At 43.8% G+C, this 288,358-nt stretch overlaps 9 protein-coding genes and 2 long non-coding RNA genes across 27 annotated transcripts; 4 read left to right on the forward strand and 7 right to left on the reverse strand.

The window, feature by feature from the left end:
- Nucleotides 1-10,707: 10,707 nt before the first annotated feature.
- On the reverse strand, nt 10,708-71,794 carry atrn (attractin). 6 transcript variants are annotated; one of them, XM_058078695.1, is made up of 29 exons: nt 71,250-71,793; nt 68,267-68,350; nt 67,309-67,422; nt 67,099-67,227; nt 62,387-62,583; nt 61,802-61,970; nt 61,611-61,701; nt 58,898-59,147; nt 58,382-58,565; nt 58,153-58,307; nt 57,523-57,607; nt 54,876-55,108; nt 54,339-54,460; nt 54,113-54,251; nt 53,778-53,959; nt 53,202-53,421; nt 51,905-52,090; nt 50,741-50,986; nt 50,524-50,661; nt 49,007-49,100; nt 47,840-47,892; nt 46,521-46,615; nt 45,902-45,980; nt 45,666-45,823; nt 40,783-40,844; nt 33,164-33,242; nt 25,673-25,780; nt 16,313-16,427; nt 10,708-14,273 (listed from the first exon to the last, which is right to left on the reverse strand). In XM_058078695.1, the coding sequence occupies exons 1-29, from the start codon at nt 71,465-71,467 to the stop codon at nt 14,149-14,151; spliced, it is 4,110 nt and encodes a 1,369-aa protein (XP_057934678.1). In that variant the 5' UTR covers nt 71,468-71,793; the 3' UTR covers nt 10,708-14,148. The 6 variants fall into 6 exon arrangements, 5 of the variants coding, with proteins under 5 accessions (XP_057934678.1, XP_057934682.1, XP_057934680.1 ...); XR_009130427.1 differs by lacking the exons at nt 10,708-14,273; nt 16,313-16,427; nt 25,673-25,780 and adding exons at nt 25,788-30,172; nt 30,233-30,298; XM_058078699.1 differs by lacking the exons at nt 10,708-14,273; nt 16,313-16,427; nt 25,673-25,780 and adding an exon at nt 25,788-30,298.
- On the forward strand, nt 64,140-65,217 carry LOC131132772 (uncharacterized). The gene is made up of 4 exons (XR_009130428.1): nt 64,140-64,208; nt 64,390-64,699; nt 64,772-64,849; nt 64,967-65,217. It is a non-coding gene; the product is annotated as an uncharacterized LOC131132772 (long non-coding RNA).
- A 575-nt stretch (nt 71,795-72,369) lies between the features above and the next one.
- eif2ak3 (eukaryotic translation initiation factor 2-alpha kinase 3) lies at nt 72,370-102,745 on the reverse strand. The gene is made up of 18 exons (XM_058078700.1): nt 101,994-102,745; nt 90,107-90,236; nt 84,227-84,421; nt 84,014-84,144; nt 83,289-83,550; nt 83,048-83,213; nt 82,839-82,964; nt 79,681-79,803; nt 79,378-79,607; nt 78,847-78,959; nt 78,329-78,451; nt 78,044-78,193; nt 77,389-77,953; nt 77,131-77,304; nt 76,147-76,320; nt 75,968-76,069; nt 75,805-75,867; nt 72,370-75,454 (listed from the first exon to the last, which is right to left on the reverse strand). The coding sequence occupies exons 1-18, from the start codon at nt 102,341-102,343 to the stop codon at nt 75,272-75,274; spliced, it is 3,360 nt and encodes a 1,119-aa protein (XP_057934683.1). The 5' UTR covers nt 102,344-102,745; the 3' UTR covers nt 72,370-75,271.
- Nucleotides 102,746-103,332: 587 nt separating this feature from the next.
- Nucleotides 103,333-106,955, reverse strand: rpia (ribose 5-phosphate isomerase A (ribose 5-phosphate epimerase)). The gene is made up of 9 exons (XM_058077673.1): nt 106,686-106,955; nt 106,107-106,167; nt 105,422-105,477; nt 105,284-105,343; nt 104,959-105,023; nt 104,813-104,881; nt 104,581-104,722; nt 104,327-104,426; nt 103,333-104,265 (listed from the first exon to the last, which is right to left on the reverse strand). Exons 1-9 carry the CDS (start codon nt 106,890-106,892, stop codon nt 104,168-104,170), a joined length of 858 nt encoding a protein of 285 aa, XP_057933656.1. The 5' UTR covers nt 106,893-106,955; the 3' UTR covers nt 103,333-104,167.
- Nucleotides 106,956-107,708: 753 nt separating this feature from the next.
- Nucleotides 107,709-188,419, reverse strand: slc4a11 (solute carrier family 4 member 11). Of its 7 annotated transcripts, none has more exons than XM_058077325.1 (21): nt 188,235-188,419; nt 162,523-162,573; nt 159,232-159,348; nt 153,777-153,820; nt 151,687-151,915; nt 144,550-144,585; nt 139,252-139,333; nt 137,302-137,425; nt 133,342-133,551; nt 130,748-130,832; nt 129,082-129,207; nt 128,054-128,167; nt 126,060-126,192; nt 125,816-125,889; nt 123,275-123,515; nt 123,053-123,159; nt 118,645-118,810; nt 116,791-116,964; nt 114,774-114,969; nt 113,329-113,498; nt 107,709-110,776 (listed from the first exon to the last, which is right to left on the reverse strand). In XM_058077325.1, exons 1-21 carry the CDS (start codon nt 188,266-188,268, stop codon nt 110,710-110,712), a joined length of 2,580 nt encoding a protein of 859 aa, XP_057933308.1. In that variant the 5' UTR covers nt 188,269-188,419; the 3' UTR covers nt 107,709-110,709. The 7 variants fall into 7 exon arrangements, with proteins under 7 accessions (XP_057933308.1, XP_057933311.1, XP_057933309.1 ...); XM_058077328.1 differs by having other exon boundaries at nt 144,550-144,582; nt 159,232-159,343; nt 188,235-188,390; XM_058077326.1 differs by having other exon boundaries at nt 159,232-159,343; nt 188,235-188,390.
- Nucleotides 188,420-195,825: 7,406 nt separating this feature from the next.
- ky (kyphoscoliosis peptidase) lies at nt 195,826-200,223 on the forward strand. 2 transcript variants are annotated; one of them, XM_058077752.1, is made up of 7 exons: nt 195,826-195,899; nt 196,366-196,922; nt 197,312-197,426; nt 197,513-197,630; nt 198,057-198,248; nt 198,337-198,527; nt 198,635-200,223. In XM_058077752.1, the coding sequence occupies exons 1-7, from the start codon at nt 195,854-195,856 to the stop codon at nt 199,957-199,959; spliced, it is 2,544 nt and encodes an 847-aa protein (XP_057933735.1). In that variant the 5' UTR covers nt 195,826-195,853; the 3' UTR covers nt 199,960-200,223. The 2 variants fall into 2 exon arrangements, with proteins under 2 accessions (XP_057933735.1, XP_057933736.1); XM_058077753.1 differs by having other exon boundaries at nt 197,513-197,624.
- A 5,214-nt stretch (nt 200,224-205,437) lies between these two features.
- Nucleotides 205,438-221,447, reverse strand: dnaaf9 (dynein axonemal assembly factor 9). Of its 3 annotated transcripts, XM_058077854.1 has the most exons (37): nt 221,075-221,446; nt 220,484-220,563; nt 220,272-220,397; nt 220,077-220,201; nt 219,684-219,780; nt 219,506-219,612; nt 219,345-219,422; nt 219,098-219,199; nt 218,959-219,014; nt 218,752-218,887; nt 218,411-218,492; nt 218,074-218,110; nt 217,913-217,997; nt 217,753-217,829; nt 217,617-217,661; nt 217,500-217,545; nt 217,053-217,164; nt 216,906-216,976; nt 216,760-216,807; nt 216,509-216,599; nt 216,317-216,420; nt 216,099-216,242; nt 215,950-216,035; nt 215,702-215,803; nt 215,509-215,629; nt 215,339-215,427; nt 215,059-215,196; nt 214,817-214,942; nt 213,264-213,301; nt 212,867-213,002; nt 212,576-212,662; nt 210,550-210,656; nt 210,206-210,280; nt 209,094-209,284; nt 208,863-208,928; nt 208,095-208,188; nt 205,438-207,408 (listed from the first exon to the last, which is right to left on the reverse strand). In XM_058077854.1, the coding sequence occupies exons 1-37, from the start codon at nt 221,128-221,130 to the stop codon at nt 207,302-207,304; spliced, it is 3,468 nt and encodes a 1,155-aa protein (XP_057933837.1). In that variant the 5' UTR covers nt 221,131-221,446; the 3' UTR covers nt 205,438-207,301. The 3 variants fall into 3 exon arrangements, with proteins under 3 accessions (XP_057933837.1, XP_057933838.1, XP_057933840.1); XM_058077855.1 differs by lacking the exon at nt 208,863-208,928 and having other exon boundaries at nt 221,075-221,447; XM_058077857.1 differs by lacking the exons at nt 212,576-212,662; nt 212,867-213,002; nt 213,264-213,301.
- Nucleotides 220,962-226,273, forward strand: LOC131132328 (uncharacterized). 2 transcript variants are annotated; one of them, XM_058077859.1, is made up of 4 exons: nt 221,000-221,070; nt 221,875-221,939; nt 222,034-222,849; nt 223,781-226,273. In XM_058077859.1, the coding sequence occupies exons 2-4, from the start codon at nt 221,930-221,932 to the stop codon at nt 224,491-224,493; spliced, it is 1,539 nt and encodes a 512-aa protein (XP_057933842.1). In that variant the 5' UTR covers nt 221,000-221,070; nt 221,875-221,929; the 3' UTR covers nt 224,494-226,273. The 2 variants fall into 2 exon arrangements, with proteins under 2 accessions (XP_057933841.1, XP_057933842.1); XM_058077858.1 differs by having other exon boundaries at nt 220,962-221,939; nt 222,031-222,849.
- Nucleotides 225,141-228,463, reverse strand: cfd (complement factor D (adipsin)). Its single transcript, XM_058077860.1, has 5 exons — nt 228,310-228,463; nt 228,064-228,220; nt 227,752-227,893; nt 227,390-227,680; nt 225,141-225,837 (listed from the first exon to the last, which is right to left on the reverse strand). The coding sequence occupies exons 1-5, from the start codon at nt 228,368-228,370 to the stop codon at nt 225,676-225,678; spliced, it is 813 nt and encodes a 270-aa protein (XP_057933843.1). The 5' UTR covers nt 228,371-228,463; the 3' UTR covers nt 225,141-225,675.
- Nucleotides 228,464-245,769: 17,306 nt separating this feature from the next.
- On the reverse strand, nt 245,770-248,710 carry foxi2 (forkhead box I2). Its single transcript, XM_058077833.1, has 2 exons — nt 248,019-248,710; nt 245,770-247,337 (listed from the first exon to the last, which is right to left on the reverse strand). The coding sequence occupies exons 1-2, from the start codon at nt 248,659-248,661 to the stop codon at nt 246,781-246,783; spliced, it is 1,200 nt and encodes a 399-aa protein (XP_057933816.1). The 5' UTR covers nt 248,662-248,710; the 3' UTR covers nt 245,770-246,780.
- A 14,291-nt stretch (nt 248,711-263,001) lies between these two features.
- LOC131132254 (uncharacterized) lies at nt 263,002-283,220 on the forward strand. Of its 2 annotated transcripts, XR_009130335.1 has the most exons (5): nt 263,002-263,174; nt 263,541-263,630; nt 263,706-263,792; nt 264,954-265,065; nt 283,087-283,220. It is a non-coding gene; the product is annotated as an uncharacterized LOC131132254 (long non-coding RNA). The 2 variants fall into 2 exon arrangements; XR_009130334.1 differs by lacking the exon at nt 283,087-283,220 and having other exon boundaries at nt 264,954-266,935.
- Nucleotides 283,221-288,358: the final 5,138 nt, after the last annotated feature.

Genomic DNA, 288,358 nt, shown 5'->3' on the forward strand with positions numbered 1-288,358 from the left:
GCTCGCGATCGACTTAATGAGCACCCCTGTACTACAGATTTACCACAAACCTACCATAGACTTACCATAGACCTACCACAGACTTACCATATACCTACCATAGACTTAATATAGACTTACCATTGATTTACCAGAGACCTACCAGACTTACCATTATTAGGGCTCGAGCACTGACCAGTGCGAAAGCCCTATTGTAATCGTTCCGTTTCTTTTTATTATTATTATTATTATTATTATTATTCTTCTCCGCCTTTGAGCGCCATTTTGAGGGCCTTCACATGCCCGAAAACTCACCAAATTTTGCGAGCGCATCAGGTCTGGCGAAAAATTTGATATTTTATGGGTTTCAAATATAATGTTCCAAAATTGGCTCTCTAGCGCCACCTTGAAATTTAAAAAAAATTGGCCCCCGCCACCAGTTTCACCGATCGTCACCAAACATGGTGGAGACGTCTATCGTGACAGGACGGACCAAAAAGTCTCAAGAACCCATATTGCAAAACGAACAGGAAGTCGGCCATTTTGGATGGCGCCGGCCTTTTTCGGGCCAGAAGTTGGGGTCGTATCTCGACGAACTCCTCCTAGGGGGTTTGACCGAATGAGTCCGTTGTTGCATCAACGGACACTAGACGGATGGCCGACGTTAAATTGCGAAGGATTTTGGGATATTCCATACGATGTGGGCGTGGCACGCCCCCAAATTTTGCCCTTTTTCATCTGTCCGGGCCTTGCACGCTGAGCGTAACTGTAGACGTGAATAACTTGGCTCCACGTGGTCAGATCTTCATCATACTTGATACATGTGATCATGGCCCCGCCCCGAAGGTCCCCGTAGGTCACTTCCTGATTTCGTCGCAGCGCCACCTATTGGCGACAGGCTAAAGGCGTGTCATCTACATGAGGCCTTTTCTGGCAGGAGATTCATCAGATGAACACCGAGGTCACAAGGTCACTGCCTGACAGCCTGGTGAAGCCTGTTGATGGACCATGATGCAGGAAAAGCGCACGTGGTGGGCGTGGCCTGGCGGCGAATGCTCAGGCCTCGCCGTTTACAAAGAAAGGGTCATCATTCGCCCGCAGAAGGTCGCATGTGCTTGAAAACTCATAAGGGGGGGCAGATTCCGGGCCTGAGGGCCCTGGTGGAGCCCCCATTTGAAACCAAGCCAAATTGACTCACTAGCGCCACCTAGAAGTTTTAAAATAATTATCCCTCGCCTCCCGTTGCACGTATGGGCATGATTTTCGGAGGAGACATCACTCGTGACAGGACGCACAAAAAAGTCTCAAGAACCCATGTTCAAAAACCAACAGGAAGTCGGCCATTTTAGGTGGCGGCGGCCATTTGGGGGAGGATGTAGGGGTCGTATCTCGACGAACTCCTCCTAGGGGGTTTGACCGAATGAGTCCGTTGTAGCATCAACAGACACTAGACGGGTGGCCCACGTTAAATTGCGAAGGATTTTGGGCTGCTACTTAGGATGTGGGCGTGGCACGCCACCAAACTTTTACTTTATCCTTAACTTTTACCTTATCTGGCCCTGCCTGGTGTCTGGCCTTGCCTTGAAGCAATGTACATCAAAGTCAATACACAGTTTGACTGACAGACTGATGATGTCAGTCGATGGACTGTGATGTGTGTAAAGCACATGTGGTGGGCGTGGCCACGGCGAATGGTCAGCCTTCGCCATTGACCATCGAAGGCTCATATTTTGCCCGCAGAAGGTCACAGGCTGCTGAAATCTTACACGTAAGGTCAGAATCCAGGCCTGAGCGCCCTGGTGGTGCTCCCATGTGACACCAATCTAAATTGACACACTAGCGCCACCTAGAAGTTTCAATTCATTATCCCTCGCCACCCGTTGCACATATCACTATGATTTTCGGTGGAGACGTCTATCATGACAGGACGCACCTAACGCTCTAGAAACCATGTTCAAAACACAGCGCCACCAACTGGTGGAAATGTATATCTGCTGTAACTTCCTGAGTCATGGACAGATTGTCTTGAAAATTTTTTTGGTGTGTTGGGTCAATCTCTGGTCTGTTATACTGTGTGTACATAGACTGTATAGCGCCACCAACTGGTGGAAATGTACATCAGCTGTAACTTCCTTCCACATGGTCGGATCGGCCCCAAATTTTTTCTGGTGGTTTGGGGTACCCTCTGGTCTATGACTGTGTGTGTACATAGACTGTATAGCGCCACCAACTGGCGAAAATGTATATCTGCCGTAACTTCATTATGCATGGTCGGATCAACTCCACATTTTTTTGGCTGGGTTGGGTCAATCTCTGGTCTGTTATACTGTGTGTACATAGACTCTATAGCGCCACCAACTGGTGGAAATGTATATCAGCCGTATCTTCCTTCCACATGGTCGGATCGGTCCCAAATTTTTTCTGGTGGTTTGGGGTACCCTCTGGTCTATTACTGTGTGTGTACATACACTCTATAGCGCCACCAACTGGCGGAAATGTATATAGCCATAGCTTCCTTTCACATGGTCAGATCGTCTCTAAATTTTTTTTGGTCGGTCGGGTCACCCACCACTCTTTGAATCTGCGTGTCCATAGACTCTATAGCGCCACCAACTGGTGGAAATGTATATCTGCCGTAACTTCCTTCCACATGGTCGGATCGGCACCAAATTTTTTCTGCCGGTTTGGGGTAACCTCTGGTCTATGACTGTGTGTGTACATAGACTGTATAGCGCCACCAACTGGTGGAAATGTATATCTGCCGTAACTTTCTCCCACATGGTCGGATCTGCCCGAATTTTTTTCTGGTGGTTCAAGGTATCCTCTGGTCTATGACAGTGTGTGTACATACGCTATAGCGCCACCAACTGGTGGAAATGTATATCAGCTGTAACTTCCTTCCACATGGTCGGATCGGTCCCAAATTTTTTTTGCTGGGTTGGGTCACCCTCCACTCTGTGACTGGGTGTGTACATACACTCTATAGCGCCACCAACTGGTGAAAATGTATATCTGCCGTAACTTCCTTCCACATGGTCGGATCGGTCCCAATTTTTTTCTGGTGGTTTGGGGTACCCTCTGGTCTATGACTGTGTGTGTACATAGACTCTATAGCGCCACCAACTGTTGGAAATGTATATAGCCATAACTTCCTTACACATGGTCGGATCGTCTCTAAATTTTTTTGGTCGGTCAGGTCACCCTCCACTCTTTGAATTTGCGTGTCCATAGACTCTATAGCGCCACCAACTGGTGGAAATGTTTATCTGCCGTAACTTCCTCCCACATGGTCGGATCTGCCCAAATTTTTTTCCGGTGGTTCGGGGTACCCTCTGGTCTATGACAGTGTGTGTACATACGCTATAGCGCCACCAACTGGTGGAAATGTATATCAGCCGTAACTTCCTTCCGCACGGTCCAATCGGCACCTAATTTTTTCTGGTGGTTCGGGGTACCCTCCGGTCCGTTACCATGTGGGCGCATAGACTGTATAGCGCCACCCACAGGCGGAAACGTATATCCGCTGCAAGTACCTACCGCACGGTCCGATCGTCACAAATTTTTTTATGGCTGTTTGGGGCGCCGGACGGGACGTGACCGCGCAACCGCCTCGCCGCCGGCGTCGCCCCCTCCTGGCGGACAATTTTAAGTGCCGTAACTCCCTAACGGCTTATCCGATCGCCGCAGTTTTTCGTACGGCGCGTCCGCACGCCCGTCCGGTCACGCGCACGCCCCCGACCCGCGCGTACCCCCGACCGCGTCGGGGTGCTCGAGCCCGCTCATCACTGCTTGCAGTTTTAATTATTATTATTATTATTATTATTCTGCCAACCGTCGGCCTTTTTGAAGGCCTCAACATGCCCGAAAACTCACCAAATTTGGCGAGCGCATCAGGTCTGGCGAAAAATTTTATATTTTATGGGTTTCAAATATAATGTTCCAAAATTGGCTCTCTAGCGCCACCATGAATTTTAAAAAAAATTAGCCCCCGCCACCACTTTCACCGATCGTCACGAAACTTGGTGGAGACGTCTATCGTGACAGGACGGACCAAAAAGTCTCAAGAACCCATATTGGAAAACGAACAGGAAGTCGGCCATTTTGGATGGCGCCGGCCTTTTTCGGGCCAGAAGTTGGGGTCGTATCTCGACGAACTCCTCCTAGGGGGTTTGACCGAATGAGTCCGTTGTTGCATCAACGGACACTAGACGGATGGCCGACGTTAAATTGCGAAGGATTTTGGGATATTCCATACGATGTGGGCGTGGCACGCCCCCAAATTTTGCCCTTTTTCATCTGTCCGGGCCTTGCACGCTGAGCGTAACTGTAGACGTGAATAACTTGGCTCCACGTGGTCAGATCTTCATCATACTTGGTACATGTGATCATGTTCCCGCCCCGAAGGTCCCCGTAGGTCACTTCCTGATTTCGTCGCAGCGCCACCTATTGGCGACAGGCTAAAGGCGTGTCATCTACATGAGGCCTTTTCTGGCAGGAGATTCATCAGATGAACACCGAGGTCACAAGGTCACTGCCTGACAGCCTGGTGAAGCCTGTTGATGGAGCATGATGCAGGAAAAGCGCACGTGGTGGGCGTGGCCTGGCGGCGAATGCTCAGGCCTCGCCGTTTACAAAGAAAGGGTCATCATTCGCCCGCAGAAGGTCGCATGTGCTTGAAAACTCATAAGGGGGGGCAGATTCCAGGCCTGAGGGCCCTGGTGGGGCCCCCATTTGAAACCAAGCCAAATTGACTCACTAGCGCCACCTACAAGTTTTAAAATAATTATCCCTCGCCTCCCGTTGCACGTATGGGCATGATTTTCGGAGGAGACATCACTCGTGACAGGACGCACAAAAAAGTCTCAAGAACCCATGTTCAAAAACCAACAGGAAGTCGGCCATTTTAGGTGGCGGCGGCCATTTGGGGGAGGATGTAGGGGTCGTATCTCGACGAACTCCTCCTAGGGGGTTTGACCGAATGAGTTCGTTGTAGCATCAACGGACACTAGACGGATGGCCCACGTTAAATTGCGAAGGATTTTGGGCTGCTACTTAGGATGTGGGCGTGGCACGCCACCAAACTTTTACTTTAACCTTAACTTTTACCTTATCTGGCCCTGCCTGGTGTCTGGCCTTGCCTTGAAGCAATGTACATCAAAGTCAATACACAGTTTGACTGACAGACTGATGATGTCAGTTGATGGACTGTGATGTGTGTAAAGCACATGTGGTGGGCGTGGCCACGGCGAATGGTCAGCCTTCGCCATTGACCATCGAAGGCTCATATTTTGCCCGCATAAGGTCACAGGCTGCTGAAATCTTACACATAAGGTCAGAATCCAGGCCTGAGCGCCCTGGTGGTGCTCCCATGTCACACCAATCTAAATTGACACACTAGCGCCACCTAGAAGTTTCAATTCATTATCCCTCGCCACCCGTTGCACGTATCACTATGATTTTTGGTGGAGACGTCTATCATGACAGGACGCACCTAACCCTCCAGAACCCATGTTCAAAACACAGCGCCACCAACTGGTGGAAATGTATATCTGCCGTAACTTCCTGATTCATGGTCAGATTGTCTTGAAATTTTTTTTGGTGTGTTGGGTCAATCTCTGGTCTGTTATACTGTGTGTACATAGACTGTATAGCGCCACCAACTGGTGGAAATGTACATCAGCTGTAACTTCCTTCCACATGGTCGGATCGGCCCCAAATTTTTTCTGGTGGTTTGGGGTACCCTCTGGTCTATGACTGTGTGTGTACATAGACTGTATAGCGCCACCAACTGGTGAAAATGTATATCTGCCGTAATTCCTTATGCATGGTCGGATCGTCTCCACATTTTTTTGGCTGGGTTGGGTCAATCTCTGGTCTGTTATACTGTGTGTACATAGACTCTATAGCGCCACCAACTGGTGGAAAAGTATATCAGCCGTATCTTCCTTCCACATGGTCGGATCGGTCCCAAATTTTTTTTGCTGGGTTGGGTCACCCTCCACTCTGTGACTGTGTGTGTACATAGACTCTATAGCGCCACCAACTGGTGAAAATGTATATCTGTCGTAACTTCCTTCCACATGGTCGGATCGGTCCCAAATTTTTTCTGGTGGTTTGGGGTACCCTCTGGTCTATGACTGTGTGTATACATAGACTCTATAGCGCCACCAACTGGCGGAAATGTATATAGCCATAGCTTCCTTCCACATGGTCGGATTGTCTCTAAATTTTTTTTGGTCGGTCGGGTCACCCACCACTCTTTGAATCAGCGTGTCCATAGACTCTATAGCGCCACCAACTGGTGGAAATGTATATCAGCTGTAACTTCCTTCCACATGGTCGGATCGTCTCCAAATTTTTTTGGGTGGGTTCGGTCACCCTCCAGTCTGTGACTGTGTGTGTATATAGACTCAATAGCGCCACAACTGGTGGAAATGTATATCTGCCGTAACTTCCTCCCACTTGGTCCGATCTGCCCAAATTTTTTTCTGGTGGTTTGGGGTACCCTCTGGTCTATGACAGTGTGTGTGCATACACTATAGCGCCACCAACTGGTGGAAATGTATATCAGCTGTAACTTCTTTCCACATGGTCGCATCGGCCCCAAATTTTTTCTGGTGGTTTGGGGTACCCTCTGGTCTATGACTGTGTGTGTACATAGACTGTATAGCGCCACCAACTGGTGGAAATGTATATCTGCCGTAACTTCCTCCCACATGGTCGGATCTGCCCGAATTTTTTTCCGGCGGTTCGGGGTACCCTCTGGTCTATGACAGTGTGTGTACATACGCTATAGCGCCACCAACTGGTGGAAATGTATATCAGCCGTAACTTCCTTCCGCACGGTCGGATCGGCACCTAATTTTTTCTGGTGGTTCGGGGTACCCTCCGGTCCGTTACCGTGTGGGCGCATAGACTGTATAGCGCCACCCACAGGCGGAAACGTATATCCGCGGCAAGTACCTACCGCACGGTCCGATCGTCGCGAATTTTTTTATGGCGGTTCGGGGCGCCGGACGGGACGTGACCGCGCACCCGCCTCGCCGCCGGCGTCGCCACCTCCTGGCGGAAAATTGCAAGTGCCGTAACTCCCTTACCGCTTATCCCATCGCCGCGGTTTTTGGTACGGCGCGTCCGCGCGCCCGTCCGGACACGCGCGCCCCCGACCCGCGCGTACCCCCGACCCGCACGTACCCCCGACCGCGTCGGGGTGCTCGAGCCCGCTCATCACTGCTTGCAGTTTTAATTATTATTATTATTATTATTATTATTCTGCCGATTCGACGGCCATTTTGAGGGCCTGAACATGCCCGAAAACTCACCAAATTTTGCAAGCGCGTCAGGTCTGCCGAAAATTGCGATCTGGTGGCGGTCCCGAAAACAATGTTCCAAAATTGACTCTCTAGCGCCACCTTTTATTTTTGAAAAAATTGGCCCCCGACACCAGTTTCACCTATCGTCACGAAACTTTGTGGAGACGTCTATCGTGACAGGACGGACCAAAAAGTCTCAAGAACCCATATTGTAAAACGAACAGGAAGTCGGCCATTTTGGATGGCGCCGGCCTTTTTCGGGCCAGAAGTTGGGGTCGTATCTCGACGAACTCCTCCTAGGGGGTTTGACCGAATGAGTCCGTTGTTGCATCAACGGACACTAGACGGCTGGCCGACGTTAAATTGCGAAGGATTTTGGGATATTCCATACGATGTGGGCGTGGCACGCCCCCAAATTTTGCCCTTTTTCATCTGCCCGGGCCTTGCACGCTGAGCGTAACTGTAGACGTGAATAACTTGCCTGCACATGGTCAGATCTTCATCATACTTGGTACATGTGATCATGGCCCCGCCCCGAAGGTCCCCGTAGGTCACTTCCTGATTTCGTCGCAGCGCCACCTATTGGCGACAGGCTAAAGGCGTGTCATCTACATGAGGCCTTTTCTGGCAGGAGATTCATCAGATGAACACCGAGGTCACAAGGTCACTGCCTGACAGCCTGGTGAAGCCTGTTGATGGACCATGATGCAGGAAAAGCGCACGTGGTGGGCGTGGCCTGGCGGCGAATGCTCAGGCCTCGCCGTTTACAAAGAAAGGGTCATCATTCGCCCGCAGAAGGTCGCATGTGCTTGAAAACTCATAAGGGGGGGCAGATTCCAGGCCTGAGGGCCCTGGTGGGGCCCCCATTTGAAACCAAGCCAAATTGACTCACTAGCGCCACCTACAAGTTTTAAAATAATTATCCCTCGCCTCCCGTTGCACGTATGGGCATGATTTTCGGAGGAGACATCACTCGTGACAGGACGCACAAAAAAGTCTCAAGAACCCATGTTCAAAAACCAACAGGAAGTCGGCCATTTTAGGTGGCGGCGGCCATTTGGGGGAGGATGTAGGGGTCGTATCTCGACGAACTCCTCCTAGGGGGTTTGACCGAATGAGTCCGTTGTAGCATCAACGGACACTAGACGGATGGCCCACGTTAAATTGCGAAGAATTTTGGGCTGCTACTTAGGATGTGGGCGTGGCACGCCACCAAACTTTTACTTTAACCTTAACTTTTACCTTATCTGGCCCTGCCTGGTGTCTGGCCTTGCCTTGAAGCAATGTACATCAAAGTCAATACACAGTTTGACTGACAGACTGATGATGTCAGTTGATGGACTGTGATGTGTGTAAAGCACATGTGGTGGGCGTGGCCACGGCGAATGGTCAGCCTTCGCATTGACCATCGAAGGCTCATATTTCGCCCGCAGAAGGTCACAGGCTGCTGAAATCTTACACGTAAGGTCAGAATCCAGGCCTGAGCGCCCTGGTGGTGCTCCCATGTGACACCAATCTAAATTGACACACTAGCGCCACCTAGAAGTTTCAAATCATTATCCCTCGCCACCCGTTGCACGTATCACTATGATTTTCGGTGGAGAAGTCTATCATGACAGGACGCACCTAACGCTCCAGAACCCATGTTCAAAACACAGCGCCACCAACTGGTGGAAATGTATATCTGCTGTAACTTCCTCACGCATGGTCGGATCGTCTCCTAATTTTTTGGGGGGGTTCGGTCACCCTCCAGTCTGTGACTGTGTGTGTATATGGACTCTATAGCGCCACCAACTGGTGGAAATGTATATCTGCCATAACTTCCTGATTCATGGTCAGATTGTCTTGAAATTTTTTTTGGTGTGTTGGGTCAATCTCTGGTCTGTTATACTGTGTGTACATAGACTGTATAGCACCACCTATTGGTGGCAATGTATATCAGCTGTAACTTCCTTCCACATGGTCGGACCTGCCCCAAATTTTTTCTGGTGGTTTGGGATACCCTCCAGTCTATGACTGGGTGTGTACATAGACTCTATAGCGCCACCAACTGGTGAAAATGTATATCTGTCGTCACTTCCTCCCACTTGGTCCGATCTGCCCAAATTTTTTTCTGGTGGTTTGGGGTACCCTCTGGTCTATGACTGTGTGTCTACATACACTATAGCGCCACCAACTGGTGGAAATGTATATCAGCTGTAACTTCCTACCACATGGTCGCATCGGCCCCAAATTTTTTCTGGTGGTTTGGGGTACCCTCTGGTCTATGACTGTGTGTGTACATAGACTGTATAGCACCACCAACTGGTGGAAATTTATATCTGCCGTAACTTTCTCCCACATGGTCGGATCTGCCCGAATTTTTTTCTGGTGGTTCGGGGTACCCTCTGGTCTATGACAGTGTGTATACATAAACTCTATAGCGCCACCAACTGGTGGAAATGTATATAGCCTTAACTTCCTTCCACATGGTCGGATCGTCTCTAACTTTTTTTTGGTCGGTCGGGTCACCCTCCACTCTTTGAATCTGCGTGTCCATAGACTCTATAGCGCCACCAACTGGTGGAAATGTATATCTGCCGTAACTTCCTCCCACATGGTCGGATCTGCCCAAATTTTTTTCTGGTGGTTCGGGGTACCCTCTGGTCTATGACAGTGTGTGTAACTCCCTTACCGCTTATCCGATCGCCGCGGTTTTTCGTACGGCGCGTCCGCACGCCCGTCCGGTCACGCGCGCGCCCCCGACCCGCGCATACCCCCGACCAGCGCGTACCCCCGACCGCGTCGGGGTGCTCGAGCCCGCTCATCACTGCTTGCAGTTTTAATTTACCATAGACCTACCACAGACTTACCACAGATTTACCACAAACCTACCATAGATTTACCATAGACCTACCACAGACTTGAGTTGATTTGATGAGTTGAGCTCAAGTGTTTGCAGACATTTCAAAGTCATTAGTTGTTTTGTCATCAACAAGCAGCTTGTGCTGTCATATAAAGCATTTTCGAGTTCTAACAATATTTTAATGTTGGCTTTAGGATAAATTGGTCCCTGCGAACGCCAACGTCTTCACACTCGGCTCAGCGGCCACATTTCTTGAACTTTTTTTCCCTCTCTGATGGACTCTCTTAGGAGCCTGATGGATTTCAACAAAGCATATGCATGTACGATATGTACATTCACGGAAAAAAATCACTTCTTCAGTTTCTAAGCTAACATTTGGCCAAAAAGGGAGACAACAAAAGTTGCTCATACGAGATACATTTTTGGCAGCATGCTACAGCTTAAGCTCGTGCCGACAGCAACCAGCTTTTGGACGGACATAAGCGACTACGTTTTTCCAAGTTATTTTTGTAAAAACAAAGATTGGAAGCCACCAATATCACTTTCTGTGAAAAAAGCAGAGACAAAGAGTACGTTTCCATTTTTAATTTTCACATTGAATCAGTCCAAAATGTCATGTCATGTAGTTTTATGTACATCAGTAAATTACAAGGTTCTATTGAACTTTTACATTAGCTTCTTTACATACAAAAAATGCTAATGAAATGAAATGAGAGTCAACTTGTTTTTTTTAAAGCTGCATAAATTACTAACTTTTTAAAACCATTCAAGAAACCTCATTCAGCATTATTTACACAAAGTCTCCTAAATTATACATATCAACAAACTACATCCTCACGCACATTTAATGCCGCTAGATGGAGGAAACCGTGGTCAGATTTGGGTGAAAGGGGGGGGGGGGGGTACTTGCTTGCCAATGACCTATTGTGATGAGCGTAAATGTAGTGTCATATGCACGTCATACACGTTATGTTATTAGCTGTACACTTCATCACCAGGTCACCGTCAAGGAGAAAAGGGGGGTTTGCAGGTTCAGCAGGTTGGAGGCCAAGATGGCCGACACTGGCTACACGCATCATCACATTGAGGGGTCAAAGGTTAAACCTCCGACATTCTCAGGGAAAGCTAAAAACATTCAAATTGTGCTTGACCACCCGAATGTGTTCAACGTTCAAGTTCAGCCACGCGGGACTTCTTTTCAAAATAAGCTTGCATGTTTCCTCTGACCGTCACAATAAAAGTCCACATGAAAGGGAAATTAAATGTTTGAGTTTGCATCAGCAGGAATTGGATAGTCAATAAAAAGCATCATTACAAACATAACCACAGATGTAAACAACAAAGAAATGCCTTGAAGGTAAACAGGAAGTGTCCACACAGCACCTTTGAGACCCCTGCAAAATAAAAGTAATCACCTGACCTCTCGCTAAGCCGTGCGGTTGTGTTGTGTCTAAACGAAAGGTCGACCAATCCTTACTCAAGAGAGGAAACAAACGTATGAAAAACAAAAAATATGAAAGCCAAACAATCCAAAATGAAGTTTTGACCGCTGAGAAGACCTTTTAGCTTCTTTCCAAGCTACTCATTGAAGGTTCTAGCACAAGGATGCCCAAAATCACGGCTTGCAGCTTTCTTATTTTTAATTGGCCCAAAATGAATGAATGATGTATTAATATTACATATTAAAACCGTAGGAAAAAAATATACAAAAAAGTTACAAGGTTTGTGAAAAAATGTTGAATGTTAAACTATGATCCTACTAACGATGTCTAGGGTGGCTGACCTCCTTTTACGTTTCACAGTCAGGGTGCAATCCAATAAATTATTATTACTAACAAGAAGATAACACAGTCGTCCCTCCTTTATCGCGGTGAATTGGTTCCAGACCTGACCGCAATAAGTGAATCCCTGCAAAGTAGGATTCAATATTAGTAATTAGAGCATCGAAAAACATTATTAGAGCCATGTAGACATGAAATAACACCCCTATAGTCACCTTTCCAGGCCAATTATTCTTTTACATCACACGCAAGCTAGTTCATTTATTCTAAAAATTGTGTGTGAAAAAGTGTGTGAAATGGAGTCGGAAAGAAAGACAAAGTAAGAAGCCAAAAATGTACCACTTCCACACAAAGTGGGAGGAGAACTTGTCTCATGTCTCATCACTGACCCCTAGTGGCCAGAATACCACCCATAACTCGGACCTGGTATTTTTGTTTAATTATGAAAATAAAGAATATAAAATGATTACCTTTGCCTGTATGGTGGGAAAAAGTTTGGACAACCTTGTTCTAGTAGCGTCTGTATCCCGACGATGTTGTTTTTAGCAGCCAGCAGCGTGACGATGGAGGACTTTCATCCCAAAATAATCCCACTTTTCCTCACCGAGGAGGTTTTGTGGATCAGAAAGAAACAAAAACACCTCAAAGCGCTCCCAAAGCGACACGAGACGGATAGTTAGAGACGTCTGAAAAACGAACTAAAAAAAACATTGTATATATCAAGAAAGATGATACTAAGTTGTTTAATTTTATAATTACAATATTCTAAGCTTTCCACGATGCTTCCCGTTTCTCCAGACGGCCACAAGTTAATAATGTCTCCATGCAAAGTCCGGTCTTGTTTTCAAACACGAGCAAAGACGACCAACGCTAGCTAGCATGAAAGATGGCAGAGCTAAGCTAGCTTCCCTCGCCTCTGGAGGCTAAAGAAGAAGCTTTGAAAGACAAGCTAGCTTCTAATTCAAGCTAGCTGTGAGTGAAGATGGTTGTAGCGGCAAAAATAATAATATTCTAAATAAAAACAACCGGCGTTGAAGAGTTAGCTGGTGTTGACCAATAAACTAGCTAGTTTCTTAGGGCGTGTTCAAAGCTGTAGTCCTGCTACTTAAAAGTTGTTCAGTGTTTTAACTCTTATGTAGGGATGTCCCATATTGGCCTTCTTGACAAAAACTAATATTGTCCAACTCTCCACTTCCGATATGAGACGATTTGGATATATTCTGATACAGATATCAAATTTTCAGTACCGATATTATCAGACATCCCTACTCTTCTGAGACAGGAAAAGGAGCTAGCATCATACGGCAGCTAGCTGTGAACAAAGACGCTAGTAGCTGTAAAACGCTGCTGGTGAAGATGCCAATAGAGATTAAATGCTAAGATACTGAAACAACTAAAAATAATTAATGTTCAAAGAGTTAACCCCTGGACTAAAGTATGGATGAATGGATAAAGTATTTTTTTTTTTTTAAATCTAGTGTTCTGTTTCAGCGACACTTTGTTCTTCCAGGTCCATTAAGAACAGCTTGGTGTTTTCCCTGGAATAAGAAAGCTTCCGAGGCCAGCTAGCATGGAGCATGGTGGTTGGTGGTTGGAGCTGGAGGAAAGAAAATGTTGGAAAAGACGCAAATAAATAGAAAACCTTGGTTATCCGGCGTAGAGGAGAGAGGCGGTGCCTTGTTATTCCAGTTATACTTCCAGCAGTTTTCCCAGGCCGTTTCCGGAAAAAAGGAAGTAAAAGAAGCTGGACCGTTAACTCGAGTCCTCACGAGGACTAGCAGCTAGCAGTCGCATGGAGGGGGAATCATGCATGTCCTCCAGATGTCCACAGGGAGGACACAGGATGGCAGTGGGGGGGCAACTTAGGAAGCAAACACGCCATCTGAATGTGGACCGGGGGGCGGGGGGTTACTCGGAGGTACAGTATGTAAAAGTTCTGGCCTACAAAGCAAACAAGACGAAACAAAAATAAAAAGATGAGATGAGATCTCTTCTAGCAGCAAACCATCCCCAACATGACGGTTAAAATGTTTCTTCTGGGGGGGGCGGGGGCTCAAGCCTGGTAGTGTTCCTCATTCACTTTGAGTGGGCGGAGCAAACGTTCCCTTCACGAGCTCATCCATCAAGGTGATGCTCCCCACTTTTCCAGTCAAAGTGTCCCAGCATGCACCTCTTCCTTGAATGATGATAATGGGAGGGGGTGGTGAGCGTGGTCTGGGAGGGGGCGGAGTCAGATGCAAGTGGACGGTTGGGCGCTGGGCTGCTGCTTGCGGTTCCTCAACGCCCCCGACTTCTCCTTGTAGCCCACACACATCTGCTGGGACACGTCCACCAGCGCGCTCGCCACTGCCAGACCTGGGAATAATAATAATAAGAAGAAGAAGAAGAACCTTTTATTGTTACCATCATATGGTTCTGGATACAGTAGTTCCAACATGCAAGTTTACATTTGCAGATGTTGTCATTAAGTATGTGATTAGATGACATGTGAGAAATATTAACCTACGTCAGTCTATTACTTGACATAGCTTAAGGTGCTACAAATTTACTGGAAACCGTTTCCATGTGCGTAGCGCCTTTGAGGGAACACGTCCACGTCAGCATGCTGGGGTTTAACTTGGTCCCCCAACTACAGTTGAAGGGTTTTTGGTAGACGGCAGAATTCATGGTTCCATTTATCACAGCAAGTCTTCTAGGTTCTGAAGCAGCAAAACTGCCCCAGACCATCACACTACCACCACCATATATTACTCTTCATATGTTGTTTTTTGGGGCTGCACGGTGGGCGTGTGGTTAGCGCGCAGACCTCACAGCTAGGAGACCAGGGTTCAATTCCACCCTCGGCCATCTCTGTGTGGAGTTTGCATGTTCTCCCCGTGCATGCGTGGGTTTTCTCCGGGTACTCCGGTTTCCTCCCACATTCAAAAAACATGCTAGGTTAATTAGCCACTCCAAATTGTCCATAGGTATGAATGTGAGTGTGAATGGTTGTTTGTCTATATGTGCCCTGGGATTGGCTGGCCACCAGTCCAGGGTGTACCCCGCCTCTCGCCCGAAGACAGCTGGGATAGGCTCCAGCACCCCCCGCGACCCTCGTGAGGATAAGCGGTAGAAAATGAATGAATACAGTTGAAGGAAAACAGACTGTCGGCTAAAGTTAGCATAAAAGACAAATATATACGTTGCTAGTAAGTAAGCTAGCACCGGATGCTATGATGTTTGTCGGCGCTAGTAAAGTTTGAATTGCTGTTTTTAAACTAGTCATGTGACAACAATGGAGCAAAAATGCCTGTTTCTTGTGCTGAACAAAAGATATTTTATTTTTTTATATTCACATTTTAGATATAAAATCCAACATTTAGGACTTTGACAGAGGCGTGTAGCACAAATACCCTCGATAAGAATGCATATGATCGCATTGCTTGACCCTAGTATCATACTGAAGGCTGTTCCTAATATTCCGTCTGGTTTATTTCCCTCCATGGTGGTTGGCATTCGATGCCCAATGAAGAAACTGGAGTGTGGAACAGGTTTGACGTGGTGCAGTGCATTGTGGAGGATGCACATGCATGCACGCGCACGCACACACACAGACACACACACCGCAGGCGGCAATTAACACATTCCACACTTGATTAACATTTATTAATCATCTTGGGGCCGTGAAATAGCGATAAACTAAAGCCGTCTCCAGTAGCCATGTTTATCCGTGTCAAATCCACACATTCCCACCGGCGGGCTGGGATATTCCTAGGGCAGACGTACAACATACGTCGGCTCTCCAGGAAGCATCCATAGTGTACACCGAGATAGTGTCGCCCCCTGTTGGCATTTATGACCAAGTAGGCTGCTCTAACGCCACCAGTGAACATTTAGCGCCAATATGGCCGCCCCAGGGGACAGAAGGAAAAGATAATGAGAAGAAGGGAACGAGACAAAAGAGGGGAAAATGGTGAAGATGAGGGGGAAAAGGAGGAGAAAAAGGAAGGGGAGAAGTGATCCAGTGAGAAGTAGGGAACAAGAACAGAGAGGAAAAGAGTAGGAAGAACAAAAAGACAGGAAGTGAAGGGGAAAGGAACATGAGATGTAGAACAAAGGAACGAGGAAGAAGATGACAGGTGGCAGTCGGGTAACAACGTCATGTGACAGAATGACGTTATGACCAGCAGGGGGTACAATGAATTCAGGTCAAACTCCTTGGTTGGTTTGCTACTACTACTACTACTACTACTATGACAGAAAACAGGAAGTAAACTACAGGAAGTGAAAGAGGAGAGCTTAATGAATTACAAAACAGTTGTTTGATTGTGGGGGCTCAGTTTGCAGAAGATGCAAAAGTACACACACACACACACACACACACACACACACACACACACACACACTCTGCTTACCAGACTGTCCTGGGGGAGGGATGCCACCGCTGCCCCGCGGCAGACGCACAAAGATGGAGAGCACAGCGGCTTTGTTGCCAAAACACGGCTCCAAGGCGATGGGCTTGGGGACAGACTGTGGAGGGAAGGACACATAATAATAATAATAAAGAATTAGACCACCACCACAAGCACTCACAGTGCCACCTACTGCACACACACTGGAATTGCACCCATTTTAGGCCTACTATGGTAATGGTAATGGTTTAATTTCATTTGAACATGCATCAGATTACAATTGAGTGCATCCCATAATAAGTTCACAGTTCCACATGTCCAAAAGGAGTAGGAAGAAGCAAAGCTTATTAAAACCTACCCCTCCATCTGGTACTTTTACAATCACTAACTGTAACATTTGTTCACTTCCTGCTTTCCTAATATAGTTTAAGTTTTGTTTTTTTTTTGTCACGTACCAAAGTAGGAGGTGATATGAGCATCCAATGCCATAATGGGTACCATAGTTAGTGTCAATATAGTGATATATATAGCACATCATGACTGGTTCAAGACTCTTCATCCTTGTATTTAGCAAACATCAACTGCTTGTATTGTTTCTTGAATTGGCTCATCGTTGTGCATTGTTTGATTTCCTTACTCAATCCCTTCCATAGTTTGATTCCACATACCGAAATGCTAAAATACTAAAGTCGCAAGTTATTAATACATACTGCTTGCTTCAACCCCCCAACTCCCCTGCTAGCTTGATGTTGATGTTCTCAGATTGTGGATCGACACTTGCAATAAAAGTTAAAATCTTATTATATTCCGCTCCAGAACCTTCTCTCTTCAATTGCCATTGTCCACCCGAAACACAATCCTGGTTAAAGCCATAAATATGCCTCACATATATTTATTAAACACATTTCAAGTCCAAAATGTATAGGTACTACTGATGGAAGACTGCTGGAGCTAGTACTTCTGTAAGTGTAACAAACTATGGTGTTGAAGGACCACCGTATGGACCACCACCGTACAAGGTGCAATATGCCAACACTTGAAGAAAAAGTATGAAAATTGAATTGTATTATCACATATTTGTACATTTGTATTGTATTTGTATAGGATGCGTTGAAATGGGTATAGGATGGGTTGAAAAATACCCATTTGCTGGGTGGTGAATGTATGGGGATCCACTCCACACGTGCATACAAGGCTCTTCCACGGCGGACTTTAAATATCTCTTGTGTGCCAATGTCGCTACACACACGTGCACGCGTATGGCACGTAATGATATTTGGGCTTTGACCCAGTTTAGGCATTGAATCTCTACCGAGGTTTACCTTTACTAGCAGCTGTGACAGCCCCTCAAAGACCTGCATTATGTCTGGGCGTACGTGTCTCTGTGTGCGCTACAAATTCATGTAAGACCAACCTCCATCTATGGAGCCCTTCTATATCTACAGGAGAGGGAAGGGGAAAATATGAACAATTATTGTAGTTCTATGAATGGAAAAAAACATGGAATGGTTATACATTTATTTCTACGTGGAAATAAAGGAAATGAGTAGTCCGGTCCTGTCATGTGTCCATGAAACACACAAATTCACCCTGTTCCTGTAACAAAGTACAGTGGAACCTCAGTTAGCATGTTTTATTCACATTATTATTATTATTATTATTGACGTCAACCAAGGTTCCACTGTACTCCTAATCCCAATTTGTATGGATAAGATACACCCCCTTCCATTCAAACGTCTCCACCACCGTGGGCAAGACCAAAGGACCTCAGGGTCAAGATTGGAGACCTGCACCAGGCTGATACGGGCTCCACCAGCATCAGCATGAAGCTTGGTGAGACAGACAGCACTAATGGTGCAATAATTCATAAACAGAAGGAATGTAAGATGACAGTCAGTCACTCTGGCTCGGGACCTCCGAGCAAGATTTCACCCCATGGGGTAAAAACACGTACACGTGATAAAGACAAGACCCCCCCCCCCCCCCCCCCCCCCCACCCCACATGATTGAACATGCATGTGCTAAATTCTGCTTCGGAGATGTTCTCCGACCAAAATCCCTCCTGAGATGTCTGCCACCCTGGTGGTCAAATATCAAATATTTCAACTCTTTTCTCCACAAGTGTTGTTTCGGAATCAAAACTAAATTCATCTTTACCTCCTTACAAAATCAGACACTGCAAAATTGCATCATTATTATGAATGAATGATTATTGTCATATTGTTATCCGGTCATTTCCTTGGATAGGACGCTGCTGTACATCATCGTGCAGCTTCATTACATCTGTCTGAGAGCTACACGTTGTCCGTGTGTATGTGTGTGTGTGTGTGTCCCCCTCCCCTGGGAGCTGACAGGGGGCTAAAAGAGTTCAGATGCAGACAAATGGGACTACGGTGGAACCACTTGCCGGCTGGAATCACCATAGTCTCACTTGCACACACACACACACACAGAGATACTCCATGCTGACAAGGTTACATTTTAACCATAAATCACCACCCTAGCGCTCTGAGCCCAGACCAGCAGAACCAGCGACCCAGACGGACTTTGCAAGTTTTATGTCGTAAAAGACCAACTTTGTTGAAAAGAAGGGAAAATGTTAGACTCCAAAAACGTCAACAATGGTTTTGCACTGTGAAATCTACCGCCTTCTTGGATGAGTTTGGCGTCACTTTTATTGTAAATGTTGATCCCAAACCAGAGTAGAACGACAACATCAAGCTAGCAGGAAGCTTTGGAGGGGGAGGAACAAGCAGTGTGTCGAAAATGTTTGCTTTGTCAGCATTCTCTGGTGGTCCTGGACCACAGCACCTTAGCAAAAAGCAGACATCTCATTTATTTGATTTCACCCATAACGTCACGGGACATTTCCTGTTGGAGTCACGACCCAGCAGAAGAGAAATTGTTTAAAGAAATATATGGCAGCAATCCAGAAGAAAAAAGAAAGAATCCAAAAGATTTTGTAGTTGGATCACCGCCTTTTACCCCGTAGGCCAAAACATTTGTACAGTAAATTAGGAGCCAATCAAAGCCTTCCTTCCAGGTGCCAAAATGCAAAGAACATTGGGATAGCGTTCCAGAAGCCCACATGGAGGTGTAATATCACACTCCACTAATTCACACAAAACATGGATCCATTTCTTTCCTCCCTTTACTCCACGGCGTTGGCCTCGGGCTCCGTGGTGCTGCTCTCAGCCGCCGTTTACATCTGGAAGGACAACAACGGCCCACACACACACACACACACACACACACACACACACACACACACACACACACACACACACCTCCAGCTTCTAATTTCCAGAGCATCTCAGCCTCTCGCCTGTTGACATTTCTCATTTCCAGAGAGCACAGGAAGTAGATGTGGCGAATAAACATCAATAAACACGGCCCCCCTCCACCCACCCGCCCGCCCGCCCGCAAACAAACACACACACACACAAACCACAACAACAAAAAAATCAATTATGTTTTCTTTGAAGTGGCTCCATGAATGCTGTGCTCCACTCTGAGATGTTCCACACCAAAACGTCGCTTCTTCTTCTTCATGGGTTTTACAGTGTGGAGCCCCCGTCAATTCCCCACCACTCCAACACACAACATCACAGCTTATCTAGACGGAGCAGGCACGGCGACACAGACGCCGCTTCAATTTGCTCCAGTGTTTAGTCTCTCCCACACGCACACGCACGCACGCACGCACACACACACACACACACACGAGAAGGCACTGTCCCCATCGTTTACAACTCTACCGACCATCGGGATTGGTGAGCTTCTTCCTCTGGAATAACTTCTACTTCAACCTGTTGAAGTGAGCTTAAACCGGCTAGCCTGTTTCTATAGAGACGATCCAAATCCTTGTTTTTATTTGTTAGCAACCAAAGAATAAAAGGGGGCATCTCAGGACAAGAATGGATACAACTCTTCAATTCCCGATTAGCAGCAATCAAGTCGACGCATGCGATACATCCACATGATCAGAAAACGTCCGCTAAAAGCTCAACAACACCAACATTCAAAAGCACAAACATTTCAATGATTGTTCCCTTTTTGGGTAATATGACTGGATGACGACTTCTCTAACATTCCACCCTACAAAAGAAGTCATCAAAGTATGTATGATTTGTGCTCATATCGGATTGACATCTGTATCGGCTGATACACAAAATATCGGTACCAGATCGGATGTTGCACTGAGACAGCCAAACCAACAAAATCCATGAAGACCTTGTACGCAGGAAAAAATATATATTTTGGATATTTATTTTTTGAGGCCAGGCATCTTAAGCTCAGGGTTTAAGAGCTTATGCAGTGTTGGCATAACAACAAATATTTGGTGGTTTGATGGCTAAACGGTTTGCCAAACAGATCAAAAATGAACAATGTGCGCGCCCCAAGTGTTCAGAACACAATAAGGGATTAGTCACGTTACATTCATAGAAATATTGGCTGTCGTCATTCTTTTTGCCCAGTTTTTTGTATTTCAGGAAGATTTTGGGGAAACTTTTCCTGCAAACCTCGTAGCCGCTCTGCAAAGAATGAATGTCCATCTTCTATACCGCTTATCCTCACTCTAAATAACATTTGGCTACAAAATGCTGCACACAGTATTCCCTCATTTATTACGGTTGCTTGGGGCAAGCCAAATTATGTGAATTTACGGAAAGTAATATTAGAAAACAAGTAATATTTTTGCAGTTTGGGAATAAAAAACCTGTTTAGCACCTTCCCAATGCAGTTAACATTATCAGAGCCATCTACACATGAGATAACACCCCTATAGTCATCTTTAAACTTGCAATAGCCAATATAGTAGACATAATAAGAGACAATAAGCCATTTAAAATGTGAGAGGCTCGGTGCGTATCAAACAGGAAGTGACGACTGAGGTTCAGAGGTGAGTTTTAGCTGCAACACGAGTTCATGTCGGGATTATCGTGCTTGTTGGGAGATGAGATCATTCAAACCTGCAATAAAAGCCACTTCCGAGAATCAAATCTGGTGCTTGTGTGTCTCACCGAACACTACAGTAACATTACTGAATACTACATATGACTTGTACGTCAATATTTTTGGACTAGTAATAGGCCGTAGCCGACAAGGAAAGAGCAATGGAAAAAAAAATTAATAAATATATATATATTATATATAAATAATGGGAACAAAGCAATAATAGAATTAAGTTGTAACGTTATGGGAATAGAGTTGTAACGTTATGGGAATAAAGTCATAATATTATGGTAATGGTAAGACCAAACAGTTGATATTAATAATATGCTTTTGACAAATATGACAAATCTACAGCGAAAAAAAAAGGAATGAGCAATGATGAAATAAATAAAAGTTGGGTTGTGACTTAATGACCATTAGAAAATGTGGGTTCCAGTTTGAAAACCATAAGAGAACCCGCAAACAAGCGGCAGCCATGATGGCCATAGCGAGTGACAACACCCCCCTCTTCAATGGAACAACTTTGGACTCTGGATTAAGGCCACAAACAACTTTTATTGAATAGGAGCAGACGTTCCCAGCATTCCGCACCTTTGTAACGCCGCAGTGGCGTCCTGATAAAAACACATAAAAAAAAAAAAAGCAGCGTGGAAACAAGGAGGACAACCCACTCCGCCTATCCCAATATGAGCCTCGGCAAGCAGATAGGGCGGGACGGTGTGCGGACCGCGTCTGAGGCAGAGAAAGGCAGACGAAGTGGAATCTAAATTGGATCTCGACTTGCGAGGAAAAGACACGGTGAAAAAAAAAAGGAGAGCAGAGGCAGGAGAAGAAAAGGGAGAGCACAGATGGAGGAGGCGGAGGAGGACGGCAGATAGCGGCGGCGAGCTCCTGTTTTGACTCGCTTGTTAAAGACACGTGGCTTGCCACACACACACACACACACACACACACACACACACTCGCACAGTACAGATAAGGCCAACATAGAAGCGCAGACATCAGATGATAAAATCAGTAAAGGGTCAGTAAATTAGAGCGCAACACGAATGTGAAGTAAACATGTCTGACACTGCACTGACACGCAAACAAACAGATGTACCAATCAAATACCATTTCCTGCCCCCCTCACTTGGAAGCTGAAAACCCCCCGATGTTTAAAGAGGTGTCAAACACATCTGCATTCAGGCTTCAGCTAAAACTTTAGATACGTTCCCCCTCCTGCATATAAATACCGATAGGCACTTCACCCCCACCCCGCCACCATAAAGACTATTATCTATGCTGCCCTCACTAAACAGCGGAATTGAAGGGATTGCTCGCGTGCAAACAAGATAACACAACCGGCCAGGAAAGTTTAGTCTGACCTGTTTGGAGAAAAGTAAAGCCTACTTCTTCATTCTACAACATTCATACTAAAATATCCTTAAATCAGCCCAGTGGTCCAAAAATTCATGACCACAATGTTAACGTAACGTGGAAATGACCATGATGTGCTAAGGAGATTAACGAGCATTTTGGTGGGGCTGTCTTACAATATTCAACTATCACTCCTGCAGTGGAATTGTACATCATATGCTCATCTCTACTTGACTACTGGGTAAAAATTGCAGTAGTCAGTAGTGTTGGGCATGTTACTTAAAAAAAATAATTAGTTATAGTTACTTCTCCAGTTACTGAGTTACTCCACTATAAAAGTAACTAGTTACCAGTAAAAGTCACTATTGCCCCCCCTACAGCAAAGACGGGTACCATGACAGAGGTTTGTATTTATTGCAGTGGACAGGTGTCTCTGTGCGTTTGAGTTGCTCACACAAGACTTGGACAAAGTTTTTTTTTTTTTTTTTTTTTTTTTTCGGGGACGTAATGTACATTTTACCTTTGACATCAACAAGGCTAAAGTACCACCCTCAGCCATCTCTGTGTGGAGTTTGCATGTTGCATGGCGTTCTGTGTTGGGGTTTGTTACAACACTGATGATGATTTCCATGTTGTTCTCGCGCAGTTTTTCATGTCAATCAACCCCATGTGTCTCCGGGCAGCACTGGTGAGTGCAATTATTTGATAGAACAAGTGCAGTCAGGAGCAAACATGGCGGCTTCTTCTCAACCTCTTTTTTGGGTTTTCTGCGGGTACTCCGGTTCCCTCCCACATTCCAAAAACATGCTAGGTTAATTGGCCACTCCAAATTGTCCATAGGTATGAATGTGAGTGTGAATGGTTGTTTGTCTATATGTGCCCTGTGATTGGCTGGCCACCAGTCCAGGGTGGACCCCGCCTCTCGCCCGAAGACAGCTGGGATAGGCTCCAGCACCCCCTGCGACCCTCGTGAGGAAAAGCGGTAAAAAATGAATGAATGTGCTCTAAACACCCGTCCACTCAAGTTCTGTGATTGGCCGAAGACGCAATCTTACTAAAACCTGAGCCAATCCTCATTGCTTATGTGGTTATCTCCCCCCTCCCTTGTTGCTCTGCAACACTTTCACGTGAGACACGTGAGATTTATGAAGTAACGTGCAGTAACGGGGTGTCGAAAATGGTAACGGCATTATGCTGACAGTAAAAGTAATTATTTAGATTAGCCGCTACTGAAAAAAGTAACTGTGTTATTTTAAACGGCGTAATTCCCATCACTGGTAGTCAGTAGTAATCGCAAGGAAAATGGACGGCACTATTTGGAGTTGCCCTTCTGTCGTCTGCCCAAACATTCAAAAGATTCATTTGTAAATTCGTTGGCTTGGAGACTGATTGTGTGGAATTGGAAAAGCACCAGCACCACCCTCCCACACCCGCTGGATTAAAGACACTTGATTTTTTTTTTTTTTAGGGAAATAGAGAAGATTAGGTTGTCACCGAATGGCTGTTCCAAAAAATTCAGAGAAGCGTCGGGGTCCCTTTCTTAAATTTCTTCATGAGACTTGATCTCAAATCAAATGTTCAAAAGAAAAAGGGATCAAGATTGTATCATTCCAACGCCGTGGGTGATCCCATGGTTGCTGCTGAGCCGACATGCTTACATACAGTATAATGTGTGTAACGTAATAGCCTGCAAAATCAGCCTTATTGGTCTGAGAATTGGAAATGCGTGTGTGTTTCACTTCAGACAGAAGACAAAGGAGCTGAGGTGAAGGCTACGTTGACCGTCAACATCGACTGACTTATTGGCTCATAATTAGGCCTGCACCAAATGTTCTGGCCAATCACCAATTACCGGTCCTTAAGATACAAGATATCGTGTCACAAGATATCGTGTCAGATTAAACATGACAAGATGTCTCGTTCAGGAAGAAAAATATCTTGTGGATGATAAACACTCAATAAATGAAAATAAAGTACATCATTTTGCCATGTACTACAATGTGATATACTACCATGTCTGTGCATGTTTTTCTTGTCTGCCTCCAAACAGGCAGGAAAAGGGTTCACTCCTGTCAATTTATATTGTATAAATATATTTGTTATTGTGCTAACAGTGTTTTGACAAGTAATTGCTTTTTCAAGCCATGTTGTTCCTTTTTATATTTTGTATGTTCCTTTTTATATTTTATTTTATGTGCACTTTTCTGATGCCTAATTTGCCCGCTTGCTGAAGTTGACCGTGTTTCGGTTTGGCTCATCTTGTTTTCTGCCACTAAATATATTAAAGACGGTACCATTTTTATATGGTATATATACACTTTTCACAATTTAGTTTGAGCTACTTTCCTCCACTACTGGTTGTTCCTCAGCTGCCATTATTTGACTTTTATTTTTAAAGGGTTTGAGTGTAACATCCCAGTACGGATTACCGCATCAATGTGAACACTCCTTCAGTCTACGAAGGAAAGACATCCAGATTATGGATTTCACAGTTTCGGAATTGAAGAGCAAAGTTCTTTCTTCACCTCCAACAGGAAACAGGAAGTACTAACTTGGACCCTTGAACAATGTTTAACACAAGGGTCTGGCAACAATGATGGGATGAATCTCTCTCACACACATACACACACACACACACAATGGAACTCCTCGATTTAAACATCACTCCGCTTGACACACTAATCTCCCTAAACCCATCATTTCCTGACTCTGTCTGCTCCAAATGAAGATATCCATGCTGGATTTAAAAGAGGGCTGCAAACATATTTGCATGTCTGAGCTAAATTCCCTGGACAGCCAACAACTTTTCTTTAGTTTTGATTCCAACAAACAACATCTGCTGGTTGGAAAAAGTTCTGCAGAAGAACACTTTGTAGAATGAAAGAGAACCAGAATACGATCCAAACAACAGCAGCGTCATTTCTTGTTTTTTTTTTTCTTCTCAATTCTGACTTGTGTTGTCTTCATAGCCGCCCTTGTTAGGAAGAAACACTGGCTAGCTGAAACAATCACGTACGTTTGTGAAGAGAGGATGAGAAGGAGGCTCACCTTGACGTTTCCTCCTATCAGGTCAGGCGGCTCCTCGTCTGTCTCCAAGGCAACGTTGATGGTGGCAAAAGGCCGGCTGGCCATTTGCTGCATCTCCCTCAGCAATTGCTACGGAAACAAGAGTTAGACTCCAGTTAGTCACAACGTAAACAATGCGACATCGAGGGCCGCCATCCCGCCATGTCCAAAGGCAGAATACTGTACTAGCATGAAAAATCCACCACAACCCTCCTGACCCTAAACATAACCGCGATCCTGAACCCTGGTTCCCGACTCTTAGCCCTTAAACCTGAACCTAACTCCAACCTCCTGACATGAACTTCAACCCATAACCTGAGTCATAGCCCTTATTTCCTGACCCTAACCCCAACCCCCAATCCCAGCCACCAGGTCCCTGACCCCAACTAACTATGTTTCCGCATAACATCCTATTGGTGACAACCTCAAAGCTAAGCTAAGCTCATCCCCCTTCAGCACGAGCATGCTCTGTGAAGACCTGACCACAGAAGACAAGGTGTCACGGCCGGAATAAAGTCATTACAGTACAAAGAACCAAGCTAAAGGTAAGGATATCAAACAAAAATGGAGGAGAAAAAAACGGCAAGAGAAGAGTTTGACAGGGGACGTGACAGATGATGGATGATGGATGATGGGGGGAGCGGCGAGGGGTCACCCACAGAGCAGCAGCGGTGTTGGGATAGCGGATTACAAGCGGCGAGACACTGGAAGCCATCCCAATCTCTAATTACACCCAACATCTCAGTGGAATTACGATTAGCAGGATTTAGATGCATCGTGGGAGCCGTGAGAGACAAAAAGCCACCAGTTCACGCTCGCTAACACACAAAAAGACGCTGACTCGGCAAAAAAGAAAACCTGTTAGCACATTGGAGAATAACCAAGAACTTGATACAAAAGATATGAGGAAATGAAAGCGTCCTCCAGTCCACGGTGCAGATAAGACAGTGTAAGTGGCTAAGCAAAAGGAAGTTTGTCCCTTCTAGGTGAATATTTATTTACAATTCTAGTTTAATCATCTGGAAAGGCCAGCAGCAAAAAAGTAGGACAAGTGGTGCTGCATCCCATATTGCACTCCACAGAATAGAACAAGTGAGGAAGTGATGCTGATAGTCATTTAGTGGTTTGGCTGAAACAGATTTTTTTTTAATCCACGACTGTCACACAGCAAAGGAAGACCAGCAGGGATTATGTATTATATTCAAAGCGGAATACCTTCCAGTTGTCACAACTGCACTCCAATTTTCTTCAACCCTTCAGGGATGATAAAAGAGGGGTCAAAGTTCAGCGGATTACCATCGGTGCTGTTCTTTATCTGGAACTTCCTTCCTTCCTCAGGATTGGTGAGACCAGAGAAAACAGTATTTCCATGTGTGCCTACAAAAAGTGGAGACTATGGGAATGATCCTGTTAATCAGCAGGGGGCATTGTGGCGCTTGCTTTTTCTGAAGTACAACGCCTACGCCTTTATTTCCGTCTCTCATCAACATGAAGCCAATAACCCAGGACAAGTGAGCAACAAGATATTTGTGTCCAGAGTTCCACGCAAGTTGAATGAGGCATACCAGCATTGAGCATACCATGCATTGTCTCCCTGATCGGTACATCAAAGAATTATTGAAGATGATCTTGGCGTATCGTCAACACCAACAAAACGAGCGACGTTTTCTGGTCTGTTTGCAAAAATAAGTGTGATTTATTTAACATTAAGCCCGACTTTGGTCGTGTGAATGAGTGCTGCTGGCACTGGGGGAGCTGCGGTTCATTTAGGGCAGAGGTGCTCATTAAGTCGATCGTGATCTACCGGTCGATCGCGGAGGTGGTACTGGTCGATCGCGGCGTGACATTAAAAAAATATCATCCCAGCATCAATGCCGTCACTTGATTGATATACAGGGCAGCCATTCAGATGACAACTGAATGTTGCCCTTCGGGTGACCAATCAAATCAAACAACGTCTCTAAGTGCAGCAGAACTTACGATGTCAGCCTATCATCCATCCCAGTTACTTGATTGACATACAGGACAACCAATCAGATGACAACTGAATTTTGACCTTTAGGTCACCGCTCATGCGTAAACAACGATGCAAAGTGCTAAGCTAGTCGGCGAATTGCGAGATTTTAAAGCCCTCGCTAAAGTTTATGGTCACTAAAATGAGTGAAGGAGCTGGACCAAGTAAAAAGGCAAAAACATATCACTTCCATACGGAATGGGAGGTGGACTTTTTTTTCACAATGTCTTTTTCGAAGTGCGTTTGCCTCATATGCCATTCTACCATCGCTGTACCAAAGAAGGGAAATGTGGAGTAATGTGGAGGTAATTACAAAAAATGTTAATAGTTAATTATGTGTGTTTTGCAATATTGGCTCATTTGGTTATGTAAGGTACATCAACATACATTGTACGTACAAATAATCCTCAATACATTTGAAAATAAATAGATGTTTTGCATTTTTGTAGTGGGTAGATCATTTTGACTCGGTCATTTTAAAAGTAGCTCGCATGCTGAAAAAGTGTGAGCACCCCTGATTTAGGGTAAAGATGAATTCCAACTGTGACATCATGAAGCAAGAGCATCATCGCCTCCATTGTGAAATTACGCTACAAGGAACCAGAAAGCTGTGGTTCATTGAGGAGAAACATTTAATTCCAACATGTACAGTGACCTCATGAAGCACAGCATGATCATCACTTTCAGTATGCAGCATATCATGCCTTGTCTTCCTGATGGGCACAGCAGACCCTTGTGTTGCCAGCTATTTAATAATAAATAATGGCTGTGTGTTGACTCATTCAGTGGATAGCAAATCTATAGCGCTCTCCAAGCTGTACACTGACTACTCAAGTATATCCAAGTTAACTTTCTACAAGATACAGTCAAAAGCTTGCAGACTTTGAGGATGATGTAAGGAAAATGTCTGGCTTCGTTCTTCGGCACCAGATGGCAGCTCATCAAGCATGTCTCATCCGTTATTGAAAAATCAATCGGTTCTAGCGTAGACGTGTGGGGTCTGTGGGGTCTGGTGGCCGTTATCCTCCTCAGTCCACGTGTGTTTTTCTGACTACAAGGAATGGCGCTTGGAAAGAAAAATGCTTTGTGGTGAACCTCTAACAAAACCTTGGAAAGCCAAATAATGAGTGGAGAGCCTCTTGTTAAAGGTCATCTCACTCAGCCAGCCTGCAGCGCTCACATCTCCAGCGAGGAATCTGCAGTCCAATGAAGACATCAGGCATGTTCTAGTTACTGTTCTCCTAAACACCATCTTTGGCGATACGCAACGCCTCCTCTGTTGGCCAATTTGCTAACCTTTCATTTCTTTCTCTGTTAAAGCTGCACCTCCTCACACCTTTGGTGTGTGTGTGTGTGTGTGTGTGTGTGTGTGTGTGTGTCTCTTTGTGAGTGAGAGGAAGAAAAGCTGTAACTTGCTTGGGTGAGAAGTCGTTTGGCGCCACCTTCTGGTTTGTATGAACCCAAAAATAAGACGACCCCGCTGTTTATCTGAATAAAATGGCGTATTACATTCAGGCCGATGCAGTATCTCAGATTGACTCCCTCCACAATAAAAATGTGCTCAGTTTCGTCGCATCTTATATCATCGTCACCCAACCAGGAAGTAGTCCGCCAACAAATCCAAGTGAAAAGCGTTGGAGGAAGTTTGCACACGTTTGTAAAGTGCTGAAGTTTTGATTGAGCTTTTGGATCGGATGAAGTGTACCTAATGAAGCTAACATGACTTCATGAATACACCAACCCTACAGGAGGCCTTCAGATTACACAATTACACAAATGGACGATAATTACCCTGCTGGCCATGGCCGTGTATAATGACGGCTACAATAAGACGTCAGCGTGCAAACGTTAGAACAAAAGCGGTGACCGGCAGCGGCGACAAGGAAGCTTGCCGCAGGATCCTCGTCACGCTACATGATTATTATTAGCGTTCAACCTGCAGGATATGAAATTGTTCCATAATTACAATATTGTGACACGCTGGGCTGATGCAGTATGAGGCACCACCGCTGTGTTTCTGCGTGGCGGAGTCGTAATTACGCGGAAGGAACAGACATGTCGTACATACTTATATTCGTTCCCCTGTTTGCCAAGCGTGGTTGACCCGCACAAAGACTATTTTAGTCTGACACTTGAACCAAATGGTGGGACGGCTTAAGGTAAAGATGATTCCACAGCACCAATGTAGGACCAGCCACTAAAAACGAGGCATACTTTACTTTTTGCGTACTATGGAGGTGACAAAGCAAATCACTTGTAGTTCTGATATGAGTTATGCTAAAACCGAGTTGCGAGGGGCACACGGCCTCGGGTTGCACTTATATTAAATTTGGTGGCATTTTCCAAAATCGTAATGAATGTAATATGCATGTATTAAAATGTATTTCACTATTGTCACTGATTTTGCTGATTGGTTGGCTGGGGAGAAGTCACATGGTTAACCTTCAAGTCTTCTTGTGTCTTCAAGGCTAAAAAAAAAAAAGTGTTTTTATGAAGTGACAAACGTTTTTGAAAATGTGTAAACGTACAGGTGGAACTGTGTTGTGTCTCAGCGTGAAGGACAAAGACAAAGTGAGGGGGATCATTCAGGCTGTCTGGAGCAGGAAGGAAGCAGAAGCAGAAATGTGGAACTGGGAATCTTGCTGGATTATGGCTCGTGCTAAGCAGAAGAGTCACCGTCATTGTTGACGAGATCTTTTATATATATTAATAACATTAATATACTTTTTCTCACCAAACCTTCCAGATATTTAACAACTCCATATGTTAAATCTACAACATGTGTGCTCATTACGTAAGGTAGTGTTGGTCACTTTGTAGATATGATATGATAATATGTTGATATGTCATATGATATCAGCCATTGAACATTAAGCTCCCCTACTTTGGGTGTATGAAGTTTAAACATACATGGACATGTTTATTAGAAACATGTCCATGACAAACACTGACATAAAAGCATTTATGGGCCAAATGTTAAAACACACTGAAAACAAGTACATCTACTTTTTAAACCTGATTGGGTAAGAAAACAAGACACAGCTCACATCCATATAAACATTTTTGGAGAGAAAAAAAAAAAACCCAAAAGTGTTTCCACCTTGCCGTTCACAGCACTACACAAATAATAAAAGCCCAGTGCTAATTTAGTCTAAAGGTTAGCCTGAAGAGGGGTGGTGGGTGATGCATAGACGCTAAGAGGAAAGCAGGGCTGAAGGTGAGAGGAAGGTCGCAGCTGAGAGGCTCTTCAGCTCATGAAAAGCACAAAATAAGAGTTCATGACATCAGCTTTCACTGAATGGGGTCCGTTCGCCTCCCAATAGATGCCTCAAAACAAACAAACACAGGTAAAGGACATCATAGAATTTGCCATGACGCATGGCTGCTTTCTGTTTAGCGGAGTGAACAAGACGAGATCATTTTATTTTGGAGCAAAGTAAAGCTCCTTGTCTTTGCCTATTTGTGTCAGGGCTGTCAATCTTGTATCACGGAGGGTGGCATATTGACTGTGGGAGGGTGCTTTGATATTTTTTGAAAGGCTAAAAAATATATTTTTTTAAAAAAGGTATACAGACGGTTCAAAACAAATCCTTGTGTTTTTTATTAGTTGGGAATGTCTGGAAAAATGAGTTTTAAATGGGAATCTGCTTTGCATCTGAGGGTAACCCTTTACAAAATAAGGTCGTCGTTGTGTGTCCCATATTGTAAAGTGAGACCCACCGAGGGTCCAGACAACCCCCAAAGACGTAACGTTTTAGCAGCAAAGACTCCACATTTTGCTCCTTTTTCCCTCCCTGCGATGATGCAAATACTTTTTGTGCAAGTGGAACATAAAACCATATCAAAACGACACTTTTTGCTATGAGAATAGAGTTAAGTTGGACCTACAAACCCATCAACAGCTCCTAAAGGTGTCCCAGTACTCTTCCGTGTGCTATTAAGCGGTCAAGTCAGACATCACGAAACGAGCGAGTATCTAGCCACAGACGGCCGTCAATCAAAGTCGGGTCCGACCTGTGTCAAACCGTTTGCAGCACATAACATAAAACGTGAAGGCGCTTCCTCGGAGGACGGATGGAAAATAAATGGGAGTCGTAAATAGAGCAAATAGTTTCTTTGGAGGCTGTCATCTTAGGAGGCCTAAAGCCATCCTGCAGCAGCTTTATCAGCATGCCAGTGATGGACCAGGACTGCATTCACACCAGGGATGCCAGACAGCACACCCCCTTTCCCAGTACAAAGACTAAACCTTGTGTTTTGAGGCGGCAAAGAAATCAATCCATCCCAAAAATGAATCTCGTCCGTGTGCAGCTTGCACAGCGGCGTGGATTTACTATCCGTTGAAAGTATGTTAACACAGCAATTAGCGTGTAAATAGTTGGTAACAAGTGAGTACGCCTCCCAGTGAGCATGTCCAAATGTGTCCTTGTACCTTTGTTAGCTAAAACTGCCTTCATCTTCTATAGGACATGGAATTGAGACGAGCTACACCACATGGTGGATGATAAGACATCTGAGGCTCTTTCACATTCTGTCCTTCCGCTGGAAGATGCCCCAAAAGGTGCTCTGTTCAGGTGCGGGAGAAACATACCTGGTCACTCCATCGCCTTCACTTGTCATCTTTATCATGTAAAAACCACCACGAGCCCCAGTTTCTGCTTCTCAATGTTACAGTACAACGCTGGAATTTATTTTTCCAGTCATTGAACCGCAGCTCTCAATACAGGCAGCACTCATGCAGGCTATCACGGCGACAATTATCTTGCCAAAAGACCAGAAAAAATTGCACGCTTTGTCTCTGACAATTTAAATTGCCAAGATCTAGGAACAAAATGTGTTTGATGTGCACATACTTGAGGAAGACGACACATGATATGATATGCTACATGCTCACATGACACATTAAACCCATCAAGGATGATGCCATGCTTCGCTGTGTCACAGTACATGCTGGAATTCATCTTTTGCCTCAGTGAAAAGCAGCTACCACTACACTACCACCACCAGGTTTGACTGTAAAAAAAGACAAGTATCAAGTACTTGTTGTCAGCTATTTATACGATAATGGCTGTTTCCAGTACTTCCAGTAGCTGGTAAACTTTGACTGCTATACAAGCTGGACACCAACTACTAGCTTGTCCCTTGACAGGTTATACTGCAATAAAAATGTGAGTGCTGCACGTACGTTTGTGAGAAATCAGTAATAGTTATAGTTGGGGTATAAGGTGCTTGAGTCAAAATGCTTATTTTGCTCCAGAATGATTGGTCTGGGATGCGTCAACAAAGTGGTGCTATGCTGCTGATGGGAGCGAATTCCTCACAAAAACAACAACAGCAACCTGTCGACTTGCTTTATTTTGGCGGCTTGTAAATGTCACCCGGTGCAAAGGAAGTAAAATGATGGCTACTCTGGAGTACGCCAGAAAAAAGGTTGTGTGTGTGTGGTGAGTGAGACCAACCTCTCGTCGCCGTGACGCCCAGCAGCTCTGTTTGATCTTCCAGACGACGGCGGCCACCAGCAGAAGGGACAGGAAGCAGCTGTGGGTGGACAGGAAGTCCAGTCAAAAAGTACGAAAAGAAAAACTTTGGTGTAAACATCTAAAAATTGTGCTGCACCACATGAAAACAAATAATGTCAGTAAGCCAACGGTGTCACATGACAGAGGTGATGGTGTTTAAAAGGAAGAAACAGCATTCTGCACTTGAACATGAAATTCCCACAAGGCCTGAAAGGTGATGACACGTCATATCACTATGTCTGCGAGTCGGGAACACAAACACAAAAGGGTGTTGGGTGTGCGCCTTCAAACACATCATCTACAGCCACCGCTTACAATCCGAACTTCATTCGACGACAGTCACGCCTCTCGTTGATTCCCTGTCAGCATTCACGCGCCGTTCCGCATCGCACCTTCTAAATTTCAGCACTTCCATGACGCGGCTTTAAAAAAAAAAAAAAGGCTCAACGTGAATGTTGCAGCCGAGGTGTCATACTTCACTTCACTTGCTAGAATAAAGAATGCACAATGTAATGGAAAACGACAATGCTGTGACAACGCTCAACACAAGAAAACATAATGATACAGCTTGAAGTCGAACAAAACAGACCCTTAGGCTACCTTCAGCTGAAGGTGTTTTTGGTAAAGTTCATTTTTTATGTAGCTATTGACATTGCCAAAAAAGGCGTTAATGTGAATGGAAAGCGTCCAGGAAGTGGACAATTCTTGGCAATTCCAAGGATTTGGTGCAATATTTTCTTAACCATATCATTCCACGTGGGAGATTAAGATGAAAAAGGGCAAGAACTTTCGGGAGAACTGGACATCTGTTCCCAGGATGGGACATCCAGCTTTGATGTGACCGGACCATTACCACCAGTGTGTGACTGTACTGTAGAAGGGTTCACTGTGAGGGACTAAATAAATAGAATCCATTATTATTAAATGGGAGTGACACGCGCACACGCACACACAAATTGAGTAATCGAGTAAATTGAGTAAGCAGCAGTAAGTCCCCAGTCTAAAGGGGGCCTATTATGCTCATTTTTCAGCCCTTTGTATGGAGTTATGTGCTCCTATAGAGCAGCTCCACACAATAACCAGCACAGAAAAGCTTTTCAGATCTATTACGGCTAAATTTCATTGGATTTTGTGCTTCCTGCGAAAACTGTCCTGTTTTAATTTATTCCACCCACGTCCTGCCTCCAGGCATGCCCATAACGCTGTGGTTGGTCAGACTCCCAAATGCTCGGGAGGACTTCCAATGTTGTGCCGATAGCTGCCAAACCCAACTTTATAGGAGTTGATAAACGGCAGAGGAGTTGATAATAAACAGGGATTTATCTTTTTAAAATGGCGGCTTTTAACATTGATCCATCCATCTGCTGGATCCCGAATCTGTGCTTTGAATTCTAGTTATGGTAAATGGCAATGTTTGTGACCGTGTACTCCTATGTAAAGGGACTCCAAAAAGTGTTTGAAAGTAACCCCGTAAAGTAATTGATAAAAAGTTCATCTAACATTCAGTTATTTCATCCAAAAATGTGGTTAGTAGCCTCATTTAAAGCATACACCCCTTTACGACCCTACCTCTGAAAAGAATCGGAATGGAAACAAGGAATCGGAATCGCTCAAATTCAAACAATGCCCAACGCTAATGGTCTTGTCTCACAAGCAGAGTGTGTCGTGACACCCCCGGTGAGCATGTAAAACACACAAAAAAAAGTGTGCGCCAGTGTTGAGTAGCTGAAAAGTGGGCCTGTTTGACAGGATAGAGGAACGTGGCTGCAGAGAGCGAGAGCTTGAGGGCCTTGTCATGGTCCAAGCTGACAGCGAGACAACAGCCACGGGGCAAACGGCAGCCGAGTGGGCCGAGCTGAATTCCTAAACCTGCCGCCTGCTGCCCTTTTCTCCAGGTTGGCAAACAAGAGCATCGGCACAGTGGCCGCTAACTTTGTTTAATGAACCGCACGGCGACCTGCATGGCAATCGCTGTCCACACTGTGGGTGGCGAAGGGGGGGGGGGGGGGGGGGGGGGGGGGGGGGGGGGTGTCAATGTTAGCAAAGCGTTTGAGCCGAGCGGCTTTTTGCTGCCGTTTGCCGAGGACGAGCTCTCCTCTACTTACCCTCACACACGACTAATTAAGGCAGCTGCCATGACACCTGACAGGAGGGGGAGGGGCCGTGGGTGTGATTGTGTCGTCTCGCCAATTGCCATCTGTGTTAAAAGCCTCCTTGACAAGGAATTGCTTCAGAGGTGAATGGAACGTGGCCAAGGAAACACAAGAGCGGCTCTGAAGAAGAAATGTGGTCTTATGGCTGCACAACAACACTTTTTCAATTAAGTTTGTGGCGTTTCATCCTGGACAAACTCAACTGGGTTTGAATTTGATGGCTTCACAACAAGCACTTCCATTAATTCTGTTATTATAAGTGTACAAAAAGCAAAAGATAACCAGTATGTGCATGTGAAATAAGACTTATGTAGAAGAATACATAGTAACCTGTCGACTATGTACGTATTCCCAAGCGTGAGGCAGATCCTTCTGATGGCTGCCTATCAAAGAAACGAAAGCTGAAGTGAAATGAGACTTGGTAAAATGCTGAGAAAGTGGACAAAGCAACATTGGCTGCCATCTTGAAGGCTAAAGATGGTATCCTTGAACATATAAAATACGTTATATAATGTCATCTATATCTTCTCAAATAACGGCTGCCCTGAGGTAGGCAACTCCTCAAAGGACAGGTTTCACCCCGTTTCCGGAGACCTCCAAGCCTTTTGTCACTAATTCTGTTCAAAACTTGAATGTAAAAGAAAACATGAGGGTCATTTGGGTCGTGGCCGTAAGAACGACATCCCGGATACAAGCGGCCAAAATAAGCTTGCTGAAATAGGCTGAGAAGCTCGGCCATCCGGGAAGAGCTGAGACTAGCTCCTTCACACCATGAGGAGCCAGTTGAGGGCATCTAGTCCAGATGCTTCCTGGAAGCCTCCCTGGTGAGGTGTTCCGGGCATGCCAAGCCGGGACGATGCCCTGGAACTGATAAGAACACCCTGGAGGGATTATGTCTCACTGCGAATGCGTCTGTGTTCTCCCCAGTGGAGTGGGATGAGGTGACTGGAGAACGGGAAGTCCGGACTTCCCTAGACCAGGACCCAGATAAGCCATAGAAAATGGATGGATTAATCAGGCCTAGTCTGTACTGACCAACTGTGTGCTACCTGAGCAGCAGAATCCTTGTCACCACAGCATCATCATCATCATCACAGAGCACCTTGAGGGTCACACCGCATTGGCCCAAGGGACTCCCCACTTCCACCCATTATGAAGCACCGTGTCTTCCTGCAGCTCATTACAGGGGAGGGTGGGGGCGGGGGGGGGGGGCAAAGTGACTGATCTGACTCCTTTATTATTAATCAAGAAAGAGCCGAAAGCCTTTCAGCTTCACCGCAGCACCAATGATGAAGATGAGGAAGAGGAGCAGGCTGCTCCTCGAGCTGATACATCTTCCTCTGGCATCTCGCTGATGACCTGACAAGGAGGTCAACATGCAAAGCCAGCACGCTCAAGAATGCAGAAGGCGGCGAAGAAGAGGAAGATGGAGAGGAATGAAAGAGGGGAAGATGAAGGCAGGTGGAGATGTGTGAGGAATAAGAAGCAGGAAGGTGGTCGAGCAGACGGATGGGCTTCAACAGACATCATGATTGACATGAATGACATGTATGTTTGCAGAAAAAAGGAGCAGCATTCCATGAAAAGAACACCCTGCCAACTGTTAAATAAGGAGGTGGATCCATCAGGTTTGGGGGATTGGGAAGAATGGAATCCATTAAATACCAGCAAATTCTGGAGGCAACTATCACATGGAAAAGATGGTGGCTTCTACAACAGGATAATGATCCTAAACGTACCTTTAAATCCACCACGGACTGCCTCAAGCAACGAAGGCTTTGGAATGGCCTTCACAGTCTCCAGACTTAAACTTCATTGAAAGTCTGCAGGTAGATCTTTTAAGCATGCAAGAACTTGACGCTTTTTGCAAAGAAGAAGGTGGGAATCCCAAATAATAGAATCCAGAGACTTGTAGTTGGTTATAAAACGTATTTACCTGCTGGAGGGGGTCTTACTGTTGCCGTTTCCTGATATTTTACCCATTTACCTGTGACTACAAAATATGAAAATTATTTTTTTCCCACATATAAACCATGTAGTTTTTAAAAGGGGTGCCCTGACTGTACCTGGTACATTTATTTATATTAATATTGTGAAGTCAGCCACACAAAATGTCTGAACTTGAAGGCATCACACAAAACAACATACATACGCTGGCGGCGTTGGAATAGCTCAGAGGATAACAAACTCAGCCGGCTTGTCAATAAACACAGTTAGAACCTCCAACGTCAGGTCGTTCAATTTGGAATTCAATTTCAAAACATTTTTGGAAATATAAACCCCTAAAGTCTGTCATAACTTCAAATCAACATCAGCACGAGCAGAGCTGCGTGCGCTGAAGCGCTAACGTTGTAGTTAGATTTAATCATGCTAGGCTATTTGCTATTTGCTGAATAAAACCAAAATGAACAAAATAAAGGTCCCGCATCTGTAGCTGATTGACAAATAAATACATAAATACAAGGGCTGATTAGATTTTCTTTTCCACTCAGCAACCAACAGCCCTTGTGATAAACTGTTAGCATCACAACTAAACTAAACTCTCCCGTGTCCAGCATGTATGTTCACGCACAACTTGTCAGTTCAACTGTTGGGCCTCGTCAAACTGTTTGGAGAGACACTCACAGGTGTGCTAAACAACCGGCGCTCGGCTTCCCACCGGGGACCGCTGGCATGCTAAAAATACACGGCAAGCATCCGCGTCGCAAAGAGGCTCCCAGCAGAATGTGTTTAAAAAAAACAAAAACAACACAGCAGCCGCAGTGCACCGCAACTGTGTTGAGAAGTTTTACTCTCAGGGGAGGTGGAATTTTCTGGAACATCAGGCCTTACCGCAACACGGGGTGACAGAGACGTCAATCCAGCCATGAAAATGACTTGACAATCTGACAATGGATCTTAAACATCAAAACGGAGCATAATGATCCACCTTTATAAAAAAATAGATGGTGTACCTAATGAAGTGGCCAAAGGGTCACTAGTGTGGGGCGCAGGCAAGCGTGCTGTGGACACAGCTCTGCAGTAAATCTTTCTCAGTCATTTTTTAAAATCAATAACACATTAGAGCGGTTCCTGTACGGATGGCACACAGCCAAGAGATCCATCATGGCCGCACACGCCCAGGTCTGTTCTTGACACATGACCCGCAGAGCCAACCCACGCCCAGGTTTTGGGAGGCGGCTTACGCACTTGGCTTCAGCGACAGTGGTTGTCAGTCAGGCTCATCACCATGGCGACCAACTGATGGCTTGCTGCTCGATACCGTGGCACCACCCCCCCACCACCACCAGCTGTTGACTTTGTGACAACAATGACTCTGGCACTAATTCAATTCAGCGATGCACCTAATTGGCCAATTACACCGTTAATTGACAGTTTATTTACACCCACTCGCTTGACATTTACAGAAAATGTGTCTTCCAGATCCGATATGAATATTATTTCAGCAAGCCTTTTATTCTATCTTGTCAGGGGCAATATTGTAGAAAGCCAACTTGCATACTTTAGCGTCAGGCTAAGGCTTGTGGAGCAGTATGATCAACAATTCACCAGAAATTAGTCAACACAGCCATCATGTGTTTAGATGATGTAGACAAGTGTCTACAGCAGATGTAGGGAACCTATGGCTCGGGAGCCAGGTAGGGCTCTTTTGATGACACTATCTGGCTCTCAAGCGTTTCTTACCACAATAAAAATGTATTTTTGCTAACATTTTAAAGTAAACATCACAGAAATGACTGTTAAAAATAATATTAAAAATCAAAACTTTCTTATGCATTTTAATTCGTCCATCTATTTTCTACTGCAATACGGCCGACCATATCCATCTTTCCTGATGATATTTTCCAGGTCAAACCCCAAAACTTGATTATTACTGGGTAATGCGGTAGTCTACCTCGGTCATTGAGATGTCAAAAAAACATGTAAATGTAAACTTTCCTCCTTTAGTCAAATAGCTAAAGCTGCAGAACCAAGCCTTCTGGTGAAGATGGCCAAAAGAATGAAATACGTGTACTGAATACGGTTCAAAACCATGCAGCAGCAGAAGTTGCATTAATGGCAGCAAGTATTTGATTTATTATTGGACACTGCGCTGCTCACGAAAGTATGCTGGCCACACCCCATTGGCGTGGGGTAGTGTGCCTGGTCTACGTAATTAGAGCCCATTATATCTAAAACTGTTGGTCTTACATAAAAATGCACACATTTTATTGCATTCAATGTTTAAAAAAATGTATATGGCTCTCACAGATACACATTTTAAAATATCTGGCCTTCATGGCTCTCTTAGCCAAAAAGGTTCCCGACCCCTGGTCTACAGTCTGACATGGCGGTACTAGCGTGCACGAGTGCTGCTGGCACTGGAGTGAACTGTGTTTCACTGAGGGGGAAAAAATGACAATGTGAAGCACAGCATGATCCCCTTGGTTGGGAAGCTTTCGTGTTGATGACAGTATATCATGTCGAGGGGCAATACTACAGAACGCAAACGTGGAGGTACATCAGAGTAGTCAGTGTAGACATACCATCCAATGAAAACAAGTCACATCTTATCAACAGCTGGCAAATCAAGTGAGTGCGCCTCACAGTGAACATGTCCAAATTGTGTCATTGGGGTGAACATTTCATATCACTGCCTTAATCCTCTTAGCCATGGAATTGAGCAGATCAGGAATTGGGCAGGTTATTCCTGGAATCCTCTCCCATTCCCCCACATGACATCACTGGTGGATGGTAAGACACCTTGTGCTCCTCCAGCTTCCTTCCACTTGAGGATGCCCCACACGTACTCAATTGGGTTCAGGTGTGGAGGAGATATACTTGGCCACTCCATCACCTTCATCTTCCTCTGCAATAACACTTGTCATCTCAAGGGGGGGTGTTTGTGCTCGTTATGTTGGAAAACTGCCAAGAGGCCCAATTTCTGTTTCACAATGTCACAGCACATGTTGGAATGAATCTTTCACCTCGATGAACCACAGCTCACCTGGTGCTTCAGTACTCGTGCATGCTACCAGCGCTGTGCTTGACGCAGGCAAGAAAATCTTCCTGAAGAACCGGAAGATTTGCCAGTTTTGTCGCTGTTGGCAATTTAAGTCGCCAAGATCTTGGGAAAAAATGTGTTTGAAGAAAAAAAGAGAGGGGATCATGCTCTGCTTTGCAATGAACCACAGCTCCTCCGGCAGCACTTGTGTGCTCTACCAACATGCTTGACTATATACACAATTATTTTATACTCATAAAAATAATCTGTGGTGTATCATAGCAAGTATAGTTACTTGCTACTGTATGTAGTGTTATACTTAGGTAAATGCTTATTGATAACTTTGTAGTAAAGTGTAAATACAGCCAAACACACACACACCAAAGGCCAAGAGCACTCATGTTGTCTACTGGCATTCTCACCTGAAGAAGGTGACAAAGAACTGGACCAGGTCCATGAAGTTACTGTGCTGGGAGAAGGCGATCTGTGGAGGAAAGACAGGCAGTCACATGATGACGGCAAGCATACGTACACGTTCTATAAATATTAGTGCTTGAACACTCGTGGTGGGCAGAAGACGAAGATAAAAAAAATAATCATCACAAAAGCAATTGTATTACTGCCTTAATCGTGGTTGCCAGGGGCAACATTTTAAGTGCCGCACTAATCCACCCTCCCGCTAAACTCCTACACATCCACCATATTACACTGAAAAGCACGGCTGCCATGACACCACAACGCCTCACTCTGGCAGCATTGCGTAATTGCAGCACACTCCACCTCCCCCTGCGTTCCTGTCCGAGGTGTACCTTGAGGCCCAACTCATCAGCACTGCTGCTTGTTATTCCTCAGCATGGCCAGGATTAGCATACAGCTGGAAGCGAGGGATGGGGGCCTGCGAGCGTGTCAGATTAGTCTATGAATACTTCATATGTGATCAAGATATGTGTATACGTATATGTATATGCATGTGGATGGGTCGGAGTGTGGAAAAACGACCAGGCACAAGAGACACACTGAAGGGAGGGGACGGGACTTTGTGAATTCATGACCATTGATGCTTTCCTGCACACTGAAGAATGTCAACTCAATACAAACTGGCAAGGTCCCATTTTCAACAATTCCAAAGACGCAGTCATGAATTGGAATATTGACATAGCTTAAAAGTGCTGTTAGCAAGGCGCATGGGCAAACGTTTTGTGTTTCTGTAACTTTAATGCGCATGTGATCGGTTTGTTTGTGACAGAATTTGTGTCTCCAAGAAGTGGATAATGTACACACTTTATCCACACTGTAACTCTGCACTTGCCCAACTTAATCGACTTCATACATCACATCCAACAGGAAAACTGCACTCGGAATTTTGCCCACCGTCCATAATCCTTATATGGGACAAAAACACACAGTTTCCCTTTTCTGTGCGTTGTATATAGTGAAAAACACGGGGCGCTGCAATTCTACCTCTGTCGACCAGAGAAGCCCAAAGGGAGGCTGACATCATTGCAGCAACCTGACAGGAATAATCAATCAAATGCTTTGCTGGGACTTAATGCATTATGGGAAAATGGTAAACAAGATGTTTATTTTAAATTGGTACATACAGTATATACATTTATAAAGGTACCTTCAGTGTGTTAAGTTATTGTGTGGTGAGTTTAGCAATACTGTAAAGATGATACCATGAAAAAAGTAGTGGCTTATTCAAAAGGAAATTAAGGGAAATAACGAGTGGTAATTGCTGCAAATTGATGTAGCAATGTGTTTGCAGGCCGTGACGTGCTAATGGTTGAGGTGCTCACTAAATGTTTGGGGACTGCACACTCACTGCTTGCGACTGCTGTGAGGCGTGCCAGATCTCTCGGCAGCAACCGCAGCGCAATATATGTTTTGACTTTCACGTCTCCAACTACAAGTTCCTACATTTGTAATTAGTCACTTTGGGGAAAATAAGTCACCAAGAAGGTTTGGAAAGTCACCAGATTTAGCGAGGAAACGGCCAAGTTGGAAGCACTGGGCTGCGTGTGAGACTGGAAGGAGAGGAAAGCCAATTACGGATGGAGAATGCATGACGGAATTCTTGATAAAAAAAAAAATCAGAGCATTAATAATAAACAAGAAATGATTGGAAAAAAATGAGAGAGGGGCTGACTCTGCAAAGACAATCAAGGAAGGGTAACATTTTTTGTTACCCTTTTTTGTTAAAATGACAACTTTGACAAGTTTATAAACTGTGTAATGTTTCTGACTATTCCAGACACCAGACTATTTTTTTTACTGCACGAAGAGGCAAAATGGCTTTGGATGGCCAACCCATGCCCTCGATTGCCGCAGGGGGTCAGTGAGTAAAAATTTAAAAAACTGCTTGACTAAATTTGCTGCGAACACAGATTTACGCAATGCGATCGAATGCCTCACCAATGACCACAGCAGGCAGCACAGTGCAGTGCAAAAGAAGTTGATCATTGTTCTGTGTGCATTAGATGAACAAATATGTACGTTTGACAATGACATTATTCACTCCAACTGTTTAATCTTGAAGATCATTTATATTGTGTGCTAAATGAGAGCTGCTCTTCTTATGTGGCACTGTGACTAATTAGTGCGTTTTTATTTATGCCTTATTGGGCGTTGCGACACTTTGTTGGGCGGTCCTTCAACACACCAAGTGTCACACAGATGGAGACTCATGTATTACTTTTTCAGACATATATGTATTTTCTATTCTTAATTTCATCTCGTCCTTGCATAATCTCATGCCCTGTGTGTTCATATGTATGTCGTCCATTTGCCGCAGTAATAAGCCTTGTATTGAATTAATTTCCTTATTGATATCTGCACATTTTGTGCCTTTGTTTCCCTAATTATTTCCACCTTTACATCCAACATGAGGTTGCAGGCCAAAGCACAGCAAAAGAGCATCTCAAAATGAAGCAATTTTACTGTAATTCAGCCACATTTAAACAGCAAGCTCATGCTAGGTTAGCCTAACATCATGACCAAATGTACAGTTGGAAAACTTTCTTTTTAAATGTGTAGAGAAGCCTGCTTTTTTGAAACATGGTGACCGTATACTCAGAGTGGTCTCAATCCTGTTGGGGTCGGGTCAGAGGAGCTGCCGTGTCCATTTGAAATGAAGTTTTTGTTTTCACGAGCGACTGAGCGCCTCTTCTTCTTCTTCCATAAAGAGTAGCAGGGGGAGGAGACGGCTGCTTGAGAGAGCGGTGCCTCTAATCTGGATGATATCTCGACATGTTGGCTACGGCGCCGAGCGTCAGATCACAGCTCTTTTAATGTAATTAGTCTGGGATTTGCCTTTCATTACAAACATCATTAAACTCGCATCCATTCTTCATCAAGAGAAGGAGTGGAGGGGGGGGGGGGGCAGAGATGCTCGCTGACTCAGCAGTGCGATTGATTCCGCTTTGATGAGGCGAGGTCACACGGAGACGTGATGGGTCAGAGATGGATAAAAAAAGTTTTTACTGCAATTACCCGTCAATTTGTCATGCAAGAGTGTGCCTTTCATACAGAACCCATCGGAATATGGCCGTTAACCATGTTGGCTTTGACACAATGAGATAATTAGATGACATCTGTGTGAATATTCTCATCCATCCAGGCCACTGGAAAGCAACTCAATGGGACCGCGCCAAACACTCAGACTAAAGACCCTGTGGATCCTTCAGTAACCCACATCATGCAAGATGAGATAGGACAGTTCTAGTCTGACTGGTTGGTGCTGGATGCCAAGTATCCAACCCCTCAGACTATCTGGTCTTCCAGCATGAAGACACCTCAGGATCTCATGCTGGGGTGTCCAAAGTTTGGCCATTTGTGGCCATTTTATTGGCCCGTGCCAAATTCTAAAATGAAACAAGAAAACCAGCCAATGTATCCAACAGCCAGGAAATGCCGGAATAAAATCCCGGCCCTTTGACCCAAAATAGGAGCATGTGTTCCAGCTCAACATTCCTCTGATGTCGCCATCACCGAACAGCCGCTAGCAGAAATGCTAACAAAACAAGGCGCTGTGAGAGGACAAGCGGAAAAAGATTACCTGACCGATGCAGGTACAGGTCCCGCATGTTTGGAACTCTGGGTCTGATCCGAGATATGTGTGCTCCTCCGCAGGACTTCAGACTGGTCATTCCCGAGCTTTAAGGCGGAGGCAGGATTTGTTCCCGTTTCAGGAGGAACGGGAAGGGGGCACATGTTGACATGCCAATTTCCTTTCAGAAGCGTCACACGCGCATGAACACGCATATTCATCCCAGAGCTGCTTCAAGCGCTCCAGGACCGCTTCCGAGAGGCTCCTACTTGTCCAACCACAGACAGGAATCCTATTCATGTGCTACAAGGCCGGCTCAGGTGGACTGTCCCAATAAAAACAAACATCCCATCACGGTCGACCCTAACTGGGCAAAGTAAAAGGACCCCTGCAACTCATACGTTGTTATTTTATACTTTAGATTCCCATGCTATTTAAACACACTCACAGACATCCACAATAGACAAACATTCACCCTTTAAAATGTTCCATTGCTTCAAAATAGTTTCTAATGATGCTTGTCCAACTGTACTGTATCATGGAAGTGTTTAATAGTTGGACCACCTTACTTAGGCCGCATGACAAGGAAGAACTTAACTTCCAGGATAAATAAGACCGGGTCCTTGAGTTACATTATGTGTGATGTTTCCAGGCTACATACACACTCCCATAAATGATGAATACTGTATGAAATGAAAAATAGAACGAGACAGGTGCATGAAATGGAAGAGTAAGTCAGCGCATTGCTGTATAATAATGTAGCCTGTCTCTCCCTCCCTTGCAACGCCCCTTCCAGTGTGCAAGACAATCACCCGGATGAAAGTAGGGAGTTGCTCCCACTTTGTGTTATCACTTTCATTTAAATGTTTTGTTACTGTATTTTATTTACCTTTCATGCGTTCTATGTACAATGCGAGTACTTTAAGTAGAAGCTCAGACTTACACTTAAAACTGCATTTGCTTGGCAGACGTAGGACCAAAACACAAACATAGACCAAGGTCTACATCGAGTAGCATTGTTCACGTCACATCACATACATCTGAGCAGGGGTGCTGACTCATCATTTTTATGCCAAGTAACGTGTATTATTACATATGACACTATGTTGCTTATAGATTGCTTTTAGCATCATGGATGTAGAAGATGTATCAGAGTGCCGCCCGACTAAGGTTATCATAGAGACATCCATCGCCATCTAGTGGCTGGACTGACCTCTTTACTTTGTGACCGTGAGGTCATAGTCGAGACTGACTCACTTGAATCTTGATGGGCCAGGTGAAGTTGCTGACGTAGACAAAGAAGGTGATGTTGGGGCTGTTCCGGAAGTCAAAGTTCTCGTTGGAGAAGCTGTCTTTGAACTCCTTGATGTTGCTGCGCGACACGATGGGGATCTCCTCGCCGGTCTGCGTCCCCGCTGGAGACGACGGCAACGGGTCAGCAAGAATCAACGACACTGCATTGCAGCTGTGATGAGCATCAGTTAGCCACTTACCCGTGAAGCTGGTGGCCCAGGTGATGTTCAGGTTGAAGTTCTTGGACGCGTTTATGAACATGTCTAAATCTCGGTTTGGCTGAGGGGGAGCAGGCAGAAAATCAGAAGAAGTTTAAAACAAGTGCACTCGTGCTTGTGTAAGTCACAGATGGCGATCTTACGGAAAGGCCATTTCAGCCCAGCCAGAAGAAAGTCGTTTCAGGAAAAGGCAGAGAAAGAGGAATAAACGCGTGAACTGACAGTACAGAGGACTTATTTCTGAAAGTAAAGGCTGAAAATGGAGCCATGAAGCTTTTAAAAAATGGTTTAAATACAGATAAAATGTTAAAATAACTTTTAAATATATTTAAAATATATTACATTTAATTTAACACATTTTAAATAGATAAATACATTCAAATGTTTTCATTGAATATAAATAAACAATGTTAAATATCAATAAAAACTTGTATAAAATGGTTTTATATAAAAAAACACACAAATCAAACATACAATAAAATATTAAAAAAGCTAAAATAATAAAACCAAAACAAACAATGATGAAACAAAATATCTGAAAAGTAACTATGTGCTGTAAATGTCCAAAAGGTGCAACATGGCTGTCGGGCGACACCCTCACCTCCTCAGGCGTGGCCACAAAGTTGATGGCGGTGTAGTAGCGGTCGTCCTCCTGCGACAGACTGAAGGTGAACTGGTAGTCGATGAGCAGAGTGTCTGTGTGAAGAGATATATATGAATATATATAAGAAAAAGAACAATGAATATAAAGGATTCACTAGCGGGTTTATTCAATGTGGTGAGCGCTTGTAACAGGCTGTAAAAGTATGTACTGAAAGAGCAGTACACCTCAGTCAGTATATACGTATACAAGTATGTGTACGTATATGAGGCATCAGGTCTCTGCAGCAGTAGCACCCCTTTGTTTTGCACCAATATCCATACGATTCTTAGTGAACACTTCTTCACACTGCATGTGGGGAAGTGGTTTTTGGCTTCTCAGTTTGAAACACACAACTTTAGAACAAATAAACTTGAGGCTAACTAGTTAGCTTGCTAGCGTGCTATATGCTACGAGTAGCGGCCATGTCTGCAGGGATCCCGTAGCCTGTCCTTTAGTGTTTACAACAAAGATTAGGGGTGTTATTTAAGGTCTACAGGTCTCTAATAATGCTAAAAAACTGTATGGTTTCACTATGAAAATGTTGCGTTTATTCATTTAGAATCCTACTTTACAGAAATTCACTTATCGCTGCTGGGCCTGAAACCAATTAACTGTAGTAAACGAGCGATGACAGCGGATATATTTTGTATATTTGTATTTTTTACTCCAAAAATAGGCCTTTTTTTCGCAGAAAAGCCATCTCAGTCAGCCTAAAACGGTACCAATTCCACAACATGTGATAATGCAAGTAAAATGTACAGCATTCAGGATTTGTTTGGCAGTCATCTAACACTTCTACTCTGTAACTTTCATCTGCTTATTGATCATATCACATGATAATTTATCTATCATTTAGTACATTTTCTACTAAAATGTCTTCAATACTTATGTCAGGCACGTGGGGGGGGGTGGTTTGGCGCTGATTCTAATCTAATAATCATAACAGTCACTTTTATCGCATATGATGCAAAATCGGAGAACAACATCAATGTTCACCTGGGGGGAGGGGGAGTGAGTGGTGTGTCAAATATTTTATGGGCGACTGGATCACATCACCATTGGCAGGCAGTCCTGGAATGAAGGGGGGTGGCGGGGGGGCCTTCAAAAAGTTTCATTGATTGATTTTCACTTGCACTTCAACGCTCCTATGCCTCTGCTTCTTGTCTGCGCCTCACGTATTCTAACATCAAACTCGCCGAGAGACGCTTTGATTAGAGTGCCAGGTAAGTACACGTTAGCATCGACCTGAGCGCTCCTTCGGTTTAAACTACACTTACAGTAGCAGGTGCCTTTGAGGGGGTTGCCTTGGTAACGATTCTCCACTTCACACCTGAAACACAAGATGTGGGTATGAGAAAGAGGAGCACAAAAGAATGTAAACTTCCATCCATCCATTTTCCATGCTGCTTATTCTCACTGGGGTCAGGGGTGTGTGCTGGAGCCTATCCCAGCTGTCTTTGGGGGAGAGGCGGGGTACACCCTCACAGGGCATATATAGACAAACCCATTCCCACCCACATTCATACCTATGGACAATTTGGAGTGGCCAATTAACCTAGCATGTTTTTGGAATGTGGGAGGAAACCGGAGTACCCGGAGAAAACCCACGCATGCATGGGGAGAACATGCAAACTCCACACAGAGATGGCCGAGGGTGGAATCGAATCCAGGTCTTCCAGATATCCTGACAGTGTGGTCTACATGCTGACCACTCATCCAACATGTGACGACTAAATGATTAAGCTTAAGCTTATCATTCCCAATCCTTATGTGAAATATGAAGACATGTTTCTTTCCCTTGTCAAGGCATTAGAACACGAGAAAATGAGTCCATATGACCGAGCTGACTACAGACGTGATTGGGATGCATGGTTAAGCTTAGCTTGGTTAATATACAAGTCCATTATGTAAAAGGACCACTGTTGCCGTTTTTTAAGTGTGAGGGCTTTAGGGTCAAATACTTCCCATGACGTCCGTGGTTAGCTAGCTGATATAAACTGTTTTTCTTGTGTTATAATGTACAGAAAAGGGAAAGAAATACGAGTTGATGTTTCACATAAGGACCGGGAATGATGGGTTTTCCTTCAACGGCACCAAACCATGGACATAAAGCACAGTGAAGCCAAACATCTGGACTTCATTCTGTGCCAGCAGATGATTATTGATGTCTTCTGTTCAGACACACAAAGACCCGGTGGTGCTAGGGAAAGTAATGTCAATACATCTGCAGGCGCTAATGAAGATCCACTACTGGAACCTTCCGCAAAACCCGCAGCATGGCGGCAGAGAAAATTGTCTTCACGACATGTTGCTCCAAAGTCATGCTGGGCCTTGAAATAAGCGTCCACTTTCCATTTTCTTGTGCTTATTAAACAAGGCGACATGGAAAAGAACGTGATGGAAAGTCAGCGGACAAAATGATGGGCGATATTTACGACACTTACAGGTGGCAGCGGTCTCCTTTGATGCCTTTGGTGGTGCAGAAACATTTGCCATTGTTGGGGTTGCACATGCTGGCGTGGCCGTTACACTTGCAGGCTGGATGGAGGAAAGAAAACACTTTTCACCAAGAGGAACCTGAGAACCTCTTTACCTGAGACATAGTGACCCGGGTAGAATACTATACATTACCGCTCAAAAGTTTGGGATCACTTGGAATTTTTTTTGGCCAGTCTGAGATATGTTTTTTTTTTTTTGCCTTGGCAGTCCTGCCATGAAGTCCAGCATCCTGAAGTGGCCGCTTCACTGTTGATACTGACACTGGTGTTTGACGGCTACTATTTAGTGCAGCTGCCAGGTGACCACCTGTGAGGCGTCTTTGTCTTAAACTACACACTCTCACATATTTGTCTTCTTGCACAGTTGTGCATAGTTTTTATGTCCTTGTTAGACCCAGTTTGTGCTGCTCTCCGACTCCAGTAGTTAACAGCATGGTAAGAGATTTTAGTTTGAGTTTAGATTTTTTTTAGATGGGTTTTCCAATAATCTATTAGCCTTATAAAATGATGAACTTGGATTAGCAGCCATACCAGGAGATTGATGCAGAGGACTGACAGTTGTTGATAGTAGGCCTCTATGCAAAAATGTACATCCTTCTTTGAAAATCATCTCATTCATTTTCATTGTTTGTGAAATGGAAAAAAATGTTTGTTAAATGCATGAAAATTAGTTTTTCTTTGGAAAATGAAGAATTTTGCAAGTGATCCCAAATTTTTGAGCGGTCGTGTACATTTCATCACGTCCTTCTGAATGCCTTGAGTTTGTATTTTAGTTCATGTCCATTTTTATACTTCAAAATGCTCAATTTAGGTAAAATGCTTAAATATGCATATTTTTTGACGAATAACAGGTTGAATTCATTTATCAGTGTATTTTTTGAAAACGTGAGGCAGGGTAAGGGATTACTCTGTGGTTCCTGTGGGCGTCAAATGAGAAGAAATCGGTAAAGAGGGTAAAATGCGAGTGCAAACCACCAATTCTAAATAACTTGCAAGAATTCATCCTGTTTTTCTGTTGAACACGAGCTGTCCTTAGCTGGGATGGCGTCAGCAGAGATATTTCCTTTATGACGTCATGAAAAGACTTCACTTCAAATGCGAGCGTCTCTCAAAAGTGGAGCGAAAGGTAAAGCCAATTGTAGATGCCTGGAGATGCACTTGATTGGTGGTGATGTGCCTGCAGGTTTTTAGCAGCACTCAGGAGCGTGAACGACACTCAACTCTTCAGCGGCCATTGATCGGCTGTCACAGAGTAAATATAATATATATTCCACAGGGTGACCTGGAAGTCAGCACAATGTCCCTCTCAGGTGCAATAAATCTGATATTTGAGTTAAGCTGGGGTGTTGATGCGGGATGGCTGTGTGTGAGGACATCTTTAATATCCCCGGGGGGGGGGCACTATAATGTGCCGCCACATGACAGCAGATATGAAGTTATTAAAGGGAGGCAGGAAAACTCACGCTGGCAGCTTCCGCCGTTTGTGGGGTCGCCATAGAAACCGGAAATGCAGCTCTCGCAGTGGCGGCCCGTGGTGAGGTCCTCGCACTTCTCACACACGCTCTCGTTGACGCAGCGGCTGTGGCCGTTGCACTGACAAGCTGGAAGAGGAACCAAGGGGGTGGGAATCAAGACAGGAAGAGCTCAAGAAGAGCATGTGACCTACGTGACTCCTCCCACCTGGACAGTGGATGAAAGACCAGTTATAGCGGGCCTCGACCGGACACATGCTGGCGTTGAGAGCCGGCGGGGGGTCGGCGGGCAGGCCGGGCAATGTGGACGGCGCCGGGACAGAGGTCTGGAAGGGACCACGGTATGAGCCCTCGATGCACTGACCTTTGCCCGTGTTGCTGGAGTCCGTGCACCAGCCACAACCTGGTTGGTCCAAACACTGGCCGCACGTCCTGTAGCCCGAACAGTTCTCAGCTGGAACAACGCACACGAAACAAACGCTCATCAGTCAGGGAAGTCACATGATGGGTCTGTTAACGATCCAGTTAAAACAGTTTAACTGGCTCGTTGTCCATGGGGGCAACACAACGAGAAGGGAAGCTTAATCCTCCAAAATGACTTAAGTGGAGAATGACTGCCAACATAAGCTAGTTATAATGAAGTTGTGCTTTTTATAGTCATTTAGACGTATTCATGATGACGTTATGTCAATATTTGCACAAGACAAACACAACATCGCTCCCGTAAAGGAAGAATACGGTAAAATATTGTATCCCGTGCGATACATCCTTGCGACGGCTACTTCCATATTACGTGACCGTCTTTCATAGTGGCAATGCCATAGTCCAATAATCTTATTATATAATCTTAATATTTGTTTGCATTTCTGATTTTCACCTAACTTTACCATGATATTGGTACACAACTCTTCAAATTTATTTTGCTATCCCCACAGCTGTTGTACCAGCTGATTTGCTAATAACAGGAAATGTACCCTTGCTGACGACCACAATATATCCCACCAGGATTATGGTGCATTCCAATACACAGGTGGATCAGGCACAAATAGTAGTAGCTCTTCACCCTTGGGGAAGTTTCTTTCAATAAATTGAAGCAGCACTAAAAGTCATTGTGGCCGCGATTAAATCCAAGTCTCTGTGGAATACAACCAAGGGTGACAAAGCTGTCGAGAGCTATTTTCAAAGTCATAAGCACACAAACTTGTCACTTGAAGTAAGAAAGAACAGCAAGTCCAGCCTGAAAATAGAAGAAAAGGAAAGGCCGGGGGGGCCTGAGGGACTCCCCGTCTGACAAAGAGGACAATGAACGACCCACTGAAGATGTGCCGACAACAAGAGGCTAATTTTAGCAGCAAGTTTGGCGAGCACTTACGTGGACAGGTGCTCATGGTGTACCACTCCATGCATTGGCCAAAGGGGAAGGAGGCCACGTAGGCGTTGGAGTCCACGCACTGTTTCATGTTGCTGCACCACATGCACTCCGAGCTGCTGCTGGTGCACTCGCTGCAGGTGGCGCGCATGGCGCACGGCGTCCGGCACTGCTTGGCGCTGTGGTTGGCTGAGGAGCGACCACAGAGATGTTAGCCTGAGCAGGCTTTAAAACAACAAAGGGCATCATTTTTCTTATCCTCGTGGAAGTGACCTGTCCAATCTCGTCTAGTCAGGACGTAGACGGGCCGGAACTCGAAAGTCACATAGAACTGAAGAACATAAACATGGACATGCACCACATTGTGGCGCTATCACGCAAGTCTATGAAAGGCAACGTAATGAGGCTAACAAAAGTGTGTATGTATTATTGAAATCATTGGCCATTGGTGGACACCCAGGGGTAAGGACGGAGGTTGGATTTGACAATCTAGTCCAGGGGTGCTCACACTTTTTCAGCATGCGAGCTACTTTTAAAATGACCGAGTCAAAATGATCTACCCACTACAAAAATGCAAAACATCTATTTATTTTCAAATGTATTGAGGATTATTTGTACGTACAATGTATGTTGATGTACCTTACATAACCAAATGAGCCAATATTGCAAAACACACATAATTAACAATTAACATTTTTTGTAATTACCTCCACATTACTCCACATTTCCCTTCTTTGGTACTGCGATGGTAGAATGGCATATGAGGCAAACGCACTTCGAAAAAGGCGTTTGCCTCCCATTCCGTATGGAAGTGATATGTTTTTGCCTTTTTACTTGGTCCAGCTCCTTCACTCATTTTAGTGACCATAAACTTTAGCGAGGGCTTAAAATCTGACGCAATTCGGTGACCTAAAGGTCAAAATTCAGTTGTCATCTGACTGGTTGTCCTGTATGTCAATCAAGTAACGGGGATGGCTGATAGGCTGACATCGTAAGTTCTGCTGCACTTAGAGACGTTGTTTGATTTGATTGGTCACCCGAAGGGCAACATTCAGTTGTCATCTGAATGGCTGCCCTGTATATCAATCAAGTGACGGCATTGATGCTGGGATGATATTTTTTTAATGTCACGCCGCGATCGACCAGCGATCGACCAGTACCACCTCCGCGATCGACCGGTAGATCGCGATCGACTTAATGAGCACCCCTGATCTAGTCTATGACATCACTACTCCTAACAAAACATTCATGCTCTTCTGATAATGCCACTTTTTGAACACATCCTGTGTTTGGGTCTCACCTGGACGCTCACACAGGCTGCCATTGACTGGGCTGATGCACGTCTGTGCCTTCAGGCCGCTGGAGGCGGGCTCAGCCAGGTAGCCGCAGAAGCCGGCATCACTGGGCTCGCCGGGAAGCCACTGGAGGGACGTGTTGGTGAATGGGGACATGTCTTCCCAGCACCAGTAAGACACGTTGATCTTCCTGAGGCCCACCCAGGGAGTCACGGAAGCCTTGTACTGCAAAACAAGGACTCGACATGAGGCAGGCTAAAATACATACAATTATTTCCATCCAGTCTTTTTCTACTTTTTACAGACGATGTCAGAGGAAACTTTTATTTGTCCCGACATCAATTTCACAGACTGAGACTTCCTCTCCAGACCCCATCGGCGATCCAGCCTATCCCCAATCAATTTCCATGCTTCTGCAGTGCTGGTAAACAAAGAAAAAAAGCTCCATCTCCTTCAAACGTGGCTCCAATTAAAGCTTCTCCATCCCATCCATTTAATTGCAATTCTTTGATTGATTGACCCTGTCTGGGAAGAGTTGCTAGGGCTAAATGGAAGACGAAAGCCCGGAGGCCTGTGCTCACCACCACACTCATGATCTGCAGCTCCTTGAGGACAAAGTCCACCTTCTTCTGCGTTGTGAGCGAGGCCAGCACAGCGTTGTGGCTGCGGCAGGCCAGCTTGGCGTTGTCGTACGAGTCCTTGGCTGTGATGAACTTCAGGCAGGAGTTGCCCACCAGGTGCCAGCTCTCGCCGCAAACGTTGTCTGGAATGACGGAGAGAGGACGTTCCACACCAAGCACATTTCTATCGCTTACATGCAGTCCAGCAAAGGTGTTCACGCTCCAGGATACCTACTTCTTGAAGTTCTTAAGAACTTATTACTAACTTCTTAAGTTTAGCTAGCTGCCGTGGTTACCTGGCAGCGAGATACACTCCTGGTTGCGCGGCTCCCACTGGCAGTTCTGGTCCACGGCGCAGCTCTTGCAGCTGGTCTTCTTGTTGCACACGGACGAGGGGCTGTCCTTGGGACAGGCATCGTAGTCCACGATGGGACCCTGCCAATGGGCACACGGCACCGAGACGTCATTTCTACTGTGGTTATTTTACACAAAGGGAGGCGGTGGTGTTGGGCGAGGTCTCACCGAGGTGGAGGTGCAGTTACTGCCCAGCGAGACGCACTGGATGGAGCACCACTGGCAGCCGTTGGTGTTGGCGGTGCAGCTGTAGCAGTCGCTGTACTGGTCACAGCGCTCGTTATCCGCATCTGGAAGGGATTTATGCAAGTATGTCACATTTGGGCTCCACTTCTTTATCTACGCCCGTGTTCCTGCTCAGGAAGCAGCCAGCTGTCAATAGCTGATAGAATAAATGATGAATTAATTAGCGATTTAAGCAGAAATCAAGGATGGAATAAGCACAACATGTATGGAATCAAGTGTCCGTTTTGGATTTAAAGCAAAGCCCAGCAAAGGAGATGAAGCTCGTTAGGGAGGACACGTCAAACCCACGCTGAGAAACTGGGCCACAGTGTCTCCCTGGCATTGAAAAAGCCTGGAAGAAATTCCAGGACACCGCTTTCCCTCGGCGGAGGTGCAAAGCAGGATGAGGGAGGAATGAGAGCAGATGGGGATTCCAGTCAAAGGATGAATCTGACATGCAGTCGTCGTGGCAACACCTACAAGATCTGCTGTTGCAGCTCGACGCCAGCTGCTGCTGGTCCACGGCGGAGATGGAGGCGGCGTTGCCCTCCCACGGCAAACAGGAAGCTAGCGTGCTGTTCCATACACAATGGATGCCGGGCGTGGCCTGGCTGCAGGAGGCGGGGCTGGAGAAGGCGGCGCAGCGGGGAGACGTGTACGCAAGGACGTCGCTGAGGAGGAGACTGTTGAACCCTCCGAACACGTACATCACACTGGGAGAGAAGATAGAGAGTAGGAACTTTTAGGAACAACATTCTTCCTCTTTAGGAAGAACACAACTATGAATGATGGCGAAAGGTAAAAACTGGGATACATAAAGTCAACTTTTCACTTCAGTGAAGTTGAGAAAAAATACTTCAGCGGGAAGATTTATATACATACATTAAAATCATTGTTGCGTTTAGTACCATGAAAACTTTTTTAAAAAGTAAATGAGGCTGTCTGCCATTATTACAAAATGTGTTTTTCTACACTTGTTATTGTTGTCATTTTATAATAAAGACAAATATTTTTATTGCTTCAGTTTATGATGTGTTCCTTAGCTTTGGCTGTATCGCCATTTCCATAATTATTTTTATTTTATAATTGTGATGTTTACTGGCAAACATCTTTCTCCTAAGATTACAACTTTGTACTACTTTCCTCAAAATATGTTTTTTCTTTATTGGCTTTATTATGGTAAAGTTACAACCGTATTCAATATTATGATTCTTCTTTTCCTGTCAGTGTGGATGTGCATATTTCTTGCTAAAACGGCTTGCATGTGGCATCGTGAAGCAACAATTTACAGAATAACCTCAAATTAGAAAGCCATTTTAGCCAATCAGAAGCCTGAAGAAAGATGTGTCTGGAAAAGAAGTCACAATCGCATCAAAATTGCGGACAAAAATGTCAAAGGAACGGGACACAGCCCTTTGACTAATCGCCGCTTCCTCATCAGCCGTCTGTTGCTTGAACCGGAATCCAGGAAGACGATGTACCAGCACGCTCTGCTAACGAGGTTTGTCTCCATTCTCAACCCATTAAGCGCCATCTGGCTTCTGACGAGGAACGTTCCGGATCAGCATTCCGGGTGTGACGTGAGACGTGCAGTCACTTTGCCTGCAGCTGTGTGGCCGTGAGGCGGTGACTAAAACGACCTTCAAAAAGAGCCGCGCAGACTTGATGGCTCGTTAGCGGCACGCTATGCCGAGAGGATGCTCTGTATGAAGTCCATGTAAAAAGTCTTATATCAAATAACAGCACAGTAACCACCTGGCCTATACCTCTAAGTACAGGTGTGATGTTGTACCTTTAAGGCACTGGTGTCCAAGATGTGGCCCACGGGCCATTTTTGGCACGTATCTTGTTTTTTTATTGTCCCTCAGCAAATTGTAAAAAAATAAAATAAAATTAAGTGAACTGATTCAATACCAAAGACAGAGCTTTAAGTTTTTATATACACAAACGTACAACCCCCAAAGAGGTGATGATGCAACTCTCCACTTATGGCTTTCACTTCAGAGCAATTTCAAGACGCAAAAACGGCCACGAGGTGGCAGAAGCGCATTAAAGCTCAGCAGAGATCATAAAGCTGGAGAAAAGTGAGAACATTGTTTATGTTGGTATGGTTGTTTACATATTTCAGCTGTCACAAAACACATATACTTGATATGCATCTTTTCACAATAAGCTGGCCAAACGCACCCATGTTCTATTGCTGATTAATAAAGAACGGAAAACGGTAGACAAAAACTTTTGACTCTTGTCTGTCTTTCGGTAGGTTCCATGTTCATACAGCCATAGAAGACAACACTCTGTGTGCCTTGAAATATCAGCCAGATTATGATATTTTATACTTGTATAACAAATCTAGGACGGGCATGTTATATTCAGATATGGCTCTTTCAATTTTTTGTATGGAAAAAGTTTGGACAGCCCTGCTTCAATGTACCGAGAGTCACATTTTAAAATATGCATGTGGAGGTTAAACATGCTAGCATTACATGTCTGCATCTTTAAATGCCATGTGTGCATAATTTAAAAAAACACGCATGGAAGGAGGACACGTCACCTCCGTTTACTCACAAATCACTGCAAAGTGCTTGAGCGTCTCACCCGCAAACATGCACTGATGAACAGAATGAAAGCAAACGGGCTTTCCTGACGCTCCATGTGCCCGCCGGCCCCCAGCCCCCATGGCCGTCTTGAGGTTTTACAGCTATGTTTTCTTTTGGTTAATAAAGATGAAATGTCATCCATAACGTGTTGCTTCAAGTCACACTGGTGCTAATACAATATACTGACCAATCAGGCTATCAGGGGGTGGACCTTAAACATGATTGACAGTATTCCATGACTGTAGGTACAAATGTACTTACAGTGGAACCTTGGTTAGTGTTGTTAATCTGCTCCAGAAAGTCCAACTATAACTAAAATGAACATTTAAAGTTACCCCGATCTTCACTGAAGACGTGATTGTTGAAAAAGATGGGATGCGGTATATTACATTTACATCCTTAAGCCTTGATGTTTCTGTCTTATTTCCTTCTTAATATCATTGCCCTGTTTGGCTTTTAAACATCATGAAGGCCATTCCTCCAGGCATTCACAACGTGCGTGCAGCTGATTGACTGATTGATATTACCTGTCACTGACAACCGCCGAGTGTCCGAAGCGGTTGACGTCATGGTAAAGTTCGGGCCGCGGCAGCAGCGTCCATTCATCACATGCTGGAAATGAAAGCAGAGGCAAGAGGTAGTCAGAGGAGAAGGTTGTTTTGCTGTCAAAATAAGAACTGGAAATTATATTATTTCTTTCACAGGTGAATCATCCGTGGGTATAAAAAGAAAGGAGCCTAATTGATTGTTTCAAAACAGTAATTTTACCTCTCACAACCTTTAAAACGATAAAAGAGGCTGACAGCATCAACACGGTGATTGCATCCGAGGTTAGACAGTGCCATCTGGTGACAAAAACTGGTACTGCAAGAGACCTTGAACAATGTGGCGCTCTAATTGCCTCCAGCTGATTAAGAAGGGGGCAATCAGGCCTCATTAGGCCCATCTTGAGTGTAATCATCAGACAATGAGAGAGCTGAGGACCACAACCCTGCAAGGTGGGCTTGACGAGGTGTTTAAAAACAAACTGATGGATAACTTGGTTTGAAACGAAAAGTCAATTATGTTGCTAAATGCAGACTGTGTAAGAGTCCATGGGTGTATTTTGGTGTCGGACATATTGAATGTGGTGTGGAGGCGTCGGTGTGTTTACTGACCCAGGCTGTAGGCCAGAAAGTCAGAGGAGAAGCACTTGGCACCATGACTCATGGACGTGTCATTGTGAGTGTTCCCGCCAAACACCAGCATGGCGCCGCTCACCATAACGGCTGTGTGAAGGTAGCGGAAGAAGCCACTGTCCCTCAGGATGGTCCTGTGGTCACAAAACATCGACCGACATTAATGGTCTGAAGGAACCGGTCTTCCCCTCATTGCGATGTCTCTCACCACTTCCTGGTGTCCACATCCAGCTTGTAGAGGTCTCCCGCCAGGCCGTACTTGTTGGCGCTGAAGGCCTTGTAGCCCCCGTGGATGTAGATGGCTCTGGTGGATGCCTCCAACACGCTGCTGTGGCCGTAACCCCCCTGGATCAGAGCGCCTTCCGTGGACACCACACTCCACGTGTTCTTGTCTGCAGAGGAAGAAACAGGAAGAAGTCAATTTATCTGTTCCGGGGTCAAACTGTGAAGCCATCTTAACAAGCCTAAGCGTCATAATAGTGTAAAAAAAAAAAAAAAAAACTAAAACACACAATTCAACAAAAGGTAACAGGAAGTTATGGGAAATTCCACTTCCTGCTCTATGGTTATCATCACATTTCCCCACTTTGCCATCCCTGGTACGCTGGTACGCTCAAGTCACAAAATCTGCTGACATCACTCATGATGGTGACTGGATTTAGAATTTGGTTTGATTTCTCCAAAACCAAAAGCGATGATAAAATGTTTGCGTTTGAGAACTTACTAATGTTGTACTCTTGCACCAGGCTCATGTACCCGTACAGAGAACAGTGGCCAAACAGCACCAGCATGACGGGGGCGTCCCCCTCCTGCAGGGGGGGCACCACGTGGGCCGAGTGTCCCACCACGGCGTACTGCTCCTTGCTGTGGGGGCTCAGCAGAACCCACGTTTGGTTCTGGATGTGGAAGACCCACAGCTGACTGGACACGTTTCCCGTGGAGTCGATTTTCCCTCCGTACATGTAGACTTTACCCTGCGGACGAGTGGGACGGGACATCATGAAAAGAAATCTCCAAATACGAAAGGTATATATTCTTTCATCAAATTTCTACTGATATTTCTTTCATTAACCTTCCATGGATTATCAGAACTTTTTAATATGTCTAAGGGAGAGTTTTATGATGTCAGCTGATGTTCAACATAACAAAATGGCAGCCATGAAGATCAGGAGGGGCTTTTTATTTGCACGCAGGTTTGTATACACACACACAGCCATTAAGATCCTAAAGACTATACAGTACATTCCAGCCTTCACAATAAAAACACTGCATGTTGCATCCTGTCAGACGACATGTAACAAAATAAGGCTCTCAGAAAAATTGTTAGGATTTTCCAATGTAAGCGCTGGTTGAGACAAAATGTTTCTATCGTGCCCACTCGGGCCACTCTGACACAGTCTTCTTCAGATAAGCTTTTTTGGTGCTACCGGGAAGCTAACATACATACTCTTCTTTGGCGCAAACATACTCTTTTTCAGAACTAACAACATGCTAACATATGCTTCTGGAGGGCTAACAGGATGCTAATATATGTTTTTTGAGCACCAACAGAAAGCTACCATACACTTCTCGGAAGCTTAAGGGATGCTAACATGCTCTTTTTGGGAGCCAACAGGATGCAAACATACTGATATACTCTTATTGGGAGCCAACAGGATGCTAACATGCTAATATACTCTTATTGGGAGCCAAAAGAAAGCTAACATAGTCTTACTGGAAACTAACACAAAGCTAACATACTCTTCTTTAACACCAACTTCTCTTTTCGGAGCTCAGGAAATGCCAACATACGCTTCTGGAGGGCTAACAGGGTGCTGATATATGTTTTTTTGAGCTGCAACAGAAAGCTACCATACACTTCTCGGAAGCTAGTGGGATGCTAACATGCTCTTCTTGGGAGCCAACAGGATGCTAACATACCAATATACTGTTATTGGGAGCCAATATGAAGCTAACATACTCTTCTTTGGCGCAAACACTCTTTTCAGAGCTAACGAAATGCTAACATAACGCTTCTGGAGGGCTAACAGGATGCTGATATATGTTTTTTGAGCACCAACAGAAGGTTACCATACACTTCTCGGAAGTTAACATGCTCTTCTTGGGAGCCAACAGGACGCTAACATACTCTTCTATGGCGCAAACACTCTTTACGGAGCTAACAAAATGTTAACATACGCTTCTGGAGGGCTAACAGGATGCTGATATGTTTTTTTAACACCAACAGAAAGCTACCATACACTTCTCGGAAGCTAAGGGGATGCTAACATACTGCTATTGGGAGCTCACGGGATGCTAACACACTCTTATTGGGAATCAACAAAACTGTAAACAGATCATGGTGTTATATTTGTAAATACATTTTTAATTTGATGTAAAACACCCCCTTTTGTGTTGTTTATGTTGCGGTATAGTTCTTTAGACATTTTTAGCTGTCATAAAAGTATAAAAAATCATGTGTCAAAGTGAAAGTAATTCTAGAAATGTATATTTTCACAAAAAGCTGCTTTTCTACCTTTTTTAGTTGGGAGCTGGTATTTTCCGGAAACTTACCTATGTTCTACTACTGAATGGAATATGGTAGAAAAACTTTGTTTTTCTTCCTGTAAACGATTAGAGTGTAACCTTTAACCGTATTTACATATATAGCTCGACAGTATTGTGTGTGCCTTGAAAAATCAGTCAATAAATGTCTGGGATTGAATGAGTTACGGAAGGAGCAAACCAAAAACACAGAAGAGTCAAGATAGATTTCAACAAACCTTCAGTGAAGAGGACTGCTATATTGGCATATATATATATATTTATTTATTTATTTTCCTGCAACCTTCCAAGTGCCCTCAATATTCTTCAGAATACCAAACAGGTAAACGCTATTTTTCAGCTGTGCATCAGGGCAAGCCCCGCCCTTCTATTGTGACGGCAGATGAAGGCACAGTGTGGCGTTATTTCTCGCCTTCTTTATCAAAATGCTATTTCTGACTTTCAATAAGAAAGGCAGAGACTTGTGGTGTGACTGTGGCAAAGGACTAAAGGGTCAACCGCTGCCGTAGATGGGCGACGGAGCTTGGGGACAATGACTTCCGGTTCGCATGCTAACAGGGGACATTGGTGATAAAAATGTCCCAAACACAGTTGGCTCATGCAGTGTGTGTTAATAACACAACAAGAGGCGCGCCATATTTTACGCTAACTGGGAAAAGTACGCAAACCAATAAGACGTTTTTGCTAAAATGTACTATGTAACCAAAAAATAAACAAAGAGGACCTACACTAACCGAGGCTCCACTGTACTGACCTACATTGGATTGCTGATAGCATCTTTGGGGCCCCACACACTTTCATCTCTATGTACTGTAGGTGATCAATGCCGGAAAAGGTTTGAGAGGAAGGATCTGCGCCTTAAATACTAAGTTGAGTAATAATTGTGTACGTACTTCATGAAGAGCCAAAGAGTGTCCATATCGAGGTGTGACAGTGTTGACAGAGGGGTCAAGGGTCAGCCAGGATTTGCTGCTTAGGTTATACCTTGAACATGACAGACAGACACGCCCAGTCAGAGGATAACATTCCCACCAGGACGGAGAAGTTGGATAACATTCCCACCAGGACGGAGAAGTTGACTTACGCTTTGACCATGTGGTAGTCGGAGGCGTTGAAGACGTAGCCTCCGATGACCCACATGATGTCCTGGTCCACCACTGCCTTGTGGGATGCCCTGGCCAGGCCGGGATCGCTGAATGCCTCTCGGCTCCAGAAGGCCGAGTCGGCTGGGATGGAGACGGAGCAGTCCGGACCTGAAGGTAAAAACCAGAGCCAGAGTGTACAATGATGAAATGCCCTCCGCTGCGTCAAATTATTGCCCCTCCCCTTTGTGCTTTAGCTAAATGAACAACTCCACCAGAATTAAACAGGAAGAAATTCAATAAGAAGCTAACATACTCTTTGTGTGAGCTAAACAATCCCACCATAAAGGGGAAGCTAAAGGGAAGCTAAAACGATGGCAACAACTTTGCCCTGAGCAGAGACTGATGTGGGCCATCTTTTACTTTATTTTTATGATAATAATAATAATAATTGTAATACAAATGAGCCCTTGGCCTCCAATAGCCCCTTGGTTGGACTTTGGCGAGTGCTACAATAAGCATTCCACTTAATACGTATATGGACTTGCTGTTGTGTGAAAGTTTCAATCAGAAATGAAAACCGCCACCTTGCCATCCAATCCCACATATGCACGTCTTGTCCCGGCATCGTCCTCTCTCGGGGTATCCGCAATCGTCCGGGCAGGAGGGAACGTCACAGGCGTCCCCTTTCCACTTTTCCTGGCAGTCACAGTATGGCGTTCCCGTGTCGTTGGACAGGCGGCACTCTCCACGGTCGGAACAGTTGTGAGGACACGTGTTCACCCTGTAGAAGAAGAACAAGTGCCTGAAAAGCAAACTCCTCATAAATAAAATATGACTATTTAATAATTGAGTTACACATCTGCTCAAGGAATTTGTGGCCTGCTTTTGGTCACCGGAGCAAAAAAAAAAATTCTGAACTGTCGAGGAGAGGTTGATTTAGTCCAAACAAGACTGACCTCCTGACCTTTCGCTGTCCACAATCTCATTTCTGTGTTTTGAGGCAAAAATGTGTACAAACGATTCAGACTTTTAGTAGGAAATGGTCAAAGGTCAGTTTCTTCATGCTCAAGGCAGTGACATGAAAACAAATGTCACACGCGAGTCATTCAAGTCAATGATTGACAGCACAGCCCAATACAAGGTTCATACACCTCTCCTAACGACTGATGCTAAGGCTTTATTTTCCAACTCCGTTAAATGACACATTTACTCAAATTCCAGCAGCTACACTGACCCTCAAAACTCAAACAGGAACACCAGGAAGTCAACATACTCTTCTTTGGCACAAACATACTTCTTTTTTTTAAGCTAACCAAATGCTAACATACGCTTCTGGAAGACTAACATATGTTTTTGAGCACCAACACAAAGCTACCATGCACTTCTCAGAAGGCAACGGGATGCTAACATACTCTTCTTGGGAGCTAACGGGATGCTAACATACTCTTCTTGGGAGCTAACGGGATGCTAACATACTCTTCTTGGGAGCTAACGGGATGCAACATACTCTTCTTGGGAGCTAACGGGATGCTAACATACTCTTCTTGGGAGCTAACGGGATGCTAACATACTCTTCTTGGGAGCTAACGGGATGCTAACATACTCTTCTTGGGAGCTAACGGGATGCTAACATACTCTTCTTGGGAGCTAACGGGATGCTAACATACTCTTCTTGGGAGCTAACGGGATGCTTAACACCCTCTTCCCTGAGTGTAATGGTGACTTAAGCAGGGCCCCGTTTCACGAAGCAGGTTCAACCAACTCTGAGTCTAACCCTGAACTCTGAGTTGATCTACTCTGAGACAGGAAACTCTGAGTTACGGGTTTCAGAACAGGTGATTTCATTTGGTTCAATCAACACAGAGTTTGTTCACTCTGAGTTAAGCGCGTGCACCACGACTTTAAAAAGCCCTGATCAATGGAGCCCGTTCCCTCGATTCACCATGGCAACGAGTGATAAGAAAAGATCGTCATATTTCAGTCCTCTGGAACGGGATATATTAATGCGGTCATACGGCGAATTTGAAAGCGTTTTTAAAAAGAAAAGCAACATTGAAAGCGTTTTAAAAAAGAAAAGCAACATTGAAAGCGTTTTAAAAAAGAAAAGCAACATTGAAAGCGTTTTTAAAAAGAAAAGCAACATTGAAAGCGTTTTTAAAAAGAAAAGCAACATGGCTGCAGCAGCGAAAGAAAGCGAGTCGGCGTGGGAGAAGATTACTGCTCGAGTCAATGCGTAAGTTTAAATTTATTATATACATTCATGCAATCACAATAATATTAGGCTACAGATGCAAACAAGTAGAATGGTGTTACAGCTACAATTTATGTCACTTAGACGTAATCCCACCGGCGAAAAAAGAACGTGGAAGCAGCTGAAGATGAAATATAAAAACATTGTTCAAACAGGTAAGCCCTCAGCATAACAGTCAGGGTGCCTCTTTTTAATCATGTTTACCACTAAATATCATTCAGCGGCTATTTCAGTGTGCATTATCTCCAACATAATATTGTTTTCACACACATAAATGTCCTCGCCTGTATACAGTTAAATCGGACATACGAAAAGCAACATCTAACTTCTACTCAGCCAACAGAAAGCGGGCATCTGCCCGCAAAACTGGCGGAGGACCACCCCCACCACGTCTGACCGAGGCAGAGGAGCTGGCCATGAGTCAGACTGTCGGGAGGCCAGTCGCAGAGGGGATCCCTGGAGGAACCTCATCCTCGGACATGATTACACAGGAGCCACCAGCCTTGATAAGATGCAATAGGCCTAGGCCTCAAACTTCTTTTGGGGCCTATAGTTCAATGTTAATTTCCCTTTCATGTGTTTTTCTTTTGTCTCAACAGATTCTGAAGGCGTACTTGGTCTAGTGGATCCATGTGCCACTTTAACTGTAAGTAGCCAATAGTCCAGAGATGATGCCATATTTAAAGTATAGCATAGTGAAACACAACACTCTAAACAGGATGATGAAGATGATGGGACCACAATGTCTGCTGCCTTCTCTGTGGTGTCTGAGAGGGAGCCTGAGAGGCCTACAGAGGTAAAATCTTGATGTTACTGATTTCCTCTCCATTCACATGTCTTTACATGCTTTTGTGGATTACAGTGACTTTTAGCCTACACTGAAGTATTAACGGATTCTTATCCATTTTAACAGAGCATGGCTGGGCAGCAGGAAGAGGGTCCCTCAACCTCCACAGCACAGATTGACACAGTGAGATATTCAGTAAATTCCAGAGGTTAATTCAGTGGAATTCATGTGCAACTGTATAATGTCATCCTTATGTGTTCCCAGCTACCACTAAAAGAAATCTACAAAGTGCATTTATTAAAAACAGTACAAAAAACAGAAAAAGAAATGGTGCTGCTGGACCGCCAGATAACTAAAACGGATCTGGAAATTGAATTATTAAAACAAGTTAGAGGTGGGTGCATGGTCATAGGTGAATTGTGTTGATGATTGTAACAATTAAAAAGTAAGAAACCATTTTTTTTTCTTATTTGTAGGAAATAAAGAAGACCAAATAATTTTTTTTTTGTCTTTCTGTTTATTTTACTGCTGTTGGTGATTATGAAAAACGACCAAACTGGCTTCAAACACGCGCGACAATGAATGAATCACACCGTGTGTAGCGTAAGAGGGCGGAGACGGAAAGAAACTCGAGGTTCATTGAAGAAAACCCGGTCCCGACCAGGTTATGTTCACAGAGTCTGTTGCCATAGTAACTGACACCGAGGTTAAGTTACCTCTCTCTGTGAAACAGGCTGGAGTTACTCCTCTGTCTCTGGTTTGACTTACCTCCCTTTGTGAAACGGAAAACTCAGAGTTTCCCTCATTTCAGGGTTAACATACTCAGAGTTTTCACTAAACGGGGCCCAGCTGTAATCCAACCAGTAGTATCAACAATACATGCTAAAACATGTACATCTGTCAAGAGACACCATGTTGACATACAAGGTATTCCCATTGGTGGACAAGTCAGAAAAGTCAATGGTTGTTTTTTGGGACCCTGAAAGTAAAAGAATGTCATCATGCTTTCATGTTCTTCTTTTGCAGTCTGATGTTTTTGATGTTTGCCAGGGCCCACGGCATGTTGACTCCAACTTATCAAACCAACTTTAATCCCGTCACCATGGCAACAGCACAAAAAAGACCAAGCAGCACTGTAGGAAGAAGCGCTATTGTGTACTTTTTTTACATGCATTTACTGTAACTCTGCACTCCAACAAAATATATGCTGTATATCACATACAGCAGCGTAGCATTAAGAACTGGGACGGGATTTCAGTGAATTAGGATTCAATAAAAATAGCCACTTCTTGGAAGCCAATATTCATCTTGAGAGCTAACGGAGAGCTAACATACTGGAAACGAACAGTAAGCTAAGAGGAAGCCAATATACTCTTCTTGGACGCTAACAGGAAAGTAACCATCTTGGGAACTAACAGTAAGCTAACATTCTTCTTGAGACCTCACGAGGAGCTAACATATTCCTCTTAAAAATTGTAGGCTTATATGAATATATTCTCTTCATGGAAGCGAATGCTCTTTTTGGGCGGGAAAGTAACTTACTCTTCCTGGGAGGAAGGAAGGAAGGAAGGAAGGAAGGAACAGGAAGCCAACTTACTCTGCCAGCGAGCTAATGAGGAAAGAACATGTTCCTATTGGGATACTGTTCTTGAACGCTAACAGGACGCCAACATATACTTCCTGAACGCAAAGTGGAAGCTAACGGAAGCGAGGAGATTCCTCTTGGGAACAATCAGGAAGCTAACGTTACTTTTGAAAGCTGACAGGGAACTAATAAATTCCTGTTGGAGACTAACAGGAAGTCAACATACTGTTCTTGGACATTAACAGGAAGCTAACAAGGAAATGACATACTTTTGGGGAACAACAGGAAGCGAAGATACCCGGGACACCAAAACGCAGGCTAAATAAATGCCCTGCAGCTAGATTGACTTCTTAAAAAAACAACAGAAACATGTTAGGGCGTGCACGTCTAGAAAGACATTCAGGTAATAGGTGTCCCAGCTTGATGCCTGAAAATGCAGTTCAATGGACTCCGCACACGAGTAGAAATGTTGACTTTGGAATTTGAGTGGTGTCACGCCTGCTTTAGCAGCAAGCAAATAAAGGTAGCTCACTTTGAATAGGGTAACGGCTAACATGCAAACATACGCCTGACAACAAAGTCATCAGTGTGTGGCAGCAGACGACCACCATGTATCTCACTGCACATACTGTATGTTTATGACGCTGCACGTGTGTGTATACAGTACGTGTACCTGTATGAGATGTTGAATCCAGTCAGGTTGTAGGCGGCGTCGCTAAAGAAGTGCAGCAAAGCGTAACCAGACTGCGACACCACCTCGGGCACCGTTTCGTTCCCGTAGCGCTCAGGAATGATCAGGCCGCTGCGACAAAAGACCAAGACTTTCTGTTAGCGTGCACTTCGTAAATGACGCTACTGCCGTGTATACCGGCTGGAGAGGTACCTGAAGGCAGCCAGCAGGGGGGCGTAGATGGAGTCGCCGTCGTAGACATAAAGGTGGTCCCAGCTGCACTCTGTGGCAAAGTGGTTGAAGCGTAGTCGAAGGATGGAATTAGCCCTGGAAGACATACCAAGTTGGCAAGATGACATTATTTGGTTATGACATTATCCACAAACTGCAAAGTTCTTCCATCTTATCTGCTGAGCTAAAAATAGATGGGTTAGCGCTGGGTATCAACGTAGCTGGCAGTTTATGCTAGCTCCCCATCAGAGAATATTAGCAACCTGGCGGTTATCCTCTTGTTAGCTCATCGACGGGTGTATGTTAGCATCCCATTAAAATAAATCCATTGCCTGGGGTCATGAGGGGTATGCTGGAGCTTATCCCAGCTGACTTTGGCCGCCTTTGAATGAATGGAAAGAAAGTTAGAAAGAAAGTTCCTAATAACTCCCCTACTGTAGGTAGTATGCTAGTTTCCCTTTGGGTTCTTCCTGTACTGTATTAGCTTAGCTTCCTCAAATACAAAACAAGAAAGAAACAAGAATGCTTGTTTTCTTGTGAGCTTCCAAGAAAAGTGTACAAGGTTGCTGTTAGCTCCCCAATAGAAAATTAGAAAAGGATTTTCCGTTGTGTTAATTCCTCAAAGTTTCCTGTGAGCTTCTGGTGCGCTACCTCAAAGAGTATGTCGGTTTCCTGCCAACTTCCCAAAAATAATTTAAAGAGGTTAGGGGGGACCTATGATGCTTTTTCCATTGTTCTGATCTGTTCTGTTCTACATTTGGACGTGAAGTTTGGGATGGCTCTGAACGCTCGCTTTCAAAGTTTGTTCTAAGACTGGGACACTGTGACATCAGTGAGTGGAACTTCCTTATATGGGCATATAAAAGGTATATATAAGGGTGTATAAACCGCAACTTGTTGTGATTGTCTGTGTAGCATTATAGAGTGTGCTTGAACTTACTGTCCCTCGATGAGCCACGTGCACTTGGTCTTGTACTTGTAGTTCCCAGGTCCATCCGACAAGAAGCCAGAGGGTGCCGTTAGCCTGGACAAGAAGAGCGGAAAGTAAAAACATGATCAGCGTAAAAGAGCCAAGACGGCCATGATGGTTGCAAGTTGGACTGGAACACTTTCAGCATGTTTGCTTCCTGTTAGTGACTTATGGAGAAGGTTATCTTCTCGTTAGCTCACTGCCAGTCTGTTAGCTCTCTGGAAAAGTATATTAGCATCATGTTGGACCATTGGTTAGCTTAGAACATTAGAAGAGTGTGTTTGCTTCCTGTTGGCTCCATGGCAGATAAAATCCCTAGCTCCCTGGAAAACAATGTTAGCTTCGTGTTAGCATCCTCAATACGAAGTGTGATAGCGTCCTGACTCATTGGAAAAGCATGTTAGCTAGCTATAAGTTAGTTGCTCTTTTCAGAGAATATTACCTCCTTGGAAATTAATGTTAGCCGACTGGCAGGAGTAGGTTAGCGGGTTAGCTTGTCGTGGAGGGACGTAGACAGGAATACGGACAAGTGAGTGAAAGGGATTAAACAACATGTTGGCTAACTTTAATAACAAAATAGACAATCTAGCAGGCTACAGTACAGTAGTCACTGGACGAGTGCACATGCTAACTGCATGCACGCTAACTGCAGACATGCTATATCAAATTCGTAATGCTATTCCTTATGATCATCACCATCAGGTCAAAGAGCAATGCAGGTGAATGATTGCAAAACTAGTAGCTGTAAACAGGCTAATCACGGCTGAACTACACTTGGATGCAATCCATGTTTTTATTAACAAGGTAAAAAAAAAACTTTGCTTCAGGATGCCACTAAGGACACACCCACGGCGTACTACGAGTCCCAAGAACCTGCTGTAGCCAGCTTGTTATGGATCAGCCTACCACAAACGCAAAGTAACTCATCTACTGCACTGATTCTGTTAAGAGTACCAAGCACTGTGATGGTGTACCTAAGGAGGCGGGGCTTGACACAGTGCTGTGTGTGATTGGTGGACAGACACTGGTCAGAGAAACAAGTTAAAAGATGTCCTCCGTTGCTTGAATAGACTGGTGCCTGTTCCTTGCAATATGCTACACACATTTTGGAACATCTAAGTTCACCTGGACGGTCACTTAGCGACTCACAAAGCCTACAGAGAGACACAGCAACGTTTCATGTTAGCAAACAAACAACTCCCTCGAGATGAACCAACAAACTCTCACTGGCGCTGCTCCTTTTCCCAAACATTGTTACCTACGACATGACGAATAACATCAATCTAATCATATATTAATCATATGATCAATATCAGCGCTAACAAACAACAGATTTACATTTGACAAAGATCCTCTATACACCGAAGCCCTCTACTGTTAAAGGACTTATTGCAAAAACAGTTATCCAAGCTCCTTTTTAAAGAATCTACTGCTACTGACAAAGATGCTCAACAAGAGCTTGCTGCTGATTTTATGGAATTACTGCAAAAACACTCGTCAATGATCCGCTTATATGACAGGAGCATGCTGCTATTTCTTTAAGAATCTACTGCTAGTCAATGCTTCTTTAGAGTTAAAAAGAGTTCATGTAAAAACACTCGTCAAAAGACTCTGCTGGTCAAAGATCCTATTTATAACAAGAGCGTCTGCTGTTTTGAAAGATTTCCTGCAAAAACACTAGTTAAAGATCATCTATGTGACAGGAACACCCTGCTGTTTTTAGGAATTGCAGCTTGTGAAAGATCCTCTACACAACAAGAGCGGTCTGCTATTTTTAAGGATTTACAGTACTGCAAAAAGGCCAGTCAAAGATCTTCTATGAGACAAGAGCACTTTGCTGTTTTTTTAGGACCTGCAGCTAGCGAAAGATCCTCTACACAACAACAGCTGTCTGCTATTTTTAAGGATTTACAGTACTGCAAAAAGGCCAGTCAAAGATCTTCTATGAGACAAGAGCACTTTGCTGTTTTTTTAGGACCTGCAGCTAGCGAAAGATCCTCTACACAACAACAGCTGTCTGCTATTTTTAAGGATTTACAGTACTGCAAAAAGGCCAGTCAAAGAACCTCTATATGACAAGAACTCTCTGCTGTTTTTCAGGACCTGCAGCTCATCAAAGATCCTCTACATATGAAGAGCGTTCTGCTGTTTACCGAAGAATTCACGACAAATATATGCTAGTCAAAGATGCTCAACATGACAAAAACATTATGCTGTTTTTAAGGACCTATTGTTTGTCAAAGATCCTGTATATAAGCAAGCGATTCTTACTGTTAAAGTCAAATATATCTATGACGAGCATCTTGCTTGATAAGGACCTACTGCAAAAACACTAGTCACAGATCCTCTATATAACAGGGGTGGTGTGCTGTTTTTAAGACCTTCTGCAAAAACACTAGTCAAAGATCATTAAATGACAAGAGCTATAAACAACAGGTCAGTGACAGCTGCTCTAGAACACAGACTGCTATGGTTCACTTTTTACAAATGAAAGACTTAAGAATGTTAAACTGTTACTGAAACCGCCTTTGGAGGTTCCGCTGTGTCATAACTTTGTGGAGAAACACTTCACAAATGGATTAAACTACAAACGAAACCGCTACGTGTTGTTTTCAAGCACAATAATAGGGGTCAAGTGTCACATTAGCATGCTAATGTATGTTTATGCTAACGTAGCTAATTAGTTATTCATTCATGCAGAGGGGGAAATAACAGTAAGAAAGATGTCCTGCCTCCAGAAGGACAGACAGGACCAGAACACCTCGTCTCCGTGCTGGGGGGGAAATTAGAGTCCAATGCAGCAAACGTTGTTATGATCCAGGTGCGAAGGTGTGAGATGGTGAGGAGACGCGGACGCCATGTTACTCAGGTAAGAGAGCGTCGTGTCTTATGGGGGGTCTGCAGGTGTTCCAACATGGAGGATGTAGCGGTGTCAGGTGAGTGTGGCTCCTACCTGAAGCGTCCTCCGCAGTGCTGGCACTGATCCCCGACCCAGCCGGGGGAGCACACGCAGCTACCCGTAGCCGCGTTGCACTGGCCGTTCACGCATGTCTTATCGCACTCCTTTGCCGCGGAGTCTCCGGGCAGCCCGGCGAGCACCAGCAGCAGCAGTGCCAGGCTCCGGCCTCCGGGGCCGGACACCGACCAGGCCCGCCGCGTCGCCCGGGACATTGTGTCGCTAAAGATGGCTGCTATAGCCCAGACGCTCCGCTGCTCCTCCTGCTGCTCGGCGGTGGGCGAGCCTGACTGCCCTGTCTTGGCCGCTCGAACGGGCCTTCGGAGGGACCGCTTCGCTTGTCCTGGAGGTTCCGGCTGTGGTGACGAGTTGACGAGGCTGGGCCGAGCTCCGCGAACCGCTTACATCTTTCCAGAGGTTCTGGTTCTCAGCACCGCACACAGCCGCATATAGACGGCCAGAAGTTACGTCACGACGGCGGAAGTGCGTAAGCCGGGGGAGGCGGCGACACTCTGGAGCTTTGCGTACCAATCACCAGAACCAGAAGAACACCTGAGTGTCTATGTGCTTTCAATTCAGAGAAAAAAAAATCGTCTTCGTATGGACTGCGGCTGCGCACACGCAGGGGCGGTCCTAGAGTCACTTGGGCTGAAGCTGAAGGACGCCCCGATTTATACCAGAAACATATTTGTGTATTTATTTCCTTTAATTGATTTAGTACATTTAAATATTTTGTATTTCTTGGCTATGTTAACTAATTCCATTTTGACAAACTTAAACTAGAAAACCATTCCACTTTATATCATCTTTTTTTTTTAACAATCGAACACTTTATTGCATATCCAATTATAGCTACATTTTATATTTATAGGCAGGATATATCTTGTCATTCAACTTGTTCTATTGTTAATCCCTAACACTATGATTCCACAGGCTACATTCCAATCAGTACAAAATATAAAGTATTTCCAACTCCAAAAATAGTAAAAGTATAGCAAGGTTAATAAAAAGAAGAGCTATGGTTTAGCATGTCTTTCATCTGGTTATTATTTTTTTCCTCTGGTTTAACATGTATTTCCTCTGGTTTAGCATGTGTGCACATGAAGGACGACAGACATGCGTGTTTCAAACTGTTTTATTAAAGTCAGACTTGTAAGAAGTCAAATTCCATTCATATTAAACGCCAACCCAAAATGGATTGATCAATGGCATGGTAACAAATAAAAACAAATGAACATATTTACAATTCAGTATGGACAGGATCTCTTGAGAGAAAGCTCGAGAGGGCGAGAGAGACCGTCGTCATTTGAACACAGCATGATGAAACCTCCCGTTCGCTTCTCGGAGTGAAAGCCAGGTGGAGGAATAATGGACGACCACTAGCTTGTGGTGTGGTCGTCCACAACCTTGTGCCTGGCTGGAGGTCGTTTTGCTTTACAGAAGTTTCTCACAGAAGGCCTCACGCTTGGGAAGGCCGAGTGGATGAACCTCACTTAACCCCGCCTGCACTTCCTGTTGGCTAAGAAAAGTAAAAAAACAAAAAACGCTCTTATCCAAAACACGGATCTTTAGAAAAGTACAATCATTGAAGCACATGTCTCAGTCATGTGACTCTCAGCACTTGGATCACATGACCAACGTCAGGTCCACGCCGCACCGCCTGCAGAGCAGAGGGGGGGCTTCGCTTTGTCTACAAAATGCAGACCACCTCGGGGGAGGATGACGGCTGGATGGGGGCGGAGCTTATTTGTACCACACTGAAGAGAAAACTACCATGATTGTAAAGTCATATGTCGGATTTGGACACTTTGAGAAAAAGTGAGTATTTTGGGATGAACACTCATAATATTGCAACAATAAATTCCTATGATAAGAAAAAAGTTATTTTTAAAACAAATGATGTCCTTTGACTTTGGAAAGTTATTTTTGGATGAATTAAGTCATAATTCATTCATTTTCTACCGCTTATCCTCACAAGGGTCGCAGGCATGCATAATTAGATTAATTACAATTAATGCATAACTACAACAAATTCATCATATTACAGGGAAAAGGTAATGACATGTTGAATACAAAAGCAGTGAATGATAATAACAGTATCATGAGAAAAAACATTTGACAAAAAAAGCTTGTTTGGGATGATAATATATATATATATATATATATAAAAATAATAATAAATATTATAAATATAATAAAGTCAAAATTATGCAGGAAAGTTATTTTATAAAAAGAAATATTTTTGGATGATAAAGTCATAGTATCGCAAGGAAGTTGGGTTATTATTAGAAAAAGGTTCTAGTATTAAGAAAATTATTTATATTTTGGATAAATGAAGCATATGAATCATATTCTAACAATAAAAGCCATAATACATTAAAAATATAGAATTATAGGGAAAATAATATTTTGGCGGGGAAGGTCATTTTTGGATGAATAAAGTCAGCGTAATATGACAAAGTTGTACTACTATGGGGAAAAAAGTCAAATTATGAGAAAATGTTTTTTTTTTTGATGAATATAATACTCGGCCATCTCTGTGTGGAGTTTGCATGTTCTCCCCGTGCATGTGTGGGTTTTCTCCGGGTACTCCGGTTTCCTCCCACATTCCAAAAACATGCTAGGTTAATTGGCCACTCCAAATTGTCCATAGGTATGAATGTGAGTGTGAATGGTTGTTTGTCTATATGTGCCCTGTGATTGGCTGGCCACCAGTCCAGGGTGGACCCCAAGACAGCTGGGATAGGCTCCAGCACCCCCCGTAAATGAATGAATATTAAGCTTAGGCGTCCATTAATTGTCCATAGGTATGAATGTGAGTGTGAATGGTTGTTTGTCTATATGTGCCGTGTGATTGGCTGGCCACCAGTCCAGTATGTACGGCCGTGACCCTGGTGAGGATAAGCGGTATAGAAAATGGATGAATGAATAAAAGTCATAGCAGTCATATGATGAGATTCCAGTGAAAAATGTGATATTGTGAAAATAAATGGATTTTACTCTGTTCTGTTTCAGTGTGGCCCGAAAGCTCCTTGGTAGTCTAGGCCACGCCCACATATTAATAATAAATAAAATGTCACACCACCAACCACCATCAACACTTGGAGCATTTAAAGAAAATCAATCAGAGGTTGATGCATGCCAAGCGTTGGGGGGGGGGGGGTGATAGCTCTCAGCATAAGGGAAGAGCTAAAAAAATAAAAAAATAATTCTACACAATTGTGTTTTTCCTCGAGGGCATGACCGTATTTTGTGCTGCTCAATGTCCCTTCCAGTCGCCACCCCCGCTGCGTGCAAACGCTGATAAGTTCAAACTGCCATGCTAGTGCCAATGAGCACTCGAGAGGTGACGCTGCGACAAGCCGCGACATCCAGTGATCATCTCCGCTTGGCTGCGGCCTTAGACTATTTATTTACAGCTTACTTCAAGGCCAAGGCTGGCTGCCATCACTTCTATGTACACAAAAGATGACAGATGAGGCGCGGGGACCGGGGGGTGAAATGACGAAGTGATTGAGCACCTCGGTGTGAAAAAGTCCCGGCTTGGAGAACCAGGAAGAACGTCTCCCTTCATGAGGCAACAGGCCAGCAATCATTGAGTCTAAAGGCAAATCAGATTGGACTCCATCCGCAACTCCTGGCCACGCAATCCAGCAGGATTCATAAAAGTCCATTTTTGGTGTTCCACATCAGGCATATTATTGGCTGTGCTTCACCAGCATCGTCATCGTCAGTGAAGGCCTCTCCTCGTGGTCATCATACCTGAGGTGTAGCACGGGCGCGTGAAGGATGGCTCAATGTTGGATTGTGCGCCAACATGGGCTCAGAAAACCGATATTCCATTCAGGGTCAGTGGACGGTAAATCAGCGGCGGAATTGTCCGCACGTCGCTAAATTAAGTAGGTAAGCTCGGCATTGATTGGGAAATCATCTCGACGGGCTTTGCCAAGTGTGCGGGAATCTTGCGAGGGGATGTCCTGCACACTTGTCACGCCGAGGAGGTGCGGCGGTCGCGCAGGTCAGGTGGCCGACGTCTGGCGGGCGGGGCGGCCGGCGGACGAGGCGCTGTAGGTGCGGGACCGCTGCCTGACGGCCAGCCGGCAGGGGAGTTCCAGCTCCTGGAAGAGAGGAGTGCCGGTGATGTCGGCCGCCTCGGGGCGCTCGCCGGGGCTCCGCGATAGCATGGAGCGCACCATGCTCAGCTGGGACACACGAGACAAGACGGTGAGGCGCGAGGGCTGATGCTAACGAGCGTCAACTTAACACGCACAGTGCAGACATCTAAAAATAGCACAGAGGAATGCTGGGATAGCAGGCCAAAGGTTCATGCAGCATTGCGGCATCACAGATTATCCAACGGGATTATTGCTAATCTCGTTTCCAAGTAAACAGCTACATGTTTTGAATAGCCCCTCCCCCTTCTCTATATTCTATATTTCATATGCACGTTTGTTGTTTTAAAATGCAACTCTATGTCATGAGTGTCTTGTTTTTATCAGCGAGCCAGCAGTTCCTCCTCACAGCCACCGGGAGGCAGCAGAGAGCCACTCACCTCTTGGACGTTGTTTTTGGAGAAGCACTCCGGGAAGTGAAGAGCTCTTACCTCCGTCAGCGTCTGGAGAGGAGACGTGCACACGTGACAGCGGCAATGAGCATCATCAGGTAAAAGCAGTGATGTCAAGTCATCCAATCAGATCGAAGAGACGCTGGCTCACCCTGACTCTCTCCATCTGGGTCCGAAAAGGGTGGAGCAGCTCGAACAGGATCAGACCCAGAGAGTAAATGTCCACCTTGTGCGAGTACGAGTGTCCAGAGAGCTGGCCGAAATAAAAGCATCCAAAGATTTAGAAGCAGTCTAAGAAGTACCGAGCGCGTCCGCTCCGTGGTCCCTCACCTGCTCGGGGCTCATATAGAGCTTGGTGCCCACCTGGCCCGTGTGGCGGGTGAGGAGGGGGGCGGGCGTCAGGGCACTGTGCTCGTGCTCGTCCTCCTCCTGCTCCATGGCCGTCACCAGACCCAGGTCTCCCACCTTCACCACGTCGTCCATGGTGAAGAAAATGTTGGAGGGCTGCAAACATGAACCGACATGAATACCGTCATTGATTCATTTTAACCAGCAGAGGGCGCCGTTATTTGTTTATTATGTTTACCTGCTTTTTTTAAGACCTGTCCTGTTTATTTTAATGTGAAGATGTCAGTTTCAACTACCTTTTATTTTCACTTTTCCGTCCTTATATTTGATTTTTTTTTAAGTTGGGACAATGTCATCAAGTATTCAACCCTTTATCTGATATAAACTCATTCAGTCAGCTTGTAACAACAAGGAACATCTCAGCAAGTAACTCCAGGGACAGTCTGAGGAGGCTTTTTTGTTCCTCTATGGAAAAGCACTTTTAGTCAGAGTGCCTCCCCCAGAGCGTCAGAGAGCTGAGTTCATACAATCCGTTCCAAAAACATTTAAAAATAACATTCCTAACACATCATACATGTCATCACTACTACTGACATGAATGGTGTTTATGTTCCTCCAAATAACCCAACCTCTGTTTAAAAAAATGGTAAAATGACTCAAAATAGAATTAATGATCCTGCAATAATAATGTCATTTTAATAACACAGACTACTGTGTGCCATAATGAGCTCTGAACCCTGGACATCACTTCCTGGAACACAGTTATTGCAACACACACCAGCATTGAGTTTTATTTATGTCTTAAATTGTCTATTATCTCTGATTATATCTACTATATTGGGTAAGATGCGTGTAAAGGTGACTGTAGGGGTGTTATTTCATGTCTAGAGGGCTCTACTAATGTTAAGACAACCAGCATGTCACATGTCCATTGACGTGCGGTGCGTGCAGACCGTGTTCATTCACCTTGAGGTCCCTGTGCATGAGGCCCTTGCTGTGCAGGAAGTCCACGGCCTCGGCGATCTGGAGGAAGATGTCCAAACACTGGTTGTGTTCCCTCTGCTCGGGGAGGCACCGCTGAGCCATCCAGTCCTTCAGGTTCTCCTTGCGGCACAGCTGCATCTGGATGTACAGATACACCTGGGGGGGGGGGGGGGGGGGGGGGTTTAGCATCTTTCACAAAAACAAGACCTAGCTTCATCAGAATGGAAATGTCTGACTGACCTTGGGAGAAGGTTGCGCTCGCTGGCTCGGAGGAAGCTCGGGCAGCGCCAATGCGAGCGAGGTGGGCCGAGATGGCGATGAGGAGGAGGGGTGAGAGTTTCCCTGCTGTCTCGTGTGTGAGGAAGATGAAGCCTGTTTCTCCACGGTGGCCGGATCTGGATGGGTGGCACTGGAGGCCGAGTCCGTCTCTGCGTCTGCATCCCCGTCACATCCCGAATCCTCAAAGACGATGTCGAAGGAGGAGGAGGTGCAGTCGCTTGGCCCGCGCGGGGAGCACAGCTCGAAGGACTCTGGCGTATCCGAGGCCTCCGGGTCGGCCTGGCTGTCCCGCTCTGACATCAGGCTGTCGTGGCCCAGCAGGGGGTGGAAGGAAAGGTCTCCGTTCACGCTGAAGCCCGCCGCCCCTCTGGAGCTGCTGGAGAGAAGCGGATGATGCCCGTTGACAGACTGCTCCAGAGCGCCTCCTTCCGACCCGCTGGTGGGTGACACGGAGCTGGACACCGGCACTTTGACCGACAGCGCCTCCATGTTGTCAAGGAAGCTCATCATCGGCCAGTCGGTGGCGCTAAAAGAATATCCAGACAAAAACAGTGAAGAAAAAGAGAACATTTCTCCATTGCACGTTCCCTGAAAAGGCGTAACAAGTCCATCTCACCTGGTGTCTTTCAGCCACCTCTGGTCCATCTCCTCCTGCCAGCCCTCGGGGGGGCTCTCCTGCCAGGCATTGAAGTAGCGAATGATCCCGGGATGCTCCAGCTTGGCCAGCGCCTTCACCTCCCTCATCACCTTCTCGCGCGCTAGCTCCCTGAGAGGCCCCAGACCAGGTTAGGAAGTCATCTCGTGGATCTAAGCTAAAGGTCTTTCATTCAAGATGTTCTTGCTGTACCCATCTTAGCGTCAATGACCGCATCACAAAAAAGAGAGATTTGAGAGGCGCCACCTGTTGGGCAGACGGATCCTTTTAATGGCGTAGTTGCAGTCGTCCACTTTGTTGCGAGCTTCAAACACGACGCCAAAGCCCCCGCGGCCAAGACACTGCACCGGCTCAAAGTCAGTCAGGTACCTGCAGAGTCCAGGGACATATGTACGTCACACATGTGCACACACACACACACACGTGCACACACACACGTGCACACACACACACACACACACACACACACACACACTCTCTCTAAGGCTCAAACATCTGGAGGTCAACAGGGAGATGATAAATTATGGGCACTAATCATATTTGGGATGAGAGCGCTGACAGTGACCTCGTGGCCAGTGGGCAGGGTGGGCGTGTTTTCAGCAGAGTTGGCCAATCACGGCCGTGTGGAAGAGAGGTGGTCACCATGGTAACAGGGCCAATTCTGTAGCTACATCTCGAGTGGAACTCACGTGTGACTTTCAAACAGCAGCTCACAGTCGTAGCAGCAATGAAGGTTTTAGGGGTCGTTTGTGCTAACGATATACCTGGACACGTATTCACTGGAACGCATCTCCACAGCGACCGGCTCCTTGGCGTCCACGACCTCAAGGTCAAACTTGCTGTCAGTCTGGCACTGTGTCTCCGACTCTTTACGTTGCTTGGGAGAAAAAGGGGGACAGAACTTACAGAGAGCAAAGTCCACATGAACCGGTTCCGTGAAAATGTTTTGATGTTTGTGTGGACTGTAGAAACGGCTAAACTATTTTTGCTTGTCTCATTTATGGATTTATCATCAGTCCACATTCTTATTGCTGTGCTTTTTATAGCTTTTTATATTATATCACTTTCTCAAGCACCTCTGAGGCAACGGCCTCGGAGGTAATAACAGTACATTGGCATGGAATCGACAGTCGGGTGGTGACATGATCCAGTACTGACCCCAGTGGGTGGACCCCCTTTTTAGACTACACAAACCAGTTGACAGTAACAGTAAATGAATCAATTATATGACAGCCTCATATACATTTTTTCAAGTAGCCTGACACCAATAATGGCGGGGGATAAGCTGCACTTACCCGTATGTAGGCCACGGGCGCAGGAGGGTGGAAGAACTTGCGTACGATGTAGGTGGTGGCGGAGATGCAGAAGACGATGGTGCCAAGGATCTCCTTCCACCAGGGCAGCAGCAGCACGGGGTCTTTTTTCCTGCCGTTGTCGGTGCGTGACCCGCTTCTTTTAATGACGCTCACAGCGCTGTCCCGCTTCCCCCGGTACCTCTTGCCGTAGGGGAAGTAGTAACCATTGTCTACCGATGGACGCAGACAATATGGGTTGCTTACTGGAGTCTTACATGCTAGGGCGAGTGTCCAGGATCTCACCGTAAGGATACTGCAGTATAGACAGGGCTCCATTGCTGTATTCATCATAGGAGAATTTGTCATTGTTCAGACACTTGTCGAACTCATCAGAGCCCACCAAGGCTGGAGTCCGAGACGGGGAATCTACATCAAGGACGAGATGGAGAAGAAGTGGAGAGAGAGAAATCGATAAATGCTTTAAGTGGTCAGAAAGACTAATGTTGACTATTTACTGATGAACAGGTGGGTTGCCAGTTGCGGCGCGTGGATATGAGCCGTGTTAAGCCGTGTGACGATGACATCGGTTGTACGGAGTTGAGGACAAGTAAAAGTAGTTACATTTTGTCTGTGGCAGGACACCACAAACAAATCAAGTCATTTAATACCAAAGACGTAGTTACACGTTTTTTTTTTCTTATGTGAGAAGCAAAAAGCAGTGATGATGCAACTCTACACTAATGCATTTCACTTCAGAGCAATTTTAAGCCATGAACGGCTACAAGGTGGCGGAAGTGCATTTGGTAAGAGCTCAGCAGAGATCTTGTGGATGGAAAAAACATACAGGACATGACGGGAAGGAGGAAGTGAGAGTGTGGAGTGTAGCGTGCAGAAGGTTATGAATTGTTTCATTCAATTCATTCATTTTCTACCGCTTATCCGCACAAGGGTCGCGGGCATGCATAATTACATTAATTACAATTAATGCATAACTACAACAAATTCATAATATTACAGGGAAAAGGTAATGACATGTTGAATACAAAAGCAGTGCATGATAATAACAGTATCATGAGGAAAAAAACATTTGACAAAAAAAAGCTTGTTTGGGACTGATATATACATATATACATATATATACATACATATACATACATATATACATATATATATATATATACATACATATATACATACAGTGAAGAAAATAAGTATTTGAACACCCTGCTATTTTGCTATTTCTCCCACTTAGAAATCATGGAGGGGTCTGAAATTTTCATCGTAGGTGCATGTCCACTGTGAGAGAGATAAACTAAAAAGAAAAATCCAGAAATCACAATGCATGATTTTTTTAACAATTTATTTGTGTGATACAGCTGCTAATAAGTATTTGAACACCTGAGAAAATGAATGTTAATATTTGGTACAGTAGCCTTTGTTTGCTATTACAGAGGTCAAACGTTTCCTGTAGTTTTTCACCAGGTTTGCACACACTGCAGGAGGGATCTTGGCCCACTCCTCCACACAGATCTTCTCTAGATCAGTCAGGTTTCTGGGCTGTCGCTGAGAAACACGGAGTTTGAGCTCCCTCCAAAGATTTTCGATTGGGTTCAGGTCTGGAGACTGGCTGGGCCATGCTAGAACCTTGATATGCTTCTTACGGAGCCACTCCTTGGTTTTCCTGGCTGTGTGCTTCGGGTCGTTGTCGTGTTGGAAGACCCAGCCACGACCCATCTTCAATGCTCTGACAGAGGGAAGGAGGTTGTTCCCCAAAATCTCACAATACACGGCCCCAGTCATCCTCTCTTTAATGAAGTGCACTCGTCCTGTCCCATGTGCAGAAAAACACCCCCAAAGCATGATGCTACCACCCCCATGCTTCACAGTAGGGATGGTGTTCTTCGGATTGTACTCTTCATTCTTCTTCCTCCAAACACGCTTATTGGAATTATGACCAAAAAGTTCTATTTTGGTCTCATCTGACCATAAACCTTTCTCCCATGACTCCTCTGTATCATCCAAATGGTCATATGCAAACTTAAGACGGGCCTTGACATGTGCTGGTTTAAGCAGGGGAACCTTTCGTGCCATGCATGATTTCACATCATGACGTCTTAGTGTATTACCTACAGTAACCTTGGAAACGGTGGTCCCAGCTCTTTTCAGGTCATTGACCAAGTCCTGTCGTGTAGTTCTGGGCTGATTCCTCACCTTTCTTAGAATCATTGAGACCCCACGAGGTGATATCTTGCATGGGGCTCCACTCCGATTGAGATTGACCGTCATGTTTAGCTTCTTCCATTTTCTAATGATAGCTCCAACAGTGGACCTTTTTTCACCAAGCTGCTTGGTAATTGCTCCGTAGCCCTTTCCAGCCTTGTGGAGGTGTACAATTTTGTCTCTGGTGTCTTTGGACAGCTCTTTGGTCTTCGCCATGTTACAAGTTAAAGTCTTACTGATTGTATGGGGTGGACAGGTGTCTTCATGCAGCTAACGACCTCAAACAGGTGCATCTGATTCAGGATGATACATGGAGTGCAGGTGGACTTCTAATGGGCAGACTAACAGGTCTTTAAAAATAAAGTCATAGTATCACAAGGAAGTTGGGTTATTATTAGAAAAAAAGTTCTAGTATTAAGAAAAATATTTATATTTTGGATAAATGAAGCCATCATATTCTAACAATAAAAGTCATAATACATTAAAAACATAGAATTATAGAGAAAATAATATTTTGGGGGGGGAAGGTCATTTTGGATGAATAAAGTCAGCGTAATATGACAAAGTTGTACTACTATGGGGAAAAAAGTCAAATTATGAGAAAATGTTTTTTTTTTGATGAATATAATACTCGGCCATCTCTGTGTGGAGTTTGCATGTTCTCCCCGTGTATGCGTGGGTTTTCTCCGGGTACTCCGGTTTCCTCCCACATTCCAAAAACATGCTAGGTTAATTGGCCACTCCAAATTGTCCATAGGTATGAATGTGAGTGTGAATGGTTGTTTGTCTATATGTGCCCTGTGATTGGCTGGCCACCAGTCCAGGGTGGATCCCGCCTCTCGTCCGAAGACAGCTGGGATAGGCTCCAGCACCCCCGCGACCCTCGTGAGGATAAGCGGTAGAAAATGAATGAATGAAAGTTAAGCTTGACCTTTCCTGAAAATGACCTGAAAATGTTCTACTGCTGATTACTAAAGAACTGAAAAAGGTAGAAACAAACTTATTTTCCTGATGAAAAATGGGAATGTAATAAAAAAATCCAATAAAAAAAGCAAGCTGCTGCCAAAAAAGAAGACTCTACTGTTGTACAACAGTGGCACACTGCTTTCATCTAATCTACTCGTCTTTGTCCGTTTACGCTTCCTCTCCGTGTGGGAATGGCGTACAAAAACATCAAATTACAAAATCATCAAGCCCCGACATATCCCATCCTCGTACAACACCACTGCTGGCCAACTTACGGATGAGAGGCTTCCACTTGACGATGGGAAGCGGAATAATATCTTTCTCGGACCCGATGGCTTTAGAAGGGAACTTTTCAGAAATCCTCACTGAGGACTGGAGGTAGAGTTGGCCCTGGAACATCCCTGAGGAAGCAAAACCAGGCAGCTCGTATGAGACAACAGGACGGAGTTCAAGGACGTGGGATACACGGTGAACAAACATCTACCCAGGTAAACGCTGGACGCTGAAGCATCTTTGGATTTTCCCGGATTGTCGTCGTCCTCCTCCTCATCAGTTTCGGACTGGTTGCTGTAGGCGGTGTCATCAAACAGGCTGATTGGCGTGACTTTGCCTCCTCCCACCAGCCAGGCCGAGGCAATGGGTGTGCAGAACTGTGAAAAAAGTGCATGAGTTTACTCTCCATGAACACTTATACAAAATCTTTTTAAGCCAGACAGTCTGATCACCTGATGCTCCCACACCAGCTGTCCATCAGGCTCGGTGCTGAAGGCCATGACCTTCCAGTCAGGAACAGACACTTTGATGACCAGGTCCAGGTTATGATTTTTATGATGGTCCGCCTGCTCCTGTCTTTTGGACTCCTCAGTGATGATTCGCTGATGCTCCCCCCAGGACTTGCCATTGGCAACTTCTCCCTCTAGGAAGCTGATGGTGGACTTGGCCTCTGGAACCAGCTTCAGCTCAAAGTTTCCAACACTGAAGTTCCATCTGGTGAGAAGAGTGACAACACTGTGATCCGCTGTCAGGGACTACATGGTCACGGCCGGTGGTGTCTGCGGCCCACAGCTCTTTCTTTGTCATTTATTCATCTTTAATACCATTAAATGCTGCCTGCAACATCACCTGATGAAGGATAATTAAGGTTAGGGTTAGGATATTTGGCTTATTCAATATTATTGAGTATTTGGATTAAAAAAATGATTTGGACTTTTGAATAAATAAAAATATATATAAATATAAAAATAAAAATAAAAATAAAAATAAAAATAAAAATAAAAATAAAAATAAAAATAAAAATAAAAATAAAAATAAAAATAAAAATAAAAATAAAAATAAAAATAAAAATAAAAATAAAAATAAAAATGTGGTCCTTGGTGGTAAAAAGACATGCCTGGGCTGGAGAAATGAGCAGTATGTTTTCAAGTCCAGAAAAGTGAAAACTCAAACTCACTTCTCTATTCCTGAGCGCGGCCTGATGGCTCGGACAGTTTTTTGCGTCCTCTGCAGCAGGAGTACGTCTTCGCCGTCCAGCTCGTCTTCACACCAGTGACTGCAGCCCACCGCAGAGCAGATGTACCGCAGCTGAGGAACACAAGCCGCGTGGTTAGTCGACTAAACCAGATAAGAAAAGTCTTCCAAACTTTAAAGTCATTCAAGAACTGACCTTGCCACTGTACGTCCCCAGACCATAAGTAGTGAGGGATTTGCCCCCGACCAGGACGGTGTCGTCTCCGATGCGGTAGGACGACTCCAGCAGGGACTCCACGCTGAAAGGCACTGCCTCCATACTCTCCCTGTCACGATTCCACTGGAACAAGGCACCGTCCAGTGAGGGGATGACCATCTTATTGCCAAACACCTGTGGAAACAATCATGTTGCTTTGTTGGAAATAAAATTCCTTGATTGTGTTCTGTAAACATTGCATGATTATGCACCGCACGCTGTGAAGTTGCAGCGTGGACTCGTCACATGCATTGCGGATGAATACAGCGCGTGCATCACTCAAAGCGATACAAAGTGGATAGTCGATGGATAACCAGCAAAGCATGATGGGTAACTTCTTACAGTAGTGGATGTGCACATGGGCTTCCCAGCATGCCTTGCGTGTTGTATATTAATAACGGTGGTAACTATATGCATGTGTATTAGTGTGGAAGCCATACCCACATCGTCTGTATCACCAGTTACGGTCAATGAGATGTAGAAAGCTAGATGAAAAGCATATAAGGGTGGAATTTGTCACAAATGAAAACAATCCTGTTTTGTTCAAAATCCACTCATTTGCGGGGTCGCACTCAGGAACTAATTACACAAAAAGCTTTCAAAGTATTGCATATTACCAAGTGTAGTGAGGGAAGTAGAGACACAGCATGAAATGATCAACACCCCAATCTCAGAAGACTAATAAGCGTTTGTGTCGCCAGGACAAACGACTTTATCTTGCAGCATCAATCGAGCAGGGACCAGTAAAGTTTGCCAAGTTGTCTCAGCTAAAAACCAACAAAACTCGTGCCAACCTGGAGATCACTCCATGACACACATGCGCCCACAAGCAGCCGCTTTGCACTCAATCCACAGGGCTCCGTTACACGAGCAAGAGCTTCGTTGCTTGACCTGCATCTTTAGCAATGGAGGATATCCTGTGTGTGTGTGTGTGTGTGTGTGTGTGTGCGTATTAAGAGGGAAGATAGGGTGACATCACTGCTAAAAATTGACCCCAATCTGAACATAAACAGCTTATCTGAGATTGGAAGTCACCATTTAGTCACAAAAAGTATTTAAAAAACCTTTTATTTCACCTGACATAACAGCAGATTAATTCCCAGTCTTTCCAGTTCACCAGTGACCTTCTGATCCAAGAGTTACTGCTTTGACAGATGCCACTTTGCAACGAGTGAGAGTAGATTTATGGTGACTTGAACGTTCCAGAAGGCTGATTAGGTGGAGAGCGCAGCCCGGGCAGAGGTGATGTCATCTCCACAGACGGAGGCGACTTAAGACCAGGAGATTTAGTAAGCTAATGAAGAGGGTGTTAACGATGGGAGCAGCTCGTCCAGCTCCCGTGTTGCCATGGGAGGCTGGATGGGGCGGCGGGTGAGTCATCCTGCGATGGACGCCTTAATCCTTATCTGACCCAGCAGTGTGTTTGCACGCTGTTTGACCTGGATCTCCTACATCAGATTTATACAGTACACAAAAGCCACAGCAAACTTGAAGTTTTGAAGTTCAATGGAATTGGCTTAAGAATTACTCATTGAAATCAGTTGTTTATATAAAAGCACACAGCAAAAACAGGCAGGGACGTCAGCAGGACGGGCGGCTCAGAGCTAAATACCATCACATTGAAATTATATAATAATAATAATAAGTATAAGCATTTCAACGTGTCGGGCCAGCCAGCAGTTGAAAAAAAATGCTGCCAAGTTACTGATATGCTAACTTCACCAGCTCGGGGAACCTCACTCCATTCTCTTTAAAATTAACATTCCGGCACATTGTAAAATTCCGCCTCTGATCAAGCATGTGGGAATACAGTATATTATCTTTGACCCCCTCCCCCCCCATATTCCTTTTATGTCTTTGTGCCAAGACTATTGGATCTAAAAGCTCTTTGTTTCATTGACTGCTCTGTAAAAGGAACCTCACATTTTACTGCTTTAACTTGCGGAAAAAAAATACTACACTGCCACACACCTAGTCAATGAATTTAAAAAATCTATATTTTATTGAAGTACATTACATATCCTTGCCTTGGGGAATGAATAGTGTCTCCGTGTGTGTTACTGTGGATGGTCCAATGCTCATGTCAAAACACAGTCAGCTCACGTGTCAGTGTGGACAACGCGGCTCTCCGAGTTGGCGGACGATGTGCAAATAAATAAATAAATAAATAAATAAATAAATAAATAAATAAAGAGAGTAAAATTGGAGCAACCGGAGAAGAAAATTTACTTTCTGCTAAAAATATCGCTCGTCTGGCCTTCTCCATTTCCTCCGCCCCGTGCAAGGAAGACTTATTGCTGGCTTGCCAGGCTAGGATGCAATCAATCACAAGCGACAATGCGGCGATCCATCACATTTCCTCATTCATTCGTTTGGTGCTGCACGGCTATGCAAGTGGGTGATGACATCATCTCTGGTCAGAAGCATTACCTCACTCAAACATCCCCCACCCCTTCATCCCTTTACCCTCGCCGGCATGACTCACATGGCTTTGACACCCTCGTCCAACCACACACACGCACACGCACACACACACACACAAACAAGTGAATCCTCTTCTTTTTCTGCAGACAAAGCTGTTTGCGGCTCTTCTGTACAACAAAAAAAGAAGACACACATGCAGCAGGTGACTGGCTGTCTCCTCCCACGGCATGATGGGGGCTAGCCAATGGCACGGCGGCAGACCCCTCCCCACCAAGACTCTAATCACCGAGCAGACTGTCTGAAAACCACAAGCCGATCCCGGGCGCACAACCTGCACGCGGCACAGCGACATGCCATGTTACTGAGGGCAGAGGTGGCCAAGCTCATTCTAAATAAATAAATTAATACCCCCCCCCACACACACACACACACACACACTCTTGGGATCATAATACGTGACGTCACAGCCAGACACCAGGGTCACTGAGGACAGGCGTGCTTTCGCCGTCAGCCAAATGAAAGTTAACAGGTGAAAAATGAAAGATGTCACACACAAGTCCTCATGAAGATGTTAGATGCCGGTTTGGTAACATAGCGTCACACCGTCGCCTTAACAGTCTCCTCTCTCAGGGTACAAACATTCAACAAAAAATAGAAATAAAATGCAGTAGAATTTGGATTTTGTAAATGAAAATAATCTCTTCTAGGGTCAAACTGTGGCCATCATAAATCATTCATTCATTCATTCATTTTCTACCGCTTATCCTCACGAGGGTCGCGGGGGTGCTGGAGCCTATCCCAGCTGTCTTCGAGGCGGGACTGGTGGCCAGCCAATCACAGGGCACATATAGACAAACAACCATTCACACTCACATTCATACCTATGGACAATTTGGAGTGGCCAATTAACCTAGCATGTTTTTGGAATGTGGGAGGAAACCGGAGTACCCGGAGAAAACCCACGCATGCACGGGGAGAACATGCAAACTCCACACAGAGATGGCCGAGGGTGGGATTAAACTCGGGTCTCCTAGCTCTGAGGTCTGCGGGCTAACCACACGAGCGCCGTGCAGCCCCCATCATAAATCATTACAGGCAATTTTAAGTAACATTTATAATTTTTAGCAGCTGATATTAAAATGCTGAATCTTAACACAGCTTAAATCAAACCTATGAAATTGAACGTTTAGATTTAAATCAGTAGTGTGTGTGTAATAGGTAGAAATTAGGTAGAAAATAATTAGGTAGAAAAAAAACATACATAAGTCGCACTGGAGTATCAGTCACATTTTTTGCGGGTAATTCATTTTACAAACTACTTGACCAAAACAGACATTACGTCCTCTTGGAAGGCAAGTTGTAACAATAAAAGAATAGAGAACAGGCTGAATAGGTGTAAGATATGCTAACACAATGCTTATTCAGCTACACAAAAAATAAACATGAACACAAAAGGTGTCCAGTGTTTATGGAACATAAACACTTTTTTCATTTATAAGTCGCTCTGGAGTATAAGTCGCAGGAACAGCCAACCTATGAAAAAAAATTTGACTTATTTTCCGGAAAATACGGTACTTATTTGAGCTCTAACACAAAAGCTAAAATGTGGCTGCATCCATGGACTTCAATTGGATGGTTTCCTGTATGAAAAAGTTTGTCCGCCCCTGGTTTTAATTCAGATGTTGGTGTTGCTGAGATGACAAAAATCATCCCTCTGGTGTGATTTGTGTTCTCATGCCAGGATTAAACAAAGCTGCCGTGAAATCTCCTTTCACGTTGTCACATTATCATTAAAGGCCCGTGGCAGGCAGTCCAACCAGGAAGATGTTTTATGTTCCTATGTAGCGTTCTATGAGAAGACGGGTGCGAGAATAGACACGTTAGAATGAATAATGCAGGAACACCGTGAAAGAAGAACAATGTATTTGTCACCCTGTAAAAAAAATACTTGAAATGTCTGAAAGTTCTGCAGGAGCGCAGCCAAGCTGTCAGCCAGCGACTCCATGAAAACAACACGATGATGTCTTTATAGTCAAGGTCACATTTACATGGTGGTGCCACTGGGGTTCAACCACACTGAGACACGTGGAAATATGATTGTGCTGAGAGGATCCTTTAGGGGGATTTATACTTTAGAAATCTAGGAGCGCAGAGAGGAAATAAAGACTCTCTTGACTTCCAAGATTGAGTTTTAAATCTCAAACCAGGAGCTTCTGATAGTTGGAGGACTTTCATTCTGAATTTCCCACAAGAACTCAGGAGACCGGCTTACAGCTTGACAAAAGTTGCAAAGTAAACAACTAGTGATGGGCATTTAACCATTTTAAATCGCAATTAACTCATTTGCAAGGGAACCATGTGTGAGCCATTTTAATACTGCATAAAACATGCTATGTTCTCTTTTATTGTGGAGTTGCATCATCACCTCTTTGTGCCTCTTGTGCAAAAAAAAAACTAAACATAAAAGACGTCAAAATACGCCTGATAGCAAATGAGTTAAATCACATCATCATGCTCAAAATTCAGTAAGTACTTAAAAAATAGTAGATTTCTTAGCGTGATATAATATGATTTGTGACACATGGCTCACAATAAAGATAATATCTATGGTGATTTTATTTTCGGTGTCAAACCGTGAGACTATTTTCGATTGGTGGACAGAGGATGGTCCCTTGGAAGCTATCTTCCATCCTTGTCTTTTATACATGGTGCATTTGTGGGAGCCGTACATTACGTCGCCAGGCTATGTCCCACTATAGCACAGCGGGGTGCCCCGTGCACCCCACCGCTTCCTGTCCACATGCCTACAGAGGGAGAGACTAACATTAAACGGATCCCGGTCCTCTGTGACGGGCCGGCTCCCCTGAGTAGGAAACCTGACATGGAGCGAGTCCACATCAAACAGAAAAAAAGGCATGTGTGTGTGTGTGTGCAAAAGTGCTCACTGTAGTCCCGCTCGGCGCGCCACTTGGCTTTTTAGCGTGTCAATGTGGGCGGTTAAGCTGCCGCGTACGTGTTCATCCCAGGGTCTTGCTGCGTTTGTATGTTTAAACCTCAGCAGCCAACAAAAGAGAATAATCCTCCAGGCGAAACAGCTACTCTTAGCGTGGGGCGCGAGTACACGGTGTTTGATGCCCATTGTGAGAGTGTTTACATGTTGGGAATGTAGGCGCATGCTCCGTGTTCAAAGTGCACTGAGTTCAGCCACTGGTATTATGGGGGTGGGGGGTGGGGGGTGGGGGGGGGGCATCCTTGACCTCCAAATGGAGGTCTTTTTATCTTATAGAACTGAAAGTTAAACCTGCTAAATCTGTTAAATACATGTGTATTACAAGTATTAATACCGGTGTAAACTGCACGGTGTTAGTATACGAGGCGTGCACGGCGTTTGCATACCTCAGGTTTGCTGAGGCTGGAGGACACCAGGCACCCTGAGCCGACGTCCAGATCCCACTGCTTCCGACCTTGGTTGTGAGGATCCAGAGCAGAGATGCGCCCATCCAGAGTACTGATGATCACAAGAGACCTGCGGGATGAAGGCTGACCATTAGAAAACACCACCAACTGGATCCAGTACATGGAGTACAATTTAAGTTTTGGGGGGTTCCAGTGGTGCACCACTGTACCGTACTTTTAGCTAGACAGATTACTGCAATGTATAAAGTGGAACAGTGTTTGGGGTGGCCCGGCACAAATACACTTGGACAAATACACTTGGACCGCCCTCACCCACCTTCAGCATCCCACCTTTGCCATGACAACAGCAGCCCATTGTGCGATGAGTTACAGCTTCACTGTACGTGAAGACAACAAGGTAATGGTGTGACAACTATGACCATTTCAGCTAATATTTCTAATAAATAATAAGTATTTAAGTAAATTCCGTGTGGGAATTAAGCAGGCCTCCGTACCAAAGCCAAGGATCTACTTCTTCCTTCTACTTGGAGGACACTTGGCAACTTTATGGCAACACCGCCTTGTTGGTAGGCAGGCCTTTGAAGCCCCCCAGGGACGAGGAGACGAGGACAGATGGTCGTGGTGTGAATGCACACATTGCAACTTTCCACAGGCCATTACAAACATAAAAAAACCCGGGTTCATTTACATTTAAACTCTCAAATAAATGTTTAACGCTCAGACGGTGCCGAGCGGTAACTGCAGGCAAGAGCGGAATGAGCGGAGGTGTCTGCTCCACCCTTTGTGCTGCACTGCTGCTTGTCAATCAAGGGTGGAGCTGTGTGCACGGAGTATTGATTGGAGCCAGGCTGTCACTGATGCTTTCAGCTCTATTTAACCTGAACACATACCGCTGAGGGTCAACTGCAGGTTTTAATTACTCAGCCGCACTGCCGTAAAAGTGAGATGGCACCATCAATTAAGCCAATTAAATATAGTGCATCCTCTACACCTGAATGCTTGTTATTGTTTGATCATTTTTATTTCCATTATTCATGAAGGGAATAATTGCTTTGAAACGTGATTACATCTGAAGAGAGTGGACGGTGTTTGACGTTAAAAGGTTGTACGCTACTAGCATCTCTCACTCTCACTGAAGAGAAATAATCTGTTATTGACTTGATGTATTGAACACCTCTTAGCCATCAAGGAGGAGTAAGCCTGGAAACAGAGGCAAGGATTAATCCTAATCAATATGAGGAAGTTGTGTCTTGTGTTCCAGTGTTCCCAATCAGAGAGCAACACTTGCTGCTTATCTGAGACAGGACCAAGGAGCGTGCACCAAAAGGCAAACACGGTAATGAGCCATGTGTCTTTCTGCGCCATCAAAAGCCCAGATGATCTCCCTAAATCTGCTCCTGGCATTATCAGGAGTGCTAAGAAGAAACACTGTTTTTCCTCGCTCAGCTACCAATAAAAAAAGAAGAAATTTGGTCTTTCTATTGGCTGTCGGAGCCCACCAAAAATATTGGGGCCGATTGGTTGTTGCTAAGCAGTTGCCTCTGTGAGAGGACGAAGGCTAAGCACCAGAGGCCCCGCCCACTTCAAGTCATGCTGAGAATGAAGAAGTCAGTGGGAGCGCCGAGTACAAGTTGAGATGGAGATGAAAAGCGCTGTTGATAAAGGATGAGGAGGAGGGTGGGAGACGCATGTAGTGTGACGGTAATGGAGTAAATGAGCGGCAGCAGCACGGAACGAACGGAGCAAACCAAACAAAAGACGCCGACTGAAGAAAAAGGCCCCCAAAGCAGCGTTTACAACTGCAGGCAGTTGATTTTCTAGTCGCCACGGGGACGGAGCAGCCGAAGAAGACAGGGGTGTGGGGCTCCGAGTGGGGGAGGCGGGCGGGGAGGGCAACAGACGGCGGCTCGTTAGCGTCTTTCTTAGTATAACGCTGTCAGCGTGTCATAATAGCGGCGAGCACATCTTCAATCACAAAACGCACGCCAGAGCAGGGATCCAATTAGCCTTGCTCTCACAGCTCCTTGTAGAGACCCCCCCCCCCCCCCCCCCACACACACACACACAGCGAGGTGTGAAAGCGGGCTGTAAACACACTCCATTGAAAGAAACAAGCAGGATGTTTACATATGGCAGGTCTCTAAAGGAGCACAGCATCAACCAATCCCACCCGCCTCCAGCTTTTCAGCAGCCATTGGAGTCCGTGTTGTCCTCCGCGCTCAGCCAATGGGCACACGGTCCTGCGCGGCACGGGCCAATGGCAGCATCGGGCTGCTTGTAACCATGCGACAGCGAGCGGCGGCGGCGGCCTAGATGCAACAAAAATACCAGCGCATGGGGAGCACGTGGTAGGGAGAAAGTTATGGATGCAGCGCTCAGCCGGCCGCACCCAGCATCCGAACATCAACGCCAGCATCAGCACCAAGTGGGCACTCCACATTAGGTGTGGCGGTGCACACACTGACCTGGTCCATCCTGAAGTGTTGAGAAAACAAAGAGCGCACAATGTTAACACAAAAGGGAAGTAAGAGCTTTGGAGGCTAAAGGTGTAAATCCCATGGTGCACTGCAGGTTTTTGGGTGGTTTATGAGGCAACTCAATGTCTATCCGGCAAAAAACGTGCTTTCTTCCACCTAATACACAAAAAAGGGTCATGATAATTCAGAAAAGTTACACTAAACTACAGTATTGTGTTATAAAGTCTGTATAATGCTGTAAAAATGTTTTGTATATGTTATATATATATATACAGTGAAGAAAATAAGTATTTGAACACCCTGCTATTTTGCTATTTCTCCCACTTAGAAATCATGGAGGGGTCTGAAATTTTCATCGTAGGTGCATGTCCACTGTGAGAGAGATAAACTAAAAAGAAAAATCCAGAAATCACAATGCATGATTTTTTAACAATTTATTTGTGTGATACAGCTGCAAATAAGTATTTGAACACCTGTGTATCATCTAGAATTCTGACCCTGAAAGACCTGTTAGTCTGCCCATTAGAAGTCCACCTGCACTCCATGTATCATCCTGAATCAGATGCACCTGTTTGAGGTCGTTAGCTGCATAAAGACACCTGTCCACCCCATACAATCAGTAAGACTTTAACTTGTAACATGGCGAAGACCAAAGAGCTGTCCAAAGACACCAGAGACAAAATTGTACACCTCCACAAGGCTGGAAAGGGCTACGGAGCAATTACCAAGCAGCTTGGTGAAAAAAGGTCCACTGTTGGAGCTATCATTAGAAAATGGAAGAAGCTAAACATGACGGTCAATCTCAATCGGAGTGGAGCCCCATGCAAGATATCACCTCGTGGGGTCTCAATGATTCTAAGAAAGGTGAGGAATCAGCCCAGAACTACACGACAGGACTTGGTCAATGACCTGAAAAGAGCTGGGACCACCGTTTCCAAGGTTACTGTAGGTAATACACTAAGACGTCATGATGTGAAATCATGCATGGCACGAAAGGTTCCCCTGCTTAAACCAGCACATGTCAAGGCCCGTCTTAAGTTTGCATATGACCATTTGGATGATACAGAGGAGTCATGGGAGAAAGTTTTATGGTCAGATGAGACCAAAATAGAACTTTTTGGTCATAATTCCAATAAGCGTGTTTGGAGGAAGAAGAATGAAGAGTACAATCCGAAGAACACCATCCCTACTGTGAAGCATGGGGGTGGTAGCATCATGCTTTGGGGGTGTTTTTCTGCACATGGGACAGGACGAGTGCACTGCATTAAAGAGAGGATGACTGGGGCCGTGTATTGTGAGATTTTGGGGAACAACCTCCTTCCCTCTGTCAGAGCATTGAAGATGGGTCGTGGCTGGGTCTTCCAACACGAAAACGACCCGAAGCACACAGCCAGGAAAACCAAGGAGTGGCTCCGTAAGAAGCATATCAAGGTTCTAGCATGGCCCAGCCAGTCTCCAGACCTGAACCCAATCGAAAATCTTTGGAGGGAGCTCAAACTCCGTGTTTCTCAGCGACAGCCCAGAAACCTGACTGATCTAGAGAAGATCTGTGTGGAGGAGTGGGCCAAGATCCCTCCTGCAGTGTGTGCAAACCTGGTGAAAAACTACAGGAAACGTTTGACCTCTGTAATAGCAAACAAAGGCTACTGTACCAAATATTAACATTCATTTTCTCAGGTGTTCAAATACTTATTTGCAGCTGTATCACACAAATAAATTGTTAAAAAATCATGCATTGTGATTTCTGGATTTTTCTTTTTAGTTTATCTCTCTCACAGTGGACATGCACCTACGATGAAAATTTCAGACCCCTCCATGATTTCTAAGTGGGAGAAATAGCAAAATAGCAGGGTGTTCAAATACTTATTTTCTTCACTGTATATATATATATACACACTACATTATTATATCAACGTGAATGCTGCAATGCCAAGTGTATTAACCTTTCACAAATGTTGTAAAACATATTGAAAATATTGTTCATTAATATTCCAGTGAAGTAAAATGCGTCCATACTTCAGGGACAAAAGCCTTTCCTCCATTACAAACACACACACTTTTAGAACAAGTTCAGTGGCATCAAACAGGTGTTGACGATCTCTACATCTCACTGAGGAGGACTTCAGGACTCCAAGAGTCCACCTCTCATCCATCAGGGTCACTGCGGAGGAAAGGGTGTGGTTTTTAGGTAGAAAACCGTGTCTCTCCCTCCTTGCATAAGTCCGCATCCAATGCCTTCTCACACGTGGTTAAATCCAAACTGCGTGGCGCCACGCTCCTGGCAGCTGATTGGCCGAGCCGCCAACCGATGCCAGGATGCGATTGGTTGTTGCTAAGCAGTGAGGGCTGCGAAAACAAGACAGCGTGGTCCTCCTCGCTACCGGCTAACTTATTGTTTTTCTTCCTCTCTGCTCCTCACTCCCTCCCCGTCTGGAAGCGTACCTCCTATTTTTTTTGCCTTTGCCCCACCCAGACTGCTGCAGTGCTGCGGGATGTGTCCTGCCGACGAGTCGAAATAGCCTCTGACCTCATAAATCTACTTTTCTGCACCGAGAGCAACTTTTAAAACAATATCAAGCAAGCTTCAGTCAGGAAGTAAACAACTACCGCAAAAACAAATCATTCCATTTGTGGCAAAACACACAACAGAAGATGTTAATGACATAACAACACTGTAGAATCAATCATGGATCAAAACAGGCTTACATAATGACTGATTAGATAAGATTACATTATGTAAGGAGTCAACTAGGATGACTTTACACTAGACTTCACCCATTCTGGGGACAGCCGTTATTCATGAAACCCGCAGCATCTCCCCGGTTACAGCCAGACGATTACTGGAACCAAGTTAGGCAGACAAACTAAAAAAGGAGAAAAAAGCCCAACATCAACTCCTCCTCTTATCCAGACTAACTATAGCCAGACGCATGTGGCCCTCACTCTCAAATGCTGAGGAGCAGTCCCGTCTCTTTAATGCAATTGGCCAACGAGGCGCCCTGATCAGCCCATTGGCTGTTGCTAAGCAGTAGGCTGCCGGGAGCCGGAGCGGCGAGCGCGGCACCTCACAAGAGCTGTTGCCGCCACAGGGCCCTGAGGGGTGGGGGGTAGTGGCGGTGTTATGGAAGGTTCAAACGATGCTGCTGTCCTCTCACCTCCAAGAGCTCCCATAGGTGCTGCTGGGGCCCCGGTGGAGAGTGCCTGCTGGCGGCGGTATCAAACCTAGCAGCAGCACATGCATGATTCACACACACACACACACACACACACACACCTGCACATGTAAACACGCGGTCTCCAGGGTGGCGTTTGTAACGTGCACAGAGCAGCCTTTACAGGTGAGGTGACAGCAGCTGGCGTCAGAGTGATGCTACATCAAAGCAATATTTGATCAGCATCTGCAATATTTATAGACGACAGGAAACGCATGACAGCGCGTGGAGGGTACAAAACAACACAAATATATACAAATGACATCACGTCACACTCCACAATAACAATAACAGTTTGTTTTGAACTCCAAAATCTTAATTTTGAAAACAGTAACACACCAAAGACAAGGAACAACGTTGTAAACAAGGGAAGTCAGAGAGCGCAGACGCCCGCCTCCTCTGGGAGATAAACAGCCCGCAAAATGGCCACAACATAATAATGGTAGACCTGTTGACGTTAGGTGACTTTGTTGAGCAACTCCAGCATCACTATACGCATTCTAACTTGTTAGCATATTTCCACTTTTCTGACCCATAAATGTAGTATTCTGGTATTAAACAATGCCAAAGTTTCAGATAATGAGGTTTGCGGATTTGGAAGTCAGCCCTAAAAGACGTTTGGGATGGCTCAAAACACTCAGATGGCGTTGTAAAACTGGAGGTTTGTGATGTCACACATAGACGTCCTTATATGGGCGTGAACTGAAGGCCAGATACGGTCTCTGCCCTCCCCCAAGCTCTGCTTCTGTTTACGTTGTTAGCAATGGCTCCCAGGAAGTATTTCTTCAGGTGTAAGGCAAAGCTACATTTGTTTACAATTCCTAACGATGCAAACATCAGGCACAAGTGGTTAGAGTTCCAGATTCCCTACCAGCAAAAGAAAAAAGATTTTAATCTGTCAACAGCATTTCACAGTGGACTGTTTAGTAAACATGACATGCAGTTGCCCCAAGTGTAACAACTCCATTACACGATACAGATGCTGTCAAAAACCTAAAGCTAAAATGCTAAAGCTAGCATCAGACGTCCTGGCGTTCTCTTTTCTGGAGAAACTTGGGACTGCCCAGTCTCTACTTCCGGATCGGATTCAGGATCCAACACATACGGTGGACATACGACGTTTATCATCAACTCCTCTACCGTTTATCAACTCCTATAAAGTTGGTTCGGCAGCTAGCAGCACAACACCGGAAGTCCTCCTAAGCGCTTGGGAGTGTGACCAACCACGGTGGAGTGGGCATGGCTGGAGGCGGGCTGTGGGTGGAATAAATTCAAACAGACCGTTGTTGCGGGAAGCACTAAGTCCAAAGTCCTAAGAAATACAGCTAGAATAGGTGCAGATTCTGGAAGATCTAGAAAGCTTTCTGTGCTGGTTACCATTGTTAGCTGATCCCTAAGTCCTATGAGTCCACAACTCAATACAAAGGCATCATCATTTCTTATGAACCTTGTGAAGGGCGCAGATATCAGTTGGAAACCAAAAGAAAAATATATGTGTGCACACCCACGCGCCCACAGTCATCCAGAAATGGTACATCTTCATGCAGTATTGGTGGAAAATGAAGTTTCACAAAAAGATGATCTCCTGTCATGGTGTTCATTAAAACAGACAAATCTGTCATCTTCTTTGTGTTTGTTATTCTACACTTTTTTTAATCTAAAGAAATCCTCATTTGAAATGTGGTTTGATCTCCATCATGGACAACTGATGCTTTTTGACTTTTATATAAATGCTACATATATCACTGCTAGCACAGCTTGTTCTTGTTAATATTGTTAAGATTCTTAAGATCTTTCACCTTTCTTTCAACTCCGATATTTAAATGACTGATTCTGCGGACTTTGATTGACGCAACTTTGTAGTTGCTTCACAAACTTCACAAAAAAGGCAACAAAGAACACAGCAAGTTTGCTGCCTAAAAATGCCCACAAAAATAAAAAACACAAAGCAAATCTTATTGCTGGGCTGTTTTGAACACAGAGTTTGTGGTCAATATTGCAGTAGAACTACAACACAGGCGGTATAAAGTGAATGGAGTCAGGTGTTCCAGACTTTGGTGGAGGTGATAACCCTTTCCTCTCCAGGAATCATCATTTCAGTTGAGAGGGAATTAACAGGCATGATTAATTGATTACTGATAATGTAGATCAGGTCTGGATAAATGACTGACTCTTTGGACTTTGAGGCTTCAATGCATTTTGCAGCCACGGAGGAGGCATGGCAAAGTTTGCAAAAGGGCAAGAGAGAACACAGGAAGTTTGCTGCTTAGACGGGATGCCACGGAAATCCAAAACACAAAGCAAACTTTGCTGCAGGACAGCGTTTGAACAGAGGCTAAAGCAAGTACACTGTAGAACGTGAATGGAGTCATGCTTTCCACACTGCTGGAGTTTGTGTGTGCTTTGGTGGAGGTTTTTTCCCTACTAAACTGCATTCACATGTTGATTCACGCGATGATATTTCCTCACAAAGAATCATTTTCTTGCGAGCATTTGACTGCAACCACTTAATTTAAACCATTGTGGACTGCCAACATTTTTAATATATTGCTACTTTCCCCATTCATCAACGAAGGATCCGTCTACAAGCCCGCTGTACTAATAAAACATACATCAGAAAGTGCTAAAAGCAAGCAGTCAGCGTCGGGGCGTGACCGCTGATTAGGATGAACGCTGCAAACTCTCGGTGTTGCAGCCGAGGAGCCCGGCAGGGGAATTAGCTGCTTCTATCAGCGCTAACTGCTTGCCTAATTACTTCTGATTTCCTCTTGATGCCGGTCTAGAAGCGACTGGTAGGCGTGCACCAGCGTGGAATGAAGAGGACGCTTGGCATGTATCTAGTATGTGCTGTAAATATTGAACCCCCACATGATGGTATAGCATCTATAAATACTAAGATAACGCTAATAAAGGCTAGCTTGGCTGTGTTAAGTAGCTGCAGTGTGGCTCCTGGGGCTTGTAAGCACAACTGACATTTTCTCCTTAAAGCGAGAACCTCATCAATAAAACGTTGGGCAGGAAACTGTTTTACCATCAAGAATCTCAGGAGCAGCAAGTTCAATATGTTTTTTTCCAATTTCATGAATGGTTTTGATCTGTCTGCAGCCAGGAAAAGACAGACAAGTGTGTTTAAAATACTACACACGGAATAATTTAACAGTAAAGGGCCCGAGACACTGAATGAAGAATACTTGAAGTATCAGCACTAGCGGCGGTCAAGAGGGAGGAGAAACGGGCGAGGGAGGCATGAGAAACACACTGCAGCAAACATTAAAGTGGGCATCAAACTGATGCAGGACAAAATCAATATCCGAGAGGCGCATCTCACTTTTGTTGAGGATGGAAGCCAGATGAACAGTTTTAGATACAAAAGTGACACGCGAGTGCATGAAAATATGTGGACAAATGTCAGATGATTGCCCTTTGAATGTTCAGCTGCCGTCATCGTCCGTGTCTGAATGATGACAACAGGTCACAGACTACATGGTGTCCGTCCGTATGCGGCTGGCACAAAAAGCATTATTAGTACCGTAGATTAATGTCACCTTTGCTCATCTGTAGAGCAACCACTGAGTAAGGGCTCTAGGACTGTGTACTATAGATGCATAAAGATTCCATTATTATACACTTACTATCTGTTATGAACAATTACTTGTGGCTGGCAATAAATCGGCCTACCTATTTGCCTCCTTTACAAAGATGGTCATTCTCACTTTTCATTACGGCAAACTGCATGTTTATTATAGTAGTTTGTGGTGGCGTCCACATGCATGCTGCAGAGAGGTGTTTCTAAAAAAATTTGACCGCCGTTTTAGCTGCATGAGAAGGTCGAGAAGGTCAAAATATGAAAAACAGCATCTTTATGATACAATATTGTTGTGAACCACCGGCAAGTACATCTTCGATAATCAACACGTTGGAGCACTACCATCTTTGTTAAGACTGATCTCCTTACATCAGGGTTATCCAACTGGTGGCCCATGAGCCAAATACACGCCAAATGACATTTTTTGTAGTGGATTACTAAAAACACAAGTATATTCACTTGCAAAAACAACATTCGTTCATTCATTTTCTACCGCTTATCCTCACGAGGGTCGCAGGGGGTGCTGGAGCCTATCCCAGCTATCTTCGGACGAGAGGCGGTGTACACCCTGGACTGGTGGCCAGCCAATCACAGGGCACAAATAGACAAACAACCATTCACACTCACATACATACCTATGGACAATTTGGAGTGGCCAATTAACCTAGCATGTTTTTGGAATGTGGGAGGAAACCGAAGTACCCGGAGAAAACCCACGCATGCACGAGGAGAACATGCAAACTCCACACAGAGATGGCCGAGGGTGGGACTGAACTCGGGTCTCCTAGCTGTCAGGTCTACGTGCTAATCACTCGTACCCCTGTGCAGCCCCGAAAAACAACATATGAAGAGCAAAATATGGTGACGGTAGTGTGATGGTCTGGGGCGGTTTTGCTGCTTCAGGACCTAGAAGACTTGCTGTGATGAATGGAACCATGAATTCTGCAGTCTACCAAAAATCCTGAAGGAGAATGTTTGTCCGTCTGTTCACAACATCAGGCTGAAACCAACTTGGGTTCTGCAACAAGACAATGATCTACAACACACCAGCAAGTCCACCTCTGAATGGCTGAAGAAAAACACAATGAAGACTTTGGAGTGGCCTAGTCAAGGTCCTGACCTGAATCCTATTGAGATGCTGTGGTATGACCTCAAAATTGTGCTTCATGCTGAAGCCCCCCCCCAGTGTGGCTGAATGACAACAGTCCTGCAATGATGAAAAATTCCTGCACAAATTGCATTGTAAATTGCATACTTGGACTGCAGTTGTTGCTGCCAAGGGCGGACCAGTCAGGTATTTTGTTTGGGGGGCAATCACTTTTCCCACACAGGGCCATGTTGGTTAGGATTTTTTCCCACCCTTAATAAAAATTTTCATTTAAAAACTGCATTTTGTGTTCAGTCGTGTTGTCATCGACTAATATTTAAATGAGTTTGGTGATCTAAAACATTGAAGTGTGACAAAGGGAAAATTTCACGTCCCTTTCGGTCAGAGTCGGACCGTCTGGAATAAATTGACTCTAACCAAGGTGTAAGTGTAAGGTGTGCAAAAACATAGGTGTGCAAACACAAACAACACCTAGAGGTCAATAACTTCCTGCACAACTTGTACAGCATTTTTAACAATATGTCCAAAAAAAAACAGTCCTATCAAATAGCGGATATATGAATATTTTTGTTTATAGCAGGTTTTCAGAAATGGCACATTAATGTCACAGAGTGGCTCAGTGACCAATGAAAATATATTGCTTGTTTTTTGGTGAAGGTAAAAAATGTTAATTATGACAGAGCATAGCATTTATATGGAATTATATTCAAAATAATAATAATAGTGACGAGGGAAGGGAATAGAAGGCATTGTGCAGGTTTACCTAATAAAGTGACCAGAGGGCTATTTTTGGGAAACACATGCAGCCATATGTCATTAAAAACAACAAATACAAAGTACTTTAATGGCCCAATAGACAAAATATAGCAAATGTGGTGCTTTAATAGTAACACATAACAGTCCACTTTGTAGGCAAAGTGAGCCTCAGAACAAACGGCTGGTAGATCGCGATATGACGTCCCATGCTGCAACATCACTTTGCACTATATTGACCACATGTGTTATTAAAATAGCACAACATCGAAATCTAAATGAAGCCCCATGCTGAGAATAGGACATGTCAGGTGATGACTTCAAACACAAATGAATCTCCAGATAGTGACTGTGCTTTGCTTGTTTTAGATTAAGTCAAATTACAGCTTTCTAGTTGAATTTCCAACTGGCCCAGCATCTCGTCATCAATCGCTTTTGGGTGTATTTTTATTGCAGATTTAGAAGATTAAAAGTTCAATCAAGAAAATCAAAATGTCTGGTGGTCCATTAGCAGACTTGTCCAGCTAGCTCCAATGTTTATTTTACCTCGTCTCGTCGACGTAGGAATACAAGCAACTCAATTAAGTTTAAAAGTGATTAACCTAAGGTGTATTTACACTTTTTATCACTTTTTGTTAAGTTAAAAAAAACAGCTCTGAATGAAATGTGTCGTCCAGCGCTAGCCATGAGTAGTGTTTGCTAGCTTAGACGGTCCAACTAGCCTGCTTACCTCCTCACGGGGACGTCTCCATGACTTCCTCCCAAAGTCTCTTCTGTCTCCCCGGCCTCGTCATCCTCCACCGTCACGTCTGCAGCCGCGATGGCCGGAGTGCCGACAACCTTCTCCAGGTGGAGCTTCATGACGTTGTCTCCATCGTCCACCGGGGTCGAACCCGAGCCCGATCTCCGGCCGGCGAGCTGGGGCTCCCTCCTGGAGATGGCTGCGGAGCCCTGGGTGTGCGAAGAGCCGAGTCCGACGAGCACTTTGAGCAGCAGCAGGAGCAGCAGGGCAATGCTCACCTTTCCAAAGTGAAGCCCCCTTTCCATTTGTAAGACTGGCACATTAGTGAAACATGACATTTACATGCCACTGGCCGTGTAAATCCTAACATACGAAATAAGTCCAAAAGTGTAAAACACGCTAAGGTATGAGTAAAAGAATGGGGGGCAGGGTGTGCCCTAAAGTTACCTTCTGTTCACTTCTCTGTGTAATTACACAGACTCCTTCAAACACGATGTTATTGCCTTTATAGTTGACGCAAGACTCGCCGTGGTTACGCTTTAAGCCCCGCCTTGTTTCTATCCCACAATTGGACAAGGAAAACATGAGTTCAACAGACAAGTCACCTGGAACTTTCTATTGGCCTAAGAGTTGTCAGTTACGAAGGGTCGCATACTAAGCACAATGCAATTGGACCACATTCCTGCCACTCCGAGAGAAGCCCGCCGATATTGCCAGCTTCAATAAACACTGCATTTCATTCGGCCAAGTCCCCTGTCTGTCGAAATGACGCATGCGCGCAGAAGTAGCCAATCTGGGGGGCAGGCGATTGGTAGGACGTGTATCCGTCAGTCCAATCAGACGAGTTGGATATTTATGTATTCGGTCTCGATTTACTAACACCATTGGTTTGTGCTGCTGTCAATCATTTGTAGTTGTCAAGTCAGCTGACGCAAAATCACCAACGTGGCTGCAGAAGTGACTTTTGGCTGCATTTCCTCTTCCTGGTACAAGGCTAAACAGGAAATACAATGACCCGCAAACAAGTAGTGTTATTACCCTGAAATAAATATACAATACAATTTAAATGACAGGAAGCACAATAAACGGATGGATGTGTAAGCATCGATTTTTTCGGATGACGATATAGCATGCAAGAAATAACCAAATTGTTGGACTGGATTAAAACCAGTGAACGGATTAGCTTGAACCGGTTACTTGCAATGACGTTTGTCTTCACAGCGCCTCCATGTGGCAGCACAGGCACATGACAACCAAATAGTTTCTTTAAAACCACCCAGGAGTACAAAAATACCAAAACATTCATCTGGATCATAAATAACTGAACTTTTTCCTCATCGTTTTCTATTTTATTTCGAAATGAAATGGAACACACAGAATTACAACAGAGGCACATTTTGGTCATCTATTTGCATTGCAAAAAAACAGTAAACTTAAGATAATCACAGTCACACTGTCAAAGAGGAATTAATTCAGTTGCTGGTTCAAAACATGATAGTTTGTGTAACATACCAACATGTACTGGAAGCAAACAGGTGCATACAGTATATATTGAGCACCTTGCGGACTCTGCGTGAAATTACAGCACAACAGTCATGAGACGTGAGATGAAGCCCAAAATGTCCATCGAAAAGACAAGATGAAGCAGCATCGTTGCAAAGAGCATGGTGACACACGGCTGAGTGTGTAAACAAGTGTAAAACGTAAACGTAGGTAGACTTGACAGGCACTAGTTGAGCGAGGCATGTGTTGAAAACACATTCAGCGAGTTGAAAGACAGGAAGTGCTGATGAAACCCGAACTGAGCCACAACCGCATTCCAATCTTCACTCTCGGCTACGTGATTGTTTTATAGAAAATAGGATCCATTTTTCATCCATAATTTCTCCTGAGCACAACATATAATAACATGGTCACCGGTATCGTTTGTTTTCTTCATGGCTTCATTCTTAATACAACTGCAGATATATTGTGGAGGCACGTCTTGCATGTATTGTATGCATTCCGGCAATAATAAATCTCAATATTCCATGGGACCACACAGGGTCAAGTGGGAAAAACTAATGAGACACTTGCACCGTAAGCAGACTCAAGAGGCGGTTATGAGATGTGTCCACTTCCACGGAGAAGTCCTTCAGAAGAAGATGCCGAGTCTTAACTCCTCAGTTGACTGGAGCGTCCCGCATCTGCACGCTTCCATTCTCCATGCCAAAGTAGGCCCGCTCTGCCATGCCCACAAAGAGTCCTGTTTCCACCACCCCTGAGAGAGGACACACCTCAGCACACGGAGCACGGCAAACGTAAAGCGCGGAGAGCCTCACCTGGAATCATCTTGATGGCACGGTTTATGTCCTTCCACTTCTGAGCGCCCTCAAACTTCCAGTCCACAATGAAGTTACTGTTGTCTGTCACCACGGGACCCTGACGCCCACAAAGACACTCGGAGATCAGATCACTCGTGACAATCAGTGTCCGAAATACACAAAAAGTTCTCAGGGTGTCCAAATTTTTTCTGACGAGATCCACATACAGAAAAACCGTTCAAACACGACATTTAACAAATCATAGAACTTACAGCTTTACTGACAGCCATTCTTAAGTTGGCCTCCCCTCCAAAGTGTTGGACGATCCTCCTGGAGACGGGGACGTAGGCCATGGGGACCACCTCGATGGGAACACCCTTCTTCCACTGCTGGCCCAGAGACTTGGAGTCCTTCCTGGGAGGAGATGGAGATTTTAAATGTCTTTCAAGGCGAGTCATCGATACTTTTAAGCTGCCGTCGCGCTTTGTTTACTCATACACAAACCTGTAATCTGCGACGACGATGAAATGTTTGGCGCAGCCTGCTACAATCTTCTCCTGAGTCAAGCACCCACTGAGCGACAAAGGACGACGACACAGAAGTTGATTAAAGGGGCAGAGGCTCTGCAGTCCTCAAGGAGGAACACTCACCCTCCACCTTTAATTAACGTCAGATCTGCATCTACTTCATCTGCTCCGTCGATGGCGACATCCAGCTGGTGAGAATTAAGCAGAAACCAGTTAGAACAAAGAGCACTAATGTTCCTTTTTCCTCCTGGAAGATCACTTTTCTTGATTGCACTTTCCGTATCCACACAAAAGGTTTATAGGACTACTATAGAACTGCTTTAGCAGTACTTGGTTTGCGCTGGCTAACGTGACACTTGGTGGCAGCATCACACGGCTCCAGTTGTTTAGTCCCGAATAACTGTGGTATTCATTATCCATTAATTTGCACAGATAAGCAGTCATATACCTCAGGGTGTCTGTCCAGATCAGACAGCACCAGACCGTGCTGCAGAATCAGCTGACGGGCCTGATGGAAAACAAGGAAACAAGGCTTAAAAAGGAATTATTTGGGGAAAACAGATGAATTCCAAATTTTAAAACTGACCTGGAATGAGGTGGGGACACACACAATGTTCAGTTTCTCTTGGCGCACTCTCTCCGCTGTAAGAAACACATGAATACAACGTAGAGTCCAGCTCATCCCGTCTTGTTTTGCACACAATCAAACACTAAGTCAAATACCAGTCATGATGTGCTATATATATATATATATATATATATATATACACACATATACATATACATACATATACATACATACATATACATATATATATATACATATACATACATACATATACATATATACATATACATACATATACATATATACATATACATATACATATACATATATACATATACATATACATATATATATACATATACATATATATATATCACTATATTGACAGTTGCTATGGTACCCATTATGTCACTGGATGGTCATATCACCTCGTACTTCGGTATGTGACAAAAATAAAATAAAACTTAAACTCTATTAGGAAAGCAGGAAGTGAACAAATGTAACAGTTACTGATTGTAAAAGTACCAGATGGAGGGGTAGGATTTAATAAGCTTTGCTTCTTCCTACTCCTTTTGGACATGTGGAACTGGGAACTGATTATGGGATGGACTCAATTGTAATCTGATGCATGTTCAAATGAAATTAAACCATTACCATTACCATTTAGAGGGAGACAAAACATCTCCATTAAGGAGTCCCTCACCTAGTCTGTCCACCGCATAGACGATGGTGGACCCGCTGCCCACTCCGACCACCTGGTTGTTCTGTGGGACAGTAAACAAATACGGTTTAAAAGTTGATGTGCTTTCTTTCAGGTACTTCCTCCCATAAAAATGCATTTTTGGCTAATTGGAGACAGGAAATTGTCCACAGGTGGGAATGGCTACCCTGCCCTTTTTTCCCAGCTCACAGTTGGTTGAGCTTAATGAGGGCAAGCAAAATGATTGCATGGTGTTTAAAAAACTCGGTTTTTGTAGTTTTAAGTAGCCATGTTGCCACTTTCGAGTCCGGTCAAAGGTCAAACTAACAATTATCTACTATCTCACGGGTTTGTCACCTTAGTGTGTTGTTAGTGTTAGATGACAGCAGCCTGTATTGATAACAATTACCTCCCAGAAAAACAAGCTAGCATTACCAAAGTAGCACAGCGTGTGGTTTGGCTAACTATGCTAGCATAGCGTGGATTCGTAGCTAGAGAGGTGAATGCTGTATATTAGAATCACTACGACTGTAATATAAACAGTGGACATGAATGAAGAGACAATCATTATATACATCTTACCTGGACGTGGTTGTCCACCGCGGCGTATGCGGCTAGCTTCTTCGCCTCCTCCGCCATACCAGCAGAACGAGCAGCAGCACACAGGGGCGACGTGAATGTGCGGTTCCGGCTTCTGAGAGGCGCCGAGAACAGTGTGGACGATGTCAGGGATCCAGGCGGGAGTTTAGAGAAGGTGACCCACCCCCGAAGCCTCGCGACCCGGCCCATTCACACTCACAAAAACCCGCCTTCTCTACCCGGAAGCAAGAAGTGTGGCGTGTCATGTGACTTCCAACTCTGCGCAGGCGCAAGAAAGCAACTAGAAAGTGGAGACGCCTGTTGACAACCAACAATAAGACAATGGAGATGTCTGTTCATTCTCAAACGGAATGCTTGTAAATTAATTTAACGCCAAATACTGAACTTATGTGAAGCAGTAACACTCTACAAACATTGCTGTTTATTTATAAAGCTAGGGAGGTCAATATGCTCGCCTAAAGGTGGCGCAAGAAGACAATTTTATGTATTACGCGTCCAGTTTAGCGACATAATATGAATTTTTGATTTGCTAATAATGACATGAACATTGCAATAAAGGAATAAAATGCCAATTTATAGCTTACATTAGCATCAAGGTTTGATAGAAAGATCATGTCTGGTGTTATTGTATCTCCTTACTGCCGAGAGTGCCATCAATTATTGATGAGGGAGCCATATTTATACATTATAAATACATTAAAATACAAAAAAAAAACCCGATGGAGACATTTCTATTGAGAGCAAAACAACCCAAACATTTTTTACATCTACTACTTTTTATTTGGCAAACAGCTTGAGACAGTCTCTCTTCTTCAGTGTACATTATATATATATATTATATGTGTGTGTATATATATATATATATATATATATATATATATATATATATATATATATATATATATATATATATATATATATATATATATATATATATATATATATATATATATATATATATATATATATATATATATATATATATATATATATATATACATATATTTATTTATTTATATACTATAATAAACCAACACATTCTGTTTTTTCTCCTTTTTACATCTCACAGCTTACAAATATAGCTGATCTTTTAGACAAAATTACAGATTGTGTTTGACACCTAAATTAGTACGCTATATAAAAACCCACACGTCTTACATTCATGGTTAGAAAAGTAGGCTTTCTGAGAGAAAAAGAAAACATAACAGCACGTTACGGAATGTTCCAACTAAGTCATATTTGGGGGGGATGGGCACAAACAAGAGCGTCGGCGTGTCCTCTTGCCGTTATTCCAGAATGATCCGTACAGAGAAACTACCACCACCAACAACACGGTCACATTAGTGTAAGTCAGAAACAAACAAGAAGATAAAAAGTCAACGTTTTGCATCTGAAACTGTACATGTGACTCCGACTCTGCCAGCGAGGCCTTGAGACTTAAGGCCTCGGTCCAAGGATTATGCAAATGTCTCGCGAGACGCCCGGCTTAAGCTTGGACATCTTTCTCGCATCTCGAGCTGCACGAGGGAGCTGAAAAAAGTTATGCGTGTTAAAAAATACTCCCAGCCTTCTCGCTGAGCTTTTGGACACGGTATTGCTGGGTATCGACGGCCACGCCTTCTTACGTATGAAAAACAAAACAGAAGCTTGCAAATCTTAGTTTTGGGATTCCAAATCAATATGGGACATTTGGTACGGACACACAAATATGATGTGTGTGTTGCACTGTGACATGTAACACCGACATGAACCCCACGTGGGGCAACGTAAAGCTTCATAGATAAGATAAGCATTTACTAAAGACAAATATTTCAATCTCAATGCAACCTAAAGCAATAATATATTCTAATATACGCATCTGATGATTGAACGACATCTTTTGGTTTGTGCTGCCATTCTAAATCATTACACAATATATAGCTTTTTTTAATGTACTTTTTCACCTCCTCACCCGTTTTTATAGAGCAGACAGAAAGCAGGGCTAAGGTCGGGAATGGAATGAAAAGACGCGCGTCCTTCATGGAAAGTGGAAGTACAGCAGGATGCTAAAGGATCTAACACCGCATCAGCCTTCATGGTCTTGCAGATTTGGGGGCCAAAAAAACGATTTGTGAGAAAACCCGCCCATTCGTGCATTTTTTTTCCCCCCGAAAACACATCTCATTCACCCTGAGTTATTCATAATTTCTACACTTCTGACTCCCCCCCACCCCCTCACCCCGCTAGTATCCAGTGGAGCCACGAGCCTTGAAAATATGTCTGGTACGTGTGTGAGGCGTATTTAGTACTTAAACCCGTCCCTATGCATTTAACTTAGCGACTCCCTTCAGCGACAGGGTTATTGGTGCTCAATCCAATCCGGGCACGGCTATGCTGGAGCCTACCCCAGCTGTCTCATTCATTCACTCAAAGCTTTTGTCACATTCCCAAAAATGCCAGATTTTCCCAAAATTCCACAATATTCACACCAAAAATTTCCATGGATATTCCCATGGACATCGGGGTCATGTGGGATCAGTGGCTCACTAGATCCCGCAGATGGAACTCTGGTGAAGAAAAGCTTTCTGTGTATAATATCGCTGTAACTACAGGAGGTCCTGAAAACAAATCCACCGCGATAAAGGAGGGATTACTGTATACCACTGTGATAAAGGAGGGACTACTGTAGTATACCATTGCGATAAAGGAGGGATCACTGTATACCATGGGATAAAGAAGGACTACTGTATGCAAGTGTTTTTTGTCGTGATTGGTAACTATATTTGATATTACTTTTCAGCACTTAGCTTTAGCTTAGCTTAAAGTGTTTTCTAAATAAAGTTGGTATGGTGTGGTGCGTCCATGGGAATTTTTGGTGTGAATATTGTGGAATTTTGGGAAAATGTTGGGCATTTTTTGGAATGTGACAAAGCTTTGAGTGGATGAATGAACATAAAATATTATAAAATACAAAAAAAACGTGCACACCGTTAATTCCAAATGTGTCATATTTGTAAATAAACGATTCTGATGTGAAACCGTTTTTTGTATTATGTTGCGTTGTAGTTGTTTAGATATTTGATTTTGATATTTGACATTTAGATGTCACAAAAGGAAAACATCGGTGTCAAAGTGAAAGTTAGGCTTGAAATGCATCTTTTCACAAAAAGCTGTTTTTCTCCTTTGAGTCGGAAACAGATATTTTCCTGAAACTTACCTATGTTCTCCTGCTGATTACTAAAGAATGGAATCGTTCTTTTGGTTGGTTCCATGTTTCCATAGCCATACAAGTCACAGTCAACATCTCCTAAAACGGCCAGTGCTCTGAAAGATGGCTGGGATCGAACAAGTTCATAATCGATGTATTATTAGAATATGCGGAGGACCTAAAATGGCGCAGCCCTGTTGCAGACAGTGTTGGAACGCTTTGAATGCTTTCTTCCCAATAAAATGGTCTTTTGACAGAAAGCAGGAGAAATGTCTGGAATGGAAAGAAAAGACGCGCGTCCTTCAAGGAATGTTAAAGAGCACAGTGAGAAGAACATAGAAAAAAAAAAGTCCAGTCGTACTCCATGGAGACGTAGTTAACAACGAACCAACACGGTGTAAGTACGTCACGTGACTAAAGCGTCCCACGGTGAATGGTGCGGTGTCACGTGACACGACGTCATGTGACACACCGCCATTCCACCGCGTTGGCAGAGCTCGTACTTACACGGCGTTAGCGAGTAGTTCAAGGACTTAGCCACGAGCTAGCACACAGACATGGACACACTGCATTGGAGGGGAGGGGCTGTCCGTTGGACGTCCCGTGGAGATTCTGTCCATCCACTCCTCTTTAGTCTTTCCTCTGGTGCAGTGTTCTGCTTCCCCAGCGGAATGTTCTAATACAAAAATGGTTGCTTTGTTATTTTTTTTCCAAGTTCCTTGATGACTGCACAGTATTTGCATTGAAAAATATCTTTTTTCTTTGCCCTTCTTGGATTCCGAATGTCTGTACTGCATGCGGCGCTCCTTTCTTCTGTAGCTACATGTGCTGGGCATCCATGATGTCCAAGTATTTGGCCTCAATGATGCGAGGAAGCACGCTGTTCCTGAACACACACACATGATTCCAAGTTACAACAAGACATAAAAACATGTGACATAATCACGATACGCCACGTGGACTAGGTTTTGGGACAGCAACAGGAAGTCAAACATCAAGAAAAAGTAAATTCGGCAAAAACAGCGTCCACTTTTGACAATTCTTTGGAGTGTTGTTGTCCCTTTGTGAGGTCACGGGCCAAAGCCATCTCCATCCTAGCTCATGGCTCAAGGTCTAGTGGGCTTGGTCCAGACTTCGGACTCCAGATGGGAAAGTTGCATGCTCAAGTGTTGTTCCATAGCAAACTCATCAAAGCATGCCCTGATGGAGAAAAGGTTGGAAGCATACGACTGTCCAAGATGCCTTGCTAAGATGAAGAAGACTTTCGCGGAGGTGGGCTGCACGCCTTCTGAACGAGTCGCATACACACAGGAAATAATGAGCTACAAGCCAGCCAAGCTAACCGCTAACCAAATCAACAACATTAAAAATGAATCCAAACTGAGAATTGCTATCTTTTCAAGAGCATATTTTTCTATGGTATCTGATCATATTGTGCATGTGTACCTAATGAAGTACCGTGTGTGTACATGAAACGTCAAGGTGCGTTTGAAGTGCAAATAAATCCTCATTTCTCATTCTTCCTCATTCCTCATTTAGAAAACAAGACTGCACTTGACAATGTGGAGGAGAGGGCTCTGCATATGCAATGATATACATCCACGTCGTACATGTGTGGATATACATACATACATACGTACATACATACTACATACATACGTACATACATGCGTACATACATGTATGTATGTACATATGTACGTACGTATGTACGTACGTATGTATGTATGTATGTACATACATACATATACATACATACACGTATGTATGTATGTATGTATGTACATACATACACGTATGTATGTATGTATGTATGTATGTATGTCCAGTCGTGTATGTATGTATGTATGTATGTATGTATGTATGTAGTATGTATGTATATATGTATATACATACATACGTACGTACGTACATACATACGTACGTACATACATACATACATACGTACATTCATATGTACGTACATTCATACGTACATATATACATACGTACGTACATATGTACGTACATACATACATACATACGTACGTACATGCGTACATACATACATACGTACATATATACATACGTACGTACATATGTACGTACATACATACATACGTACGTACATGCGTACATACATACATACGTACGTACATATGTACGTACATACATACATACATATAGTTGTGTGAAAAACTTTTTCCCCTTCCCCTTCTACACGTCGTACATGTGTGTATAAACATACATACATACATACATACATACATACATACATACATACATACATACATACATACATACATACATACATACATACATACATACATACATACATACATACATACATACGTACATATGTACGTACATACATACGTACAGATGTAAGTACATACATACATATAGTTGTGTGAAAAACTTTTTTCCCCTTCCCCTTCTACACGTCGTACATGTGTGTATAAACATACATACGTACGTACATACATGCATACGTACGTACATACGTACGTACATACATACGTACATACATACGTACATTACGTACATACATGCATACATACATACGTACGTACATATGTACGTACATATGTACGTACATACATACATATAATTGTGTGAAAAGGTATTTTCCCCTTCCAGATTTCTAATTTGTTTGCATGTTTGTCACATTTCAACGTTTCAGATCATCAAACAAATGTAGTAAATATTAGTCCATGACAATGCAAAAAGCTAATAACTGGTTGGACCGCCCTTGGCAGCAACAACTGCAATCAAGCGTTTGTGATAACTTGCAGTGAGTCTCTTCCAGCGCTGTGTAGGAATGTTGGCCCACTCATCTTCGCACAATTGTTGTCATTCTGCCACATTGGAGGCTTTTCCAGCATGAAGCCTTGTGAAGGTCATGTGTAAGTCAGGACCTTGACTAGGCCGCTCCAAAGTCTTCATTTGTTTTTTTTTCAGCCATTCAGAGGTGGACTTGCTGGTGTGTTTTGATTCATTGTCCTGCTGGAGAACCCCAGTTGGATTCAGCCTGAGATGGTCAGACATGCTAAATTCAGGCAGTAGAATTCATGCTTCCATTTATCACAGCAAGTCTTCCAGGTCCTGAAGCAGCAAAACAGCCTTGGACCGTCACACTACCACCACCATATTTTACTGTTGGTACGACGTACATTTTCTTATTTTATAATCTATTCCAGACTGATAGATCTTGCTTCTTGGAAAAACTGCATGTAAATAAGAAATCAGGAAGGGGGAGAAGACTGTCCCACAAATGTACGTGTATGCATACATACAGTACATATATATGCACTTGTATATGTTCATACATAATGCAGAGCAAACATCTGCTGCTCTCAAACATCAGAGAAGCTTCAGCATCAGTAGTGTTTTTAAAACAAAACATGCTCAACTGAACCGCTGTGTGGTCGTATCTTCTAAAAGTGTCTGAGGTCTGACCTGATGGGGATGAGCAGGATCATGACCAGAGGGAAGATCATCTTCATGTAGGGGATGGGGTACATGCCAAAAGTGCACAGCACCAGCAACTGCATCATCTGCAGGAAGGTGAAGTAGTGGATCTTCCTCTGGGGCACTTTGCGGATGTAGTGGGTGGGCGGGTAAGACGTCTGCAGAAGTAAAGGTGGGGGAGAAGAAGGAGAAGAAGATCAAGGTCGCTTCCAGAACAATCTTCCCCCAGGTCCTTTCCCTGACAGCTGTCGTCTAAGGAAGCACTCAAGGAACTCGTGGGGAAATGTCTCCACTTGCAGATCGCGTGGTTGAAAATCAACGTGCAAATACAATTTGAAATGTAAAAGACAAGCGTCTTTACAGTCTGCTCGCATCGGGGTCATGTGGGATCAGTGGCTCACTGGATCCAGCAGATGGAACTCTGGTGAAGAAAAGCTTTCTGTGTGTAACAATGTCGCTGTGACTACAGGAGGTCCTGAAAACCAATCCACCGCGATAAAGGAGGGAGACTGTATACCACAGCGATAAAAGAGGTACTACTGTATACCATTATGATGAAGGAGGGATCACTGTATACCACCGCGATAAATGAGGGAATACTGCATACCATTGTGATAAAGGAGGGATTATTATATACCACCGTGATAAAGGAGGGATTACTGTATACCACCGCGATAAAGGAGGGATAACTGTATACCATTGCGATAAAGGAGGGATCACTGTATATCCTCGTGATAAAGGAGGGACTATTGTATACTGCTGCGATAAAAGAGGGATCATTGTATAATGCTGCAATAAAGGAGGGGTTACTGTATACCACTGTGATAAAGGAGGGATTACTGTTTCCCATCGCGATAAAAGAGGGACTACTGTATACCACCACGATAAAGGAGGGATCAATGTATACCACAGCAATGAAGGAGGGATCACTGTATACCATCGCAAAATAGGAGGGATTACTGTATACCACAGCGATAAAGGAGGGACTACTGTTTCCAATCCTGTGAGTGACAACAAGAGTGAGTGGTCTTCTCGCAATTAGATAATCTTTGATGTTTTTTCTCTCTGTGAAGCGCGAGCTAGCAAGGGCAGAGATGAAGTTGGAAAAGCTTGTAAACAAGCTGTGGTTGTTCTAAAACGCATCAGCTGTCAACCTGTATTACATATTTTGTAAAATGTGTTTTTGTTCATAGTTTGGTTGTCTGAAATGGACCAATAGGATTTATGTTGTTTCTTCGGAGAAAAATGTAATTTTTTGCACGTGTCGCTTTTCGTCTCGCCTTTGGACCAAATGAAAGAGGAAAACCAAAGTTCTCCTGTACATCGATTTTACTGTGCAGATCAGACTTGCTAATTTAGTTGGACCGGGTTCTGGTCCTGGTCCAGCACCGGGCATGCGGTCAAACGTTTGATGGGCAGACATCAAGACACACCTGCTCCTTGAGAAGGAGGGCCATGCGGTCACACATCTGGTTGCCATCGATGGAGGTGAGCGCGATGTAGAGGAAGAGGCCGTACAGGACGGGTTTGGGGATCCACTGCAGCGGGACGGGCAGCAGCAGCACCGACACTCCGATGAAGATGTTGGCGGCCAGCGAGGTCAGACGCGTCTCCTTCACCTGCACGATACTGACCACACCCACATGCGACACACGAATCAACACACGCTCCATCGTAGGATCTTGATGTCCAAGCCAAATCTGACTTCACTTGTTCTCGTGTCAATGGCGACTGATTGCAAATAAGCGATCTGCTGCCAACGTCATGCACTTGACTTTTTAGCTGCTAGCACGCTTGCAGCGACTAACTGAATATGCTAACTCAGCCACGACATTTGAACAATCCCAACGGCCCAGCCCAAAAGCGTATTTGATAGCGGTGTGAATCTCAGCACTGAGGGCGACTCGATACACATCTCGATGCACGGCCAGCGATACCGTACTTTAACGATACATGGAAATTTCTGGCGATACGATGCGATACGATTCAGCCTCTTCATGATGCGATACGATTATTACGATAATCATTTAGTTAAAATCAATGCCATCCAATATGGTCCAATTCAACATGATGCAAATAAGCAAAGGAAAACTACAAAAGAGATTTAGCGTTATTCCTTCTAGGCGCTTCACCAAACCCGGTGAATGCCAAGTGATATATCGATTAATATCGATTATTTTCCATACCTTTAGTATTTATACGTATTTTACATTTTATGGCAAAAAGAGGTGATGACGCAGCTCTCCGCTTATGCATTTCACTTCAGAGTACGTTTAAGTCCTAAAAACGGCCACAAGGTGGCAGAAGCGTACTTGATAAGAGCTGGGCAGATTTTAAGTGAAGGGGAAAACGTCACTAGTTGGGAACTGGTATTTTCCTGAAAGCTTCTAGTGCTGATGACTAAATAATAATAATAATAATAATAATAATAATAATAATAATAATAATAATAATAATAATAATAATAATAATAATAATAATAATAATAATAATAATAATAATAATAATAATAATAATAATAATAATAATAATAATAATAATAATAATAATAATAATAATAATAATAATAATAACAATAATAATAATAATAATAATAATAATAATAATAATAATTCATTCATTAATTTTCTACCGCTTTTTCCTCACAAGGGTCGCGGGGGTGCTGGAGCCTATCCCAGCTGCTTTTGGGCGAGAGGCGGGGTACACCCTGGACTGGTGGCCAGCAAATCACAGGGCACATATAGACAAACAACCATTCACACTCACATTCATACCTATGGACAATTTGGAGTGGCTAATTAACCTAGCATGTTTTTGGAATGTGGGAGGAAACCGGAGTACCCGGAGAAAACCCACGCATGCACGGGGAGAACATGCAAACTCCACACAGAGATGGCTGAGGGTGGAATTGAACCCTGGTCAATACTATTATTATTATTATTATTATTAAAATTATAATAATAATACATTTTATTTGTATAGCGCTTTTCAGAGTACTCAAAGACGCTTTACAGTGAAGAAAAAAAAATAAAGACTAGAGTTGAGTAAAAAACAAAGTAAACGATGCATTCAAATACTAAAAACAAGGCTACAAGCGAACACAAAAAGGTAAAAAGAAAAACACAGGAGTGGGACAAGTGAACAGCTAGTTTACTTATTGGTAAATCACTGCAACATATACGTTAAAGTTACTTTTATTCTTATACTGAAATGGACGTTAGCCTAGGAGTTGTTAGCATACGTTCAGCTGTCCCACTGATGTCATGAACACACTTGACAAGTGTATAATTAGACGTGGAATTACCATACTTTTATATTCATATTTCATATTCATATCATTTAGGGAGATGATGAACTTCACCTCTTCTGACTCTTAAGCAATCAGGCAATCAGAAAGGATGAAGGTACGCCCGCCCTTTCGGCCCCCCCTGATTAGCACGTGCGACTCACGTCTCGTAGAGGTGTCCTCCCTCCACACGCTGCTCCACGAAGGCCAGCTGGCGCACGTGCAGCGTGGAGTGCGGGAAGGCGGCGTGCATCCAGGGCAGCCCCAGCACCGACATCAGGATGTTGATGAGGCCCGACAGCATCAGGTCCCAGTGGTACGCCGTGCCCTTCAGGAGCCTGCAACGTCAAGCTCACGCTTTCAAACATACGTACACAGATTGGATTTACCTTAAAAACAGCACAGCAGAGTCAATGGAACATTCATCACATCATCCATACCTACAATATTATCATATAAAAACATATTAGCGGCACGTCTGTGTGTTATGAGGCGCACTCGGCACAAAATGAAAGCAACAGCAGTAAATCCAAAGGTCATGTTCTGTTGTTAAATAACGTTTAAAAACATAACATGTCAAGAAAATGACAAAGTGATGTCAAGACGTCACACGCCCTGTCAAAATAAAACGGCGAGTTCTTTTTGGCCTACAAAAGCCGTGATTACTCAAGTCTCGAGGGGGAAAAAAGTAGATAATCTTCTCAAGGTTAGCCATTGAAACGCAACGTGAATGTAGATGTTCCACGGAATCCTTCCTCCTCCTCTTCCTCCTCCTCCAGAAAAGACGGCCCGCCCACACATCCTCTACGCCAAAGACGCACTTTTGGTCAACCTCAACCTTTACGGCGCTACGCCGGCTTTTTATTTTATTTACATGTTAGTGAGGGATCACTGGTGTGCATGTGGGTTCACCCCGCCTCCCCCTTTCCCCCCGTCCAGTCTAAGGGATGTAAGAACACCCAAAAAACATTTTTGCATTTTTTCCGCCCAGAAAAAACATCTCGGTAATCATTTGTAAATTTGTGCCAATAGATGTAAAATGCTTCCTGTATTGGCGGCACGGCGGTCGAGTGGTTAGTGGTTTTCTTCAGCGTAAAGCGTCTTTAAAGCGCTATACAAATAAAATGTATTATTATTAAAATTTTAATAATAATAATAATAATAGCATTGACCAGGGTTCAATTCCACCCTCGGCCATCTCTGTGTGGAGTTTGCATGTTCTCCCCGTGCATGCGTGGGTTTTCTCCGGGTACTCCGGTTTCCTCCCACATTCCAAAAACATGCTAGGTTAATTGGTGACTCCAAATTGTCCATAGGTATGAATGTGAGTGTGAATGGTTGTTTGTCTATATGTGCCCTGTGATTGGCTGGCCACCAGTCCAGGGTGTACCCCGCCTCTTGCCCGAAGACAGCTGGGATAGGCTCCAGCACCCCTGCGACCCTCGTGAGGAAAAGCGGTAGAAAATGAATGAATGTTTCCTGTATTGTGTGTTTTCCATGGGATTATATTGACTATCCTATTTATTTTCCTCTCGATGGCCGCATGTTTTTTTGACATGACAAGTAGACACGAGCGCCACATGTCATCAAATTCCCCGGCGGCCTTGGCGGGCTATCGTGCTCTTGCAGAGGCATCAGCGTCCAGCCGTTCGCTGTTTGGCCCTCCGGCCAGGTCCGCCGCGTCAGGAACATCCAATTAACTCTGACAAAATGCAGAAGATAAGAGCCGAGAACGGCTCGGCCGTCACGACGAGGGACGCTACACGCGCTGGTTCAAATGTGAACTCCTGTTTTGGCCGCCAGGCTTCTCGACTCAGATGTCAACATTTGTGGTTCACTTGTCCGCGGTCCCTACCCGGGCGGGTCGGCCGATCCCGATCAAGGCTCAGTGGATCCCCAAAGGTCCTTTTCACGGGTGAGCGGAGGAGGAGCTCCGGGCGGCTGAGATGATCGGCATCCCATCTCAACCACACGATGCTGTTTATTCAGGAACGGAACACAACGGCTGCCGTGTGTACCTGTTCTCTGGAGCGTTGGTCAGCGACACCACGATGTTCTGGTCGATGAAGATGAGGAGGGCCAGGAGGAAGCCCAGGCCCATGGCGCTGAGCACGTTCATGGCCGACAGGCGCTCGAAGGGAGCCACGTTGAAGATGGGCCGATCGTGAACTTTGAAGACTGGAACTGAACACATCAACATTTCTTTATTTAACCCCCTTCTTGAGTTAGGGTCGCCACCGACTCGTTTTACATTTTAATGCATAAAAATAATCATAACATTTGTTTATTGCATCAAGGCTTTTTGACTTTGTCAGGAAACTCTTTTTCAACAAAATAAAACCAAGAAAATAATTTTTACTACATTTTAAAATGGTCTGGTTGAAATTATGACCACTGTATTGTTAGGGTCGGTTTGGACCCGGTTATAATAATAATATGATTATAAAGCAATATTTTGAGCCACAACTGAAGTCATAAGTGTCCAATTAGCCAACACAATGACAACCAGCTCCTCTTCTCATCATGGAAGCTTCAGGGGATTCTCATTTTGACCGCTTTTCCAGTATACCAGCAGAAAAACAAGGTCCAGACATGTGAGGGGAATTCACTCATTTGATTGGCTGATTTCACATTCACAATTTGGATCATGGAAAGAATGGCAAGAAGTACAGTGAACCAAGAATTTTCAGTACAGAATCGGACCCATTTTTATATTGTTTATGTTGCGGTATAGTTGATTAGATTTTGGATCGGTACCAAAAGTGAAAGTTACAATTCAAATGTATCACTTTGCACAAAGCTGTTTATTTCCCTTTTTTAGTTGGGAACTAATATTTTCCTGGAACTTACCTATGTTCTACTGCTGATTACTGAAGAACGTAAAAAGATATCGGATGGGAGTCTAATCTTTCCTCTGATAGGTTTATATAGCCACGGAACACAATATTCTCGAGATCGGTCCAAATAGTCTTAAATGGCCAGTAGTTTTTTGAAAAATGACCTTTTTACATTTTAGTATGCCTCCCGAGCGTTAGGCTACTTCGGGTGGGAATACACCACGGAACAGAAAAGCCACCAACCACCATGGAAGCTCTGAGAGAGGTATTAAAGTTCCACACTCACCACCATTATGGTAATGGTAATGGTAATGGTAATGGTAATGGTAATGGTAATGGTAATGGTAATGGTGATGGTAATGGTAATGGTAATGGTAATGGTTTCATTTCATTTGAACATGCATCAGATTACAATTGAGACATGTGAGGTGAATTCACTCATTTGATTGGCTGATTTCACATTTACAATTTGGATCATGGAAAGAATGGCAAGAAGTACAGTGAACCAAGATCTGGACCTGTTTTGCTTTTTCATTTCACTTTTTCTACCTTTTCTTGACATGAATATATATGGGTCAAAATTCACCCCAACACCATACATGTTTCTTTAGTGATTCATACTAAAATGAGAAAATAAATACAACTAATTGATTCAAGAGATATGTTCTATAGCCCTCAGTAATAGCCAGGTAACAAACAACCTTCAGTTTATTAATATGATTCTTTTGAGGTTCATTTTTGGAAATAGAAATGGAGGGGTATAGTGACAAAAAAGGCCTACATGCCCACACCAAAAGTATTAAAAGCAACATTTTCATGGATGAGGAAGCCTAAGAAGGTAACCAAGACATGAGAAGCAAATTTGATGGTAACTTATTGTTTTTAGTGTATTTTATAGCTGATTTAATACATGGGTCAAAACCGACCCGTTAACATAAGAGATGATACCAGAAAGCTAACACAAGAGGAAGGTTAAGTCAGCTAGTTTAGCATGTCGGGCTGCATCGGTGCTAGCATCGGTGCTAGCATCGGTGCTAGCATCGGTGCTAGCATCGGTGCTAGCATCGGTGCTAGCATCGGTGCTAGCATCGGTGCTAGCATCGGTGCTAGCATCGGTGCTAGCATCGGTGCTAGCATCGGTACGCAATGTAGCAAACAATCCTGGCTGGAAAAGCGCTGGACACCCACAAGTGTGTGAATGATCTTCCCAAAGTTCCGCCCGTGGACTTTTAAAGTGGAAAAGATCATAAATCTGCAAGGAATCTCACTTTGTGGCAGATTCCATCTTTAATCACATAACTTTCTTCTCCATCATCGTCTCATTTCCTGTTAAATCTCCTCCAATGCTTACATTTAGCGCCACATGACAACAGAATAATGGCTCCATTATCTCTTGACTGATTGTCTCTGGAGGAAAATTGGCCTGGCACTTCAATTTGAATCAACTGGGGGCTTTTGGTGCCGTTTTGCGTTTCGCCGTCTTCTGCGTTGGCCCTCGCCGAGCGAGCAGCTGCCGCCTTGGCAACGCCGAATGAATGGAGAGGACAAATGAAGGCAAACAAAAGAGGACACAACATGCTGTGAAAGGAGCGAATAAACGCCGTCGAGAGAGCGAAAGGGGAAAACCTTGAGGCGTGCACGTGTGATAAATATGTTTTTCATCAGCTGGTGAGATGTGAGGTTTATAGGGCAAAGAGGCCTTGAGATGTCCCCCTGAGGACACGCAGCCAGACGTTCATGGCTCACCTCGGCACCAAAAAACAGATAAACATTCATAACAAACATTCCTAATAAACGTCAGCGCAGACGCCACAGAAGTATGTTGGCTATTCCCTGGGCCGCGTGTGCCCCACATAGCTTTGTTGTTGGTTAAATGTTGCTTCGCTCTCTCCGAGGTGAGCAATTAGCATGAAAGCTTGTGCTAAAGTTATACGTTTGATCCATTGACGATGGATGAAAAGGTTGAACTTCACAAATATTTAGTGAATGCCTCGTCTCGCACTCGCCGGATAAATACAGTGCCATTACCAGGGAGGATGTACTTACTGTACTTTATTTACTGTGTACGCCAAAATGGAGTCAAAAAGAGGTGATGATGCAACTCTGTATTGATGCATTGATATTTCAGAGCACTTTTAAGCCATAAAAACGGCCACAAGATGGCAGTGCAGTTGACGAGAGCAGGGCGGGGTCATTTCGATGGAAGTGCGCCATGAAGATGCTTACAAATTTTAACGCACGGAGACGCACACGTGTGCACACACATAGTTCAGTACTGAATCTGAAAATTAGTAAATAAATTAAAAAAAAACTTTTTATGTTGTTTATTAGATTTTGGATCGGTACCAAAAGTGAAAGTTACAATTCAAATGTATCACTTTGCACAAAGCTGTTTATTTCCCTTTTTTAGTTGGGAACTAATATTTTCCTGAAACTTACCTATGTTCTACTGCTGATTACTGAAGAACGTAAAAAGATATTGGATGGGAGTCTAATCTTTCCTCTGGTAGGTTTTTATAGCCATGGAACACAATATTCTCGAGATCGGTCCAAATAGTCTTAAATGGCCAGTAGTTTTTTGAAAAATGACCTTTTTACACTTGAGTATGCCTCCCGAGCGTTAGGCTACTTGGGGTGGGAATACACCACGGAACAGAAAAGCCACCAACCACCATGGAAGCTCTGAGAGAGGTATTAAAGTTCCACACTCACCACCATTATGGTAATGGTAATGGTAATGGTAATGGCAATGGTAATGGTAATGGTAATGGTAATGGTAATAGTAATGGTAGTGGTAATGGTAATGGTAATGGTAATGGTTTAATTTCATTTGAACATGCATCAGATTCCAATTGAGTGCATCCCATAATCAGTTCCCAGTTCCACATGTCCAAAAGGAGTAGGAAGAAGCAAAGCTTATTAAATCCTACCCCTCCATCTGGTACTTTTACAATCACTAACTGTTACATTTGTTCACTTCCTGCTTTCCTAATATATTTTAAGTTTATTATTATTATTTTTTTATTTTTTTATTTAGCAAACATCAACTGCTTGTATTGTTTCTTGAATTGGCTCGTCGTTGTGCATTGTTTGATTTCCTTACTCAATCCATTCCATAGTTTGATTCCACATACTGAAATGCTATGGCTAGCATAACGTAGTCCTAGCATAGAAGTGTTTCAAATGTACTTCTTCCCTGAGATCATATTTCTCCTCTCTTGTAGAGAAGTATTGGATGACATTTTTAGCTAATTGCTTATTTTTAGCCTTATGCATTATTTTAGCTGTTTGAAGATGAACTATATCAGCAAGTTGAAGTATTTGATTTTAGAAATAAGGAGTTAGTATGTTCTCTGTAGGCGGCATTATGAATTATCCTTACTGACCTTTTTTGCAGTACATTTAGCCAGTGAAGATTGCTTTTATAGTTATTAGCCCATATTTCCACACTATTATCTCCTTATCACCTGTTTGCAGGAAATCGTATGTTGTTTCAAAATAAACCTGTTGTTGTGTCATGTGACCTGGAACTACGTCATCAACAACCGGGGCGGTGAAGAAGACAAAAAAAAGAAGAAATGATACTGACGCTCAATGTCGCTGAACAGGTACGACCCGATGAAGGAGAAGAGCAGCACTGAGATGGGCAGGGCGCAGTCGGACAACACCTCCCTCACTTTGGCGTGCAGGAACGGACTGTGGGACGCACACACGAGACAAGAGGACGGTCAGTCAAAGATTAGTAGTATTGCTACCAGCCCAACTACTGTATACTACGGTAGTAATGGTAGTCCTAGTAGCCGTTGTGTACCTCCTCTTAAACTGGTAGAGTGTGTACCCCATCCACAAGGTGCCCATCATGAGCAGCAGACAGAGGACGGGTCTTTCTCGCGTGCAGTGGATCAGCGTCTCGGGCAGGACGTGCAGCAGCGAGGACGCCGTGGTCCCCGTGGCCACCACGCTTTTGTTGCTCTCCAGCAGATCCGCCACGGGCCGCAACTCCCCCGTGCTGGCGTTGGCTAGCGTCGGCGGGTGGTAGTACCTCTGGAAGACTGGGGACGTGTGGACAGAGCTCAGTTAGGACAGAGTCCAACTACGCTGCAAAACATGTTAGTATCAATCAGTGGGGCTACACTATTTCCTGTATGATAATATGACATATTATTTATTGGCAACCTGTAATATGAAATTATTTAGCAATACAAACGAGTTGTTGGAACAGAAACCGTATGAATATCGTACCCCCCCCTCCCCTTCCAGTGTATTATGATGAATCCATGCCACCATCCTCCCAAAGGCATCATTTTATTTGAGTAATTTCATCATTTGAAATATCCATCAGTCACCAAAACCAAAATATGAAATAAGTGTAGCATGGTTGTAAATGATGCAGCATTAAACTGCAGGAAATCAAGTAAAGCATGCGATCGGTTAAGAGGTTAATGTTATGCTAATGATGCCGGGAAATTGAACGACTGTGAAAAAAAAAAATTCTGGGCGGGCGGGGTGGTGGCACCGACGCCAAATGAATGAATTAATGACATTCCTAACATGGTCTCCTTTTAGGAAATGAAACGGTGTGGGCGGTGGTGACGCTGAGCGGGACCAGGACGGCTTCATTTGCGATACCAGATCTCTCATCTTGTCTGCTGACTCAGCATTCCTTCCCGCCTGGGTCCTAATAACATTATTAGGGCGACTATTACCGCTAGAATCATTCATTCATTTTCTACCGCTTATCCTGGGGTCCACCCTGGACTGGTGGCCAGCCAATCACAGGGCACATACGTATAAACCAGGGGTGCTCACACTTTTTCAGCATGCGAGCTACTTTTAAAATGACCGAGTCAAAATGATCTACCCACTACAAAAATGCAAAACATCTATTTATTTTCAAATGTATTGAGGATTATTTGTACGTACAATGTATGTTGATGTACCTTACATAACCAAATGAGCCAATATTGCAAAACACACATAATTAACTATTAACATTTTTTGTAATTACCTCCACATTACTCCACATTTCCCTTCTTTGGTACTGCGATGGTAGAATGGCATATGAGGCAAACGCACTTCGAAAAAGACATTGTGAAAAAAAGTCCACCTCCCATTCCGTATGGAAGTGATATGTTTTTGCCTTTTTACTTGGTCCAGCTCCTTCACTCATTTTAGTGACCATAAACTTTAGCGAGGGCTTAAAATCTGACGCAATTCGCCGACTAGCTTAGCACTTTGCATCGCTGTTTACGCATGAGCGGTGACCTAAAGGTCAAAATTCAGTTGTCATCTGACTGGTTGTCCTGTATGTCAATCAAGTAACGGGGATGGATGATAGGCTGACATCGTAAGTTTGATTTGATTGGTCACCCGAAGGGCAACATTCAGTTGTCATCTGAATGGCTGCCCTGTATATCAATCAAGTGACGGCATTGATGCGAGGATGATATTCTTTTAATGTCACGCCGCGATCGACCAGTACCACCTCCGCGATCGACCGGTAGATCGCGATCGACTTAATGAGCACCCCTGGTATAGACAAACAACCATTCACACTCACATTCATACCTATGGACAATTTGGAGTGGCTAATTAACCTAGCATGTTTTTGGAATGTGGGAGGAAACCGGAGTACCCGGAGAAAACCCACGCATGCACGGGGAGAACATGCAAACTCCACACAGAGATGGCCGAGGGTGGGAGTCTCCTAGCTGTGAGGTCTGCACGCTAACCAATCGACTGCCGTGCAGCCCGGCTAGAATCTTTCAATCCAAACAAAAACTGTAAAAACAATAATATGATTCTATTCAACACGGCAATAAAGTTAATTCCACATCATCTATCAATAGTTCGGATGAAAGATTGAATCAAACCTGCCGTTCACTATTTCCACAGTCCACGTGTACGTCCAGCTTAGGACCTCGGCTGGAGAAGCTGGCCCTCGGTTGGTGGACGTCACCTCTCTGGTGGGGAAGCTGGTAAGCCAGGTAGACTCACCTCTAAAGAGGGGCTGCTTTAATCCACTCAGGGGTGGGTATTGTTGTTGCCCCCAGTCAACAAGACGGTAGTTTGGAACTGTTGTTTGCCCCAAACAGCAGTTTAGAAGACCCACCCTTTTTGGGTCCCTGGAGGGAGGCTCCCTCAGGGATTCCCTTGTTCTGCACAGTGAGGACCACGCCCCCGTGTATTGTTGCACCCACTGTCATGAACTAAGAACTACTGGTCCCAGTAGGATGATGCAGGCGCGTTAGCATCATAGCTTTATAGCTAGACTGACCAAAACAAATTGCTGCCGCCACTGAAGGCTTTGCTAAGTGAGCAATAAGATACATTTTCTCTTATCGTGACTCACTTTTGACGGTTCCCTTGACGGCGTCCACCACAAAGGCGATGGAGATGAAGAGAGCAATCACCTCCTCTGTTGACCTGAAGAAAACCAAATCAAGGAAAAAGAATGTGCTGTCATGGAGTAGGTACCCAACCACCCACATCATTAGGTACACTTGGGAAACACAAGCATGGCAAGTCCTGCTTTCTGAAGATGATGTTTACTTTGAAGCCATTTAAGAATATGTTCATTAGAATTGCGTAAGAACCTTTTAAAGAGCTTCATGACCAGGCTGACGTTGAAGACTCCTCCCAGGATGAGGAAGAAGCAGTTCCATAAGCCGATGCAGGCGTAGAAGGCCGGGAAGTCCAGGTTGTAGTCGTCGCAGATTCCTCGGATCACTGCAAGGTCACATGACTTAATGGGGAAAAAAATCCATGGTGTTTTTCCAAAGGGACGCTGGGATGGATTCCGGATTGTTAGGAAGCTAATCACTGACTCTTCAACAAAGAAGCTTCATCAACAATGTATTGATTGATTGATCGGTGTCAATCAATTCCACTACGTAAACAACAATGGAGGACGTCTTTCTCCTTGTTTTTTTTGTCTTCTTCTCATTGAATTGATCATTTAGGCTTCACTAATCTGTTTCTCCATCCCTTTATGGTCCATGTGTGAAGACAGGAATACCCCCAAAGAGAATAACCGCTTGGGACTTTAGCACTACTTTCAGGCCCCCAATGGAAGGGGACCAAAGGGCCTTGGTCCAAACTGCAACCAAGTGTGCCGCTTGATGGAAACCCAGCAGGTGCCGGTGGAATTTCCGAGGACAAACAACTAAAGGGCGTCACTTTTAATAACCGCAACCTCCGATTTGCCAGCGGGGGCTTTTGTCCTGCTGAAAATTCCCTCAGCTGTACTCTTCCAAGATCATCACACCGTTAACCCCCCCCCCAAAAAAAATGATAGCTGTGCTCCTAAAAACCACTTTCCTTTTTATTTAATGTGAGCCCAGTCACGCTAGCTGGCCCGCCAGGATGCTTTAAATTCCGCTGCTAAGAACCAGCGGCTGTAAGAGTTTATGTGGCGACGTGTGCGAGCTTCCCGACCCGCAGGGCGCTGATACAAGCTCTTATGTAACGTCAGTGGAGGGGATCAAGTCATGCCACATGGAAGATGCTGTTTGTTTCAGGGTGGATTCACCCACTGACTAGTTCAAGGTGTTGAGGAAATGTCATTATTTACCAGGGAAGGCAAGTCGTGCGGGAAAAAATATCGACTACATTTTTATCCGATGTTTTTATGAGATGTCAGCTGAAGGTTGAGCTTGTGGTTCCGAAATAAATCTGAGACAAACTATCGAAGAAGAAAGAAATACATCGTCTTCCAGTTTCCAAGGTTCATTTAGACCAGGGGTGGTGTGTTTGAATCCGGCCCCTTGCAAGTCAGATGTTTTATATTCATTCATTCATTTTCTACCGCTTATCCTCACGAGGGTCACGGGGGTGCTGGAGCCTATCCCAGCTGTCTTCAGGCTAGAGGTGGGGTACACCAGCCAATCACAGGGCACATATAGACAAACAACCATTCACACTCACATTCATACCTATGGACAATTTGGAGTGGCCAATTAACCTAGCATGTTTTTGGAATGTGGGAGGAAACCGGAGTACCCGGAGAAAACCCACGCATGCACGGGGAGAACATGCAAACTCCACACAGAGATGGCCGAGGGTGGGATTGAACTCTGGTCTCCTAGCTGTGAGGTCTGTGCGCTAACCACTCGACCGCCGTACAGTCGGATGTCTTATTTAGTAAAAAAAAAACAACAAAAATGTAAAATGAATGATGTTTAAAGTGCTCCTGAACTACACTTAAACAGATAAAATTAGACAAATAATAATAATAATAATAATAATAATAAAATAGTGTGTGTTAAATATATGTTCTGACAATTTTGTGGCCCACAAGTGAAAATATTTGCCCACCCCTGATCTGTATGACGAAGTCTACCGTTCCGTTTGGAGAATGTCGACTGAGGTGAGTCATGTGGGTGGATGTTATGTTGTCGTGTTGCCAAAGCTCACGTTGGTCACATGACTGATTGGTCATGGGTCTGTGCGTCACGGTGGTTGGGTTGGGCCGTGTCTACGGAAACGACAAACCGCTGTTCTCATATTTTCCCACTTTTTTTTATAAAGGCCGTTTCAGGGTATGTGTCCCAATACTTTTGGCCACTAACTGTCTGTGACATTGACGTACCGCTGATGAAGATGGCGAGGGGGGCCGTGGTCAGGGGGATGACCAGAGGAGAACCAGCAAACAAGGAGTAGATGACGCCGCCGATGCTCTGGCCGATGATGGTCTTCCGCACGTCTGCCCGGACACACACACACACACACACACACACACAGGTATTAAACATGGAGGGTCAAATCATAATGTTGGTTTTACAAGACGCTAGGAGCCAAAAGTCCCTGTTAGACCTTGTTACAACATCCAGCCGTAAAAATAAACGTGTGCATGTATTTTCTTCATTCCCAAATGTAGTGGTATGCGTCCTAGCAGCGTTTGTGTGTTCATGTGTGTGTTTGTGTGTGTTTATGTGTGGCGCGTGCGCTGCGGCTGCAGGCGGCACGTTTTCCAGCCCATCTCCCAAACATGTTGTGATGGTAGCAGTCGCTAACATTAGCGCTCGCTAAACTCGCGGCTCAAAACAAAAACACATTTCCAAACAACAACAAAATAGTCTTAAAACTCCAATGACAGACCTCCGCCAAGGCAGTTGGAATCAGTGCCCAAGCGCACCTTGATCTGGATCTGCACCAAACAAGATTTCTGCAACCTTTGCAAAAAGTTGCATGATAATCAGTTAAGATGTTTTAAAGCAAAATATTTGGATATTTTTTGCATATAAACGGCACATGTACTAGTACTAGGTACTAGTACTAGTACTAGGTACTAGTACTAGTACTAGGTACTAGTACTAGTACTAGGTACTAGTACTAGTACTAGGTACTAGTACTAGTACTAGGTACTAGTACTAGTACTAGGTACTAGTACTAGTACTAGGTACTAGTATGAATTTCAGTCTTTTCCCATTTGGACTCAATGATTTCTTCTTTCTACTTAAATGAGCCTTGTACATAGTTTTTGCAATATTATTCCCATAATATTTAATATTCTCTCATAAGAATTTTAAACATTATATTTAGTGTTGTTCCTCATAATTAATAAAACAGAGTTTAATGTAATATCTCAATGTTATGGTGCTAAAATGACATTGGTACCAATCTCGCCACGCGTGCTCTCGTCGTTGAGGGACCCAAAAGCGATGGCGGGCAGCAGGATTGCGATGTAGAGAAAGATGGCGGTGGTCATGTACTTCAGCAGGGTCTTGTTATTGCCGACAATACCTGCGGGGGAGGGGGGACAAACACAAGCACAGCTCACTTCCAATGCTAATTTCCTACTTAAAAGGGGAACTTTGGGGAATTTTGCATTCATTCCCAGTCCTTATGTGAAACACAAACACATATTTTCTATCAATTTTCTGTGGATTCTAGCACGAGAAAACAAGTTAATATGAGCTAGCTAAAAACAGACGTCATGGTGAATACTTATTTTGACGCTAAAACCCCCCCCCAAAAATAAAAGAAAAAGACCAACAGTGTTCCATTTCCATAAGTGACTTGTATATTAACCAATCTACATATATACCATATTATTTGCCGTCATGTCATGTGCTGGAAGACACAGCCATCCCGAGGACAGCGGACATCGTAAGTGTTGTCGCCGTTTTCTGGTGTTATAGTGCACAGAAAAAGGACAGGAATATGTGGATTGTGAATGATTGACCAAATACCCAAAACGTGAGCTTCCCCTTTAAGATTTGAACTGGGTCTGCAGGGCTCGACAATAACGATGTACCGATGGCCCGGGGCAAGTTAAAACAAAATTCGGGCAAGTAAATCTAATCAGTAATATTCCCGTCGGGCAAGTGCACTTTGGCATGCCATACTGCCAAGAGTTTTTTTTTTTAAAGCGGTTCTTGTTGGGTGTTGGTAAAACACGGACTGCGTAATTCCGGTGGTAATTTGCAAAGCAATCCTTGCAAATCTTGAAATGGACCAATCAGAATCGTTTATTTAGACCGCGGTCCGCAATCCACAGTCCGCGTTTTACCCACACCCGTTGTTCGCGATCAACCAATCAGCGATGGTTTGACTACGAAAACATCCGTCATGGCGGCGCTGCCAACGTCGTCTAATTCTGAAGGAAAACAGCAAAAAGTGATGAACCAGTGCCTCCTAAACAAGTATTTTATTAGCGGCAGCAAATCAAATGATGGCACAGGTGAGTGAATCACATTGCTGTGACAATTTGAAGTGGTCACAATGAAACACCACCCATTAGATCCAATACCAAGTGCTGATTTTGCACAATTAGTATGGTAGTACTCTCATTTCATCTTTATTTGAGATTCTCATGTGATGCCATAACAAATTACATGATATCATTAAGATTAAGATATGCCTTAAGATATGCCTTTATTCGTCCCTCAGTGGGGAAATTTGTAAGGCAATTTATGGCAGTCTTTTCATTTTACATGGGGCAAGTTCGGGCAAGTAGTTCTCACCTTAAGGATTCCCTATGGGCAAGTCATTTTGGTTTTTAATGTAGAGCCCTGGTCTGCATCATTTCAAGTGAAAAAGTCCATAAAAAGTATCATTTTAGCTTCACGGCGCTTCTTGATGCGCGAGGTGGCACAGGCGGCGCGTATGAGCGCTAGAGATTAGCTAATAATAGGATCATGTGATGTGTCAATAAAGCCAGCAGGCTGCTAAGATGCTGAGAAGCAAAAGGCGTTGTGATGCCAACAAGAGGTCTGCGGCGCAGGCGCTTGCTAGCATCATCAGGATGATTCACGTGGAAAGCCGCGCGGGTCAAGCCTACCATCTGTGAAGTCAGAGGCGTAGAGAGGCAGTCTGCGGCACAGGTCCTCGTAAATCCCCCGGCCCGCTCTCAAGAAGTCTTTACACTGCGGACAGACGGGGGGTGGAGGGGGGAGGGTACAGGGGGACCTTGTTAGCGAGGTCGCAGCGACCCACGGGTGCAGGACGACCCAAACTGGGCCGGCTTGGTCTACATGACAACAATGTGTGCATGTCACAGGTGTGTAGACATTTAATGGACTCCACAGTAGATACACATCTTATCTTCTCGTGGGCAATTAAACACATCATTAAACAATTCATTAAACACATCATTAAGAAACTGTCCATTAATATCAAGTAAATATTAAACAGATATTGTCAGAAATATTTACTCATTCATTCATTCATCCATTTTCTATGCCGCTTATCATCATTAGGGTTGCAGGGTATGCTGGAGCCTATCCCACATAGACACAAACAACCTCTCACGCTCATATTGACAGCAGAGGGCACACCCAAATCAGCAGGGACGGATCATGAACTCAATCGCTACCAAAGACATATTTATATGAATTTATACGAATTTATACAAATTTATACGAATTTATACGTATTAAAACGTATTTATACGTATTTTACCACCAAGGTGGTTGATGCAAGTCTACAATAAAAGAGAGCAGGCACATTTGGTGCAGTTTTAAAACAAAACAACAGCCACAAGGTGGCAGAAGTGTCCTTTATAAGAACCCGGATTGCATCTTTCCCATAGAAATCCATGCTCCGCAGGAACCAGGAGGGGGGGTGGGGGGTGTAAATATATATTCGTGTCAAAGTGAAAGTTATGCTTAAAATGTATTCATTCATTCATTCATACGCTTATCCTCACAAGGGTCGCAGGGTGCTGGAGCCTATCCCAGCTGTCTTCAGGCGAGAGGCGGGGTACACCCTGGACTGGTGGCCAGCCAATCACAGGGCACATATAGACAAACAACCATTCACACTCACATTCATACCTATGGACAATTTGGAGTGGCTAATTAACCTAGCATGTTTTTGGAATGTGGGAGGAAACCGGAGTACCCGGAGAAAACCCACGCATGCACGGGGAGAACATGCAAACTCCACACAGGGATGGCCGAGGGTGGAATTGAACTTGAAATGTATCTCTTGACAACCGATACAACTGCAGTATTTTCTACTGCTGATTACTAAAGAAAGGAAAAAGATATACATATCAAAAGGATATATAAGGATATATATATATTGGTTTGTACATGTCTACATACTGTAGATTAGGGGTCTCAAACACGCGGCCCGTGGGCCAGATGTGGCCCGCAGGACACTACTAGTTTGAGGCCCCCGCCTTGATATGAAAGTTTAATGTTAGTGCGGCCCGCGCAAGTTTGATATGGATGCTGTATGGTATCATGTACCCAGAAAAAATTATTACGTTTGATTCATGTTCATGTTAAAGGTTAAATAACTGTTAATAGTTATCCTCCCTATCCGTGTGGAAGTGGTAAGGTTTTGGCTATTTAAGTTTGAAGGAAATAACTTGAAGGCTACCGTTTAGGTCGCTAGCTTTCTCGTTTGCGAGTTAGCATGTGTCTCAAGACCCTGCAGTTGCGCAATATGTTGTAAATAAAAAGAGTATAAATGTGACTATAGTCGTGTTTTGTCATGTGCCGCTATTTGAGAACAGTGGAATGTTTTATCAGAGCTTTTATTGTAGAAAATCGGAACCAAAGCACTGAAAAAGTTTGTATATTTTTCTGTTTTTAATAAATGCGTTTTTTTTTTGGGGGGGGGGACCTGATGCGGCCCAGCCTTGCCCAGACCCTAGCTCCAGTGGCCCCCAGGTAAATTGAGTTTGAGACCCCTTCTGTAGATGCTATGTGTCCTTGAAAAATCAGTCAAAAGGCGGAAGAGAAGTCAAAGCTCCAGGTTCATTATGAGGTTTACAAAACAAACAAAGTGTTTATAATAATAACCTCAAAAAAATTAATTCACAAATGAACATAATCATAGCTTAATGATTATTTTGTGAATTTTTTCCATTCAATCTGAGTTGGGATCATTTCCGACTAGGACATCCGTGCCTTGCTCCATGTTGCACTCCCTCCTTTTCCAGGCTTGAGGATGGACAGCAGACAAAATGCTGCGCTGGGAGGAAACACACCAGTCAAAATGTCTGCCAGCTCTCAACTGTCAACATGAGGAGGAGATGTCAGAGGGAGGCCCTCTGGAGGCCTCTTCTCGGGTGTGTGTGTGTGTGCGAGACAGCGCTGTGAGGGATGGAAGGTGGCTGAGCGGTCCAGCTGATGCTGATTGATTGCACAGCCAGGAAAAGACGGCACGGACAAAGTGACACACAGGTGGAGGAGAAACTTGGAACAAATTACAAAATTCTTCACCAAAAACACCAAAAAACACTCTCTGACAGTCGCCACGTGCTTGGTCTACAAAGGTAGATTGCCTTTCCACTTTCTCATGCACTCAACATCATGATTAGAGTTAAATAAATAACTTATATATGATAAATCTCCAGCGTTGATGGTCATACTCCTACCCAACATCAGCCCCACGTCTTCCAAGATGTCTGAAATGGCTCACCTTGAGGGGCTTGTGACTGCGGGGGTCCGTCTCCTCCTTCCCCAGGGCGGTGGGCTGCTGGTTGGCGGCGGTCAGCTGGTGACGCTGGAACACCAACGCCTCCTTGAACTCCTCCTGCGTCTTGGTCTCCAGCAGCTTCTGCCGGAAGGAGATGTCCGAGAAGAGCGTGGCGAAGGTCCGGCCGAGCTCCATCGCCGTCTTGGTGCTTTTCTGCAAGACCATGAAAAAGGAAGAAAGAATTTTACAGTGAAGAAGGATAAAACCACTTCCTAAAAATTCCATGAATCACACGGTCATCTCAAAGTTGGAAGAAGAGTTTTAGTCCAGAGTCTGGGCACCGGCAGTAGACCACTCCCTGATCTCCTGAGAGCCCGAGATGGTTTACGTGGCTTTAATGTGTCATGGATGTAAGACCATGAGAAGCCCGTACTCCCAAAGACCTGAATACTGGACTAAAATGGTCCCATTTCCTGGTTCTAGTCAGGTCTGCAGCATCTCAGAATGGACCGTGTTGAACTTTAGAGGAGCAGACAAGATGGCGGTGGGGACTTGATGTGCAAACATCAGCAAAGAGAATACTAAAGGTTCCTCCACACAGGAGAATTAGACTTCAAAAACAAGCAAAGTACTGTGAAGCTGCTCTTCCTGTGTTGGACGTTCCCGAGCCCACCTCCGGTCCATCCAAGGAACTGACATGAAAGGAACGTTCTATCAATATTTGACTGGCTTTGGAGGAGAATGAAAGTTCTAAGCAGGAGCAGCAGATACACCTCATGGAGATCTGAGTTCCACTCCACAGGCTTCAAGCTAACTGATAACGGTTGTGTGGTCAGTCCTAGTCTATGCTAGTAGACCATGCTGGTCTATGGTAGTCAGTCCTGGTCTATGCTAGAAGACCATGCTGGTCTATGGTGGTCAGTCCTGGTCTATGCTAGTAGACCATGCTGGTCTATGGTGGTCAGTCCTAGTCTATGCTAGTAGACCCTGCTGGTCCATAGTGGTCAGTCCTGGTCTATGTTTGTGGACCATGCTGGTCTATGGTGGTCAGTCCTGGTGTATGTTTGTGGACCATGCTGGTCTATGGTGGTCAGTCCTGGTCTATGTTCATGGACCATGCTGGTCTATGGTGGTCAGACCTGGTCTATGCTCATGGACCATTCTGGTCTATAGTGGTCAGTCCTGGTCTATGTTCGTGGGCCACGCTGGTCTATAGTGGTCAGTCCTGGTCTATGTTCGTGGGCCACGCTGGTCTATAGTGGTCAGTCCTGGTCTATGTTCGTGGGCCACGCTGGTCTATGGTGGTCAGTCCTGGTCTATACTAGTAGACCACGCTGGTCTATGGTGGTCAGTCCTGGTCTAAGCCAGGGGTCTTGGTCCACCAGCAGCCATGCTTGTCAGTGTCTGAAAGGCGTGTCCCAAATGTCGCTACGCTAAAGTTAGCATTGTGTTTTTGCCTCGAGCTGTGCGAGACGTGTTCCGTCCAACTTATGACCAACCATGCGGCGTATTTGTCCGAAAAATAATAGCACAGGCAGCCCAGTGGGGGGGCATGTGTTGACACATTTTCACTCTTTGGTGTGCGACCGTTGAGGAGTGGAAGAGTTACACATGACTCTACATGGCCGACTCCCACACAAAAAGGCACATTTTCTATTCAAATTCCGTCTTGCTGCAAATGTTGAATAACACGACGGTTCATATTTAGCATTCTTCCAAACTTCCAAGGCTTTGCAAGAAGCTTAGGGCTTTGCAAAATCTGCATAACATTTCCTGGAAATCCCTTTAATTGTTAAAAGCTTCTGCAGGCACATGGTGTATTCTCCGCGGGGTTCGGGGGGGTAGTGGATGGTGGAGGGTCGCGTCTGAAATGCAACACAAGACTTGGAATAATTGCTGCTGCGACTCCGCCAGGATGCGGCTGTAATTTGTTGTAGCGGGCTGGTCTGGGGGTATGTAGGAATACAAAGCGGGGGGGTTTACTATTTGGGGGGAGCACGGGTACACGACACCCCACCTTGGGAATCCGACGAGAAAAGACAAAAGCGTGAGAAGAGGAAGCGTGAGAGCAATGATGAAGTCCTCCCGTGATGAGAAGAGGAGATGTTTTCCTGGCTAATGAGGACGTCATGTTCACTCTGAGGAACGTCTCCCAGCACTTAGTGTTGGTGACTGCTGCTCACACCACACGCCGTTACCGGGGAACTCAAATAAAGATGTCAGCCTCACTCCAAAAATTCATTTCTTGTAACAGTGAGGAAGACGTCTTCTGCTGCAGCGAGGAAGGCTGCAAGGCTGCAAGGCTGCAAGGCTGCAAGGATGCAAGGAAAGAAGAGTGTTTTTCATGCCAAGTGAGGAGAACAAAAATCAACCACCTAAGGCAGATAGTCATTATTACATCTGTGCGGAGAAGGTAGAGAGCTTTGATGGCAAAATAGAGTGTGTGTGTGTGTGTGTGCACTTTGATGCGTGGCTGCGGACCTCGATGACTTGGGACATTTTGGAAGCATTGAACTCAAATTGAAGCCATGAAAAAAAAGAACCATAACTCTATATTTCATCCTAATATGAAATAAAGGGAAAAAGTACACATTTTTGTCATAAATAATACATCCAAAATATGTCATAATTGTGATTTTAGACACTCCAATATTGCCCATAACGACCAGCCCCTTGTCCTGTACCGTACCATTCCACTGATTCAAGTCCCCAGATAAAGCACTGTACTCATTGGTGACTCGATGCCCAGGCATTTTTTTTTTATGAGTGCGGCTGATAAATAACCCACCATGGGGCCAAAAACAATTGTAAAAGCCAGCAATTTGATAAAGAAGGTGAGAAAAACGACTGAATTGGCGTCAGCCTCCCTTCGTCTTCGCCAACAAGTCTCCAAAATAGGTCAGAGGGATGTTCATGTATGCATTCCATTCATAATGTATTCTTTACTAAAAAAACTTAAACTGTATTATGGAAAGCAGGAAGTGAACAAATCTAACAGTTACTGATTGTAAAAGTACCAGATGGAGGGGTAGGATTTAATAAGCTTTGCTTCTGCCTACTCCTTTTGGACATGTGGAACTGGGAACTGATTATGGGATGCACTCAATTGTAATCTGATGCATGTTAAATTAAACCATTACCATTACCAAGTATTTTATACTGTAAAACTACTATTATTCTCTATAAAATGTATTTTTGGTTCATATTTTGGAGTCCACTGGATTTACAATTATACGTATATCATATTGTGGGGCTGCACGGCGGTCGAGTGGTTAGCGCGCAGGCCCCACAGCTAGGAGACCCGGATAGGGATAGGCTCCAGCACCCCCGTGACCCTCGTGAGGATAAGCAGTAGAAAATGAATGAATGAATGAAAGACATCCGACTTGCAAGGGGCCGGATTCAAACGCTTGGTGGCCAGCCTGTGGCCCCCGGGCCATAGTTTGCCCACCCCTGGTCTAGATTTGGTTCATATTTTGGAGTCCATTGGATTTACAATTATATATTGTATTGTAGGGCTGCACGGCGGGGGAGTGGTTTGTGCGCAAGCCTCACAGTTAGGAAACCTGAGTTCAATCCCACCCTCGTCCCACCCTGGGGACTCTGGTTCCTGGGTACTCCGGTTTCCTCCCCCATTCCAAAAACATGCTAGGTTAATTGGCCACTAGTATGAATGTGAGTGTGAATGGTTGTTTGTCTATATGTGCCCTGTGATTGGCTGGCCACCAGTCCAGGGTGGACCCCGCCTCTCGCCCAAAGACAGCTGGGATAGGCTCCAGCACCTCCTCGTGAGGATAAGCGGTATATATAAAATAAATAAATTTATAGTAAATATATATTATATATAAGCGGTATATTGTATACATTTTTTGTCCCTTTTTTCACATCACATCCTTTGTCAGAAACAGAAGTGGGTGGGTTTAGCACGTATGCTAACGCTATAGCTGTAAGCTATGTGCTTACCATTTTGAGCGGCGCCAGGACAAGGATGACGTAGCGGACCTCGCAGCAGTTCTCCCCCCAGTTCTGCGGCCTCTCCAGGCGGGAGATGCACACGTGACGCCTCTGCAGGTTCTTCACGTTGCAGCTGGAACAAACACGGAAGAGGAATGTCAAGGATGTCATTTGCATAGCTCGACCTCCTCCTCCGTAAATCAATAGCGGACGCCATAGGAATGCATGACTAGCGTGACCCGTTCTCTCTTCTCCTTCTCCCAGCTAACCATCTACCTTGCCGCGCCAGGAGGAAATAACTTTTACAATATTTGTCAGCTGACATACGAGCGGATGACAGCGCTTTTCATGCTTTAAAGCACCCGAGGGTCTCATCTGGAGGGGCTCACTAAAGGCTCAACTTTTTATCACTCTTCAATTCAGACATTGGCCTTATTTTAGGACATGCTGCATTCAACTAGAACAATTCTTTACTTACGTCTATTGCTAATGGTCATGGTCATAATCATGGTAATGGTAATGGTAATGGTAATGGTTTTATTTCATTTGAACATGCATCAGATTACAATTGAGTGCATCCCATAATCAGTTCCCAGTTCCACATGTCCAAAAGGAGTGGGAAGAAGCAAAGCTTATTAAATCCTACAATCAGTAACTGTTACATTTGTTCACTTCCTGCCTTTCTAATATCATTTCATTATTATTTTTTTAATTATTCTGTATTTGTATTTATTTTTTGTCACATACCGAAGTAGGAGGTGATATATATGACCATACAATGACATAATGGGTACCATAGAAACTGTCAACTGTTCACTTCCTGCCTTCCTAATAAGTTTTTTTTTTTCATTTTGTTTGAAATTTTTAAAATTATTTAATAATTTTTTTAAATTATTAATATTTTTTTTTGTCACGTACCGAAGTACGAGGTGATATATATGACCATACAATGACATTATGGGTACCATAGTAACTGTCAATAGTAACAATAGTAACGTTTTAACGCTAAAGAATGACGTGCTACAATTCAAATTCACCTTTGTTGTTTGTCCGTTAAAGGTGAAAAATACTGTTTGTCACTTTTGGTTTGCACCTCAACATTGTTTAAAAATGTTGTTAAAAATGTTAAAAATTTAAAAAGACTTTTAATAATAAAAGTTCCTCATTACAACTGTGTCATTTTCCTGTCTAATGTTAAAAATAAGTGTTTTATCATTTTTAGTTATGGTAATGGTAATGGTTTTATTTCATTTGAACATGCATCAGATTCCAATTGAGTGCATCCCATAATCAGTTCCCAGTTCCACATGTCCAAAAGGAGTAGGAAGAAGCAAAGCTTATTAAATCCTACCCCTCCATCTGGTACTTTTACAATCAGTAACTCTTACATTTGTTCACCTCCTGCTTTCCTAATATAGTTTAAGTGTTTATTTTAAATAGTAACTTTTTAACGCTAAAGAATGATATGCAACAATTCAAATTCACCTTTGTTGTTTGTCTGTTAAAGGTGAAAAATACTGTTTATGTCACTTTTGGTTTGCACCTCAACATTGTTTACATCTTTTTACACTCGTAGTACAGCTAAGAATGTTAAAAAATGACTTTTAATCATAAAAGTTCCTGGTTACAACTGTGATATTTTCCTGTCTAATGTTAGTGTTTTATCATTTTTAGTTATCGTTGTTAAGTAGTTTACAACTATATAGTATACACTGGACACTTAATAAAGCGTTCATGACGGCCACAGTTTGACCCTGGAAAAGATTATTTGTATTGATGTGGGGAAAATGCAGAAAAATGCATAGAATTATTATTCTATTAAAACCAGATGTCATTGGGATGCAGTACAGAAAGTACAAGTGCAATAATAAATGTACTGGAGGTGTAGTTCCGGCGGACCTAATGAAGTGGCCGGTGAGTGCATGCCCAGATACGGTGAAAGAAACAAAAGCCACTCACAGGATGCAGAGCCAGGACTGCTGGTAATGGACCCCCGTGTCGGTGGCCGTCACCCCCTGGATGGTCTCTGATAGCAGGTGGACTGTGGGGGCAAAGGTTGAGCGTGACAGGCGATGAGTCGGGTGCAAACACGCACACACATCTGATTTATGTGTGGCAGACTTGTTCCACCGAGGGCCGCTGACTGAAAAACGGAAGGATGCGAGGCCATTTTGGTATTTTACACTAAGATGGATATGAATATCCACCATTTTTGTTAGGATTATTATTATTTTTGTGTATGTTAGAATACTCCAAGGCCCAATAAAACAAGCTGTGTGCCACAAACCGCCCCCAGGCCGCAGTATGGACACCCCTGCCATGTCATATTGTTGTTTATTAACAATATCAACTACATTTTAGCCTTGGAAGCTATACCACAAGGCTGACAAAGCATATATTTAGCATTGATATCTTTATTGCATCAACGTGTCCCCCCCCCACCATCCTTCAGTTTTTCCATATGCGACCCCCGCTGGAAAAAGCAGCCCCCGTGTACATGTTCGTCTAAACCGCATCCAGCACCCAAACGACCAGACCAAAGATGCCGCCGCTAATGAGCTTTGGTTTCAGATGACGATGTCGGTCACCAGGCGACAGACAAGTAATGGTCATGTGATGATCATGTGACCTGCCTAACACGCCTCATTACCACTGGACCTCCCTGGGATCTCCCCCGGGAGGACTAGGAATACGTTGTAACATAAAGGGGAATGTTTATTTCCATATTCTAATGTTTGTTTTATCTCCGCCATCTACCATCTCATCAGTGAAGAAGCTCCCATTCAGGCCAGAAAATGATGTGAGTTGCCATGACAACCGCTCCAGCGCCATGAAGGAGCGCGGCAAGCAGCAAGGCGGAATGAGGCTGATAAAAAGGAAGAAAAGAAAAGGGAAAAAATTAGCTGAGGTGGAAGAGGATGAAAAAGCGAAAAAGGGAGACGAGACGACAAACGCCGAGTGTCACAACCAAAAACACGTGAGCGACGAGATGAAAGGAGGACGAGACGCTTTCAGTTCAATTAGTAGACGGGAGCGCCTGACGCCCTTCCGTGTCCGTAACCTTCCTTTTTGTCTCACTGGGGGGTCCTGGAAAATCCACATTGTGGGGTACACCCTCCAAAGACCTGCGTTCCAGATTGGAGCCAGACCACTAATCAATATTCATAATGCTGCATAACATGAACACATGATCATAACCAGATATCAATATTCATAATGCTGCATAACATGAACACATGATCATAACCCTTATTGTGCTCGGAAATACAACCAGCAACTTCTTCTATGGACCGCATTTGGATACTTTTTAGTCCTTTTTCTTGTTATTAATACCAACATTATAGAATGATCATATTGTTAATTATTATGTTATTGTATTAATATGGTTTTAGTTTAGTAATATGGTAGTACATTCATGCATTTTGTTCAAGTTATCATTATTATTATATTACAGTACCAAAGTAAATATGAATAAAAGAGCAATAATCATAACAAGTGCAGTACAATCATTTGAAGTAATGCAAGATAATAAATTATTATGGCTGTAAAATGATTCTTTTATGATTTATTGACCATTTTCTTTTGTTATTAGTATGATATCAACACCGATTAGTATAGAGATAAATGTTAAAATGATCAACAGGTGTAATAATTACAATAAGTACATGAAAATAATCATTTACAATAATGCAATGATGAATAATGAAATTATTTTTAGGGGTGTGGATAAAATTTTTTTTTATATTTTTGATATCGGTATCATATTTTTCCCCCAATCAGAAAAAGATATAAAAAAAACAAATACTGTATCCAACACACATCTGAGTTTTGGGCTCCCCACTAAAAGGGCAACAAAAAGTGTAGCAAAAGCCGCTGATTGGAGCGCACAGGTGGGGGTCGGCACCCTCGGCCAAGGTGACCTCCAACTGTGTGACGGCGAGCAACAACTTCCAGCACGGAACGCTGCGCGACATTTCGACTCCGTTTCGTCAGTGATCGGCACGCAAAGGCGGCAGATGAAAGAAAAGGTAAAGAAGAAACAAAGGTAAGCGTGTGACAGACATGACAGCCTTGGTCCGGGGGGGTGGGGGGGGGGGGGGGGGTTGATGACATGTCCCAAATAAGAGAGAGGAGATATGGCGTTGATTGTTATGATGATGATTAAGATATCGGCTTGAGGTGTGCAGCAGGTTCTCTTCCTGCATGAAGCTCAGAGGTGACCTCAATAAAACCTCTCAATCTTATGCAGCCTAAAAGATTAACTGCGGCCTCAACGCTGGCGGACCTGTCAGTGAACACGCACACGCACACATACACACACACACACACACACACACACACACACACGTAGAGGAATGATTGGTTTCCTTGGTGGCTGGTGGAGGGCACAGTGAAGGAGGTGATTAAATAAGACGAGGTGGCAGATGAAACACTTATCCTATATGGAGGCGGACATGGTCGGCCAATCAGCGCACGGGACACTGATGAGATCACATGGCGATGTGAAAATGTAGGGGCCGCCGGGACTGGGTCGGCCACGGGACTAGCGTCGTCCAGACGAGTGCTAATCCGTCGGCCAAATGACGCGAATGATACATGCGGCGACGAGGTCGAGTGGCGCTAAGGTGTCACGCTCGTAATCACAAAATCACATATGTCCGCTTGATGACACTTTTGTCTGCGTTCTCCTCCGTGGACATCTCCACGGAAAACTCTGAATAAAAAAATACACTGGAAATGTGTTTCGGTATATTTGGGGCTTTAACTTGGATTGTGACGCAAGTGAACAATAGCAATTGAAGAGAGAAGCTGAGAGTTCTTTTTTTTTTATTGCAAATGTTGATCTGAATTTGGAGGAGAATGTCGATGTCAAGCTGGCGGGAGAGGTCGAAACTGGTCGGAATTCGATCGTGGTTCCGGGGCAAAGCCCCTGTGAAAAGCAGGGATTTACTGTACTGTCTATGTACTGTACTGTCCATGCTGCCTAGCTAAATAAATGACGTAGCATCAGAGCATACGCGACTGGTTGAAAGTTTTTGGTTTTTTTGTGTGTCCCGTCCAGCCACTAAATGCCCTTACTGGTCGAAAGTTTTACAACAGACCAATTTTTCCAGTTATTTATTTTGATAATTATGGGCTCAACATCGGTTGATATCGGTATCTGATTTTTTTCCCGCTAATAAAAAATGACGTTGTGCACAACACATGTGTGTTCATTCCACCATAGGCGATACGTCATGTCACATATATCGGTATCGGCTGATATCGGTATTGGAAATTGAGAGTTGGACTGTATCGGCATATCGGTTTTCAGCAAAAAAGCCAACATCGGACATCCTAACTTGGAAGGGTACAAAGGTAAGTAAGTGGTGAAGTGCCACGCGTTAAAAAAAGGTATCTAACAAATAATGTATTATTATTTCAGGTTGATGGAAAAAAGTCTGATTTTGGGACCACAAAAGGGGGTCAGCGATTTAAAGCTCAGGTTGCCCAAGCCTTGGCAGTTGGTTCAACCAATTCCTAGGGTGTTCCAAGTTCTGGAGTACTTAGTAGCTCGGCTGTTTGCATAAAGACAATGCTCGGAACGCACTGTGGTACTATACCATCGCCAACATCCGTTGACCAGCACTGTACTGGACAATAACAGACAGACAGAAATTGGGAGTGTTGTAAAACACTCGACCGGTAGTGTAGGCCTGATGGTTGTACGGTTCAGGTTCGATACAGTTCGATAGAGGGTAAAAGTGAAAATTCAAGTTTGTGAGGATAACTGAAATTGTAGTGCATTGCTTCGTTCGCAAAGTTTTCCGTCAGAAAACTTAGACTATTAGACTATTATTATTATTAGACTATTCATGAACCAGGAAGAAGCCGGCTACCAAACACACTTTTCGAACACTTTTAACAACTCAACACTAGCCACGTTTACATGAGGGGTTTTTTCTCTTTCCGAATGACCTTTCCAAAAACAATGGTATCCATGGAAAGGAATATTCCAATCTCTTGTCTACATGGGCCGCTATAATCCAACAGAATAGTCAATGGGGCATGCGCAGTAAAACGTAAACATCAACATCACGTGATACAGACTTCCGAGTTTTTCTTCCACTTGTTGGAATAACTCTGTATTGCCAGTTTTTCCTTCGTCCAGTCTTGAAATTTAGTTTGGATCAAAAACCAACTTTCCGCAGCAGTCCAGTGGCGATTGCTGGCCTCCATTTTTAAAACTGAAGAACGTCTGGATCTGCGTGTTACGTCATATCTGAGCATGCGCTGAAAGAACGCACCCGGGATCAATTTAAACAGGAAAAGATCAAATCCAATCTTGCTAATATTTTATAATTAAACTGGGGATATGTTTTATATAGATATATATTTTCTTTTGAATAAAACTGGACTTGTGAATGGCGTATAGAAGGGTTTAGATTCTGTTCCACAGATGGCGCTAATGCACATGAAAGCTGCTTGCCAACCGCCAATAAACAACAGAAGAAGAAGAACGCACCCTGACAACTTTCGGTTTGAGCGGGTACAAGATACCTCAATCGGATTGGGGAAAGGAATATTCCACCCCCGTGAATCCCATTATATAGTCATTGGGATAGGCGTATACAAAGGTTACATTCTTTCAGTTTGAGGAAATAAAGCGAATCCAATTGGAATATTTGGGTCCATGTATACGTGGCTACTGTCACAGATCAGCGTTTTGTATTTTATTTTACGAGTATCCCCAATGGCAACCAGAAAAAACACGTACTTCAATATGGTACGACAGCTTCATCATGACACACTAAATGTTTGGCGCCAATTATCATTTAGTATCAATTACTAATCAGATACTAATTCTTACAAGCAGGCAGGAACAAACTAAAGAAGCCGTGACTGCTAAAAAACAACAAGTCTAACTTTTGAAAACGTGATAAATGTTCTTGTCTGGTGCTGCATTTGTCCAATGGTGCTGCAATAACATTATTTGTGCTGCTTTTTCAGAAGTCTAAGATTGGACAATTTGTACGTATTGTGTAAGACGGAGGATGAGACATGTATTAATATGATATATCATATTCCCAAACAGCGCTGATCAAGAGGCCTTGATTCGGGGGCGTACATCGATATGACACGAGAGGAGAATGGTAATCATGTGACTTCTCCTCTCTGGATCGACCCAGTCCCGAGTGTGGCGAGGAATGCTGATGGTGATTGGGACACAAGCATGGCGCTGATTGCTGACATTTAGGTCCAATTAGTCCGGCTTACCGTCATCAAAGAAAACAAAACTCTGAGACGTGTCTGCTAGCGGAGGGAAGAAGGAAAAGAAGGAAAAGAAGGAAAAGAGAAAGAACGGTCAGAGTCAGGTACCACACACATTTCCTTTCACTTCCTGCACGTTCTACAATTTTCCACAAGTCTGCTCAATGTGTGCTGGACGTCTTTATCATGATTAGCATCCAGCAGGCTATTATCCCAAATTGGATTTTTATCACAGATAGCTGTAATTCCGTGTCGGACCGGTGCCAGGAGACTCAACGAGAGATGAGATCAGATGTGGAAAAAAAGAGAAAAAGACACACAACGTGACAAAACTTGAATTAGCATGTCCAGTCCTGTTCGATGCCCTGTTCACATCCGAGGACAAGTTTTATTGTTGACATTTGAGTTTGGTCACGCCGTCCAATCAGGAAGCTGTGTTTTCCATAGATTCATTTATTTATGGCGGCTCTACCTGTTCACTCTATCTTGCTTTTTCCAAAATGAATTCAGGAAATAACGATGGTTAGGTTAGCAGTTAGCAGGTTAGCATTGGAGAGAGTGGCCTCCAGCAGCTCCTTTCTGAATGTTCACTGCGCGTGTTGGCTGCTTGTTAATAACGTGCATGAAGTGCATCAGCGGTCTAACAGTATTCTACACTACTCTTGAGATCTCACTAACATTCCACAGATGAGAAAATAGCCTCTAGAACAAAGGTGGGCAAACTAAGGCCCGGGGGCCACATGCGGCCCGCTAAGCGTTTGAATCCGGCCCGCCAGTTGTATTTAAACCTTTAACATACAAGCTGGCAACATGACTTTCAAGGAGTCAGAGTCGTGTTGTAGGCCGATGTTGACATACTCATACTTACATATTGTAAAAAAATATTTCGTTATTTGATGGGATCCAATGTTTGTGCTCCTGAAAATAAGGAACAGAATGTGACACTTTTACGGATAAATAATTCCAGATGGACTGTTGGAATTATAAAGGTAAAACAGTTCGCATGTATCAAATATAGAGCCTGCCCCCGGACAATTTTGTGAACTGAATGAGGAAGTCAAAAAGTTTTCCCAACGCTGCTCCAGAACGTAAGCTGTCAATGCTAAGGTGCTTATTTTCTATTATCGTCTCCACTATTTTGGGTAATACAAGTTTAAAGGTGACTATAGGGCTGTTATTTCATGTCTACAGGCCTCGAATGAAGTTAATAAACATATTTTGAAGGCTCACCACAAATCTAATCAATTGGCTTTTGGCAACCTTTGATATAAAAGCACGAGTGCTGCTATGGACCCCTCCCCCGTCTCAGTCGAAATATTTGTTTAGCTTTTCTGCTGATGCATTATGGCTAATGATTCAAATTTGATTGATGGCACAATGCAACATAACCCACAGCCTTTTTGAAAGTCCCATGTACATCTGGCATTGTTTTCACGGACAGTACTTTAAGTCAAAGTATCATTTCACCGTGTCAATCAGTCCCATTTTCCGAAGTTGGCATCTGATAAATGCTGTCGTCGTATACGCGAGTCACCAAAACAACCATGTTTTTATCTGCTTTCAGTTCCAAACAATGCCTGAAAAACAAACGATGCTCCTCTCCTCCACGGAGAGCTGACAGGAACCGGAACAGATGAGGAACATTTCGTCATCAACAACACGAGTCGCTCTGATGACAATAAGCCATTGTGTGGTCAATCACAGTTGCCATCATCATCCTCTTTGCATGCAGTTATGAATGTACCGAGCCAGGACAAGCATCATTTAGTCTTTTGTGTAAATCTCCATTGTGTTGACTCGAGTTGTTTACAATGTGCACCAATCCCAAATTACTAAAACACAAAACAGAAAAAGAAGCTGGCATCCAAAAAAAAAAAAAACGAGTGTCTCGTCAGTACATGCTGGAGGACTAATTATCTCAGGGAGCTTTCATCTTCTCTGTTCTCTGGCACACTTGGATCTTTGCTTTATCTCGCCGCTGTGATGCATCACGCTCGGTTGGCCCTCAGAAGATTCAATCCTAGCACAGGATATGACACGTCCATGCGGTGGACGCTCACACCCGGCACACAACAGATCCCCGCATATTTATGAGGCTCCGAATTTTGGGGAAAAAAGTATATTTTTATTGTGGGAAAACCCGCTCACTTGGGCTTTTTCTCTCCAATAAAAGGCATTCATCCCACAAAAAACACATATCAATCACTCGCACAAGTAAGTAATAATTTAGAAATACACAATAGTAAAACATAAAATGTACAGCAGCTTCTCAGACTACTGCTGAGCGAGCAGGACAACCCAACGCCCTGTGGATACGTGTACCACCGCTAGCGCCGGCAGACGAACATGGAGGTGCACCCACGCTTGTAACGCTAGCCTAGCTATACATGGAACTTTTTAAAAAATCCAAACACTCGCTAGACTTTGTAAAAAAAAATATCCTGAAACATCCTAGCTTGTGGGCGCGACTGACAGATGCAGCTATTTCATTGGTTGGTGGGGCAGTTACTATTCAGCCCCATGAATTTCGCTTAGCAACATGACCAGGAAAGAAAATATGGTCAATTCTGTTGGCTTTGTCTACGAGCTAGTACTTCCATGCTATACAAACATCGGAAGGAGGAGCCCGAGATGAAGATCAGACGAAGTTCACCATTTCCTGCAGCGACCACTCGACCTTGCTGGCCTCCGTAAATGACCATATTTGTAATGTAATGTACGTTCTAAACAGGAGTTGATAAATCCGGCGTTGTAGTGATTTTTTCCAGCGGCTAACTAGCAAAACTGAAAAAACTGGCAATCAAGTCTGGGTTTTCAATTCTTGGCAGTTTGGGTTGCTCTGAATGTGAATCTCATGTGTTTGCTCGCATAACTGACAAAGTCTTACATCATCCTCGGCATTAATTATCTCCTCGTTCTCGTCGGCCATTGCTGCGCCGCTGCTAAGATGTTTCCTCGGAGGGAAAGACGCTCAACATTTGGCTGAAGTCTCCCCGCATTCCCTGCCTAGCCTGGCTGGCTTGTGAGGAGTTAGCAGCGGCAAGGAGAAAGAGGTTATTCCCGTGCTCCTCGTCTCCTCGAGCGATCGCTCGGCCATAAAAAACTACCAGAACGTCAGGCTAGGTGGTGGAGCACCAGCCCTTGCAGAGGCTTGTTTCATTTAGAGGCAAATCTCATCTCATTGTTACCTTGTAAATCTTGACTGACCTTCAATGGCTAACAGTTGGGATGTGCTCACGTTTTTGCATGAAAAGCAAGTGGTCTAATGGAGGGTACGCTGGTGAAAATAACTCCTTATTTCTTTCCTTGCTTAACATTCATGTGTATAAATAACAGTAAAACATGAAATAAGCCACACTGGACTGCAAGCGGCATAAGTCCACATCATGGCCCGCACGAGACTGTGAGGACAGGGTAGCTCTTTATTCATGAGCTATGAAAATACTCACAATCAGCTTGCCAAGCCATTGGAAATCGCCGGAGGTCATTACTCAGCAAAGCAGTCTGACTCACGTGTGATCTTACAAAGAGTACTAAATTCATCACACGGCAACTAAACTCTAAAAATGTAGCTAAGAAATATACAAGTACAAATATGAGTTTAATAAAAAAAAATATCCCAGCAAATAATTTCTGAGCATTTCAAAACTGATTCATTCAGCTGCCTCTGTCCACCAGAGAGAGCCAAAGAAGCAAGAGGCCAGAAAATAATCCGAGCCCCCACCTACAGAATGGTGCAGTTCTGGCTAGTTGACACTAACATCATAAAGTGCTTCTAAAGAATTGTGTGTAGTTTAGCACCCTTTCATTGGAAGATGAATTGAAATAATAAAAAGGCACATCAGTCATCTTCCTGTTAAGAAATCTACCTAAACAAGTGGTGTGTGTTTTTGTCTCCTTTTGGCTAAAATGTCATTCATTTGTAAACAGTTTTTGTAAACGGAACCAGATGAGCACATAAAATATAGCCTTGAGGATGTTTGCTCTTTCTCTTACTACAAAATCCCACGTAGAAAGTATCTGTTAGCAAATGGATGGCATGCAGCAGCCATAGTTGAGCACATGAGGAGGCAGGAGGGGGATGTTTTCGGCAGGCGAGCGGTCAAGAGGTGGCAGTCGACGGTGCTTTGAGGAGCTAAGTGAGCGATCAATGACACCAGTCAATTATCACGTCGCCCAGGTGTCTACGCCATGAGACAGCAAGCACGCCTTGACATGACAGGTGGCCGTCACATCATCGACAACGGCGCAGATTGCTAACTGAACAGTCAAATCTGCTTCTTGTCAACAAGATGGAACACAAAGACGGACTTGAAAATGGTGACATTATAGAGGTGTCTGTGTCTCCAATACACAATGTCATTCAAAATCAATAGTGTTGTGATGCAACGCTACGCTCAACACATGATAGTTGCAGGTCGTGGCAGATAGTCGTAGATAGTTGTAAGTAGTTCCAGGCACGTGTAGATAGTGGAGAATACTTTCAGATTGTGGAGATACGGTAGTTGTAGATCGTTGTTGATCGCTGTAGATACGTTGGTCGCAACGATAGTTGGGGTATTGTTGCAGGTAGTTTCAGATTGTTGTCGATATGGTTGGCGTACGTTTTAGATTGTTGCAGATTAGATAAAGTAGCCGCAGATAGCTGCAGAAAGTTTCAGATTGTTGGAGATACAATCATCATAGACAGCTGCAGATAGCATACGATTGTGGTAGATCGTCCAGACAGTTTTAGATTGTTGTAGACACAGTAATCATACGACAGTCGTAGATCCTCCAGATAGGTTTAGATTGTTGTAGACGCAGTAATCATACGACAGTCGTAGATCGTCCAGATAGTTTTAAATTGTTGTAGACACAGTAATCATACGACCGTCGTAGATCATCCAGGTAGTTTCAGATTGTTCTCGACACAGTAATCATAAGACAGTCGTATATCGTCCACATAGTTTTAGATTGTTGTAGGCACAGTAATAATACGACAGTCGTAGATCTTCCAGATAGTTTTAGACTGTTCTCCACACAGTAATCATACGACAGTCGTAGATCCTCCAGATAGTTTTAGATTGTTGTAGACGCAGTAATCATACGACAGTCGTAGATCGTCCAGATAGTTTTAAATTGTTGTAGACACAGTAATCATACAACCGTCGTAGATCGTCCAGATAGTTTTAGATTGTTCTCGACACAGTAATCATACAACAGTCGTAGATCGTCCAGATAGTTTTAGATTGTTCTAGACCAGGGGTCGGCAACCTTTACTATCAAAAGAGCCATTTTACCCCCTCGCTCACTGAAGAAAAATAGAATGGAGCCGCGAAACATAATTTAACAGCAGAATATAGGGGCTGCATAGCGGTCGAGTGGTTAGCGCGCAGACCTCACAGCTAGGAGACCCGAGTTCAATCCCACCCTCGGCTATCTCTGTGTGGAGTTTGCATGTTCTCCCCGTGCAAGAAATGTGTAGCAACATGCTCACATCCAGAGCAAATTGCGAGTCTCCCAAGATTTTGATTGACTGCCAGATTTGGAGGGAATTTTGGGGTATCAAAGTAGTTCAGAGGAGAAAAAGCGGAGTTGATCAAGTACTCTTGCTAGTATACGGTCTCAAAGAAAGTCCCATTTTTTTCAAAAGTAATTACAAAGATGCATATTTTCCTCATTTGGGTGTTAAAACAAATATTTGAGCATTGCAAAGGGAGCCACAACAAAGAGGCTGAAGAGCCACATGCGGCTCTGGAGCCGTAGGTTGCTGACCCCTGTTCTAGACACAGTAATCATACGACAGTCGTAGATCGTCCAGATAGTTTTAGATTGTTCTAGACACAGTAATCATACGACAGTCGTAGATCGTCCAGATGGTTTTAGATTGTTGTAGACACAGTAATAATACGACAGTCGTAGATCTTCCAGACAGTTTTAGACTGTTCTCAACACAGTAATCATACGATAGTTGTAGATCGTCCAGATAGTTTTAGATTGTTGTAGACACAGTAATAATACGACAGTCGTAGATCATCCAGATAGTTTTAGATTGTTGAAGACACAGTAATCATATGACAGTCGTAGATCGTCCAGATAGTTTTAAATTGTTGTAGACACAGTAATCATACGACAGTTGTAGATCATCCAGGTAGTTTCAGATTGTTCTCGACACAGTAATCATACGACAGTCGTATATCGTCCAGATAAGTTTTAGATTGTTGTAGACACAGTAATCATACGACAGTCGTAGATCGTCCAGATAGTTTTAAATTGTTGTAGACACAGTAATCATACGACAGTCGTAGATCGTCCAGATAGTTTTAAATTGTTGTAGACACAGTAATCATACGACAGTCGTAGATCATCCAGGTAGTTTCAGATTGTTCTCGACACAGTAATCATACGACAGTCGTAGATCGTCCAGATAGTTTTAGATTGTTGTAGACACAGTAATCATACTGTAGATAGCTGCAGATAGTTTCTGATTGCTCAGTTTAATTTGTTGTAGATACACGTAGTTGCAGATAGTTTCCGATTGTTGTAAATACAGTAGTTGTAGATAGTTATCGGTCGTTTCAGAGTGTTGTAAATACAGTAGTTGCAGATGATTGCAGATTCAGGTTGTTGCACATACGGCAGTTGTAGATCATTGCAGATTGTTTGGATACAGAAGTTGTTGATAGTTAACGGTAGTTTGATTAGATACAGTTGTTTCTGATAGTTTCATATTGTTGTAGATGCAGTAGTTGGAGATTGTTGCAGAAGATTGTAAAATGCGTAGATGTTCTCAAATTGTTGTATGAAGTTGCAGATACTGTAGTTCCAGATAGGTGTCGATAGTTGCAGTTGTAGATAGTTGCAGATATGTGTAGATAGCGCCATATACAGCCGTTGCAGATGGTGGTTGTACTGTAGATAGTTTTGAAAGGTTGCATATACTTGGAGACAGGGATAGATAGTTTAAGATGGTCAGACACAGCTGTATGGTTAGAGATTTGTACATCGTTGTAGATATTGAAGACAGTTACAGATACTTGCAAACGTATAGATTGAGATCGTTATGTGCTTTAGTTGCAGAGTGTTATAGTTAAAGAAGTTAAGTTTCAGATGGTTAAAGTTGTAGATGTGAGCTGAAGATTCTTCTGTGTCCTCACTCACCGTTGACTTCCTGAGCGCCCGCGTCGGTGAAAAGCAAACTCATCACCTCCTCGAAGTTGCAGCTGGGCTCAGGGGCGTTGCTGTCCTGACCCATGTGGTGCAGCATCCTCTTTAAGACGTCGTCCAGGGACGCCGCCGTCTCATCCAACAGGATGCTTGCCCTGGCCAGGAAGCCATCCAGGTCGCGGTGAGCACGGATCTCCTCCTCGAAGTTCATCAACTTCACATACTATAGAAAGGCAAGGTTGCTATTAGTCCTCATGCCTGGACATGGCGGCTTCCACGATGCACGGAAGACTTTCAACGAGATTTTGGACTTTATGGACCTTGCTTTGGTCGGACAACAGAAAAGGGTCTTCCCCAAAGTGGATTGGAAGCAGCCCAAGATCTTCCTAAGATGATGAATTCCCATTCTCGCTCTCATTGATCATTGACCAAGCGCTACAACATCTGTCTTCATGACGTCACCGCCATTCATTTCTGGACCTGTCTAATCAGTCCTGCCTCTCTTTTCTCCGCACCACTCTGCTCAAGGTGACCTTGACTTTTCCTCAGCGCTTCAGTCCCCCCCCCCCCCCCCCCCCATTCTTTAAGATGATGTTTTCATGACGGCTGTAGACCTCCTAAAAAAGCCCAAATTCAAAAACACATTCTCAGAATGCTTCAAGGGACACATGAATGGACAAAAAGATGAGCATGGCTCGATTAAGAGCCCAGACGGTAACCCCCCCACCCCCACCCCCGCATCGATCGCTGCATTGACAAAAATTCCAAAGACGAGTGGAAGCCCTGCTGCTCGTTCTAAAACATCAAACAATCTTGTCTGAGGAAGCATTTGGATTGTCTTGTTTGCGACTGGAGACCCTGGTGGGCAGCTATTTTTGGATTCTTTCTTTCATTTGGTTTAATTAGTAACGTCTTCACATCATAACACACCTCGGCATATCGGTGTGTATCGCATATGTGCACAGAAACATGGAAACATTTTCTTATTTACTGTCTACCCCTCGAACACACGCTCACTGTTATGTTTGTTTAGCTTTAATTGAATACTTCACGGGGCTGCACGCCAGGGCTTTCTCACCTATAACACAAAGTTAAGATGTTTTATTCGGATAGTTTAACATATTTTGACCTAAACTGGATGGCTTTTAGCATCTTTAATGTAGCAAATACTCCCAATTTTGGGGGGAACATATTTGGACACCCTTGTTTTCCATGTCCACGTATGATGTAAATAGAAATCATCTGTTCCAGGGGCAGGCTGCACGGTGATTGAGTGGTTAGCGCACAGACCTCGCAGCTAGGAGACCCGAGATCAATCCCATCCTCGGCCATCTCTGTGTGGAGTTGCATGTTTTCTGCGGGTACTCCGGTTTCCTCCCACATTCCAAAAACATGCTAGGTTAATTAGCCACTCCAAACTGTCCATAGGTATGAATGTGAGTGTGAATGGTTGTTTGTCTATATGTGCCCTGTGATTGGCTGGCCACCAGTCCAGGGTGTACCCCACCTCTCGCCCGAAGACAGCTGGGATAGGCTCCAGCACCCCTGCGACCCTCGTGAGGATAAGCGGTAGAAAATGAATGAATGAATGAACGCTTCACTTAGCTTAGATTTCTTTTCGGTCCTACTGTTTCGGTCCTGTTAGCATGATTTCAGTAGTTTTACTTTGCAGTGGTTTCCTGTTGCATGTGTTTGATGGTGCTTTCTGTGTTTCAAGCAATCGGACCTTCACCCCCCCCCCTCTTCCACTGCCTCAAGCCGTCCAAAAGGCTATGTAGATGCTGAATTGTAGTAATTGGATCAGCAAAAGTCCTCCAACATGGAGCACGGGACCAGAACCTATTGACAGTGACAGCAGCGTGTCTCGGTCCTGCGTTGACAAACCTGTGTCAAGTTGTGTTTCTCATAACCATTTTTAAGGGCCTGGCTGCGTGCACATGGTTGCACACGAAGCTCATGAGTGCTTTACCTCGCCACTAACGAGCAGTTTGTGTCACGGCTAAACAGGCGTCGGCGTTCCAAAAGCCGCCAAGAGGTCGTTAAAAGATTGACATGACTTCTTATTAATGAAGTTGGAGGCTTACCTTCCTGGATGTGTTGAGCAGCACGCAGCCTGAGTCATCGCTTTCTGTGAAAAAGGAAAATAAATATGCAATTATTACATCAAATTTACACTCGATACTTCCTAATAATAGAAGCAAATACGGAAAACGGAAAACCGGAGCCAGGAACCAGGTGCTCAACCAGTTACGAGATAACAACATAAATAAAGGACATGGAATACTGAACAAAACAGCGTTCAGTATTTGAAGAATCATAACTTATCAACTTGTGAACAAATGGATGGGCTGGAAGGGAAAGTGGATGTCCGAAAGAAGCACAGCGACGATATGGATTGCATTATACCGCAAATGATGTGCAACAGGTGATCAACTTTCTGCAATCAAAGGGGTTCCGCGTTCCGATGTCAAATTTCGGGTCACTTAGTAAAACGGAGGACCAGAGGAAGCCAAAGCACAAATTAAAGACATCAAGGAAGTGGACAAATAGTGAAGATGACATCATCACCTCCACCCACCCGATAACCTGTTTCTACGGACCTCCGGGGCGGACCTCCGGGGCGGACCTCCGGGGCGGACCTCCGGGGCGGACCTCCGGGGCAGCACACCGGGGCGCTTGTGTGTGTGTCCGACCACAGTGCACCTTGCTGGGCACTGCCAGTGGCTCCACATGCTCTCTAACCCGGTTCCCCTGACCTCCAGGGTGGCACATTGGGTAATTAGAAACTTGGAAAGTAGTCCATGAAGGTCCAATCCCAGTGTGCCTTGCAGGGCCAGGTTCCTTGTTCCAAGTTCATTCAACAAGACGTCTGGTCTTTTAAAGAGAAGGATGACGATGGCAATAACAGCATGACTTTTGTGGTGTTTTTTTTGTGTGTGTGTAACATCTTTCTGTGTACTAAATACGTATTTCATGTCACAACAATGATATGAGAAAATAGCACATGGCTAATATAGCTGGATGTTTATTTATATGTGTGTCTACAAAAGGCTGGATGTTGAGGGACTGTCTTGGCTGACACGTCTCTTCAACATTGCGTGGAAGTCGGGAACAGTACCTTTGGATTGGCAGACCGGGGCGGTGGTCCCCCTTTTCAAGAAGGGTGACCGGAGGGTGTGTTCCAACTACAGGGGGATCACACTCCTCAGCCTCCCTGGGAAAGTCTATTCCAGGGTGCTGGGGAGAAGGGTACGACCATTGGTCGAACCTCTGATACAAGAGGTCCAATGCGGTTTTCGTCTTGGTCGTGGAACACTGGACCAGCTCTACACCCTCACCAGGGTGTTTGAGGGTGCATGGGAGTTTGCCCAACCAGTCTACATGTGCTTTGTGGATCTGGAAAAGGCATTCGACCGTGTCCCTCGTGGCGTCCTTTGGGGGGTGCTCCGGGAGTACGGGATTGGTGGCGCGCTACTACGTGCTATTCGGTCCTTGTACAAACGGGGCAGGAGTCTGGTTCGCATTGCCAGTAGTAAGTCAAGCCTGTTTCCGGTAAACGTTGGCCTCCGCCAAGGCTGCCCTTTGTCACCGATTCTGTTCACAATTTTCATGGGCAGAATTTCTAGGCGCAGCCAAGGTGTTGAGGGAGTCCAGTTCGGGGGCCTTAGAATCTCATCTCTGCTATTTGCAGATGATGTGGTTCTTATGGCTTCATCGGGCTGCGACCTTCAGCGTTGAGTGTGAAGCGTCTGGGATGAGACTCAGCACCTCCAAATCAGAGGCCATGGTTCTCTGTCGGAAAAGGGTGGAGTGCTCCGTCCGGGTTGGGAATGAGGTCCTGGATGGATGTCTACAAAAGGATAATGTAGCGTTTTATTAAAATGAGACATAATGACACTTTTAACATGACCGCAGCTCCATCAAGTATCTCTGAGGCTTTCAGGTCCATATGGATGATAATATTATGGATAATAATAATAACGTAGATGTGGAACATCGTGGATGGCCCACATTGCCAAGTCGGGAAAAATCACGCAGTCAGGAGAAAATCTTTCCTTCTAAAAAGAGAAGACAAGGAGAGGAGCGCCTCGCAGAGCACAGATAAGACTTTTAATCCACCCGTCTCAGAGAGCCGAGCGGCGATAAAAAGTGGGAAGAACCTTTCATGGTCGGCATCTCGGTTACGTAATCTTCCCTTACCGCCGTTTACCGTGGGGAGGACGTTATTAGCTTAGCACGGGCTTTCCTCCTCCGCCTGTCAGGGAATCAATCACAGCTACGCCCCCCCCCCCCCTTCTCAGCCAACAGGAGACATCATCCTATCAATGTGGTCTGCAGGGAGGAAGGTGCTCGTACTGTGGCCATGAGAAATCACAAGGCCACAAGTATAAATACTGTATAAGACTACTAAAATAAGACAACATAGACCCCTACTGGAACTAAAAATAGGTCTTGTTGACAAAGACTGTCAGGATCCTGAATATAAGACAACAAGTCTTACATTCGGGGTTGGCCTATATTCATATTGAGCCCAATATAAGACAACACAGACCTCAAGTGGAACTAAAAATAGGTATCGTTTCCAAAAACCGGTCTTGAAAATGACTAACAGGATCCTGAATATAAGACAACAAGTCTTACAGTCAGGGTTGGCTTATATTCATCTGGAGGCCAATATAAGACAACACAGACCCCTACTGAAACAAAAAACATGTATTGTTTCCCAAAAAAAAGGTCTTGAAAAAGACTGGCAGGATCCTGAATACTGGAATCAAAAATAGGTCTTGTTTCCAAAACTTGGTCTTGAAAATGACTAACATGATCCTGAATATAAGACAACAAGTCTTAGTAGGTTGGCCTGCATTCATATTGAGCCCAATATAAGACAACACAGACCTCTAGTGGAACTAAAAATAGGTATTGTTTCCAAAAACTGGTCTTGAAAATGACTGGCAGGATCCTGAATATAAGACAAGAAGTCTTACAGTCAGGGTTGGCTTATATTCATCTGGAGGCCAATATAAGACAACACAGACCCCTACTGGAATGAAAAACATGTCTTGTTTCCCAAAAAAAGGTCTTGAAAAAGCCTGGCAGGATCCTGAATACTGGAACCAAAAATAGGTCTTGTTTCCAAAACTTGGTCTTGAAAATGACTAACATGATCCTGAATATAAGACAACAAGTCTTAGTAGGTTGGCCTGCATTCATATTGAGCCCAATATAAGACAACACAGACCTCTAGTGGAACTAAAAATAGGTATTGTTTCCAAAAACTGGTCTTGAAAATGACTGGCAGGATCCTGAATATAAGACAAGAAGTCTTACAGTCAGGGTTGGCTTATATTCATCTGGAGGCCAATATAAGACAACACAGACCCCTACTGGAATGAAAAACATGTCTTGTTTCCCAAAAAAAGGTCTTGAAAAAGCCTGGCAGGATCCTGAATACTGGAACCAAAAATAGGTCTTGTTTCCAAAACTTGGTCTTGAAAATGACTAACATGATCCTGAATATAAGACAACAAGTCTTAGTAGGTTGGCCTGTATTCACATTGAGCCCAATATAAGACAACACAGACCCCTACTGGAATGAAAAACATGTTGTGTTTCCAAAAAAAACTGGCAAGATCCTGAATATAAGACAACAAGTCTTCCATTCGGGGTTGGCCTGTATTCACATTGAGCCCAATATAAGACAACACAGACCCCTAGTGGAACTAAAAATAGGTATCGTTTCCAAAAACTGGTCTTGAAAATGAATATAAGATATATATATAAGTCTTACATTCAGTGTTGTCCTGCATTAAGTCAGCCCAGACACCAACTGGAACAAAAAACGGTCTCGAAAATGATGAGGAAATAAATATGAACCTAATACAGTTCTGCATTTATTTATTTATTATTTACTTGTTATGTTGTTAAACCATTTTTCGCCAAACCATCAAAGCTGAAGCTGAAATGGCGTTCTTGCTTTGACACAAAACAACAATCCCTCAAAGACAAGGAAGACCAGGAATATTCCTGAACGTGGATGACCGGGACACTAAATCCAGTCCAAAATGAATAGAAAGTGCACTTTGTTGTAAAGTGAAATTTACTGTGTGACGACCTTTGAGAAACATAAATCTGGACTCCATAAAGTGGTAATGATCACTAAATAATATTTCCCTCCTGGGGTTTAACGACACATCCTAAAAAGCCTCGGCGGCATGCGGCATGCGGCATGACAAGCTACGTGCAAGGGCATCAATCTTGAACACGCTGGGAGGCGTTAACCAAGGTATCGTTAGTGTGCTGCAGTTAAATATCCAGCAGGCGCGACGTCGTAAAGGTCGAGATGGAATATCATCCTGGAGAAGCGGGCCGACCACTGACATGCAAACATGCAACGCGTGACGGGGATGCGTTCATTATAACCGGCAGATGTTGGCGAGATGATGCAAATGCAAATGCTTATTTCGCTTCTTATCCAGCAGCAAAGTCAGTAAATAATAACTTGTCACATGAAGTCATTGTCATGATGGTTAGCCTTGCATCGACCATTGCTATCGTTATTCTGCATCCACTGTATGAACGCATCTAACCGCTCGACATCATGCTCCTTTACAGCCTGTTTTGCCAACAATATTTATTCGTGTTGTATTCTCACTTCCATTATAGCAACTGTAAATGTGTTAAGATTATTAAGGTAACTCATTTGCTACCAAAGATGTATTTATTGTGTACGTTTTTTTCAACCTGACCGCTCGCGCCCAAAGACGCATTTACGTATATGTCGTTGCTCAGTTACTTCTGTAAGCTAACAGCATCAAGCGTGTTAGCACCTCTACATGAGTTAGCATCTCAACGTGTGTTAGCTTCTCCAAAAGTTGTGACATTTGGTGTCATCCAGAGATTTTCGCTCCCCTGTCAAATTCAAAGCTAACAGGTTGTCTTTCTCCGACCCCCAACCCCTTACCAAAGTACACCTGAGGCTGTTGCCATGGAAACGGTAGCCCGTTGCTCTTCCAGAAGGGGCACTGGGAGGCTGCCTTCCCGTCGACCGGGTCAAAATCTTGAGCACCTGCAGCCGAGGAGCCGTCATTCCAGTCAGCGCCTGACATCTGGTCACCATAGTTACGCAGCCAGGGAACGCCACAAGGAATTATTAGAAAAGTTCTCTGACGGCTGACAGACTGGAAGAGGCTCATCTTCTGGAGTGGGCGGGGCTGTGTCGATCATTTAGCTGCTTTTTCTAGTTCTATTTTCAGTTTGTTTGTCAACTTGACGGCTCCAAAGATTCTTTATTTAGAGCGTGACCCACATAACACATTAAACGTAACTGTGTAACATCCGCCGCTGGAAATAGTCCTGACTGATGTTCAAACAATACGACTGTCAGTCAAAGGACGTTGAAAAACCACCACAAATTGCGCTGACCTCCACCAAGGCCCAATGGCTACACATTTCATTCTGTAAAAACTTGAGATGTCCCGAACCAATATTGATATGAGATGATATTGACCTGCATCTGAAAAGTCCAGGTTTAGAACTGACCTGGTCCCGGGCTGATCTGGTTGTCGTAGAGGTGGATGTCATCCTCGCATGCAATGGGAGAGTCCTGCCCCTCCTCGGGCCCGTCGTGGTCCTCGTCCTGCTCCACCTCCCTCTGCTCTGAGGACACAAGGACACGGCGTCACCTGCTGGACCTCAAAGTGTGTCTTGGCTTCACTGCTGCGGATAGATGTTAGCATGAGTTGTCACATCCTCATTGACATGGCGGTCGCTCTCCAAGAACACATCTTCATCAAAGTCTTTATCAGTGGACCTTCTAGCGAGGACGCTATGAGGCTGCTTTGACTTGTCACTCTACGCTGGCGTCACCTCCGACCTCTGAACATTTGAATTCAACCTCACATTCGGGGTTGGCCTATATTCATATTGAGCCCAATATACATAAGACAACACAGATCTCTAGTGGAACTAAAAATAGGTATCGTTTCCAAAAACTGGTCTTGAAAATGACTGGCAGGATCCTGAATATAAGACAACAAGTCTTATTCATCTGGAGCACAATATAAGACAACGCAGACCCCTACTGGAATGAAAAACGTGTCTCGTTTCCCCCCCAAAAAAGTTCAGGATCCTGAATACTGGAACTAAAAATAGGTCTTGTTTCCAAAACTTGGTCTTGAAAATGACTAACATGATCCTGAATATAAGACAAGTCATACATTCGGGGTTGGCCTGTATTCACATTGAGCCCAACATAAGACAACACAAACCCCTACTGGAATGAAAAACATGTCACGTTTCCAAAAAAAATGATCTTGAAAAAGACTGGCAGGATCCTGAATATAAGACAACAAGTCATACATTCAGGGTTGGCCTGTATTCACATTGAGCCCAACATAAGACAACACAAACCCCTACTGGAATGAAAAACATGTCACGTTTCCAAAAAAAATTATCTTGAAAAAGACTGGCAGGATCCTGAATATAAGACAACAAGTCATACATTCAGGGTTGGCCTGTATTCACATTGAGCCCAACATAAGACAACACAAACCCCTACTGGAATGAAAAACATGTCACGTTTCCAAAAAAAATGATCTTGAAAAAGACTGGCAGGATCCTGAATATAAGACAACAAGTCTTCCATTCGGGTTTGGCCTGCATTCATATTGAGCCCAATATAAGACAACACAGACCCCTAGTGGAACTAAAAATAGGTATCGATCTTGAAAATGACTGAAAATGACTGTGGATAGATGTTAGCATGAGTTGTCACATCCTCATTGACAAGGCGGTCGCTCTCCGAGAACACATCTTCATCAACGTCTTCATCAGTGGGCCTTCTTGCGAGGACGCTATGAGGCCGCTTTGACTTGTTACTCTACGCTGGCGACCTCTGAACATTTGAATTCAACCTCACCCACTGTTTGACTTTCAAACCACGTCAACGGTGAGCGGCTGTGTGTGAAGCGGTGAAATGCTGCTGACAAAGTCAAAGCTGCTGAGGAATCTGGTCTGACGCGTTTTTAACGAGCCAGCGTGCGCCTTGCTTCTTGCTAATGAGGGGGATGCTAAAGAGGAACAAGAGCGGAGAAAATCACTCTCAACGTTACTTCCTCTACGCCATCATTTGATGCAACGTGTAAGATACATTACCTCCACCAAGGCTTTGTCACCTGTGAAATCACTGAACATTTAGTGTGCTAAGGAATTCAGGGAACACAGAATAAGATGCTACATAAACCCACCAAATTACAGTCGGCCCTCACTACATCACTCCCTCGCTCTATCACGTTATTCTGGCTGCTGGGCATCAGTAACGACACAACACATAGTGGAGACATGACATTACATCACATTACCAACACACTGCATGTAGCCAGCCATAGCATGTCCAATATAATAGGGTGAAAATAACTTCTCCTATTTTGTGTGGAAGTGGTACGTAAACCTGACTGTACATCACATTACCAACACACTGCATGTAGCCAGCCATAACATGTCCAATGTAATAGGGTGAAAATACCTTCTCCTATATTGTGTGGAAGTGGTACGTAGACATGACATTACATCACATTACCAACACACTGCATGTAGCCAGCCATAGCATGTCCAATGTGATAGGGTGAAAATAACTTCTCCTATTTCGTGTGGAAGTGGTACATAGACCTGACTGTACATCGCATTACCAACACACTGCATGTAGCCAGCCATACCATGTCCAATGTGTAATAGGGTGAAAATAACTTCTCCTCCTATTTTGTGTGGAAGTGGTATGTAGACATGACATTACATCACATTACCAACACACTGCATGTAACCAGCCATAGCATGTCCGATGTAATTGGTTGAAAATAACTTCTCCTATTTTGTGTGGAAGTGGTACGTAGATATGACATTACATCACATTACCAACACACTGCATGTAGCCAGCCATAGCATGTCCAATGTGTAATAGGTTGAAAATAAGTTATCCTCCTATTTTGTGTGGAAGTGGTACGTAAACCTGAGTGTACATCGTATTACCAACACACTGCATGTAGCCAGCCATGGCATGTCCAATGTGTAATAGGGTGAAAATAAGTCATCCTCCTATTCTGTGTGGAAGTGGTACTTAAACCTGACTGTACATCACATTACCAACACACTGCATGTAGCCAGCCATGGCATGTCCAATGTGTAATAGGTTGAAAATAAGTCATCCTCCTATTTTGTGTGGAAGTGGTACTTAAACCTGACTGTACATCACATTACCAACACACTGCATGTAGCCAGCCATGGCATGTCCAATGTGTAATAGGTTGAAAATAAGTTATCCTCCTATTCTGTGTGGAAGTGGTACATAGACCTGACTGTACATCACATTACCAACACACTGCATGTAGCCAGCCATGGCATGTCCAATGTGTAATAGGTTGAAAATAAGTTATCCTCCTATTCTGTGTGGAAGTGGTACATAGACCTGACTGTACATCACATTACCAACACACTGTGCACAAACCACTCGACCGCCATGCAGTCTGCATTTCATTCACATTATGTCAGTTCTGTAAGATTTCGTGTTTAACAGTCATTTACCAATTCCGGAACTCACAGGGCTTCTGTGTATTTGTAGTGATTTGGCCCTCAGTGAAGCCTGGTCGGGTCGGGTTTTTAGTCAGAAAATAAGCACCCCTGCTGTCATGACTGCAGTATGGCTGACAAATTGGAAGGTGAGGAAGCAGCCGGTGGCTCCGGCAGTCCAACCACAGCCCACACAGCAGCATGTTTCAGTGTGCATGTTGGATGGCATTCAAAGCTGGCATATTGCAGACCTCGTGGTAACTAACTCACCCATTTCTTGAAAGAAGTATCCATTCTTGGACATGCCAGAGGGAGGCGCCTCTGCAGGAGACAAGACAACAAGGAGTCATTAAGGTGACCTGCAAGGGGGCGCTATGCACTGAAATGGCAACAAATGCATCATAACAGAGGCTGCACAAGCAACTTTTTAATGATGTTCCGACAGTCAGTCTGTGCGTACCAAATGGGAGAAAAATCGATCATCTCTCTCACTTGGTTCGCTACGCCTCCTGCACGCGCTCAAACCACCCTCCTTACTCATGGACGTGATACCGCCTCTGACCCCCCCGCCTCCCCTGAGCGAGTTGCAGGCTTCGTTACACATCTTAAAAAGTTTAAAGGTTGCATCTACTATGGGAAGGTGTATAGCAGGGGTGTCCAAATTGTGGCCCAGGGGTTATTAGCGACCCGTGGCACATATTGGTATCGGTGTCAGCTGTTATCGGTATCAAAAAGTGAGAATTGGACAATATCGGTTTTTAGCAAAAAAGCCAACATGGGACATCCCGAATTATAATAACACAAAAACGCGAAAACAAGCATTTTATGAAATAATAACTTTGCACCAACTCAATAGCTAGCAGTAGCATCCATCTGCTAGCTAGAAGTCCAGTTACACTGCACTGTAAACAATTACTGACATGTTTTCATGTCTTTAGGTCTCTTCCATTCATTTGAAGAATTTATTTACTTTGTTTATCTGGAACATATAACGGTTTTTAGTTTCTTTGATTAATCTTATTGTATTTTACAGTAACAGTATTCAGGTTGACACTACCCGTTTAAATAAACATTCGTGTGATTTATATGTAAATAATATGTAAATGATATGTAATTTAACAGGCAAATTGTAACAGTGTAATTTTACAGCAGTATGTTGTTAATTGAGAATAATGTAGGAACTGTAAAATAAAATTTCGTTTATATTCTCTACAGCACAGTACTGTAATACTTTTACAGTAATATACTGTTGTTGTCGATCACAGTAGCACAGTTTGACAGTATAACAGTTTGAAGCTGGCGATTCTCGCTGCCAGTACTGTAATTTAACAGCAACATTTGTTACAGTGTGATGTTATTGACGTGCTATTTTCCTGACTCTAATTGATGCATATTTATGTCCGGGTTTAAAAAAAAAAAAAAGCTCCATCTCACTTAGCACAAGTTTAAAACTTGAGTGTTGTATTTTAATGTCCCCCGTCCCCGATATGAGACAATAAAGTCCATCAACATCCTGGTCTACTTTGCAAATCCGTGTCTTCACTGCACACAATAGTCATTCATCACGGCTTAATGCCAGAATATTACGCAGCCTAATGAATGATTGCACCATTTACATTTTAATTCCTTTCCACTTGGGATTTGCCGGGTTGTGGAGTCTCGGCTGAGGCGCAAAGAAAAATCGACTTCGATCTGCCGTTGTAAAGAAAGTGATTGCAGACAAATGACATTTCAGTCCAAGACACAAGTGACCGTTTCACTTTACACTGGAACCTCAGTTAGCATGCGCTCCTATTACAGTGTTTTTCGGTTTAAGTACAAATAATTTCCCTTGGTTACCATACATTTTCCAGTTAGCGTACAGTGTAGAGCGCATCTTGTCGTGTCGTTAACTCGTCGTGTCGTTCCCAGCCATCTTTCAAAAGACGACCCCCATATTGACTGATCTTTCATTATCCCCTACAATACGGAATCTTCCGCACGCTACACTCACTTCCTGTCATGCACTTCTGCCACCTTGTGGCCGTTTTTCTGGCTTAAAATTGCTCTGAAGTGAAATCCATTAGTGGGGAGTTGCATCATCACCTCCTCTTGCATCTTGCATACAAAAAATACGATGATACAGGTTCATAAAAACGTATTGGGTGAGGTAATACACTGCAGGAATCCAAATGTACTCGTAACGTACTTTTATCAGAAAGCGTCCTTGCAAGGCACACTAACAAAATAGAAACCGGAACAGGACATCATGATTCCCTAGCTCCCTGGCATGATTCCGTAGCTCTACGCCAACTAACTTCGTTTTTGTAAATACAGTAACTACATAGAATAATATGGAAATGCACATCCATTTGAAAATAAGGTTTCATTATGTTTTGCTGTGTTTCCTAGTGTTCCTCGAACGCACCATGGTTGTGTGCTCCGAGACAAAGTAAGAATTCCATAGAAATGTGTCCGATTACAAATAGCTCTTTCCCATTCATCGTTGTTCCCAAATGCTGATGCTGTGTGTGAATGAATCTTTGATGACACGTCCGTGTTGAGCGCCAGTGTTCCTATTTTGTCGGGTGTCAAGTCAATTGATGCTAGCACACTGGCTGTCACCCACAGCAAACAATGACGTGATAATCATCTCTATGGAAAACAAACTACACGCCCGTCTGTGTTCATTTTGGGCTTTTAATTTGATGCTGTTATATATTTGTAGAGATGTTTCTTCGCCATCGGTAGGTTTAATGTGGAATGTAACGTGTTAATGACGTGTTGCATTCGCTGACGTTTTCATGGGGCGGTAATGGGGACGGGGTTGGAGAGGTCGGATACAAAAAGAGGTTATTCGATACAAAAAGGGGGGGCTTCATTAAGCATTAAGCTGCTCATGTGTCCATTTTTTTTTCAAGCTGGAACCACACCAGAACATTTCCTTCTTAAAATGGGAGCCAAATGTCTCTGATGACTAACTATAGTCTGAGACTTATGAAACCATTTCCCTGTTTGCAGCAATTAGCCCCCCCCCCCCCCCCCCATCCTTGTCACATGTGAAGACTTTGATTGCAAACATTCTTACAAGAAATCATCAACTTGCATGCTATTTGCATGCTAGCTGCTTTCATTCAATGTGGGAGAACTGCTGTGGTGGGATGTTTTAATAAGGTTAACGCTAAACCATAAGATGTTTCATAGGCTGCGTTCCAAACTGCATACTTACTACCTATGCACTACCTATACTACCTACTACTCATACTAAGTCTTTGAGTATGCAGTGTGTCTACACTGGCACTATGCCATTTTTGAGTATGTCAGTTCTCGGATGAATACAACAAATGTTGAGTACCTCAACATTTCTGGCGTCATTAGGCCTATTTTAGGGGAGGCTTCAGACCCCCAAAAATTTTCTTAAGCCCCCTAAATAATTTGATTTTTTTATTGATTTTTATTTTACAAAAAAATCTCTGACAAATTTCATATAATAGGGCAAAACCAAGCTAATAAGCAAGCCAATAAGCAGGCTAATACTAGCCTACTACTACTACGACAACTAGTAGTAGTAGTAATAATCAAAAGAAGAATAATGATGATAGTAATAATAATAGGTTAATTAATAATATAATAATAATTATATTATTAGACAACCATATAAACTCAGATTCAGTGGATATCATTAGGCCTATTTTAGCCCCCGCCCTTTTTTTTCTTACAAAAAAATCTTAAAAATGTTATTTTATAAAATTTTATTTAAAAAAAATTTAAATAAATTTTTATTTTTACAAAAAAATATCTGACAAATTTCATATAATAGGGCAAAAGCAAGCTAATAAGCAAGCCAATAATCAGGCCAATACTAGCCTACTACGACTACTACTACTAGTAGTAGTAGTAGTAATAATCAGAAGAAGAATAATGATAGTAATAATAATAGGCTAATGAATAATATAATAATGATTATGATATAATGGATGACTGTCCACTGGACAGAATGGTTGCAGAGCTTGAGCAGCGGTTTTGCAGTGTAGATTGTGTGTACTTGTGTACATTTAATGGTGGCCTAAAACTATTGAGTATCTCTACTAAATCTGTCCAAAAGTGGGAAAGTTATATCCCGCTTCTTCTTCCTTATTTGGTTTTTGGATTTTTTTCAATGTCTACTACTACTTCATATCCTGTGCATCTCCAGGGGGCTACATACCAGGACACCCCCCCACCCCCACCCCCACCCCCGTCCTGGCCTCCACCCTCAGGGAAGACAAATCCCGTTACGACCAAGGTAAGGAGTTTATTAGGGTGTCCCTACCAGGGAGGACCAGCCTTTGGTGACTAATTGTGCCTGCGGGCGTTCTTGTGGAATCCCGTGTGGGGAGGGAATTCCTCCCGACCTTCCAGAACATCATTTTGATACAGGCGTGTGAGGGCGTGTTAACGCCATACACCACGCATGCATTGGGGGTTCGGGAGGGGGGGCATGATGCACGTTTGCGCACATAAAAACATGTGTCCCAAGAGGTACGGTGACACACAGTCAAATGTTGTCCTCTAGGGACGGCACACCAGGAAGTGTGAGAAGAACGCTCCGATTGGCACCGAAGCAAGAATGAAGACTGGAGGAAAAAAGGCTGCAGTGGCTAACAGCGACGCCACAAAGTCAAGCTGTAATGCTGCAAATGGGCCTTGTGTACTGTACTACTGCACTGCTGTACTACTGCACTGCTGTACTGCTGTACGACTGCACTACTGTAGTACTATGTCAACTGGAGGAAACAACACAGAAATGGACAAAAGTACTGGGACACCTCCAGACGCCAGAAGTCAGTTGGAAGCCTAAAATTGTCCAAACTGTCTTGCTGAAATGAAGACTGAAGAGATTCAAGGACAACTTAGTACTCTAGTACACAAAAGTCTAGTACAAAGTCAACATGAGTCATGTTTACATGAGGAGTTTTTCCTCTTTCCAAATGGAATCTTTCTGAATGACTTTTCCAAAAACAAAAACTTGTCTACAATCAACAGAATAGTCCATGGGCAGTAAAACGTAAACATCAACATCACGTGATACCGACTTCCATGAGTGTTTCTTTCACTTTCACTTTAAATTGCCCCCTCGGGGATAAATAAACTTGAACTTCAACTTGTTAGAATAACTCCAACGTATTGCCAGTTTTTTGTTTGTTCATTCATTCATTTTCTACCGCTTATCCTCACGAGGGTCGCGGGGGTGCTGGAGCCTATCCCAGCTGTCTTGGGGCGAGAGGCGGGGTACACCCTGGACTGGTGGCCAGCCAATCACAGGGCACATATAGACAAACAACGCCAATATTTTACTTCACCAAAGCAGCCGGCGAGCACACGAGGTGAAGACCGGATTATTTGATGAATGTTTTTATCCAAACAACCTTGAAGCGCTATGACTCACAGGGAGGGGAGGGGAGGGGAGGGAGAGGAACAGAGAGGGAACTTTTGTTGCGGTGAAGCATCCTTGTGATTAAACGGCGTATTGAAGCACATGGTTCTGACTTGAAGAGTGCGGTGTGGCCACGCCCTCCTGTTGTTTACCCAGCAACATCCAAACATTGGAACGGGGGAATCCAAAAATGCTGCTGTTGTTGTCTCTCTCGCTCTACTGTCTCACCCCCCCACCCCCTCAGTTTCTCTTCTTCTTTTTTGTGGTTCTTCTTGCTCCGGTCCGGCCGCTCCAAATTCACAGGCATTTACATCAACAATACTAATTTTTAAAAATAAAAATAAAAATAAAAATAAAAATAAAAATAAAAATAAAAATAAAAATAAAAATAAAAATAAAAATAAAAATAAAAATAAAAATAAAAATAAAAATAAAAATAAAAATAAAAATAAAAATAAAAATAAAAATAAAAATAAAAATAAAAATAAAAATAAAAATAAAAATAAAAATAAAAATAAAAATAAAAATAAAAATAAAAATAAAAATAAAAATAAAAATAAAAATAAAAATAAAAATAAAAATAAATAAATAAAATAATTTTTAAATAATAATTTAAAAATAAAAAATAAAATAATAACATTAAAAATCCATCCATTTTCCTCCGCTTATCCGGGTCCCGGTTGCGGGGGCAGCAGTCTCAGTAGGTATTTTAGATATACTCAGATAGTATTTTTCTTTCCTTATTTTTAGCTGTGCATGACATTTTTATTTAGAATTTGAAATTTTTATAATTTTTTATGAATTTTAATGATTTTTTAAAAATAAAAATGAAAAATTTTTAATTTAATAAAAAATTTAAAAAAATTAAATTTAATAAAATTTAAAAAATATATATTTAATAAAAATTATTTTTTTTAAATTTAATAAAAATAAAAAATTAATGCACAGCTAAAAAAAGAAAAAAAGTGCAGAATGACATGTCTTTAAAAACCTGACCGGGATGCCGAGAAAAAGGTTTGTGTGTGTTTCTGGAATTTGCAGCATTTACTTTTGCATTTGCACTGATGTCATAAAACTGCAGACCCGACTTGCTATTTTGACTGAATTTTGGAAAAATATATAAACCAAACAAAGATCTGTGACGGAAAACCTAAAATTCCTAAAAGCATATCGTAAAGAAAGTCTTTCTGAACCACAAACCACCAAGGAAGGCGGTCTCACACCAGCCATGGCTGGCATCAAGCCGACGGCTTGCAAAACTGCACGCTAATCCTTACACCTGACAGGGATTGATGCTACACTGAGCTGGATAATGCCTTGGAGGGGGCTGTCGGGGGTGGCGGGCGCTCAGTTTTTGTGTGACGCAGGTTTGAATCCCTGCGCCCCTTTTTTCTCCTTTCCTTCTTCTTTGTCACCTCCTTTTTTACGGAGTCTGCCACGTCTATTTGTGTCCATTGTCCTCCTTTGTTATGTTGCCATTGTATTGGCAGCTACTTTTATAATCAGCATCATTCATTTAGCTGTCTGATGCCCTGCCTGCATGCATCCATTTCTTTTCATGTTCACACCTGATTTGAAAAGTTGGAAATGTAAAAGAATATAGTTGTATATTTACAAGCTTAAAGTCAGATATTGATGTGAAAAAAATTGGTAATATTCCAACAATAAAATCAACAAAACAAAAAAATGGAAACTTTATGATACAAGCATAGCCTGACACAGCAATTATTTGACCTTTGACTTTATTCCTGTAATTTTATTCTTGTGAATTCACCACTTTATTCTCATAATATTACAAGTATTTTCTCGGAAACTTCTCAAAATCATATGATTTTTTGTTCATAAATTTGCAACTTTATTCTTGCAATATTCCAATGTTTTTCTCATAAATGTATGACTTTATTCCTCTAACGTTCTATCTTTATTCTCATAATATTATAATATCTCAAAGTTTTTTCTCGTAAATTTCCGATTTTACTCTCAAAATATTAATGTGACCCTAATATTCTGCCATACGGTTTGACCCTGGAACATTCATTCATTCATTTTCATTCACACCCACATTCATACCTATGGACAATTTGGAGTGGCCAATTAACCTAGCATGTTTTTGGAATGTGGGAGGAAACCTGGTCTCCTTGCTGTGAGGTCTGCGCACTAACCACCCCACCACCGTGCAGCCTGCCCCTGGAACAGATGATTTCTATTTACATCATGCATGGACATGGACAACAAGGGTGTCCAAATATGTTTCCCCCCAAAAAAGATGCTAAAAACCATCCAGTTTAGGTCAAAATATGCTAAACTAACCAAACAAAACATCTTAACTTCGTGTTATAGGTGAGAAAGCATCATATCAAAGCATCATATTTAATAATATACAGTTGTCCCTCGCTACGACACGCTTCGAATTTCGCGGCGTCACTATTTCACTTCTCACATCTTAAGGAGGGATTACCGTATCACATTAATAATTCATTCATTGGATTTGTATTGGCTGCTTGAGGGCCAATAGAAAAAAACAACATGATGGACCTGATATCGGATCTGATTATTTAGCTTTGTGTTGACATGATGCCAAAAAGACCGTATTGGCATGCCGCTACATAAAAATAGAGACATTGATAAGAAAACATTTCCGAGAGTACAATTTGCAGTACAGAACATGCAGTAGTGAAGACAGAGGCAGGATTTGACAGCAGAAACTGCTGTTCCCTGACAAGACGAGGAAGAGGAAGGACCAAAAGTGAGGTTTTTTCCCTCACTTTTTCCTTTTTGCTTGCATATTCTCTTCTAGCCTTGGCTTCGTTCCTTCTTTTCTAGTCTGAACCCTCCAAGCTCACGTTCTGCTTTTTATTTATGGTATTTATGCTAGCAGACCAACATCTGCTCCATCCTTCTTACTATCCTTTGTGTGCCTGATACTAAGCTAATATTCGAGCTGGGTTTTTTTCTGACCATGTTGGTGAATTAAATACTACGTCCATCAGGATGGACGCAGCCAGGAACAGGAGACGAGGCTTGTGGATGAAGATCAGAACGTTGAAAAAAAGCAGCTCGTCATGAATAACATCAGTTTCAGCAAGAACATGACGCAATACCCCATCTCTTTGCACGCATCATACGGCAATTTGGTGTTAGAACGTCTCCTGTGTGTTTCTGATTCCTTCATCTGCGCCTTTGATCTACATGACCGCACTCAACATGGCCGCCGAAATCTTGGAATAATTATCAGAGCGGCCCGGCCGACCGACATCGTTTTGTGTCGTGAACCCACAGGAAAACTAAAGAGTCCAGAAACTACACACGAGACATAAAAATGACCAGAGTGGGACATCACCACCCGAGGCAGGAAAACAGTCAAGCATTGAGGACATAGACTATCAGAACAAAAGTATTGGGTCAGCGAAAGTGAATTTCGAGTGAAGTACAAGTCTCTTTCGTGAATGGAATATTTATATAGTTAAAGCATAAAGCCTGTTTATGACCGTCTAAATGCCCTTTTTAACATTATTAGAGCCCCCCGACATGAAATAACACACACGCATATTATCCTATGTGGGAGACATAATCATAGAAAATGAGCCAGACATAAATAAGACTCGTGGACAGGAAGTGATGTCAGGGGTTGAAAGTCGAGTTTTAGCTTGGCGTGGGTTACTGTTCATTCCAGCCTGCAATAAAAGTCTGTTGTTGGGGTGATCAAGTCTGGTACTTGTGTGTCTTAACAAACATCACGGTAACACTACTGACGCCACCTAGTGACCATTGCAGAATACTACGTCAACGTCTTTGGAATTCATTACCTTTGCTTCATTCATTCATTCATTTTCTCCCGCTTATCCTCACGAGGGTCGCAGGGGTGCTGGAGCCTATCCCAGCTGTGTTCAGGCGAGAGGCGGGGTCCACCCTGGACTGGTGGCCAGCCAATCCCAGGGCACATATAGACAAACAACCATTCACACTCACATTCATACCTATGGACAATTTGGAGTGGCCAATTAACCTAGCATGTTTTTGGAATGTGGGAGGAAACCGGAGTACCCGGAGAAAACCCACGCATGCACGGGGAGAACATGCAAACTCCACACAGAGATGGCCGAGGGTGGGATTGAACCTTGGTGTCCGAGCGGTGAGGTCTGCGCGCTAACCACTCGAGCGCCGTGCAGCCCTCCCTACCTTTGTATTTTAGCAAAAAAAAAAACGCAAAACATAAAAACATAACAAAATGTCTTTGGTATTGAATGAGTTAATTTAGGTAACGGAAATAAAAAACATTTGCTTTTAACGAATAATAATCTACAAAACAGCAGGATTTATGCATAGGAATATTTTAGAGTGCCCCCTGCTGGCCAACACACACACTGCAAGTGTCAAATAATACAGGCAGACGACTCCGGCAAGCACAATGCCAAATTGAGAGACTGAGCCAACACAGAATACAGACGCCGTGCACGTACGCTAGCGTAATTAATTTTTCTGTGTGTGTGTGTGTGTGTGTGTGTGTGTGCGTTGCCATAAATCTTGATTCTTTTGTGTGTAAACTGTCAAATTATGGAGCTTGAATGAATGATAAGTGTGTGTGTCGTTTGTCTGGAGGTTTTATGATATTCCAGTGCTTGTGTGTGTGTGTGTGTGTGTGTACTGTATAATAATTTGGATGTGTGTGTGTGCGTGTTTTGCCCAGATGGCTGCTCGCAGGCTGCAGTGTGTGAGATGCGTTGCCAGCGGTGAATACTGATCAGAGATCAGTGTCACACACACATACAAACACATGCACATGCACGTGCACACTCACGTCATCCATCTTCATTTATACATACACGCACACACACAAATGCGGAGCAACTACTAATTCACACAGCAGCGTGTCCTCCATACTACCAGTAGGGGGAGCACTTTGTCTTTAGCGTTACTGGAATGTATGAACGTATATTTGTGGTTGATACCTCTACATGTCACCCGTCCACTGTCCGTGTTTTGTTGTTGAGGCTGAACCGTATGTGTGTGTGTGTTAATGCCTGTGACCTTGACCATTGCTTCATGACCTTCAGAGAGGAAGCCGACAACCATCAAAGTCTAATGTGGCTTTTTTCACAACAACGTTTCCACTTGGTGGCAAAGTTAACAGAGTACAGGGTCCCTCATTTAGGTTCCCAAAATAGCCCGCAATGATTGAAACTTGCAAAGTAGCTTGTGTTGGTTGAAATAAATGATATGATATGATATTACATTATATTATGTTTTTTTTATATTATGTATTTTATTTTTCTATTATATATTTTTATTGTATATTATATTATTTGTTATTATATTATACTATATTATATATTATATTAGATATATTTTAATTTTATTTAATATTTTAAAATTATATATTATATTATATTATATTATATTATATTATATTATATTATATTATATTATATTATATTATATTATATTATATTATATTATATTATATTATATTATATTATATTATATTATATTATATTATATTATATTATATTATATTATATTATATTATATTATATTATATTATATTATATTATATTTGTGTTTTAAGGCTGTAAAACCCCATTACCATACCCTTTTACGAGGCACAAAGAGGATGATGCAACTCCACAATATAAGAGATCATGTTAGGTGCAGTTTTATGCTGGAAAAACGGCCACAAGGTGGCAGAAGTGCATTTTATAAGAGCTCGGCCTGCATCCCTCCCATGGAAATCCATGCTCAGCAACAACCAGGAAGCGAAAAGGCATCTTGGCGTGTAGCACATAACAGGTTCCGCATTCCAGGGAAATGTAAACGCATGCCCTGTAACCGTATTCTTACGGTGAGAGTCCATGAAAAGTGAACCACGGCGGAGCGAGGGAGCACTGTACTTTAATTAGTGGCTTACTTCTTTTTACACTTGTAAGACTGATATGACTTGGCGTCACGTTGTTTTCATTAGGACCACGTTGGGGCCATTCTTATGTCAGCACTTGGACGATACTCGCATCCCCATCTCGACTGGTGCTGGCATCGAACCACTTGTCTTTGTACGGGTACGTATTTCACCGCCAAAGCCCCGTGTTTCCAGGGGTTTCAAGCTCTGGCTAACGCCTGGATCTCTGCTCCTTTTCAGGCCACGGGAACACTTCTAGTCCCTCACTTCCAACATATAGCACACGGGATTTATTACAATGTGTCGTTCCACCCCTCACTACTTCTTTTAAGGATGTTTCATGGTGACTCGTCTATGTTCGTATCCTTGAACACCTTTCTGGTTTGTGTTTGACAAGACTGTGCATGTGTACCTAATAAAGATGCCTGGGGAGGTCGCGTCACAATTAATTCCCGGTTAGAGCCCAAGGTCACGACCTTGTCACTCAGGTGACCACCTGCGGCAATGGCACCAACCGTAACGTCTCGATGTAAGCAGAGGGTGTAATTATTGGATGTGCAATATAATATATATATATGCAAACAGCATCAATGGAAAGTCATTCAAAGAAAAGAGACGTGTGTGTGTGTGGTAAACCTGAGAGTCAACATCTTTACACACACGCTAATGAGCCAATGCAAATGACTCTTGTGGCCCGGCTCACAGACACACACACACACGCGTACGCACACGCACGCGCACACACGTGCACACACGTGCACACACGTGCACACACGTGCACACGTCACCAGTGCTTGAGAGCAACACCTCTCACACTAATATTCTGTCATATTATCCCTCACAGTACACCCTCGTGCACACACTCCAGATAATAATGCCGTCTCACGTTCACACACACACACACACACACACACACACACACACAGGGATTGTGTGCCTTCCAGACAAAACCAAAGTGAGGAGGAGGAGGAGGTAGCCGCATCGCACCTTCAAATGGACTCTCAGGACGCTCTCCGAGGACCTCTCTCACCAGCATGCACACGCACGCACACAGACACACACACAAATACACACAAATACACACACATACACACACACGTGCGCACGAGAAAGTGCATTATTGCCTTTTCTCCGCATTCCATCTGCTCCCGCTCGCCAGCCAGGTGATGTGTGCTCTCTGCGACGTGACTTACGACATACAACACAGCAAAAAGAAGAGGAGCGGGGGGGGGGGGGGGGGGGGGGTTGTGTAATTTATTGTGTGTGTATTGTGTGTTGGGGGGGGGCATCCTGGAGCAGAAAATAAAAAAGTCAAAGATGACTCGGTGGCAAACGGAGGGAAAACAACAAGTCGCAAACATCTGGCGTGGAAGTGGGTTGCATTTTATAGGGAGGGAGGAAAGGGAAGGGGGGGGTGCTCAGGTTTCAGCAGGAAGGGAACCCCAAGGTTCTCCCCCAGCAAGGGGTAGGGGGGTTTTACGGCGTCCACTTACCCAACGGCACAAAATGAAGAACTTTGTTGGTCTCCATGGCTGAGCGCGTGGCGGCGGCGGTGGTGGTGGCGTGGAACGCTCACACGCACACACTCACACACACACGCACGCGCACACACACTTCCTCTCTCCGACCGCCTCCCTCCCTCCGCCCCCCCCACAGAGAGTCAACCCATCATGGTGGTGTTATCCCGGACTGACGAGTGACAGATCACCTCTACTCTCTCGCTGGGCTTCCTCGTTCCGACTGCCGCTCAGACACATGCAGTGACTCAGCCTGGCTGCGCCCGCACGCTCGATGCCGCGCCGTTGGGTCCTAGTGCCGGCCCACGGCGACACTCCTCCCACCCGGAGCCTGTCGCTCGCATCCTCATCACATGGCCGGCCTGTAGGCGCACGTTAGAACACGCCCCTGCCCTCCGCCCCTCCCGGAAAGAGGACAGGATGCAACACGTTGCGGGGCGCCATCGCGCCACTACACATAGTTTGTGCGTGAAGGTCAAAGTGTCATCATCAGCGTGACTGACGACAGCATCGCTGGACTTCAACACATAGCATGTCCGCACACGCACCCTTCATTTCTTCAGTATTTTGCAGTACTAATATTTGATTAGTATTTATTATTAGTGTATAATTGTATTTATTCTCCAAACACCCGTTTGTTTGACTTTGACGGTAAGTGACAGTAATTATTAGAATACAATCCTCCACGTCTCTCTTTAATTGCCATTGCTGCACTCGCGACAAGGTTAGTTAACAAGCTAAATGCATAGAAGCATAATCCAGGTTGAAGATTCAAACTATTTTTATTTTTCACCAAGAATTTGAACATTTGTCAGGGAATTTGATGAATCGGGAATATGTGTGTGTGTGGCAGTGGCGTCATTAGGCCTATTTTAGGGGGACTTCAGCCCCCCTAAAATGTTCTTGAGCGCCCCCAAAATAATTTGATATTTTTTATTGATTTGATATATATATATTGATATTTAACTCTTTGAGTATGCAGTGTGTCTACACTGGCAGTATTTTTGAGTATGCGAGTATACTGCATTCATTAGGCCTAAAATGTTCTTAAGCCCCCCTAAATAATTTGAAATTTTTACTGATTTTTTTTTTTTTTACAAAAAAAATTTCTGACAAATTTCATATAATAGGGCAAAAGCAGGCTAATAAGCAAGCCAATAAGCAGGCTAATACTAGCCTACTAAGAATAATGATGATAGTAATAATAATAGGCTAATGAATAATATAATAATGATTATAATATGATGGATGACTGTCCACTGGACAGAATGGTTGCAGACCTTGAGCAGCGGTTTTGCAGTGTAGATTGTGTGTACTTGTGTACATTTAATGGTGGCCTAAAACTATTGAGTATCTCTACTAAATCTGTCCAAAAGTGGGAAAGTTATATCCCGCTTCTTGTTCCTTATTTGGTTTTAGGATTTTTTTCAATGTCTACTACATTCATTCATATCCTGTGCACCTAAGCCCCCCCCCCATCCTCACAACCTAGTGACGCCCCTGGTGTGTGGGGCAAACATTGAAGCAGATGACTTAATAAGAATGTTGAGTCTTGGAAAAGAAGCAATGATATTTGAGGGGACAGGCTGGCATCCTCGCCATGTTTAGCTGCTTTAAGACGCGCCCCCCCCGATCAGGAGGTAGTGAATCGCCTTGACCTTGACGTGTGTTATTGCTCAACAGGTGATTACTATCCAGTCTGATCGATAACAGGAAGTGTCCACGGCGGAGGCTCACCTTGAAGGAGCTAACAGAGCGTGAATGGCTTTTTTAGGACGCGGGAGGCGGAGAGGAGCAAAATGCATCATGGCTACCTGAAGCGACAGGCTAGAGCGTGGATACGATTCGTGTTGACGAGTCGGCGTTGGGACGCCGGGCGCCTCCGAGGGCCCCGTGCCGTGACAGGTCGTCCCATTTGTTGAGCGGAACTGAGCAGCGCAGCCCAGGCCTCCGGTTGCATTACAAATTCTGCCTTTTGACAGAAAAAGAGCTGTTTCTAATATTCTGACCCTCTCGGAGGCCAAAATATTAGAACCAGCTGTCAGTATGAGCGAGTACAGTAAGTACACCAATAAATTCCCATCAACAGGGACTATCACTCGCCAAATGAATGCAGACGCAACCTAATGGTGGTTATTACATAAAGCATTTGCGTTTTCCATCATAGCGATGTCTCGTACGTGTATTTACTAATTCGGTTACATCCTCCCGTGTTAGCAGCACGCGGTCGCTGGCGGATCAAAAAGTTAATTCCCTGCCTTGATGCGGATGCTCCGTGAAAGGTCGCTCATTTGCATATGTCTGCATATAGAACATCACGCCATGCGGTCCGCCCGCCGGCCCTGCTTTACATACGGACCGCTAGGCGCCGCCAGGGCCCGTGTGTCACTCAGTAGAGCCGGCCGCCGACCTGCAGCTCGCCTGGCCGACATGTCAATGCGCATGAATTTGAACTGGATTTAAGGTTCTATTTTCTTTGTGTTTACGTTACGACGGAGGATACTTTTTTAGAGTAAAGATTTTACCGTAGACAACTACAATGAATCCCATCTGGCATTTCTTTTTCTTTCTTTTGCTTTGCATCTGCCGATTGTGGTGACTCAATCATGCCACAATAGTACAGAAAGTCATGTTGCTAGCTACTTTCCATCTTAAAGGTATAAATAAAGGAATTTGGAAGTGTCCGGTGAGCAGTTTGGCGACCACTGTACTAGAGTGAAGTGGTTTATCCACCTTGTGGGGGAGCTTGAGTATCGTAAGAATCATTCATTCATTTTCTACCACTTATCCTCACGAGGGTCGCGGGGGTGCTGGAGCTTATCCCAGCTGTCGTCAGGCAAGAAGCGGGATACAGCCTGGACTGGTGGCCAGCCAATCACAGGGCACATATAGACAAACAACCATTCACACTCACATTCATACCTATGGACAATTTGGAGTGGCTAATTAACCTAGCATGTTTTTGGAATGTGGGAGGAAACCGGAGTACCCGGAGAAAACCCACGCATGCACGGGGAGAACATGCAAACTCCACACAGAGATGGCCAAGGGTGGGATTGAACTTGGGTCTCCTCGGTCCACTCGACCGGTTTGCAGCCCTATTGTAAGAATCATCAAATGAAAAATCCCTGAAGGTATCGTTTCTGTTTCACATGAAGTAAAAGCGTGACACGTGTCCCGCTCACAGGAAATGTCCAAAGGTGGAAAAGGTTGGCTCAAAATCGAACAAGCTCAATTTTGCAGCTTGTGGTTTTGACAGGCTGAAGTGGAGGTCCGTTTCAGGTCATGAAGAGGTGGCGGACAGGCGAGACGTGACATATCATGTCAGACTGAAGCATCGTTAGCAACTGAGAAAGAAGGCCCCGCCTTCAAAATGGTGACCGGTAGAGACATTGCTAACATAATTTCTTCCTAGGATATGAATGTGCACTATGAGCGTCCTGAGTCGCCCTCCTGGCCTGTATATTTTACCAGAGCCGTCCAAAGTCATTTGTTGGAAGATAAAAGAAGCCTTTTAGGCACGACTCCATGAATAATCATATGACAACATAAGTAATGTTGCTTATCATTCTGTCAGTGATTATTCCACAAACTGAGCACAGAGTCGGGAGTATGTAAATATGTTTGCACAAATGTCTGCAGACAGTGCCAGCCAGAAGCCTTTCATGAAGTCATTTCTTTCCACCAATCCTTGGGAACGTAGTACTTCCTGGGTACTTCCTGGGTAGGGGTGTGTATTGGCAAGAATCTGGCGATACGATACGTATCACGATACTAGGCTCACAATATGATATATCACGATACTGTTAACAAGGCAGTATTTTTTTTATTTTTCTTGTAGTTAAAGATTATTTCCTGGAAAAAACTGAATTACAGCAGCAACATGCACTTACTAAACCCATTTGTATTCCATTACTACAGTATGTTATGCTGTATCACAAACTTTCCTCTGTAAAAACCTAAAGTGTAGCATTAGGATAAATAAAGCTTTAACATCCAGCTTTAAATTTACAAAAAAACCCAATAAAAAACAAATAAATGAAATGATGTCTCAAGATCCTGCTCAAATGTTCACATTCTATTAGTTGTGGAAAAATGCAGTATCCAGTCCCTGACTTATCCACCATCAGAAGAGTATTTTTGTGGAACAAAGTAACTAACATCAGTAAAAAGTCCTTTTAGGATGCTTGAAATAACTATAATTATTTAACAAAATAGTCATATCAATTTGAAAAACAAAATACCTGCAATATCACAGTACTACTTTTGTAGTATACAAAAGGACCTTGGCATTGCTTGCTAGCGGCAGGTCCTCATGGTGTCTCGCTAAGTGGACTCGCAGATTTGTCGTGTTTCCCAAATACTTTATTCGGGCACGACACATTTTCCAAACGGCATGGCTTTTGTCCATTTCTGCACACCCTACTTTGTGTAGAAATCCAAAATGTGTCCACACTTGGGACACTGGCATTCCGCCATGTTGAACTGTGTTTATGTGTGAGGACGTTTCACTCGTCAATCTCCTTCAACGTCCTTGCCTAATTGACTACGGAAGTGCTGCCACCTAACCATCGGAGGTTTCAATTCAAATCAGAAATCAACCTTTGCCGTGTCTGCACTTGAATAAATACCATATACAGTCTATGATAAATGCCTGAAAATATCGATACAGTATCGTGGAACGAAGTATCGCGATACCGAAACGATATTTTCTTACACTACTAATCCTGGGTACATCTTGCCTGGCTGAGGACAAACGTAGTGTCTGGAACAAGACTTCTGGGTCTATTCATTGTAGGACTGGAGTAGAAGCACCGTGACATCATCTCGTCTTTTTTTTGGAGCGCCACAAATAGATTTTCCCTGCTCATAAACACCTTAGAACGCCCCCGGTCTAATGAAGCAGGAGGGATCAACTGGCAACTTAGTGACTGGGAGTGATCAGATCCCTTTGAATCCCCAAGTCTAAAAGTACACTCAGGCGGCACAATCTTTTTTGTTTAGCGACAGAAGAAAACATTTGTTTGTAGTTCTAAAACATCTTTGTTTGGCTTTTGACTTTTTCACACTTTTTTACAAATGCGTCACAGTCAATGATGCCAATTTGACGATTACGTCGTTATGTCATTTCCCCAACCTCGCAACCCACCACACCGCAAATAGATGGCGTACCTGTGGAAAACACTGCACCTGCCAAGACCATCTGCTGTGGTCAACTGTGCCCGACATTGGACCCTCACTGTCTACTTACTTTCACACACTGAATGTAAAAAAAGACATTGTTGAAACCAGATGCTAGAAGCCAAGACTTGTGTTACATCACATACTGCATTCATGACAGAATACTAAAAAAGGGCTAATTATTGGAAAGGTTAGATGTTGAAAGGCCGGAACAGGGGCCGTTTTCTTTTTATTGGCCAGCGACACGTTGTAGAAATAAAGTTAAAACAGCCAAAAAGGGAAAATAAAGGCATATATATCACAATCTAAACAGAAAAAATCTGATCTGAAATGTTGATACTAATAACTAATTTCAAAAAGTTTGGACCTCCTTGGATGAGATGGCTGGGTTGTATAAGTTGAACTTGTTGGGTTCAGGGTTTTTTGTTGGTGGGAATGGCATGTTGTTCTGTTACTCGAGCCAGTTGGAGTGACACGGTGGTTTACACGGACTGTCGGGTTGGGCAGGTTGGTGGACATCAGTGCGTGAAAGGGGTTGGATTTCTGCTTGGTCGGATTTGGTTGGACTGGCTGGTTCATTAGTTAGTAAAAGCAGTTAGACCAACTGTGTAGTGTTACACTGATTGGGCTGGGTTGGGTTGGATGCGTGAGATCAGGGGTCCCTGATATGGACCGGTACTGGGCTGTAGGAAACTTCCAGACAAAACCACAAAAATAGTTGAATAATGTATTACCATGTGTGTCTGTTTCCCTGCTCTCTCGCCTTCCAACAAGCGGGAAGAGGTTTCACTCTATGCACTGGTTTCAACACCTTGACACGTTTGTTCCATAGAACAATGGCATGAACGGAGTGAGCCTTTTTGTCAGTCATAGTCTCAAGTAGACTGGGCAGCTAGTCTCGTCTCGTCTTGACTCATTCTTGTCTCGTGACCCCCCAGTTAGATGTTTGGCAAAGTTAGACCAACAGGGATGGATCGATTGGTTGGATCTGTTCAGACGAATTGGGATAGGACAATTCCGGTTGGAGTGATCAGATCTGTTGGACTGGTTTAGTTGGTGGGTGGTCAGCTGGACTGGCTGGACAGGGTGGGCTGGGCTGGTCGGTCAAGGTATAGTAAGTTGTACTAATCGGTTAGTTGGCAGATAGAAGTGTAAAGACATGATTCTTCATGTTATTAAAAGCAGTTGTCCAGTAGAACTGAAGATCTTTCACATTTCTTTCACACGTTTACATGAGAAATTTTTCTCTTTCCGAATGACCTTTCCGAAAACAATGGTATCCATGGAAAGGAATATTCCAATCTCTTGTCTACATGCGCCGCTATAATCCAACAGAATAGTCAATGGGGCATGCGCAGTAAAACGTAAACATCAACATCACGTGATACTGACTTACTGATACTGAGTTTTTCTTTCACTTGTTGGAATAACTCTGTATTGCCAGTTTTTCCTTCGTACGGTCTTGAAATTTAGTTTGGATCAAAAACCAACTTTCCGCAGCAGTCCAGTGCCGATTGCTCGCCTCCATTTTTAAAACTGAAGAACGTCTGGATGTGCGTGTTACGTCATATCCGAGCATGTGCTGAAAGACCGCACCCGGGATCAATTTAAACAGGAAAAGATCAAATTCAATCTTGCTAATGTTTTATAATTAAACTGGGGATATGTTTTATATAGATATATATTTTCTTTTTTAATAAAACTGGACTTGTGAATGGCGTATAGAAGGGTTTAGATTCTGTTCCACAGATGGTGCTAATGCACACGAAAGCTGCTTGCCAACCGCCAATAAACAACAGAAGAAGAAGAACTCACCCTGACAACTTTCCGTTTGAGCGGGTACAAGATACCTCAATCGGATTGGGGAAAGGAATATTCCACCTCCATGAATCCCGTTATATATTCATTCGGAATGGCACTTTTCTCACGGAATGAGATGTATACAAAGGTTACATTCTTTCCGTTTGAGCAAATAAAGCGAATGCAATTGGAATATTTGGATCCATGTATCCGTGGCTAATGTACCTTCAAAGTTATCAGTGGCTGACGGATGTTCTGGGGAAAAAAAAAAGATTTGACATCTTCAATTAATCAGCGGCTTGTGACCGCACGGATAAACGACAAGACAAAGACGACTCAGAGGATGTCCTCTCTTGATAGACATGGCGATCACGAGCACCGATCTTGTAGACAAACGTTTTAACACACTTTTATCAGGCGTAAAACAAATCAACGCTAGCTTGTGACTGACCTCACGTCCAGCATGAGTCCTGCACAAAAACTCAGGTACACTTCAGATAACGCCGCAGCTCAGGCAGCGGGGTTATCCTGCAGAGAGCCGGCCGCCTCCACGCCATACCCCGCCCGTCATCGGCGGGTTCCTAACTCAGAAGTGCCTCCAGGAGGCTCGTGGCCGGTTGCGAGTGTGTTAGCAGTGATGAATCACCACTTGCCCTGCGCCTTAACCACTAGAAAGCAATAAGGTGCACAGCGCGATGTTAATGCTTTGGACAGACGCCTCTGGAGACGCTTGTGCCCTCGCTATCACTCCCAACACAGCGATACAGCTACATATGCAGCAAGGAAATATTACAAACAGCTCTCAGTATGATGCAGTACATTAAAAGACAACTCAGAGACCATCAAAACATGTTTGTCGGGTCTAAATGTGAAAATAAAACTAGTCAGGCGCCCGGAAGCATTAAGTGCATCTAGTGTTGTTTGGCTTTGTGTGGCCGTGTCGCACAATGGACGTCCTTGTTGGACTTCGTGTCAGCATGCAGTGCCCTGGTGGCCTCAACATTGACAGCCTTGCTCTCGGACCAGGACTCCCAATGAAAGGAAGCAAGAGATCAGTCGGGAAAGATGATCCAGTTGTAATTAGCCGCAAGCACTACCCTTCAAATGCCTCAATGCTATTTAAGACTTAGCATGTCTTTGACCATCATGACCAGTAGCTAACCTTTCACTACTGCTTGGTTAAAAGTCATGTTAGCATTATCTCTGTATTTGGGAAAACTTTGTTTACATAACAGGCTGCTTTTGGCCATTATTTTAACGCTCTGTTGTTCACATACTGATGTTAGTGTTCTGTTAGCATGACAAAGCAAGCAGCGTACTATTAGCAAGTTGATGTTAGCATGCTGATTTTTAGCATCAGCGGTCTGATGATAGGAGGCTGATGTTAACGTTACCATGTCACTCGTTGCCATGCTGTTCAACTTTAGCTTGCGTGTCAAAAGTTAGCATGCTTATTCATTCATTATTATTCATTCATTCATTTTCTACCGCTTATCCTCACGAGAGTAGCGGGGGTGCTGGAGCCTATCCCAGCTGTCTTTGGGCAAGAGGCGGGATACACCCTGGACTGGTACTGGGACATATAGACAAACACTCACATTCATACCTATGGACACTTTGGAGTGGCCAATTAACCTAGCATGTTTTTGGAATGTGGGAGGAAACCGGAGTACCCGGAGAAAACCCACGCATGCACGGGGAGAACATGCAAATTCCACACAGAGATGGCCAAGGGTGGGATTGAACTCTGGTTTCCTAGCTGTGAAGTCTGTGTGCTAACCACTCGACCACAGTGCAATCGGATATTATCCTATAGGCTAATGTTAGCATTTTGATCTAAGCAGGTTGATGTTGCCAAACTGAAGCAGTGTCGTTAGTGCGCATTATGTTGTCCTTTGTAATAAACCGTATTTAATTTTGTGTCAATGTTATCTAACAGACGTGTGACTGAATGCACAAATGCAGAAAATGTTGTTCAGGCTGATTTGTAGTCTGGAATTGAGTAGCAAAACTACGGCGGCCATGGCAGCCACGTGCCACGCTGTCCTTTTTGTCCTTGCGCCAGATGTCAGCCATGTGCAGTACGACTCATTAGGATGCTACCGCGCCTTTACAGCCGCATTGAGCCTGACCACCATGCTTAGACCAGCCGCGGGGCCGCGAGCGAGCCTGCATGACAGGAGAACGCCAGAGCGAGCGAACGGCGAGGGCCGCCCGAGTGAGTCATCAATCGGAGAGCGGGGGAATCCTGGGAACAACCTTCATTAGCAGAGTGTGTACTGACTGTAAACCTGTCAGTGTCTGTGTCTTTGACTGGCACCTCAGAGCAGCCATGCTGCCGTTTCTCAGCATGCACGTGAGTGGGGGGGCGAAGGACGTAATTGTGAAAACACTCAGTGGAGGAAGGTAAGTGGAGGAACTGCTTCTTGTTGAAATGTGAAGAGAAGGAACGTTTGTGGGGGGGAATATTTCCCCAGCCGACCAACACTAATCCGCCCCCTCCCGAAACGAAACATGTGGAAGCAGCATCTGAAGCAGCATCTGAAACACCATGTGTTGCATTTTACCGCGTGTTCATACAATAAGGGCGACATCCACGGTTTATCCTTCACGTTATTCAACTCGTCAGGAAGAGGCATTTTTAACCCAAACACAAAGTTCCGGCCTTCAAAATAAAAGCACTGTGGGCCACAGCAGGGCTAATTGTGCCAACAATATAAAGATATCATAAAAAATTGCTTCGGAAAAAAAGTCCTGTCCCGTCTTGACGAAACATGACATGTTCAAGATCATCTCTACATTCTGCAATTTCCTAACAATTGTGATTTCCCTTGAACGCAGCATAAATGTGGTTGCCAGCCATGTTCTTTTAAATTGGAATATGTGCTACTGGCTTGTCTCTTAGCAACCATGCCAAACCGGCTAACAATTTGCCGACATTATTACACATTCACATGGTCTGGAACTTGATCTGCCATCTTTGTTTGTGAACGTCCCAATTTTGTAGTAAATGAGCGTACAGAGAAACACGTGATGGTGACTTTGAAGGTATCAGAACGTTGACATTGGCTGGAAGTGCTGCAGCATGTTTTGGCTGTTTTTGTGCCTCCCTGGCCCATCCTGGCACATCTATTGTCCTAAATATGTCTCCTTCAGCAACACACACACAGGATGTATACTCTCACATGAAACCATCATTTTATAGACGTTTGTTTTTTGTCACACAGGCCAGAAAATAGCTTTCTACTTCACTTCCATACACACTGCAGTATATATATATATATATATATATATATATATATATATATATATATATATATATATATATATATATATTTCTTTTTACTGTGGTCATAAATAAATGTAAAGCCATTTAAAAACCTGGAAGAGGGAGGCCTCTTTGAATGAACAATGAGGTGTTTCCCATAAAAAACTGATATGTACACACACACTGCCCCCTTCTGGCACCTACAGGCACTGAAACAACACCACCAAAAAGGCAAACGGGCTGCTCCAAAAACATGCCCTTTGACCTCCAACTGTCCTTGTAAACGCACCTCCGTCTTGGGGAAATGTTTGTTTTTCCGTAAAAAGGAAGTAATGCTTGTGTCACAAACAGCCGGTATTGCGCCAGCTTGTTACAAAAAATGCATTTAAATGTGCATTAATGGCTTCTTATTACCAGTTGACATAACATTTTATTTGTCATTAATGGGACGTGGAATTGAGCCTATAATTTTATGGACATATGTTCCTATTGACCATGAAGACATCATGGAACTAATCTATTCTACAGTCAAGCTGTGGCCATCACCTTCATTAAGTTTTATGAAGTAGCATTCTTAACTGTCATACAAGTGTAAAAGGAAGTTAACCGCCTCGTTAAACACACACGTGCCCTACATCCTCACGTGCACTACGTCCAGGTTAGCACTCCCAGCGCAGGGCGCCCAAAGATGGATGCTGTCCTCCGGGCAGCACCAAACAACACAATTTCGCTCTCGCTCTCTCTCTGTCTCTCTGCAAAAGGCGAGAGCCTGGGGATGAAGGTGTCAGCCAAATGGCCAATGGAACACATCATCTACACTGATGCTAACACGACGCATGACATGACATGACATGACTAAAGTGCAAGGAAGGTTGGGGGGAGGTCAAGGTTGCAGGTAAAAACACTGATGCTAAGACGCAGGAGCTTACACCATGATGTTTTAGCTTGGTACTAAACGAGCAAAGTGGGAAAAATAGTACATTAAGCACATTAATTAACATGTACATTAGTAAGATTTTCCTCTTTTCTCACATATAAAAGTTGTTACAATGTTGTATTCTCATGCTAAAGGATGCCGGCGCGTCAGGAAATGAGGTTTGCGCATTTAGAAGTGAGCCGTGTTTCGGATGGCTCTTCATGCCGTGTTGTTTTTCACACCAAGTTCCTATATGGGCATGCCCGGTCTTGCGTAGCTCCCAGGAAATGTTTCCAGGTGTCAGGCAATGCTTTTCAGGCAATTGTTTAGCTTGGGCCGGGCTGCACGGCGGTCGAGTGGTTAGCAACTAGGAGACCCAAGTTCAATGCCTCCCTCGGCCATCTCTGTGTGGAGTTTGCATGTTCTCCCCGTGCATGCATGGGTTTTCTCCGGGTACTCCGGTTTCCTCCCACATTCCAAAAACATGCTAGGTTAATTGGCCACTCCAAATTGTCCATAGGTATGAATGTGAGTGTGAATGGTTGTTTGTCTATATGTGCCCTGTGATTGGCTGGCCACCAGTCCAGGGTGTACCCCGCCTCTCGCCCGAAGACAGCTGGGATAGGCTCCAGCACCCCCGTGAGGATAAGTGGTAGAAAATGAATGAATGAATGTTTAGCTTAGGCAAGCATCAGACACATGCTGATGAAATAAATATAAAACAATGAAAAACTGAATTTGAGAAAACACTCGAATGGATTTCAGAGGGCCCTGTCAGTCTTCAATAAACATGAAGGAAGCAACAACGTCTGCAGTGGAGGCGGGAATCATAAAGTAGAGGCTCAGTAATTTGGGAGGTACTTGGAAATAGTGACAGTCAGGTGCGGAATTTTTTCTGCGGAATGCGGAAAAAAAAGGATTTAACATTGAATCCATTCAACATAAATGGATTAAAACAGTGGACTCACAATGTCCGGTGAGCGTCACAGTTGCAATTATTTAGCACGAGAAGCTCTACCGCAAATGGACAGGCAACAAAGCCAGCTAATGGTTATATTTGACGTTTTCTATATTGCTGACACTCTTTGGCTCCATTGTGGGTTATAGCCTTACAGCCTGTGATCAATAAAAAAGCAGACTTGTGGTGTAAGTGTGTTAGCAAAGATCTACCATCCATCCCTCTACCAGCTTTATATCTGAACCCAACCGCTCGAGACAGATGGCCACCCCACAGAGCCTGGGTTCTGTTCGAGGTTTCTTCCCTCCTCCGGGCTCATGTGGGGTTTGAGTGCGTTCTCTTTTTTTATTTAAGAATGTAAAGCAGCATGAGATAACGGTTGTTGTGATTTGGTTTGATTGATTGCACTACGGTGTCAACTGCTGATGACATCATCGAGGGGCGACAAAGCCGGGTGACGATGACGTCCACTTCCCTGTTAACACGCTGCTAACGGCTGCTTTGTGAGAAAAACTTGAGTTGGACTCCCATCGTGTATCAGTACACGACAGGACAAACGCCATAGTATAAGATACGTGGGAAATGTATGCTAACCGAGGCACTAAATGGACTGTAACTGAGGTTCCACTGTATTACATCACTGCCACTATATTCATTTATTAAAAAAATATTCGAAAGTGTAAACTATTTACAGCATGTACAGTAAAAGTCATAATTCTTTCATTTTGTTGTTTGCAAACTTTTTTGGTGTCATGAGCATTTTAAAGCCAGTCTTCTGGTCTCAACAGTCATTTGTTTCCATGACTTTTTTTCAGTGGTCAGAAGCCCAAAATAATTGAATTGAATTGAATAATAAATATTGTCTCTTGACTGAACTGTCTGTTGTGTAAGTCAACACGTTTCCATGACATGTTAACAAGCCGTACAGAACATGGATGGCGTACATGACAACAGCAGCAGTAAACAGCAAGCAAACACACTACACACGTGGCAATGCCCGTCACGTGACACACTCCATGACGTTATGGATTGAAAGTTTTGAAAAAGTTCCAACCTGGAGTGAAGTCGTCATCCACCAAAGTCTTCATCGTGATGTCACAAGCGTGAAGTCTCTGACACCGGAAGTTAGCGGCCAGGAGACGGCGTGGACATTTGTCCGCCTTCCGTCCTCGCAACGAGACGACAAGTCGACAAGACAGAAAACACGACGGCACCACAGGCACATCTTACCAGATGTTACGGGCAGCTGGAGAGCACAGGCGGCCACGCCCACAGGCGGCCACGCCCACAGCTCCACGCGCCAGGCGGCGTGATTGGCGGGACTTCACCGGAAGCCACGGGCCACACTCACCTAGAGACCGGAGTGACAACAGAAGTCCGCTTTCAATTGAGATCAAAATCTGACCAAATTGATGAAAAAATGAAGGATGTCACATTGTATGGATAAAAATGGGCAAAATATCACAAGATGGCTTCTAATTGTATCCCAGATTAAGCACAGCAAGTGAAGACTGGGGCTGGAGCTGGTCATCGGTAAAACCTTGCTTTTTAATGCACAAGACTAGACACACACAAACTAATAAACACGTCTAAAAACCTCAGGTAGGGTTTAACAAGAAGAAACTGATGTTTGGGTTGGTCACCTGCTCAGACGCAGTCTCAAGTTCTTGTTTTTTAATGCACAAGATTAGACACATGCAATCCAGAAAATGATGTAAATGTCACAAAAAGTGGGCTAATAAATTGACAATAAGAGCACAAATACTGCGGATTTCAGAAAATAACAGATGGAATGATACAGCACTCTACAAGAAGCAATGAAGTCTGGAAAATTAAATAATTAAAAAAACAATTCCAAAAATGAACTATAATGATGAAAATGGTAATAATAATGATTATAATGATGATAAACATTATAACAATAATGATAATAATGATAATAATATTACAATGATAATAATAACAGGGGAAAACAAGACAGTGGCATGAACATGATTATATCTTGCAAAAAGGGGTAGGCATTTATTAGCTTTTGCTTCAGCCTACTCCTTTTGGGCTTGTGATCAGGTAGCTGAATACAGATGTAAACAATGGAGAGTTGTATTTTGATTAGTGTGGGAGATGCACTGTGGTGTTTCGTGTATTTGCCCAAATAAATATAATTAAAAAGAAAAAAAGGAATTTTACTTTACTAATTTTACTTTACTTCTAACTTTACTTTAAATAGAGTCCTCCAAAAGCGTGACAAAGTGTGTCAAAACTTCTGAGTGTATTCAGATAACAAGCTGTCATTGACAGTTTCTCTGATATAATAATACATATTTTCAATACCTTCAACTAGTCACCAGTATCTCAAGACGGCTTATTTGGAAATAAGTCACCTGACTTGTGTTAGCTGCATTGGACTCGCTAGTCACATGGTTTACACAAGATCGCATGTGACCGTGAACCACAGCACCACACTTAATTTCAATTTAGTAGCCGAGACGACCCAGACTCAATGCCTCCATGTATCGGTCTCGTCTCCTCCGGGAGGGCAGTCTAGGTCTAGGTCTAGGTCAAGGCCGGTCAGACTGGATCTCTACTGGAAGGTACTAGAATGCGGTGGTTCTGCCATGATATCACAACCCCCGCCCCGCCAAAGGGGGAGGATCACTGGCTCATCAGCATGACTCCTCCAAAGACAATTTAAAAAGCGCCTCGCAGTCCCCCAGGCGTTCCAAACACGAGAACCTTTTGTTCTCATGGCCATCTGCTTGTCAACATCTAAAACAGCAACAGCAAAAGACCACAAAATATAGAGTTTTTAGTCCTCTGACCACCATAACTGAACCATACTACACCGTTCCAGAATGGGAAGAATTAAAATCAAAAGTCTACACATTTTTGGACTCGATCTGCTTCAATTGATCATTGATTGCTGGTCATCTAACGTATCCAAGATATTTCATGATATTGTTTGACATCCAAACTGCATGTGATTATATAATAGATGTAGGAATTTGGCTTAAAAATAATAATTATAGATGACCTCGATGGGAATGCAGTGTATCTATATTGCAGACAAGGGCTTTTGTAGGACTTCAGGAGGTTAGCCACCAGCTGCTTAGAATTATCTGCCTTGTAGTTTCCAAGAAAAAGTCCATTTCTGCTACCGTTCATGAAATTTCGGTCCAAACATAAATGTGTCTTTGGAGGAGCACAAGCGGCTGTAGGCGAAGTACGTGTTGTACGTTTGAAGACGATGAAGCCAGCAGGTGAGTGAGATCACAGGCAAGCATCTTATGATTGATGCCTCCAGTCAGGAGCTGCTCTCAGCTGGAAGCTCATCCTCATTGTCTCCACGGCAGCCAAACATCACTTCCTGCATCTTCTCCACACTAGCGGCTTCCACGTCTTGAAATGTTTACTGGGATGAGATTCCAGTCCTGTTATGTAATTACTGGATATCATATCATTGCTACTATTTAGCTCCCCCTATAGTGTACTGGAAGTGTAGGGATTAGACAGTCTAAAAGTCATCCCGACTGGGATACGCCTCTTGGGGTTTATGGATGCTCTACCTCTACCTCTACGTACCTCTACTTCTACCTCTACGTACCGCTATCTCTACCTCTACGTACCTCTACCGCTACATACCTCTAACCTCTACCTTTACCTCTACGTACCTCCACCTCTACTTCTACCTCTACGTACCTCTACTTCTACCTCTACGTACCGCTATCTCTACCTCTACGTACCTCTACCACTACATACCTCTAACCCAGGGGTGCTCACACTTTTTCAGCATGCGAGCTACTTTTAAAATGACCGAGTCAAAATGATCTACCCACTACAAAAATGCAAAACATCTATTTATTTTCAAATGTATTGAGGATTATTTGTACGTACAATGTATGTTGATGTACCTTACATAACAAAATGAGCCAATATTGCAAAACACACATAATTAACTATTAAAATTTTTTGTAATTACCTGAGTTTACTTTGATGACTTGCACTGAATTGAACCAGCCAGGGATGCATAGTCCGGACAGTAGCTGCTGATAGCCAGCCTCAAGCACACTTCCAAATGTTTATCAGTCATGGATAATATCCGTATCATAATATCCGTATAATATTCCATATCAGTATGGAAGTGATATGTTTTTTGCCTTTTTATTTGGTCCAGTTTTTGCCTTTTTACTTGGTCCAGCTCCTTCACTCATTTTAGTGACCATAAACTTTAGCGAGGGCTTAAAATCTCGCAATTCGCCGACTAGCTTAGCACTTTGCATCGTTGTTTACGCATGACCGGTGACCTAAAGGTCAAAATTCAGTTGTCATCTGACTGGTTGTCCTGTATGTCAATCAAGTAACAGGGATGGATGATAGGCTGACATCGTAAGTTCTGCTGCACTTAGAGACGTCGTTTGATTTGATTGGTCACCCGAAGGGCAACATTCAGTTGTCATCTGAATGGCAATCAAGTGACGGCATTGATGCTGGGATGATATTTTTTTAATGTCACGCCGCGATCGACCAGCGATCGACCAGTACCACCTCCGCGATCAACCGGTAGCTCGCGATCGACTTAATGAGCACCCCTGCTCTAACCTCTACCTTTACCTCTATGTACCTCTACCTCTACGTACCTCTACTGCTACATACCTCTAACCTCTACCTTTACCTCTACGTACCTCTACCTCTACGTACCTCTACGTACCTCTACGTACCGCTACGTACCTCTACATACCTCTACATACCTCTACCTCTACGTACCTCTACGTACCTCTACGTACCTCTACTTCTACCTCTACGTACCTCTACCTCTACGTACCTCTACCTCTAACCTCTACCTTTACCTCTACGTACCTCTACGTACCTCTACGTACCTCTAGGTACCGCTACGTACCTCTACATACCACTACCTCTACGTACCTCTACCTCTACGTACCGCTACGTACCTCTATATACCTTTAGTTAAAACTATTCCCTGCCTGTTTTGACTGCCGCTCCTTCTCTCTCCCATACCGCCCCCCGGTCCAGGAGAGGCTGTTTTTGCCTTGACGAAACTGGACATCTGACGTGGCCTACCTTGTGGAGGCGCTGCAGCAGAGGGATGGTGATCATCTCAAGACCCGCGGCTGCCCAACTGTCCTAATGGCATTCCATCTTGGACCTGGACTATTATACTCTCTGTTTATATTTAACTGTCACATGTTAACCTCTCGACATCCATTGCAGCCTGGTCATCCTAGAAGGGGGATCCCCCTATCTGCGGTCCCTTCTCAAGGTTTCTTTTTCCCTAATGGGTTTTGAGTTTTTCCTTGCCCTTATGGGGGTTCAGATCAGGGGATGTCGTTTGTCGTCTATTGTCTATCATCTACTGTTGCCTGCTTGTTAAGCCCTTTGAGGCTCTTTTGTGATTAAGGGCTATATAAATAAACTTGACTTGACTTTACCTCTACGTACCTCTACCTCTACGTACCTCTACCTCTACATACCTCTACCTCTACGTACCTCTACCTCTACATACCTCTACGTACCTCTACCTCTACGTACCTCTACCTCTACGTACCTCTACCTAGCTCTACCTCTACGTACCGCTACGTACCTCTACATACCTCTACCTCTACGTACCTCTACCTAGCTCTACCTCTACGTACCTCTACCTAGCTCTACCTCTACGTACCTCTACCTCTATGTACCTCTACCTCTACGTACCTCTACATACCTCTACCTCTACGTACCTCTACCTCTATGTACCTCTACCTCTACGTACCTCTACATACCTCTACCTCTACGTACCTCTACCTCTATGTACCTCTACCTCTACGTACCTCTACATATCTCTACCTCTACGTACCTCTACCTCTACCTCTACCTCTACATACCTCTACCTCTACGTACCTCTACCTCTACCTCTATGTACCTCTACCTCTACGTACCTCTACATACCTCTACCTCTACGTACCTCTACCTCTACCTATCAAACGCACAGCTCCGATGTCTGTAGCTGACTGATTCCAAGTTGTCAGAGCCCCATTTTAAGATGCATAGCAAAGCCTACTTTTTGCAATATGGTGGCAGGGTGGGCTTATCCAGCTCGGGGTGGGTCAGCGATGGTATCATGCCCGAGAGGAAGGATGTTTTCTTTCTTTACGGTGTCACAAAAAAAAAACGAAACTTCAAAAGTGAGCGTTTGAGCGCCTCGTCTCTCAAAACTGGAGCAAAGAAGCGAGGATGACTGGTGCTCATAAACACGCTTGAGGGACACATATTACTGTTAGAACATTAATTTTACATCATTAAAATAAAACATGAAAGGAACTACAACGTTAAAGCTGGTAATTATGAAGATATTGTTAGATAATATCTAATGAAACTTTGTATCTTGGATCTTGTAAAGACAGTTTGCGTCGGATCGTGTGCCAAGTGTCTTGTGAATACATTTGGCCTCCGAGCTTCCAGAGAGGATTAAAGATGGAAGCATGGTGTAGGTCAAAGGTAACAGCGGCAGGCGGCAGGTGCGTGTTCCCTGCTCGACTATTTCAATAGTTATTTGAAGAAACTTAAGCTCCGTGCAGCGAAAAGACGTTCTGTGGTCTGTGGAAGCTGCTTAACATCCCTGCTTTTCTCTGCCATGTCATTAGCTCATATCGCTATCTCCACGCGTTTCATCTCTATTTTAGTATGACAGAGAAGCAGCCAGCCAGTACGCACCGACTGTTCCACCTAATAAGCCCGAGTGCGCCTCCTTGGCTGGCAGACTGCTGCAGCTCCAGATGGTTTTATCGCTGTGCTGGCCAGTGTTCCGCCCCCCGCATCAACAGCATCATCAACAGCAGCTTGTGGCTGCGTTACGCAACCACGTGGTCAGCGGCTGACATTATATTACCACGATCGGGTTGCCCCTCTTTGGCTTTTTTGGCACGTCACATGCTGCTTTTTTTAAATGAATGATGCAAAATGAAGCCTGCTTTGACGGAACAAATCAGACCCTTCCATCGGAACTGGACTACTTTTCCGTGCAACGTGAGCACACGCATAAGACATTTTGCCTAGCAACAAGTGGCTGGGGGAAAAAATCCATGCAGTTCTGTCAGTCGAAATAACGCAAACTTTGACATAATCCCGCAAATACACGAGCAGTCAAAAGTCTGGACGCACCTTCTGAATAATATGACAAGGTGTATGAAAATCTTTGACTGGGACTAAACTAATTACAATGCTTTCATTTTGGGGATAAATCTGATGAAAAAATCCATAAAGTGCAAGAAAGGTACTGCCCCATATGTAGAGACTTGCACCGGGTATCGCGAGACAATCAATCGGTTGACATAATGCGTTGCATCGCATGCGCCGTAGCTGACCAAGGCTGACGGCGAGAATGGACGTACAGTAAATAGTAGCCGGCGTGTTAGTCACCGCAAAAGTTTGAATCTACAAATCTACAGTTTGAAACATCACGGAAAAGTCCACAAGAGCCACACCAATTGTATGCCATACAGAGCAGTGCTTAAATCCACTGGTAGAAACCACACTGTTAGCCGCTAGTCAGAATATAACATTTTCAATCAGACCTTGAAACAACCTTGGACCTTCATAAAATCTGTCTAGCAACAAGAAGCCGGGGAAAAGAATGAGCGCAGTGGTGAATGTCCATAGAGGACATTTGGGGCAGCACCACATCAAACGACTCTCTTTTACTTTCTTTTTGTTGCATTTTATAATCCATACATCAAAGTGATCAAACTGCTAAAGCTAAACTTGTGGTAGTTTGACGGTGTTGCATTTGCTGTAATCGGCCCGTCAGTCGCTTGTTTGTAATTATTAAATCACATGCCAGTGTTTTTTTATAGAGCCAAGAGACACAGATGATAGGATTTCCCCAAATTCTGCCTAGCAACAAGGGGCCAGGAAGACCAAGCCAAGTCATTCTGTTGATGTATGTCTCGGTGATAAACTTTTATTGCTGCTGTAAAGTTTTATCACGAATCACAAAGGATGTTGCCTGTGCTATTTATAACATTGTCATGAGATGGAAAATTGGAATTTGAAAAAGTTCATGGGGCAGGAAGAGAGGTGACTGTATTCATTCATGGGACATAAGTGTTTTTACACAAAGAAGAGAAGCAGTGGTTAGGCTGAAGCGAATACGAGAAAACAGCCATGCAAGTACGCTCCCCGTAAATGTTCTGTTCTTTTCCAGTGCCCGCCTAATGAAGCCGGACTTAGACCAGCTTGTTTGCATTTGACGTGTCTATCAAGTATTTTAAAGCGCGTTTCCTTTTAGCCTCGCTATGAGTGTGTGTTGATGTGTTTACTGCTGACGTGCACATTAGCGAATGCCGCGCTGCTTGTAACAGCTACGACAAACGCTCGCATGGGGACCGCACCGCCGGGCCCGCTCGACCCCCTGGTCGACCCCCACTGGACCCCCGCACTCCTCGGCATGCACAGGCTCTTCATGTGTACACATCGAGACCGCAACCATTCAACACACACATATGTGCACACACACACACACACACGCACACACGTATGATCGGTGGCCACTCTCAACCCCATTGGCTGCTCTTTGTTGTATTTTTAGGCCTGTTATTCTGGGGCCTGTCCTGGCAGGCCACTGGGAGGCTATATAAGCCCCCCCCCCCACCAACCAACTGACAACACAGCAAACATCTCCACATGACACTCCAGCAAACACACAGCAGGCATTTCAAATCCACTCAGGGTGAGTACAACCACGCTGACGATACGATATATGTTTCCCGTGTGAAAGGCTTTGTAAAAATCTTCGGGTCTTCGATCTCTGGAGGAAAGTCATGAGTCAAAGGTCAGGGTCAAGTGCAGCAGATGCATTTGAAAGTGAGGCTGAGGGGCACTTACGTTGTGTGGACACAAATCCAATTTGCAAAGGACAAGAATGTTTTTTTCAGGGAATGTGACGGTAGCGTGGCCGTCATACACAATGCTCTCCAGGTCCGAGACGCACAGGAAGTTGCTAGGTGGAACTAATCTGCTGTAAGCACTGACAGAGACTAATGACTGCAACCTTTGCAATCATTGATGGTCACGAATAGAAATGATTTAATTGCCAATTCATCACTGTCGTCCGGAGGAGGTGCTGTACAGGACAGAGCATGACAGCGATGGCTCTGGATCCCTTTTTGCTAAATATTTTCTGTCTCTGCATTTAGGACACCATGACTGCAGCATAATGTCGGCAGAGGTTGGAATTCATAAGTTCTCCTTCCCCTTCTCTTGTGCTGCACGCCTTTCCAAGCAAGATGAGGACAGCCAGGTGGGACGCGTACAGGTGAAGGCCCTGCAGCTTTGTGATCTTCAGGAAAATCCCATTTTAAGCCAGTCTAGCGCCGTTACACCGGTAGGAGCTTTGGAAGGGCATGGGAATCCCAAAGCTCCCGCCGAGGGCGATGTGGCCGCCGCCCAAGTTCTGGTCTGCCCTGAGGCCTCCCAAAGCGGTGTGCTCTCTCGCCGGAGCGTCTTTGAGAAACTGGCAGCAGAGGCGGAGGACCAGCGCCCGGTGGCGAAGAGACAGCTGTCCTCGGAGAGTGCGGCCAGGAACATCACGGTGGTGAAGAAGAGCGCGGTGAGAGCTGAAGCAGAGGAGCAAAGACACCAGCAAAGCAAGGCCTCCGTGGCACTAGGGAGGAGGAAGCGTCGAAAAGATCTCTTTGCTAGCTCAGAGGTCTTTCAGAGACTCGACTCGCATGTCATCAGAGCAGGGGCAGAGGTGAGCCAAATCCTTCAAACCCTATGCTTATGGGTAATGCTGTACACTCTGGACTGTTGCCAGCCAATGGCAGGGCACATGCAGTCAAACAACCATTCACACTCACATTCGTGCTTATGGGCAATTTAGAGTCTCCAAGAGAAAACCCACGCACACACAGGGAGAACATGCGGATCCCACACAAGTATGCCCAAACTGATCTTCAGAATCTCCTGACTGTGTGGCCAACATGCCAACCACTAGGCCAAGGCGTGGCCCCTGGATCCACATGCACAGCATTCATTACAATTGGCCAAGTGGGTTTCATTTCAAAAGAGTGGAAAATGGCCTCTTTGGAACAAACAATGTAATCATGCTGCAAAAGCACGCCGCATGTTTTTGTGTTGCAGCTGAAGGAGAAGCGTGTGCATGATGTGGGAACCATCGTACAGACCATCACAAAGGTCTCCAGGACAGACCTGGAGAAAGTCCGCGCCATCTGGGTTTGGCTCTGTCACAACATCGGTGGGTGCTAGCACCTGGATCCTGGTGGCTTAGGACAGATTCCAGTGTGGGAACACAAAGTGAGCGTCACTCGTCACTCTCCACAGAGTATGATGTCAGCGGCTTCCTGGGACACTCGGAGAGGATGACCTCCCCGGAGGAAGTGATAGCGACCGGCCGAGGGGTTTGCTGTGGCTACTCCAGCCTCTGTGCAGACATGTGCGGGTAAACTGAAGAAGCGGAATACTTCCGATGACCTTGGTTGTATTTTGGAGCTCCTAGACGAGAGCAAAGGAGAGGAAATAGAATTAAGCGGAGGAGAGTGGTCACGAGAGGCAAAGTGGCGGTGATTTTGTGCATGCATCATGTGCTTGATGCTTTTCCAGCCCATGAGAAAGCCTCTGTGAGATTTGAATCAGAGGCAGCATGCCAAACACAATGAGTCATATTCCATAATGCAATACATTTAATTGACTTTTTCATTCGCTCACAATAGAGCAGCATTCTGCTCTTAATCCCTTCGGATTTTAAGCCAGATCATTTTCCATCAAACGACGTGCTGAGACAGTGGAGTGAGTGAGACACTGGACAGTGGCAAAGCGACTTTAAGGTCAGCTGGGTTCAGTGAGCACGCTCTGCTCCTTTCTGCAGGTTGGTGGGCATCGAATGCCAGGAGGTGGCGGGGCACAGCAAGGGCATAGGTTACCGCCAGGGCCAGAGCTTCAAGAATGTGAAATCGGATCACCTGTGGAACGCTGTGCTCCTGGGAGGACACTGGTTCTTAATGGACGCCTGCTGGGGAGCTGGACAAGTCAACATAAAACAAGAGAGCTTCGTCAAAAGGTATGCTATGAATTATTCCTCGAAGTCATTCCAGAGGCCTGCAGCATGTTGACTCTCACAACAGCAGACTCCATCTGTCACCCCTCAGGTTTGATGATTTCTATTTCCTGACGGACCCAGAGGAGTTCATCGAGTCACACTTCCCTGACGAGGAGAAATGGCAGCTCCTGGAGTCACCCATCACCCTGGAGGAGTTTGAGAGGAGGGTGTTCAAGACTTCAGCCTTCTTCTCCATGGGGCTGAGGTTGATGCAACCTCATCACTGCCACATAGTCACTGGTCAGTCACTTTGAGTGACGCCTCAATGAATGACACCGTGCTGTTGTTTTGGGGAAGACTCAAGAGGTTCCAACCACGAAAACTAAGCTTCAGTCTGTCCTCCACAGATGATGGTGAGGCAAACGTCTCCATTGGCTTCTCCAGGCCTGTGACCTTCACCTATGAGATGAAGCAGGACCAGGACTTCCTGCACAGTGGCGCTTCGGAGCAGAAGGAGAGCAGCCACTGCTCCTCCGGTCTCCTGACTGTCTCCCACCGCAGCATGAACCTGCAGCTGCTGCCGCCCGCCAGTGGCACGTACGACCTGAAGATATTCGCTAGGCCAGAAACTGCCACTACTCCGCTGGGGTGGGTATGCTCCTTTATGGTGGAGTGTCCAGAACCCCGAGCCATGGAGGACATCCCGGAGAACCCCTACCTGTCGTGGGGCCTGCTACCCAACGCAGCGTCTCTGGGCGTGGCAGGCTGCAGTCACGACAGTCAGGTGGCCCAGGTGGAGGAAGGCCGCTTTGAGTTGGTTTTGAAGACGTCGAGGTCTCTAATGGTGCTTTGTGAACTGGTCCACACGGAGCTGCACGCCGCTGTGACCAAGCGCTGCCTGGCAACTCAGATTCAACCAGATCTGCTGACATGCCACGTCCTCTGTCCCGCACGTGGCTTTTACCGGCTGTCCGTGTTTGTGCGAGACTACAAGAAAACAGATGTCAAGTTCCAGACGGCCGCAAACATCCTGTTACACTGCAAGGGAAAAGTCATCAGTCAGGATGAGCTGTTTCCTCCTAACCTCAGCTCGGCATGTGGGCCGGGGACCCGTACGTCAGAAATGGGTCTCTCCAAATTCAGCCACACGACGCCAGTGGTGAGCACGCCCCAAGGCAAGTGTAACATCACCTTCCACAACCAGCGAGACCTGGAGCTCCACCCTGTGATCAGCAGAGCAGACAACAAAGCGGCGGCTTTCCCACTCACGCGCCACCTTTTCTGCACGTACACGGACAGCAAAGTGACGGTGAGCATCAGTCTGCCAGAAGCGGGGATGTATCGCCTGGGCCTGTACGCCAGGACCAGCTCCAGCGGAGACTTCGACCCCATGTGCGACTTTGTACTGAAAAACACCTGCGATCAAGCGGGGCTTCCTTTCCCCTGCGTCTACGCCGCCTGGAGGAAAGGCTGCGTGCTCTTTGAGCCCCGCGTGGGCCTGTTGGAGCCCGCTACCTGTGTACGCTTCCGGGTGAGGATCCCGGGAGCCCAGAGGGTGTGCGTGGTGGGAGAAGGGCGGACGGATCTGAAACTGAACAAGAGCCGGGTCTGGGAAGGTGAGGTATTCAGCGGGGAAGGTGTCCCGCAGCTGAAGCTGGCCGCCTCCTCGGGGGAGTCCAGCGACTTGTCTGTTTTGTTGACCTTTGACATCAAAACGGGGCAGGGAGTGTGAAATGGATCAGACCTGGCAGGTAGCTATCTGGAAATAGCTCGGCATGCTAACGATATGAGCAATTGTCAGATAGATGAGCAAAGACTGTGAGCGGTCTCCTGCAGGTTTTATTTCAAAGCTTGAGGCTTTCCCTTTTTTTCGGTAGAATTCAGGACTAAACACGTTTGTAACTGGTGCTCAGCTGCGGTGCTCGGCCATTATTTCATGACTTGATTGCATTTGTACGTATTTCTATTGTGTAACAAAGAACTGTGCTTTGTACAATACCACACATTAAAAACTTACTTTAGACTTCTGAATGCCGTTTTTTTTAGCATGTATCCAACTTCTACTTTGACTTAAGGAATGTTAATGCAGCTTTTCTTATTTATTAGTATTAGATTATGGGGTGTAATAATAATAATAATAATAAGCAAGTCAACTAAGTCAAGACAGATGAAGTAACTGAATAAAAGATGTTGGCTTATTTTTCATTCATTCATTTTCTACCGCTTATCCTCACGAGGGTCACAGGGGTGCTGGAGCCTATCCCAGCTGTCTTCGGCCGAGAGGCGGGGTACACCCTGGACTGGTGGCCAGCCAATCACAGGGCACATATAGACAAACAACCATTCACACTCACATTCATACCTATGGACAATTTGGAGTGGCCAATTAACCTAGCATGTTTTTGGAATGTGGGAGGAGTACCGGAGTACCCGGAGAGAACATGCAAACTCCACACAGAGATGGCCGAGGGTGGGATTGAACTCGGGTCTCCCAGCTGTAACCACTCGAGCGCCGTGCAGCCCGGGTTATTTATTAGTAGTACATTAATAAGCTTTGTCTCCTATAACACAAAGCTCAGACGTTAGCTTATATATTGACCTACATGAGATTGGTTTTAACGTCTTTAATGCACAAAATGTACGTAGCTAATTGGCCACCGCATCTTGTCGCAACTCGCGAGCGTGCTACAGCAGCAGCGATTCATTGAAGGGAAAAAAACGGCAAACCGCACTGTGACATTGTGAACCGAGATGAGGAAACTGAAGGTGATGACATCACGACCAACCAAACACGCAACAGGACCCTCAAGTTTGTTAAAGTCAACAAAGCGAACTGTCTTTAGCCGCTATGTTGTCCACAAAGCCCTGTGTCCACTCAGCTCAGTGTGAGTGACGAGTGTTTATGTGCGGCTGTCACAGAGCTCCACAAATAGTCCCACAGCGCCAACACAATGGAGAAGGGGCGAAAAAAAGACGGCTGCTTCATATTTGAAGTGTGCTGAGCGTGTCAGGTTGGGGAGGGGGTACTTTGTGTGTGTGTGTGTTCTTGCCTTAAGTCGGTGGGGAGAAACAGGCATTTCAGTGGGGTGGCAGGAGGGAGGTGAGGAAATGCTGATGTCAGAGGTTAGCCATGTGGAGAGCTGTATCTGCCTGGCAACAATACAAGGACACACACACACACACTTTTCCTTTCTTGTAAACACAGCATGAGGAAATGGAAGTCTAAAACCTCGCCATGTGGAGCCGCATTTATGACATTGTCAGCACTTTTTCAGCTGCCCTCTCTCTTTAAACTCCGGCCTGATGCCGTTGTCGCGTCCAGGATTTGGTCTCCAAGCGACGGCCGTAAAACAGGGCTGGGAAAAGGAAACCACTTAGACACCATCACAGCAGAAATGTTCAATGGACCGTTTCAATATTTAATGAGTCACATGGTGCAGAAAGTACACAATGAGATTATCGTATATGTATACCGTATTTTCCGGACGATAAGTCGCACTTTTTTTCATAGGTTGGCTGTTCCTGCGACTTATACTCCAGAGGGACTTAGAAATGAAAAAAGTGTTTATGTTCCATAAACACTGGACATCTTTTCTGTTCGTGTTTATTTTTTGTGTAGCTGAATAAGCATTGTGTTAGCATATCTTACACCTATTCAGCCTGTTCTCTATTCTTTTATTGTTACAACTTGCCTTCCAAGAGGACGTAATGTCTGTTTTGGTCAAGTAGTTTGGAAAATAAATTACCTGCAAAAAATGCGACTTATACTCCAGTGCGACTTATGTATGGTTTTTTTCTACCTAATTATGCATTTTTGGCCTTGTGCGACTTATACTCTGGAGCGACTTATAGTCCAGAAAATACAGTAATTAGACAGTATTTTTTTTAAGCATCAGTCACAGGAAAAAAACAGAAGTTACAGCAGTTTTGTGCAAAATACAATTTGACGCCCTCCAAGACAAAATGTGGAGGTCAGTATGGCACCTTTGAAATACGAGAGGCCTCTCTTTGTTCACAATACAATAAGTTCCTTTTTTATTTATTGAACTATAAGCCCTTTGTTGAGATTTTTATTCTCCAAATCTAACTGTGGCGGCGTGACATCAAAATCCATACACAATTCGATTTGGGGGACAAATAAAAGCTTCCTCCTTCTTGCATGTGCCCAAAGTGGCGTGTGAGACAAGACACACGTTCATATCCGTTCAATTCCAAAAGTGATTACAATCCACATTGATGGCAAGTAGAAACAACCTTCCATATACAATTGGACGCTATCACACCAAACTTTGTTTTGATCCTATAACTTCAGCTCCAAAACAAGAAAGACACGAAGGTGCTGGTCCGCCAGAGAGCTGAGTAGCACTGAACGTACAAAAAGAGGCTTGTGGAGAGCGCTTTGGGGACCCCGCAAGTGTAAACTGGGGTATTGAAAACAAGTACCCAAAAGAAAATTGGGTACCAAGCTAGTTCATTTCACCAAAGAGAGTTTGACTTTCAACCCTGTCAGAGACGAGCACTTCCTTTACGTCATTAGTCCAAGTTGAAGCCCCAATTATTAAGAAGATGGGGGATGAACTGCATACCTCAAAACTGGAACATCCCTGAGGGAGTAGAATTTGACCACATTTACAGGAAAATTCCACTTCCAAAGTCGCACCAAGCCTCGAGGGATTTCGCCATTGAGACGTCAGCGTACCTGACGAGGATGCGGTTCAGCAAAAAAGGATCCACTCTTTGGTTTTTCGGGTCTTTTTGGGACACTTCCTAGTTGCTGTCCCTTGTTATAAAGGTCAAGATGGGCTACTTTATTGGAACAATGTATTTAATTATTAATGTTCAAAAATACTTCAATTTTACAATATTTCAAGGATCCAAAAAAGAGCTGTGCGCCAACAATGGCCCCTGGGCCGCACTGTGAACACCCCAGCCTTAGAAGGTACATTAGATTTCTAAAAGAATGCTGGCCGCTATTGATTGTAGCTCAAAATAACGTTTATATTAAGGTACCGTTCCTCTTTTTTGGTCAGATTAGCTGCCATAAAACATTTACGATATGTACATAATTTGTACGTTCTTAAAGTACTACATGACTCCTTCCTATACGTATTGTTGTACTGACTCTGGTAAATTGTCCAAACATGTTTTAGGTTCCTGTGCAATAATTATTTTGCTCCCTCCGGCAGCTTCCTCTTGTGTGACCGAGCCTACTTCGCCCTCTGGCTGAAAAAAAAAAAATTCTTTGCAAGATGATTCCACAGATTCCTTTCACCAACACTGTTTAAAGACGAACCCACACGGACCACATCTCCTCAGCCTGGGCACAGGACCGGGATGGAAGTCTGAGCTGGAGCCAAGGCACTGCTGGCTCTGAGAAACCTTCTTTCTCACAAGATGTGTCTTTTTTAAATACATATCCAATGATGGATTCATATTTGTACAAAAATACTATTCACTGTTTGGAGGTATTGCAAAATAACTCCTTTTTGTCGTAGCAGGTTGGTGAAAGGCATTTTTGGGATTAAGGTGGCATCCTGTTACCGTGACATCATAACACATGCAAACAGTAGTGGTAATCAGATTTTACGTATAGTATATGTGTGAGTGTAATCTCTGGTATAACCTCTGAAATATCACACCCTGCAGAACTCTCCACTCTTTAAGGACTTCTTCTGGCCAATCAGGGTTTGTGCTGGGCTCCTACAAATTTGACACCAATTTAAGCAGCCTTTGGTGCGCCCCCAAATTCTGCATGGCTATTTTGCTGTCAGTGGAGGTAAATCTCAGTGGTCTTACGTAACTTACTTGCAGAGAGGCGAGCAACTGTTGCGGAGGGAGGGGAAGGGGGGTGGGGGATCGACTAGGAGCGAAAACCACCAGGCTCTGCTTTTGTTAGCATTTTTTTTTTTGCCTACAAAGGATTTCAGTTACATTTAATCCCGCGTCACCGTAATCCTGCTGTTAATCTGTCAATATAAAAGAGCCGCAGAGGCATTGCTTGTTTTCCCCCCCAATGAAGCAGTGTCTCATTTTACAGCACAATAACACTTTGTCGTTGTCCTTGAAGAGCCGATGAGCGCAACGTAGTCTAAACATCAGCTACAATTCCACTTCCATTCATGGAGGAAGTTACAAAAAGAAGCGAGCGTTGACCTTCTTCCACTGGCTAAGAGGAACACATTAGAGGCTTACTTTGTTACTATTCTAAGCATTCCGTTATTGGAAAAGACAGTGGCACATCTAGCGCTGGATGGTATGGCTTGTGAGCGAGGTTGGGGGAGTGAGGATTATATAAATCTGCACAGAGACACACAAGGGGAGATAGCTTTTATCACTTTTGGCCTGTCGACCTGGAGAGAAAACACTGTAATATTCATGTTTTCTTTCTGACAGCCGCACACAAAGCTGACAGCCCACAACGAGTCGCGATTTCGGTGTCCGGTGTGGTCTCCTCACAAAGTGACACAGCCGCACAAATCCCGACCTCTCCATATATTCCAACCGACTGGGAATCTAAACACCCTCCAGTACTGGGGGAGACCTCAGTCCCGTAAAGACTCCTCTACGTATCCTCCAGCCTGGGTTCTGATTGCGGTTTCCTCCCTTGCTCGTGTCACCAAGTGCTTGGTCTTGTGGGGTTTGGCTGGTTCTCTTTAACGTACCAGAAGCATGCTTCTACACCTACCGCATGTGTATGGTGCCTTGAGATAACTCCTGTTGTGAAACGGTGCTATATATGTGCATATATTCATTCATTCATTCATTTTCTACCGCTTATCCTCACGAGGGTCGCGCGGTGCTGGAGCCTATCCCAGCTGTCTTGGGCCAAGAGGCGGGGTCCACCCTGGACTGGTGGCCAGCCAATCACAGGGCACATACAGTCAAACAACCATTCACACTCACATTCATACCTATGGACAATTTGGAGTGGCCAATTAACCTAGCATGTTTTTGGAATGTGTGAGGAAACCGGAGTACCCGGAGAAAACCCACGCATGCACGGGGAGAACATGCAAACTCCACACAGAGATGGCTGAGGGTGGAATTGAACCTGGTCTCCTAGCTGTGAGGTCTGCGCGCTGACCACTCACCTTATGTGCATATACGTGTGTGTATATATATATATATATATATATATATATATATATATATATATATATATATATATATATATATATATATATATATATATATATATATATATATATATATATATATATATATATATATATATATATATATAACTCAATTGACTTCACCTGCTTGGCAAGCTCATTATTGTGTACATCAGGGGTGTCCACAGTGCAAATCCTTCAATATTGGCCAACGGCTTAGAAAAATTAGAGTCTTCTAGACATGAAATAACACCCCTACAGTCATATTTACACTTGTATTACTAAATATAGTCGGCATAATAACAGTAAATAAGCCATTTAAGACAAAATAAGACTCACGTTGTCGTGTATGTTGCTGTAAGTCCCGACGGTAGCCAAGTGAGGAAGTGACCTCGGCGATTCAGAGATGAGTTTTAGCCTGCCGTCGGTTACGGCCGCAACAGTAGCTCCTGTTAGGCATTATTGTACCTGTTAATTACAGTAACATTACTGACACCTAATGATCATCACATAGTTTATATTTGAAAATTCTCAATTTAGGCATAAAATACGTAACATTTGCTGTTTTTTATTATTAATAATAAGCTGAATTCAACTACAAAAGAGCATTAAATTTGCAGCATAAAGTAGCGAGGGTATTGAACTACACAGTATTGCTTTTAGCATCTTTAATGTACAAAAGGGTCCCCCGTGTTACATTTTTCTCTATGTGGTCCTTGCTGGAAAAGGTTTGGACACCCCTGATGTATCTATATCAATATATCATGTTTACTATCTTATTTGATGTCGTATTTTACAAAACTGATTTGTTTTTTGCTGAGAAATACTGGCTTATCCTGGTCGTCAGCCATGTTTTTTGCTCACATCTGACTGATATGTTTGGTGTTCAGACCCCGTAAGCTGCATGTGGGATATGTCCGACTTCCCAGCCGTCCTGAACGTAGCATCGGTCTACCGTAAGCGACAGCAACTCTTCATTGTCAACACCAGGTAGCTGGGGTCAAGGGTCAAATTGGGTTCCTTTGAAATGGACCTTTCATGCCACACTGTGTGCTACAACACGGTTTGAAATGAGGGAGGCGATGTCACATTTTTGGAGGGGGTCAAAACTCAGCAATGTTTTGGCTGTGACGGCACAGTTTTGTTTTTATGACAAGCGCCAGTAAACTGTCTTGTGTTTTAACAGCGACATGGAATGCCTCAGTGATTGTTAGACAAATCCAGCTTTAGCTTAGCTCTTATTGCTAATGCTATAGGAAGACGTGCTAGTGCTAGATGTGTGATGTGCAGCAAGGCTTAGCTTGCGTTTATCTCTAAAATCTGCTTTCTTCCTGGTAACAGAGGAGAAGATTCTGGTGGACACAACACCGGCCTCAGCTGTTCTGAGATGATGCTGCGGGGACCCGCGTTTGCTTAATTGCACTTTCATTAGATTCACGGCGGGAAGTCTTAAAATAAAACGTGGGGCTGGCGCGTAGCACTGTTGTCTCAACAGCACACAGATTGTGCTGTGTTTACATCTCGGCAGCCGAGCGCGGCACGCAGACGAGTAGACAGGTGCTCGGCAGATTGGGTGACGACAATTCTTGAGAAACCCCACCAGGGAGCCCACCGGAATCATACGGCTATTCACGTCGGGCCAGAAATAGAGGCATTAACTTGCCACATGCGATAAACACAAAGGCGCAAGCTGCAGCAGGGTTGTCGGAAATTGGAATGGAAATTCCCTTACATCGTGTCTGGCTGCGTGGCATGCCGGTGTGGTGGCGGAGTGGACGACTTTCATGGTGCAAACACGCGTCACAACATATCCGAAACTCGCCTGCACTTGGCACCAGAAAGAAAGGATTTGTAGTTAAGTGCTCAGTGACCCCCGTGCCCTCCCTGACCCCCCGGCCCCCCTCCCCAAAGGCGTTAAATTAGACCGACAGATGGCGTGATTCCACATGTGGCTCTCCTTCAAGGATCAAACAGGTCCGGTTGCACCTGCAGCTCCAGCTGGCGGTTGAACAGCTCGATGTCTTTGTTGGCCTCAGCCACGTACTCCTTGATGAACTCGTCCATGTCTGTAGGGAGCCACGTCAAGGAGGCAACACATGCATGGACTCCAACAGGCGAGGGAGCGCATACACGGCACCACATGCATCCGTGCACATCCTCTATGGTTGCCGCTAACATGCTATCAACACGGCGGCTAGTCAAGATTGCACACGCTGTCTTTTTGCCTGTTTCATGGCTACAGCCACAAAACTTTTGCAGAACATTTGCAGCATCCACAGTCGTCAAACAAGGTACACGTCTTATAAGGACGCCTCATAAGGCTTACGTGACTTCACTGCCAGCAGCACGTTTTTTAGATCAAACGGCATATTATCATTTATTGCTTCTGTGACGGGGTTTTTTTTTTCTTCTGATGATCATCTCTGATCACGCTGGTGGGTATGCTGGAGCCTATCCCAGCTGACTGTGGGCAAGAGGTGGGGTGCACCCTGGACTGGGCTTCCCAGACATACGAGTTGGGAGTTGAAACCAGTTTAGCAGCTCGCATTTTCCCATGGGCTATTGGCCACCAGTCCAGGGTGTACCCCGCCTCTCGCCCAAAGACAGCTGGGATATGCTCCAGCACCCCCCCCCCCCCCCCATGCGCGCGACCCTCGTGAGGATAAGCTGTAGAAATTGAATGAATAAATGAATGTTGGTAGTTAGATGTTAGCTGAGGTAACGATGACATGATGTGGTCGGAGAAGGATACTGGGATGACTGTTTCTTTTCTCTCCAAAGATGTCCACATATTGATAACCGTTGTAGAAGAATCCTGGTGGCAGTGGGTCCAAGTGTCTGCTCATCTGCATGAACACGGAAGAAGTAATACGTTTCAGGCTCTCTTAACCACAAAAACAAAGAAACATTTCTAAAATGTTGTGTCTCTGCCAGATAAAGGGAAAGAGGATCCACAGCTTGACCACATTAACGCAAAATGGCTGCAGTCAAATTGTTCAAATTTGAAAGGATTGTAAATGTTTTATACTTTTATTAACAATTAAAAAGGATCATAGGTCTCTATGTGACTAAACACGATCACTGTGACATGTTTAGTCACAAGGGAAACGCCTATAAAAAGTCATTAGCTAGACCAAAGAAAAGCCAGCCCCTGATTGGTTTGAAGGCTTTGAAGGCTTCATTGGGTGCCTCAAAGCTCGCTATATGACTAGCTGCCACTACATCGTGGAGAAAACTATACAACAAATGCATCAAGAAGGAAATGGGTCAGTTTTTCTCATACCTACTGTTGCTGACAGTTGTCCTCTGTTTGAATATCATTTCATCAAGCTTTTTCTAACATTCCAATAAGTAAAACGAGTACTTGTATGATTTGTGCTGATATTGGCCAACATCAGCTGATAGTCAAGGCTGTAATATCAGTATCGTAGGATAATGGTGATACGTCGTATGTGTTATAAGTCCTATAACTGGACTGTGTCCTTGAACTGGACACAGCAAAAGACTAAAAAATGCTCACGTGAATGTTCTTGATTTCTTGCGGTGAAAGAGTTGCTTCAGTTTTTTGAGGCTTCTTGGTCTGTCTCTGTGTGCACATACAACACGGTGTTTACCTTGTAGCTATACATATTTATTGACATACGGTATTTTCATGCTCATCTGCATTTAGAATAAAAATGCATGTAAAATTGTCATTTGGATGCAGAGTGCATAATGTCAACACATAATGTACATGCTTATAACAGCATACCTGCTTGGTGCACAGCCTGAGCCAGTCCTTGAGTCCGTCCTCAGCCAGGCTGACCCCATCAAAGACCAGGAAGCACGGCGAATCGTTCCTTTGAACGCCCGCTTGAATCAAGGGGTCGACGCTCTGCTCCGGGATGATGATGAGGTTACCGGTCACAGTGTTGTAGCTCACCTCCATCACATGCTGAGAGTCTAGAGGCCCCACACAAGGAAAGATGGATGCAGCTCAACGGCAAAAACAAAAAAAGTTCACACCCGGAGAGACACCTGCCGCCCTTGAGGTGTTAATGTCCCGACACCCGTATGACCCCCGTGATCCCAAAATGGCTCAAAGGCCTCACATGTGGTGCAAACATTGTAACACCGGGAAGAATATGTGATGTGATCATTTTTTAGATACCGGTGCCTAATCTGTACTTTGGAATCAGTTTTGGTGCCCGAACCAGTACCTACAAATGTTGTCCTAAAACAATGCCTAAAACAAAGAAGGGAATAGTCATTGAAATACTTCAAAAATATGAATACAATTATAACCAAGTTAGAAATGTATCAATATGAAACCAAATCCTCAACATACATGTTGGTAATTCTCCTAAAATAGAATGCAACGCAACTTGTGATTTTGGCACAATGTATGTATGAAATACTTCAAAAATATGAATACAATTATAACCAAGTTAGAAATGTATCAATATGAAACCAAATCCTCAACATACATGTTGGTAATTCTCCTAAAATAGAATGCAACGCAACTTGTGATTTTGGCACAATGTATGTAAATGTAAACTTAGAGGTGTAAATTTTTAGTTCCCCAAGAAATAAAATGACAAAACAAACAGACAGATAGTATGTTATTAATGTGCAAGAGATATACAGCTATATTTCCAGCAGCAAAATTGTGGAAATAGGAGCAGGAACAGGCATAATGTAGAGCGGAAAAGTGGCAATGCTAATTTAGCTTTAGCATATTGGATTGGGTTTAGCCTAAAAATGATCAAAATCACCCCTCCACGTTCTAGGTTTTTCAAATACGCAGCCCACGGTGGAAAACATTGGACACCCCCGATTCCGTAAATAGTAAACAGTCATATAAACAAAGGGAAAAAAACCTACCAGAAAACCTGACTTTTCCAGAAAGATTGTAGACATTCCCTCGGAAGGGGCTCGGCCTCAGTGATGCCTTGAGAGCTACAGAGGAGACAGCGCTGAGTGTTGTATGATAAAGAGTAAGTATTTATTGCAATACATATCATATAAAAGCACAATTATGGAGTTGCTACCACTGAGGCAGCACTTGGCAGAGGGCGCCAACAATTACAGCTCTTTGGCACGGTGGTCCTTCCCATATTTGGATGGAAACCCAGCTTATGTAATCACTGTGGACTCTGCCAGCCCGTATCTAAAGCTTCAAGAGGAATAAAAAGAGTAGGGCAGGGGAGCCTTTCTTTCCATCTTACCTTTACAGCGGACCAGAAATAGAGGCCTCTCAAGAGGCCGGCTGAAAGCCACGCGATGCTGGCCGAGGACCAGAGACCCAGAGCCAGACAGGAAGCGCCCTGTGCACCTGCAACAAAGACCAGGAGCATGTTACGTGGATGGCGAGGAGACAAATGTTGTGCTATATTTTGTCTTTGGACGGAGGCTTGTTTACTCTTCGAGCTGCCCGCAGGAAAAGAGCCAAGCGAGGTTGTCTGGTTTGCTGGTAAAAGTGGAAAATACTCAAGAGTGCAGATTATCTACTAAAAAGTCCAGGCTGGTGCCAGAGACACCAAGGGTATTATCCGGGGAGAGACATGGGGGGAGGTTGGTGAACACCGAGGCAAGAAGAGCGGATGGAGCAGGTCCAGCCAAGGAATGGAGGGCCCAGTGTGTACATGGCAACTGTGCTGCGTGGCCAACAGCTTGTTACTGGGCTGCGAGGAGGCAGCTGCTGATAGAACACAAGATGCCCGGAGGGCTTTACAGCAATCAGCACCGCTGCGGCCAAGCGACAATTACACCATGGGGGGGGCACACCGAAGCCAGAATCAATGGAAGTGTTTGGCTTGGTGGCCACAAGTTTAACTGAGGACGTGAGTAAGGTAGGATGTAAAAGTGAATGTACGGGAGAAGAAAGGAAGGATGTCGTACAAGAGCATAACCAGTATGTAGAGGAGGATGAATACAAAGGTGAGGACATAGTCGGGGAATACGCAGGAAACGGTATGGCTGGAAGATGGCATCGAGAAGCTCATTAGGAGGACATGCAGGTGTTCATTCAGGAAGACATGTGGGGGGCTTTTCTAGGAAATGTATTGGAGGATGTAGGAAATATCTGAGGACAAGGGCATCCAAAGTGCAGCCTGAGGGCCATCAGTACCCGAAAATCATGTTTCATTGGCCTAAATAAAAACATAAAAACAGGCCTGTCCTAACAAGAAAAGCAAAGCAAAGTTGACATACATTTTCTGTACTGAAAATCCCACCTATTTGGAGGTCAGCATTCACAGCCCCACATATTTGTGTTTTTAATGAGTAACCGTAGATTCTACTCCGAGTTTCCCCTGGATGACTGTGCTTCCCACCTTCTCCATAAGGGAGACCTCAGCCAGCCTACAGAGAAAACTCATTTCAGCTGCTTATATCCTGTCCTTTTGGTCACAGGCTAGAGCGTTATGATATCATTTTACAATTTAAAACGCCTTTAATAAGTGTATGATATATTATGGGTTTTAGAGCACAAGTGTCAAACTCCACCACATCAATTTATGTGGCCCACGAAAACCTGGGAATAATGTGTGTAAATAAGGCATCTTCCTTGCTAAATGTATTTGAATTTTGACAGGAAGATGGCATAGAGTGTCCAAAATACACAATTTTATGTGCGTATCCATTGTTGGTGGTCAAACAGACTATGGGACAGCTTCTTTCCCAAAGCCATGACTGCAGTGAACAATCATAAATGAACATTACTTATTTTTGCACTACTAAAACACCTCACTGTTACGTACAATAAGCTTCAAATTGTGCAATACTGGACTTATGTGCAGTAAGATTCATTCATTCAAGTGAAACTCAGGTACAATATGTGCAATACTACATTTTGGTTCATGCAATTATACACATGGTTACTGTATAGATTATTGTTTTGACTGATTTTACATTTTGTTACTGCATAGGTTATTGTTTTGATGTACATATACATATTTACACTTATTTTGAACAGCACCTGCCACTTTTATATTTATATTGTTATTCCTCGTTTTATTTTTATCCTTTCCATATTCTTATTTTTACTTTCGACAAAATGCACTGTGGAGTTGCACTCAAATTTCTTTGTATGCAATGCAATGACAATAAAGGCGATTCTGATTCATCTTGGAGATCTTGATCACACGATTTTAAAACCACCATTTGATTGTTCAGGATGAGACCCTAGCTGGAAACCTTTGGGAGACCCCCCAGTCTAAGAAGATGTGGTAGCACACAAGAGATGGCTCTCACCAGCCTGGGTAGAGGACATAACGTGCTCTCAGCATCTGAGGTCCATTGAAGCTGCTCTCAGACAAAATTAGCTTGACGTCTTCATTCCTGTTGCAAGCATTACAAAATGTGACATCAGATAGCATCTCCATGACAACAGCAGGATGATACTTGTGCTTTTTAAACATTGATACTTTCAAGCACATACTGCTTATTCAAATGTCATTGTTCAGGTATCTCCATAATGCCAATAAGGACTATAATATCTATCAATTAATTGACCAATGTGAAGGTCTCCTGTTGGGGTCCTACCTGGTGACCGCTCCCCTCGCTGCCAGGACGAAGGCTGCGCTGGGGTTGGCGGTGCGTACCAACTGCTGAATGTGCTGCACCAGGGGGTGCGTCTGCTCTGCCGCAGGCCCGGTGAACACCACCACACTTACGATACCTACAAATAAAAGAAACTATCCTCAATTGCATATTTTTATACACACGCAAAGTATTTGGAACATCCCTTCCAGGATTCTTTGTGGCAGACTTCAACACGTCCAGTGTTGTGACAAATTGAAAGTAACTTACATATCAATTGCCAACTGTTTGGCTGCCTCAGTTTGAAAGACACATCCGGGGCCCCTTTGTGACCCTTTTGGGAGTGTTCATGCAGACGGTATTATATTGTTAAGCGGGACACAAAGCAAGTGGGACTTACCTTGGCTACACTGCTCCAACAGTTTAGGAAAGGCAAACCTGAAGGGAAAGAGAAGAAAACACTGAGGGTAGGTTCTTTTGTCTTCTGCTGGCGCCCAAGACCAGCACGTTGATGTGCACGTGCAGGACTTCACAAAACCGGTCACAGTTGCTAATTCATTCAAGTAACATAAGTATACTTATGTTCGAATATAGGAATCAGACTACATCCCAAAAGATGTGCAAGATGGTGAGCTGCGGCTTCACTGTAACGTCTTTGGGTGATGTCACGGTCCCTGAATTTAACTGAAGCAAAGGATCAGTCATTTATCTTCCCCGTCCTGATGTAATGAAGTGTCCGTATCCATGACAAAGAATGGATCATGGCTGACTGATAAGCTTGAAGGGGGGCTCACACATGTGGCTTTGGTGGATTAGGGAGCTATGTTGAGGGAGGTGACAGACGGGTCAGAACCAAGATGGGCTAAACACACCCAATTAGCAACACAACTGGGGCCCGCTGACCACTACACAATCTCTGGCAACAAATAGTCACGAGGTGGGGGTGGGGGGGGCTGACTCGTGGAAGATGACGCCTGAAATAGAAAAGTCCATGTGGACCACCTGTCAAAGGGCGGGTCCACAACCTCCTGGAAAACATCAACATTAACAAGCTAAAGATATTCCTGATGCGGACGTGTCTCTATACCAGTGCAGTACCAGCACGGTGGAAAAAGAGTCCATTAACCGGAGTGGTGCACCGTGTGTGAAAGCCTAAAGCCTAAAGACTAAAGCCTGTGACCAAAAAAGGAGATTGAATGTAAGGCTGATCCCCAAGCCTCCAGTTTGAACGGCTAAAAACATCACGTGACCTCCTCCTGGAAACCTCCAGGAACTTATCCACATCCACCTTGTCAGTCATCATCTGAGCTGTTCTTTGAGGGAATCCTCTATTCCAAGCTATTATACTACTTTTCTTTTGCCTTATTAAGGATTACGTAACAGGGCCAGAGCACTAAGCCATTAAAACCGCTCTGTTTTAGTATATTACTGCTCAGTAAAGCTACATCTAACATGCCAAAAATCACACCAAATTTGGCAAGCGCATGCATCCGGTCGGGAATTGACAGATTTTGAAAGTGCCCAGTAATTGATAAACCTGACATTAGCTTCAGAGAGTGAAATTAAATCTGACAGGCGTGTCTATCATAGCACAAAGGAACATAATTATGTATGTTGCAGCAATCTCATTTATTCATTTCATTCTATTTATTACTATTATTATGTACTGTGTAAAACCTAGGCACAACATCAAATTAAAACCAACAAAATGAATACAGACCCGCCATCCACTAGTATGAGCCTATAGAGAAGATGATAATGTCATTGTCCTTCAGGCTGCACTTTGGACACCCCCTCATATATACTTTACATTTTTCATTTCTTGGGATGTTGATGCCTGAAAGGATCTCCAGTTTACTTTAATGTGACACCAAGTCAAGCAGTATAAAAAAATAGTGTCACATGTTCTAAAGGTGTCGTGGAGAGATTCTAGAGCTGAGCTTCACATGTCACCTGTGCTCCATGCAGGAGGCCAGTGGATCAACGCAGGCAGTAACAGCGCCGATGGTAAAATAGGCCTGGACAACAGGATCCGGGTGGAAAAGCACAGCCCGAACAACATCTAGAACATCTATGTATCTGTGGGAGTAGATTGCAATGTTAGAATCCTCGGCCAAAATAATCCCAACCAAGCATTAATATTTGTCAAAGGCAGAATCTCTGTACTGCATCTCTTGAAAGTGGAGTTTTCCTACCCAGGTGAGAGCACCAACAGGCGCCACTTGCCTCCCAGGGTCCTCTTATGGTTCTCTGAGAAGTCAGATAAAAAGTCCTGCAGGTGAGAGGCTGAGAAGACGTCGCAGGGGTCAGCAGCCGGTGGATACACCAACCACCTGCAGGCACCAGGAGATCTTTATTATTCTTGTGTGTGTGTGATATTTTAATGTCCTAAGAGTGATGAAACATAGAACCATGTATGCAAAATGAGACCTGGATGCACACTTTTCCCCTCACCATGCACTCCTATTTCCCTACCTTCCGTATTCTCTGTTCAGCCGGACCAGGAAGTCGCAGAGCGTCTCCTTGTGGCTTCCTGGTAGCCCGCTGATAACAGTGATGACAACCTTTTCCCCCAAAAAACTTGACAAGGTCAGCTTCAAAATGCACAATGTCGTTTTCACCTTCTTGCAATCTCAGAAGCCTACCTTGGTGTCTCCCTGGCTGCTGGAGTTCCTGCTCAGCTTTGCGGAAGGGAAGAGTGCCCCCAGGTGGTCAAACAGTATAGGCTCCTCGTCGATGCTGCTCAGGGAAAAGTGTTGCAGGAACCTGCAAAAGGAGCATTAAGACCTTCAGAAACTGTACAGAATAAATGATTGTTATTGTGATGCCAGTACGAACATGTCCTGCTCTGGCTGATGTGAGTGTAATGTCTTCAGGGTGCCTCTGCGTTTGGCCACTGGGGGCTCCTGACCATCATGCAGCTGTTGCAGCCTACTGTGCCTGAGAGAGACATTTACAATCATACACAGCTGAGAATTATGCGAGTCTTGACTAAATCAACTTGACGACTTGATGAAGAGATCCAATCTGTTGTTGCTGTGGCATGATATTGGATGACTGATTTCATGGTCAAAAGTGAATCATACATGCTTTTGTGACTCCACGTCAGCTGGTCCTGGTCCACCGAGTGCACGGTGAGTCCAGATTCAGCACTTGGCCACTCTAGCAAAACCTACATAGAGAGTAGACGTGTGACACATGAAATGATGAAACTCCAAGATGGTGAAGGGCTCACCTTGGAGTAGAAGCACCTGCAACCCTTTGACTTGGGCTGAAGGGCAAAGACCAGGCACTGGTCGGGGCTGTGGAGGGGGAAGGGCAGGTGAGGGAGCAGGCTGGCCTTGTAGTCCACAAAGAGGGACAACACCGCACTAGGGTCCTGTTCGAAGGGATAATATTTGAAACTTTTATCGGGATAACCAACTCAAGATAAGTCACATGACGGCAGCGTACCGGGTCATAGAACCGAATGGTACTGATGTGTTCCTGGGAGATAGTGATGCTTCCGTACTGAGAATGGACAAACAGAAGCCCGCCAGAGAAGAAGCTGATTTTACCTATCATCGAAATGAATCGAAATGAAAACACATAAAACAGTCACATGATTAAAAGATGGCTGATATCTTTGTGAGTATGCATACTTACCGTCTTCAGGGGCTGAAAGATGGCTGCTGGACAATATGTACGCTGGGTCTGCTATGGTTAAAGCAAATCCCAGACAAGAGTCTTCCTCATTCTGTCCAAACACAACACACACACATTATATCAACGTGTAGAAATTCACTTCAATAGGTACACCAGTACGATGGAATAGGCTGGATCAAAACTTCTCCCTCCTAATTGGATTGTGTGGGTGTTTTATTGACGTGGTATGCAGTGTACAGCTCTGACGTCACCTTCGTAAGTTGCTGGGCCAGTTCAGACTGCTTGACATCAGGTTCCATCTACATCAAACACAACATTTCACTAATACGACCTCAGCTAACTTCTACCCACAGTCATTCTAAACGTCCGCATTCATTTGAGTAGCGCCCATACGTACCATCCAGCAGGCGTACCGAGGCACGTTTGCAGTAAGGATGGTGCAGCAGCTGTCTGAGGACACCGTGCCGTCTGCAAGAGATGGAGCGCACTTGACAGGTGAAGCCACAACAAGCAGAGAGAACCCCAAAATATCAACAAGTCGTACCTTTGTGTTGAATGTTGATGCTGGATTCTAGGAAGGCTTCAGAGAAGACCACAGAGCCGAGGTTGTCCCCACCCCCCTGCAGGTCTGGGATGTTGCAGACTGTCATGGAGGCCTGAGGTAAAAAGGAGGTGTATGTACACAAAGACCATAAACTTACTAAATTACATGAAGCCTTTACAAAGCATCACAAACAACGTGTATGTTTATGTACGACCAACTAATGGGAATTACGATCCTCATCACCAAAAGCCTATCAGACCAAGCAGGGGTAAGGCACTGTTGATGCACTGCACTGCTGACAGGATGTCGTACAGCGCTGCGCTGCTTTTGCACTACTGTCCTGGATAATGCACACGGTGTTTCTACTATTGGAACCGTATTTCCCCTGACAGCACACGCAAAAGCGAGCAATACAGTTACTGTAAATCCGATCGAAAGGACACTTACGTTTTTTATGACAAAGCGGCTTGCAGCATCGGTCAGAGGTAGGAGCCTAAAACAGAGAAAAAGTAATGTTTAACTTTTCTAGCGCATCTCTAAGCTGACTGGATGCTGAAGACCCACCGCCCCTGCTTATTGGCTGCCTGAATGATGAATTCACATCTGGATCTGCGTGAATACAGAATCACACAAACATATAAGCGCTACCTGTTCCATTTTTAAATAAACGTTTAGAGTCGAAAGAAAAATATTTCCTTACTTGAGAAGACTACAGTATGCACTTAAATCCAAAGAGTCCAAAGTGGCCAAGAAGGTGTGTTCTGCTACATCTTTAGCCTGATTATAACATTACAACAACGTTAACTGTTTATGTGCCGCACGTGAAGGAGAGAGGATAAAACCACAGTGGTTCTTCTCACCTTGGTGGCACTGGAAGTTCTGGTGAAGCATTTGATTCCTGCAAGAACGGCTTGAACAGCAGCTGAGTAAATGCCGGACAACAGCCTGAAAGTGACAAGTAATTAAGTCTTCATTTTTCACAAATATACTCTGTTCAGAAAAAAAACAAGTAAAAACTTACAAGACTTGGGTTTTCTTTGGCTTTGTGTGATAACTCCCTGCGGATGACACATACATGAAAATATAGCGCTATTATGCTTCTCTAGTCTGATTTTTTATCTCCAAGCTGTGTTAATCATGAACAGTTGAAAATTGGTTAGCGTACACGCTGGTGTATGTCTAAGCTAGCAGGAGGCTTTGGTGGGGGAGCGGTAAATTATGTTGTTATGATGACGTTTTTATGGTTGCATCGATGACTCCCGAATTTTCCCCATTCATCCGTTCACGGGTAGTGAAATGTGACTCTGGTGTAAAGCGGGGGATCAACTGTAAGGTCAAATCATATCCAATGGCCTCACCAAGGTACGGCGTGTGTGTGGTTCCAAAGAAATAGGTCCGACAGCAGGCTAACGCTCCTCTGGGGGCAACACATTGCAAAATCTGAGGATGGAAAGAGTATGCATTGATCAGTAAAAATCCTCAGAAATTAAAAAAACTGAAAAAAACATCCTTAATGACATGAATTCTTTTCTGGCATGCTTTTAATGAGAGGGAACTGCAGCATGTTGGAACCTGTCCTGTTCCAGATGACACCACCAGGTGGTGCTGCAGGACCAGAACTAACTTGACGTCTCATACAGTAAAATGTGCCATCATGGCTGCATGGCCAATGTGCGGATGCCGCTGTGCTGCTTCCTACCATGTGTCGGGCTGCACCACCTGCAGGTCCTGTGCTGCGAACTTGATGACTCTCAGACGGAAAGTTGAAGGAATAACTGTCCATGTCTTCTGAGGACGAGTGTGCACCAAACAAAACGAAGGGCTGCCTCTCTTTACTGGAAATGAAACAAGTGTTCTGTTAACATCCGAACTGCAACAGTTTTATTTACTATTGCAGGAAAATTACTTTTTGTCTGTGATGTTGCTTGAGATGAGTCCATGGGAGTAATACAGACGGAAGGCCTGAAAAGTAAAGCACTTTGAGGACTACTGCATGGAAACGGCATATATAAGAACTCTATTTGTTTTATAGCGCGTCGGCTTGCCTCTCCTGCCTGCGCCTCAGACAATTCCAAAATGGACAGATGACTCTCCAGGTCCATGCTGGAGAAGAAGCTGCTCCACTGCCTCTCAAAGCTGCTCAAATCCTGAAAGCGGCAACAGCGTAGGAGAAGTCATCACATTGGGACATGATTATCATACTGAGCACAGGATTCAGGATGCCTAGTAACTCTGGTGAAAGGTTGTGTCAATATATTTTTTCCTGCTTTCATGACAGCGGTTCAACCAGACCTGGGCCAGCAGCTGGTCCAGAGACACAGAGTCCAGTCGGCTGTAAAGCTGCCACAGTTGCTCGCTCATGTCCGACAACTGAGGAAAACAGGAAGTGGTTGTTAAAGCGGAGGAGAAAGTGTGAAATGAAATAAAAAATACAAATAAAAACCCCATCTCACCTTGTACTTCAGGGTGAAAAAGCTTCCTCCACCAATGCCCTCCAGGGCGAAGGCTTGGATAAGGGGCCACTTTTCCACCATGAAGATATCAAACTTTTGCACATGTCCTGGAAGTCAAATAACGGCAGTATAATTAACGATGTACATTGAAGTGAATGTTAAATCAAGTAATCTCTACCAAGGGAGCTGTAGGGGACACCGATGCGATGGCAGTCTTGCACCATTGTGACAAAACTGGAGATTTTGAACTCCTCTGCCGCCTCTTCATCTTGGTACTGCGTGAGGAAGACACAAGTGGGGACACAACGTGAAGTCACACCGCTGATAGAGACTGCTAAGCCCGTAAGAAGAAATACACTGAAATCTTCTAAAGGTGCTGTAATAACATGTCTCCATTGGACATAATGTAAACAGAATTCATCTGTTCCAGGGTCAAACTGTAGATTGTATAAAGCCTTCATTAAGTGTTGGGGTTTAAAGTAGCATTTAAGCAGCATTATAACAATCTTAGCTACCATACAAGTGCATAAAGACGTTAACGGCTGCATGATAAAACAATGCAAAACTCAACCTCAATTTCAGTCATGCAGTAGAGGTGCAGGTTCCTCCAGTGAGACAAATAAGGCAGCAGGTAGTTAAAGTTGACTGGGTTGCAGTAGAGGTGAACACACTCGGCCTTGATCAGTAGGATGACGTCTGTAAAGAAGACCAGAAGAATTTACAGAGTTACTTAACAGAAAGAAAGCAAAAGATTCGATAGACTCACCATCCAGCATTTCTTCTGAGAACCCCTCCAGGGAATGTTCCATGTTGATTGGACTTCTTCCGTAGAGGCCATAGAAGAGGTATTTTGCCAGCTCTGTGCAGCCCTCATTGTACCGGCTGTCAATTCCTGAGAAACAACATCCATACGCAATATATGTCAAATGATCATAATCCATAGAGAAATGATGTTCCACAGAACATGGTTCTCCTCACCAAGAGAGCACAGGATGCCATCAGAACTGGAAGTATCTCCATCGCTCAGCAGAGACTGAACCTGACGCAGGCGGCAGCAACTAGAGGCATAAAATGTATAAAATTAAGAATTTAAGGAGTGGTTCTCTTTTTTGTTTCGTTTCATTATTGTATTTTGTGTTAGTCATGTGTTCTGTGTACAGTGTGAGTGACTTTGGAGTTAATTTAACTATTGGCAATGTTCTAACTTACCTGACCTCCTGCATTGTCATTCCAGAGGATGATTTACTTGCAATCAAGCGTCTTAATGAAGTACTAAAACCAAGTACAAGCGAATTGTTATGTGATAACACGGCGGTTGTTGTGCTGGTTCAAGCTAACCATAGCAACGCTTGTTGAAGCGTAAACTAACCGATTCCCGACTCCCGTAGGAACCGTGTACGCCACTTTCATGATTGTTGTTTTAGGTTTACACCGATTAGGCGGCAAGTAAGACAGTGAGCAGCTTTGATGTTAACAGAAACAACAACAGTAAATTTGACAGGCTGGAGATGGACAGATGTGCTTCTTAGCATGCTAGCAAAGATGGCAGAAATACAACATTAACGGTACCTGACAGCTGGGGTCACTCCAGGGTATTTCCCAGTAGCTCGTCTAATCCCGGCCATGGTTCGGTATCGTCTCGGTGTGGCAGGGAGATGTTTTATATCCTTAAAATCTCGCTTTTCCCAGGCCAGAGAGCTAGCTGCATCTTCTCCATCACCACCGAGATCGTCCACACTAGCATAGCAACGGGGCGAACCATTACAAACTGAGGAGGGGTAACATGAATATTTAGGTCAACTTGGATTCCACGCACACACACATAATAAATATTGTATGTTTCGGCGACATAGTCTATTTTAAAATGTTGTTTATGTCAGAAAACCGTCCACAAAGTTTAATATATCTGATTTCACCCCCCTCCTCTCTGTGTTTTAACGCTATGGTCGTGTCCTGTTTGGGGTCTTTTGACAGCTGTACAACACAGCCGCATTATGGTGCAATCCCTGTGCAATAACACACATAAGGACGCATAGTTGTGCATGCGCAAACCTTATTTTTTCCCTTTAACTTACATGGTTTAAAACTCTCATCGCATGATTAATATAAATGATATCAGACATTGTGATTCTCACACCATAAACATACACTATACAGTATACAGTACTATATTGTACTATTCCTTCCTTAATCATCCTGCACATTCTGACAAAATAAAGTTTTTAGCGTCGTGCGAGCATGCAGACGTGGATTTGATACACATCTTGCATATTCCAGGAGTGTTGGAATGCAGTTCCTTGAGAAAAACAATGCAGGTGGCACAATACTTGTTGATGTCAGGAATGTTATTCTAATGTTGCTTGTTGCAGAGCAGAGCAACCAGTCATTTGTCTTGTTTATGAAAGCCTGCACCTTGCCAGAGACATGTCTTGCAGTAAGTGGAACTTTTTGTGCATCAACAGGATATATATGTATATATGTATATTTGTATGTATTATAAATGACTTCTTTGCACTCTTGTTTAGCAGACATGAAGCAGGCCATGGTGGTCATCTCCACAGAAGAGGAATGGTCCTCTCTGGTGTCTTTGCTGGAGGAAAATGTTACAGATAAAGACCAACAATCGAATACAGAGGAACATGTCTATAACTTGGTGCTGGATGACCGCTTGATCAGCCTCCACTATGCAGATTTAAAAGCAGACATGACGGAGGAGAACATCAGCCAAGTGATGAATGCTTGCTTCACATCTTGCAAAGACGGAATCAGCACATTCCTGCTGTTGGTTCAAGGTGGGCGTTACACAACAAAACAAATGCGACTGTTGGAGATAGTTCAGGCACATTTTGGAGCCGAGGCGTACAAGTACCTGGTGATTGTCTCTCTGGAAGACGGCCAAGCGGTGACCATGCTGGATGACACCCTCTTGGAGCTAATAAACACGTGCGATGGACGCTACTGCACAATGACCTCGACCTCTGCCAGGGACAAAGCCAGCGCGCTGGTCAGCATGGTGGACTACATGCTGGCCGCGACTGGTTCCACGGGCTACAGCCACAGCATGCTGGCCGACGCTAAGAAACGCAGCACAGAGGACACGGCGATGCGCATGCTGAAGCAGAAGGTGCAGGAAGCTGAGGAGAAGGTGCGGGCCTTCCAGCAGTTGGTCGTCCACAAGGAGGAGAGACGAGCCAAAGAGGTGGAGGAGCTGAGGGAGAAGCACGACGAGGAAAGACGCAAGGAGGCTGCAGAAAGGAGGCGGCACGAGGCAAAGAAGGAGAGCCTGGAGGAGGCTGTGGTCAGCCATACAGCAATACTGCACCTCCAGGCCAGGCCAGAGGATGGTGGGTACCATTAGTAGCAGAAGGACTTGTCGACCTATTGTTGTTTTGTCATGTTTCAACTGCTTTCTTCCATAGTCTGGGTATAGGTTTACTACTGTATTTGAAGGTTTCCTCCATAGTCCTCACAAAAGTACTTTCAATGTCTCTCAGCGGAAACAACAATATTAGCATTGAGCTCTCATGCTCCACTCCAGTCCAGTAGGAGTCATGCACATTAAAAAGTGGGTGTAAAAGTAGCGTGCTTTGACAACACATGGTCATTTCTTCCAGTTGTTGCCAGCAGAGCGGCAAAAATAACATTCTTGTCATAGTCTGGACTCCCCTGAATGCTTCAGTTGCTATATATAAATTGTTAGTTAGCTCAGTGGTTTGCAAAAGCTATATATAACTTGTTAGTTAGCTTGCTGGTTTGCATAAGCTATATACAACTTGTTAGTTAGCTAGGTGGTTTGCATAAGCTATATATAACTTGTTAGTTAGCTAGGTGGTTTGCATAAGCTATATATAACTTGTTAGTTAGCTAGGTGGTTTGCATAAGCTATATACAACTTGTTAGTTAGCTAGGTGGTTTGCATAAGCTATATATAACTTGTTAGTTAGCTTGCTGGTTTGCATAAGCTATATACAACTTGTTAGTTAGCTAGGTGGTTTGCATAAGCTATATATAAATTGTTAGTTAGCTCAGTGGTTTGCAAAAGCTATATATAACTTGTTAGTTGGCTGGGTGGTTTGCATAAGCAATATATACCTATATTGTTTATATTTGCCTTTACAGATCACGTACCACTATAGGATAGTCTGTGGTTAATTGAATATTGGAGTATGCACTCCAAAGTTGACAAAGACCAAACAGAAAAACCCTCAATTAACGACCCGGATCTGCACCAACTTTGAAGGACGTAATAACCAGTTGTTTTGTCTCGTCTTTTAGAGGATGACACAAACAAGATGTCCGTCGTCCTGCTGGGTCTGTCCGGTTGTGGCAAGACATCAGCTCTCAATCTCATCTTGCAGCGAGCAGGCAACCAGTACCCCAGTGCCGAGTCCACTGACGAGGACCCCCACCCCACCCTTGTCTGTGAGAGGAGGGAGGTTTGCACGGCGGGGAAGAAGCTTATCCTGGTGGACACCCCCGAGCTGTGGGATGAGGACGGCACGGAGAACCTGGAGCAGGTGAAGGACTGTCTGGCTCTGGCGCTGCCGGGACCCCACATCTACCTGCTGGTCCTCCAGGTGGGCCGCTTCACTCAGGGTGAGAGCGAAATGCTGACCTACCTGCAGAGGATCTTTGGAAGGGACGCCGTCGAGCACTGCATGGTGCTGTTTGTGCACATGAACCAAGGCCCGCAGCGGTCTCAGAGGATCCACGACTATGTGGCAGGGGCCCACACAACGCTGCATGAGCTCGTCCGGAGGTGCGGCAGCCGCTACTACGAGCTGAGCCTGGCCAAGACCCACAATGGTCTGAGCTACCCTCAGGTCAGACAGCTGCTGTCAGGCGTCAACAAGCTTGTGGCGTCCCACGGAGGACGAGCACATGCCGTGAAGAGGTTCGCTGCTCAAGAGCTCCAGGGAAGGAAGACAACGATTGAGGACAAGAAGAACAACGGCTGGGAGGCCAACTTCCTGCTTAAAGATGCTTAATGCCAATCATCCATCATGTGCTGTATCTTATTGGATTGCTTGGACTTGACCAGGGTGTCCAAACTCTGTTGGGGGCCACTTTGATCGACGCATATTAACCTAAAGCATTATTTTTATTTGTGGGAAAACCTGCCATGTTGTGCTCATAAACGCCATAATCAGGCTGCTTATTAGTAGAAAAACCATCCCACTTCAGCTTGCTTGAGGAGGTTTTCTTTACTTGCAGTGAATCGGCTTAATATTTACACTCTTACTCACGGTGCATCCAAAATAACACAACAGGTAACAGGAAGTTACCAAACATGACTTTGTGTTTTGTTTTGAATGTAGAGTATATTAGTGTGTGAATGTGTATTCCGATCCCTGTACAGTCTGTGTGTGTTTTCACATGTGCTACTTGGTATTTTTGGTTGCACCGTGAGTGAGGGAGGTGTTTGCTTTGACCACCCGTGAATGGCGTACTCAGTGTGACTTTAGTTTAATTTTATTTTTGGAAAATGTTATGGTCCACTATGTAAATAATGTGCCACGATTCACAAATGACCCCCAGGCCGGACTTTGGAGACCACGATACTATACGGTATACTGTAAATGAACCAAAGTGCAAATTAAAGCATTGAGAAGACACAGTGAAAGATGTGATAACATGTAGTAATCCAAGTGTTTGGTGAGACACACAAGCACCAGATACCTGCAACAACAGGCTTTTATTGCAGGTTTGAATCATCCCACAACAGATACAATAACGTCTAATAAAAGTCCCTAATAAAAACACACCAAGCTGAAACTCAACTCCGTAGCCCTGACATCATGTCCGTCCCACCACTCCTATGGATCACATTTATATAGCAACACACCAGAGTCTTATTTATGTTGTTATTATGTTTACTATATTGGATAATAAGAGTGTAAATGTGACTATAGGGGTGTTATTTTATGTCTGGAGGGCTCTAATAATGGACAAACAAACATTTAGAGGGTTGTAAAAAAGGTTTTCTATGCTCTAACTATGAAGATATTCAATTTATAAATAAAAAATATGACTTTGTGAATGTGATTAACCGCGATAAACAAGGGATTACTGTTTAGGTTTGGTGCTACAGTTGAAGGTCAAAGTGACAAGTAGATGACAGGCTTGTGACCTTATGAGCGAGGAGGAAGGAAATATCCCCGAGGTGAACCTTAAGCGTCGCTCTGAAGGCCCATGATGCCGTCTATCCACTGGGTGTAGTGTGAGATGATGGTGTAGATCCCCGGCTTCTTCAGTTGGCCGCACTTCTTCCCTCCGTTGGACGTGATGCCCACCGCCACGCCGTTGTAGAGCAGCGGACCGCCAGAGTCTCCCTAAAAGAGAAAGACGGGTTTAATATTGAGGTTGTGATTCAGGGATGGGCTGATGGGATAAATGGGCTGCTGGTGACATAAAAACACATAACAGGAAAAACGAAATAAAACTAAAACAAAATAAACTAAAACAAACTAAATAATAATGTAAATATTGCAATACAACACAAACTGATGGCAGGTGAATGGAATGAGGTTCCACAGGGTGGCTAAGGCACTGCACGTTTGTTTTCATGTGCTGGACTGACTTTCAAAGCATGTTGACATATTTATCTCCAACAATCAGCTTCTGATTGTGATGATGCCTCCTACGCTGCTGCCATTACTGTTCCTTTGTCGTCCTTTGTCGACATTTTGTTCCATTTCTTTAAGCACGGCAGTTAATATTGGAGGGACTTGTTGTGATATATTACTCAAATAAAGATTTCATCCTGGAAATCACTACATTGCAACGTCTAATTCCTGCTGTACTGTGTACTGATTTGACCTTTGACTTCTACCTCAGTCAACTTAGGGTGACGACTAACTGAAAACTCAAAAATGCCAACCATTGTGTCTAAAGAACAGGCAGTCCTTGTGTTGACTTCTCGTGTTCTGATATTTCACAGTCGTATACAGTATGTACTTCATTGAATCATTATTATTATTACAGTGGTGCGTGACCCAAAACCATCGGACAGCCAAACAGCATGTCTAAAACTAGTCTAGTGTTTGCCTGCTGACTCCAAATGGATCGCGGTTCTTTTACAGTTCAGACACTATAGACAGATTCCAGTCAGGAAATCCTTAAATCGTCTTTATAGTGTGTGAGTGTTTTATTTGTTCATAGTATACAACGCAGAGTGTCCAAAACTGTCTGCTGACTCTGAATGGATCGCAGTTCTTTTACAGTTGGGACACTATAGACAGATTCCAGCCAGGGAATCCTTAAATCGTCTTTATAGTGGGTGAGTGTTTTATTTGTTCATAGTATACAACACAGAGTGTCCAAAACTGTCTGTTTTTCTGCTGACTCCAAATGGGTCGCGGTTCTTTTACAATTGGGAAACGATAGACAGATTCCGGTCAGGAAATCCTTAAATCATCTTTATAGTCTGTGAGTGTTTTATTTGTTCATAGTATACAACGCAGAGTGTCCAAAGCTGTCTGACTGTCTGCTGACTCCGAATGAATTGCGGTTCTTTTACAATTGGGCCACTATAGACAGATTCAGGCCAGGGAATCCTTAAATCGTCTTTATAGTGTGTGAGTGTTTTATTTGTTCATAGTATACAACGCAGAGTGTCCAAAACGTTCTATTGACTCTGAATGGATCACGGTTCTTTTACAATTGGCACACTATAGACAGATTCCGGCCAGGGAATCCTTAAATCGTCTTTATAGTGTGTGAGTGTTTTATTTGTTCGTAGTATACGACGCACACAGAACGATGAACGACTCTGTATCTGTCTCCAACAGAACATTGATGGTAAAGGTGAGAAACTTGCATGTCGACCTCCTGTATCTTGCCAGTCTAGCTTGATGTTAGTCCACCGGAAAAGCATCAACTCACATCACAGGTGTCCTCCTTCTTGTGCGGCTGGTCACAAGGTTCCTCGCAAACCTTGTGAGCACAGATCATGTTGGCGGTGAACTTCCTGCCAAAGTAGTCACTGCGTCTGCAGCGTGCCGGGTTCATCACTTCCACCACCACCTCCTTCAACTTGTCCGGCCGGGAGCCCAGATTGTCCAGGGACCCCCAGCCGGCCGTGTCCACCTCGGCATCCGTGTCGGGGTTGCCGGAGTCCTCTCGCAGGAACGCCACGGCTTTGACAGCGTCCGAGGCGTTGAACGGCCGATCCAACTGCGAGGATCACAAAAAGACAAAGGTTATGTTGTCTGACAAAGACACGGCAGCCGACTGAGTTTGCTTACTTTAATGAGAGCGATGTCGTTGTCGTAATTGGACGAGTCGAACTGAGCGTGATTGTGGAGCTCCATAATGTCAAACGTCTGCTTGGTGTCTTCACCTTGACTCAGAGAGTGAACACCAAGGACCACTTTTCTGCCGTTTGCCCTGTCAGAGTAATACACCTGGAGCTTTACTGACCAAATCTGTCCTTTCCTAGGACATATCCTGTTTTCCCATCTTGTCTAGGCCATCCTGAGGTTTTGATAAAGTGTTGAAATTGCCCCAACGCTATATTTTCCAGTGTTTTGAGTGTCTCACATATGAGGAGTCCTCACCCTGTGGGAAGGCAGTGCACCGCCGTCATCACCCACCGATCGCCGACCACAAAACCTCCGCATTCGTGCTTCATGCTGTCGCCTTCGACCACCTGGATAGACGCCATGTAGGGCCGAGAGTGGGGTGCCGCCTCCCTGCCCCCGATGATGCCCTCCCCTGAGGGGGGCCACAACAGGACATGGCACTTCGATAAATCATGTCATGCATCCAGTGGATCTAAAAGTACAAGTCAAAGTGAGCCTCACCTTTGGAGAAGAAGGCAAAAACCAAGAGAGAAACAACCATGAGCTTTTTCTCTGACACCATGATGGCGTTTCAACCAAAAAGTCAAAGCTGGGGGCTTTTAAAGGGATTCAGCCTTAAGGGCAGGAAGTGGGAGTAGATCCTCTTGTCCCTTTCCTGGAATACAACAAAAAAACAGGAAAGCACAAGATGTTATTCCGACACTGGACTCGTCTCTTCAATGTGTTTCTGTGTCCTTGGTGTTTTATCTTGTACTTTTATACTTTTATGAAACTTTGTCAACCTCCTGCCTTCTCAGTGTCTGCTTTGGTGTCCAAACTACACAAACTACAACACAAAATGCTTACTTTCGGCAAAAAAGGGTAACTTTTGCTTAAATGTGCAATCTTTTGGACTGTATTCAACCACGTAACAACATTATTTATTATTTAATTTAGAAAAAACGAGAGAGAGAAGCCACAAAATTCAGTAAGTACACCTCTAAGGGAAATACAGTCAGGTTTTTCCATACAGGTTTGGGTTTAGCCTTTTTTACATCATGAAAAACATCAAAAATGGCCTCCGCGTCAGTAAATTTGGACATCCAACAGGAAGTCATTTCTCAAGTCAAGTTTTCACTGCAGTGCACATAAAGCAGGAAGTACACATGTCCAATGAGAATGATGTTACATAACTCCCTGTACAATCAAATGAGGAAGTAAGTCAAGGTGGTTGGACTCCAGGAAGAAGATGGCCCCTGTGGACCTGTCCTATTTCCTGGAAGCAATCACCAACAATTCAACTAAAGGATTCACTTCACATTATTATTTCCGTAGTAAGTCAAGCGGTCCTACACAGAACAGTGTTACAATACAGCTTTTACTTTTATTACCGCTACCATTACTGCTGCCCATTTGGAACTGAAATACTACGATTAGGGGCGTCACTACGTTCTGAGGACAGGGGGGGCTTAGCCCCCTGGAGATGCACAGGATATGAATGAATGTAGGAGACATTCAAAAAAATTCAAAACACAAATAAGTACCAGTACCAGTAAATACCAGAGACAAAGAAGATAAATAATAATAAATAATAATAATAATAATGTGCCTCACAGCTAGAAGACCAGGGTTCAGTTCCACCCTCGGCCATCTCTGTGTGGAGTTTGCATGTTCTCCCCGTGCATGCGTGGGTTTTCTCCGTGTACTCCGGTTTCCTCCCACATTCCAAAAACATGCTAGGTTAATTGGCCACTCCAAATTGTCCATAGGTATGAATGTGAGTGTGAATGGTTGTTTGTCTATATGTGCCCTGTGATTGGCTGGCCACCAGTCCAGGGTGTACACCACCTCTCGCCCGAAGATGGCTGGGATAGGCTCCAGCACCCCCGCGACCATCGTGAGGAGAAGCGGTAGAAAATGAATGAATGAATGAATAAAAAATGACAGGCTCTCGCTAAGTTCTTCAATGAATGAATGAATGAATGAATGAATGAATGAATGAATACTGTGATTGGCTGGCGACCAGTCCAGGGTGTACCCCGCCTCTCGCCCAAAGACAGCTGGGATAGGCTCCAGCACCCCCCGCGACCCTCATGAGGAAAAGCGGTAGAACATGAATGAATGAATGAATGAATAATAATGTGGCGACTAGATGACATCAAATATGAACAACAATGTAAAGCGTAAACAGTAAATTGCACAAATAATTTAAATAATTTTGAATAAATAATAATATTATATTATTAGTTAGCCTATTATCATTACTATCATAATTCTTCTTCTTCTGATTATTACTACTACTAGTAGTAGTAGTAGCCTCGTATTAGCCTGCTTATTGGCTTGCTTATTAGCCTGCTTTTGCCCTATTATATGAAATATGTCAGATATTTATTTTGTAAAAAAAACAACAAAATCAATTAAAATAAATAAATAAATGAAATAAAAATTATCAAATTATTTAGGGGGACTTCCGCCTAATGACGTCATTGACTACAATTGTATAAAAGATTTTGAGTCACGTCCAAAAACTTCGTTTGGGTCGTAAAGGTATCACTGATTGACTTCCAACAAGCCTACACTGCCCCCTACAGGCCAGAATCAAAATGGCGTCTAAAAACAACGTGTGTGTTTTGAAGCGTGGAGCTCCACGTGTGCGGTCTTGGCAGTGAAGGAGCCATCAGAGCTTCCTGACAGCCATTTTTCACCTGATGTCTTCAGACTGTTTGTTGCTCTGGCTCTCTCACGCCTCCTCCTCTCGTGTTCAGACGATGAGTCAGGAGGCGGCTGGCGGCTGGCGGCTGACTGGCAACGCCAACTCTTCACAGGAAGCTGCGGGCTTCTCTACACATCTTAAAATGCGGCCTGGAGCTCGGACAACTATCTGTTAGCATCGTTAGCGTGGTACTTCGTATGCAGGGAATAGGCTAACCTAGGCCATCCCTTCAAATGTGAATGTATATTAATAATAATAATGAATACGTTAAAGAACTGGAATCTGAGGCGGGGTGTCGAACTTGGGAGAAAACTTTATTCTTCTCACAAACATTAACACACTCCTCGCTACGTGAGACATAACATCCCACCTTGCAAACACCACAGGAAGAGAAACCCCCTTCCCCTCGCGCCCAACTCTCCGGGTGGCAACCATTCTCCTGTCGATCATTCCGGGGTGAATTATGTACCGGTAAGTTAGCACTACAACGTATATCAATAATGTATATGATGTGATTGTTTGTGTGATTCACGGCCCCAATTATCGTGGAGGTTACAGTGTATATGTCCCAAGTGGATGAAGAACCCAACGTGGGAGACAGGCGTGGAAGAACACGCGTATTTTTAGATGTGGCGGTAGTCCGGCACGGCCGTGGTCTGGCTGAGATCCAGGTTTAGGATTACTGCTCAACTGCTTTAATCCAACCTGCTTCCTCCGTCAACCTTGTCTGCTTGTCTGATGCGTCACCAGGTAGTGAGGAGGGGGGGGTTCACAGGATATGAATGAATGTAGTAAACATTCAAAAATAAAACAAAAAAAACAAATAAGGAACAAGAAGCGGGATATAACTTTCCCACTTTTGGACAGATTTAGTAGAGATACTCAATAGTTTTAGGCCACCATTAAATGTACACAAGTACACACAATCTACACTGCAAAACCGCTGCTCAAACTCTGCAACCATTCTGTCCCGTGGACAGTCATCCATCATATCATAATCATTATTATATTATTCATTAGCCTATTATTATTACTATCATCATTATTCTTCTTCTGATTATTATTATTATTAGTAGTAGGCTAGTATTAGCCTGCTTATTGGCTTGCTTATTAAGCCTGCTTTTGCCCTAATTTGTCAGATATTTTTTTGTAAATAAAAATATATATAAAAATTATTTTTTTGGGCTTAAGAAAATCTTCAACATTTTAAAACAGGCCTAATGACGCTACTGCCACACACACATATTCCCAATTCCCAACAAATTTTCAAATTCTTGGTGAAAAAAAAAAATTTTTGAATCTTCAACCTGGATTATGCTTCTCTGCATTTAACTTGTTAACTAACCTTGTCGCGAGCGCAACAATGGCAATTAAAGAGAGACGGGGAGGATTGTAGTCTAATAATTACTGTCACTTACCGTCAAAGTCAAACAAACGGGTGTTTGGAGAATAAATACAATCATACACTAATAATAAATACTAATCAAATATCAGTACTGCAAAATACTGAAGAGATGAAGGGTGCGTGTGCGGACATGGCTTGCTTATTAAGCCTGCTTTTGCCCTATAATATGAAATTTGTCAGATATTTTTTTTGTGAAAAAAATCAATACAAAATACCAGATTATTTAGGGGGGCTTAAGAACATTTTAGAGCATTTTAAGAGCACCTAAAATGTTCTTAAATGTCCCCTGTTGGATCAACACTTAAAACATTACTGACTAAAATCCCGATATTCTTCATGTTAGCAAGTGGCTAAACACACGGTGACGTTTGCTTTGTTGTCTGGTTGCTGTCAAAAGAACATGACGCAGCCGACGAAGAGAAACACGGACATGGAAGCTTGCCTCGTCCTGGTCTCGTTTCAACACGTCTGCTAAAAAAAAAAAAAAAAAAAAGAACCACGCCCAGTGACCCCCATTGATGATGTGCAGACCAATGAGAGCTCGCCGTGTGCCACCGCCTGTCACCGTGTAAATGCATGCATGGCATTTCTATGGAGATGCTCCAGGATGGGGTGGCTGGTTTCCTCCTTTGAAGGTGCAGGATGGGGACCTGATCCCAACTCAGCCAGGATGCCGACTATAGGGGTCACTGGGTGCCGCTGACCCCTCAGACACTTGATGGAGTCACTCAGTGAAGACGACAAACACAACACTGCTTCTCATCTTTTTCTCTCTCTCTCTGTCACACACACACACACACACACACATACACACACACACACACACACACACACACACACACACACACAGATACACACACACACGTACATGTTGCAGAAATAAAAACAGCTTAAAAGAATAATACTTGTTGCTTAGTAGTTACTGAATCTGAAGTATGACTGGCTAAAAAAAAAAAGCTAATTCCATTGCTAATCTGACAGGGACCAGCACTGGTGATTCTGAAGGCCCTGGGCAGAATACATTGACATGGCAAAAACACATGAAGTACGCTGGAAGCAGTCCAGCCAAGAAACATGCTACAAAATGAAGATAATAGATGAAAATGAATCCCAATAATAAGAATAACTGAATAAGATTGAGTTCATATTATAATGAATGTAATTTAATGGAGCAAATATTACAATTGAAGTTGTAAACGTGACCCAGAGAAGGCATCGCTGGCCCTGACTGCGCAACACAAAAAGTCCATGACAAGCATATTAAAACATTTGGAAAACACCCGCCGCCATTGTGTGGATGTTGCCTGCCTCCCTCCCCGGTGTGTGTGGTTCCACCTGCCTCCCCCCAGGGCGCCCAGCACTACGGGCCCGCCTAGCTAACATAGCAAAGTGGTGACAGATGGCAAAAAATATGAAAAGCACGTCAAATCATCTCAGCCTCCACCGTAGAGACCCGAGGGCCCATTTTTGGATTGGCAGCGTGTGCGACGGGAGGCTAATAAAACGACACCGTCCCTGACCAGGGACCAGGCAACTCATTACACAACATCAATTACTGCAAATGAAACCACTTTAATAAGACTCAGTTCATTTGCCCTGTTTTCTTCCCAGAACAACACAAAACAGGTCAATTACAACATTCCGGTGCATTAAAGTTCCCTGACAACAACAACAACAACAACAACAAATATTACTAGCGCAGATTCCACCACACAACACTTTTGTGGCTACCTCTACTCAAGGTTTTCAATGTCAAAATCCTCATTATACCACCTGAAATCAATAATTATAACACCATATATTTTTTACAAGCCACAAAACTTGATTTAATTTCTTATGTAAACTTCATTTTGTTACTTTTGTGACAAGAAAAGCCTCTGGCATTTGTAAAGGACAACAACAACAACTAATGCAAATGAAACATAAACTATGCAGTACTCGGGTATTTTGATTAAGTATTCAGCAAAATATTAACTCAATGATATGTTTTAACACCTTAAATTACACTTTATGTGCTACGTATAAACTACTTTTAGTTAAGTATTTATGTTTTACTTTTTTACATTTTTCAAACATTTTTTAAACATTTTTTAAACATTTTAAAACATTTGTAAAACATTTGTAAAACATTTGTAAAACATTTGTAAAACATTTTTTAAACATTTTTTTTACATTTTTTAAAACATTTTTTAACATTTTTAAAAACATTTTTATATTTTTTCATCTTTACATTTATCTTTACATTTATCTTTAATATTTTTACATTTTTAATTTTTTTTACATTTCCCGAATTCAGCATAAAAATGCAATATGATATTGATATCGGTATCGGAAATTGAGATTAATTAAGCAGTTTTATTGAATTTGAATTTTAAAACTGAGTTTAATTTTAGCTTTTAGCTCTGAATGAATTATGGATGTTGTATTTTAACGTCTACTACTTTGATTTTTTACTCAACTTTTTTTTTCTTCCCTGTAAAGCGTCTTTGAGTATTCTGAAAAGCGCTATACAAATAAAATGTATTATTATTATTATTATTATTATTATTATTGTTATTATTATTATTATTATTATTATTATTATTATTATTATTATTATTATTATTATTATTATTATTATTATTATTATTATTATTATTATTATTATCATCATCATTTTTGGAATGCCCCATGGGGCCCCTACTGATGTAATTAACAGTAATTAGCCACGACAGCATCCCCAGCAGCTCTGCTGTAGTTCTATACTTTATGAATTGTGCTATAGTAGATTATTGACATCATTATATTATTCTTCTATTTATTCACATTAATGAAAGCTGTCATCAGTCTGAGTCACCACTGAGCGTGCACGTGCGTGTGCATGTACGAGAGAGCGCCGACAAGAAAACTAAGGGGGCTTTTTTCTCTCCTTTGACGGAGCATTTTGTCTGTCAACAAATCAAAGGCGGCATCCACTTTGACCCGAGCTGTCTGGACGTAACATCACTTCATGTCTGCTGAAGAAGAGGAGGAAGAGGAAGAAGAAGAAGAGGGAAAAAATGTCACTCAGTCATCATCGTCGTCATCTTTTGCGGGCCTCCAACAAAGTACAGCTGACATCTTGTTTCGACAACTCAGCATCTTCAGCAGCAGCAAAACAGCCCCAGACCATCACACTACCGCCGCCATATTTTACTGTGGTTATGATGTTCTTTTTCCGAAATATTGCCTCCTTATTGGCTTGCTTATCAGTCTGATTTTGTCCTATTATATGAAATATGTCAGAGTTTTTTTGTAAAAAAAAATCTATCAAAAATAAAAACAAATCAATAAAAATATTTATTTAATTACTTAGGGGGGGCTTAAGAACATTTTCAACATTTTAAAATAGGCCTAATGACGCCACTGCCACACACACATATTCCCGATTCATCAAATTCCCTGACAAATGTTCAAATTCTTGGTGAAAAATAAAAATACTTTGAATCTTAAACCTGGATTATGCTTCTATGCATTTAGCTTGTTAACTAACCTTGTCGCGAGCGCAGCAATGGCAATTAAAGAGAGATGTGGAGGATTGTATTCTAATAATTTACTTCACTTCACAGGCGTAAATTCACTTACTGTCAAAGTCAAACAAACAGGTGTTTGGACCCTAATATTATACACTAATAATAAATACTAATCAAATATTAGTACAGCAAAAGACTGAAGAAATGAAGGGTGTGTGTGCGGACATGTTATGTGTTGAAGTCCAGCGATGCTGTCCCTTATTAATAAAAAGTTAAGTTAAACGTAAGAATGTTAAAATCTAGAATTCCCTTTTCCTGTCCACTTCATAAAGCTCTTATGATGGCCACAGGAAGTTTCTACGTATTTACATGCAAATAAATGGATCATGTTCAATTCCAATAAAATCAAGCCAGTCTTAGGCCTCACCGCCTGCAGGGAGCTTCGGTGTAAATTTGTCGCAGATCAATTTTAAGAAAAAGGGTGTGCAGGTTTTCCCCCGCCAGAACCCTAGAGGAGAAATCTGACAAATGGTCTCGCTCTTGGATCTCTTGCAGACTCGGCGCCGTCACGGAGGCGGGCCGACGGCGTGTGATGTGTGCGAGGTGAAGTGTTCGAAGGTGGGGAGGGGGTGATTTCTAGAAGAATTAAGAGCGTTTACATGGATGCAATATTGTAAAAAGCACACTCCCACCCATCCACTCCTCCTCCTCCTCCTTCTTCTTCTTCTACCCTCAGTTCTTCTTTATTTGTTCTAATTCCAGCGACGGGCCGGGTCTTGCCTGGCTGTGCTTTCAAAGGGTAATTGACACCTTCGCTGTAATTTCATGGTTTCACTCCACCTGCCTTTCATGTCTGAATCTAGCCTTTGCGTGTGTGTGTGTATTGGGGGTGGGGGTGAGGGGTAGAGTCTGTGTGTGCTGCTTTGCTGTCTGTCTCTTCCAGCCCGTGGAAAACCTTTTCTCAACATGAACGACACGTTTCAAGCAAGGCTGACTTATTTATGAAAGGAGGGCCAAGTCGTTATGTCAGACCAAAGACAGACAACATAAAAGATGGTAATGGTAATGGTAATGGTAATGGTAATGGTAATGGTAATGGTAATGGTAATGGTAATGGTAATGGTAATGGTAATGGTAATGGTAATGGTAATGGTTTAATTTCATTTGAACATGCATCAGATTCCAATTGAGTGCATCCCATAATCAGTTCCCAGTTCTACATGTCCAAAAGGAGTAGGAAGAAGCAAAGCTTATTAAATCCTACCCCTCCATCTGGTACTTTTACAATCACTAACTGTTACATTTGTTCACTTCCTGCTTTCCTAATATAGTTTTATTTATTTTTATTTTTATTTTTATTTTTATTTTTATTTTTATTTTTATTTTTATTTTTATTTTTATTTTTATTTTTATTTTTATTTTTATTTTTATTTTTATTTTTATTTTTATTTTTATTTTTATTTTTATTTTTATTTTTATTTTTATTTTTATTTTTATTTTTATTTTTATTTTTATTTTTAGTCACGTACCGAAGTAGGAGGTGATATGAGCATCCAATGCCATAATGGGTACCATAGTGCATGTCAATATAGTGATATATATAGCACATCATGACTGGTTCAAGACTCTTCATCCTTGTATTTAGCAAACATCAACTGCTTGTATTGTTTCTTGAATTGGCTCATCGTTGTGCATTGTGTATCAATATTTAATCCAGATTATTATTATTATTATTCTCCTGGTAAACAATGTAAGGTTAAGATAATGAGGTTTGAGTTGGCTCTGGCTATTAGAGTGCAGGTTACGGTTGCTAGCTGTGGCTGCCAGGAAATCTTTCTAGCAGGCAAGAACAGGCAGAAGTGGTTGGAGTTGGTTAATCAGAATCAGAATCGCCTTTATTGTATTACATACAACAAAATTTGATCTACGTTACTGCTCTTTGGGTTCATATACAAGTCAGTCGCTTCTAAACACTTTTCAATTAGCTCTCCAAAGACTTCATGCGTTTATTATCAAGTCCTAATGACAAGGAAATTACATTGGAGGAACCATGAATCATCGCAAACAAGCTTTAAAAGACACCCCCCCAACCCCCCACTTGCTATAATTGCCCAATGTATGAAGTGTACGTTATTACCTGGCGTTCCACGCTGGCTTTGAGGGTGAATTACAGAAGATCTTAAAGTCATATGCAAATGTTTCCACATGTGACCCATAACCCCCCCCCCCCCCCCCCCCACTAGAGCCGTTGGCTAATTTATGTATAATCTTGCTTGCAAACTAGTTATATAGCAACCAAGCATCCAGAGGAGTCCAGACAGCCTTAACCGATCATAGAGAAGCAGATCATCATCAGGGGTACGGGCACCACTGCCCAATGAGGGAACACCCAATGGTCATCTCGAGGTCAGGTGCCCCCGCCCCCCCCCCCCCTTTTGGAGCCCCAACCTCGGCCCGCTTCAGCGCCCTCACTGCTGCCTGGCCTCCAGCAGGCTGGCCGGGCAGCGTTCCAGCTTTCTGTCCCAATGACCGGCACAGGCCAAGGCCAGGGGGGTGACAAGACCCCAACCCCCCAGCCCCCCAACCCCTTCCTCATCTGAAGCGCCTCGCTAGCCTGCTGCAAAGCTGATGGAGCGTCGCGGTTGGCCTTGGATTGCACCTGCAGTGTGGTGGGAGGTTATGGGGGGAGGGGGGGTGGGGGGGGGCACGGTACAGCTTTTCCCCTCCTGCCTTCTTGCTAATGTTTGGTCAGAAAGTGAACAAGTGAAGGTAAAATGTCTTAGCACTTTTTTAACAAGGGGACGCCCCCTTGGGGACTTCTTCACTCTTGCTCGGTCAAATGGAGGACATCTTTCTACTTGGTTTTGGTCTTCTTCCCCCTCAGGAAGTGACCATTCTCTGTTCGCCAAACGGCACACTACACTACCTCCGTGCAGCCCCGCCCCTTTCGCTGCCCCATAGGTGGTGGTGCCCCAACAGCAGGGTGCCAAAGGGTGGTAAGGGAAGGGAAGAAATGGCATACTGATTATTAATCAGGTACTCAAACATTTTGTGGGATGCCAAAAGAACACACAGAAGTCACCGTTCTCTGTCCACCAATCAGGACTCTACTTAGCTCCACCCTTTAGGTACCCTGGACTGCATCTGGTACCCTAAAGGACGAGAGCCAAAAGGGCGTTTCGTCAGTTTTGAGTCCCTCTGGGTAGAAGTGGGTCTTGGGACACTTTGGAACGTGTCTTTCTAAAGTTCTAAAGTGGTCAACAAAACAACTGCATTTCCCTGCTGATGTTCTAACCCCCCCCCCCCCCCCCCAAATCATTTATTGACCCCCCTACCCAGTGCGCTGACCCCAAACAAATGCGGGTGAGGAACCTCAAAAACCAGTAACCACCGCCGATCCCCCTCATGTGCTGACAAAAAGCTGTTAGGAACTCCAGGCGCCCCCTTTTCCTCCGACACCACCCCCCAGCCCCCCGGCCCCCCAGCCCTCCATTTCTTACTTTGCCATGGAGGCTGGTTTCGCCCTCTGGATGAACCTTTCCCCCGAGACCTCGAGCTCAGAGGGAGCTGGATTAGAGCATGGATGTAGAAAGTGTGTGTGTGTTACTAATTATTCTCATAGTGACACACACTGTTGCATTGGCTCCGCCCACAGCGCCATTTCTAGCTTTCATTTGGGTTTTCCACCGCGTTTCCGTGCTTCTCGATACTTGTCAACTTTTTAAAGACGGTGGCTCACCAGGTTGTTTCTGTTGGGTGCAGGAAGTGAAGATGCTGGCTCTTGGATGGGGGTGGGGGTGGGATACCAGTGTAAGCTAGCATTAGCACCTGTGGAATCAGTCCTGTTGCTTTGGATGGTTCCCCCCTCCCCCACAATGCAACATGGCTACCAAAAAAAAAACAAGTTTTTTTTGGTTCGGGGTTGATCTGATTGGGCGGTTGCTTATTATGACTGCTACCAAGGGTGGGGGTGGGTGGTAGTGGGCGTCAGGGGGGACCAAAAGGTTCTGTGTTGTTGTTTTGGGACGAGGCATAAAGTCATATTTTTGCCAAAGCAGGATAGCAGAGCTGAAGGTGTTACAGTTTGTTTTCTTGTTTCCTGGGGGGCACGGAGAGCGGGTTCGCCTCAGCTTGACCCCCCCACCACCTCCCAGTTGTGTTTACCTACATCACCCTCTCCTCCCCACTGTGCCGCGCCCCCCTCCGTCTGTGTCCTCCTGCAAAGCCGAGGCGTGGACGTCCATAGAAACAACAGTCCTCGTCCCACACAATGAGCATGTCCATGTCGATTAGCGTGGGGGGGGGGGGGGGGGGGGGGGGGTGTCATGGGGGGGCTAATAGCTTATTACGCAGTGTAAAGTGACAGTGTGATCTGGAGAGGTGCCCGCCGAGTAGGCCCAATTAAAAGCTAAACAGACGGTGTGTGTGTGGTGGGAGTGGGAGTGGTGAGAGAGAGGGGGCGGGGCGTACATGAGGCCAACCATGTGCATTCCTCTGCGCTTCAGGCCCCACTGGCCCAAGGTGGGTTCCCCCGGGGGGGCTCACACCCGCCTCTGCCAGCAATATTAGAGCGTCCGATAAAGCACGAATGGAACAAACCCTGGGCTAGCTATCAGGCTAGCTAGGTGGCGGATCTAGCTACAAGCTAACAACAGCTCATACTGGGAGTAGTAGCACCACTAAAGAACTACGAGATTGAAACTGACAGCAAATGTTGTCCACGCCAGTGTAGCTTAATATTACTCAGCAATAGAGTACATGCAAGTTAGAATTCAGTCTAAGTAGTTTTTCTGTTTATCTATGCAGTGGTGTGCCATCAGATACAGCATAGCCTTCACTGCAGGCCTAAATGTTACCAGAAGCACAGACTCAATTCTAGTATTTCCTTCCAGTCGTGTATTTTTATGTTAAGATTTGGACTACCGAATCAGATTTCAGCTTCCATCTGACATCATGTCAATGTAATCTTCCCAGGGCCTTCAAAATCAAGAATGCAGGCCCATGTCACTTCAACACTACGAGCAACGGGGGATGTTTCTTTAACCGATCAGATTTCAGATGTGCCACACAGGGCAAGCTGGCAGGGATGCAGTAACGTCAGTATTTTTTCATCCTCTGATCTGTTATGACTGAGTACTCAAAGTTACCAGTGCACTTGAAGGCATCATCGCATAAACAGCAGTGCTTAATTGATAGGCGCGGTGTTGTTCATCCTGATGTTTACGTTATATGAACAAATAAGTCACTTTATATCAGTTATATATCAGTAAGCGGCTGCACGGAGGTCAAGTGGTTAGCACGCAGACCTCACAGCTAAGAGAGTTCAATCCCGCCCTCGGCCATCTATGTGTGGAGTTTGCATGTTCTCCCCGTGCATGCGTGGGTTTTCTCCGGGTACTCCGGTTTCCTCCCACATTCCAAAAACATGCTAGGTTAATTAGCCACTCCAAATTGTCCATAGGTATGAATGTGAGTGTGAATGGTTGTTTGTCTATATGTGCCCTGTGATTGGCTGGCCACCAGTCCAGGGTGTACCCCGCCTCTTGCCCCAAGACAGCTGGGATAGGCTCCAGCACCCCTTGTGACCCTTGTGGCGGTAGAAAACGAATGAATGAATATATAAGTAAGCTGGCCCCACAGTGGCATGTTCTTAGCATGTTGGCCACACAGTCAGAAGATCCGGGTTTGAATCTCTGTGTGGAGTTTTGCGTGGGTTTTGTGAGGGTACTCCGGTTTCCTCCCGTATGTCCAAAAAGGTTAGGTTAATCAGTGACTCTAAATGGTCCGCAGGGTGTACCCCACCTCTCGCCCAAAGTCAGCTGGGATAGGCTCCAGCATACCCCCATGACTCTAGTGAGGATTAAACAGCATAGGAAATGAATGTCCAGTCCAAAGTCAGCTGTGCCTCCTAAAGATATTAAAACAATGCTCCATTTACACAGAAATGCTTAAAAGGACCAAAATATGGTCATTCATTCATTTTCTACCGCTTTTTCCTCACGAGGGTCGCGGGGGTGCTGGAGCCTATCCTAGCTGGCTTTGGGCGAGAGGCGGGGTCCACCCTGGACTGGTGGCCAGCCAATCACAGGGCACATATAGACAAACAACCATTCACACTCACATTCATACCTATGGACAATTTGGAGTGGCCAATTAACCTAGCATGTTTTTGGAATGTGGGAGGAAACCGGAGTACCCGGAGAAAACCCACACATGCACGGGAGAACATGCAAACTCCACACAGAGATGGCCGAGGGTGGAATTGAACCCTGGTCTCCTAGCTGTGAGGTCTGCGCGCTAACCACTAGACCGCCGTGCCGCCCCAAAATATGGTCAAATACTGTAAATAGTACATGTTAGTTACAGCATGTTTTAGCTTTTTTTATATCTTTAGAACACACATAAAAGTGATAGACGTGTGCGTTCATGTCACATAAAGATTGTGGATGAGGGCCTGATAGGAAATTGACGCAAAGAGATGGGTCTGGAATAAAGTCGGGGATCCAAAATGTCAGCCTCGTATCTGGTATCTCCAGGATGAAGATCAACACAAGGGGTTAATGTAATCCATTTCATCGTCAAGGGCCTCTAATAATTGCTCTCTCCGTGCGCCTCCATCGGCCCGCGGAGTTTCCATTGTGCTGGCCGGTGCAGGTGTGGGACATGCTTTGTTGATCATAATCCCCACGGCGAGTGGAGAGGTTTTGAGTGCGCTTGACGTAGCCCACCGGCGGGCCCTTTGCTCCTCGGCCGCCGCGCTGCCACCGTCTCCCGCCGCCGCTCATGGGATCCGACAGGCGGAAAAATAATGAATAACACCTTCACCCGGAGATGACCTGGCTCCGATTCAGACGCTCCACACAAGGGCGAAAGCAACCACTTAATTGAGCCTTACTGGATCAAATCATTCTCAGGAGACACCCGTCCTGATTCCCTGGACGCCACCCATCAGGACGTTTCCCGCACGCTGCCGTAGAAGAGCCAACGTTAATCCTTCACTAAACTAGAATTGGTCAACACGAAGGCAAACGAGTGTCCAGTCGTACTGTTGCTACAATTGATAGTCTAAGACTAGACTAGACAAGACTCTAAGTCTAGACTCCGGCATCTCTCCCGTGTCCTGAGTCGATCCCATCCCATCCCTGGGAAGACTCTTTCAGTTCCATGTTTCTCATTAGCGAGGTGTCACCTCCGTCCTTCGGGGTCATTTCAGGACGCCAACCTACACGTCACCCCTGCAAAGACCGCACTCGGAACATTTTCCAGCCGCTTCCCAGCCGCACCACAATGGCGCTTTTCAATGTCACCCGATAGAGACGTGCCGCAGCCAAATTAGGAGGGAGGGGGTCACCGATGTTCCGGGCCCCGAGGGAAGGTGATCAAACAGACCCCCGGGTCAGTGGATACACTCTAATTGAGAAGTCCACGCTTGGCAGCCGACGCGGTCATTCACCAGAGGAAGAACTGGTGCCAGGGTGGAAAAGTTCTGCAAGCGGACGCATAGAATCACATGTTCCTATAGTTCTAAACTGGTTCTGAATGGACACACATAACAAGGGGGGGGGGGTGTTCATGTTAAAACAGAGAGAATAATCACGAATAATTCAATATTTATTCATTTTAGGGGGGCCTACCTAATTTGTATATGAAGTACAGTCGTCACTGGAACATTGCTCCCTCACTATATCATGCTTTTTCAAAAATAATCAATGAATGATTGCTGTTTATTATTATTAGTAAAAAAAAATATTGAAATAACTTATATGTAGCATTGTGCTCACTAGGTATTAGTAATGTTATGAGACGTGACGTTAGATCACGGTACATTACCTTTCACACTGCATGGAGCGAATGTGGAAAAAAAGGTTCTCCTCTCATACTGTGTGGAAGTGGTACATTTTTTGCTTTGTTTTTTTTCCCCACGCCGTTTGAAACATTTTTTGTACATGTAAATTATGGCGGCTTGTACTCATATTTGATTGGTCCCACTTCCACTGTGATCTATACGGCAAAACAGGAGAGTAAATTTTTCTGTTTTGTATTTGTATCCGTATTTGCATCAAAAAGTCAATCAAAACAAAAGCTATATCCTGCTTGCTAATTGTTTACAAATGAAGCAGTCACCAAGCGGTTATTTCCAAAGAAGTTGGCATGATGGAGCCCCCCCCCCCCAAGATCACAGCTGCATTGTCATATCAGTGTCATGGCAAGCTCTCATCGTGTGCACGCTAACGCTAACGCTAACCATCAAACGCCAAGCAAAGAGTCTGTGTGCGCCTGCAACAAAGCAACATGACCTCTCCTCAGAGGAGCCCTAATTGACACAAAAGGACGAGCATGAAGGAGCCGGGACAAAAGGCCCATTGTTTTGGAGTCGCTGTCAATCAACACGTGCATCGACCTCGCCGCTCGTTGGCCCGGTGCCAAATTTGAACTTCCGCTCTTCGGTGCTTGTTTGGTTGGAAGTGGCCTCCATGATTTAAACGCACCATCTCGTGTTGTCTTGTCTGATATAAAAGTACCAGAAAGACCTTCTGTGGTTCTTTTCATTTTATTTGCAAACACCAACCAACTGTCTGGTTCCTTATACACAAATTACATTTTTACGGACACTTTTTAACAGTAAAAGTTGCAATTGTTTGAGACATATAAAATGATTAGTTTAGTTTACTGATGTTAAAGTGAGGGTCTGACTCGGTGATGACACAATCAGTGGCTTCAGTCCCCCTAAAATGTTCTTAAGCCCCCCTAAATAATTTGATATTTTTTATTGATGAAATTATTATTATTATTATTTTAATTATTTTTTTTACAAAAAAAATCTGACAAATTTCATATAATAGGCTATAGTAGGCTATAATAAGCAGGCTAATACTAGCCTACTACTAATTTAATCTTTAATTGATAGTCATGTCAGGATAAGCGTCATAGAAGATGGATGGATGGATGATAATCGTGTCGACACTCGTCAATACTCTTGTTTATGACTCATCAGGAATTCAGCGTATTACTTAGTGTCATAGGTCTTTGTGTAAAATGTCAGCAACACCCAAATATGGGTATCACATGAGGATCTGCTTCTAAATTATCTTACGGTTAGCATGTTGGCCACATCTGGGACATCACTGTGTGGGGTTTTACTTCGGGTACTTCGGTTTCCTCCCGCATTCCTATAGAGCAGCTACACACCATAACCAGCACAGAAAGCTTTCTAGTTTTTCCAGAACCTGCACCTATTCCAGCTGGATTTCTTTGGATTTGGTGCTCCCCGCGAAAATGGTGTGTTTTAATGTTTTCCCCCACGGACGGCCTCCAGGCATGCCGACTCGTCTGTGGTTGGTGACACTCACAACTGCTTAGAAAGACTTCCGGTGTTAGCGGTGTTAGCCGCTAGCTGCTAACCCAATTTTATAGGAGTTGCTAAACGCTATAGGAGTTGATAATAATTTCATTCATTAATTTTCTACCGCTTATCTTAAGGGTTGCAGGGGGTGCTGGAGCCTATCCCAAATGTCTTCGGGTGAGAGGCGGGGTACACCCTGGACTGGTGGCCAGCCAATCACAGGGCACATATAGACAAACAATTTGGAGTCGCCAATTAACCTAGCATGTTCAGGGAGAACATGCAAACTCCACACAGAGATGTCCGAGAGCGGATTTGAACCCGGGTCACCTGGCTGTGAGGCCTGTGCGCTAACCACTCGAACCACCGTGCAGCCTTGATAATAATTTTTCTTTTTATAATTACTCAGATCCAGATATAGAGACTGGACAGTCCCAAGTTTCTTAAGGAAACATCTCTCAAAGGTAAGTAGCTTTAGCATTTTAGCGTTGTGTTTTGCGGGACCATTGTTTTAAAAACTCGGCTTTAAAAACACTTGCTGGTAGGGAATCAGGAATTCCAACCCGATGGTGGCATCTTTTAGAATTGAACAAATGTCCTTTACACCCAAAGAAACACTTTTTCCGAGCCATTACTAGCAACATAAACAGAGAAGCAGAGGTGGGGGAGGGCCCATGAGGAATCCCGCTCTCTGTGACATCACAAAAGAACAGTTTAGCAACACCCCCTAAAACCGAGCGTTTTGAGCCATCCCAAACTTCTTTCGTTATCTGAAACTTTGTCATGGTTTAACACCAAAATAGAACATTCCAACTCCATGTATGGGTCAGAAAGGGGAAAAAGCATCATAGGTCCCTTTAAAGAATTGAGACACATAAAAACGACTAATTTTGACACTCAGCTCCAGCCGAACTCTCCTGCTTGTTGAAGACACCTCTCGATGTTCCGTCATCAACTATGGAAACGGTGCTGCATGCACACATGACAACATAACAAGGACAAGAGGATATTTATTCATGAAACAGTCTGGAGGTGCGGGTCGTGTGTACAGAATGGATATAAAAACAGTTTAAGGGCTGTCAGTGCATCCTGAGAAAGCATCATATACTGTAGCAGTGATTGATATACGTATAGAACGTCTCATTTATCAAACTATGTTCAGATAAGAATAGAAAAAAATGCCTATCAGCATAAATAGCATAAATATTTGCAAACTATATTTGACATAAACACACATTTAAGGTCAAAGGATTTGTATTATTAATATTTATATTAGAAAGAGGCGTAGCGCCATCCGTTCAGTCACATGGTGTGAGCGTCATGTTTACTGCATGAGAAGCTGAGACGTGACATCTTTGTGAGGTAACGTGAGGCGGTCCCTCCTCTGGCCTTCAAAAAAGGCAACTTTGGCAGGTTTGAACATGTTTCACTTTTTTTCCCATTCCTCGGTTTGGGTGCCAGAGAGCAGAAATTTGAATAAAAACATTTGGCAACATCCTGAAAGTATACTTACATACTAGGGATGCCGATATCGCTATGTGTAACATGACGTCTCTCTTGTGGTGGAATGAACGCATGCAGTATGTGTTGTACAATTATCGGACATCCCTAATATTTACTGCTGTAAACCAGACCAAAGTGGATTTGCATGAGACTAATTGGATTGCACTAATGAACGGAACAGAAGAAATGTGAGAATAAACATAGATAATCACACATCTAACCTCACAAAAAGCAGGTTTAAGGTTAAAAAAAATCATATTATAAACAAAGGGAGGAGATAAGTGCTGGTTGGCATCGTCACTAAATAAATTGGCTAACAACACTGAGTGGTCACTTCATTAGGGACACCTGCACCATTTCAAGATATGGTTATTTAACAATATTTCTTTGTAATATTTTGACACTGTAGCTTAATAATACAACCAATGTACATATATTCAACATATTGTTAAAATAACACCTAAGCTGTGCGTTCTGATTGGTGCAGGTGTACCTAATCAAGTGTCCAGTGACCAAGTCGCCATGACCTCGCCGACCCCTATAGTTCGGAGCCGTCACGGGGATAAATGAGGCTGTTGACGCTGAAGCTGTTGTACAAGTGGCCGTTGAACTGTCCGCCCTGCCCCCCTCCGAAGGTGTTGTAGTAAACTCCGCGGTTGAAATGCAGGCCGTCGCCGTGATGCTCGGGCGGCCCCGCGTCTTGCCCGCCAGGGTTGGCGTGGTAGGCGCTCCCCAGGGCTGTAATGTTCCTGTTGGACAGCTCGTTCAGCAGTCCCAGAGGCCCCTGCCTGTTCGGGCCCCCCGAGCCCAGAGAGGCCATGCTGCCGTAAAAGTTGTTGAAGCACGGAGACGCCGCCTTAAGGTTCTCGCTCAGGGCCTCCATGTCCGGCGAGGGCGGCCCCAGCAGCTGGGGGCTGTCGACGGGCTTCGGCGTGGAGCTCATCGCCACACCGCCATCGTCCACCTTGGTGGCGCCGGCGCCTGTCACCCCTCCTGACCCGCTGGCATCAGACCTTCTCTTCCTCTTCCTGCGGAAGTTGCCGTTGTCAAACATTTTCTCACAGTTGGGGTCCAACGTCCAATAGTTTCCTTTTCCTGAGGCATAAAAAGAAATCATGATGGGGATATTGGACCTGATGAACATCATCAATCTATCCATCAGTCCCTTTGTCTTTACACATCACTGTCGTTCATAAGAAAATCAACTGTGTTGAAATGATTGTAATTATTGATTGCTGAGAATGTCTTGTCATGGCCTGGTTACTCTTGGAAAAGAGATTTTCATTTTCAATAGTGTTTACATGATTCAATAAAATATAGAATTATCTTTAAAAAGAATAATTGATGAAATGATGCTTATTTTTCCACAAAACCGGACATCACTAAATACCTCATATTTATAATAAATGTACAGTTGTGTTGCTTAAATCACTGGAAACCAATAATATCAATTTTAATACATTAACGTTTTTACTAGTTTATTAACATATGAACTATATTTACATTTTATTTGGCTCCTTAAATTCTTGCTTTTACTGCTGTTATTCATTTAAAAAATGTACTACTTGGCCATCTTCCCTATTAAGCACTTTTTGCTAAATCAAACAATTTTAACTGGAAAATACTTGCTATAAAAAACGAATCCGAGTTTAATATTCAAATCACAACGTCGGTAATGGTTCGGTATTTTATCATCTTTCTGGGTTAGTTGTTTGTTTTGAAGGTCAGTAAACTAAACACGTTCTTCGCGAGTGGTTCGGCGTTGCGTTCACGTACCGGGGTCGTCCTCGTCCCTGGGCACCTTCTTGAAGCAGTCGTTGAGCGACAGGTTGTGCCTGATGGAGTTCTGCCAGCCGGCCTTGCTCTTCTTGTAGAAGGGGAAGTTGTCGGCCACGTACTGGTAGATCTGACTCAGGGTCAGCTTCTTGTCCTGGGCGTTCTGGATGGCCATGGCGATGAGAGCCGAGTAGGAGTAGGGAGGCCGAACCAGCTTGAGCAACTCCTCCTGGCTCGCCACCGACAGCCAGCCCAGCTCCGGGCCGCCGAAGGCCGGCGAGCCGGCGGCGAGGAACTGCCGCTGCGAGCCGTACGAGGGCGGGGCGAAGGGCGCGGCGGGGCTGCCGGCGTGCAGGTAAGACGAGGGGGGGTTGACGCCCCACAGGTAAGGACCAGACGGGGACGCGTACTCCCCGAGGCCGAAGCCCGCTGCTCGGTGGGCGGGGGTCTGCAGGTTCTGCTGCTGCTGTTGGTGGTGGTGGTGATGGTGATGATGATACATGCCGCTCAGACTCTCGCAGTACGCCGCCGCCATGTCCGGGGCCTCCTGGGTGCCTTTAGGTGGGAGGGAGCCGACGCTCGGGGAGGTGTGATGGTGCTGGTTCTGGTGGTTCTGGTGGTGATGGGACTCGGGATCGATCATCACTCCCGGCGGGAACCCCCCAGAAGGAGGTGCAGTGAAACCGCGGAGGTGTTCGCTCAACAAGTGTCAGCCAGCATGCAAGACTTTTAATTGTATTGGCGCTCCTGGCTGGCCTCGGCGGCCAATCGGGACGCGAGGGGGGCGTGGTCAGCCCCATGCCGTAAGGTCGGGGTCGCCGGGCGTGAAGCGTCCAACCTCCTGCAGGGAGACACTGGAACTTTGCTTTCACTCTGCCTACTCTTTTTGGGTCAAAAACAAAAAAAAAGTACATAATTACTGCAGAATGTCTGCTATTCTAGCTAGCATCAACATCATGCCATTGATCACGATATATTAGAAGTGCTAATACGTTTTTTTTTTGCTTCTAGGACACCATTGGATGAGTGGTTTGCATGTTGGCCCCGGTTGGACATCACTCTGTGGAGTTTGCATGTTCTCCTCGGGAGTGCGTGGGTTTCCTCCCACACTCCAAAAACAAGGCGTTAACGTTGGTGTTAATTATTGACTCCAAATTGTCCATAGGTATGAATGTGAGTGTGAATGGTTGTTTGTCTATATGTGCCCTGTGATTGGCTGGCCACCAGTCCAGGGTGTATATGGGAAAATTTTGATTTGGAAACAATGAATGTGTACTTACAGCAGTGTTGGACATCACGATATATACACATATTTGTTTATATATTGAAAAATAATTTTCTGTGATGATTATATCAATAATGTACCCACTGTACATGGCCCAATGCCCCAGCAAAATTGCAGCTTTTTGGTCAATATTTGTTTTTGTATTTTTGTAAAATAGGCAGTTTGTCCTCTATCTAAGTCAGTAATAATTTATAAATACTGTATGTAATAATACAGGTGAAATGTACAGCAGGCAAGTAACACTGTAAAAAAAACACAAAATTGACATGTTTTTCTTTATGCTTCACTGTCAGTGTTTTTCCTGTCAAGAGTTGAGGTTTCGCACTTTGCACTACAGTTCTTGAACGCAACATTGTTCCTGTGAGTCGCAAAAATGTGAAAAGCAAGATGAACGATGCAAAAATTGTTTGTTTTTTTGGGGCCTATCAATTTTCCCCGTTCACTGGTGGGATGTACTGTACCAAATTCCATTCCATTCCATTCCATTCTCCTGTGCTAATCCGGGTTACGGGGGCACCAGGAGGGAAGCCCACTGCTCGATCCCCGGCCACCTCCTCCAGCTCCACCAGGAGGACACCAAGGCGTTCCCAGGCCAGCGAGTCCTATAAGTCTGCCCCGGGGGCCTTTCCCCTGGCTGGGCATGCCCAGAACAACTCACCAAGTCGGTATCCATTCCATTCAATAACACATTTTCATAGTTCTACTTTCCATTTATAGTTGAAATTCTAAGATACAACTCATGTTAGGTTAAGTGGAGACTCTAAATTGTCTCTGGGCTGACGACCAGTCCGGGGTGTACAGTGGGATAGGCTCCAGCATACCCCGGTGGCATAGAAAACAGATGAATGCTATTATGCACCCTCGTCTCTCAATGAGTCAATACTAATTTAGTCAGTCCAGCTTCATAAATTCTCAATGATAGACGCTAATAAAGTAGGACATAAATATCACATGATTTTAACATGACATGCAACTATGAGGCCAGAAGAAGAAGTGATTATATTGGCGCTGGAGGCCATGACCCCCCCTCCCCCCCACCGCCCACAAAGTAATGTTTAAGCATTTAAGATAGAAACAACCTAAAATTAACGGCTCCTTATGACAATAATTAAGACTAAGAGGCCCTAATTACTCATGATTACACTCTATGAGTATGTACAGGGACCTGGGGTGTAATTAAAGGATATGCTATTAAAATTGTGAACTGTCAAAAGTTATGACATCTTCTTAAACGTCTCCTGGGGCCAACATTAAAAGTTGCAAACTCTTCAAAAAGACGTCTAAAATGTGTCTAATTAAAAGCGTCTGCAGAAGGTGCACAGATGGGCTTTTTATCTTTTTATCTTACACTGCAGTACTTTGGGAACAAGTCTTTCAGACTCAAAGTTAGACAAATATAAGAAAATGGTGAACATACAGTATGAGGATGTTAAACTGTCAAACTTGGTTTAAAACTAAGTTATTTGAAATCATTCTCATGTATATATATATTATTCCCATGCAGTGATTATAGAAAATATTATTATAAATTATAAATCATATTATAAATCATATTATTATATTAACAATACTACTACTACTACTACTAATAATAATGTGATTATAATAATAAGAATTATTATTATTAATAATAATATTATATAAGCAATAGAAAATGAATGAATGAAGAATGAATGAATATTATTATTATTATATATTATATGTTATAATAATATTACAATAATATATTATAATAATAATATATATAATAATGATTATTATTATGTTTTTGTTATTATTATTGTTGTGATTTTTGTTTATTATTGTATTTATCATTTGCATATATTTCCATACATTGTTAAGCAAAAACACTGTTTTTGGCAATGGAGCTCTCCGATGGTTTTTAGTGGACGCACACTGCCCCCTACAGCTTAGTGGCTGCAAGTACAGTGTACGGTGACTGTCTCCACTAGATGGCAGCTTCATCCTGCACAGTGCCACATTAGCAACAACTGCAGTAACTTGGAATGTTCCTGCAACATCCAACTTCATGAATTGACCTCAGAAAGGACTAAAATTCCATCACAGGAAGAAAAAAAACATCCAAAGTAGATTGGAAAACTCACCTTTGAATGAAACACCAACTCTTCTCCCTCCATGTCTTATTGAACACGGAAGGAGTTTTGACACATTGGCGCTAGAAGCAATCCCTCTTCTAGCATCTGATCTTCTTGTCTTCTCCCTCCCTGCTCTTCTGCTAGGATGCGTCCAGGCCACAGAGTCAGGAGTCGCTCAGTCTGAGAGTAATGCCATCATTTTGGGGCTTGGCCGTGACAATAATCCCCCGCTCGCCAAAGACCATTCGCACACGGATGCGTGGGAATGTCGCAGTGGGGACGGGAAACGGATGAACCAGATGAAAAAGTGCGACTCAAACATGACAGAGACCACATGAAAGACCTTCAAGTATCAGATTGCCTTAAAAACGTATAGGGTTCTTGATGAGATGAAGAAGCATGTAATTAGTCGAACTTTGGCTTCTACTTCATTGTTCCAAATAATTATTGTTCTTGCTTCAACATGGAAAATAAAATCATCTCTGAATGGCTGAAGAACATCAGTCAATATTTGATTAGGAGGTCCACACGCTACACATCGATGCTACCAAGGATCAAAGATTGTTTATTAAACAACATGGGTGCACCATTGCTAGGACTGATATTAATATTGATTAATAATGCGATATGCGGGCGGCACGGTGGTCTAGGGGTTAGCGCGCAGACCTCACAGCTAGGAGACCAGGGTTCAATCCCACCCTCGGCCATCTCTGTGTGGAGTTTGCATGTTCTCCCCGTGCATGCGTGGGTTTTCTCCGGGTACTCCGGTTTCCTCCCACATTCCAAAAACATGCTAGGTTAATTGGCCACTCCAAATTGTCCATAGGTATGAATGTGAGTGTGAATGGTTGTTTGTCTATATGTGCCCTGTGATTGGCTGGCCACCAGTCCAGGGTGTACCCCGCCTTACACCCGAAGACAGCTGGGATAGGCTCCAGCACCCCCCACGACCCTCGTGAGGAAAAGCGGTAGAAAATGAATGAATGAATGAATGAATGCGATATGCACCATGTCAGCATGTCAATGATCACGTGTGCTTGTAGGCAACAAGGTCAAGTGTAGTCATGGCACAATCAGCTCCATTCAGCAGACATCTATTTCTGTGACATACCCCCCCCCTTTCCTTCCAACCCCCCAACATCAGCCTGTGAATCCACCTGTGTTCATTAGGATGGTTTATCCAGCCGTACCGCGGTCATCAACATTGTTGTTCTATGCTGCATACTTCTCAGTGCACACACCCACATACACGCATGTTACAAGACACACACACACATGCACACACTGGGGGCATTCATAGTGGGGTGGGGGCGGCAGCGGCGTAGCTTTCAGAGCGCCGATAGTGTCACCGTGTGGACTCAGTGGAGACTGATTGCTTTGCTTGTTTACAATGCTGCCATGGTGAAAGAGGGGGCACACCCACACTACTCTTGTTCTTCCTTAGGGGACACCAGTCACTACTCTTATTATACCTTAGGGGACACTAGTCACTACTCTTATTCCTTAGAGGACACTAGTCACTACTGTTATTATACCTTAGGGGGCACTCGTCACTACTCTTATTATACCTTAGGGGACACTAGTCACTACTATTCTTCCTTAGAGGACACTAGTCACCACTCTTATTTTTCCTTAGGGGGCACCAGTCACTACTCTTATTATACCTTAGGGGGCGCTAGTCACTACCCTTAGTCTTCCTTAGAGGACACTAGTCACTACTCTTATTATACCTTAGGGGGCACTAGTCATTACTCTTATTCTTCCTCAGAGGACGCTAGTCACTACTCTTGTTATACCTCAGGGGGCACTAGTCACTACTCTTGTTCTTTCTTAGGGGACACCAGTCACTACTCTTATTATACCTTAGGGGACACTAGTCACTACTATTCTTCCTTAGGCGACACTAGTCACTACTCTTATTCCTTAGAGGACACTAGTCACTACTGTTATTATACCTTAGGGGGCACTCGTCACTACTCTTATTATACCTTAGGGGACACTAGTCACTACTCTTGTTATACCTTAGGGGGCACTAGTCACTACTCTTCTTCCTTAGAGGACACAAGTCTTATTCTTATTCTCTTATTCGCTTATTCTTCCTTAGAGGACACCAGTCACTACTCTTATTATACCTTAGGGGACACCAGTCACTACTATTCTTCCTTAGAGGACACTCGCCACAACTCTTGTTCCTTAGAGGATACTAGTCACTACTCTTATTATACCTTAGGGGACACCAGTCACTACTCTTATTCTTCCTTAGGGGACACTAGTCACTACTCTTATTCTTCCTTAGGGGGCACTAGTCACTACTCACGTCTACTAGTCACGTCTTTAGGGACACAGCACACTACACTTCTTCTTCAGGGGCCACTGTTTTGGGATACTCAAGAAGAGAGAAATGATGCTATTTCTGTTTTACTGGGATCCAACATAGCAAAGGTCGTTGATGTCAAAGTGAATTTTTGTGTAATTTCCATTCATAAAAACCAGACGAATCAATGTGAGTCTAGAAGTTGAAGACTTGAGAATGAAGTTGAGACTTTGACAAGGAAACGTCAGCTTCCAACGCAGCAACGTTTCTGTGTTGTTCTGGAATAACACATTGTTCCAAACCAGAGTATTCTCCTGTTCCACAAAGTGTTCCTAAATGCGGTGAAGTCATGTCACATCTCTGAAAGCCCGCCAGGATCCAGAGGAAGACTTGGAACTTTCTTACTGCAGTTATTTTTTTGTGGACTCGGCTGTGAGAGCGTGAAAATCCATGAAAGTGTCATCCAACTTTAAAATCCAACTTTGCAAGCTCAGTCTTCCTCAAAGCCTCTTGTTCCATCTTTAATCCTCCCTTTTTGACCCCGTCTTGCTTGTTCCACTTTGGCAGGCTTCTGCAACATGATGTGTCTCACTGGATGAAGATGTGTCTGGATGAGGCCCCCCCCCGCCAGACAACATTTTTATGTTAAAAATGCTTCTGCTCAGTTAGGGAGTCACATTAGCATTCATTGTCATGCTAAGGGCGTTAGCTAGTTGACAGTCCAGAAAGGTCCGCAGAAGAACCGGCTCTACGACTTGTCAACTATTAAAAGAAGTAATTCATGGGCTTGGCAGTACCTGGTGTTCAGTGTGCAGCGGACTGGGCTGTGCAGGATTTGGTTGATGGTGAGGATGACCAGGATGATGGTCCTTTATGCCATGGTCTGACATCCTGATGGTGAGGATGACCAGGATGATGGTCCTTTATGCCATGGTCTGACATCCTGATGGTGAGGATGACCAGGATGATGGTCCTTTATGCCATGGTCTGACATCCTGATGGTGAGGATGACCAGGATGATGATGCTTTATGCCATGGTCTGACATCCTGATGGTGAGGATGACCAGGATGATGATGCTTTATGCCATGGTCTGACATCCTGATGGTGAGGATGACCAGGATGATGATGATGCTTTATGCCATGGTCTGACATCCTGATGGTGAGGATGACCAGGATGATGATGATGCTTTATGCCATGGTCTGACATCCTGATGGTGAGGATGACCAGGATGATGGTCCTTTATGCCATGGACTGACATCCTGATGGTGAGGATGACCAGGATGATGATGGTCCTTTATGCCATGGACTGACATCCTGATGGTGAGGATGACCAGGATGATGATGCTTTTATGCCATGGACTGACATCCTGATACTGACATGTGATACTGACTTGTTTTCTTTCATCCTAAGCTAAATACTTTGTCCCTCCATCCTAAAACTGTTTGAGCGAGAGCGAGCCCTTTTGCCAGTTGCCATGGCGACCGGCCTGGGCAGCGAGCGGAGGACAGCAGAGGGAGGCAGGGTTCACATCAAAGTTCATTATCAATGCAGGCATCTCGGACGGTGGCTACTTTGATGGCAGAAGACAGACATGTATTTTTTACTTTAAGTACAATTCTAGAATATTAAAATGCCTAGTGCGACATTTCAAATAATCATTAATACACTTCATTTACTTTCCGTGATAATAAATATATTATTGTTTGTTTTTTTTAATTGCCCAATTGAAGGAAAATAAATTTCTGGGGATCACAATAGATGAAAATATGAGCTGGAAACCTCATATTACAAATATACAACATAAGGTGGCAAGAAATATTTCAATATTGAACAAAGCAAAATTTGTTCTTAATCAGAAATCACTCCACACTCTTTATTGCTCTCTGGTTCTACCATATCTTACTTATTGTGTGGAAATATGGGCTAATAACTATAAAAGCAATCTTCACTATCTAAATGTACTGCAAAAAAGGTCAGTAAGGATAATTCATAATGCCGCCTACAGAGCACACACTAAAAATAACCAATTAGCTAAAAATGTCATTCAATACTTCTCTACAAGAGAGGAGAAATGTGATCTCAGGGAAGAAGTACATCTGAAACACTTCTATGCTAGGACTACGTTATGCTAGCCATAGCATTTCAGTATGTGGAATCAAACTATGGAATGGATTGAGTAAGGAAATCAAACAATGCACAACGATGAGCCAATTCAAGAAACAATACAAGCAGTTGATGTTTGCTAAATACAAGGATGAAGAGTCTTGAACCAGTCATGATGTGCTATATATATCACTATATTGACACGCACTATGGTACCCATTATGGCATTGGATGCTCATATCACCTACTTCGGTACGTGACAAAAATTAAAAAAAAATTATTATTAAAAATTAATGTTAAAGTTTTTTTTAAATAAATGTAAAAAAAATTAAAACATTTTTTAAAATTATATTAGAAAGGCAGGAAGTGAACAAATGTAACAGTTACTGATCGTAAAAGTACCAGATGGAGGGGTAGGATTTAATAAGCTTTGCTTCTTAAAATAAAAATAAAAATAAAAATAAAAATAAAAATAAAAATAAAAATAAAAATAAAAATAAAAATAAAAATAAAAATGAAAATGAAAATGAAAATGAAAATGAAAATGAAAATGAAAATGAAAATGAAAATGAAAATGAAATTGAAATTAAAATTAAAATTAAAATTAAAATTAAAATTAAAATTAAAATTAAAATTAAAATTAAAATTAAAATTAAAATTAAAATTAAAATTAAAATTAAAATTAAAATTAAAACAAACATAAAAAGAACATAAAAACAAACTTAGACTATATTAGGAAAGCAGGAAGTGAACAAATGTAACAGTTACTGATTGTAAAAGTACCAGATGGAGGGGTAGGATTTAATAAGCTTTGCTTCTTCCTACTCCTTTCGGACATGTGGAACTGGGAACTGATTATGGGATGCACTCAATTGGAATCTGATGCATGTTCAAATGAAATAAAACCATTACCATTACCATTACCATCGTCGTCTTCTCCGTCAGAAGTTAGCAAGTAAGCTGTTGAGTTTTTGTAAGACAAAGTCGGACCTCTGCTGACCTCCAGCCCCGAATGTTGGTTCCATCTGGCGCACATTCATCAGCGGAGTGGACTGCACAGAGCGTTATTCTTCAGACAGCCCTGCTTCTTGACACAGCAACTCCGTGAGAAGACGCTTGACAGGCCTCAAGCTTGTGTCCAAGAGGCCCGCTTGGTCGCACATCCAAACGCTGTTTGCTCACGCATGATTGATTACAGCTTATCTCTCTTGGTCAATCGGGGGAGTAATTGAGCACCGTTTGGTTACAGGGGTCTTTTCTGTGTCCATGAAAGGCTTGGCCTCCTTTAGTTGCCTCTCAATGGGTGCTGTCCCCGGCCAGGCCGTCCTGTGGGCGGGCCTTTGTCCCGCTGACTGATGACTTTAGGCCGTGAACCGGCTTCCAAGCGGTTGGTAGCAAGTGGATCTGGCAGCAACGGATGATGCCTGGATGGGCCTGGACCGTTTTGTCAGCACTGACAGCTGTAGAGAACACGGGACATCCCTCAAGTCCAGTGAGCCAACGTGTTAAGTTGACCCAGCAGCAGGTTCCTGTGCCCTTGAGCAGGACGTTCATCCATCTGTCCACAAATCTGTCCATCATACATCCCTTCATCGTCCAAGCATTCAATCCATCGTCAAGCCGTTATAAATACGTCATCACCATCATGTAGCCGTCGCTCTGTGCTTTCCATGCATCTTGTCTTGTCTACACAGCCATCCTTCCATGATTATTATGATTGTGACTAACAGATTCATCCGCTTCATCCTACTACAGGTTCATCTAGCTATCAGTTTGTGTCCTTTATTTACCCATCATCCAACACATCCATGCATCATGTCTTGTCCATGCATCTGTCTTCCAATGGGTTTGTCCATCCATTTGTCTGTCTCCTTTATTTACCCATCATGCATGCACGTCTGTCCTTCCTTGAGTTCATACATCTCTCTGATGGTCGTTTAACCATCAATCCTCCAAATATTTGCTTTTGTTGGTAATAGAAATTAAAACTTCTTGCTCCACTACCTTGAAGTGTTTTCCAATTTGGGAATGTTTACTCATTCCCTTTGGCATAAACGCATACTGACATTGATGATTTTTCATTAGGGATCAATTGCTAAAGTACACATGCTGCTGGTGTGTGCTCCTTCTGGTGGCAGCAGTCTTTGCTAAACGTTATATGATGTTATTTAAGGTGGTCAAACGGGAATTTGACTATAGAAGAGGAGACTTCCAAAAGGCTAAACGGTGGAGGCAGAGGAAAACGCCCTCCCACACACACACGCGTCAACATTCGTACAGTGTTGTATTTTTCTCACCGTCATCAGACCTCCAAGGTCACAGAGAGCTTGCGGCTGAATGGAGCTCCTGTTCTGGAAGCAGGTAAGGAGAACCTCGGTGGGCCTTGGCCAGGAAGTGAACAAGAGTTCACACAAAGATAACAACATTTCGTCTCAGACAAAGTGTTATACTTGGATGCTGCGGCTGCTGGTCGTTAAAGCCAGATCACAGGATGATATGAAGCCCCTACCCCCCACCCCGAGGTCAGACATGATACAAAGAGGCATCACAGCTGCACGAAGGTGGAAGTAACGTCATATTAGTGCAGAGAATTGTGAGAATGGATACATAAGAAATGAAGGATTGTTTATAGATTTGTATGAAAATACATTGTCATTAATGGGAAATGGGGGGAATTAAAGATGTTGTTGTCATGTGATCAAAACGTATCGTCACTTAAATAATTATTTTCCCGATAAAAGGTGGCCATAACACACACATTAAACTCTGAACAGACGCTTTGAAATGCATCGGGAAATGATCAGCGAAGTGGAATACGATAGTTTAAATAACAGTTCACTTAGGGCCTACAGACCACTGCACAGTATAGTTATGTGTACTTTGAAAGACTTTTAAAGATAAACGATCAGCCCAGGTTTCCAGGCAAAGTGTCCTGCTCGGCTTCTGTGGACCAGTCGGGGCATTCAGCTTTGTTTGTGTGAGCCGTCCAAGACGATCCAGAACAGAACTTCCTGTCAAACAGGGCAATGCTGGTGAAACATGTCTTGGTGGACAAGAAGTCCTGCTCTGTCTCAGCTCCTCTCTGCTGACCGGCGCCGGAGACGTTCCCATCCTGGCATTCGGGCTCAGTACCTTGCTTTAAAAGGCCTTGAGCACTGCCAGAGCAGAGCAAGTCGTCCTTAGTTGGAAAGCTTTGTTTGTACTTGAGGCGCGGTCTGAGATGATGTGTGTCTCTGCCACACAGAACCCTCTCTGACCCCCCACCCCCACAGCCAACTCATGTATTAAATCTGGACTGTCTACACAGTTCAGTAGTGATGAGCCTTCATGGTTGTCCCCTGAGACAAACAGTACAATTTGTACTTGCGCTCTCAGGGCCATTAATATCTACGACTGCTTCTTTAAACCTGCGGTGCCACTTGCAGGTACACAAACAATCCATTACCAATCTGCAGACACAACTTCCATCACAGACTTTATGTTTCCAAGTATTGAAAAAATATCATGTTTACTGACAAATGTTTTTACGGCCACAAAGTGAATGGAGTCTTTTTTCTATAGTTGGGGTTTAGCAATAGTAATTATTTGAAATGTGAAAAGCTGGGATTGGCTGACATAGGCTCCAGGTCACTGTTGGGATATGAGAAATTCAAAAGATCTAAAGGGAATCTAATGAAGTTCTCATAACCGGTGGGTCACAAGATTCCAGGATGGCATAAAAATGAAAGCAGGAAGAACTTAAAAACACACCGACCTCACGGTATGGCACTTCCACATCATATGGAACAATGGAAACGTATGCTTAAGTCTGAAAAGTTGAAAATGTAGAATAGTGCCCCTTTGAGATTGTTAAAATGTGACTTAAAGGGGACTTATTATGCTTTTTTCCCACTTTCTGACCTATAAATGTAGTTAGAATGTAGCATTCCTGTGTTAGACCGTGCTAAAGTTTCAGATAAAGACGTTTGCACATTTGGAAATGAGCTCTGAAAGAAGTTTGGGATGGCTCAAAATACTCGGTTTCAAAGGGTGTTGCAAAACTGTTCTTTTGTGATGTCACAGAGGAGCAAGCCTCCTTATGGCTGTAGGCCAAACTCAAACTCTGCGACTAGGCAAGGTCAGGTAGAAGTTATTGGAGCAATGACCACATTTCCACAACTGATGTTGTGCCAAGATTTCGGCCTCACGTCTGCCGCCGTCCTAGCTCCACGGCACCAGCGGTGCCTCTGACAAAGTGTGTCTGACAATGAGTCCTCCTCCTCAGGCAGGCGAGGTCGGAGGAGCACCAGTGGTGAGTTCATACACGGTAACTCAACTCAGGGATCTCCAGCCAGCCGCTCCTAAACACTTCCCAGTTAGCTCTCCAAAGACTTTATTCATTCACCTGCCATAGCCACTAAATTAGAAAGTGTTTTTTGCAGTAGTCAGGAAGTAGTTTGGCACTGTGACCAATCATAGGTGCAGATTCTGGAAGATCAAGAAAGTTTTCTGTTCGGGTTATTGGGTTATTGTCTAGCTACTTTGGAATCCACAACTCAATACATTCAGACAGCTGGGATAGGCTCCAGCACCCCTGCAACTCAATACAAAGGGTCGAAAAATTAGCACAGTAAAAAAAATGTACATTACATCATAACTAACTAAATTCAGATATAAAATATTTGTTAGGCAGAAGCAACACTGGGCAACACTGACCCGCTTTCAATTTTTGAGCACAGCTTTGAAAAAGCAAAGAAGCACTCTTTTATCTGAGGGAAAGCACCATTAGATGTGTTTAGCAAACAAAGAAAATAGCAGCTTTAGGCTTTGCAAAGATAAACCAAGACGTCTCTTCAGCCAGGGGCAGTTCAAATATGAAATGAAGCCAGAACAAAGAAATCCCTCCAATAACAACATGTGACCTTCATCACTCCTCGCTGACCTTGTAGGCAGCTTTCTACTTGTCTTTGTACAATAGCAATACACACTCCAGGCAATTATAAAACAACAATAATGGAGCTATCATCCCAGTCTGTCCTTAACACCACTCGCCCCACTCACTTCTTTCTACACATGTAAACACATTGTTTGATTTCCTTCTCACTCAGGAAGACTTTATCTCGTATTTTGCAACCTTTCACTCCTCCTTTTTGGACTTATCAGCATTGTGGGACTTCCTGACTCACTCCCAAACATCCACACCATCCACACTTCATTAGATACACCAGCTTGTGAGATCCAAGGCAAAAATTTGGCTCGCTTTGCTTCTGCAACCACATACGGTATATCAAATCAGATTCAGCTTTCTTGAATTGGACTGTACTAGAGTCTTGGTCGTTCATACATTTCTACAAAAGCATTTACAGCAGGGTTGTCCAAACCTTTCCCAGTGAGGACCATGTACTGAAAAATCAAAGGATGCAGTGGCGACTTTGACATTTACGATTGGTAAACCAACCCAAGTAGATATGCTAACAAGCTACACATCGACTCCATCATAACGTGCACATGTTGATTGTTTGGCCCAAAGAGTCTCAGAGAGAAGATAGAGCCGTGGTTTAGGGCAATCTCCAGAACCTCACTTCCTGTGGGTCCGCATGTCGGAAACAAGGAGATCAATAAATGTCCGGTTGTGTGCTGTTCTAAACTTGAGTCTAAGTCATGTGATGCTCATATGATGAAGCTTCATTTGGAAGCTCCAGACAGACAATTGAATTATTAACCGAGTCCATGCTAGCTCAACTAAATGGAACACTCCAGTAATAGAAATACTAATTACAAAGGCAGCAGTGCATTATGAGTGTGAGAGATTAACACCCTAAAGGCTTTCAAATAAGTTAGCTAATCTAACTCGGGGTGGAAATGATGAATATTACAATGATGCTAATGTCACTGACATCACCGCATTTATTCCTAGACAACCTGTCACGACAAAGAAGACATGAGCTGAAAACCTTCAAATCTAGCTAGAAATGTGATAATGACAAAAGTAGCACACAAAACTCATCAATTATTATTATGACTAAGCATGCAACAAAGTTGTTCCTTCAATTCAATGTTTCTCACCTCAATAACCTAAAAGGGAATGGAATAAAAATTAGGGTAGTCAAATGAGAAAAAAAGTCACATTAATCACTTCCACTTAATTAATCATGAATAATCACCATTTGCATCTCTGTGTGAAATATACCAATTTTACTGTATTTTATAAACAAAAAGACAAATGATCAAAAAGTTAAATTACATATATGTATGTATTAACTGCTTAGAATTAGGTTAGTGAGCATTAACAATTCCCACTTTTTGTTTTTCTTTGTCTTTCTGTTCATTTAGACCACACATATGCGCATAACTAAGACATTCTTGTGATTTTCGGATTGTCCATAAATGCATCCTGTGGCCGTCGCGTGACAACGAGGAAGTACTTTCTGTGGAGGTCTAGACTAACTCACGTTTTATGTGAGTTGAGATACATATAGCTGCTTAATTTCACTGCTGTTAATGTTTTTAGGTCAGAAAAACGTGATTAAAGAGCGTCAGACTTTGTGTGACTGTTTGGGGACGTTGCACTATGGTAAATCCATCTGCACTCATAGAAAGGTATGGCTAATGGACACGATGCTCCTGCGTTAATTACACGAAAAATGTTCACGTAATTCACGAAATAAATTAGTTACCACTTACATACAGTAGATAACTACAACTATGTTTCAAATACTGTAAAAGTGCAAAAGGAAGTTCTACAATTCTTAATCGTAAAACTACAGCAGATATTTGCACCAACCAATATTTTATTTACACACATTATTTACATGATCAGCTCTGAATTAAATATTAAATATGTATGTGGGATGAGTCAATGTTAAAGACACAAAGAAGATGATATGGCTTTACTCACTTTTAATGGCACTTAGAGATTTGATCAGCAATGAATAATCACCATTTGCATCTCTGTGTGAAATATACCAATTTTACTGTATTTTATAAACAAAAAGACAAATGATCAAAAAGTTAAATTACATATATGTATGTATTAACTGCTTAGAATTAGGTTAGTGAGCATTAACAATTCCCACTTTTTGTTTTTCTTTGTCTTTCTGTTCATTTAGACCACACATATGCGCATAACTAAGACATTCTTGTGATTTTCGGATTGTCCATAAATGCATCCTGTGGCCGTCGCGTGACAACGAGGAAGTACTTTCTGTGGAGGTCTAGACTAACTCACGTTTTATGTGAGTTGAGATACATATAGCTGCTTAATTTCACTGCTGTTAATGTTTTTAGGTCAGAAAAACGTGATTAAAGAGCGTCAGACTTTGTGTGACTGTTTGGGGACGTTGCACTATGGTAAATCCATCTGCACTCATAGAAAGGTATGGCTAATGGACACGATGCTCCTGCGTTAATTACACGAAAAATGTTCACGTAATTCACGAAATAAATTAGTTACCACTTACATACAGTAGATAACTACAACTATGTTTCAAATACTGTAAAAGTGCAAAAGGAAGTTCTACAATTCTTAATCGTAAAACTACAGCAGATATTTGCACCAACCAATATTTTATTTACACACATTATTTACATGATCAGCTCTGAATTAAATATTAAATATGTATGTGGGATGAGTCAATGTTAAAGACACAAAGAAGATGATATGGCTTTACTCACTTTTAATGGCACTTAGAGATTTGATCAGCAGCACTCAGCCTCATTTGGTCTTCATTTCATCTCATTAGCGCAACTCCTTGTCGTCCACGTCGCTGATTTGTATTGATCCACAGACTCCACTCTCAAAATGATGCAAGTTAATGCCACGCTAAAAAGAGGTAAAAGGAATTTACTTAGTGTACCATATTGTTTTGTTATGTTTGCGTTTTTTTTATGTCTAAACAAATTTGCAGGTTCCCAAGAAGAACTCTTCCTGATTGGTTCATTGATGGGTCAGTTCTTCAAGCCTCCTGGAGGTGGCGCTTCTCAAATGAAATAAGGTAAGAAATAGAAATACAAGCACCCTTCACCATTTCCAGCTTGGAATTTTGCACTTCACGCTATCACGTTTTTTTCAAAAATAGATTCCTTAATAAATTATAAAGCATAAAATAAAGCATAATGATGGAAAATACAAATATAAGGGATTCAGAGGAAATGTTGTGGTGATATGTAGTATTCTACAGTGGTCTCTAGGTCACTGGGGACATATTTGTCCTCATTAACTCTTTAATTAATGAACTATTTTGGGTAATACAAGTGTAAAGGTGACTATAGGGGTGTTATTTCATGTCTGGAGGGCTCTAATAATGTTGAAGACGGTATTTTGAAGGTTGTTAACATGTTTCCTATGCTCTAAGAAAATATACAATATATAATTTACAAATAAGCAATGCTATTTCAAAAGAAATGTATTTATCATTATCATTTGTCGGGTCTGGAACCAATTAACCGTGACGAACGAGGGATTACTGTTGTACTGTTGAAGAAGTAGACAGTGAGTACTGTATGTCAAAGAAAGTTTGTCGTTTCGGTAGATTACAGTAGATTATAGCTTTTTTCAGGGGTGACATCCCTGCACCACCATCAGTGAAGCATAAAGACAAGTATTACAGATTTATTTCACCATATTTTCTGGGGAAAATGTTACTATAGCAATAAGTTAGTGGAAGTTTCACTTCACACATTTATACATTACCCAGCATGTTGTGAAAAGCTCATGTACTTCTATATGTCTGCATGCATTAGTCATCAGCTTGATAGACTCAACAAAAGCACGAACGCTCGTAGCTGGTAGAGAGAAATAATTGAATTCTTATCTTATTTGACACAACAATGAGTCATTAGACTGGCTTTCTTGGCTTTTTCATGGTAGTTAATTACTTCTGCTCTCCGGGCCAGCTAGCGAGGGCGTGAGGAGTGGAAGCTTCTTTAAGCCGGAGGCTAAAGGCGACACGTTGGCAACTTTTACCTTATCTGTTGTAAATGTACACTGAATGGTGAATTCAAAGCAAACAATAAACAAAATAAAAACGTCATACCACAAGAAGTGGTAGTGTGAAATCCGTAAAAGAAGCATTAAAGTCAACCTTCAACATTCGAGCAGGATTTGATTGACATGTTTACTTGCTTCCGGTTGCCATGGAAACTTCACAAACCAGGGGAGTATTCTGGACACCCGGAGAGAGAATTGTCATGATGTCATCCCTGGTGGTCACCGTGGTGACGGCGACGACAACAGACACGTCTCACCAGGGCCGTGCTTGTCTGCAGGTAAACTGCAACACACACATTTTCATTTTCGACTCAGTCGCTCACAGAATATTTCATTCACAAAGGCGCATTACATGAATAAATAAAACTAAACACATGAAATTTGTTTAGTTTGGACTATAGACTCCGTTAGCTGACCTGATTGAAGAGATTACATGCTAAACATATCAGAGAGGTTTATTTGTACAAGTTAGTACAAGTCAATTATTGAACTGTAGTAGTTTCCCAACATTTATTGAGGCAGGGCACGTACTTCAAATTAAAAAAATATATCTCAGGGCAAACAAAAATGTTTTATAAATGGCAGCAGGTGGATACACAGGTTAATTATGTACTTCCTGCCATCGAGAAGAAGAGCATTTCATTGTTCTCGCTGTCACTAGACATTGCTGTCTTAGACGAACAGATGAACAAAGACATATTTATAGTACCGTAATCCCTCGTTTAGGTGGCAGACAGACAGTGATGTCAGGAGTTCAGAGTTGACTTTCAGCTTGGTGTGGGTTACAGCCATAACAGTATCTTGTGTTTTCATTCGGGATTATTGTGAGATAATTCCAATTTGCAATGAAAACCTGTTGTAGATGTTTGTGTGCCTCACCAAACTTCACTGTAACATTACTGACACGTAGTGACCAGTGTGGAATAATGAAAAAAAATTTTGTGAAATTGTATCATTACCCGTGACACACTTGGAGATCACACGAATGGTTTGGGAATCATGGAACTACAGAAGTGAAATTAATTATACTCATACAAGACAATCAAAGTAAAAAAGTCAAAAAATGCTATAATGAATTGCGGAATGAGCGCACGTTGTAACATGGGATATTTACACAGAAAGATACACTATAAACCTTGCAATCCTACTTACACTCATTGTTCCCGAGTCACTGGCTTTTTTTTTGGAGTTGAACTTTAGCTGCCACGGTCCAAACAGTCCAAGCAGCAGCTGAATAGTAATTCTATACTTGATCAAACTTACTTAATATTTGTCAGATCATAACACGATTGCCGCATAAGACTTCAAAATGTGATACTTGCGTCCTCTTCACGACTCACGGCATCATGGAAATTGATTGGATCTTTTGGCCATAAATGAGCCACATCATTGTTTATGCCGCAGTGTTTAAGCTTGTGAAAGTACCATAAATTATGGTAAATAGTATCAGGAAATGACTAGAATACTTAAGGTATCGCCATCCATCTTAACTATAAGCTGTTGTAGTCTAATAAACTTCTGGGTGAGAAAATGCGAGCATTTCTTGGCGGGAAGCGAGGACGTCTCTCAGCACGAATAAATATATGAATGAATCCGTGTTTTCTCATGCAAACACTGCCTGGCTGATGACTTGAGCGAGAGGCGGCGGCTTAACGAGATCACTGGAGGACGCCTGGTTTGCCCCCGCTGCCCATTCACAGAGTGTGAGCAGCACACACACTCATGTGTGAAATGGACTCTTCATACGCTTTAAGGGCTGCATCTTAATCCCCCACCCTCTGGATTCCTTTATGGGGGGGGGGTGGTGAGGGGTGGTGCAGGGGGCGTGGCCATTGAATCCCCTGACAGAGGTTGTGTATCTGCTGGGATAGAGGTGATGATTTCATTAAGGACGCTTGGCTGAGCCACAATGGCTGCACAGCAATTCTATGGTGTGTTTGTCAAAGTGTAACTTGCACATAATCTTCATCTCATAGACCGACCCCCCAGGATGACCCCTCTTCTTCTTAAGAATGAGCCAGGGTGACAATAATAAAATAATAATTTGCTAACTTTACTAACAAGTTAGAACGTGTAGGCTAGTTGCCTTTAATACAGGGGTGGGCAAACTTTACGACTATATATATATATATATGACTATATTTTACACGCAACAGTCCATTTTCACATGTATATTTTTACGCATATTTTACACGTAAAAGTGTCATGCAATCTGCTATATGTGCGCTTTGAGATCATTTATTTGATGTAAAGTGAGTTTGATGTAAATTAAAATTAAAATTAAAATTAACCCTCGTGAGGAAAAGCGGTACAAAATGAAATTAAATGAAAAATTAAAATTAAAATGTGCTTGTGTCCGTTTTTTCAGGAGCATTTTGTAAACAATAGACCACATCAAATAAGGAAATTGATAAAACAGCTACTTCAACCATCAGAAGGTTGGCTCAAGCCATGATGCCAGGTTGTTGTTGAGTTTAAATAAGTACTTTGGAAAGAACAGGTGGGCCGTATTCAAACACTTGGCGGGCTGGATGTGGCCCCCTTGGGCCGTAGTTTGCCCACACCTGCTTTAATAGGTGTCACATTTTCAGTGTCACACATTTGAAAAAATAAGTGAATTATTGTTCATAATATAAAATATTAACTTTGCTAACAAGTGAGGACGTGTATGGTGATGCTAGAGTCTTACTACTTAGGTTTAGTAACTTCTTGTCTCTATTCTTATCTTCTCACCTTCTTCTTCTCCTCTTAAAACCCATTGTTGAGGTGCAATAATCCAAATAAAAAGCAAAACGAAATAAGTGTTGCAAGAAAAAATCCTCAAGAAGCCAAAGAAAATGCAAAGAACGACCCAGAGGAAAATGTATTGATGTTTGATGAGATAAAACGGTGCAAGATGAAGGCAATGTTGCATGCTGGGTGACTCAAAGTCTGACGTTATGTGGGACTTTCTTCTTCAATGGAGGATGCAACGATGCTTACTAAGCGAATGATATTGCACTCTGTCACTCGGGGGGCCAATTAGCAGGGCATCCACTGATTGCAGTGGGAGGTTGTGATATATTAACCAGTGTATACGTATATTACCACCTCTATTGTGATTATATATACGGTATGTCAATCATTATTAATTACAAGTAATGGTGATGTCATTTGGAATTGATCCATCATTGTAGATGTGATATGATGAAGAAAACAAACATGGTCACACTTCCTGCATGGACGCCTTGCTGGGCGTCTATTAGAGGGCAAGGGGGGCGGAGACACCTCCCCATCATGCAGTGTCTCAAGCTGCGTGGGCTGGACTCGGCCCTCCTCCTGGCCCGGCTCAACTATTCTCCAGCTTCAATAGCTCTGCTGGACTCCTCACTAGAGGCCCCTTAGTGGTCCGAGGGCCCTCAGTGGAACCCCTCGGCAGAGCCCTTCAGAAGAAGAGGTCATCCCTCACTTCTCTTTAGATCCTCATCCCTAAAAACAAAAAGATGTGAGCAGGCTACGCTGACATCCCGGTTTACTACCCTAGTGCGGCTAGCAGGGAACCAGATGAGATCCGAGGACGCTCGCGGGGGGGCAGATGAAGCAAGGTGCAAACATGGCGAGACAGCGAGCAGGGAGGGAGCATCCATGTGAGTCGTGATGGCGAGATGGGAAGTGGCGGCATTTCAGAGGGTGCAGAGAAATGGGAGTAAAGTGAGGAAGGGAGAGAAAGACTGAGAAATGGACTAGAAGACACAAAGAGACAGATAGAACCGCAGCAGATGAAACAGCTTGCTGGTCTGTGATAATGCGTTTATATGCTTTCATCTCGTCTCTTCTCTTTACATTAGTTTATATTCTCTTTGACTGGAGAATTACAAATGTTTTTTTTAATGCAGAACAACATGGGAGTGAATCGATGCCCATGAGAAGTGGGTGTGCCTCCACCAAAAGGGGGCACCAGAGTCACACTTCCTCAAGTCAACAACATAAACATTCTTCAAGTCAGGGGTGTCCAAACTTTTTCAAAAATCGATGAGATGCAGGGGCCGCTTTATTATTCAACAACAGGCTAGAAGCACTTCAGTGTAGCTCGAGCTGTACTAAGCTAACAATTATTGTTATTGTTAGTATGATGTCTTGTTCACACTTTCATTATTTCAACTTGTTCTCTTTTAATTTCACTTTCCTTTTTGATGCACTGTCATCCGAAGATAAATGAAGTGAAAAAAGTTATAGCTACGCAGGGGCGTCACTAGGTTCTGAGAACGGGGGGGCTTAGCTCCCTGGAGATGCACAGGATATGAATGAATGTAGTAGACATTGAAAAAAATCCAGTGGACAGCGATCAATTATATAATAATCATTATTATATTGTTCATTAGCCTATTATTATTACTATCATCATTATTATTCTTCTGATTATTACTAGTATTAGCCTGCTTATTGGCTTGCTTATTAGCCCGCTTTTGCCCTATTATATGACATTTGTCAGATATTTTTTTTGTAAAAACAAAAAATAACAAATCTATAAAAAATATCATTATTTAGGGGGCTTACGAACCCTCCGGGCCACACAACCACTGTTGGGTACCAACATGGTACATGTATGAAAAAAAACACACAGGTTTGTATACACTTTTGGACGGATGCTGTACATGAGACCTACTACTCATAGTGTTGGTCCATAGGGTGTTTAAATTAAACATCCCCCATGAAAAGCTTGAGTCAGGAAACAATGGTGAACAATAACAACATGCAGGTAGTGTAGACAAACTCTAACAAGCTGTGTTATATTATGAAGCTTCTTTTTAGAAGAAGATGAAATGTTTCTTCCGGCATTGAACATGTAAAATATGCATGAAGACACAACAATGTGTCAGCGTGAGGCGTTCACGCGCCCACAGAACGTCTTCATCTTGACGACAGCACAAAGCTTGAGCACAGCGGGTCATTCGGTGCCGCCTCAGACGAACAACAATGAGAGCAGATAAGGATTTTTTTTAAGGATCAGTGGCCAGGAAGACTGCCCTGAGGAGCTCCTTCAGGACACGCTGGCCCCAAACAATTCCAGTCAACCAGAGATGGGATCGGCTTGCAACTTTTGTGGAGGTCTTCAAGCATCTCGTTGAGTGTTTTTTTTTTTCATTCCCTCCTTGTCACACTATTCCACTCAACAGGAGAGGAGCATCCATGGAAGTCTTTCTACATTGTAAAAAAAAAAACACACCAGTCAGATCTATTTTAGTGACACAGCTTTTGTCACATGGCAGCGTAGGCGTCTTGTCTTCATCGCTGCATGCACTCGTCGAAAGTTAGCACAAACTGTTGACGACTCACAACTCAGAACATCCATCTTTTTTATATGCCGCCTATCCTAACTAGGGTGACTGAGCAGTCACTGAAAAGCCCAAAACGTCAAGTAAGTGAAGTAAGTGAAGTAATACATACTGACTGAAATAGTCAAATTCAGAATGCTTGTTTTTTAAGAATTGTGAATCGTCTCAATATTTTTTGTGAACTGCAACTGAACTGTGTATGCACACATGGACGTGCACACATGGACGTGCACGCACGCATCAATGCATTCAAATTTCCCTGCAATGAGTAATCTCTTCAACAATACCAGTTTTTATAAAATGCACTTTTTCAAGTTCAAAAGTGCATGAAACATGCTCGCTTCGATTGCAGAGTTGCATCATCACCTATTTTTGCCTCCACTGCAAAAAACAATGTCTTTAGGAGCGAGCTCGGATTGGTCGGATTGGTTGGATTGATAAAACATAAATACATCTTTGGTAGCGGATGAGTTAAGTGCTATGGTCCTGGAAGTGTGAACCCTGGAAGCAGAAGCTGAGACCCTCTTGACCACAAATAAAAACCTTACTAGTCCAAAGACAACAACTGCAGAAAAAGGGTAGGACTGGCAAAAGGAGCGCTGTAAGAAACATACAAAAATAACATACAAAAAACATACAAAACATACAAAAAGCGCTGCTGGGCACATACGTTGTGGGAAAATAAGTCCAGTAAGACAAAAGACTGGCTATACATAGAACAACAAGGCAATAAACAGGACTGGAACACCAGAGCTGTTGCACCCATGCCACTAACTAGGCCCTGTGTAATGGCTGATTAGCACCAGCTGCTGCTCGTGGCTTCGGCCAGCTCCCGATCCCCGGAAGTCTTCGGGAACAAGGAGAGAGAGAGCTGGAAGTCACATGGCACAGCAGTTTACAACTGTTGATTTATATTATCACATGAATGTAGTTGATATGCTCATTAGCGCCCTCTCCCGGAGAGTGAGATTATTATTAGCACCTTGTCACCAGGGTAGGTCAAAGGTACACATGTACATATGTCATGACAAACAAATCATCAAAGAAGCTATTCCAGAAGAATATAAGTCTTTATATAAGCAATGGGGCAACAGAAAGATGTCATGTTTTGACCGGGAAGGGCTTTGGTGGAGTTGTGTATGTATGCTACTGTATATGTGTTGCATCTTTGGGATGACCCTTTGGATTGATTTTGGCATACACAACAGCTACAATATTAGCTGCTTAGCTCGTCATGACAAGGCACAGCGATTGGTTGGTTACCAAAGTTCTCTTTTTCAAAGATTTCCAATTTTATGTGTGTTTTCTCCATACTGCAAATACTACTTCAGAACGCTCTAATGCGGGCTGTGTTTAATTTTATTTGTAGAATAAATGTAATGGCACCTGAGCCACAGTTTGGACACCCCTGAAGAACTTAGCGAGAGCCTGTCATCTTTTATTCATTCATTCATTCATTTTCTACCGCTTATCCTCACGAGGGTCGCAGGGGAGCTGGAGCCTATCCCAGCTGTCTTCGGGCGAGAGGCGGGGTCCACCCTGGACTGGTGGCCAGCCAATCACAGGGCATAGTATATAGACAAACAACCATTCACACTCACATTCATACCTATGGACTATTTGGAGTGGCCAATTAACCTAGCATGTTTTTGGAATGTGGGAGGAAACCGGAGTACCTGGAGAAAACCCACGCATGCACGGGGAGAACATGCAAACTCCACACAGAGATGGCCGAGGGTGGGATTGAACTCGGAGCCCATCATCTTATAGTTGCTATACGCTGGATGTCATTAGCGCCACATTGAAACTTTGGGTCTGAGTCATAGCGAAGACGCATTTAATTCATAAGAGGCTGACGGTCCGTCTCTCTATTCCCTTGACAGCCAACCAATCATGTTTTTTTTGGTAAAAAACGCCATCACATGAAGTGGCATTTGCTTCATCAAAATGCTCCACCTGGTGCTCCGGCGTGAATAGAAACACTTCCATCTCCAAGCACGCCGCTTGAAATTGAGTAAGACTCCAGTCTCCAGAGAGACATGACGGCCAGTTAGAAGACGCTTTGCATGGCGCTCGCTTTAATTCACAAAGCAATTACTTCTTTTTCCACTTGAGGAGTGAAAGACACGATGAGTTTACTAAGGAGAGGTCAGAAGTGAACTATGGAATATTGCAAACTTTGCAACAGAAGTACCTTGTTGGAGATTTATCATGTCTGAGTGTCAGTCATTGATAAGAGGACATTCCAGAAAAAAACGTATTGAGGGTGAGGAGGTCCAGACTGCTTCATTAAATCAGGCCTAGAGCCACAGACAAGGGGGAGGTGCAAGGTCACTGGACCTTTGAGCATTCCTAACGTGGTCAGTATCAGTCAGGCCTTAAGAGGTTAAAGAGCATCTTTCAAGGCTGCGCTGTTCATTCATTCATTCATTCATTCCAGACCCGCATATTTGAATTCAAATGAAGTATTTTCTGTCAATGCTTCATTATGTAAGCATGCGAAAGCACACCTCCAAGGAAAGTGACAGGATGCCTGTGATTGATGCTTTTCCCTGCCAGCGTAAGCCAGCTAAAGTGGGTCAGGTCTGTCGGGAACCAGAATGTTTAATAAGCATCAGCGGGAAGCGGCGAGAAAGTGTCAAAGATGTGTGCTAATAGTGTCTTTCCTGTACATTTATCTGCTGCTCAGAGCTGTTATGGGGCTTATTCTGCTGGCATATGAGTGTGTATCATGTTCTTGATGAGAGCGTGGGTTTGATTACGCACATAGTTTTACTAGCCAAAACCTGGAGTGTACGTCTACGCATTCAGCTTGTTAGCTTGTTAGCTTCCTCCATGGTGAGTGAACAATGGCAATTTCAGCTCAGCTCTGTCTTCACCACGACGGGCAAACTCACGTTCCATCCTCCCTTCTCTTGTGACCCCGAGATACTGAAACTCAGGATCTCATCCCCGACCTGGAGGTGACCCTCAAGAACCATGGACTCGGATTTGGAGGTGTCAGTAATGTCGCTGTAATGTTCGGTGAGGCACACAAGCATTGGAGATAATCTCCGTAACAACAGGATTTTATCTCACAATAGGCACAGTAATGCAGAATACAAATCCCGAATAAAAACACAGGCTGCTGTTGCGGCCTTAACCCATGCCAAGCGCAACATTTACAGCAACACACACAGCAACACACACAGCAAGAGTCTTTTCTCTTATTAGATCTACTATGTTGGGTAATATGACTGTAAATGTGTCGATATCGGTGGTATTTCATGTAGACAATGCTCTAACTTAAAAAACGGGGCTGCACGGCGGACTAGTGGTTAGCGCGCAGAGACCCGAGTTCAAGCCCACCCTCAGCCATCTCTGTGTGGAGTTTGCATGCGTGGGTTTACTCCGGGTACTCGGGTTTCCTCCCACGTTCCAAAAACATGCTAGGTTAATTGGCCACTCCAAACTGTCCATAGGTATGAATGTGAGTGTGAATGGTTGTTTGTCTATATGTGCCCTGTGATTGGCTGGTCACCAGTCCAGGGTGTACCCCGCCTCTCGCCCGAAGACAGCTGGGATAGGCTCCAGCACCCCCACGAATGAATGTTAAAAAACGTATTTAGAAGGTTGTAAATAGGTTTTCTATACTCTAAGAGCAAAAATATTCAATTTATAAGTACTACTGTGTCGTACTTGTCATGGTTGGGGCTAAAACAGGGGTGGGCAAACTACGGCCCGGGGGCCACATCCGGCCCGCCAAGTGTTTGAATACGGCCCGCCCGTTCTTTCCAAAGTATTTCATTTAAAGTCAACATACAAGCTGGCATCATGGCTTGAGACGACATTTTCATGGTTTGGCGGTTTTATCAATTTCGTTATTTGATGCGGTCTGTTGTTTACAAAGTGAAAAAACGGACACAAGCACATAATAATAATAATAATAATAATAATACTAATAATAATACTAATAATAATATTAAATAATACATTTATTCTTATTATTATAAATTTATAACACACAATAATTTAGTTATTTGATGCGGTCTGTTGTTTACAAAGTGCTCCTGAAAAAAGGGACACAGGCACATAATAATAATAATAATAATAATAATAACAAATAATAATAATATAAAATAAAAATAACAAATAATAATAACAAATAATATAAAATAATACTAAATGTATTCTTCTTATTATACATTTATAAAGCACTTTACTTCATAATAATAATAACAAATTAATATAAAATAATAATAACAAATAATATCAAATAATAATACATTTATTCTAATTATTGTAAATTTATAACGTACTTTACATCAAATAAATGATCTTAAAGTGCACATATAGCAGATTGCATAACACTTTTACAGATACAATAATTTCGTTATTTGATGTGGTCTGTTATTTACAAAGTGCTCCTGATAAAAGGGACACAGGCACATAATAATAATAATAATAACAAATAATAATAATATAAAATAATAATAACAAATAATATAAAATAATACTAAATTTATTCTTCTTATACATTTATAAAGCACTTTACATCATAATAATAATAACAAATAATATAAAATAATAATAACAAATAATATCAAATAATAATACATTTATTCTAATTATTATAAATTTATAACGTACTTTACATCAAATAAATGATCTTAAAGTGCACATATAGCAGATTGCATAACACTTTTACAGATACAATAATTTTGTTATTTGATGTGGTCTGTTGTTTACAAAGTGCTCCTGAAAAAAAGGGACACAGGCACATAATAATAATAATAATAAATAATATCAATATAAATAATAATACATTTATTATTATAAATTTATAACGCACTTTACATCAAATAAATGATCTCAAAGTGCACATATAGCAGATTGCATAACACTTTTACAGATACAATAATTCCAGCTGGACTGTTACGTGTAAAATATCGATTCTGCCCCCCCCCCCCGTCAATTTTGTTAAATGAATGCGGCCCGCCAGTCAAAAAGTTTGCCCACCCCTGGTCTAGAACCAAGCAACAGTGATTACTGTATTATGTAAATGTGCTCCAAGTCAACAACTTTACCATAAGGCAGCGGCTAGCATTTGCCTCAGGTCCTGCTTCTTCAAGTTCTTTGTATTTGTATATTTTGCAGTATTTTCATGTCAAGACACGTTTTACAATTCATGGTGTTCATTTGCTGTCATTCCTAAAAAGAACTTAAAGGGTATTTATCGTTTTGTGGCTCCATGGTATAATCAGGAACGTTAAAAATAAAGTAGGTTAAATTACAGCTCAGACATGTTGGACTTGTGTAACGTTTTTGGATGAACATTTGTGTCTTTGGAGACATGTTTGTGACGGTGTAGAAAAGGACAGGGTTAGCAAGTAGGCCGGTGACGCGAGGCGGCGTTGGGAACGTTGCAGCCTCGTCTTTCACTAACAAACAAACGAAAGCATCACAACCTCGAGTGGCCTGCGGGTCCGTGGAGGTGAACTTGTCTCCGCGGTCTCGCTCCCGCGGACGTTAATTGAAGTGTCAGAAATGAGTCGGACAACCGCAGAGGGAGCCGGAATGTAGCGTAATTACAGTCTACACTTTGGACCCGCTGCAGCTGTGCGGAGTCAAAAAGCTTCTTGGCACGCCGCAGTCCGCTCTCAGACGGCTGTAATTGTCTCCAAATAGCCCCACAATGTATTCTCTGTGCATAAATAATGGCTATTTTCGATTCAGCACATATTACCGCTTATTTAGAGAGGCGCGGCCTGTCGCACGGATATACACTCGCTGTCGAGCCTCCAGCCGCGAACGCCTACACACTAACAACAACACCGTCGTTAAATGTTGCGTCAGCTCCAAGTATCACAACATTCCAATAAAAGACACCGCAAGATATCCATCAGTGGTTTGGGGAGTGAAGGGCAAACAATGACTCTCGCTGGTTTCCAACAGGGACAAACCACCGGGAGGAAGTTGATTTATTTCATTTTGAAAGTTGCAACAATCAGCACAGAGGTCACTGCGACTTTAAATGACAATATTGCTCCTGAAAAAAGGCCTTATGAAGTATGTAACATTCCAATGTAACCAGCGGTGGTTTGAAGCCCCGTTTGTATCGTGTACATTTTGTTCAAAAACACATGACTCGTACCTTTCTAGCAGGATAACAATACAGTAGATTACTGCTTATCTTGGGGGTTAAGCACGGGGCGACCGGCGAAGGGCAAATTCTGTGTGGAATTGAAAAGCCCATAAAAATGTCTGTGTTTAACATCATTGGGCCTTCCGCGGGGGGCTTAAAATGTACATAATCTCCTTTGATAGACTAGCCTAGCCTCTCATGCTGCACAAAAAACACTTGCCCTCTGGTGAAGTCTTCCTTCCATCTCTTACGACTGCAGTTTCTAGCCCACCCCATCAGGATGGAGCTTGTCGGTGCACACAAAGTGGCTCCAGACTCCTTTCTGGATCCCTTTGATGGTCTGATCCTGCAGGAGGAAGCAACTAATCCTTAATGTCAAGAGAGGACCAGGAGATGCACTCTATATATTTCTATGTGTGCAGCCATGTGTTGTCCATATGCTGGTCATAGTGGAAGGAGCTGCTGGATTTCCACTGGGATGTCTGAGACAGGCCAATCTCTCCTCATCGCTCCTTTGCCTGACATTCCTTCACTTCAGTGTGTGTGTTTTTGATTTAAAGCCTGATCTACAACTTTGCCGATAGAGAGCAAAAAAAAAACATAATTCTAACAACCGGAATACAATGCAAATGAAGCTCCCTCCTTTGGAAAAGAGACTTTTATTGATGATATTTTATGTGTCTCTAGAGCTTGTTTATGAGCACCAAACGTGAGCAAAAGCTATCATCTCCATCATTTGTTTGTTCCCCTTTTGAGAGAAGAAGCTGTCAAATGCTCGCGTTTAAACTTAAAAGGTTGAGGCTTTTCCCACCGTCTTTATATGCCCACTACTAAAAGGTAAAAAAGTAGTTAGCTACACATGCACACTCCTTTATGCACGATCTTTAGAATAGGTGATTTCATATCTGCCCTCAGGGCTGATTTGACTGCGGTAACAGCCCCACACGTCTATTTATCATATACAGTTGTCCTGCACCACATTGTGCTTCCAATTTCACAGCTTCACTCTATCGTGCTTTTACAAAATATCCATTCATCCGTCCACCTTCTTCCGCTTATCCAACGTCGAGTCGCAGGAGCAGCAGCCTAAGCAGGGAAGCCCAGACTTCCTTCTCCCCAGCTAGATCTCCCAGGCTACTTGAGGGCCTCACTCTCTCCTACGTGTGGAAATGGCGATGAATGACTTGTGTTACACGTACTCTTTGACACATTTTGTAAACTGTACTAAATATCCCATGTTACGACATCCGGAAATGACTGTATACAGTCGTCTATCATTTATGGCAGTTAATTGATGACAGACCCATTCACCATCAGTGATTACCTATTAGTAAACTTCATAGTTAGTTAGCATAGAAAACCTGTTTATGAATTTGTAAATCCGTTTTTGAACATTATTAGAGCCATGTAGACATGAAATAACACCCCTATAGTCCTATCAGTCTTTGTTTATACTACATTGCGCAATAGTGCTACGCTGCCTATGGGATGACTGCAGAGACAGCAGCCGCTCATAGCATATAGCAAGTTACCAAGCTAACTAGTTAGCCTCAAATTTAGTTGTTCTGTGTGTTTCAAATGGAGTGAGGAATAAAGACAGATTGTATGGTGTCGATTTTGTTCAAAAACACATGACTCGTACCTTTCTAGCAGGATAACAACACAGTAGATTACATGTCCCGGGTTTCACTTATTCACTTGAACTTATCACAAATGAGGAATGACTGTACTGCAATCCTGACGTATTATAATACTTTCCTCACAAATACCCAATAAATCTAAGCCTACTACACACACCGGCTTTGCTACCCGTCTTAAAATGTCAGCCAGCTAATGAGAGCTGTTTCATCATGATCATGTTGTTTTTCTTTGGCAAATAGGCTAACCTAGCATGATGTTGCTGTTAAAATGTGAGCATAATATTGGCAGTTATATGTAACAGTATACATATACGTAGCTACACAACTAAATAGCATTAAAGCTACAGACATACAATAGTAGGCATGTGTATACAGATTGTGTGACTTGAAGCTGTCATCATTTTAAGAGGTCTTCTTATCTCGGGTCTTGTGTATGAGAACCTTGTATGACCCCCCATCTCCTGGTAGTTTATCAGTGTGGGCATTTGACAAGATGCAGCGCTGACCCACTTTATCCTACACCGCCATCTCGCCGCGTCATCAGAAATGATCGGAAAACATGGAAAGTATTTGAAAGTCCCATTTTAAGTGAGTCAGAAGAGTAAAACCGGCGATGTTGGCTCCAAATGTGGCTGAAGAGGCATCCAGCCACTTCCTGTTCTTGCGATGCTTGTGTTGGCACGCAGCAGAACAAACAAACATTTTGTCCTTCGCTGTTGTCATGTCATCGTGTTTAACAAGGCGTCCCTGCACACCAGCTGTCCCCTTCGCCGCAGACAATAATGGGACGTGTCGAGTTGGCGACATCTTTTGGGCAGAGTTGTTGGGAACGTTTGGGCACGGCGTGTGGAGCCAGACAGGGAGCGGCCATGACGGAATGTTGGGGAATATTTAGAGCGCCCTCTTCTTGCACCCCGTGGTGCTAAATACAAGATTGTCAGGATGATGAGAGGCTGAATGGACGCTGCTGTGTGCTGCCAGAGCGTTGTGGCTGTTCTGTGTCTCTGGTCCAAAAGACAGGCCCTATTTTTAAGCACTCTTTTCTTTTAGGCTACTTCATGGCTACGTGCGGGCCAATAAGGTAGCTCCGTTTGACCTTATTGTTGCCAAAGATTTGCAATAGAGGTTTTCATTAGACATTCTCTCATCAGCATGGAGGAAACTCATAAAAACGTGATGACCCTGTGGACTGTTACCTTTGAACTTCAGGTCAAAATCAACAGGGTTCTTTTTTTATGACTTGGAACAGAAATCTCTGAAAGTTCTTTCATTATTGGTGAAAAATATTGCAAGACAAGCCACATGTAGTATTCTGGTCACTGTGCATCAGTAACATTACCATCAGACCGGGTACATTACCATTGATTACATGACCTTAACACTGCATGGAGTCAGCCGTGGCATGTCGGAAATTATGAAAAAAAGTTATCCTCCCATTTGGTGTGGAAGTGGCCTGTTTTTGGCCTTTTGTTTTGTCTTTCTTCCTCGCTCCATTTGAAACACACAGAACAACTAAATTGGAGGCTAACTAGTTAGCTTGGTAACTTGCTATTTGCTATGAGTCTCTGCAGTCATCCCATAGGCAGCGCAGCACTGTTGCGCAATGTAGTATAAACAAAGACTAATAGGACTATAGGGGTGTTATGTCTTGTTTACATGGCTCTAATAATGTTCAAAAACGGATTTTCAAAGTCATAAACAGGTTTTCTATGCTAACTAACTATGAAGTTAATTAATAGGTAATCACTGATGGCGGATGGGTCTGTCATCAATTAACTGCCATAAATGATAGACGACTGTATACAGTCATTTCCGGATGTCGTAACATGGGATATTTAGTACACAGAAATATTAAATAAAGAGTTTTTTACAAAATGTGCCAAAGAGTACGTGTAACACAAGTCATTCATCGCCATCTCCATCCTCCTCTTGGGAACTGGAACAACTAAAGTCGTCTTCTTGAGTGTCAAATTAGGACAGCCTCATAATTTCTTCGTCACACACTTTGTCAGTCTCTCTTTCATTGCCACGCTTGGTGTCACTTTGGTCTCAAGGCAAAATGAGATACCGTTTATCATATATCCTGTTATTCTTTATTTCTGCCCAATAGATGTACAGTTTGTACTTATTTATTCATGATTCTTTTACCAAATAATGAACTTTACTATCTTAGCCATCTCTTTTACTATGAGAACATGGTAACCTAGTAAGTGTTAAAAACAATTGCTGAGGCCGGGAGACGGGGTGGAGTTAAATAAGCTCTTCTTCTTTTTGGACATGCTGAATTGTGCTGAAGTGTGGAGATCGTTTTGAAGACTTCATTTACCAAATATGGTCTCAAAAGGCGCTACAGATATGTGGCATCCTCCATTGTCAAATGTTGTCAAATGTTGTCAAATGTGATCGGATGTTTTGTTGCGAGTTAGCGGGGTAAGGGTCCATGTGATGCTACAAGTAGATGAAAAGTATAAAAACGAAGCGTGGAGAAGCAGTGCGAGGAGGAGGAGTGTTTCTTATTAGGATGGCTGCTGCAGCCTTGCGGCTTGGGCCGGCGTGCCAGGAAGTCCCGAAAGAGACTGCGCTGACGCCTTTGAGGCCTGCCAAGCACAGCCACAGAATACATCCCATAATGCTCTGCCACTGCAGCCACGCAACATCTGAAAAAACAATCATTTTCTGCCCTGTTGTCGCTGACATTTTCCTCCCCGGGGTAGAGAGGATGCAAAACGATACCTCGCGTTTGATATGTGACGCCTAACATGTGAGCAAATGTGTGTGGGCGGGTCGTGTCGATAGACTGTGACACAACAAACGCATCAACATGTCGCTTGTGTTGATATCAGTTTGACGAATACTCATGCTTGGTAGGAGACACTGTTAACACTGTGGCTGCCTCACTTTAACACACAACATATAACATAAAATAAACATTTTAGCACATTTGTAGTACTTTTCCTAGCCATTTTAACACACACTACATGTTCTCTTCATCTTTAATGAAACAAGCCTTTTGGAGGTTTTCAAGAATTAAATATGTATCATTGACACATAGCTCATTTGCTTCTCTGTGGGAGTTTTACACTTTATACTTTGGGTATACTTTTGGTTATACGATGGGTGTCCAAACCTGCCTCTAAAAAGCATCAGAATCGAGAACCGTTAAGAATCTGAATCGAAATAGAGGAATCTGAACAGGAATCGTTCAAATCCAACCTTAGTTCTGCCTTTGTTTCACTTTGTTTGTTTGTTTCTTTCTTCTTATAGTAGCAGCCAATATCTTTCGTGTAGCAGCTGCACTGGCGCTTGTGTCCATCATCATATATGAAATAGCAGAAACAGCATTTGTGTAAAGATTATTTGGAATAATTGGACAAAATAAGAACGTTTCCTAAAGAGAAGCCTATTTCTATATAGCTTTGTTTGGCGGTTAGCATTAGCATTGTGGCCCAATGTTGCTAAAATGCTACAAATGGAAATATTGCCATAACTTCAAAAATACTCATCACACATATTTTTGGTAGGTTGTATGAGCACACGATCATTTTACTATTGAACAACTTATTTGACATACTATCATTACTACTCATTTCCAGCCTCGTTGTTCTTCATGTCACAAACTGAGTCGTCCTCTTGCATCAGCAGGATATACGTATGTCCATCGCAGATCCATCCGACCAGAAACAAGTGCTTGCTGAGCATAAAGTATTTGATATTACATATTTGCGACAGTCGGCAACAATGAGTATGTTAAAGCTATGCCTTCTGGAGTGGCCTTTTATTGTGGCCAGTCTAAGGCACACCTATGCGATAATCATGCCTTCTCATCAGCATGGTGGTATGCCACACCTGTGAGGTGGGTGGGTTTTCTATGCTCAGTAAAAACAGATGCAGGCAACCATGCAACACCTTTTTCGTCTGTAGAAATAGACCAGTTAGAATGACATGACATATAAGAAGCTTCTGAGTTGTCACCTTGACAACATGATTGCATCACATGGAGATGGTTTGTGCTTCAAACACATCTGTCAAATCATTTTCTGCTGTCATGAGCCCCCCCCCCCCCCCCCCCCCCAAAAAAAAACTCCCCACCATCACATGAATGACAACACTTTTTTCTCAATGTGAACGTAAAGTGCTGCCATTTGTGGATCTATGCGCTGACATGAGCGGGTCAGGGTTGGGTGTGGGTGTGTGTGGGTGGGTGTCTAATGAACACCCCCGAGGATGCTCGCTCTTTGTGGGTAGAGAATGAAAGTGATGATGCTGTGAACCAGCATTCCTGCTTCCTTTTAATGACGTGCCAACAGTCAAATAGTCACAGAAGGAAGCAGCATCTCCAATGGAAGACTGGAGGCTTCTCTCCTACTTAAATGACGCATTCATGGGAGCAGAACTGTCACGTCTAACCTACAGTACATGTGATGTGGGGAAAAACTCCGCCCAGCACGCCTTTCTGGACCAGAGGAGGGCATTCCCCAACGTATTCCCACATAGTTGGACAGCTGTAATTGTCCAACAAGTTTTGCTAGGATGAGGATTTCATAATGAAATGGTCTCTGCTGGGGTGCCCAAAGTGCATGTGCAGATAAAATTAACTATTTCTAAAAAAACAAACAAAAAAAATCATTTACTATTTCGCATTTAGACGTATTTATAAGTTTTTTTTCAACCCAACATCTTGTTCCCAAAGACATATTTACACGTATACATATGTATACGTTTTTTTTTGTGAGGTGATGATGTAACTTTAAATGGATTGCAGCTTTAAAATTGCATTTTATAAGAACTCGCCCTGCATGGCTTCCATTGAAATACACGCTGCACAGAAACCAGGAAGTGAAAAGGCATCTCACCATGTTGCGGGAAGGAGGTTACGCATTCAAGGGAACTGTTTAATTACACGCACACACAGTTCAGTTGCAAAGGTGACAGTTGTAAAGAGTTCATGGGGTTATATTTGTTGTTTATATTGTGGCATTGTTGTTTAGAAGTGTTAGACATGTTGTTTATTGAGAACTGATTTTTTGCTGAAAGATTTTTGGACTCCCACACCCGGTTTAGTGCATCCAGAGACTGATTCAGTTATTGATTAAGAGCTGCCTTCTTGTACGTGGACATCAAGTAAACAATGAAAACAATATGTCTATAATTAGATGTGTGACATCATCTCTTTTTGGGCCCTGTTCCATCTGTGGATGAATATGTCATCATTTCATGAAGGCGCAGCACTCAGCAGATGAACCACAGGCTCGTTAGACAGCCATTCATCAGGCATCCATCACCAACGTCTGCATCATCCTCACCTCAGGTGAGTGTTGCCGACTGACCTTGAAGGCTTCGCGGCTCTTCCAGCCCTCGTCAGCAAAGTACGACATTGTGCTGTTAAAGCCGACATCAAGCCCAAAGAGTTGCGTCATGGTGTCAGCCAGCATGTGTCATTTTCAGGCCTAATGAGGCAGCTACATTCGCTGTGAAAGTCTCCAGGCTAATTATCTTCTCTTGTTGGAAGCTTGTCAGTGTGTGAAGCTGCGGGCTTGATGCATAAATCATCGCACCGCCAAGCTGGTTGGACCGCGCATTAATGGAGGTTAATGCGGGCGGCGGCTCCAACATGGTGGAGACCCGTCGTCTCCTCAAATATTGCACTGGGGCCGAAATGACATTTTGACAGCGTTTCATCACCACTTTTACTTTCAAGTACATTTTAGGAGAATTTTAATCTGGTGAGTGAATATTTACTTACTTCAAACTGAAATACTGTAGCATACATTATACTATTATTAAAAATACATATGTACAGTGGAACCTCAGTTAGAGTTTGCATGCCCCAGTTTGCATGCATTTTTTTGGTTAACATACATCTTGTTATTAATACGCTGCGTGAGCCGTGCATCTGTGCTTTGTTGTGATTAAGTCAGCAAAAAGTAAAGAATATCATATAACATGGCCCCCTGCATACTCCATATTTTTCCTGTATGCGGCGTCAAACTCGTGCCAGGAGGGCCGAGACACTGCAGGTTTTCTTTCCAGCTGTTCATGAGTGCAGGTGATTTTAATGATCAACACCTCCTTCATTTTAAGGGAAGGAGCTCCTCAATTAAATCCCCCGCTGCCACAAAGACCTCCAGGTGCAATAATAGAAATAATCTGTTCCAGGGTCAGGATGTAGCCCTAGCCCGTGGTGCCTTAGTAGCGTTATTAAATGTACAAACAATGTTTTAGTCACATCATACAAGTGGAAAAAAAAATCAAAAATAATAAAACAATTCTTAACCGGGCGCACGGTGCTTAAGTGGTTGGCGCGCAGGTGAGACAGCTAGGAGACCCGAGTTCAATCCCACTCTCGGCCATCTCTGTGTGGAGTTTGCATGTTCTCCCCGTGCATGCGTGGGTTTTCTCCGGGTACTCCGGTTTCCTCCCACATTCCAAAAACATGCTAGGTTAAATAGCCACTCCAAATTGTCCATAGGTATGAATGTGAGTGTGAATGGTTGTTTGTCTATATGTGCCCTGTGATTGGCTGGCGACCAGTCCAGGGTGTACGCCAGCTGGGATAGGCTCCAGCACCCCCGCGACCCTTGTGAGGATAAGCGGTAGAAAATGAAAGAATGAATGAATTAATAATTCTTAACCTTGAAGACAATTGACAAAGCATCTCACTTGTGTATTTTTTACCCCAAAATAAAACAAATTTGTTGTGATTTTCTGGTGATCAGTCAAGAGGGTATTGTTTCTCTCGCTCAAAGTCAGCTGGTCACCCCTTGACCCCTCACCATGACAAGTGGGACAGAAAATGGACGCATTTGTGCGACTTTAGAAGCGTTTTTCTGGGCTATATCAAATGAAAGAAATCCTGTCAGTACACTTTAGTAAAACTAGTCATGAAGTGGTGCTAAAAGCAAATGATTAACTACACCTGACAGACCAGCTGTTTGGGTGTTTTTTTTTGGTTTTTTTATGCCGTTAGCTACAGTGAGCGGTTGCCATTACGAGTCCACAGGTGGCACAAAAAGGATATTTTTAAAAAGTAATTATGTGCAGTCTTTTTAAAATCATGAAAATGCAACTTTTAAAATAACACACATGCTAATCTGGAGTGAAACACCTGCAGAGTGAGTTCTGGTTTATTAGTTTATTGATTTTGGACTGGCGTATTGATCATTTAGCTCAGTGGTTTTCAAAAGGGGGTGCTTGAGATTCAAAAACGTGCGTCTATAATAAATATTTTAATCTTTATTGTAACTGAGATAGACAGAATGTAAAGAAAAACAGTACTAAGTAAAGCTTATGAATCAATTTGCATGTCACAACCCTTTTATTATAATCCCAGTCATCGAAGGCAGGTGAGGCGGGGCCTTAAAAAAGTGGAATGATAACTGTCTTCCTTCCAGAGAGGAAAAGCTAGTGGGTTGTTTTGTTTGTTTTTTTTGACAGCAGTAGCTGGAGAGCACCGTTGGAGTTTTTAAAAGCGCCAAAGGAGTCAGTACCTCACCAGTTTTTAAAAACTCCAAAGGAGTCAGTACCTCACCAGTTTTTAAAAACTCCAAAGGAGTCAGTACCTCACCAGTTTTTAAAAACTCCAAAGGAGTCAGTACCTCACCAGTTTTTAAAAGCGCCAAAGGAGTCAGTACCTCACCAGTTTTTAAAAACTCCAAAGGAGTCAGTACCTCACCAGTTTTTAAAAACTCCAAAGGAGTCAGTACCTCACCAGTTTTTAAAAGCGCCAAAGGAGTCAGTACCTCACCAGTTTTTAAAAACTCCAAAGGAGTCAGTACCTCAGCAGTTTTTAAAAACTCCAAAGGAGTCAGTACCTCAGCAGTTTTTAAAAGCGCCAAAGGAGTCAGTACCTCACCAGTTTTTAAAGGCGCCAAAGGAGTCAGTACCTCACCAGTTTTTAAAAACTCCAAAGGAGTCAGTACCTCACCAGTTTTTAAAGGCGCCAAAGGAGTCAGTACCTCAGCAGTTTTTAAAAGCGCCAAAGGAGTCAGTACCTCACCAGTTTTTACAAACTCCAAAGGAGTCAGTACCTCAGCAGTTTTTAAAAACTCCAAAGGAGTCAGTACCTCACCAGTTTTTAAAAACTCCAAAGGAGTCAGTACCTCACCAGTTTTTAAAAACTCCAAAGGAGTCAGTACCTCACCAGTTTTTAAAAACTCCAAAGGAGTCAGTACCTCACCAGTTTTTAAAGGCGCCAAAGGAGTCAGTACCTCACCAGTTTTTAAAAACTCCAAAGGAGTCAGTACCTCACCAGTTTTTAAAAACTCCAAAGGAGTCAGTACCTCAGCAGTTTTTAAAAGCGCCAAAGGAGTCAGTACCTCACCAGTTTTTAAAGGCGCCAAAGGAGTCAGTACCTCACCAGTTTTTAAAAACTCCAAAGGAGTCAGTACCTCACCAGTTTTTAAAAACTCCAAAGGAGTCAGTACCTCACCAGTTTTTAAAGGCGCCAAAGGAGTCAGTACCTCAGCAGTTTTTAAAAGCGCCAAAGGAGTCAGTACCTCACCAGTTTTTAAAAACTCCAAAGGAGTCAGTACCTCAGCAGTTTTTAAAAACTCCAAAGGAGTCAGTACCTCAGCAGTTTTTAAAAGCGCCAAAGGAGTCAGTACCTCACCAGTTTTTAAAAACTCCAAAGGAGTCAGTACCTCAGCAGTTGGGAAGCTTCTTGGATTTTGTTGTTTGGACAGTACTGAGGAATGACAGTGGGTGTGGGGGGAGTGGGGGGAGTGGGGGTACATGGGCCACAAGGTGAAATAGAACCCACGCCCTGAAAAGACATGAGAGTGCCAGGGGGCGAGGGGCCTGGGTGGCGTCTTTGTACCCCTCAAACCACACCTGTTAACAAGAGGAAGTGATGATGTCACCCGCTTGGCCCCCTGGTGGTGATGGGGGGCGTGCCTTGGAGAAAGCAGCAGGTCACTCAGAGGGGTGGGGGTGGGGGTTACAGGGAGGAGTTGTCAAGGGTCCTGAAGAAGCACTCTGGTTTATTTACCGTGGACACTTTGTTTGGGAGCCCAGCGCAATAACACTTGCTGCTTAAAGGCCCCCCCCCCCCATGCATCATATGGCCGCCGCTCAAAGCCGTGAATTTCCCATCTATTGAAGCTCCTCCAAAATTACCTTGAGAGGATAAAACAGGGAGGTGGGGGGGCATATTAAAAAGAAATAGTCTGCATTCTTCTATCAGTGCTCAATAAAAGGATGAGGAGGAGGAGGAGGAGGAGGAGGAGGAGGAGGAGGAGGAGGAGGAGGAGGAGGAGGTGTCGGCTCTATCAAAACAGGGTGCCTTCCAGAAGTTGTTCCCCCGGGGGAATCTGAATAAATTAATCACGGCGATTGGCTCCCCCACCGCCCCCCTCCCACCACCTCCACACCCCCCCTGTGGTGGGACGCTGTGGTCTAATTGGGCCCTGCCAGGACGGAGCATTCTCATTGGCCAAGAGAGAATGTGAGAACCTGAAGACCCCGGCCCGCCAGGCTGACAGGAGCTCAAAGGGCAGCTTCTCTCTGCGGCGTGAATGGTGAGGTAGGGGGGGGCAGGGGCGCACTATTATCCAGCCACTAATGGAGCGGCGGATTTGGAGAGGGATAATTAAAAGCGATGGAAGCGGAGGAGGTGTGAGAGGAGTGCGTAGAGGAGTGTGTAGAGGAGTGTGTTGTCATGTGTGCGGCTTTCCATGTGTGTAGGTGACCACGAGAGGCTGTGAGAGGCACGCTAGCGGAGCAGAGTGCCACACAGCCAAAGACTCAACCTCTGCAACAAAAGCTGGGATATGCAGCCCCCCACCACCCCCCTCCCCCTCCACACACAACACTGCCGCCCCCAGTGTGTCCCAATAGGCAGACATCTGCCTCATTATTGCCTGCACTTCACTGCGTGCTACCCATTGTGCGTGCCTTTCTGTTTGTGCACACCAGTCTGAGGCCGCCGCACAGTGCTGCAACGCTACACAGGAAGTGCTTTGTTTTGAAAATGACTCATCCATATTAGCCTTGCGGGAGATGGACAGCGATATCTGTGACGAACACTGCGATACCTGAATGGGACGCCTGCTAGAAAGGCTGTGGTACCAGCAAGGACTCATATGAGTTCTTTTAAAAAGCGTATGATAGCTGCAGAGAAAGACTGTATCTATCTAGTATCTATCTGTCTATCTGTCTATCTGTCTATCTGTCTATCTATCTATCTATCTATCTATCTATCTATCTAGCTATCTAGCTATCTAGCTATCTAGCTATCTATCTAGCTATCCATCCATCCATCCATCCATCCATCCATCCATCCTTCCATCTTCTCAAGGTCCGTCGCCATGATTTTGTGCTTCATTGGCACATTTCAAATCCAAATAGGTTCTCCACTGGTACCTACCTGAAGAGTATAATGGCGGGACATTCCCATGTTGTTTATGCTTGCGGGTACTTGGAACAGAAGAACACGGCAATCTCACGCATCTGGAAATTGCAGACTTGTGGAGCGCCGCCATTATTTTCTTAATAT

The sequence above is a fragment of the Doryrhamphus excisus genome, chromosome 7 (genome assembly GCF_030265055.1).
Source record: "Doryrhamphus excisus isolate RoL2022-K1 chromosome 7, RoL_Dexc_1.0, whole genome shotgun sequence".
NCBI classification, from domain to species: domain Eukaryota; kingdom Metazoa; phylum Chordata; class Actinopteri; order Syngnathiformes; family Syngnathidae; genus Doryrhamphus; species Doryrhamphus excisus.

Bases quoted from the DNA above. Each gene is read 5' to 3' on its own strand.
- cfd (XM_058077860.1), bottom strand. From the start codon at position 228,370: ATGGTGTCAGAGAAAAAGCTCATGGTTGTTTCTCTCTTGGTTTTTGCC. The intron at 228,221-228,309 runs GTGAGGCTCACT...GGCCCCCCTCAG, and splicing joins TTTTGCCTTCTTCTCCAAAG to GGGAGGGCATCATCGGGGGC. The intron at 225,838-227,389 runs GTGAGTTGATGC...TTTCTCTTTTAG, and splicing joins AGAAGGAGGACACCTGTGAT to GGAGACTCTGGCGGTCCGCT.
- ky (XM_058077752.1), top strand. From the start codon at position 195,854: ATGACACTCCAGCAAACACACAGCAGGCATTTCAAATCCACTCAGG. The intron at 197,631-198,056 runs GTAAACTGAAGA...TCCTTTCTGCAG, and splicing joins CTCTGTGCAGACATGTGCGG to GTTGGTGGGCATCGAATGCC. The intron at 198,528-198,634 runs GTCAGTCACTTT...TGTCCTCCACAG, and splicing joins TCACTGCCACATAGTCACTG to ATGATGGTGAGGCAAACGTC.
- atrn (XM_058078695.1), bottom strand. From the start codon at position 71,467: ATGTCCCGGGCGACGCGGCGGGCCTGGTCGGTGTCCGGCCCCGGAGGC. The intron at 59,148-61,610 runs GTACGTACACAA...ACTCGTCCGCAG, and splicing joins ACTCTTTGGCTCTTCATGAA to GGTAAAGTCTACATGTACGG. The intron at 58,566-58,897 runs GTAAGTTCTCAA...CTTCCTCTGCAG, and splicing joins GGTGCAAGAGTACAACATTA to ACAAGAACACGTGGAGTGTG.
- slc4a11 (XM_058077323.1), bottom strand. From the start codon at position 175,070: ATGGAGACCAACAAAGTTCTTCATTTTGTGCCGTTGG. The intron at 125,890-126,059 runs GTTCTTACGCAA...GGTTTTCTTCAG, and splicing joins GTCATGAAGCTCTTTAAAAG to GTCAACAGAGGAGGTGATTG. The intron at 123,160-123,274 runs GTACACAACGGC...TGCGTCCCACAG, and splicing joins CTCTACCAGTTTAAGAGGAG to TCCGTTCCTGCACGCCAAAG.
- eif2ak3 (XM_058078700.1), bottom strand. From the start codon at position 102,343: ATGTCATGTTTCACTAATGTGCCAGTCTTACAAATGGAAAGGGGGCTT. The intron at 90,237-101,993 runs GTAAGCAGGCTA...TTCATCCCGCAG, and splicing joins GGAGACGTCCCCGTGAGGAG to GTCTCTTGTGATCATCAGTA. The intron at 84,422-90,106 runs GTATGCAAACGC...TTGTTTCCACAG, and splicing joins CCAGCCTCAGCAAACCTGAG to GTGTTTGGCAATAAGATGGT.
- dnaaf9 (XM_058077854.1), bottom strand. From the start codon at position 221,130: ATGGCCGGGATTAGACGAGCTACTGGGAAATACCCTGGAGTGACCCCA. The intron at 215,428-215,508 runs GTAGGCTTCTGA...TTGGGGGAAAAG, and splicing joins GCAGCCAGGGAGACACCAAG to GTTGTCATCACTGTTATCAG. The intron at 215,197-215,338 runs GTAGGGAAATAG...TGGTGCCTGCAG, and splicing joins CTGAACAGAGAATACGGAAG to GTGGTTGGTGTATCCACCGG.
- foxi2 (XM_058077833.1), bottom strand. From the start codon at position 248,661: ATGATCGATCCCGAGTCCCATCACCACCAGAACCACCAGAACCAGCAC. The intron at 247,338-248,018 runs GTACGTGAACGC...TTTATGCCTCAG, and splicing joins CAGGGACGAGGACGACCCCG to GAAAAGGAAACTATTGGACG.
- rpia (XM_058077673.1), bottom strand. From the start codon at position 106,892: ATGGGCCGGGTCGCGAGGCTTCGGGGGTGGGTCACCTTCTCTAAACTC. The intron at 105,478-106,106 runs GTGAGGGACTCC...TGTTTCTTACAG, and splicing joins CTATGCGGTGGACAGACTAG to CGGAGAGAGTGCGCCAAGAG. The intron at 104,723-104,812 runs GTTTGTGTATGA...ATCTCCTCCCAG, and splicing joins ATCGTCGTCGCAGATTACAG to GAAGGACTCCAAGTCTCTGG.
- LOC131132328 (XM_058077858.1), top strand. The intron at 222,850-223,780 runs GTGGGTACCATT...CTCGTCTTTTAG, and splicing joins CCAGGCCAGGCCAGAGGATG to AGGATGACACAAACAAGATG.